The 288,358-nt window shown below is 41.2% G+C and overlaps 1 long non-coding RNA gene across 7 annotated transcripts; it reads right to left on the reverse strand.

The window, feature by feature from the left end:
• Positions 1-80,715: 80,715 nt before the first annotated feature.
• Positions 80,716-241,726, reverse strand: LOC126074890 (uncharacterized). 7 transcript variants are annotated; one of them, XR_007517047.1, is made up of 7 exons: positions 241,292-241,726; positions 195,198-195,281; positions 138,609-141,259; positions 132,391-132,425; positions 105,998-106,046; positions 103,308-105,767; positions 80,716-82,125 (listed from the first exon to the last, which is right to left on the reverse strand). It is a non-coding gene; the product is annotated as an uncharacterized LOC126074890 (long non-coding RNA). The 7 variants fall into 7 exon arrangements; XR_007517049.1 differs by lacking the exon at positions 80,716-82,125 and having other exon boundaries at positions 102,393-105,767; positions 138,609-138,695; positions 138,807-141,259; XR_007517048.1 differs by lacking the exon at positions 80,716-82,125 and having other exon boundaries at positions 102,393-103,536; positions 105,384-105,767.
• Positions 241,727-288,358: the final 46,632 nt, after the last annotated feature.

The following is a 288,358-nucleotide window of genomic DNA, read 5'->3' on the forward strand; positions in this document are numbered from 1 at the left end:
TACCATGGCTTGGGTCAGATGCACCTTATTCCTTAAAGTGACATTTTTGCTTCTCAATACATTAAAGAGGGTTTTTTTTTTTTTTTTTTTGCAGCAGATTTGCCCAATTCAATACATCGTTTGGTTTCTTGACTGATGCTTCCATCCATGGGCATTGATAGTAGATCCAAATAAAACAAAACCCTTGACAACTTCAATCTTTTCTCCATTTATCATGGTGTTGCTTATTGGCCCAGTTGTGAGGATTTTTATTTTCCTTATGCTGAGGTGCAATGCATACTGAAGGCTGTGGTCTTTGATCTTCATCAATAAGTGCTTTAAGTCCTCTTCACTTTCAGCAAACAAGGTTGTGTCATCTGCATATTCCAGGTTGTTAATGAGTCTCCCTCTAATCCTGATGCCCCATTCTTCTTCATACAGTCCAGCTTCTCATAACTATTGAATAACTATTGTGAAAGGCTACAGTCCTGATGCACAACTTTCCTGATTTTAAACCACCAACTATTCCCTCGTTCTATTGGAACAACTGCTTCCTGGTCTATATACAGGTTCCACATGAGCACAATTAAGTGTTCTGAAATTTCCATTTTTTGTAGTGTTATCCATAATTGGTTATGATTCACACAGTTGAATGCCTTTGCATAGTAAGTAAAACATAACTAAACGTCTTTCTGGTATTCTCTGTTTCAGCCAAGATCCATCTGACATCAGCAGTGATATCCCTCGTTCCATGTTCTCTTCTGAATCTGGCTTGAGCTTCTGGCATTTCCCTGTTGATGTACTGCTGCAACTAATTTTGAACGATATTCGGCAAAATTTTACTTGTGTGTAATATTAATGATATTGTTAAATAATTTCTACATTCTGTTGGGTCTTCTTTCTTTGGGATGGGAACAAATATGAATCTCTTCCAGTCGATTGGCCAGAAAGCTGTCTTCAAAATTTCTTGACACAGGTATGTGGAACTCCAGTGCTGCATCTGTCCGTGATAAAAAAAAAAAAAAAAAATCCCGTGAAATAGGATGTTGTGTGATGTGGACTTTGTGCAGACACTATACAGTCACGCGCTGCATAATGTTCCTTCCAGCAACATACAACTGCGTATATGCCTGTGGTCCCATAAGGTTATACATTGCCAGGAGGAGGAGGAGCCTGTGGCTGTGCCCCAGCATGTGCAAGGGGCAGAGAAACGCTCACAGGGAAGGAAAAGGGAGAGAAATGGAGGGAGGGGCAGCCAGAAGGAGGCGAGCCTCACTTTTTCAGAATGCAGCGTGGACATTAAGTACACATGACTATTAGCCTTTCTCCTTCTCTTGCTCCCAGTGTTGTATAAACTTATGGGGCCAAGGTCAGACGTTGCCTAAACGGATGTCATATGGCGTTGATTGTAGATCTAAGTAAAATGAAATCCTTGACAACTTCAATCTTTTCTCTATCATGATGTTGCTTATTTGCCCAGTTGTGAGGATTTTTGCTTTCTTTATGTTGAGGTGTGATCCATACTGCAGGCTCTGGTCTTGCATCTTCATCAGTAAGTGCTGTTATGTTGTTTCCCAATATTTGTGGATTTTTCAGAAGTAGTTCTGATATTGATTTCTAATTGAAATCTTTTTTAGTAAGAGGGCATTCTTCATATGACTCAAATCCTTTTGTTTTGTTTTAGAATGTGGTCTTAGTAAATTTTCTGTGTGCACTTGTAAAGATTGTGTATTCTGTTTGGGATGGGATCTTCTAGGAATGCTATTCAGGCAAAGTTATTGATAGCATTGTTCTGTATTCTTACTATGCTTACTAATTTTCAGTCCATGTATTTTATTGATTATTGAGAGAAAGAAATTCTGAAATCTCTAATTATGGACTTGTCTATTGCTCCTAGTAGTTTTATCCATTTTTGCATTATATATTTTAAAACTCTGCTATTAGATACATAAATCTTCATAGTTATTTTTTCTTGATGAACTGATAATTTTATCATTATGAAATGACCTTCTTTATCTCCAATAATATTCTTTTCTATGAAATCTATTTTGTGTGGTATTGACATAGCCACTCCACATATCTTTTTTATTCTTTTGCTTTTACCATATTTGTATCTTTATTTTTAAAGTGTGTTTCTTGTAGGAAGCATATAGTTAGTTTTTGCTTTTTTTATCCAGTCTGATAATCTCTGCTTTTTAATTGGGTTTTTCATTTACATACATTTAATGTGGTTATTGATATAATCAGTTTTAAGTCTATAATCTTACTAATTGTTTTGTTATCTTGCTAATTGTTACTATTCTTTTCCCCCTTTTTCCTCTTGTATGTCCTTTTTTTGGATGAGTTAAGAAGTTTTTTATAATTCTATTTTATTTCTTGTTAGCTTATTATCTATGACTCTTTTCTTGTATTTTAATAGTTGTTTTAGGGTTTTAGTATACATCTTTAACTTACCACAGTCTATCTTGAAGCAGTATTAAACCGCTTCATGTACAGAACGCCTTAGAATAGTGTACTTCCATTTCTGCTCCTTCTAGCCTTTGTGTTATTGTTGTCATACTTTTTATTTTTACATATGTTAAAAATCTCACATTGTTAGTAGTTTTGTTTAAATAATCAATTACCTTTTAAAGAGATTTAAATTAAAAAAATTAAAAATCCTTTATATTTTCCATGTATTTACTATTTCCTGTGTTCTTCATTCCTTTGTGTAGATCCACATTTCCCTCTGGTATTTTCCTCTGGCCTGAAAGATAGCTTTCCATTAAAATATATCTTGTACTGCAAATCTGCTGGTCATTAATTCTTTTAGCTTTTGTAAGTCTGAAAAAATCTTTACTGGCCCATCACTTTTGAATGATTTTTTTCACCGGCTATAAAATTTAGATCTACAGGTCCATCACCCCCACATTTCCCCACATCTTTCTCTACACTGAAAATATCATTCCACTTTCTTCGCACTTGCATTGTTTCCAATGAGAAATCCGTCGTACTCACCTTTGTTCTTTGTATTTAAATTTATTTTCTGACTGCTTTTTACATTTTATCTTTACCATTGGCTTTATGCAATTTGAATTTGATGCTACTGCCCTGGTGGCACAGTGGTTAAAGTGCTCAGCTATTAAAGGGAAAGGTTGGCTGTTTCAACCCACCAGCCACTCCATGGGAGAAACATATGGTATTCTGCTTCCATAAACATTACAGTTTTGGAAATCTTATGGAGCAGTTCTACTCTGTTCTATAGGGTCACTATGAGTCAGAATTGACTCAACAGCAATGGGTATATATATATATATATATAAATATATACAAGTTATTTTCTGTTTTTCAGATTATATCTTTATCATTGGCTTTACGTAACTTAATTATGATGTAATTTGTAATTTTATTCATGTTTCTTGTACTTGTGGTTTGTTGACTCTCCCGGATCTGTGAGTTTACAGTTATCAAAAATCTGGAACTTTTAGCCCTTTTTTTTCCAAATATTTTTCCGTCTCTTTCTCTCTTTTCCTCTTTGAGGGATACAATTACATGTAGTCCACTTGCAGTTTACCCACCACTCACTGATGCACCATTCATTTTTTATCCTTTCATCTCATTGCATTTTATTTTGAATGGTTTCTATTGCCATGTCTTCAAGTGTATTAATCTTTTCTTCTGCAATGTCTAATCTGCCATTAATCCCATCCATGGTATTTCCATCTCAGATGTTGTATTTTCCATTTCTAAAAATTTGATTTTTTTTTTAATATATATATTCAATGCATATACTTAGTTTTTGAACATATGGAATAACTCTTTTAATGTCTTGTGTCAGTTCTGGGTCATTTTTGATGGGTCGATTTATCTTTTCACTGCATGTCATATTTTCCTGCTTTTATACATGCCTGGTAATTTTTAATTACGCAAAGTATGAGTTTTACCTTGTTGGGTTCTGGAAATTTTTGTATTTCTGTGAATATTGATGTTCGTTCTAGGGTGCAATTAAGTTACTTACAAACAGTTTGAACTTTTCATGTCTTACTTTTAAGATTTGTTAGGCAGGACCAGAGAAGTGTTTAATCTAGGGCTAATTATTCCTCACTACTGTACTCAATGACCTGTGAGTGATGAAGTTTTTCTCTCCAGATTGTAGGAACAGACATTATTTCCAACCCCGTGTGGACATCAGCTACTACTTCCTCTAATTCTTTTGGGTCATCCTTTTCCCAGCATCAGGGGAGTGCATAGACAGGCACTGATCAGTATTCTGCTGAATTCTCAAAAGGGACCCTTTTCAACTCTCTGACATCTTTTTCAATGCAACTTTCTTCTCTCTGATACTCTGTTGTACAAACTCTAGCCAGTTTGGTTTCGCTGAACTCCTGACTCCATCTCCTCAGCTCAGGAAGTTTCTGGGCTCCGTTGAGTTCCCCATCTGTACCGAAGCCTGAAAACTCTTACAAGACAATAAGGTGGAGCATTCGTAGGACTTACTTCTTTTGTTTTCTGTCTGAGGAATTACTTTTTTTTTTTTTTTTGCCTTATATCCAGTGTCTTGTATTTTGTCTAGTTTTTTTTGGTTGTTTCACATAGAACAGTAGATGCAGTCACTATTGTTCTATCTTGGTCTGAAGTGGAAATCTCACTATCATTCATTTTGATTCTTTTTTGTAGATTCTATCCTTCTATTGAAATTTCCATCTCTTTCCACATGTTGTTTACTTTTCTCCACTACATCCTTTGTCATATTTATCATTGTTATTTTAAAATACCTGTCTGTACCATCTCTAGTTGTGTTTCTGTTGGTTATTTCTCTCTTGACCATAGGTCACATTTTTTTTTTATTGTACCATGTCTCATAATTTTTATTGTATAATGGAAATATAAATAAAATGAGAGTAGAAAGACAAGTAAATAATACTCACTTCTAGAAAAGATAATGCCCTTTCTTTTGTCAGGCTTCAGGATTAGAGTGCTGAGTCCATCTGCTATGTAGTCAGCCTGGGTCTGATTTTGGCTTCAGTTTTAGGTTGATTCAGCTCAACCGTTTCTTCAAATGTTTTGAGAGGAGATCAGTTCTTTGTCTTCAGCAGGTCTTAGAAACTGATTACTAGAGACAGTCTAGAGATTTCTTTATGCTTTACACAAAGCTGCTAGTTCTCCAAACCATAGAATATCTCTTCCTGCCTTACTGCCTGTCTGCTAGTATTTTGGTCACTTGAGAGTTCTATTTGTTTTCTGAATCTTCATTCAAATTTCTGTATCTTTGATAGCTGCAGTTATGATGTGAGTGCCCTTCTCCCAATCTTTAGTCACCGAAAGCCCACAGTACCACCAATGGTTTTCTCTCAGCTCTCTTGCTCTGCCCTCCACCTTTAAAGAGCAACTGCCTTGCACTTGAGGGGTCCTTTCATGACTCATGGGGAAATCTTTCTCAGTGTCCCTGTCCCAACCGTCAGACTATTGCCCATGTACTTGGTAAAGACCTATACTAAAGAATTGGTAGGGGAGTAGAGATTTGCTCTGTGAGTAGGACTCCTTGGAATTCTAATTTTTCACGCTATTCTATACACAACCATTAAAATTTTCTTATAAGTTTGGTGGGTTTCTCCATAGCCCTGTGGAAGATTTCTCTTCTTCCCACTGATTCATCTCGTTTGGGTTGTTACAGTGAGAGCAACAGCCTCTTTTGACATTCTGCATAATAACCAGAAACAGAGGTCCTCTAAATGATTCTCTTAATTCCCTGTTTCAGAGAAAATGAAAAGTGCCTCTTTCTCACAGAAGTTTGGTTTTCCTGTCATAGATAAAATTCCAGCTCTGCTTACTGAGTTTGCCTGACTTCCCTGAGGGTTGGGAGAGCTGAAATAAAGAATTGGAGATTTCCAGATTTTGAAGGAAATTTAGGGGTCATCCTGAGCCATTCCTGAATCATGCTTCTTAATTGGTAACTCTCCCACCAGCTGGTTTTGTGTCTGTGTGTTTTAGTGTTTGTGTATGTATGTGTGATTTTCACCGTGTTCAACTGCAGTTAACCTGGCAATTAGCACTGTAGAGTGGACTTATTTTTTTCTCTCTGAATTTTGAACATTAAACCAGACAAACATCCTGAAAACTTTCCATGTGTCCAACCAACTTTGCCTGGTTTGGCTCATACTTTGGATTGGAACTTGGTCAGTGACATCTTTTTTTCAAAATTCATTAGTCCCTCTGAATCCAGTATCCCTGGTCTTATTTTATGACTAACATAATTTGGGTTTGGGTTTTTTGTTGTTGTTGTTTTAATTCTTAGACCCATTAGTTTTTGTTTTGTTGTCTTTTTTCTTGGTAGCCTGTTGTGGCAATAAAAGTATAGAGGAAGCCTAGCTTATTGTAGCAGACAAACACTCTTTAGTAATGACTTTTTATATTCTTAGAAACAGGGCCTATAAATCCCTAACTAATTTGTCATTTTATTGGTCAAATGGAAATGTACTGTGGTTAATGTAGTTACACAAAATTATGTTAGTTGTTTCCTCACTGTGGCAGTAAGTACTAATAGGAAACATGTGAGTTCACTCATTTATAAGGCACAAATCAGCACATCCTGTTACTGCTATATAATTACTCATGATAAGAGAGCTCTCGTGTCTCTGATGTATCATTGCAAAGTAATAGAGCCTCTTCTCTGATCTTAGTATACCCATGTCCTGCCGGTCATTTTGAGCTCTCTCTCAAAACAATTTAAAAGAAAACTAATTACTAAAATTGAGATCACCTGGTCACAGTAATAAAAATATTAAGTACCAGGCACTGCACTAGGTCTTTTACATACATTATTTCATTTAAACCTCATCATAACCCTCATTAGTAGGTTCTGAATTATTATCCCCATTTAATCAATGAGGAAATTGGGAGTATTCCAAAAATCCCACAGCGAGTGGATGTGAGCCCAAAGTCAGGTTGGCTTAACCCCAGAGCCTGTACTTCCCCTGAGACAATGCTGCCTCCTACCCTGGGGTGGGCTCTTCTGAACCTCCCTCCTCTTCTGCTTTACTCCTTAATCAAGGACGATCCTTCCTCCAGCCTGGCCAATCAGAATACAGATCAGGACCTGCGCTCACTGTAGGTCAGTGATACTTTAACTACCATCCTCTTCCACCATTATCCTTTCCTCCTACTTTATTATCTTTGCCATGCACTTTCCTGCAGCCCTTCTTTCATACCTTCTGTGCTCCAGGCAAACATAGGCCGGGCAGAGCAGGGGAAAAGTGGAAGACCAGTTTTGAGATGTGCTTGTGAAAATTTCACCATTCAATTCACTACCTAGGTAGAGAAAGGATGATGGGAACGGAAATCAGAACACTGATTGCCTTTGGTCTGAGGTAGATTGACAGGAAAGGGGCAAGAAGAGGTAGAGGGAACATTCTATATCTTGTTTGTAGGGTTGGTTATATGGGTACAGAAATTTGTCAAAACTATAGAACCCTGGTGGGGCAGTGGTTAAATGTTTGGCCGCTAACAAAAAGGCTGGCAGTTCAAATCCACTAGCCACTCCTTGGAAACTCTATGGGGCAGTTCTACTCTGTCCTATAGGGTTGCTATTAGTTGGAATTGACTTGACCACAATAGGTTTTTTTTTTTTTTTTTTTAGTTTATAGGACTTACACTTAAGATATCTCTTTCTTATCTATGGAAACCCTGGTGGCATAGTGGTTAAGAGCTATAGCTACTAACCAAAAGGTTGGCAGTTTGAACCCACCAGGCACTCCTTGGAAACCCTGTGGAGGCAGTGCAGTTTTACTCTCTCCTATAGGGTCGCTATGAGTTGGAATTGACTTGATGGCAGCGGGTTTGGTTATTTATTTATTTATTTTTCTTATGTATATAATCAGGGGCAGTCGTGGTTCAGTGGTAGAATTCTCGCCTTCCATGTGGAAGACTCTGATTCAATTCTTGGCCGATGCACCTCATGTGCAACCACCACTCATCTACTGGTGAAGGTTTGCATGTTGCTCTGATGCAGAACAGGTTTCAATGGAGCTTCTGGACTAAGATGGACTAGGAAGAAAGGTCTGGTAATCTACTTCCAAAAATTAGTGAATGAAAACCCTATGGATCACAACAGCCCAATCTGCAACTAATCATGGGGATGACGCAGGACCAGGCGACATTTTGTTCCATTATGCATGGGGTCTCTATAAATCAGGGGCTGACTCAACACAGCTGTCAACAACAATATGTGTACATACCTCAATCATTTTTTTTTAATAGCATTCTTTTTTAAAAAGAATGTGAGTGACCTGACATCCAGATGACTCCCTTTTAAATAGCTTTTGCTCTCGAGGGCCTACTCTACTCCTTCCCCATGAGCCTGCTTGCTCCAGTTGAGCTCTTGAGTCAACTACTTGACTCTTGTTCCCTGTCAAGATGGCTTACAAGCTTTGGGAAGCTGGGTTTGAAGACCCCTGTACAATAACACCTGACCCTGAAAGGCAAGGGAAGCACCGTACAGAGGTCACCAATGAGGCACCTAAAGCAGGCCCAACTCACCACTGGTTCTGATGATGGTTCCAGAGAGGACAGAGTAGGCCTGCTTATGTTCTAGCAGAAATTGTGTTATGGCCAAAGGCGAGGAGTGTGGATCAGCAGACTTCCCAAACATCTGGCACTTGAACTCCACCATGAGAAGGTTAAACCTCTACTGCTCCTGTCTTTTTCCATCCTTGTGAAATGTTGGACTTTTAACCTCAGAGGCCCCACACCCTTGGAAGGAGTAGGTGACCAGTATCCAGAGATTCCATACAAAGCCAAGCCCCTGAGCTGTTGCCCTGGGAAAGCTGGCTCCTCTGCTTCTGGGCCCAAGCCTGACATGGAAGCCCCCAGAGAAGTACCAGGAACACCCTGTCGTCTGTCATCTTCTCCGTTCCCCTTTTCTTCACCATCTCCCAATTGGCTTTCCTTTGATCTCAGCACAAATCACTCAGGCCCATTATAAACTTGTTTACCCTGCAATGACAAGAATACAGACAAAAGTAATTAGAGATGAACATTAAGTGGTCCAGCCCAGCTCCCCAGCAGAATGGATGGGGAAGGGCAGTCAGGGTGAGTCAACCAGTTCCAGCAACAGGAGTTTGCTTAAGGCTGTTCTGGGATGTGGCTTCCTTGTCCCTGAGCTTCTTTCTTTGTAGCAGAAGACCACAGGAAGGGCCACTTCAGAGGAATTGTGAAACCTTCTACCTGACTCCAGCTTCTCCTTTAAACAATTTTTAGTGTCTCCACAAAGCTCTCACCCCGATCTCAAGTGTTCAGTGAGTCCCAAGCTTCTTCTCCTCCACTACCTCATCCCTCTGATTTTAGGAAAGAAGTCTGATATCAGTCATTTGCACCTTACTTTTTTCCCCGCTTAAAATTTACTTAGGGTTCAATATGTGACAAACACTTAGCTAAGCTCTAGATATAACCGAAACCAAACCATTGCCATAGAGTTGATCCAGACTCATGGCAACCCCATGTGTTACAGAGTAGGACTGCTCCATAGGGTTTTCTTACCTCAGTGCCTCTGGGCGGAGTCCTGGTGTCTCAGTGGTTAAGAGCTACAGCTGCTAACCAAAAGGCTGACAATTCGAGATTAAATGAACTAATGTGGCTGAAATCTTTAACAGTCCCTAGCCACATAGAATCTGCCAGACACTCCTTGGAAACCCTGTGGGGCAGTTCTACTCCAGCCTATAGGTTCACTATGAGTCAGAATTGACTCAATGGCAATGGGTTAGTTAGTTGCTGAGCACAAACTATTTGGGCCAAACAATCACTCCCAATATCAGCATCAAGGAGAAAGGTCATGAGAAATTCAAGGCGGTACATAACAAAGCCATTCCAAGCTCTCTCACTGGGTTGTTGTTGTCAGGGGCTGTCAAGCCAGTTCCACCTCATAGCGACCCCACGTACAACAGAACAAAACACTGCCTGACCCTGCGTCATCCTTAGAATCATTGCTATGTTTGAGCTGGTTGTTGCAGCCACTGTGTCAATCTTGCTGGGTAGTAGCTGTAAAATTTATGTTCTAGAAAATGCAAAGCATAAATTTCACTTGCACTTTAGGCTGGGTCTAATTGGTTTCTGTCTGCAGGCATGCCCTCGAACTAATGTGCTCTGATAGGAAGGCTGCACCCTTGTCTGGCTCCTTTATGCACAATAACCTGTTATTTTATGATCTTTATAACATTCTCCTAGGGCTCTGTGAGCTTTTATGTTTAAACTGGAAAGGAATATTGAAAGCAAAGAGTTCCTCTTTTTTTAAAAATAAAAAAAAACCAAGTACAACACCATTACCACTGACCCCAATCTGAGCTGCTTTTGGTTACCAGGAAGGAGATGAAGTGGTCCATACCAACTTTGCAGCTCTTTACTCTAAAGCATGAACCACGGCCAGGGTCAAGTACACAGGCGGCATCTTTCATTACTGCGGGGCAGGCCTCCAGTCAAACCCATCAGAGTGGAGCCTTCTGGTCTCCAGCAAGTCATTATGTACTTAGGATTATCATTAATTTTCTCTCCCTGAAGTGCTTCTGATGAATGTGAGGGCTGTGGACTAAAGCCGCCTATGCATTCGCTGATAAAAGGTTCTATGTTCAATTTTCCAAAAGTGCCCTTAGAGAATCCCCAATTTCCTGCCTCTTCCTAGGAAGAAACTGAATTTGCGCCACCTTCAAAAACGGTGAACGGAGTCTTCTTAGTGTAAAAGCTCCCAGCAGTTTGGATGGAGAGGCCACGGGAACATTTTGGAGACTTGGACTGTTTGCTGGCTATTTCCCTTTTGGGGGCTGGCAGTGTAGATAGAGCTGTTATTATTCATTGCAGCCTTAAGGACCATACACGTCAATGTCTATGTGCTTCTTTTGCTCCGTCCCATTTACATTAGCACAGGCTTGGCCTCCCACATGGGAACCTCATGCAAGCTCCTACATGTCTTGTTAAGCCCAGTGCATAAGACCCACCTTTAGCTTTCTGTGGAGTCCGCATTGCCCAGGGTTCACCTAACCCAGCGTCCATTCTCTTGCCCACAGCCTCAGGCGTCTCATTTGATTAAGGACATCAGCTCTCTTAGACATATTTGGGAAGAATCTGGTATATTAATACCGGAATCCACCCAACCAGGTGGGATGCCATGTGTCAGAAGAGAGAGGGAGGGACACAGAGGCTCCAAGCAGCAGTAGTTTGTAGCAAACAATGTGTTCACACATCCAGCTCTGTAGAGTCATCTTTTACGAAGCCATAGAGACTTTTGGGCATTTGTTGTTGAGCTTTAAAGTTTTGAACCAAGTTATTGTCATGAGCACTGGGTTGGGTATTGTCATGAGCTGGAACAGGCTGGAAATGTGTTCGGTGTGCTAGAACAGTGCTTTCTATGTGGGGCCTTTGTGAAGGAGCACTCTAGGGCTTAGAACACAATGACACCCTGTATCTCAGGGCCCTGGCGTGTAAGCTCCTGCTCCACTGTCTCAGCCACCGCTGGCCAGCAGCCAGGGTGTGCGCTGTGGTGTTGCAGCTATTACCACTTGCCCTAAGCTCCATACTTTCCACCTCACGGCGCTAAGAAACCAGCCAACCAGTTGGTGTGGAGTTGATTTCGCCTCATGGCAACCCCATAGGTATAGAGTAGAGCTATGTTCCATAGGGTTTTCAAGGCTGTGACCTTTTGGAAGCAAATCACCAGGCTTTTTTTCCAAGGCATCTCTGGGTGAACTTGAACCTTCAATGAACCAAGCACTTAACCGTTTGCTCCGCCCAGGGATTCCCTAGTGCTAACAAAGGCCAAACTATATAGGCTGGTATTGTCCAACATCCACCTAAACTCCATGCTTATGGCTGCAAGTAACACTGCAGACGATCAAAGTATTTAAGCAGACGAGCCCCAAAAAGAGTTCTGGAATTCCCATGTGCTCCAATATAGTTCAAATTCTTCTATCACATAAAAATGGGCCTGGGAATTCTTGTTTCTGTTCTATCATCCAAATGAATAATTATGCCGTGGGGTCCAGAGTATAACAACTAGTTCTCAGCCCAGTGGTTTGGGCTGTTGTTGTTAGGTGCCGTCTAGCCAGATCCGACCCATAGTGACCCTACAGGACAGAGTAGAACCGCCCCACAGGGTTTCCAAGGAGCAGCTGGTGGATTTGAACTGCTGAGCTTTTGGTTAGCAGCCTTAGTGCTTAACCACCACATCACCAGGGCTCCAACGGCTTGGGCATAAGGGACAAAAGTGGGCTCTACAGATAAACTGTGTGTTGGGGGACAGGCCCCGCCCCCAGATCTCAGGATACTTCAGTAGCATTCTTGGGTACTTTGCCGAGTAAGAAGTTGCTAAGTAGCCAAAATGGACAGACCTGGCCTTTGGGCAGAACTGGGGGTTTTCTTTAGCAGAGCTGGAAGTTAAATAGTTATTAATTTTGGACTAAGTGACAGGAAACGTAGCAGCTATTCGGAGCTCTGATGCTAACGACCTTCCGGATCTGGGTTAGGCATTCTCTAGCCTAAGGTTTGCATTATTAGAGGTTTGAAACTGTATTCTGGTGAGTTGCTGGTTGTTTTTTTGAAGGGCTCCAGGAACTACTGTAGAAATGAAGGGAGTGGCTGGGTGAGACTCTGCTGCTGTCTTCGTTGTTAGCTGCCTTTGGGTTGGCCCTGATTCATAGTGACCCCATGCACAACAGGATGAAATGCCCCCTGGTCCTGCACCATCTCCAGAGCTGGTTGTGATCAGACAGTTGTGATCCACAGGGTTTGCATTGGCTGATTTTCAGAAGTATATCACCAGGCCTTTCTTCCTTGTCAATCTTAGTCTGGAAGCTCTGCTGAAACCTGTTCAGCACCATAGCAACATGCAAACCTCTGCTGACAGATGGGTGGTGGCGTCACTTGAGGTGCATTGTCTGAAATTAAACCTGGGTCTCCCCCATGGAAGGGGAGAATTCTACCACTGGACCACCAATACCCGCTCTGGTGGGACGTCTAACCTGTTGCCATCGAGTCGATTCTAACTCACAGCAGCCGTGTAGGATAGAGTAGAACTGCGCCGCCATAGGGTTTCCAGGGCTGTAATCTCTATGGAAGCAGACTGCCACACCTTTCTCTCGTGGAGCTGCTAGTCAGTGCCAACCACTGACTTTTGGATACCAGCTGAGCATCTAAAGCACTGCACCAACAGGGCTTTTTGTCAGACTCGACCTACCCCTATATCAATAGAGCACTTCAATAGAGCACTTCCTGCCACTTTTGTCTATTGTGTTTGAGTAGGAGTTTTTTTTTTTAATAAAAGTTTTTACTGATTGAAAAACACCACCATAGAACAGCTTGAAGACTTTTGAACAGAGAATTTTGCAGGCCTTGTCCTGTTTGACTATTCTAAGATTTTCTGATTCTATTGGAGCCCTGGTGGCGCAGTGGATAAAGCGATTGTCTGCTGACTAAAAGGTTGGCGGTTCAAACCCACCAGCTGCTTCACAGAAGAAAGATGTTGCAGTCTTCTTCAGTAAAGATTTACGGCCTTAGAAACCTTATAGGGCAGTTCTAGTCTGTCCTGTAGGGTCACTATGAGTTGGAATCAGCTTAACAGCAATGGGCTTGATTTTTGGTTTCATAGCTGCATTATTCAAGAGTGTAGGTCTCATGGTTTAAATTCTCACAGAGCAACAGGCAGATGCATCCTGTGGCCTTCACCAGGTGCTGGCAGAGGTTCTGGTTATACACAGGCAAAGGTTCTGGTCCTGGGAAATGAAATGATGAGCCAGCCAGGTTTGGGGCAGATCGTAGCAAAAGTAAAAGAAGACTATAGTTGAGGAAGTAAGAGATTTAATTAGGCCCCATTGTCCTGCAGAACCTTCAGTTCAGGGAAGGAGAAAAGTACAGGACTTTTTGCCAAGTATAGATAAGGAAGCTTTCCAGACCCTTATGCCCCATCCTCCACCCCCCCAGCCCCCCTAAAATAACTGTCAAGATATCCCAGTAGGTTTGAAGATCAAACAGGGCTTCAAACCAGTTCATTCAGGTTGGAATCCCTGCTGAGACTTTGCATTTCTAACAAGTTCCCAGGAGACGCTAATGCTGCTGGTTAGGGACCAATTCTGTGAACCACTAGTAGAGCAGTGGGTCTCAAAATTTGTCAGACATAAGACTCACCTAGGAGGGATCTTGTTAAAATGCAGATTCGGATTCAGTATATCTGCAGTAGAAATGGAAATTCTTAGCAGATATACTCAGCAGGGGTTCAAACCCAAACGAACAGGTTCGAAGCCCTGAGATAAACCAGTTGCCAACGAGTCAATTCCAACTCACGGTGACTCCATGCGTATCACAGTAGAACTGTGCACCACAGAGTTTTAAATGGCTGGTTTTTTGGAAGTAGATTGCCAGGCCTTTTTTCCAAGGTGCTCTCAAACCATTAACTTATAGATTAACAGCCAAGCAGTAAACTGTTTGCACCACCCAGGGACTCCAGGTTTGACGATACCAGGCAGGAAATGTGCTGTCGGTCACCTAGTCTTGCTCTGGATTCTCTAACCAGTTCAGATGATCCCTTACTCGTTATTTTTCTCAACTTGCTGTTAGTCTCCTATCCCCTTACTAACCTGTACAAATAGTAAGTAGTCGAATGTCCACAATTCCACAATTTTAGTTTCCAAGAGACAATTTGGCAGCACAGTAGTATTTGTGATACAAAAAGTCAATCCATTTTATTCAGAAGCTTAGTCAGTTTCAGGAAGCTTTTTGTCATATACAACATCAAACAACCAATTCACTGGTTTTAAAACTTCCAATCAGTTCTTTTGAAGTTAGGCAGAAACCAGCTATGTGTGGGAATAGCTATAAAAAATGCTATGCCATTGAGCCATTGTGTGTTTGGGTATTGGGTATCACGTATAAAACCCACAGGCACAATAGCAGACCCGAGGCACTTTTTCAAAAAGGAACAAGTAGAATTGAGCCTTTTATCTGTGTTGTGGTGTGATTTGCATATTGCTTCTATGTTATTATATATTCTATGAGTCGGAATCGACTTGATGGCAACGGATTTGGGTCTTTGGTTTATTATATATTCACTTATAAACGTTTCATGAGAACATAAATCTTTTAAACTCTTGCAGTTATAGTCAAATTCGAAAACCCTGGATCAGAAATAAGCTTTGTGACAATGCCATCTTATTATAGAGGGAAAAGATCTATGAGCCAGATGACGTGGTTACTAGTCCCGAATTTTACTGTGTATTTTTTTTTTTTTATCTGCAGAGAGAATTGCTCAGCCTGTCTTGGTTCAAAACTTTGCTCAACTAGAGTCAGGAGCACAAGTGTGGAGGCAAAAAAACCTGGGTTTACATCACTTATGAATTCAGTGATGTTCGACAAGTTACTTAAACTAAGTCTTAGTTTTACAAAACAATAAATGTTGGAGAGGTTGCGGAGAGATTGGAACTCTTATACACTGCTGGTGGGAATGTAAAATGGTACAACCACTTTGGAAATCTATCTGGCGTTATCTTAAACAGAAATAGAACTACCATAAACCCAGAAATCCCACTTCTTGGAATATACCCTAGAGAAATAAGAGCCTTCACACAAACAGATATTATGCACACCCATGTTTATTGCAGCTCTGTTTACAATAGCAAAAAGCTGGAAGCAACCAAGGTGTCCATCAATGGATGAATGGGTAAATAAATTGTGGTATATTCACACAATGGAATACTGCGCATCGATAAAGAACAGTGACGAATCTGTAAAACATTTCATAACATGGAGGAACCTGGAAGGCATTATGCTGAGCGAAATTAGTCAGAGGCAAAAGGACAAATATTGTATAAGACCACTATTATAAGATCTTGAGAAATAGTAAAAACTGAGAAGAACACATACTTTTGTGGTTACGAGGCAGGGAGGGAGGGAGGGAGGGAGAGGGTTTTTTTATCGATTAATTAGTAGATAAGAACTGCTTTAGGTGAAGGGAAAGACAATACTCAATACATGGAAGGTCAGCTCAATTGGACTGGACCAAAAGCAAAGAAGTTTCCGGGATAAAATGAATGCTTCAAAGTTCAGTGGAGCAAGGGCGGGGGTTTGGGGACCATGGTTTAAGGGGACTTCTAAGTCAATTGGCAAAATAATTCTATTATGAAAACATTCTGCATCCCACTTTGAAATGTGGCGTCTGGGGTCTTAAATGCTAATAAGCGGCCATCTAAGATGCATCAATTGGTCTCAACCCATCTGGAGCAAAAGAAAATGAAGAACACCAAGGTCACACGACAACTAAGAGCCCAAGAGACAGAAAGGGCCACATGAACTAGAGACCTACATCATCCTGAGACCAGAAGAACTAGTTGGTGCCCGGCCACAATCGATGACTGCCCTGACAGGGAGCACAACAGAGAACCCCTGAGGGAGCAGGAGATCAGTGGGATGCAGACCCCTAATTCTCATAAAAAGACCAGACTTAATGGTCTGACTGAGACTAGAGGAATCCCGGCGGTCATGCTCCCCAGACCTTCTGTTGGCCCAGGACAGGAACCATTCCTGAAGACAACTCATCAGACATGAAAGGGACTGGTCAGCGGGTGGGAGAGAGATGCTGATGAAGAGTGAGCTAATTATATCAGGTGGACACTTGAGATTGTGTTGGCATCTCCTGTCTGGAGGGGGGATGGGAGGATAGAGAGAGTGGGAAGCTGGCAAAATTGTCACGAAAGGAGAGACTGGAAGGGCTGACTCATTAGGGGGAGAGCAAGGGGGAGTATGGAGTAAGATGTATGTAAACTTATATGTGACAGTCTGACTTGATTTGTAAACGTTCACTTGAAGCTCAATAAAAGTTAAAAAAAAAACCTAAGTCTCAGTTTTATCACCTGCAAAATGGGCATAATAATTATATCTATCACATGGGGTTGTCGTGGAGATTAAAGAGCACATAATAAGTGCTCAGTAAGCATTTATTCTTATTCTTGCCCTTGATTTCCTACAGAATGATCATATTGTATAAAACTGCCTTTAAGATTCTTCTCAATTTTAAAATCCTGTGATCTTCAGATTGGCACAATTCAGGCCTCTTCCCCCTAAAGCTCAAAAAACACAGGTGGTCCTGGGCACCACTTTAAGGATAGCCCATTTCTGTCTCTTCTTGCTGGGGTAACTGTGGTGATACCTTAATGAAACCTGCCTTCGGGCACTCAGAATATGCTGGTCCCAGGTGCTGGCAGGGAAGCCGAAGGCTGCAGTAGAGAGTCTTCATGAGACACTCAAGGTGCTGAGCCGGAGGAGTGGACTCTAGACCATAGAACCTCAGCCCTGAATACTGGCTAGGCAGGCAGTCAGGAAGGCGTGGGGGCAGGGAAGGACAAGAAATAGGCATTAAATTTGGGTTACTCAGCCAAGAGTTCCTACCTAGGGAGAAGTACAGGCAGACTGGGCTCACACACAGAGGAGCCCTGAGCAATTACTTAAAGGAGTGTTGCCTTGGTTTTGCAATTTGCAGTCTGGCAAGAGAGATAATCAGTGCCTTGCTCAAAGTGTGGACCAATAGCATCAGCATCACACAGGAGTTTGCCCGCCCCGGATCTACTGAGTCGGAATATGCATTTTAACAGGATTCCCAGGTAGTTTGTTTGCACACTAATGTCTGAGAAGCACTGGTGCAGTAGATACTGGCAGGATGTGTCTTCTCTACGCCTCTGACCCTAAAATCAAGATGGTTCAAGAACATGCTGCAGCTGCAGTCATGGGGCATAAATGAGAGTGCCTCTGAAGTGACAGAGTCTGGTGGCCTTGACCTAGAGGGGGACTGAATGAGCTCAGCTGGAGTGTGCTCTGGGGAAGAGAAACTCTTGGAGTACAACCCTTTCCCCCCTCATTTATGTGGCATGGTTGTTGGCATTGGGAAGGGAATGAAAATTTTACCCATATCACCCTTCATGTCCAGAAGTGAGGTGTTACAGCCTAGATGGATGACTGAAGCTTGTTTTGTTGTTGTTAATAACCATTGAGTTGCCCCTGACTCATGGCCACCCCACCCACGCACAATAGGATTAAACCACTGTCGTCCATAGGGTTTTCACGGGCTGACTTTTGGAAGTAGATTGACAGGCCTTTCATTCTGGTCCATATTAGTCTGGAAGCTCCGCTGAAATCTGTCCAGCATCATAGCAACATGCAAGCCTTCACTGACGGCTGGGTGGTGGCTACACTTAAGGTGCATTGACCAGGAACCCAAACTAGGCCTCCTACATGGAGGGTGGAAATCTACCACTGAACCACCACTGCCTCTCAGATAAGGCTTAGCCGATCATTTTAATCAGTTAATCCCCTTGAGGTAGAGACACAGATCGAGACAGAAAAAAAGTCAAATAGGAAACATTTTCTAAACAATGGGGAAATACTCAGCAGAGAAACTTAAATAAGAAAGCCTGTTTTTAGTTTCATTTTCTCCAAAAACAAAATTCGAATGTGTCTTCTAAATATGTACTTATTCCACTGTAAAAATCACCCACCAACTAGCAGACAAGATCAAGTTGTCTGTGATTTGTAAATACTCCATCATCCATCAAAGGGGTAGGTAGGACCTACAGAGAAGATCCAAGTGAAATTCTGTCCAATGAGACAACAATTAAATCTTTACATTCTTGAAGGAGCTTTCTGGAGGACACTGAAAGCTAGAATCTCTTCATAAGAGGTAGACAACCTTGGGGGCCAGGACACCGTGAGAGAACACACCAAGGGTTTGTCCCAGACAAAACTGTGAGGACTGCAAATTTTTACTTCTTAACTTTTTTATGGTGAAGGAAACTAAAGTTAGGTAACTTGCCCAAAGTGACAATGCTTGTGAATTCCAGAACTGGAATTTGAATGGGGGTCTGTGTTTCCATCAAGCCTAGTCTTGTTCTCTGTTCTTACATTGTCCATTTGGGGTTAGATGAGGTGGCTGTCTTCAAAAAACTTAAATTTCTTATTCCAATCTTTGTTCCAATTTTAATAAAGTGGGTATTTGTTTCACCCAAATTCAGCGTGATCCTGTAACCCACATGTAGAGACATGAAATAACCAAACCACAAGTCCCTGAAAAAGTCTTATTCAGCTTAAACTCAGAGACAGGGAGTTTCTTTGAGGTAGACACACTTATATTAAGACAGGAAAAACAGTCAAATAGGAGACATTTTCTGAGTAATGAGAAAGTACTCAGCCAAGAAACTTAAAGCCATTAAGATCCAAAAAGCCCTTCTATCCAAGGGCCCAGAGATGGGTTCATTTTCTTCCATGGGGCGACACTAATACGAAACACACGTCCAGAAGATTCTGGGTAGTATCAACTTGTACGACATCAATTGTGCATGAAGTCCCAAGTGAACCTTTTTACTCAAACTGTGGAGCTTCTGAGTGGTGCAAACAGTTTATACACTTAAATGCTAACTGATAGATTGGAAGTTTCGGTCAGCCCAGAAGCGCCTCAGAAGAAAACCTTGGCGATGTACTTCCAAAAAAATAGCCACTGAAAATCCTGTGGAGCACAGTTCTACTCTGGGTCCCATGAGTCAGAGTCAACTCTATGGCAACCAGTTGTGCTCAAAGTGTCGTCCCTACCTGTAGCAACTCCCAAGAGCTTGTCAGAAATCTAGAATCTCAGGCCCACCCCAGACCTACTGAATCAGAATCCGCATTCTAACAAGATCCTCAGGTTATCAACACATGCCTTGAAGTTTGAGAAATTTCATTTCAAGTTACTGTTAACAAAACCAACAAAACAAAACACCCGTTGCCATCAAGTTGATTCTGACTCATAGTGACCCTATAGGACAGAGCAGAACTGCCCCACGGGGTTTCCAAGGAGCAGCTGGTGGATTCAAACTGCCAGCCTTTGGGTTAGCCGCTGAGCACTTAACCACCGTGCCGCCAGGGGGCCTACTGTTAACGAGGGGTACCCAACGCTGGCTGAGCCAGATGATACATGGAATCGCTCTCCCGGCATCTGATAAAGCAGTATCCTTTATGCTTTAATACACAAATGGGGGCTAACCCTAAGCGGGTGAGACTTTTAGTAGGAATGTAGTTAAAAAAAATAAAAAGTAGAAGAACATCCTAGTAACATACTTCAAAAAAATCAGCCAGTGAAAACCCCGTGAAGTACATTTCTACTGTGACACACATGGGTCGCCCTCTGTCAGAAGTGACTCAACAACAACTGGTTTTAGTTAAGAAAATAATCTGACTACTGTATTGGTATATTTTGTATGATAACAATTTTTGAAGACATAAAATACAATAAAATGCCTTTACAAACAAAAATAACACTGAAAACGGAATTTTTAATGGGCATTAGGGACTAACCGGATCTTGTACGGGATTAGAGTAAGCTTTTGAAACCCTGGTGGTGTGTGGTGGTTAAGTAGTACAGCTGCTAACCGAAAGGTTGGCAGTTCGAATCCACCAAGAGCTCCTTGGAAACTCTATGGGGCAATTCTACTCTATCCTATGGGGTCACTATGAGTCGGAATCGACTCGACGACAATGGGTTTGGGTTTGGGTTTTTGAACACCAGCTTTCCTTGGACACAAAATGTGAAAAGTGCCAACTGATAGACCATCCCAGCTGCCAGAACGCCCAGGGAGAACAGTTTAGCTTACTGCTACAAGAGAGCATCATGGCTGTGTGGTGGGCGCCTAGGGTGGGGCTGGTGTGTCACAGCCCAGACAGGTAGACTGGAAGAAAGAATGAGGGTATTCTTTGCACTGAAAGGGCTGTTTATCTGGTTAGATGAGTCAGCTTTGATGGCCACCAGGCATTTAACATAATTAGGCCAAGTCCCTGAATGGGGATCCCTTTACTGTTTGCTTCTGCCTGCAGGCTGGGGTGGAGGTGGGATGAGGAAGAGGATGGAGACTCCCCCCACCCAAACCGCCTTAGTCTTGTTTGGATTCCACAGAGAACCCTCTGGTGGTCACTTTTGTTATTTTCCTTCTGTTCCTGAAGACTTAAGAGATTTGAAATCCCTACACTTTCCCAGCCCACCTGGCCCAGGACCCTGATGTTGTTTCCCGTCTGCGCCATCATGCACCGTTATATAGCAGGAATTGAAAAGAGTTGTGTCTGAGGGAAAACTGCCTGGGAAAGTCCCTGCCTCCATTGCTTGTTAGCTGGGGAAGTATCTTAGCTTTCCTGTCCTGAACTTTCTCACAGGAAAATGTTGTTACTGTGTGCCATGAAGTCAATTTCAACTCATGGCAACCCTATATGACAGAGTAGAACTGTCCCATAGGGTTTCCTACCTAGGCTGTCATCTTTACGGGAGCACACTGCCAGGTCTTTTCTCCAGGAAGTGTCTGGTGGGTTCAAACTGCTGACCTTCCGGTTAGCAGCTGAGCACTTATTCGCTGTGCCACCAGGGTTCCTTCATGTGTGAATGGAGCTTAAAATAGAATGCCCTTGCTAGTTGACCCTACAGGATTGTTCTGAGTTACTATATGTTAGTATGTTGCAGTCACAGGTGGGAAAGTTCAGGCACAGGAAGGCTAAGAAACTTTCCCTAGGAACCCTGGTGGCACAGTGGTTAAAGTGCTCAGCTGCGAACTGGAGGGTCAGTGGTTTGAATCCTCCAGCGGCTCTGCGGGAGAAAGATGTGACAGTCTGCTTCCATAGAGATTTGCAGCCTTGGAAACCCCATGGATCCTTTTATTCTCTCTTATAGGATTCTGTGTGTTGGAATCAGCTTGACGGCAGTGGGTTTGATTAGCATGTTATTGTGTGGCATGTGCGTAGAACAGCGCCTGGCACATAGTTTGGGAGGGTAGCTATCACTTTTATGACACCAACTCAAACCCAAACTCAGGCACTTTGTCTCCCACAGGGAAAAAGGAAGAATTCAGATTCCCACTAGGCCACTACCCATACCCACTGCCAGCAACTTGATTTCGACTCAGAGCAACCCTACAGGACAGAGCAGAACTGCCCCATAGGGTTTTCTAGGCTGAGATCTTTATGGAAGCAGACTGCCACATCTTTCTCCTGTGGAGCAGCTGGTGGACTAGACTGCCGACCTTTTTGGTTAGCAGCCAAGCTCTTAACCACTATGCCACCAGGGCTCCCTCACTAGGCCACCAGTAAATTTTAATATTGGGGCCTTCCTTGTCTGCCCTGAGTCTTGGGGTTCTAGGAAGTCCAAGAAGAGAATGATCGATTCTTGGTGAGGACAGACCTGGAGTCTGTGGGTATAGGGACACTCCAAGGCTACTACACAGGTTGACTCCCCATGCTTGAAATCTGGGGGCTGCACCTTTGTCTTATTTATAAACAGTCATGATGCTCTCATGGGGAAAGGCTATAGGTTTATTTGAAGTGATCTCCTGCTCGGCTGGAAAGGCCAGCGCTTGTTATGGCTGCACTGCGTAGCTCTCTGCAGCCTGGCAATGAGAAGTTCAGCCTGAGGTCAAGCTCTGTTGAAGCTGGCAGTGTGACATAATGCGGGCTGCTCTGGATTGTGATAACCCCAGGGCTTTCCTTGGAATGTGCTGCTGTCCTGCTCTCCAAACTTGCATTGCAACCTCAGAAGCTTAACCTGGGATTCGACTGTAATGGCAACAGCCATACCACAGAGATAAATCAAGGGAATACTTCAGGGCAAGACAGCTACTTTGGACAGAGGGTAACTACCTGCCTTAACAGCAGAAGGTCAGGTATATGCAATTACATTTTCAAAACCTACACAGACGAAAAGTATATGGGGGCTTCTTTGGTATTTTCTGCTCATTGTTCACACTAAGCTGCGTCTTTTGGCACCATCAGGAGTCATTTTTTTTGTTAGTTTGTTTTATCGATAATGTTGTCCGATATTCACATTGTAAGCCCAGAAAAGCAAAGAAACCAAGGATTGCCCACCTCAGCAGTAAATGGAGCTTCGCGTCATAATTCTGACAATAATATAACGGTAAAATCCTTGAGTGGTGTCAACGGTTAACAGACTTGGTTGCTAACTGAAAGGTTGGAGGTTTGAATTCAGCCAGAGTTGCCTCAGAAGGAAGATCTGACAATCAAATTCCAAAAAATCGGTCGTTGAAAACCCTGTGGAGCACAGTTCTGCTCTGACACGCATGGGGTTGCTATGAGCTGGAATCAATTTGGAAGCACTGGTGTTGGTTTCAAGAGCTTTTACAATCGGAGCAAAAAATAAGCAGATACTATCTTTTGGTCCTTGGGAAAGAAAATTAAGGAAGAGCTGATTTACACTTCTGACTCATGAAAAACAGCAGAGTAGAAACTGAAGTCTTGATTGAGACATCTCTATTGAATAATTAGTCAGGACAACACAGTGGTTTCCATGAGGGCTTGAAATCAATGTGAAAACTTGGGATATCGAAGTTCCCAGCGATGGGTTTTAAGGATAAGTCAGGAGTCCATATGTGGTGCAAAAGGCTAACTCACTCAACTAACTGAAAAGTTGTAGATTCAAACCCACCCAGAGGCACCTCAGAAGAAAGGCTTGGTGACCTACTTCTGAAAAACCAGCCATTGAAAACCCCATGAGCACAGCTCTACTCTGACACTCACAGGGTCACCACGAGTTGAAGCCCATTCAACAGCAACTAGTTAACGATGAGTCAAGTCAGACCATTTTAATTTCCGTTTTGGACAAGCTTTTCGACAGGCAGTCAGGGAAGGGGTGAAAGGGTAAGTACAACGAGCCTAGCCACCTACAAGGCATGTACAATATATGTCATGTTATTCTCTACACAAGACAGAGAACTATGGACAGAAAGCTAAAACAATTAGGTGAAGAACAAAGGGTACAAGGATGCTGACTGATGTCCCCTTACAGAATAGTCTCTTTAGAGACATCTCTTTAGTTCTCAGCCTACTTCTATTTAGCTCTGTTATCAGTGACTTGTATGAAGATGTAGAAGGCGTTCGCATCACACTTGCAGGTAATGTGAAGCTTGAAGGGATGGGAAGCATGTTGAATGATAGTTGCAGGGTACAAATGTTGTTGGCTGTTCTGTCCCATTAAAAAAAAATCATAATTTCTTTGATATTTCTAAAAGCCCATGTGGAGCTAAATCTATACCTTATCATTTTCTCGGAGAAATCTACATTAAAACTGAACTAGTTTGCTTCTTTCATTTACTTTTAGTTAACCCTTTATTTTGAGGGAGTTCTATAGCCTTTGGCCTAGCTGCAAGAGTTGATCATGAAAGCTCTAGAAAACTTATATTTTAATTCCACCCCAAGGATCAAGATGGGCTGGACTGAACTCTAGACAGACAAGATAATTTCAAATAGTGGAAAACATTTGAGTTCTGATTCCTTATCATTTTTACCTTATTGATTTAAAACTCCTTTAGATTAATTGTGTACATGCCCACGTACTAACGGAAGAAAAACGCCTTTCCACGTGCTAATGAAACATTTTATCAGACCAAATCTGGAGTGATCTTTAAAGTGACTCAGTTATTGCCTGCAATCATGGCATAATGTTAATTATGACAAAGTTAAAATCATTATCTTTTACATATATTGTCCGAACATCATCACCTTAGCACTTTATCAATTACCTGAGGTGAGTTTTACAGCCAAAGCACCCAGGCAAGACCAGCAGAAGGCCATAATGCTCAGACTTAGACGTTGCAAGGAAGTGATCTGAGGTCCACCCCATACCAAGGCTAGAGATTCTAGCAGCTGCAGTTTTGACTTCTCTATGAGCACCCCATCCTTTGATTTCTTTTGTCATATTCTTATACTTTATGTTTTCCTTCTATAATTTATGTATTTTTGAGCTATATTTATTTTTTAATATGGGATATAAATAAAATAAAGTATCAGTAATATCTTAAAAAAAAATCCAAGTCCATCTTTCTGCCAAAATCTAAAATGTGAATACCTAGAAATCCAACTGAATACTTATACTACAAGTTCTAAAACTTAGAGAAAGTTACCTCCCCCAGAAGACTGCAGAAACCACTCACTGTTTCAGATGGTAGGTGGTGTACTTGGGAAGGGAAAGACAAGCTAAGCAACTCAACCCACCTAACAGAATGCTAGCCTGTTCGCCTGGTGCCCAAGCGGAGGGCTCTATTGTCAAACACCAATGTGGGAGACTCATCAGAGTATAAAAACCTGGGGTTGGTTTGCTATTTAGATCCATCAAAGTCCACCTGAGAGTGAAACTCTAATCATGTTCTTCTATTTAAAACCCATCAAGGGCTACCATTTCTATTGGATGAAGATCAAAAACCCCATCATGCTCTGCAAGCTTTCACATAGCCAGCCTCCTACCCACCACTCCCCAGCATGTTCCCTTCTTTCCCCTTCCCTTTGCCTTTTGTATCTTTCTCCAACATGCCACTCTCCTCTGACCTCGGAGCACATGTTATTCTCTCTGCCTTGGTATTCTTCTCCTGTCTCCCTACACCCAAAAACCAAGTTGCCATGGAGTCAATTCAGACTCATGGCAACCACATGTGTTCAGAGCAGAACTGCTTCATAGGGTTTTCATGACTGTGAAAGCAGACTTTCAGAAACAGATCTCTAGGCCTTTCTTCCACTGTGCCTCTGGGTAGGTTCCAACTGCCAGCCTTTTGGCTAGTAGCTGAGAGCTTAATCATTTTCACCAGTAGTTAACTGAAACCATAGCACTGTTTGTTCCTCAATGTGCCTTCTTACTTTTTCTCCTTACCAGTGTCTTCCACATACTACTTTCATGGTATCTGGATGAGTAAGAGCAGGACAGTAAAAAGGAACCCCCACAAGGAAAATGAAAAACAGGAAGGGCATCCTTGGGAGAATCACAACAACCCAGTCCAGAAACATGTGAAACCTTTTTGCCAAGATTTTTTTCCTGTACATGACTGGAGAGAGAAAGCAAGCTCATTGATTAAGGAGAGAAGATACATTTCCCATTAAATTCCTGGCACCACTGGCCTCTAGATAGAATTTCCCTCTTCCCCACTGAGTTTCCAAAGTGCTTTTTGTCTGAAGCTTTTTGAATCAAGCATGCATTTTCCACCTCCAACTCCTAAAGTCTTCGTGCTTGGGACATGTCCCAGGAAAAGAATGGCCATGGTCAGGGTCTTGCCATGGGCAACAATTTCGAAGTTGTTTTGATCCTCCTCTAAAGGATAGGAATTCTTCTTAAGAGGATGCAACTGATGAAATTCAAATTTGCGGAACAATTTAAATACTCAACTAAACTATCCTGTTTGTAACCTCACAACTGATATTTGCTCTTTCCTTCTCTCTCCCGCGGGTCATTTCTGTGGAATCATACGAGGATGTTCTGTCCTGGTTAACTTTGTGATCTGGACCACATCCCGAAAGCCACACGGCAAAGACAGTGTGGATGCAGACTGCACACAACAGGAAGGCGAGGCCTGTGCTTTCAGAGAAAATAAGAACATTGACAGTAAAGCGTGATTTAAGTTTTCCAAGAGAGGTGCTTCTTTAAAGCTCCGTGAGGAACCTAGGTGACCTGATTTTCTCCAGATCACCTTTTCTCTCCTTTGCATTATGTTTCCCACCTACATTAGTCCAGCTCAAGGCAGCTGAATCTTTCCCATTGAGGCTTCTGTGGCTAAGAAGCCCACAGGAGGACACAGCCCACCATTCCGTCACTGAGGTCACACCAACTCTCCCCCGTCTGCCTGCAGCATGAGGAAACTGAATGCCTGTCATGACAGAGCATCCCCTTTTGGTTGTCAGCAGCTGTCCCTGGGAGCATCACAAAGTGGCTTCTTTTATACCCTGGAGACCTGACACTTCTGTGTCTTTAAACAGTGTCTGACTCAAGAACAGGCATAAGAGCCAAGCACTTATTAAAATAAAGGTGTTTCACTCCAAGCCTTGAAAATGATTGTTCTACATAGAATAGATAGCTGGGTGATGCAAATGGTTAATGCAGTCAGCTACTAACCAAAGGTTGGAGGTTCAAGTCTATCCAGTGGTACCTTGGAAGAAAGGCCTGGCCATCTACTTCTGAAAAATCAGCCACTGAAAACCCTATGGAACACAGTTGTACTCTGACTACATGGGGAGACCATGAGTTGGCATCAACTCAATGGCAGCTGCTAGACTTGTAAACGGAAGTGGAGAAAGCCCTGAATTAAGAGTCCAGACACCAGGAGTCTTATGTTTTCCCAGAACTCACCGTGTGATGTAGGGCAAATGTTTTAAAGCTCTGAGCCATAGTTTCTACAGCTGTGCAAGGATGGAATTGGACTAGATAATTTCACAGGTCCTCGGAACTAAAATGCCTGTGATTCCATAAAAGGGCTGAAAGTTTGGGGGGGTGAGTTGGCTGAGGCTCTGCCTGGTGCTATTGGACAGAGAGAGGCAGGTGGGAGCCCATCCACACCAGAGGAGAAGCAGGGCCGTTTATCCAACTGTATGGAACTTTTGCCCTTCTTATTTTTCTTACTTTTGTGCTTAAAAAATGTAATGCACACCCCCAAAAACTTGTTGCCATCTAGTTGATTCCAACTCATAGCGACCCTATGAGTAGAACTGCCCCATAATGTTTCCAAGGGGCAGCTGGTAGATTTGAACTGCTGACCTTTTGGTTAACAGCTGAGCTCTCAACCACTGAGACACCAGGGCTTCAATGCACACCCAGTAGTGGTTAAATGAAAATCAAACCTGTGGCATGTTACTTTTTGAATTTATTAAGCCTATTATTAGTTTTGCTAAGCAAATGCTGCTAACTAAAAGGCCGGCAGTTCAAATCCACCAGCCATTCCTTGAAAACCCTGTGAGGTAGCTCTACTCTATCCTATAGGGTCGCAATGAGTTGAAATCGACTTGACGGCAATGGGTTTTATTATTAATTTAGTTAGATTTAGTTTCTAAGGACTTGCAAGCTTATCTAGTCCAATCCCATAGGGTTTTCAATGGCTGATTTTGGTGAAGTAGATCACCAGGCCTTTCTTCCAAGGTACCTCTAGATGGACTTGAACCTCTAACTTTTTGGTTAGCAGAGGAATTGTGCATTTCAAGAACTCATTTTAGCTTGCTTTTTGTTTCTGCTTTTATTTAATTTTCATATTTATTACCAACATCAGTAGCCCCCTGATTCTTAATTTCTAGTTCAAATGGGAGGGAAATACTTCAGATTTGGTAGAAACACAAACCGTGAAAGATAAGGCACTTAAGAGATTTCTTCCTTCTCCCTGCTGCCAGGCTGCCCTGCAGGGGTGGCAGATATGGATCAAGTATTTCAGCGTTTTGGTGTTGTGTTCAGAGATAAGGGCCCAGCCAGGAGCTCTGCCCTGATGCAAGAATGAGTGGAATTTAACCATTTTATTACTGGGGTTTCAAATAACATTGCTCCAGGTTTATTAAATTTCCAAGAAGTTCTCTAAGTCATACCGAATGCGTGCTGTTATTTCAGGAGCTTTCTGATTGGTTACCAATTCCACAAATTCCTGTGCCCTCTCTCTGTTTTTTCCCAGGCTCTTTGTTACAAAGGATGATTCATGACTGTACTTTTTTTAAAGGAAGTGTTAGGCTTGGGCAGCAGATTCCAATCACAATTCATAAAAGATCTTCGAATAAACCTCTTTCTACCACACAATTCAAAGTGTTGAATAACTCTGCCAATAGGTACCATTGGTCTCAGAATGTGATCTGAGGTAGGCAAATGGGTTTAATTGAAATATTTCTGCAGATTCTTCCCTTCCTTCCCAGTTCTTTACCCGTAATTAAAATAAAAATGTTTATTTTTAAAGCTTTAGAGGGAGTCAGTTGGCTTTCTTTGACCAGTATTTTTTGAGCCCTTTGGAATTTGCAGCATCAGATATTAGAGTGATAAATGTCAGTACAGGAAATTTAGACTTGATATCTCATACCCAACTAGGAGCTCTGGTGGCACACTGGTTAAGTGCTCAGCTGCTAAGCAAAAGGTTGGTAGTTTGAACCCGCCCACTTGCTCCATGGGAGAAAGAACTGGCATTCTGCTCCCGTAAGAGTACAGCCAAGAAAACCCTATGAAGCTGTTCTACCCTTGTCACATGGGTTTGCTATGAGTTGACATCGACTTGACAGCACCAAACAATAACAGGAGCTGGACAGAACAAGCATCTCTTGGTAAAGGGTGTTTAAATAGCTGTTTGCCCAGTGTTTCATACTCAGAATCATATACATAAAGGTAGGGATTTGTATGGGGTACTTGGCTGGGGCAAAGAAATTCCCTGGCTTTGACCTGTCAATTGGAAACCTCTAGGGGCAAAAATGAGAAGAGACAGAGTTGTTTCTGCTCCCCAGGCCCAGGGAACATATTCACTGTTCAAATCAGAAGATAAATTTTGTTTAAGAAGTCAAAGTCCAAATGGCATTTTTACATATCTCAGTTTGATGTTTCAATGCACAAGGACTCAGGGAATATTAGAGACAATCTTTCCATGCAACTTTTTTAACAATTTGAGATTGACCTACGGACTTTCAACTAAAACAACCCACACATTCCAATGTAATCAGATTTCTTAAATAGAATAACTTATTCTTGTACTCTTCCTTCTTCCAGAGAAGATGTGAAGCAGGTTTCAATAAAATACACATGAAGAATAAGATTGTTAAAATAGAAAATCCAAAAACATATAAAAGGGGATGTTTAAAATAGTCACTGTAACTGAACATTAAATTTAATTCTGAGCTTCCTGGCAGTTAGGGGAAAGAGGAAAAACAACGGGTCACTTTGTTTTCAGCATCTGATGAAAGACAGCATTTCTCTGCTTCAGAAAATACTTGCTTTTGCTGGTTATTAAATTTTCAGAGTGCTGTATCCAATAGGTCCTTACGTAAAGTACATTGAACACTCTGATGGACAATAGTAAAAATGTTTTACAAAAAACATAAAAAGAAAGAAAAGCCTTTATATAACTCTTATCATCCCCAAACAAAATATTTGGAGCAGCATCCTAAAAATAAACTCAAGGAAAGTGAAACACTCCCCACCTCAAGGCCGTGTGCGTGTTTGTGTGTGTGTGTGTGTGTGTGCGCGCGCTTGTGTGTGCGCGCCCTCAGTGGGAGAGAACCAGTGTATTCTTCAAATCATCTCTAGGGGACAGTGTATACTTTCTACAAGAGGAAACATCCTTAAAATCATATTTATAATTTGTATACGTGTTGATTTTCTTTCTGAATAACGAAATAATGGCATTCGCTTTCTGAATCAGTATATTAGAAATTGTAAGAAGACTAAGAATTCTAAAATAGAGAGGAAAGTAGTTACAATAGCGTATTATAAAACAAGTCTCCAAAATATGCTTAATTTAGTATGAAAGTAGGTTTTCTCTTGGATTATTATAGTTTGTCACTGGAACTATTTTTTGTTTGGACTCCTTTGCTCTTACAAAGGTCATGAAATAATGAAGATTATTATCCAGGATTTGTTGACACAGGAAAGGGAAGTGCTAAATTTATGAGTGGTCAGGGGAGTGTGGTGATCTCAGCAGCACTTCATGTCAAAGGAGAACGAACGTGGATTTTAATGCAGCAGGAAGGCATGATTTCTAGGATCAAAATGGGCTCCAGTGGACTCAGACTAAGCCCTGGGGGGAAAAATGACTGGGTACTCCAAATTTAACTTAATTGGCATTGTGGGATGGGAAAACATCTTTTCCACAAACCAGCCAACACCACGTACCTCATATAATTCCAAGACTGTTCTTGAGAGAGCTGAAGATTGGGGGTGGTTTCACACCACAATTTTCATGATCCACCATCTTGTGTAACAAAGACACTCAGCAAAAGTGAACACAGTGACATCACAATAGGACTGAGCACAAAGGAAATCAAGAACTCATAAAAAGTGAGGTGTGTTGGCTTTTAATCTTGTGCATATGTTAATGATTCTATTATTTTCTTCTTGGTGCTGCTCTATCTTCGTTGAGAGCTTTCTTATTTTTAATATTTTGTTGTCTAAATTCCAAGAACCCCTCACTTACCTAGTTCTTTAAGTAATCTCTTATCATATTATGACTTTCAAGCATTCACAATACTTTGCATGTTACTGAAAGATTTAAGTAATGGGCAATCCACATCTTCTTCCAAGTTTGTTTTTCCCATTGTCATTGTTTTAAGAAATTTTTATTGTGGTGAAACTATACACAACAACACATCCACCAATTCAACAATTTCTACGTGTATAATTCAGTGACTCTGACTTCCCAAGTATTCATAAGTAAACTTAAAAATATCCAACTAATACTCATTTCTGTAGACTTTCCTACCTCTTCTTCCACCTCATTCAATGACCATTGGTGATTCTTTCCTTAGCTGTGCTTGGTGTATTCTAACATAACTTCATGTTCTCTCTTCTGAATTTTATTCATTCTTTTGCTAGTTTACTTGTCAAACTGTGAAACGCAACTGAACACAGGGGTTTTCTCTACTAGTCCGCATCATGGCTTTTCAGTTTCACTCATTTATTTGCCCTCCACATATTGTGATGGACATGGTTTATTTGCTAAATGAATTTTAGGTTTTGAAAATACTCATTCTAATTGAAACTAAAACCAAAGCTCTATCCATCACATGAAAGTTAGCAGTGTCGCACTTTTCCTGGTGCCTTCCTGGTGGTACCCGTGGCTCTGCTCTGTTTTTCAGAGGCAACAAGCAGACGATCACAGCCTTGCTAGTCAGATTGACTTGAGTTTGATTTTGGTGGCAAGGAGCCCTGGTGGTGCAAATGGTTAAGCTTGGCTGCTAAGGTTTGTGGTTCAAACCTACCACTCACTCCATGGGAGAAAAGATTGGTGATTTGCTTTCTTAAAAATCACAGCTTAGAAAATCCTATGGGGCAGTTCCACTGTGTCCTATAGAGTTGCTGCAAGTCTCAATTGAGTCAATGACACCTAACAACAGCAGTGAGGTGGAAAACCCTTGTTTTAATAAAAGTCAATAGTAGAATTATAAGAGAGTTGTTGTTGTGTATGAAAATGTTTTGATGGCCTCTCTGGTTGTTAAAGGAGATCCCACCAGGTCAGGGTTGTTCTGTGATGGCCCAGGGCAAGATAAGGAGAGGATGTGCATAAAAAAGTTCATGAAATATTAGTTTCTAACAGCAGCCCAGTAGGGGAGTGAGGTGAAAGCTCTAACGTGTTCCACAGACTAAGAGAGCTGAAAGACGTTGGCTAATGGCAAGAGCAAATGGCCAGTGAGAAATTCCCAGTGATGGAAATAGTCTAGATATTTTCAAAAAACAGGGTATTCATTTAAGCACTCAATAAACATGACTGAAAAGTTATGGGTAGATTATCATTATCTCCACTTGAAAAATGAGGAGACGGGAATTCAGAGAGTTTCAGTAACTCATGCAAAGTCATGCGTCTAGTTGGGGCAGAGCCTTGATTAAAAGTGAAAGCCTTATGGACTCCGAAAACTGGGCTGTGTTCTGGGAGACGTGACCCGTTCACATAACAGTGGGTGAAATTGTCTCTGTCTCTACCCTTGGGAGCTGTGAGTGCCTCCTACAATGCAGCAAGAATGTGAGAATTGACGTTCTTCTGTTTTATTCCTTTTCACTCCCTTTCCTAAGCTTGCTTGCTGGAAACTCTGTATTACTTCACTGCTCATTGATGGGTTCCCAATTTGCCAGCTCAGAAGGAGGAAGGCCCACCCTAAAGGTAGTATGGTCTGGGATAGTACTTCTGTCTCCTGTCTTCTTAGAACATTTAACAAGGCCAGTTAGGAAAAGTAAGCGAACTTGGTAATGAACTAAGACTTCACATCAACTGATGTCAACTTTTGTGAGTTTAATTTACAGGAGTCATTGACTGAATAACGAGAAAGCCTTCACCCTGAATATCCATCAAGTACCTTTTGAAAAAGAATGTGATGGGCTTAAATATACATGAGTCAGAAACATCCAGACTACGTTTCCAGGGAATTATCCAGGGATTTAAAAATTTAGAGGAGGAGAGTCTTGAAAACAAGCATTCAGGGTTTCATAAAAAGCTTTCTAGCCAATTAGACCATGGGCCTTGCCTTGTCCTGAGATTGTTCATTAAATAATGCCACCTAGACCACTGATAGGGTTGCCATGGTCTTAAAGTCACAAAACTGTCCAGGGCTTCCTCACTCCTGTTAGAAAGTGTGGGGCGAGGGGAAGAGAACCTTTCCTTCCTCTGAAAGGCAGATTATTCTTAGGCTTGAGTGCAGGACCACCAGTTCCCTTAAGGGATCTTTTGTTGATCTTGCTGTTGAAAGACAAAATTATCTTGGAAGAAAATTGTACTATTTTTAGGTATATTGTTGATTGTGAAACTGGAGTCCCCAGCCCTCATTTCATAAACATACCAGAGACTGTCTCAAGAGAAAAAGGATTGATGTCTTTGCCATGGGCAGTTTATGGTGACCTCAGAGGGATTGTGAAGGGTCTCGTATCTCTATGGGGTTGGAGTTTGGGAGGTAAGAGGGTAGAGCGCAGAACTAACCCAAGAAGCTATGGACTCTGTGGGTGCCCCTCTGATTTTCACTTCTAGCTCACCAAGCATATTATGGAAGCACAAACCCCAACCAGCACATAGATGAAGAAATTCTACAGGTATAGGGTGCTGGCTTCATGGCCCTCCTGTGCCTTGTCCATTGCACTGGCTTCAGGGCCTATGTAGAGTCTAAGCTGCTGGATCACTCACTTCACTCTCACTCCTGAAAGGAGAAGCTAGACAAGGTTCTACTTTGAAGTAAAACGGAATAAAAAAAAAAAAAAGTTTTTTTTTTTTAAACAGAATAAGAGAGACAAAATCGGGCCTCTTCAACTCTCCAATTCGTGTTTCTCTTTTAAAAATGTCTTTATTCTTCGGCTTCATTAATTCTACCCTGGCCGAGCCTGTTCGTTCTCATGATTCAGGAGAAGTGGCAAAGAGCTTGTCTGTCATCCAAGCATAGGCCAAGCTAGTGTGGCTGCTCCATGGGGGCCCTGGGTTAGGGCCCAAGCCAATCATGGCCACTTTGTCCCCTTGCCAGGCCCCACAAGTTCAGACTCTGTTGTAATTTGTAGGCAAGGATTCTGTCTCCAGTCTATATCCTAAAGCTCACCCTTGATTATTTTTTGTCCAACTCCACATACTAAAAATAAAAGAGATGAAACCATGGGAAGACTCTAACATGGAAAATTCAGCCCTTTACCTTGATACCCCATGTTGTATAACTCGTATCGGGGTTCCAGGTCATCAACAAAAGACACACATCACGTACTGTTCTAGAGCGTGGACTGACACTTCACTCACAAGAGAAGAGACAGAGTGAGATCAGCTTCACTAGTGGGCTCCCATCTTCCGTGGCCAGTGAGGAAGTCAGTTTGCTGTGTATACACCCCTTCTGGGCTGCAGACCAAAAGACCCTGTTTGCTCCCTGGCAGGAACAGATATCGAAGTGGGGTTGACCAGGTGCTGAATGGTGCCCACACTTGTGCAAGAGACAGAGAAAGTTACTGTGTGCCCAGGATTGGGAGAGGGAAAGAGACCCGATTCAATTCGGAGGATGTTCTGGGCCCAAGGCTCTGCTTAGGTGGCCCAGGTGGGAAATGCAGAGGCAGATCGTCCTCCCAACACCCTAACACAACGTCCATTAGAAGAAGGAACGATGTCCCCCAATACTGAAATCCTTTCTTCAACGATCACCTGTGTGTCAGGAATGGGCCGTCCAGATGACAGTGATTATGTTCTGAGGACACAGAACTTTATAGGGGACAACTCCAGCTTCCTCCTAAGCTCTCTGTTACACTGCCGCAGTTGGCTTTTAAAATGAAACATCTAAGCTTTAAGGCAAATCTGCAGGTTCAAGCATGACTAAAACATGGAATAAAACCTGAAGATGACAACCTTAATTATTAGGAGGATGCGTTGCTTTTATATTACATTCAACAGTACTTAAATCCAATTACAGAGACCTAGCTTACCTTCAAAGCTATTTCCACAAGTTAGCAAAAGAACCACCGAGTAACCTCATCAAAAGAAAGAAGACGCCTCAATACAGACAGCCAGCTGTGCCTTGTGCTGCTCTGTCCTGAGCGGTACAGCCACCTAAGTATCCAGGACACATGTAAGTACACGGCTGTGCCCAATACTCTTTTCTTGTGCTTAACAGAGGTAGAGCAGGAAGGATGTTGTCTTATAAAATCTGCTGAATTACCTTCGAAAGACAATAATGCCTGGGACATGCACCTGGTCTAGAATCGTACCACTGAAATGAACACAGGCAGGGAGGGAGAAAGAAAATACTTTTTTTTTTTTTCCTGAGCAACTGCTGAAATTCTTCTCATCTTACATAAAAGGATAAAGGGTGAGATTTGATGGGCGGTTTGGTGGAGAGGAGCAGTAGTGATTTCAGCTACATTTCTTTTTTAGGATACAAAGTTTTTCCTGTTTTTAGTTGCCAGTCAGGTTGGCTCTGACTCATGGCAGCACCAAGTGCAACAGATCAAAAGGTTGCCTGGTCCTGCACCGCCTTCACAACTGTTCATAGCCTTGAGTCCATTGTTGCAGCCACTGTGTAGCCTGAGTGGCTGCCAGCCTAGGGGGATAAACTTCCAGTACTATGTTAGACACTATGCTGTTGTGAACCATAGGGTGTCATTGTCTAAGCTTTGAAAATAGATTACCAGGCCTTTCTTCCTAGTCTGTATTAGTCTGGAAGCTCCACTGGAAACTGTCCAGCATGGGTGACCCTGCTGGTATTTGAAATACCAGTGGCATAGCTTCCAGCATCACAGCAACATGCCAGCCACTACAGGATGACACACTGACAGACAGGTGGTAAAAGTACAAAGTAGGCAAGCAATTCCTGACTAAAGTAGGCTTTATAAAGGGAATGTCAGCTTTCTTATTTTCATTCTGCCCTACTTTTGCTGCCGATGATAAATAAGTCCGAGCAATCTTTTTGTACGCTTATTACTTAGTGTTCTTAGGGCCATCAGGTTGATTCTAACTCACAGTGACCCCATGTGTGCTGTACAGTAATTGATTCCAGTGTCAGTACTGAGGGACTTTCCTTTTTTTTCTTTTAAAGAGATTTTTAAAATTAATCATATTTGAAAAATATTGGAATATTGAATACGATAAGCCTGAGACTACCCCTAAGAATATCTCTTTGGAGAGGGAGCAGGTCCTTTTTTTGCCCACTAGGCGTGGGTCTTTTCCATGAACTTTAGAAAGATCGTTTAGTCACATAGTCCCTAGTGGCCTAAAGGAGTTACTGCAGTTCCCCTAAAATAAACATATTCATTATTGGTGCCTGAAAGTCACAGTCTCAGTGTGTGTTAGTAAGGTTTATAAACCTGCTACACAACAAAGAAAACAAATGCACCTGCAACTAGTCCATTGTGGCTTTGATTTAGCAGTGTCACTAGGAGGAGCCCTTGCTTTTTAATAATAGTTGCAAAGCCAGCGGTTATTGAACTCAAGAATCGCTTTGGGTTTTTACATATATATATATATAATAACTTTATGTATATATGTGTGTGTAAATTTTGAACAGACAACCACCGAAATAATTAATTTATATTCTTGCTTGTTCCAGAAGATTACAGACCCATTACAGGAATATGTAACTTACGGAAAGACACTAGAAAGTAAGGTAGAAAAACCAAACCAGACCAAACCCATTGCCTTCAAGTCGATTCCGAGTCACAGTGACTCTATAGGACAAGGTAGAACCACCCCATAGAGTTTCCAAGGAGTGGCTGGTGGATTCGAACTGCTGACCTTTTGGCTCTTAACCATTAGGTGCCAGGGCACCAGAAAAGTAAGGAGGGTATAAATTAGCGCTCTGAATGAGGTTAATTCCGCCTTTCTTTTTCTTTTCAATGGATAGTCTGTCCTCCAGTCTTAGAAATTCCCTCCTGGGTTACAAGTTTACTACTCACGAAATACATGCATTGAATGTCTGCAGATTGTCTCAGAAATGTGACACATAATTACGAATATTATTCTCCATTATCCATTCAGAATACTTCTTATCTTAAACAGGTATTAATGGCTCTAAGTTTCACAGTGCACACAAAACTCTATAAAACCCACCGCCATCGAGTTGATTCCAACTGTTAGCTACCCTATAGGACAGAGTAGGGTTTCCAAGGGGCACCTGGTGATTCGAACTGCCAGGCTGTGGGTTAGCAGCTGTAGCTCATAACCACTAGGCACAAAACTCTACGGTATAGCCTAAAATCAAAACAAAATATAACAACAACAAAGCCCAGTATATCCCTGCTGCTGCTGTTGTTGCCGTCCGGTTGATTCCAGCTCATGGTGACCCCCTGTGTGTCAGAGTAGAACTGCTCCATAGCATTTTCAGGGCCGCAACCTTTTGGAAGCAGATCACCAGGTCTTTCTTCCTAGGTGTCTCTAAGTGGGTTAGGACTACCAACCTTTCTGTTAGTAGTCAAGTGGTTAACTGTTTGTGCCACCCAGCAACTCCTAGTTTCTACTTTATGTTACAAACTTTTAAAGAATTTTTAAGCTCCTACTTGATAGAAGGAGAACTAAAGAGGAAATGAACTTACTTTTCCACTTACTGCCAGAGCTTCGTGTGTTGGGCAGGGGAATAATCCTTATTTTTCATTTTTCAATACTCAGGTGGACAATATTCATATCCACAGTCACAAGGCAGGAGGGATGAAAGTGAAATCTCTAGGCTTCCTGCCATTTTTTCTTTACCCAGGCAAATGCATCCCTACCGACTTTTTACTCTGATTTTAGGTTGTGTGATTCCAGATTGTGGGCAGCCTTTTTGACTCCAGTGATTTTTTTCCCTCAGAAACTTTGGTCATACCCAACGACAAGAAAGCCAATTGTCTTTAAAACAATTGTAATGAAAGCCCTGTGAATCACAGAAGCCTGATCTGTAACCAATCACGGGGATGGAACAGGTAGCACAGCAGCTAACAGCAACATTTCAGAAACTGAGCATTTCTGAGGCTCTGTGTAACCTGCCAAAGGGAAGTGCTGTCTCTACCAGCTCTCTGTTGGCCAGAAATGGTAAAACCCAAAGGTTATGTTTGGTCATTTCTCACTTTTCTCTGCCGACCTCCTCTCTTCTTCTTTTCATGTATTGACATGTAGCGTATCAGATTTGAGACCATCTGTGTATATCAAAGCAAAGAGGCATGAGTTGGCTTTTCTTTGGCCAGAAATTTTCAAGAGTGCGATTTTCACCCATCTCTTCAGCGAAAGTAAAGGCCACTGATATCTCAAATCGTTTTGGAAAGAGCTAAGCTTCTTTTATTAATTTGCTGTGAATAACTACTGGTTTATGACACGAATGTGTTTTACTGCTCCTATTTCAAGGAGCCCTGGTGGCACAGTGGTTTAGTGCTCCACTGCTAACCAAAAGGTTGGTGGTTCCAACCTACCAGCCTCTCTGTGGGAGAACGTCGTGGCAGTCTGCTTTCATAAAGATTAAAAGCCAAACCCACTGCCATCAAGTCGATTCCGACTCATAGTGACCCTATAGGACAGAGTAGAACTGCCTCATAGGGCTTCTAAGGTTGTAATCTTTACAGAAGCAGACTGCCATATGTTTTTGTCTGGGAGCAGCTGGTAGGTTCGCTGTCTACCTTAGGGTTAGCAGCCGAGTGCTTAACCACTGCACCACCAGGGCTCTCTCCATAAAGAAACACATGAAGATCACCCAATAACAGAAGCTAAAAGAAACCAGGACCTTCCTTCAGAGCCGACAGATAAAGCCGGCTAGAGCCAGCTCCTTGAATTTAAAATTCTAGCTTCCTAAACCGTGAGAAAATAAATTTCTGTTTGTTAAAGTCATCCATTTGTGGTATTTCTGTTACAGCAGCACCAGATAACTAAGACAATATACACAGAAAAGCTTACTCCAGTATCCAAAAATGTTGCCTCTGTTGGAATTCAAACTCTTGCTTCTAAGTTCATCTGAAAAGCAGACAAATTCAATTAGCAACCCTTTCGCCCTCTGGCAAAAGAGGAATTTCTGCAAGAATGCCTTCCAGAAGCTACCGGTCATTTGGCTCTTTGGCTGCTGTGAAGGCACAGGCACAATTTTTGGGCTTCCTCGGGGGCACAGAAACTGGCTCCATCCTGTCTCTCCCCCACCTTTGTAGGCTCAGTGCTCCAGCCCCAGGGTGAGGACCATGCAAGTCCCTATTTGGGGTCAGCTGTCAGGGGACAGATCTGTTTAATATTTAGCCTTGAAGGAAGTTGGCTGAATCAAAGATGAAAGGGATCAGCTCCAAGTGATGGAGAAAAACAAAAACAAGTCTCAATTGTTTCAATATTTCCGTAGAAAAATAAAGGCAATGCAGGTGAGGAAGAGAGAAGAGAGAGGGGAGGGGAGGGGAGGGGAGGGGAGGGGAGGGGAGGGGAGGAAGAGCTCCCAAAGTCCCACACACCATGCCAAGGTCCGAAACTAGTTTGAGTGTATGCATAGATAGCATTCAGAAATACAAGCGATACTCATGTCTCAATGACAGGCTTAGAACAGTCTGCCAACTTGAACGTGCATTCCAGCCACCAGGGGCAGAACCAGGACCCCAGGTAATGCTGCTGTTCCCAGGGAATAGGGTCTAGAGCACGCTGGTTTTCACACAGTGAATGCATTTGAAGACTACGGCTTGCATAGGCTACCTGTTTTTAAGTCATCTCTATAAAAAGGAAACCCTGGTGGCATTGTTAATTGCTACGGCTGCTAACCGAAAGGTTGGCAGTTCAAATCCAACAGGTGCTCCTTGGAAACTCTGTGGGGCAGTTTTACTCTGTGCTGTATAGGCTTGCTATGAGTTGAAATCAACTTGATGGCAATGGGTTTGGGTTTGTTTTTTATAACAAGGTGAAGAAATAGACTATAATATTGCATAAAACCCCATAACCCATTGCCACCAAGTCAAGTCTGACTCCTAGCGACCCTATAGGACAGAGTAGAACTGCCACATACAGTTTCCAAGGAGCACCTGGCAGATTCGAACTGCTGACCTTTTGGTTAGCAGCTGTAGCACTTAATCACTATGCCACCAGGGTTTCCATAATATTGCATACATGGGAATAATGAAATGAGAAAGAAAAGATGTTTTAAAACCATCCCCATTAGAAAAAAAAAAAATGTAGTGGAAAGAAAAAGACCAAATTCAGCATGATTTCCTACTTGCCCAAAGTATATGCTTTTTAGGGTAGGTCAATTTTCTATGTGCAGCAAGTTGAAGTAAATGTTGATTTTGCCAGCATGTTGATAAAGTTCCTGTTATCAGGCCCACCAACAGGAGCAGAACACTGTTATTTTAAATAAAGTGGACTGGCATTTCAGGATAATTAGTGGTACTGATATCAATTTGCAAGAAAGAAAAATAAGAGTCCCAAGAAAAAATAGTCAGACATGACTATATAGACCAGAACTAGGTATAGTTATGTATCATTTTCTAAGGAAAAAGAGAAGCATAAGTCCAAGTCTTTGTCTTGAATACAAGGAAAGTTGTTTGATATTTCAAAACCACTTCCGTCAGCCCTTACTGAAGTGGAATGGAATTGCCAAGTCTGGTCCCTGAGACTTCAGAATTAACTGCACCCTCTTACCCCACCTCTTCCCACCCAGTCCAGACATTCTGTATAGCTCCTTGACGGTCAGAAGGTCATTCAGCCATCACTGGAAGGTTCTTGACCTGAGGCCCTACAGAGGTTTTCTTTTACTCTGTTCTCATCCTTGGGCACATACTTTTTAGAAACCTTAAGTTGAACAGAATCTTGAGATCACCTTGCCTAACCTCTTCATCTAATTTACCCATTAAAAATTAAGTTACATAAATAACATGACTATGTTCTTGATATAAAACAAAACAAAACAAAAAACAGTTGCCTTCAAATCAATTCCAATTCCTGGCAACCCCTGCGTTACATAGTAGAACTGCCCCATAGGGTTTTCTTGGCTTTAATTTTCACGGAAGCCAACCTCCATGGAGCCACTGGGTGGGTTCAAACTGCCAGCTTTTCGGTTAGCAGCCAATCGTCAACAGCTTTTGCTACCCAGGGACCTTCGGTGTAAACACAACCTCTTTCTTTTATACTTGCTACATTTTTCCTTGTCTTATAGTTATGCATGATCTGACTGCTCTGTCCCGTGATGACGCCAGCTCCCTGTGGCCAGGCACTGTGACTGTTGACCCTTGCAGCCCACAAGATGCCCAGCTTAGAACTGTGTACCTAGTGGCCTCTGAATAAATATTCATTAAAAAAAAAAAAAAAAAATTCATGAGCATGGCTTAAATGGAGAGGAATTAAATTTCTGGGTGCTTCCTGCCTCCCCTATTTCACCTCCAATTTTTGGTACAAATAAAATATAGTTGAGATAAACATTGAGAGAAGACTTGAAAGGAATACAAAGGGAAAAAACTTTCACATAAGGATGGCTGTGGTAGGTAACCTTGAGAAACGGTCCCAATGATCCCGGCCTTCCGTATCCATATCCTTGTATAGTCCCATTCCATACTACACCAGGGTTGTTCAGTGTGATCAACAGAACAATGCAGTAGTGATGTTTCACATCCAGGATTTGGTTATAAAAAAAGACATCAGCTTCCATCTAAGGTGTTTGCCGTCTCTCTCTCTCACTCACTCACTCTTGCTGTACAGGAAGCAAACTGCCATGTGTGAGCAACCCGTGTGTGGAGGCCCATTTGGCAAGAAACTGAGGCTTCTGGCCACCAACCATGTAAATGATCTTGGAAACAGACCTTCCCCCAGCCAGGCTTCGACTGAGAGGTCAGTCCAGACAGCAGCTTAACTGCAACCTTCTGAGAGATCTTAAGCCAGAACCTTCCAGCTAACCTCCTCCTGAATTCCTGACCCCCCCCCAAAAAAAAATTAGTGGAAAAATAAGTGTTGTTTTAAGCTGCTGAGTTTTGAGGTAATTTGCTCTGCAGCAGTAGATAACTAGTACAGTGGCTTTGGGATATTTTGAGATATATGGGAAAAAGAAGAGAGGATTCATGTTACTGGACAAACTGTCCATGTCCCAGAGATGACCGCTGGGTGAGGGAGGTAACGAGGTCTTGAGGGTCACGTGTCTGCCTGGATCCTTCTCATCCTGCCTGATGCTTCCTTGAGCAATGTCCCATCTTCTAATTTATTGTCCCCATGTTATCTTAGTGCTCAAGGAGATTTGACCACATTTGAACTGCAATATCAGATTTTATGATACTCAGTTCTGTTTTTTTCCAATAGGTCATTTGCCTGGTAATGATCCATATGCTAGAATAACAGGGATGACTGACATCATATGGTATTTCACAGCTTTACTTAGGTACCAATGTTTATTGGGAAGCTACTAGGTCTTGGATAGAGCTAAGGTCATCGACTAGGGTCACTCACTTTAAGGAGAAGGGAGATTTGAAACAGAACCGGGTATCTAGACTCCGAACTCTGACTTGGAAGTTATAAGAATAAATTATTTACATGATAAGAATAATTTATTTTCATTATACAGATATTTATTGACATTAGCCTAGTTGAAATTATAAGGAGAATTGAAAGTAGTAAAACTCGTTTTAGGTTTTCAAAAAATTATTATTTGGATGGGTACTCATTTAAACGGCCCCATCTCCCATATGTGAAATGAATACAATTTCGCTGCATGTCTGGAGGAATTCTGGACTTCCTGTTTAGTTCATTCTTTGTCATTCCAGCTACCCTTACCCCTTTCCTCACACTAACACTTATACAGCACTTACAAAAGGTTGGAGGCCCAAATCTACCAAGAGGCACCTTGGAAGAAAGGCCTGGTGATCTACTTCTGAAAAATCAGCCTTTGAAAACCCTGTGGAGCACAGTTCTACTCTAACACACATGGGTCGGCATGAGTCAGAATCAACTCAATGGCAACTGAGGTGTGTGTGTGTGTGTGTGTATTATATATCAGGCTATTTTAAAAGTGTTTTTTATATAATAACTTATTTAATCCTCATTAAAACTCTGTGAGGTAGATATTATTATTATTCCTATTTTGTAGAGAGAGAAACTGAGACACAGAAAGCTTAATTAACTCATTTCCTTGTTAGTTACTGATTGTTACATAAAAAACACTCCAATTTAGAGTCTTAAAACAATTGCAATTGTTCCTTTTTCTAATCTACAATTTTAGCGAGGCTCAGTGGGAATGATTTGTCTCTGCTCTTCATAGTATCAACTGAAGAAGCTCATCTGGGGCTGCATATCTGCTTTTAACATGGCTCACATGGCTGGCAAGCAGTTCAACTGGGAGCTCAGACAGGGCTGTGAGCCAAGGGCCTCTACCCATGGGCTGCTTGGGCTTCCTCATAGTATGGTGGCTGGGTTCCCAGAATGAGTGTTCCAAGAGCATCAGGTATAAGTGCATAGCATTTTTTATGATTTAGTCTCAGAAGTCACAAAGTGTTACTTCTGCTATATTGAATCGATTGACGATGTTACCAAGGTCTGCCCAGATTCAAGGGGAGGAAAATAGTCTCTATCTCTTGATAAGGGAGTGACAAATCTCTGGAAGAACATGTGGGGTGGGAGATACTGTTGTGACCATCTTTGGAAAATGCAATCTGCCTCATTGAGATAGAGTATATTCAAATTCAAGCAATCTAGTTTTACAGTCCATGCTCCTAAAACACCGTAATGCTTTCTTTCTCCTTTAATGTGCCCTCTGTGGAAAGAAGAGCAGACACTTATCACTTCTCCTGTCGACGGCAGAGCATTATAGAAATGTTGATCTCTGACTGAGGTGGCAGTTATAGATTTCTTCTTATTGAAAACTTTTCAGATACCTTTGAAAATATAAGCTGTGCAGGTGTTCTCAGTCTGTACTGTTCACCAGAATCTCCCCGGGAACCTGTGGAAGGTGTAGGTTGCTAAATTAAAATCCCTGCAGAGATTTTAAATCAGAAGATTTGGGGGTGGGACCCAGAAATCTGCATTTTTCATTAGTACCTTGAGATATTACGATGTACGACCATGACATTTTGATGTTCCACACTTCGAGAAAAGACTTGCTAGCCAGTATCTTTAAACACTCCTATATTTGGGAATTCTTTTTGTTTAAATTTATTTATTGTGCTTTAAGTGAAAGGTTACAGGTCAAGTCAGCCTCTCATACAGAAACTTATACATACACACCTTACTATGTACCCTTAGCTGCTTCTCCCCCTAATGTGACAGCATACTCCTCCTCTCCACCCTGTATTCCCAGTATCCATTCACCCAGCTCCTGTCCCCCTTTGCCTTCTCATCTCCCTGCAGACAGGAGCTGCCCACATAGTCTTATGTGTCTACTTGAGCCAAGAAGCTCACTCCTCACCAGCATCATTTTCTGTCTTATAGTCCAGTCCAATCCCTCTCTGAAGAGTTGGCTTTGGGAATGGTTCCAGTCTTGGGCTAACAGAGGGTCTGGGCCCATGACCTCTGGGGTCCCTCCAGTCTCTGTCAGACCATTGAGTCTTGTCTTTTTACAAGCTCTTGAGGTCTGAATCCCACTGTTCTCTTTCTCTATCCCTGATGTTCCCTGTCAGGGCAGTCATCGGTGGTAGCCGGTTACTACCTAGTTCTTCTGGTCTCAGGCTGATGGAGTCTCTGGTTTATGTGGTCCTTTCTGTCTCTTGGGCTCATATTTACCTTGTGTCTTTCATGTTCTTCATCCTCCTTTGTTCCAGCTGGCTTGAGACCAATTGATGCATCTTAGATATTTAGAAACTCTTTGTTGTATGAATCAGTCCTCCAGAAACTTGCTCCTTCAGTCTTCCTTGCATCCACAAACATGCTTTTTAAGCCTCGTTGGCATTAGGGCACAACTGGTGTGATCTAGACTCAACTAACCAGATGCATCCATAGCAGACTATGTCAGAAGGAAATGCTGTCTAGAGCCCATAGTGGAAGCGGATACACTCAGAGCTCTAGAGATAGCGGTGGCAGCATTTCTGGTAGCAGACACCGGAAGTCAGTATCAAAAGGGCAATTTTCAGCAACTACGCCTAGTGCTTGGATTATTGGCATTTTCATTGGAGAAGTTCTAGAGAGTGATTCTGGGTGCTATTCCTGAATGCATTGCTTGAAAGACTGTTTCCCTGGCCCTTCCAGAGAATCTGTGAACTGTTAAATATTTAAATATAAATTTCCTTTTCTACTTAAACTGACTGAAGTGGGTTTCTATTGTTTGCTGGTGAAGAAGCCTGATACCAGCTACTATAACACATTTCATGCCTTTAATTTTGTCTTAGTTATCTAGTGCTGTTATAACAGAAATACCACAAGTGGGTGGCTTTAACAGAAATTAATTTTCTTCCAGCCTAGGAGACTAGAAGTTCAAATTTAGGGTGCCCGCTCCAGAGGAAGGCTTTCAGTTCTGGGGGAAGGTTGTTGTCATCAATGTTCCCTTGGCCTAAGAGCTTCTAAGCACAGGGACACTGGGTCTGAAGGATATGCTCCACTCCCAGTGCTTCTTCCTTGGAGGCATGAGGTCCTTCTGCTCACTTCTCCATTTTATTTATTTATTTTTTATCATGATTTATGTGAAATTTTACAATTCAAGCCAGTTTCTCACACAAAAACTTATACGCACATTGTTATATGACCCTAATTGCTCTCCCTGCAATGTGACAGCACACTCCTTCTCTCTACCCTGTATTTCCTGTGTTCATTCAACCAGCTCCTGTTCCCCTCTGCCTTCTTATCTCGCCTCCAGACAGGAGCTGCCCACATAGTCTTATGTGTCTACTTGAGCTAAGAAGCGCACTCCTCACCAGTACCATTTTATGTCTGCCTGAAGAGTTGGCTTCGGGAATGGTTTTAGTTTGGGGCTAACAGAGAATCTGGAGGCCATGAGCACTGGAGTCCCTCCAGTCTCAGTGAGACCATTAAGTCTGATCTTTTTACTAGAATTTGAGGTCTGAATCCAACTTTTCTCCTGCACCATCAGGGATTCTCTGTTGTGTTCCCCGTTAGGGCAGTCATTTGTGGTGGCCTCACTTCTCTCTTTTGTATCTGAAAAGAGATTGACTCAAGGTGCAACCTAATCCTGTAGTTTGAATCCTGCCTCATTAACATAACTGCCTCTAACCCTGCCTCTTTAACATCATAGAGGGTAGGATTTACGACACACAGGATGATCTCATCAGATCACAATACGGTGAACAACCGCACAATGCTGGGGATCATGGCCTAGCCAAGTTGACACACATTTTTGGGGGATATGATTCAATCCCTAACAAAGTCTTTCGTAGCATCACTAACATTTACTGATAGCAAATCTATGCTTAATTTATATAATACTACTTTGGTCTTCATTTATGGCTGGTTGCTTTATATTCGTAAATGTGTAAGTATATGGAGCTTAGTGGATGTTAGTGTCTGTTTATTTTAGGTGTAAATTTTTCAAACATACGGCTCTTGGCTCTTCGGCTAGCTTTGAATAGAGTACTCTGCCATATATGAATGAGTTTAATATAACTTATTTCTTATAAAAGAAACCTCATTATTACAATTGGATTTCAAAGTAACATCAAGGTTTCCAAACCGAATTAAATACCAGACGAACAACAAAACATCACTTGACATAACAAAATCCATAGCAATAAAAATAATTTAGACACCACTACAAAGTATATGGTAGTTAAGTTTGACTTTTTTTTTTGAGATTAAATCTTTTATTTTTTGTTATTTTAATTGTACTTTAGATGAAGGTTTACAAAACAAACTACCTTCTCAGTAAATAGTTAGTACATATACTGTTTTATGACATGTCAACACTCTCCCTTCTCAAACTTGGGTTCTCTATTACAAGCTTTCCTGTCCCCTTCTGCCTTTTGGTCCTTCCCCCTGGACTGGTGTGCCCCTTTAGTATCATTTTGTTTTACGGACCTGTCTAACCTTTGACTGAAGGGTGAACCTCGGGAGTGACTTCATTATCTAGCTAAAAGGGTGTTCAGAGGCCATACTCTTGGGGTTTCTTCAGTCTCTGTCAGGCCAGTAAGTCTGGTCTTTTTGTGAGTTAGAATTTTGTTCTACATTTTTCTCCAGCTCTGTCTGGGACCCTCTATTGTGATCCCTATCAGAGCAGTCAGTGGTGGTAGCCGGGCACCACCTAGTTCTACTGGACTCAGTCTGGTGGAGGACTTGGTAATTGTGGTCGATTAGTCCTTTGAACTAGTCTTTCCCTCATATTTTTAGTTTTCTTCAGTTTTCCTTGCTCCTGAAGGGGTGAGACCAGCGGAGTATCATAGATGGGCACTCACAGGGTTTTAAGACCCCAGACACTACTCAACAAAGTAGAATGTAGAACATTTTCTTTATGAACTATGTTATGCCAGTTGAGCTAGATGTTCTCCTGAGACCATGGTCCCCACAGCCCTCACCCCAGCAATTTGGTCCCTCAGAGAGTTTGGATGTGTCTATAGAGCTTCATGACCTTGCCTTGGATAAGTCATTGTGGCTTCCCCAGTACTGTGTACTGTCATACCCTTCACCAAAGTTACTACTTATCTGTTCTCTATTTAGAGTATTTCCAACCCCACACCTCCCCTCCCTCGTAACCATCAAAGATTGCTTCTTTTCATGTGTAAACCTTTTCATGATTTTTTATAGTGTGGTCTCATACAATATTTGTTCTTTTGTGACTGACTTATTTCACTCAGCATAATGTCCTCCAGATTCATTCATGTTGTAAGATGCTTCGCAGATTCATCATTGTCTTCTACCGTTGTGTAATACTCCGTTGTGTGTATGTACCATAGTTTGTTTATCCATTCATCTGTTGATGGACATCTAGGTTGTTTCCATCTTTTTGCTGTTGTGAACAATACTGCAATGAATGTTGTGTGCATATGTCTATTCGTGTGACAGCTCTTATTTCTCTAGGGTATATTCCTAGGAGTGGGATTGCTGTATCATATGGTATTTCTATTTCTAGCTTCCTAAGGATGCACCATATCATTTTCCAAAATTGTTGTACCACTTTGCATACCCACTAGCAGTGCGTAAGAGTTCTAATCACCCCACAGCCTCTCCAACGTTTGTAATTTTCTGTTATTTTGATTGGTGCCAGTAATGCCGGGGTGAGATGGTATCTCATTGTGGTTTTCATTTGCATTTCTGTAATGGTTAGTGATCTCGAGCATTTCCTCATGTGTCTGTTAGCTGCTTGAATGTCTTCTTTAGTGAAGTGTCTGTTCATTTCCTTTGCTCACTTTTTAAGTAGATGTTTAGTCTTTTTGTTGTAGAGGTGTTGGGTTTTCGTATAGGTTTTAGAGATTAGACGTCTATCGGATTTGTAACCGTCAAAATTTTTTTTCTCACTCTGTAGGTTCTCTTCTAGTCTTTTGGTGAAGTCTTTTGATGAGAGTAAGGGTTTAATTTTTAGAAGATCTCAGTTATTTAGCTTTTCTTCCGAAGTTTGTTTGATGTTAATTACATTTTGTATGCTGTTAATGCTGTATATTAAAACCTCTAACATTGATCCTATTTTTTCTTCTATGATCTTTATAGTTTTTGATTTATATTTAGATCTTTGATTCATGTTGAATTAGTTTTTGTCTATGGTGTGAAGTATGGGTCCTGTTTCATTTTTTTGCAGATAGACATCCAGTTTTTCTAGCACCATTTGTTAAAAAGACTGTTTGGGCCCTTGTTGAAGATCAGGTGACCATAAGTGGATGGATTTATATCTGCGTTCTCATTTCTGTTCCATTGGTCAGTGTATCTCTCATTGTGCCAGTACCAGGCTGTTTTGACTGCCATAGCTGTATGGGTCTGAGATCAGTTAGTGCAAGTCCTCCTGCTTTATCCTTCTTCAATAGCGCTTTACTTATCTGGGACGTTTTCCCGTTCCAAATAAAGTTAATGATTAGTTTTTCTTTAAAGAAATGTTGTTGGTTTTTGGATTGGGATTGCATAGTATTTGGAAATTGCTTTGGGTAGAATTGTCATTTTCACAATGTTGAGTCTACCTATCCGTGAGCATGGTACGTTTTTCTGTTTATATAGATTTATTTTGGCTTCTTGCAGTAGTATTTTGCCGTTTTCTTTGTATACGTTTCCTACATCACTGGTTGGATTTATTCCTAAGTATTTTATTTTTTTAGGGGCTATTATAAATGGTATTGTTTTCATGATTTCCTTTTCATCATTCTCTTTATTGGTGTATAGGAATCCAACTGATTTTTGTATGTTTATCTTGTATCTTGCTACTCTGATAAATCTTTCTATTACTTCCAGTAGTTTACTCATGGAGTCTTTTGAATTTTCTACACATACTTTCATATCATCTGCAGATAGTGACAGTTATAATTCTTCATTACCAATTCGGATGGACTTTTTTTTTTTTTTTTTTTTTGCCTTACTGCTCCAGCTAGGACGTCCAGCACAATGTTAAATAGGAGTGGTGATAAAGGGTATTCTTGTCTTGTTCCTGTTCTCAAGGGGAATGTTTTCAGCCTCTCCCCATTAAGAATGATGTCCTTCATTATGGTTGAGGAATTTCCCTTCTATACCTATTTTATTGAGAGTTTTTATCAGGAATGAGTGTTGGACTTTGTCGAATGCCTCTTCTGCTTGGAGTGAGATGATTATGCCATCCTTTTATCTTTGTGGTGGATTTTGTTGCCTGATTTTCTAATGCTGAACCATCCCTGCATACCTGGGATAAATCCTACTTGGCCATGGTGTATTATTTTTTCAATATCATGCTGAATTTTGTTGAGAATTTTTGCATCTATGTTCTTGAGAGATATTGGTCTGTAATTTTCTTTTTTTGTGTTGTCTTTGCCTGGTTTTGGTATCAGGGTTATGTTGACTTCAGAGAATGAATTCAGACGTATCCCTTCCTTTTCTATGTTGTGCAATAGTTTGAGTAGTACTGGTATAAGCTCTTCTCTGAATGTTTGGAAGAATTCTTCGATGAAGCCATCTGGGCCAGGGCTTTTTTTCATTGGGAGTTTTTTTTTTTTTTTTTAATTACCTCTTCAATCTCTTCTCTTGTTATGGGTCAGTTCAGATTTTCAACATCATTTTGTATTAGTTTGGGTAGTTAGTGTGTTTCTACAAATTTGTCCATTTCCTCTAGGTTTTCAAATTTGTTAGAGTATAGTTTTTCATAGTACTCTGTTATGATACTTTTTATTTTAGTTGGGTCTGTTGTAATGTCCCCATTTTGTTTCTTATTTGGATTATTTGTGTCCTCTTCTGTTTTTCTTTTGTCATTTTGGCCAGTGGTTTGTTGATTTTGTTGATCCTTTCAAAGAACCAACTTTTGGTTTTGTTGATTCTTTCTACTGTCTTTCTATTCTCCCTTTTATTTATTTCTGCTCTGATCTTTACCATTTTCATTCTTCTGGTGGCTGTGGGCTTCTTTTGCTGTTTTCTTTCTATTTGTTCAAGTTGTGTAGCTAATGTTTGGATTTTGTGCCTTTCTTCTTTTTTGATGTGTGCGTCTATTGTTATAAATTGACCTCTGAGCACTGCCTTTGCTGTGTCCCAAACGTTTTGGTATGATGTGTTTTCAATCTTATTTGAGTCTAGGAATTTTTTGATTCCATCTCTGATTTCTTCTATTACCCAGTGGTTTTTAAGCATAGTGTTATTCACTTTCCACATAATTTTTTTTTTTTTTCCCTTGGTTTTCCTGTTGTTAATTTCTACTTTGATAGAGCTTCGGTCAGAGAAGGTACTTTGTATTATCTCAGTGTTTTGGATTTTTTTGAGGGTTGCTCTGTGGCCTAAGATGTGGTCTATTCTGGAGAAAATTCCATGTGTGTTGGAAAGGAATGTGTACTTTGCAGCTGTTGGATGCGGTGTCCTATATATGCCCATGAAGTCAAGTTGTTTACTTTTGTCCTTTAGAATTTTATATCTTTTTTGAGATTCTTTCTAGATGTTCTGTCCTTTACTGACAGTGTTGTGTTGAAGTACCCTACTATTATTGTGAAACTATCAATTTCTTTTTTCAGTGCTGTTAGAGTTTGTCCTATGAATTTTGGAGCCCTGTCATTGGGTGCATAGGTGTTTATTACGGTTATGCCTTCATGGTGGATCATCCCTTTACTCATTACATAGTGCCCTTCTTTGTCTTTTATGGTGGGTTTTGTTCTAAAGTCTATTTTGTCTGCAATTAGTATTGCCACTCCTGCTCTTTTTTGGTAGCTGTTTGCTTGATATATATTTTTTCCATCCTTTGATTTTTAATAAATTTCCATCTTTGTTCCTAAGATGAGTCTCTTGTAGATAGCATATTGATGGATTCTGTCTTTTTATCCATTCTGTCACTCTCTGTCTCTTTATGGGTGCATTTAGGCCATTTACGTTCAGAGTAATTATTGATAGGTTGTGAGTTTATTGCTGTCATTTTGCAGTGCTTTTTTTGGGGGGGGGGCTGATGTTTTCTTTGTTCCTCTTACTCTCCTGTGCTGAATTCCTTTTGTTTGTGGATTTTTTTCCATTTCTTTTGTTTTTACTGAGACTTTATGTTTTTCTTCTTTATTTTGATGAATAGGTTTGTTAACTTTCTTTGTGGTTACCTTGAAATTTACCCTTATCTTCCTAGGTTTGAACCAGTCTATTATAACTTGGTATCGCCTTGTCTTCCTCTCCATTAGAAAGTTCTATACCCACACCATTTATTCCCTCTTTTATTGTTCTGATGTTGTTGTCATTTGCAGATTAAACTCTCTGGTTCCTTGTCGTAAATCTTTTGGTTTTGAACAGTCCTTGAGAGGGCATTTCCTAAGTTGATATCTGGCTGCTGTGATCTTGCATCTTAGATTCAGGCTGTGGTCTGATGTTTGTTCTCTAACTGAAGGACTCTCTTTAATAATTCTTGTAAGTTTGGTTTGGTTTTTACATAATCCCTTAATTTCTGTTTATCTGGAAATGTCCCAATTTCACCAACATATTTGAGCAAGAGTTTTGCAGCGTATATTATTCTTGGTTGGCATTTTTTTCTTTCAAAGTTTTATATATGTCATTCCATTGTCTTCTTGCTTGCATGGTTTCTACCGAGTAACCAGAGCTTAGTCTTATTGTTTCCTGTATGTGACTTTTTGTTTTTCCTGAGCTGCTCTCAGGATTCTTTCTTTCTTTGTTTTTGGTTTTAGCAAGCGTGATTGTGATATGCCTTGGTGATTTTCTTTTGGAGCTATCCTATATGGGTTTCATTGAGCTCCTTGGATGATCATCTTTCCATCTTTCATGATATTAAGGAAGTTTTCTGTCAGCAATTCTTCAATGATCCTCTCTGTGTTTTCTGTTTTCTCGCCCTGTTCTGGTACTCCAATCACCCACAAATTTTTGCTTTTGATTGTATCCCACATAATTCTTAGGTTTTCTTCATTATTTTTTCTGATTTTTCCTCAAACACAGTTGTATTCAAGTATTCTTCTTCAGTTTTGCTGATCCTGTCTTCCGTTGCTTCAAAACTGCTCCTCAGACTTTCTATGGCACTGTCCATTTCCGAAATCTTTTTTTTTTTAATTTATTTGTTGTGCTTTAGGTGAAAGTTTACAAATCAAGTCAGTCTGTCATACAAAAAGCCGAACACACCACTCCATGCACTCCCAGATGTTCTCCCCTTAATGAGACAGCCCTTTCCTCCTCTCCACCCTGTATTCTCTGTGTCCATTCAGCAAGCTCCTGTCCCCCTCTGCCTTCTTGACTTGCCACCAGACAGGAGTTGCACACATAGTCTCATGTGTCTACTTGAGCCACGAAGTTCACTCCTCATCAGCATCATTGTCTATATTATAGTCCAGGCCTTTCCCTGTCTGTAGAGTTGGTTTCGGGAAAGGTTCCAATCTTGGGCTATCAAAGGGTCCAGGGTCCATGACCATCAGGGTCCCTCCAGTCTCGGTCAAGCCATTAAGCCTGGTCTTTTTGTGAGAATTTAAGATCTTCATCCCACCGTTCTCCTGCTCCATCAGGGATTCTCTGTTGTATTCCCTGTCAGGGCAGTTATCTTTGGTAGCTGGGCAGCATCTAGTTCTTCTGGTCTCAGGCTGATGGGGTCTCTGGTTTATGTGGCCCTTTCTGTCTCTTGGGCTCATATTTACCTGTGTCTTTGGTGTTCTTCATTCTCCTTTGGTCCAGGTGGGTTGAGACCAATTTATGCATCTTAGATGGCTGCTTGCTAATGTTTAAGACCCCAGGTGCATCTCACCAAAGTGGAATGTAGAACGTTTTCTTAATACAATTTGTTATGCCAATTGACTTCAATGTCCCCTGAAACCATGGTCCCAGACCCCCATCCCTGCTACTCTGGCCTTTGAAGCTTTTGGTTGTATTCAGGGAACTTCTTTGCTTTTGAAATAGTCCAGTTGTACTGACTATCACTGTGTTATGTGTTGCCCATCCCTTTACCTAAAAAATTTTCTGTCTACTACCTAGTTAGTAAATATCCCAGAACCCTCTTAATCCACCCCCTTCAGAGACAATTGCACAACCAACAGACCTCTCCTCAGAAGCTGAGTTTCAGCCTATAGGGCCCCTCTTCAAAGTTCCTGAGGTATAATCAACAGCTAGCAAGGTCCCCTCAATAGGGTCTAAGTTTTAGCTCCACAGGGCCTTCTTCCAAGCTTCTAAGATTTAGTAATTTCAACCTGTTTTCTTTTATCCTCCAGCTCTTGGGAAGATAACTAAGTAAAGGTAGTTGGTTCCTTGCTGTTCCCTTTTTGTCTTCAGAATTCTTCAGAACCTGGTTAACAATTCCTTATATTAAATTCTCTCTGATGAAAACTGGTGTGGTTCCTCCCTCCTGAGTGGACTCTGATGTCACCGATGGGATAAGGCCTTCTTCTTCCCTCAGATATATGAATATTAAGTCCTGGCATGAATCTCAGGAAAGATTTTCCCACCAACATCCTGGAATTAGGGACAGGCTTAATGCTGACATGTCTGACACTTTTAGTCAGTACAAACGTCCACGAGTGTAAAGAACTTTGTCTCAATGTGCTGTATTTTTCTATTTGGAAAGTCCTAAATCAGAAAATCATAAAAGTGGGGATGTTTAAGGGACATCAAAGATTATCTATTTGAATTCTTTGATATAGAAGAGGAATTGAATCCCAGTAAAATGAGCTTGTTCATTCAAATTCACACTGCTTATGAGCAGTAAAGGTGGGCATTGTGTACAGCTCTTTCATCCATACAATTTATAGAACCTCAAAAAAATGTTTCAGTGGGAAGAGTAACAATAATATTGCCTCTTAGTATAATTTGGACAAATCCTCTTGTTAAGGACAACCAGACAAGCTGGAAAAAAATTTTTTTTAAATCTTCTTGTAGATATCAAAAAGCTAACAAAAATAAGACTTAATCAAGCCAAATCAAGGAGAAGACAGCCCTTCAAGGAACTAGGAGAACAAAAATGGGTATCCAACACTCACCAAGTATGAGACACACTGGTAAACCCTTTATTCTTTGAGATTTCAACTAGGAGTAAGGTAAATCAGTCTCACATGGGTTACAGCTCAAATTCATATAATTTCAGTGGCTCAGAAGATTCCAGTCCCTGTAACTGGATTAAGGTGATCCAAGATTATGAGCATATCCAGGTGTCCGGAAGAAGAAGAAGAAGAAATCTCTTCTAAAGAAGAAGGTTTCTTCTACAGTTTTTCAAATACAATGCCTAATACAAAAATAAAAGATATCCAGGCACACAACCAGACAAGATGACATAAATGAAAGACACACACACACACACAGAAAAAATGGAAAACAGACATAAATCCACAGGGACTCCAAATGGCGGAATTATCAAATACATTCTTTAAAATAGCTGTGCTTACTATGTTCAAGGGAGTAACAAAATATTGAAAATTTTGGAAAAGTACCCAAAAAGACATAGAATATTTAAAAAAGAAATCAAATAGAAATTCTAGTACTGAGAAATACAAAATCAAAATTGTAAGCTCAGTGAATTTGTATAAAAGCAGTACAGACACAGCTGAAGAAAGAATCAGTGAAATGGGAGATAAACCAGGTGAAATTATAAAGAAGGAAGCACAGAGAATCAAATGGATACAAAATACAGAAGTGAGGATATGAAAGAAAATGATCATAAAAAAACGTTGGAAACGATATATGGGTAAATCTGAAATAAATAACTGCACAAAACAACAGTATTAATTTCTGATCGTCTTTTAAATATGTATAGAAATACCATGTCACAATACAAAGTAACTTCTGTGATCACGATGCCATCAAAGTAGAAATTAATAACAAGAACAGCAGGAAAAAAATCAATTATATGGAAACTCAATAACACCCTGCTTAAAAACCACTGGGTAATAGAAGAAATCAAAGATGGAATAAAAAAATCCTAGAATCAAATGAGAATGAAAACACATCATACCAATACCTTTGGGACACAGCAAAGGCAGTGCTCAGAGGTCAATTTATAGCAAAAGATGCACACATCCAAAAAGAAGGGACAAAAACAAAACATTAGCTACACATCTCAAGCAAATCGAAAGAGAACAGCAAAAGAAGCCCACAGTCGCCAGAAGAAAGGAAGTAAAAAATCAGAGCAGAAACAAATGAAAAAGAGAATAGAAAAACAATAGAAAGAATCAACAAAACCAAACCACTGGCCAACCTGACAAAAGAAAAACAGGAGAGGATGCAAATAATCCCAATAAGAACAGACTCAACTGAAATAAAAAGTATTATGAAACACAGTATTATGAAAACTATATTCCAATAAATTTGAAAACCTAGAGGAAATGGACAAATTTCTAGAAACATAATACCTACCACATTAACAAAATGGTTTTGAAAATCTGAACAGACCCATAACAAGAGAAGAGATTGAAAGGTAATTTAAAAACTCCTAACAACAACAAAAAACCCTGGCCCAGATGGCTTCACTGGACAATTCTACCAAACATTCAAAGAAGAGATTATACCAATACTGTTGAAACTATTTCAGAATATAGAACAGGGAGGGATACTTCCAAATTCATTCTATGAAGCCAGCATAACCCTATACCAAAACCAGGCAAAAGCACCACGGAAAAAGAAAATTACAGACCAGTGTCTCTCATGAGTATAAATGTGAAAATTCTCAACAAAATTCTAGCCAATAGAATTCAGTGTCATGTGAAAAAAAAAATAATATACTGTGACCAAGTGAAATTTATACCAGGCATGAAAGGATGGTTCAACATTAGAAAATCAATCAACGTAATCCACCACATAATTAAAAGAATCACATGATCATCTCAATCCAAGCAGAAAAGGCATTCGACAAAGCCCAACAGCCATTCCTGATAAAAACTCTCAATAAAATAGGTATAGAAGAGAAACTTCTCAACATAACAAGGGACATCTTTTCAAAACCAACACCCAACATCATTTGTAATGGAGAGAGGCTGAAAACATTCCCCTTGAGAACAAAAACACAACCTTTATCACCACTCCTGTTTAACATTGTGCTGGAAGACCTAGCTAGAACAATAAGGCAAGAAAAAGAAAGAAAGGGCATCCAAACTGGTGATGAGAAGTATAACTGTACCTATTTGCAAATGATATGATACTGGGAAGTAATAGAAAGATTCATAAGGGTAGCAGGATATCAGATAAACATATGAAAATCAGTTGGATTCCTATACACTAATAAAGAGAAAGACAAAAAGGAAATCAGGAAAACAATACCATATATAATAGCCCCTAAAAAAAAAAAAAAAAAAAAAAAATTCTTAGGAATAAATCTAACCAGGGATGCAAAAGACCTATACAAAGAAAACTACTGCAAGAAACCAAAAGCAATCTACGTAAATAGAAAAACATACCGTTCTCATGGATAGGCAGACTCAACAGTGTGAAAATGTCAATTCTACCCAAAAAAAAAAAAAAGCAATCTACAAATACAGTGCAATCCCAATCCAAATACCAACAACATTGTAAAGAGATGGAAAAATTAATCATTACCTTTATACGGAAAGGAAAGAGACCCTGGATATGTAAAGCACTATTGAAGAAGAATAAAGTAGGAGGACTTGCACAACCTGACCTCAGAACCTACTATACAGCTATGGTAGTCAAAACATCCTGATACTGGTACAATGACAGAAACATTGACCAATGGAACAGAACTGAGAACCCAGATGTAAATCCTTCCACCTACCGTCACCTGATCTTCCACAAAGGCCCAAAGTCCATCAAGTGGGGGAAAAGACAGCCTTTTTAACAAATGGTTCTGGTAAAACTGGATGTCCATCTGCAAAAAAGTGAAACAAGGCCCACATCTCACACCGAACACAAAAACTAATTCAAAATGGATCAAGGACCTAAATATAAAAACCAAAAACTACAAAGATCATAGAAGAAAAAATAGGATCAATGCTAGAGGCCCTAATACATGGCATTAACAGCATACAGACTATAACTAACAATATACAAACTCCAGAAGACAAGCTAGATAAACTAGGATCTTCTAAAAATTAAATACTAGTGCTCATCAAAAGACTTCACCGAAAGAGTAAAAAGATAACCTACAGCCTGGGAAAAAATTTTTGGCTATGACAAATCCAACAAAGGTCTAATCTCTAAAATCTACAGGAAAATCCAACACCTCTACAACAAAAAGACAATCCAATTAAAAAATGGGCAAAGGAGATGAACAGACACTTCACCAAAGAAGACATTCAAACTGCTAACTGACACATAAGGAAATGTTAGCAATCACTAGCCATTAGAAAAATGCAAATCAAAATCACAATGAGATACCATCTCACCCCACCATTACTGACACGAATCGATAGAACAGAAAATAACAAGTGTTGGAGAGGCTGTGGGGAGATTGGAACTCTTATGCACTGCTGGTGGGTATGCAAAGTGTTACAACAATTTTGGAAAATAATATGATACTTTCTTAGAAAGCTAGAAATAGAAATACCATATGATACAGCAATCCCACTCCTAGGAATATACCCTAGAGAAATAAGAGCTGTCACACGAATAGACATATTCATAACGTTCATTGCAGTATTGTTCGCAATAGCAAAAAGGTGGAAACAACCTAGATGTCCATCAACAGATGAATGGATAAACAAACTATGGTACATACACACAATGGAGTGTTATGCAATGATGAAGAACAATGATGAATCTGCAAAGCATCTCACAACAGAGATTATTCTGGAGGACATTATACTGAGTGAAATAAGTCAGTCACAAAAGAACAAATATTGTATGAGACCACTACTATAAAAACTCATGAAAAGGTTTACATACGAAAAGAAACAATCTTTGATGGTTATGAGGGAGGAGAGGTGTGGGGATGGAAAAACACTAAATAGAAAATTGGTAAGTGGTAACTTTGGTGAAGGGTAAGACAGTACACAATACTGGGGAAGCCATAACGACTTGTCCAAGGCAAGGTCATGAAAGCTCCGTAGACACATCCAAAGTCCCTGAGGTACTGACTTACTGGGCTGAGGGCTGTGGGGACCATGGTCTCAGGAGAACATCTAGCTCAATTGGCATAACATAGTTTATAAAGAAAATGTTCTACACTGTACTTTGTTGAGTAGTGTCTGGGGTCTTAAAAGCTTGTGAGTGGCCATATAAATATTCCACCGGTCTCACCCAGTTGAGAGCAAGGGAGCTGAAGAAAATCAAACACACAAGGGAAAGGTTAGTATAAAGGACTAATGGACCACAACTACCAAGGCCTCCACCAGACAGAGCTCAGTACAACTGGATGGTGCCCAGCTACCACCACTGAGTGCTCTGATAGGGATTACAGTAGAGGGTTCCCCACAGAATCGGAGAAAAATGTAGAACAAAATTCTAACTCACAAAAAGACCAGACTTACTGGCCTGACAGAGACTGGAGAAACCCCAAGAGTACGGCCCCCAGCCACCCTTTGAGCTCAGTACTGAAGTCACTCCTAAGGTTGGCCCTTCAGCCAAAGACTAGACAGGCCCATAAAACAAAACAAAACTAAACTAAAGGAACACTTCAGCCCAGAGGCAAGGACTGGAAGGCAGGAGGGTACAGGAAAGCTGGTAATAGGGAACCCAAGGTCGAGAAGGGAGAGTGTTGACATGTCATGGGGTTGTTAGCCAATGCCATAAAAAAATGTGTGTACTGTTTAATGAGAAGCTAGTTTGTTCTTTAAACCTTCATCTAAAATACAACACAAAAAAGAAAAAAAAAATTACCATGCCGCCCTCCAAAAAAATAAGAGAAAGAAAATTATACCTGAAACATGTCTCAATCAGGTATTCCCTGAGGTTTGTCTTCCATGGAGAGAGCTTATGGCTTTCTTTTTTCATATGCCAGTGAATTTTCATCAGGATTTTAGATTAAGTTTCCAGAAAATACACTCAAAGCCAAAGAGTAGATGTGTAGATATTTCTTGTTCCCAGCGAATATTAAGAGCAGCTACTACTATTATTTATTAAGTATTCTAGGCAATGTTATAAGAGCTTTACAGACATTAACTCATTTAATTCTCATAACAACCCAGTGAGTTAGGCCCTATTTTTATCAGTCTGCTTTATAGATGAGGAAACTGAGGCAAAGAAAAGGTCAGTAATTACAAAAGAGACACAGCTAGAGGTTGTGGGGGGGGGGATGGGGTTTTGAGGCACCTTGGACTGATTTTCTTCACAAATCCCCTTCTGCTTTTGGCCCTCACAATCCCTCACACAAAATATCCCTAATAATCTCTGCAACCACAGGCTATCTAGTTCTACTATCTCTGCTAGAAAAGGGCTCTTCTGTGGGTTGTCAGATGCCATGAATCCCGACTCCTGTGAGTTTTCACATCAGGGCACTGTCTGCGGATTCCCGGCAATAGTGAGCTGAGGCTTTCCAGTGTCCATTTGGCTCATGATCAAGGCTAGGGCAGAGAAATGAATCCTACTGGTGTCTGAGAATGGTCATGGTGGTCAGAGTTACGTTCCTCTTTTTCTGGGGGCTACAAGGCCTTGGCAGTGGAAAGGAACCATTGTACCCTCCCCTCCACGTGATGATGAAGACCAGAATCACTAAGCTTCCATGTTTGCCTTTAAAAAAAAAAATTTTTTTTCTACTTTTTTTTTTTTATCAAGGTTGAGTTTCCTTCTCATGTTCATATGAAAAAGCATCATATACATATGTGTATGACTCGGAATTTTACCCACCTGGTTTGTTCCCTCTACAAGTTTACATTCACAAGCAGACCTACAGGTGAGACTATTTCAGGAGAGGATTCCAGATTTACTCATTTACGTGAGTATTACTTTATACATTGCCTTGTCCCGGAAAGAATACACAAGGGAGGTTACAAAGATACACGCTATAGATTCCATGCTATTCAAGTGCTTGTTGTTTAGACGCGTAAGTAAATTCAAGGATATATTGTAGACCCATATGTTTTTGTAGCAGATGATGAGGCCTGCTGACTTTGGCTAATTATAGAGGTCATTCCCTGGAGTTTTGGAATCCACTTGACGGCAATGGGCTTGGTTTGCTTTGGGCTTCTTGGCAACAAGACCCGGGCCACTGATGTGTTCCCTCTTCTTTTGCTTTCGAGTGTCTTTCAGAACATATGCCTTTTGTTGTGATACCAGGAGTCATTTGTGTTCATATTTAATAAAACCTTACATCTGAATCGAATTGAACTTTATGTTTCATAGGTACTTTTACAAACATCATCTCATTTAATTAATGTCTGATGGCAGGACTAATAATTTCCCTCCTATTGGGGGAATGGGCATTTTTAACAGGCATTTTTCAGTTACTGAAACTTGGATGAAAGTGAGAAAGGAGAGGATCTAAAATGAGGCCACTGTTAAAAATTTTACTTTAATTTTGTCGAGTATTTAAAGGTGCATTTAATTATAAATGAACATCTGGAAAGGCCTTGTCACAGATGGCTCTTAAGTCATTGCTGAAATGCTACCCTCTCCATGAGGGCTTCCCCAACCACCCATGTACTATCGTAAGCCCTCCCGTGCGCCCAGCACTCTCTATACCTCACCCTCTTTGTTTTTTTCTCCAAATGCATACAATAGCATGCAAAATATAATACCTGATTATTTGTTTATTCCCATATCCTGCCCCCATGAGGGAAAGATTTTTGTTTTGATCACTGTTGTATCCTCAGCATGAAACAGTGCCTGGAATTTATGAGACCCTCAGTAACTCTTGGTTGCGTGAAAGATTATATATGATTCAGAAATTAATCCAATGTTATTCTTGTCGATGCACACGCACACACACACATGCTTTGAAACTCAAGGATTTTTATACCCTAGGACAATTTGTATGTTCTGCGTATAAATATTTTTTAGTCCTGAGAGCCTTGAAACACTGAGAGCTATATTTACAGCTACTGAGCCTCATCCAGGCTCATCTTACCTTGCTCTACAGGGTCAGAGCAAATTGGCCACTTACCACGGCTCTGACCTCTGGAGGTGAAGTGTATTCCAACCTCCCTTGTTCTTCCGTTCAACAATCTGTTTTTTCCCTCCCTGATCCATGAAGTCTTTGGTCCCTTGCCCTCCAAAGGAAGGTGCTGATTACAACTTTAAAGGGAGACCCAGAGGACTGGGTGTGATGGAGGAGGGGATGGTCAGCTCTCAGTCTAGGGGGAGTGTTACAGATTGAATTGTGTCCTCCAAAAATATATTTTGGAATCCTAAAACCCCTCTACCTGTGGGTAAAGGAACTTTGGTGGCACAGTGGTTAAGTGCTCAGCTGTTAGCTGAAAGGTCTGTAGTTCAAACCTACTAGCTGCTCCGTGGGAGAAAGATATGGCAGTCTGCTCCTGTAAAGATTGTTGTTGTTGTTAGGTGCTGTCGAGTTGGTTTTGACTCATACTGATCCTATATACAACAGAATGAAACACTCCCCTGTCCTGTGTCATTCTCACAATCATTGCTATGTTTGAGTCCATTGTTGCAGCCACTGTGTCAATCCATATCATTGAGGGTCTTCCTCTGTGTTGATGACCCTCTACTTTACCTAGTGTGATGTCCTTTTCCAGGGACTTGTCCCCTGATAACGTGTCCAAAGTACATGAGACAAATTCTCAACATCCTCAGTTCTAAGGAATGTTCTGGCTGTACTTCTAAGGCAGTCCATGGTATAGTCAATATTCTTCGCCAACAGCATAATTCAAAGGCATCAATTCTTCTTCAGTCTTCCTTATTCATTTTCCAGCTTTAGTATGCATATGAGGTGACTGAAAACACCACGGCTTAGGTCAGGTTCACCTCCGTCCTCAAAGTGACATCTTTGCTTTTTAAAACACTGAAGAGGTCTTTTGCAGCAGATTTAACAAATGCAATACATCTTTGATTTCTTGACTGCTGCCTCCATGGGTGTTGACTATGGATCCAGGTAAAATGAAATCCTTGACAACCTCAGTCTTTTCTCCATTTATCATGATGTTGCTTAGTGACCTAGTTGTGAGGATTTTTGTTTTCTTTATGTTGGTATGTAATCCATACTGAAGGATGTAGTCTTTGATCTTCACCTGTAAGTGCTTCAAGTCCTCTTCACTCTCAGCAAGCAAGATCGTGTCATCTGCCTACCAAAGACTGTTAATTAGTCTCCCTCCAATCCTGATGCCACGTTTTTCTTCATACAGTCCAGTTTCTTAGATTATTTGCTCAGCATATAGGTTGAATAAGTATTGTGAGAGGATACAACCCTGATGCACACCGTTCCTGATTTCAAACCATGCAGCATCCCCTTGGTCTCTTCGAACAACTGCCTCTTGGTCTATGCCTCTTGGTCTATGTACAGGTTCTGCACGAGCACAATGAAGTGTTCTAAATTCTCATTCCTTACAATATTATCAGTAATTTGTTATGATCCATAGTCAAATGCCTTTGCATAGTTAATAAAACACAGGTAAACGCCGTTCTGGTATTCTCTGCTTTCATCCAAGATCTATCTGACATCAGCAATGATGTCTATTGTTCCATGTCCTCTTCTGAATCTGGCTGGAGTTTCTAGCAGTTCCCTGTTGATGTACTGCTGCAACTATTTTTTAATTATGTTCAGTAAAATGTTACTTGTCTGTGGTATTAATGATATTGTTTGATAATTTCTGCATTCTGTTTGATCACCTTTCTTTGGAATGGGCACAAATGTGGACCTCTTCCAGTCAATTGGCCAGGTGGCTGTCTTCCAAATTTCTTGACATAGACTAGTGAGCACTTCCAGTGTTGCATGTGTTTGTTGAAATATCTCAATAGGTATTTTATCAATTCTTGGAGCCTTGTTTTTTGCCAACGCCTTCAGTGCAGCTTGAATTTCTTCGTTCAGTACCATTGGTTCCTGATCATATGCTGCCTCCTGAAATAGTTGAACATTGATCAATTCTTTTTGGTACAGTGGTTTTGTGTATTCCTTCAAGGTTCTTTTGATGCTTCCTGCATTGTTCAACATTTTCCCTGTAGAATCCTTCAATATTGAAACTCGTGGTTTAAATTTTTTTCTTCAGTACTTTCAGCTTGAGAAATCCCAAGCATGTCCTTCCCTTTTGGTTTTCTAACTCCAGCTCTTTTCACATGTCATTACAACACTTTACTTCGTCTTCTTGTGCCCCCCTTTGAAATCTCTGTTCAGATCTTTCACTTACTCATTTCTACCATTCACTTTAGCTATTCTAAGTTCAAGAGTAAGTTTCAGAGTCTCTTCTGACATTCATTTTGGTTTTTTCTTTCTTTACTGTTTTTTAATGATCTCTTGCTTTTTTTATATGTGATGTTCTTGATGTCATTCCACAATTCATCTGGTCTTAGGTCATTAGGGTTCAATGCATCATATCTATTCTCGAGATGCTCTCTAAATTCAGGTGGAATGTACTCAAGGTTGTACTTTGGCTGTCATGGACTTGTTTTCATTTTCTTCAGCTTAAACTTGAACTTACATATGAGCAACTGATGGTCTCTTCTGCAGTGGGCCCCTGGCCTTGTTCTGACTGATGATATCAAGCTTCTCCACAGTCTCTTTCCACAGACGTAGTCGATTTGATTCCTGTGTATTCTATCTGGTGAGGTCCACATGTACAGTTGCTGTTTATGTTGTTGAAAAAAGGTATTTCCAATGAATAAGCTATTGGTCTTACAAAATTATATCATGCTGTTACCAGTTGCCAGTCTGACACAAAAGGTCCTTGTCTTTTCCCAAGTAAGAATACACATGAAAGACAAACTTTATCTTCAGCATGCTTTGTTTTGCTTGAGTCAAGCAAAAGGAGTCAACGAAGGACTAAGCCTGTCTAAAAGACTGACACATCAGAGTCAGGGAGGTCACAGGTCTTATGTTTAGGATAGGATAATTGTGTCATCTTTACTCATGGGTTTTCTGGGAGTAGGTGTGGTCTTCTAGGAAGGCTGTAGTTTATTATAATGAAGTGACTTGCATCAGGCAGTAGTCATCCATCCGTCACCTTGCGGATGTCTTCGCATGCTCCAGGGCTGGTTCCTCTGAAAAATATTTTACAAAGGAGTACATTGTTTGTTCTTTCTTTATCACATATTCCAGGATGGGTGTTTTGCATCATTAGCTAAGCATGTAATTTTTGTAAGTAAGGTGCAAGTTGCAGATGATGCAGGGCTCCTTGTCTAGGGGGCTCAGTTCCTGTTGCTTCCCTATCCCAACTCTATCTTTGGTATTTCTATTACTAATGCCATATTTTCTAACTACTGATCCTTCTTCTTTGTTTCCAACTTCTGCTTTTCAATCACCAGTAATTATCAATGTATCTTGATTGCATGTTTGATCAATTTAAGACTGCAGAAGTTGGTAAAAATCTTCAGTTTCTTCATCATTGGCATTAATGGTGGGTGTATAAATTTGAATAATAGTTGTATTAACTGGTCTTACTTATAAACATATAGATATTATCCTATCATTGACAGCATTGTTTTTCAGGATAGGTCTTGAAATGTTCTTTTTGACAATGAATGGAATGCCTTTCAATTTGGCATTCCTGGCATAATACACCATATGATTGTCTGCTTCTGAACAGCCAATACCAGTCCATTTTTGCTCACTAATGTCTAGGATAGCTATTGTCAAGTATTCCATTTCATTTTTGACAACTACTAATTTTCCTAGATTCACACTTTGTGCATTCCACATTCTGATTATTAATGGATGCTTGCAGCTGTTTCTTCTCATTTTCAGTCACGTCGGCTCAGCAAGTGAAGGTCCCGAAAGCATGACTCCACCCACGCTATTAAGGTTGACTCTACTTTGAGGAGTCAGCTCTTCCCCAGTCATATTCTGAGTGCCTTCCAACTTGAGGGGCTCATCTTCTGGCACAGTATCAGATAATTTTCCACTGCTATTCATAAGGTTTTCATTGGCCAAATTTTTTTTAGAAGTAGATTGCCAGGTTCTTCTTTCTAGTCTGTCTTAGTCTGGAAGTCCTGCTGAAACCTGTCCACCACGGGTAACCCTGCTGGTATTTGAAATACTGGTGCCATAGCTTCCACCACCACAGCAACACATAAGCCACCACAGTAGGACAAACCAACAGATGAGAGCTGGCCATAAAAATTACAGCCTTGGAAACCCTATAAGGTGGTTCTACTTTGTTTTATAGGGTTGCTATGAGTCTAAATTTACTCAAGGCAACAGGTTTTATACTAGTGGATGTAATCCCATTTGGAAGTAGGGTGTTCTTTATTATGTTAATCAGCCATATTAGTGTAGGGTGGGTCTTAAACCTAATCACGTTTGAGATAGAAGAAGAAATTAGACACAGAGAAGCAAGCACAGAGGGAAGAGAGATGTGCAGCATCTTCCCCAGAGCCCACACAGAGAGGGCCTTCCCTAAGAGCCAGTGCCCGGAATTTAAATTTTTGTCCCCTAAACTGTGAGAAAATAAATTTCTACTTGTTAAAATCGCCCATCTGTGGTATTTCTGTGACAACAGCACTAGGAGACTAAGATAAGATGTTTCTCGAGGTGAGTCTGAAGGCAGCTGGGGCAAGTAGGACCAGAATGACTCCAGAAACTCGACATGGGACAGGACTTTGGTCCAAATGCCCTTCACATTTGCCTGACTCAAATTTGAAAGAAGACTGTAGAGGATCCAATTCTGTATTCATGTGCTGGCCTTGTTTTTAAGGCGGTTCCCAGTTTGTACAAATGTCATTCTTCCCCTGGCAAGGCCTCCTGGGCATGAATTACCAAGTTTGGCAGCATAAGCTTCCCAAAGCAGTAAATGCCTGAAACACAAACAGATGACAGCAACAAAAATGCCACTCTCTTTTGGGAAGGAGCTGGATAGCAAGAGGACAATTTCAGGACTGGCCCATTATCTTTTGTGCACAATGTTGAGCCAACAAACACCTAAGCTCTCAGCTGTTGCTCTACTTTTCCTCTTAAAACGGCATAAAACCAGCTGTTGTGGAGTCAACTCTGACCCATGGCAATCTCATGTGTGTTGGAGTAGAACTGCGATCCACTGGGTTTTCACTGGCTGATTTTTCAGAAGTAGATGGCCCGGGTTTTCTCCTGCTCCTGATTGACCTCCAACCTCCAAACGTTTGGTTAGTAGCTGAGCATATTAACCATTTGCATAATCTAGGGACTCCAAACCTCTGTACAGCAGGAACAAAAATGGGTTCTCCCTCAATAAGAAACCCTCCAGTTTCCAATGTTGCTCTTGAGAGAATACCACTCTTTTCCCACAAATATTTTCCCACTAATCCTAGAAACTGCACATCCAAGTCCTCAAATGCATGCTTACTTCTACTGCTCTTGGTGCCCCTGGGTGTCTGGAGCCACATCCTACAAACATCCCTGTAGGCAGCCAAAGCTGGGTTGCTCTGGTGACTCAGGGGTACGCCCTTTGCCTGGGGCTTCCAGTTCAATAAGCGAGAGTGACTCACTGACATAACAAAGTGGCACAAATCTGACAGGAGTGCAATCAATATGGATATTTTTGACCCCTCTTCATGCTTCAGCAAATACCCCGGATGCCTGTTATCTTTCTCTTTGTTCAGGTAGCCTCACAATAGAAATTGCATACGCTTCAGATCCAATGACAGGTTTTCATAAGTCCAGCCTCCTTGTGGTAGGCCCTAGGAAAGTGGATCCACTGGGACAGAAAGGCCTCTGTTAGCTGAGTGATAGGAAAAAGGGGTGAAAAAAATGCAAAGCCATTTTGCTTATTATCTCCTTTTGCTTTTATTTTTCCAGGCACCCTCGGGGCAATCTCAGCTGAAATCTGGCTTTAGAGCTACTTAAGCCCGGCTCCATTTCCTCCTGGTGACACAGTCCCGATAGCTCTGCCCTGGAAGCAAACACTGACGGGGCCATGGCATCTCTATCTAGGCCAGATTACTTCTGTGGCCAAAGATTTCGTTGGAATCCGATTTTAACATTTGTGTTTGCTCTCTCCTGCTTTCTCTCATGGCTCTCCCTCTCCATGCACAGAGAGAGAAAGAGAGGAAAGAAAAAAAAAATTAGAAATATGGCAAAATTTAATTTTCTTACTCAATTTTTCTTTTCCCTGCCCCACATTCTCTTCTACTGTATCCATTCCTTCTTCGATTGGTTCATGCCCAGCAAACTTAGGGAATGTTCTGTGTTCTTATTGTTGTTCTTCATTCTTGATGACTTGCCCCTGGCCCCCCAGTTTCCCAATGTCACCCACTTTTCTCACCGCAGAGCCCTCTGAACTTCTGTTTTGCATGCATTGCATGCTTCCCCGTAATTTTGTTAGTCTTGACACTTGCCTCTCTCCTCTTCTAAATTGTAAGCTTCCTGAGGGTAGGAATAGGGTTTTATTCACCTTTGAATGTCCCAAGTACCTAGCAAAATACTTGCTCAATAAATGGTTTTGTTGAATGACTGAATGAATAACCATCTACACTGAGACTCTCTTCTCTTCTTCCTTCTTTCTTCATTTAGCTTTTTTGGTTATATCCTTGAGCATCCTCACCAAAGAGGAACAGATAAAATGCAAGGAATTAAGAATCACATTAGTTTAGCATGTAGTGTTTCAGCACCTCCGGTTAAGGATTATTGTACCTGAAACCTGTCTAGTGGATTCATCAACAGGCTGGTCAGTACAGACCATGATGAGGATTGTTCTGAAGGCTTTATGGGGTGAGGGAATGAACATGGGCCCATCAGAGCTGGCTATCTTCATGACCTTGGGTAAGGCCCCTCTTTGAACCTCAGTTTTGTCATTTGTAAAATGGATATAATAATGCCTACTTTATAAAATGGGTGTGAGGAGTATAACCAATGAATGTAAAGCACTTAGGATGGTTCTTGGCACAAGTAGTCCTCAATGGATTGAACATATCTTGACCTTAATTATGCATGTGTGGCCTTTCTCACGACCATGGCAATCACAGGGCTACTGAAACGCTGGAGTACAGATACAGAAAGGAGGTGAGTTGTACAAACTTCGTGCCTGCCTCTATTTGGCCACAGATTCCAGGATTTGTTCATAGAAAGAAAATGTTGACTTTTCAAAATTTGGGCTTGGAGTTAGATTTTTTAATTGCCAGATATAATCAAAACAAACCACACCCAGTGCCGTCGACTCAATTCCAACTCAGAGCGACCCTATAGGGCAGAGTAGAACTGCTCCATAGAATTTCCAAGGAGCGCCTGGCGGATTTGAACTTCTGACCCTTTGGTTAGCAGCTGTAGCACCTAACCACTACACCACCAGGGTTTCCAGATATAATCATAGGTTGAGGGATTTTGTGAAAAACGTTTTCATCCATCAAAAATCTTTTAGAAATGATAAGTACTTTGAGGAACTTCAAGAAGAGAGCAGATACAGCCCCTGGTTTTGAGAAGTTTATAGCACATTGCCAGAATGCCTTCTCGTTTTCTGAAAGATTATGATCCATGTTGTACACTGTCTCTCAGTGGCTCCCTTTCCTTACATGATCCTAGGTTAGCACCTGAGTCAGGGCCCCGTTTCCCTTGGGGAGGCTTCTCATAGGCATTCAGACCATTGGGTTTGTATCAGGCAATTTAGGGTTGTTAGCTGCCATGGAGTCGGCTCCTGACTCATGGTGACCTTGTGCAGGATGGAACAAAATACTGCCCCATCTTGCACCATTCCCATGATAGCTTGCAGATGTTAGCCTTGTGATCCATAGGGTTTTCATTGGCTGATCTTCTAAGAATCGATAATCCCTCCTGATTTCCCATCACAGAACACAAATCTGACTGACCCCTTAGCATAGCAGAGGAGAATAAAAGAGGATAAAGAGAAAAGAGTGGGAAATAGGAATAAAGGGGGAATGGATGTAAAGCCTTTGTTCAAATATTTATTAGGACCCTACTGTGTGGCAGGCACTTCTCTGAAGAAAGCCAGAGAGGTAAAAGAAAAATGAAGAGATCTTGGCACCAAGGAAAGCCAAGGAAAGAAAATCTTCCTAGAAGAAAGGATTGTTCATTATGTTGAATGCCATTGAAAGGAAAAGTCGGATAAGGACTGGAGTGTCCATTGGACTTGGTGAGAAGAAATGCATTGCTATTCCTGAGGAGAAGACTTTTGATGGAACAGTGGTAGTAGAAGCAAAATCGTGATAAGACAAGGAGTGAATGGAAAATGAGGAAATGGAGATACCTATGTAGACAATTCTTATAAGAATCTTTACTTGGAAGGAAACCAGAGTCAAAGGGCAGTGGGTGGAGAGAAACATGAAATCAAAAGGTGGGTTTGTTTGCTTTTCAGGTACGAGACACCTGAAGATGTCTAAATGTAAGTGAGAAAGAGTCATTTGAATAGCAGAGGCTGAAAAAGACAGGAGGATAAAAGTTGAGTAGAGGTTCCCAAGGAGGGGAAAGAAGGTAGAGTCTTGGGCAGCAAGGGTGGGTTTGGCCATGGTCAAGAGGAAAGACATTTCTTCAATTAGGACTGGAGCGAAAGGGACAAGGATGTGTGAAGTGTGGGGAAATTTACAGGTGGGAGAGGTGGAGTGGATTAGAATTTGGGGGAGTTTCTTCCCAATGGCTTTTCTTTTCACCAAGACTGGGAAACAAGTTAATTAGAGGAGAGTTTTGGGAGAGGTGGTGAAAAGGGACCTTAAGGAGAGTTGGAAGGTTGAAAAGTGGGGCATGGTAGAAGAATTACCAGACTGATGTTGGAGATTATGGAAAATATAGTTACGTGGTTATCTCCAGCAGTGCCCAGCAGTTGAGGTATAGGATTTGAGAAGACGGATGTATTGATTCAGTGTTGGCATTGTATTGAGTGAATTTGACCTGAGTACAAGAGCAATGATGTTGACATTTTGCAAAAGAATTGCAGGCACAAGTAGAGAGGGTGAGAAGAGAAAAGCCAAGAAGAAAGAAATGCTTCTTGCAACAGCCGGCAACATCAGTCCATGTTCCCACTAGCCTCTCCAGATAGAGGAAATTTGGGGGGAAACCTAAGAGCTATTAGGACAGCTGCTTAGGTTTCCTCCCTTTTTCTTCCATTCCAGAAAAAAAAAAAACATGAAGTGACATCATTAAAGGTGGGAAACCAGTCAATTCTGACTTATGGCGGCCCCATGTGTATCAGAGTAGAACTACGCTCTAGGGGGTTTGCAATGGCTATGATCTTTCAGAAGTAGATTGCCAGGTCTTTCTTCTGAGGTGCCTCTGGGTGGCACCTTCAGTTGGTAGCCAAGCACTTAACCATTTTCACCTCTCAAGGACTCCTTAGAGGTAGGAAGTAGTGCAATTATGTGTGCTAATTAACAGTCTAGATTCAAAAACACCTCTTTAACAGCCTAGATTAAAAAACACCAAGATAAAACTTAGGTACTCTTAGGGCTAGTTAAATCCCAGCTTCAGACCGGAAGTCAAACCATTTCATTATATGGCGAAACTCACCCTGGCATCCGTGAACCGCAGAGTAATCTGTCGCTAAAACATTTCTCAATCTAAAGCACATTTCCCACTTAAACTACTCAACTCAATGGGGGCTTAATTTTTTTCTTTTTAAAAAGGGTTGAAAATATGTTCTTACTTAAAAGAGAATTGCCATTACAACCTTTAAGACTTCCTTGATTTCGGAAAAGCAGAGGGAATTAACTCAAGCTGAAAGGAAAGCAAGAACAAGAGAGAGAGGGGCAGGAGGAGGAGGAGAAGGCTCTTTGTGGCTGAACAGGTAGCACATATCACAGACTTTGATAATTTAGTGCTTCTGTGATGTGTGAATGAGGCCCTACAGGCCGGGGACTGCACTCCAGCTTTGGTTTTTGATCTCTGGCAGTAATGAGATGCCAGCAGCCCCTACTTCAAAGCCTTCCCCGATACAGATAATCTCCTGAAAAACCCCTAGCATTTCGAGCGATTGCTTAGACTAAAGTATGGAGAATTATAGAGACAACGGAATAGATGATGGAAGAGGTACCGCTTGTTTGATATTTGCTCCTTTGATTTCTTTTTAATGTCCTAGTTTTCAGTTTCCAAAGGGGCAGCCAGAATCTTCCACACCCTGAACGCCAAAGATTAGCATTGTCAGATCTCTGCTGCCTGGGCACTGTGGGGTCCAGGGAACATCCATAAATTTTATCTTTCCTTTTTTATCCAGACTGTCTGCAAAAACACGCTGCCCCAGATTCAGTGACAAATGTGGTGCGGGGAAATAGTATCCAATCTGCTGCGGAGACAGAGCTTTCTCTGCAAATCTGTAGCAGCTCGGAGGTTACGCTTGGATTCCTTGGAAGTTTAATCTCTTTTCTGAAACAGTTGCACACTCAAAGGGGGGGAAAGGGACAAAAGGCCATAGGCTATGAGAAACATGTTATAAAACAGCGTGAGCTTTAGTTTCTTGTACCCAATTATGCTTTAAGTTGAAAGCATATAATTTTCAAGGCATGCTCTACCAGGAAGTACACTGGAAGCACTTTTCTGTGGGGGCGACCTCACACGCTGGGAACAAAACAGCAGGGCAAGGTCTTATTCCTCATGACCTGGCCTTTTGTTATCCCCAGGCATAAAAAAGAGTAGCATGTCAGTGCTCCAAGAAAACATACGAAGCCTAAAGGTTAGAGACAACCATGGATTAATCTGCTTACAGAAAGATGTAAGTACTTCAAAAAACCAAACCCATTGCTGTCAAGTCAATTCCGACTCATGGGGCAGAGTAGAACTCCCCCATAATTTTTCCAAGGAGCAGCTGGTGGATTTGAACTGCTGACCTTTTGGTTAGCAGCCGAGCTCTTAACCACTGCGCCACCAGGGCTCTGTAAGTACTTTATACCTTCTTAAGATACAGACAGAGGGCAGTGGTGGTTCGGTGGCAGAATTCTGTCCTTCCAAGAGGGAGATCTGAGTTCAATTCCTGTTCAACAGACCACATGCTCGGCCACTACTCATCTGTTAGTGGAGGCTTGCGCGTTGCTATGATGCTGAACGGGTTTCAGTAAAGCTTCCAGGCTAACACAGGCTAGGAAGAAAAGCCTGGCTATCTACTTCCAAAAATCAACCAGTGAAAACCCTATGGATCACAGCAGTCCAAGTCCAATGTGCACGGGATCACCATGCATCAGGGGCTGACTCAACGACAGCTAACAACAACAACAATATACAGACAAGATACTGTGTTTTCTTCTGAGGATGTGACGTATGCTCCCTTCTCCCAGGCCAGAGACCCAGCCCCTCTGACCCACAGCTGTGTTCCCAGCATCAGCGCAGTGTTGACCAGCTGACTGATGGTGATCGTGACAGTGTAGGATTAAAATGCTGCAGGTAACTGGAAATGAGTACGTGTGACAAGGACATAAGTCCTTTCTTTACCCAACAGATGGAAGCTTTAACCTCAGCCACAGCAGCAGCTTCGAAGGTTCACAGAGTTCTGGAAAGTTCACTGACAGCACATTGCTAGTGTATGAAGACTGCTAACACTCAGCAATAGCCTGCTGTCCCTGGGCCCACAGCTAGGCTGTGCTTCCCGGTCTCCTGACACCTAGGTGGGCCACATGACTTGCTCTCACCAATGAACAGAAGTGATATAGTCAGTTCTGGGCTGATGCAGGTTAGAAGCAAGTGCGTCTTCACCACCATCTCTCTCTTTCCCCACCCTCTAGCTGAAGGCAGAGGAAGACGGGGCCCAGGAAATGGAGAAGCCATAGAAAAGCATGAATGACCACTGTGGAGCCGAGCCCCATTGACTTGCACTGGACTGTGTTATGAGCAAGAAATAAGCACTTGCTATCTTAAGTCATTGAGCTTTTTGGGGGCTGTTTGTTGCAGCAGTTAGCTTACCCTGACTAATACAGATATAACATGTGGCATAACTGTCATTTGAATCCAACTCTGTTTGACTGTATATCTGTTGTTTGATGAGTTGTCTATAAGAAGGTACAGGTTAAAAGTATAAATGAAACTCAGTCAGCTGTAACATCAGTGCCGCCTTCTTCAGGTGCCTTCTCTACACCCTCTGCCTGAGCTAGGAGCCCCTTGTTTTTGCTCCTGTTGTTCCCTGTATACACGTCTCACTAGCTCTTATCGCATAGTAAGTGTATTAATCTCTCGATCCATAGAGCCAACATAAATCCAACAGACAGCTGTCACTCACTTAATGTTTATTTACCCACACTAAACTAAAGGGAACCTTCCTATTCCTTGAATTTTTGGCCCCACTGAGGGTCAAGCAAACAAAACAAAAACAAAGTCACTCAAAATAAGACAAAACGAAAGCAGAAGAAGGCGAAACACTTTGTGCTACCTTCCATGGTGTTGAAAGCATCACTAAAACATATTGGTCTACAAGGGTAGTTCAGTGAAATGGAGTTCAGTGTTTCTTTGAGGACTCAGGCTATTGCTCTGCTTTAGCATCCAGCACCCAGCTCTGTTCCAGCTACGGGCTCTGGGTCACCCGGTATTGATGTGAAATATACAGGTACTTGGGCCCCACTGGGTGCCTTGAATTACGATCTCTCAAGGATGAATGGTTTGAGTATGTCCAGAGAGTATTCTGTTGCACCATCCAGAGCTACTGCTATACATATGGAAGGAGGAGTAAATGTGTCAAGATTGGTCCTGACTTGATGACACAATGTGAGGACCTGGTCACTGTGCCAGGAGGAGCAGGGTACAGTGTCCCCCAGTAGCTGGACTTGGAGAAAAGCCCCACATGTAAATTCAGGCTTCTGGTGGGTCCCATCTCCATGTCTGGCATTGAGAACTATTTAAACATGGTTCTGCAGTATATCCCCCAATCCCCATGTTGTGAGACGTCTAACTCAGTGGTGGCTCTAAGTAAGCTACACACTTTGGAGCTAGGGATGCCGTGACGTGGGTGCTGGGAACACTGTAAATGGCAATGTGACTTGTGTAATAAGCGTGCTAAGGTCTGCATGGCCTTTCACAACCATCTTAGAGCATGGCTGGGCTGGATGGGGACAAGAGCGACCTCTCATGGATAAATGTTGTTGTTCCTGGTGGGTATGATTATATAGGCAACACAGGTCCCTGTTGGTGCCATGACACAGAGAACGTAGGGTTTTGATTTTAAATTGGGAAAAGAACAAGAGCTTTAGAAAGTGTGGAGTTGATTGCTCAATTATCTTTTACTATTATAACAATTGTATCAGAAAGGAAAAATAGGTTTTTGTTTTATTTTCTCTCTCTCTTCTCATGCTCATTCCATACCCCATACCTCACCAATGACAAGGGCCAGTTGGTATTTACTGTGTTCCGAAGACTGACAAGAAATTTGTTCCTACGTGGTATATAAGTAGTCCCACATGCAACTGATGGGCTAAGGGACTTCAGCCACGTGGTGGTGGTTCCCTGAAATTCCTCTACCCAGCAGCTGTTGGCTGAGACATCAGACCTGGGATCTCTCCGGGCTCTTCACCTCTCAGGCTCTGTGATTTTGTGAGAGATGAGACCTGTTTCCAAGCAGATTCTGTCTACCTGGCAGATACCTTCTCTTCCCTGGGTCCTGGATCTTCACACAAAGATCACACACACATAGGAAGAGGCAGTATCCAGATTGGGAAACATCCACCGACACCAATAGCGTTTGATGGTCTAGAGCAAGAGGAGCATTCGCTGAAATTCGTAGATAATTCATTCATATAATTATCTGAATTTCTCTTTCACCTTCGCTTTCTGCTACCCATGAGCTTGTTCTAAGAATTAAGTGAATTAATATACATAAAGTTATTTGAACAGTGTCTGGAACACAGTAAGGACTATGTAAGTGTTTGCTATTAACGCTTTTACTGATGGCATTCTGAATGGAGTAAAAAATTCTGGATAACTACCCTTGGAAAGGAGTCCCTGGGTGGTGCAAACAGTTAACACACTTGGCTGGTGAGGGAAAGGTTGGAGGTTGAAATACACCCAGAGGCATCTCAGAAAAAAAGTCCTGGCCATCTACTTCCAAAACATCAGCCATTGAAAACCTTGTGGAGCACAGTTCTACTCTGACACACAGGGTCACCATGAGTTGGAAATAACTCAATGGCAACTGGGTACTGGTAGTCCTGGAAAAACTAATATATTTTTTTTTTTTTTGGAGCTATTTCGGGTTCAGTTCCAGACTACCACAATAAAGTGAATATTGCAATAGACCAAGTAACTCAAATTTTTGGTTTCCCAGTGCATACCAGTTATGTTTATGCTATACTGTAGTCTGTTAAGTATACAATAGCATTATGTCTGAAAAACAATGTGCATACCTTAATTTAAAAAAATGCTTTATTGCTAAAAAATGCTAACCTTCATCTGAGCTTTCAGCAAGTCATAATCTTCTTGCTGGTGGAAGGTCTTGCCTCAGTGTTGATGGCTGCTGACTGGTCAGGGTAGTGGTCGCTGAAGGTTGGGATGGCTGTGGTAATTTCTTAAAATAAGAAAATGAAGTTTGTGACATCAATTGACTCTTCCTTTTGTGAAAGATTTCTTTGTAGCATGTGGTGCTGTTTGATAGCATTTTACCCACAGTAGGAGTTGTTCCAAAATTAGAGACAATCCCCTCAAACCCTGCCACTGCTTTATCAACCAAGTTGATAAATTCTAAATCCTTTGTTGTCATTTCAACAATGTTCACAGCATCTTCTCCAGGAGTAGATTCCATTTCAAGACACCACTTTCTTTGCTCATCCATAAGAAGCAAATCCTTATCCATTCAAGTTTTATCACGAAATTGCAGCAATTCAGTCACATTTTTAGGATCCACATCTAATTCTAGTTCTTTTGCTATTTCTACCACTTCTGCAGTTACTTCCTCCACTGAAGTCTTTTTTAATCTTTTTTTTTTTAAATGATTTAGGTGAAAGTTTACTAGCAAATTAGTTCCTCATTAAACAGTTAATACACAAATTGTTTTGTGACATTGGCTGCCAACCACTTGATGTGTCGATATTCTTCCATTCTCCACCCCAGGGTCCCTGTTTCCACTCATATGGTTTGCCTCTCCCTTCCTGCCTTCTAGTCTTTGCTTTGGGGCTGGTGTGCCCATTAGTATCATATACAGGATTGAACTATGAAGTACGTCTCTTATGTGTGTTAGTTTTGCCCTACAGACCCATTTCATCTTTGACTAAAGGGTGAACCTCAAGAGTGACTTCAGTACTGAGTTAAAAAGGAGTCTGGGAGCCATATTCTTGGGGTTTTTCCAGTCTCTGTCAGACCAGTAAGTCTGGTCTTTCTTTGTGTGTGAATTTGAATTTTGCTCAACATTTTTCTTCCTTTCTGTCTGAGAGCCTCCACTGTGATTCCTGGCAGAACAGTCGGTGGTGGTAATGGCACCACCTAGTTGTTCTGGGCTAAGTCCAGTGGAGGTTGTGGTAGTTGTGGTCCATTAGTCCTTTGGAATAATCTTTCCCTTGTGTCTTCATTCTCTTTTGCTCCAATGGGATCGGACCAGTAGATGTACCTTAGATGGGCACTGGCAGGCTTTTAAGACCCCAGTCACTACTCAGCACAGTTGGATGTAGAACATTTTCTTTATAGACTATGTTATGCCAAGTGAGTTAGATGTCCCCCGAGACCATGGTCTCCAGCCCTCAATCCAGTAGCTTGTCCCTCAGGACATTTGGATGGACCTGTGAAGCCTCTAACTTTGCCCTGGCCAAGTTGTGCTAACTTTCCCAGTACTGTGGACTGTCTTACCATTCACCCAATTTTCCACTTATGTACTACTATGTAGTTAGTGTTTATTCCTCCCCTCCTCTTCACCCTCATAACCATCAAAGATTTTTTCTTTCTATGTGGAAACATTTTCATTTGTTTTCATGGCAGTGGTCTCATATAGTATTTGTCCTTTTGTGATTGACTTATTTCACTCAGCATAAGGCCCTATAGATTCATCCTTGGTGCTAGATGTTTTGAAGGGTCATCATTGCTCTTTATCATTTCATAGTATTCCATTGTGTGTATGTAACATAGTCTACCCAACCATCTGTTGATTAACACTTAGGTTTTTTCCATTTTTTGCTATTGTGGACAATGCTGCAATGAACATGGGTGTGCATGTATCTATTCATGCAACAGCTCTTATTTCTCTAGGATATAGTCCTAGGAGTGGGTTACTGTATTGTATAGTATTTCTACATCTAGCTTTTTAATGCAGCATCATATTGTTTTCCAAATTGGTTGTACCATTTTGCATTCCCACCAGCAGTGCATAAGAGTTCCAATCTCCTGCAGCCTCTCTAAAATTTGTATTTATTTTATTTACTTATTTTTTTGGTTTGTGCTAGTAATGGTGGGGTGAGATGGTATCTCATTGTAGTTTTGATTCTCATTTCTCTCATGGCTGGTCATTGTGAGCATTTCCTCATGTGTCTGTTAGGGGCCTGAGTGTCTTCTTTGGTGAACTGTCTTTTCATCTCTTTTACTCATTTTTTAATTGGATTATTTGTCTTTTTATTGTTGAGCTGTTGGATTTTCCTACAGAGTTTACAGATTAGACCTTTGTTGGACATCTCATAGCCAAAAATTTTTTTTCACAGTCTGTAGGCTCTCTTTTTACTCTTTTAGTGAAGTCTTTTAATGAGCATAAGTGTTTAATTTTTAGATTTCATTTATCTAGCTTATCTTCTGGTGTTTGTGGATTGTTAGTTACGGTTTATATGCTGTTTATGCTGTGTATTAGGGCCCCTAGTGTAGACCCTATTTTTTTCCTATGATCTTTATAGCTTTTGGTTTTATTTTTAGGTCTTTGGTCCATTTTGAATTAGTTTTTGTGTATGGTGTGAGGTATGGGTCCTGTTTCATTTTTTTATAGAGGGACATACAGATTTTCCAGCACCATTTGTTAAAAGACTGTCTTTTCCCCACTTAATGGGCTTTAGGCCTTAGTCAAAGAACAGGTGGCTATAAAAATCAAGCCCATTGCCATCATGTCTGTTCCAACTCATAACGACACTATCGGACACAGTAGAACTGTCCCACAGGGTTTCCAAGGAGCACCTGGTGGATTTGAACTGCTGGCCTTTTGGTTAGCAGCCATACCTCTTAAACCAGTATGCCACCAGGTGGCCATAGGTAGATGAATTTACATCTGGGTTGTCAATTCTGTTCCATTGGTCAATGTGTCTGTCATTGTAACAGTACCAAGGTGTTTTGGTAGCTGTGTAGTAGTTTCCAAAGTTAGGTGGTACAAGGCCTCCTACTTTGTTCTTTTTCTTCAATAATGCTTTACTTATCTGGGGCCTCATTCCTTTCCATATAAAGTTGATGATTAGTTTTTCCTTCTCATTGAAGAGTCCTGTTGGTATCTGGATTGGGATTGCTTTGTATTTGTAGATTGTTTTGAGTAGAATTGACATTTTCACAATGTTGAATCTACCTATTCATGAGCATGGTATGTTTTTCCATTTATGTAGGTCTCTTTTGATTTCTTGCAATAGAGTTTTGTAGTTTTCTTTGTATATGTCTTTACATCACTGGTTAGATTTATTCCTAATTATTTTATCTTTTTAGGGGCTATTTTTATCTCTTTTTCTTGCCTCATTGCTCTATCTAGGATTTCCAGCACAATGTTATATAGGAAGGGTGATAAAGGCCATCCTTGTCTTGTTCCTGTTCTCAATCCTCCACCGAAGTCTTGAACCCCTCAAAGTCATCCGTGATGGTTGGAATCAACTTCTTCCAAATTCCTGTTAATGTTGATATTTTGACCTCCTTCCATGAATCATGAAATGTTCTGACTGGCATCTAGAATGGTGAATACTTTCCAGAAGGTTTTCAATTTATTTTGCCCAGATCCATCTATGGCAGTTATAGCCTCACAAAAATATTTCTTAAATAATAGGACTTGAAATTCAAAATTATTCCTTGATCTACGGGCTGCAGAAAGGATGTTGTCTAGTATTAGCAGGCATGAAAACAACATGAATTTCCTTGTACATCTTCACCAGAGCTCTTGGGTGACCAGGTACCTCGTCAATGAGCAGTAATATTTTGAAAGGAATCTTTTGTTCTAAGCAGTAAGTCTCAACAGTGGGCTTAGAATATTCAGTAAACCGTGTTGTAAACAGATGGGCTGTCATCCAGGCTTTGCTGTTCCATTTATAGAGCACTGGCAGAGTAGATGTAGCAGAATTCTTAAGGGCCCTAGGATTTTTGGAATGAGAAATGAGCATTGGCTTCAACTTAAAGTTACCAGGTGCGTTAGCTTGTAATGAGAGAATCAACCTGTCCTTTGAATCTTTGAGGCCAGACATTGACTCCTCCTCTCGAGCTATCAAAGTCCTAGCTGGCATCTTCTTCCAATGTAAGGCTGTTCCCTCCGTACTGAGAGTCTGTCGGTTCATGTAGCCACCTTGATCAATGATCTTCCACTGTAAGGCTGTTCCCTCCGTACTGAGAGTCTGTCGGTTAGTGTAGCCACCTTGAGCAATCCACTGTAAGGCTGTTCCCTCCGTACTGAGAATCTGTCGGTTAGTGTAGCCACCTTGATCAATGATCTTCCACTGTAAGGCTGTTTCCTCCGTACTGAGAATCTGTCAGTTAGTGTAGCCACCTTGATCAATGATCTTAGCTACATTTTCTGAATAACTTGCTGCAGCTCCTACATCATCACATGCTGCCTCGCTTTGCACTTTTATGTTGTGGAGACAGCTCCTTTCCTTAAATTTCACGAACGAACCTCTGTTAACTTCAAACTTTTCTTCTGTAGCTTTCCCACCTCCTTCAGCCTTCATAGACTTGAAGAGAGTTAGGGCCTTGCTCTGCGTTAGGCTTTGGCTGAAGGGAATGTTGTGGCTGGTTTAATCTTCTATCTAGACCACTTTCTCTGTATCAGCAATAAGTCTGTTTTGCTTTCTTATCATTTGTGTGTTCACTGGAGTAGCACTTTTAATTTCCTTCAAGAACTTTTCCTTTGCGTTCACAACTTGGCTAACTACTTGGCACAAGAGGCCTAGATTTTGGCCTATCTTGGCTTGCAACATGCCTTCCTCACTAAGCTTAATCATTTCTAGCTTTTGATTTGAAGTGAGAGACATGAGACTTTTCTTTTCACTTGAACACTTGGAGACCATTGTAGGGCTATTAATTGGCCTAGTTTCAATATTGTCATGTCTCAGGGAACAGGGAGGTCCAAGGAGTGGGAGAGAGATGGGGAAACAGCTCATCGGTGGAACAGTCAGAACACAAACAACATTTATAGATTAAGTCCCCCGTCCTATATGGGCACGATTCGCGGTGCCCCAAAACAATTACAATAGTAGCATCAAAAGCCACTGATTACAGATCACCATAAGAGATACAATAATAATGAAAAACTTTGAAATATTGCAAGAATTACCAAAACGTGACACAGACACACGAAATGAGCATATGTTGTTGGAAAACTGGCACTGATAGACTTGCCCAATGCGAGGATACCACAAACCTTTAATTTGTAAAAAAAATGCAGCATCTGCAAAGCTCAATAAAACGAAGTGCAATAAAACGAGGTATGCCTGTAGTTGGTTATATTTAATTTCGAAACACTTACTCATGGTTGTGCTTGTGAAAGGGGCACTTCTAGGGCAAGCTTGGGAAAACAGTGTAGATGTTTTAGTATCCTCCCATTTCCCTCCCATCCTTTGCTCAGGGTTTTCTCCTTCCTCCATCCCCATCTACAGCATGACTTTCCCATTAGTCCTGGGAGAAGCTCCAAGCAGACCAGATTCCATATTTGCCTGTTGTACTGAGGCCTAAAATATTTACATGGAAATTTCAAATATATACATTATTCTATAAAATACATACATGTCTTGCTAAATATACACAATCTTTATATTGCACTGTGTTTTTCCTGCTGCAATTCAGGAACACTGTTTGGAACTTTCCCAAAATCATGAGGCAGTGTCTGTGAGCAGGCAGAGTCCAGGCTGGGCTAATTAGTAGATAGAAGCAATACCTAACTCCAATCCAAGGCAGGTTCCACCAGAGAACAGGACATTCAGGACATCCCAGAGAAATCACTGGTGCACTTGATGTCCTCCATATTCTTCCTCTACATTTCATTCCTGGTTCAATTCAAGCACCTAGATCGAAGCATCTCCGAGTTCAAACTGACAGAAACTCACATTGACATTGGAAGTTGTAAATACAACTTGTATGCATTCATTTCATCAAATAGCATTGCAAGGAGCTCAGGAGCACCTCCTGAAGTGTATTTATGGTGCACAAAATGCTTTCAAAAATTTTGCATCTCTGCCCAGGTACCTAGTCATATCACTATATGGCTCACTCACAGGAGACTGCCAACACCCATAGTCCATCCCACACATCAGGAGAAGTCTAACCACAGAGGCTATGAATCAGATTCCTCTCTTCCCAGACTGTCTTAGTCTGGAAGCTCTGCTGAAACCTGTTCAGTATCATAGTAACACACGAGCCTCCACTGGCGGGTGGGTAGCGGCTGTGCACGAGGCACACTGGCCAGGAGCTGATGCTGGGTCTCCCATGTGGAAGGTGAGAATTCTACCACTGAACCCTATACAAGCCTGAGATTTTCTTTTTAGCACACTGGGATGTGTATCTTTCCACCTTCCTTTGCATCTCCTTTTCTACTTCCTACCAAGCCTAGGATCTGATGGACCATGCTGTCTTCAAGCGTCAGCTCATTTCATTTCTCCCTTTAAAAAATTCCCCAGTGGAATGTTGATAGCTGCCTTCCATGCCACTTTCATGATTGAAAGTTGTCTTTCCTCTGTGTATCAATCATGCCACCTCCTTGAGTGCAAGATCCATCCACTCAAACTCCAAGCCTGTTGGCTTCTCCATGATCCAGGGTCTTGGCTTAATAACTGCTTCACGATGAATAGAAAGCTGAGAGCAGAAGGTGGACACTGCTTAGTCACTACTATGTCAGAATCAGTAAACCTCTAAGCTTTGACACCCCCTCCCATAGATGTCAGATGAGACAAGACAAATGAGAAAGGCCCTTACATTCTAGATGTTATTGTTTTAATTTTCATTTGCTACACCAGGGTATTATGTTATTAGAGGAAATGTTGACTGAAGCCCCATGTTTGTGAACATAATTCAGGATCTCTAAGGTTTCAATGACTTACCCATTGTCAGGCCAACTTTCCCTATAAAAATGTGTGCTGACAATCTTGGCACAACAAAAGGGAACTCGGTTGGCTTCCAGGCCATCTGGATTTTATAAGTGGAGCCCACTCATGCATTCAATATACATTAGCAGAGTGCCCACCATATACCTGGAACAGTGGTATGGGGGATGGCTGGAGCCATACAAGTGTGTTCCCCTGATGTCAGAGAGCTTTCAGTTGAGTAAGCGGCCCTGATCAGGTTGCTAATGGGCAGGGCCTCTCCCAAAGTCAAGAATAGGGACTCTTTCCCCTTCTCCTGCCTACCCTAGACATGATAGCCCACCCCACCAGCATTTGGTAGACCTCGAAAATGCAAGGGGCATTTCGTGGCTACTCTTCATCCCCAAAGTTTAAAAATCTAGCCTCATGACCAAAACCTGCCACTCACAACTTCTCCAAGAATCTCCACCCTGGGCAGTGTTTTCTACTCTCAGAGGCCCTGGACTCAGCTGAGGGTAGGGTCTCTGGATCAAACGAGAACCCGAAAAAGAACACTTTTTCAATGTGGTCATCCAAACTTAAGACTGCTGAGTTTTATGGGAAGCTCTCTTGTTCAATTTAGCAAACACACGTTAAGCACCCAGTGTGTACAGAGAGGAAACCCTGGTGGCATAGCAGTTAAGTGCTACGGCTGCTAACCAAAAGGTCAGCAGTTTGAATCCACCAGGTGCTCCTTGGAAACCCTGTGAGGCAGTTCTAGTCTGTCCTATAGGGTCACTATGAGTAGGAATCAACTTGACGGCAGTGGGTTTTTTTTTATATACAGACAGCAAGGATGGTGAACCTACGTCTCATATACTTTGGACATGTTATCAGGAGGGATCAGTCCCTGGAGAAGGACATTATGCTTGGTAAAGTAGAGGGTCAGTGAAAAAGAGGAAGACCCTCAACGAGATAGATTGACACAGGGGCTGCAACAATGGGCTCAAGCATAGCAACGATTGTGAGGATGGCGCAGGACCGGCTGGTGTTTCGTTCTGTTGTATACGGGGTTGCTATGAGTCAGAACCAACTGGGTGGTACCTAACAACAACAACAAATACAGGAAGGAGCTTTGGTGGCGCAGTGGTTAACAGCTCAACCGCAAACCAAAAGGCCAGCAGTTCAAATCTACCAGCTGCTCCTTGGAAACCCTATCGGGCAGTTCTACTCTGTCCTATAGGTCGCTATGAGTTGGGATTGACTCAACAGCAATGGTCACATACAGGGTTGAAATACCTGGGTGGCCCACATCGTTAAGTATTTGACTACTAGCCGTGATTGGTGGTTCGAACCCAGCCAGAGGCCTGACAGGTCTGGCAATCTACTTCTGAAAGGTCACAGCCTTGAAAACCTTATGGAACAGTTCTACTCTGCACACATGGGGTCAATATGAGTTGGAACCCGCTCTACAGAAACAATAACAACGGATATACAGGCCACTCTGCTAGGCATTGTGCCTTATGCAGATTACAAGCATATATAAAAGAAAATAAAACCACAATCCCTTCTTTTAAAGAGCTTTTGGTCTGGGAGAAAAAACATCTCACATACAAACAATGGTTTAAAAAAAAAAAGCTTTAAAGTGCGTCAGCAGAATTCTCTTAGGTAGGGATCTTGAAGAAGGCTTCAAGGTGGAGGAGACCTATGAGCTTGTTTGCAAAGGTTGGGGAGGATTTTTAGTAAATTAGAGGTGGACATGGTTATAAAAGGGAATTTTAGTGATGACAACAGAGTGACAATGTATGTGAATATCAGAGAATACAGGACATGGCTAAACACAGTAGGCTCATTTGGGTGGAGTGCCTGGTGTGAGAAAAGTACTGGAAATAAAGATGGAATGGAATCTAGAAGCCAGATCCAGATGGAAAAAAAGAAGCCTTACATAGTAAAGGAGGGCTTTAATTTTATTCAGTGGGAAAATACTGAGTTTAGGAAGTAAGAAAAGAACATAATCAGAGTTACTCAGATAGATAGATGAGAGCTGGATAGATGGGCAGATACAGTTAGATAAATGTTAGGCAGATGGATGGTGGATGGATACATAGACACATGATAATATAGTTAGATGATAGATAGATGGATGAAGAGACAGGTAGGTAGGTAGGAAGATATGGAAGTAGGTGACAGACAGATAGATAGAAAAAGGTGGATAGAGAGATATCATAACAAATCCATCAGTGTCCTGCTCAAACAGGACCTTCTACATGAGGACTTCTCTGAAAACTCCCTCCTGGCCCATCTCTCTTCTGAGTTACCAGAGCATCTCTACCTTGATCATAGCACAGATGAGTTTGAACCTTGAGTTAAGATGTTTTTCTCTTTTCCTTCCTTCCTGCAGTCCTTTCTTCCTTGTCCTCTCTCTTTCTTTCCCTTGTCTCCTTCTCTCTCTCTCTCTCTCACACACACACACACACACACACACACACACACACACACTTGATATACCTGTCCTTTCCATATGGAATAGAGCAACTATGTATTATTCATTTTATTCTCTTGTAGAAAGGCTCTCCCAGCATTGAAAGAAATCAAAGAACCCTCCTATTGTAGTAAGAGTGACTGAACCTTTGCATTTTCTCACATTTAAAATAAAAAGGGGTACTAAGCTTGGAAAGTTAGCTACTATTTCTTTTCCCCAGACGTTAGACTATTCTCACACAGACAATCCATTCATGGTAAGGCTGCTAAGTTGTGCTTGTTTAACCCCTATTGGCCAAAGGGGTGAGCTAGGAGAGGTCTGTAGTGTCCTCTCATCTCTCCTCACAAGAGCCCTTACCTGGCTCCTTTTTCCTGAGCTCACCTTTCCAGTAACCCAGTCCCCTCAGCCCCTGTGACTCAGTTGGCTGTGGAATCACTAAATCAAGGTGCTAAACTGAGGTGTTACTACAACTCTCTGGGGATTGAGTTTTTCATAGGAAACTCCTGAAGGCCAAAACTCTTCCAAGACCCAAGAGAATAACTGCTTGAATGTCAGATATTGTGACAAAACAAGGGGAGGATGTATCTGGGAGCAGAGGGCCCTGCCAGGCACCAGAATAGGCCGTCTCCTGGTGACAGAGTGCCAAGAATCCTGTGAATGCCTTCATCAAGGTGTCATTTGGAAAGCAGAACTTGATTCCCACTTCTGGCCCCTGGGCCCCTGGCCAAGGCTCTGGGCTCACTTATTTGCTAAAGAATGGCACCATTAACTAGTTACAGTGGCTGTCTGCCTTCAGTGTGGGGGTGGGAAGGGATGGTGTCTGAGGCTTTTAGATTGGGGCCAGGATTGCACAGAGGGAAGAATAAAAGCAGCAGATGCTGTCAAAATAGTTTATTGGCTTGATACATTAGGTTCAACAGCTGCCACAAAGAAAACAGTTTCCTAGAGAACTACCAGCCAGACAGCATATGTGCTTTCGGGGGAGCCTGATAGACAGCAAAGATAAGCCTTTGCTTTTAAGGTATCCTGCTTACCTTAGCTGGGATTTCTTTTAAAAACAGGCATATGTGTGTGTGTGTGCACACACACGCCTGCATATGTGGTGTAGGGGGGGTGCGTTGTGTGTGTGTGGTGTGTGCGTGATGTGTGTGTGTGTGCGCACATGTGTGGTGTGTAGCAGGAAGGAGACAGGGATCGGACAATACCAGGAATACACTGTGACAGTTGTTACGCATTCCTCTTTTCCCAAAGTAACACCACGGGGAGCTCAGCTAGAGTTTGTGATTAAATGGAGGTTTTCTGTGTCAGCCTCGTTCGCATTCAGCAACTTAATTCTGGAGATAAGGATCAGAAGCACGTAGCATAAAGCTTCTGGACACTGCCCAGACTTCACCCCTCCCCAGCCAGCCCCCCCTCCCCCCAACGCCTCTGGGGTTATTAGGCTGTGGGGCTAGGATGGCAGGGTGAAAAGAGTTTAAATGTTCACTCAGGGGGCGCCAACAAAATGAACTATTTTTACAATTCTTTTTTTTTTTTTTTTTAACTCTTTTTATTGTCTTTGTTGAACTAAATAAGGAAGAGGTTATAAAATATAGTGTGCTGTTTAAAGAATAATTATAAAGCAACATCTGTGTGAATACCACCCAGGTCAAGAAACAGAACACGGCCAGGTCTGGGGAAGGCCAGCTCTGATCTCAGCTCGCACCCCACAGGGAGTGCCTTTTGACGTATGTGGGAGAATTCTTTACGTAGGGCCTCCCAAAATACAGTACTTACCCCGCTGGGATGGTATTTGAAATGATTTTGGTTGGGATGGGGTGAACATTTTAAATCTGAACTGTATATTCAGATTAATGTATATGAGGAAAATGACCCAAACCCACCACTGCTGTCAAGTGGACTCCAACTCACAGTGACCCTATAGAACGGAGCGAACAGCCCCATAGAGTTTCCAAGGCTGTAAATCTTTACAGAAGCAGACTGCCACATCTTTCTCCCCCAGAGTAGCTGGTGGCTTTGAAACACTGAACATTTTAGCTAGCAGCGTTAACCACTGCACCAGGGATCCTTAACGAAAATCATAGCCTCTCAAAACTGTGATTTTACAGATAAAAGACTAAACCAAACAAATAAGCACACAAACCCATTGCCATCAAGTTGATTCTGACTCGTAACAACCCTGTAGGACAGAGTAGAACTTTCCCACAGGGTTCCCAAGGAGCAACTGGTAGATTTAAACTGCCAACCTTTTGGTTAGCAGCTGAGCTCTTAACCGCTGTGCCACCAGGGCTAAAGAAGGTATTTATTTATTTATTTATTTTTAATGCAGCATGGCTTAAAGGACAACGCGGTACTATTATGGCAGTTCAATGGTAGAATTCTCTGCTTCCCTGGGGGAGACCCCGGTTCAATCCCCAGCCAGTGCACCTCACGTGCAGCCACCACCTATCTGTCAGTAGTGGCCTTAATGTTGCTCTAATGCTGAACAGGTTTCAGGGAAGCTTCTAGACTAACATGGGTGAGGAAGAAAGGCCTGGCAATCTACTTCCAAAAATCAATCTACTTCCAAAAATCAGCCTATCAAAAATCCTATAGATCACAATGATACTATCTGAAACTGATCATGGGGATGGCATAGGACCAGGCAGTGTTTCCTTCCACTGTGCGTGGAGTCACGGTGAGTTGGGGGCCAACTCAGCAGCAGTGAGCCACAACAATAATAATTTCATGCGGTACACAAACATGGCAACAATAGTAAAAATGGTACACAAATGACTGCTACCTGGAAGCCCAGTTTTAAGGCATCTAGGCACTTTTTTTTTTTAGAAGAGGAAAGTCACTCCTTAGACCCTGTCAGAGCAAGGAGAGACTTCAGCATCAGCTAAACCAGTGTTGCCCAAACTTTTCTGATAAGAGACGCTTGCTATTTACGCAAATTCTAGGCTCCACCCTTGACCCACTGAAACACAAACCTCTAGGAATGAGGTCTAAGGCTCTGAATTATTAGCAAGAACTTCAGATGACTTTGAAAGGTTGGTAGTTTGAACCCTCTCAGCGGCTCTGCAGGAGAAAAGACCTGTCAATCTGCTCTCATAAAGATTATAGCCAAAAAAACCCTATGGGGCAGTTCTACTCTATCACATGGGGTCGCTATGAGTTGGAATCAACTCAGCAAGACCCAACACAGCAACATGATCAGCGGGGATTAGGGCATTTAGGTCTGGCGCAGTTCCCACCTTTTCAGAGCAGCGGCTAGCACCGGTTCAATGTTAGACACTGTTAGTTAGATGGAACAAGCCGTGAACCCATGTTCAGCTCCAGAGCCAGGACCCCGGTCTCCTTATTCCCAATCTAGGGTCTTTTCCTTTGTGCCTGGTGGGGCGGGGGGGCGGGGAGCGGTAGAACAAGGAAAGGTAGAGATACCCCGACACACATGGGGTCGCCATGAGTCCGAATCGACTCCACAGCACCTGATATTTTTTCAAGGTCTCAGAGAGACAGGCTTCTACTTTTACAATGGGACCAAGCAATGGACACAATTAATCTATCAGCAAAGTTTCATTAAATTTCTCATATGTTCACCAGAGACAGCTAGGGATGGAAGAGTGTAAAAGAAAAGAGGAGGACAAGGTTCTTTTCTCAAAGGGCTCACTGTCTACCTACCTGGGCTTAAAAACCAATAAATACGACACAGAACAGTCAACTTCTGACCTGCTGGGCCTCCTTCCTATGAGGGTGATTTTAAAGCAAGATAAGTACAGGCCGGGGTGTCTGGGAAGAACGTCAGCGGGGCTGAGTGGGGTTTCAAGAAGCTGTGTGTCAGTCTGGGGGTGAAGATGCCCTGTGCATGGGCATCTGAGAGCACCCTGACTAAAGCAGGACATTCATGGGGGCTCAGCGGTCTCCAAGGGGAGGGTGTGGCTCCAAAAACTCAGGCCGAATTGGGATGTGTGTGCCTGGTGCAGGACCTTCTGTCACCTACTATGTTCATGACTTAATGATCAGGTGAATTCTTCACTTCTCTTGCCTCGTAAACTCAACATGTGCACATGAAACTGGGTTTACAAGTCCATTTTTTCTTAAGTGATTCATGTGTGGATGAGTTTTTCAGAGAAGCTGTGGTGAATTTTTAATCCTAAACTGAGTTCTGGTCTCTGTCCTTGCCTCCTTTTCCACTTCCTAACACAGAGAGAGAACGTTGAGGTAAATATCACGAGATGCCTTGGCAGGTGGAAGAGGTGACAAAAAGGTAGCCCGATGGTATATAGTGCAGTGAGTAGTCGGGTACTTGGCGAAGGAGAAAACAATTTTTTAGGTGTGAGAATCTGTCTTCTTTAAAAGATTCAGCCATTTTAAGCTTCTCAACTGAGAGAGCCATCCTTTTTGAGCAGATCTTCTTTGACTGAGGAAGAATAATCTGACTGTTGTGGATGTATAGAGGGTCTTTAGAGGCACAAACAACTTGCAATCAGTTACTAACCTAAAGGCTGGTGGTTTGAGTCCACCCAGCAGTGCTACGGAAGAAAGTCCCGACAACCTGCTCCCATAAAGATTACCCTATGGGGCATTTCTACTTTGTAACACATGGGGTCACCATGAATTAGGATTGACTCAAGGGCAACAGGTTTTTTGTTTTGTTTTGTTTTGTTTTGTGGAAGCAAAGAGAGTAGTTCTCCATTCCCCTCAGAGATGGTTGCAACTGAAACTATTTTAGGATTTAGGAAAGGCTGCCTGTCCTAGTAATCTGGAAAGAGGGTGGTGAATTCTATCATAAGAGTTTCAGTAAAGTAATAAGAGTATAGACAGAGTCTTTCAAGAATTTTGGTTCTGAAATAAAGAAGAAAGATAAGGGAGGCATAGAATTGAAGAAGGTTTTTTTGTCGTTTGTTTCATTTGGGTATGCTGAGATCAACGCTGTATGCTCATGATAAAGAGGCTGTAGGAAACAGATTAAAGAGGAGACACCTGTTGGAGCAAGACCTTGAGAAGTGAGAGGGGTAGGATTCAGAACAGAGATGGGTGCATAGGTATGAGAAAGAAAGGGGGTGCAGGATACTGGTGGGAAGCTGACTGTGGACACTGTTGTGGACTGAATTGTGTCTCCAAAAAACGTGTGTCAACTTTGCTAGGCTATGATTCCCAGTATTGTGTAATTGTCTGCCATTTTGTCAAGTGAGGAAACCCTGGTGGCCTAGTGGTTAAGTGCTATGGCTGCTAACAAAGGGGTTAGCAGTTCGAATTACCAGGTGCTCCTCGGAAATTCTATGGGGCAGTTCTACTTTGTCCTAAAAGGTCGCAATGAGCCGGAATAGACTGGATGGCAACGGGTTTGGTCTTTTTTTTTTTTTTGGTTTTGTCATCTGATATGATTTTCCTATGTGTTGTAAATCCTACCTCTATGATGTTAATGAGGCAGGATTAGAGGCAGTTATAGTAATGAGGGAGGACTCAATCGACAGGATTAGGTTGTATCTTGCATCAATCTCTTCTGAGATATAAAAGAGAGAAGAGAACAGAGAGGCAGTGGACCTCATACCATCAAGAAAGATTTGCTGGGGGTGGAGCACATCCTTTGGACCTGGGGTTCCTGCACTGAGAAGCTCCTAGACCAGGGGAAGACTGGTGACAAGGATCTTCCCCTAGAACTGACAGAAAGAGAAAGCCTGCCCCTAGAGCTGGAACCCTTAATTCGGACTTCTAGCTTCCCAGGCTGTGAGAGAATAAATTTCTCTTTGTTAAAGTCATTCTCTTGTGGTACTTCTGTTATAACAGCACTAGATAACTAAGACACCTACCACCACAATCTTTACTACCAATAAGAACACATACTAAATTTACACTTACTATATATGCTGGTCATTGTGCTAAGTGCTTTACATTCATTATTATCTCATTTTACCCTCAACAATTCTTAGAGATAAATAACATCATTATTCCCATCTTCAGATGAAGAGGCTAGACCTCAGGGAGGTTAAGTAATTTGTTTCAAGTCACCCAGCTGAAAGTAATGGAATCTGGATTCAAATTGAAGTTGTTTGACTGCAGAGCTCCCAATAAGTGATGGAGCAGGGGCAGGGTGGATAAAAAATAAAATGAATTTCAAAAGCAACGGAAGTGGAAGAGATTGGCTCTCTGAATGGGATCAGAGAAGAAACAGAGCGAGAGTTAGGAAGTGAGCAAACCAGAAGTATGAGAGTGGTGATCAGATTGGTGAGGAAAGACTGGAGTTTAGGGTTCCAGAGACAGCACAGTTCCAGGTGATAAGAATGCCCAGTGTGGTGATGAGTGTCGTTGGCTACATTGGAGGGAAGACGGCAGTTGTTGGGGTAGGAGAGGCCAAGGATCTGTGGCCCTAAAGTGTTGGAAAGTGCATGGAGCCTCTTCAGATCTGGTTTTTCTTTTTCCTGTGACATACTGGACTGTATTACATAAATGAATAGGGGTCCCCCAAAATTACCAAGCATTTGGGGTCAGGGATGGATTACCTGATAAGTGTGAACAACAGGTGAAATTATGCCCTGCAGATTAGTAAGTAAGTAAGTACAAGTGAGCCCTTGCTTACTGTGAGCCCATTCGCACCTTGCTTGCTGGTTAATCCACCCCTGCCTGAGGTAGAGGAGAATATGGGGCAGGTGATGTGCTAAGAGTGTGACTAGGAAATCTTTGGACGATAGCTGCAAGGAGGTGAGAATGGTGGCATCGGTGAAATGACAAGAGTTCAAAGGAATGGCATGATAGAGGGTGGAGGAGCAGTGGTTTGCAAGCAAATCTGGGGGGCACAAAGGAACCTACACTGCCCCTGGGCTCTCAGGAGAATGAGTGCTCTCCGCTCCCCTGTTCCCCCCTCCCCTTGTTTTGCTAGGCAAGTGGGTCCTTAGAGCCGATTTAGGTTTCCTTAAATACAAGAATATGGACTGAACACTTTAAAATGTTTGTTTAATAAAAGAAAGAACAAATGCTCCATCCACCTTCTCTTCTCTGAGGCTACTGTGCTAGGTGATGATGCAATGATCATTAGAAACCCAGGATTCCTACTCTCACAGAGTTGACAGTCTAGGGAAGGCATTCATAAAGCTAAAATCTATCAAACCAAAAACCAAACCTGTTGCCTTCAAGTCGATTCTCAATTTGTAGCAACCCCAGAGAACAGAGTGGAACTGCCCCTTAGGGTTTCCAAGGTGGCAATCTTTACAGAAGCAGACTGCCACATCATTCTCCCTTAGAGCAGCTGGTGGGTCAGAACCACCAACCTTTTGGTTAGCAGCTGAGCACTTAAATCACTGCACCACCTCTAGTGTGCTGCATGGGTATACATAAAACCCGAAGACCTAACCTTGCCTGACAGGTCATGTAAAGCTTGCCTAAGGCAGTGGCAATGACAATTCAGCTCAGAGTAGCTACTGGGGAGAGAAGAGCCTTCCAGACATGACAGGTATTTGGGAAAAACTAAAGATATAGTAGATTGTCTACCATGGAGCTTACCTTTACAAAGATAAAGAGGAATGGGTACGGTCTGGGGATCGAGGGAGTTTGAGGCAGTGGAGAAGAAGAATAGGAATATAAAAGTACAAGAGAAATGACCTAGTTGAAGGGTCCCACATTTTACTTGTGCAAACATGGAAGATATACAAGACTTAATGGGAAGAGTGGACCTCAGGGGTCCAGGCAGGACACATGCCTTCTGTAGTTCCGTGGGCTGAACTCCTTGGTGGTTCTGGAGGCCTTGTCTTTTGGTGCAGAGGCCCTCAGAAGCTGAGACCCTGAATGGGGTCAAAGTTCCAGCCAAACTTCAGTTTATCATTCTTGGATCTACTTGTGCCTGTTGCTGGAGACAGACTTTCTCCTGGCTGGGGTTGCTGGTGTGGGATTAGCATCTACGCTTTGTCTATACTAACTCAGAACAATTATTAAAAGAAGTCAGTAGGCTTACCGTAATTTAACATAACGTTATTATTTTGTTAATGTGGTAGGCAGCCTCTAATATAGCCCTCAAATGATCCTGGGCATTCACACCCTTGTGTAACGGCCTTCCCTTGAGTAACTTGCTTCTAACCAACAGAATACAGCCACATTCCTGGAAGTGCCATAATGAAGTTATGAAAGATTTTGACTCCATCTTGTTAGCAGGCTCTCTTCTGCTGGCTTTGATGAAGCAAGCTGACATGTTTGGAGAGGTCAGGTGGCAAGGAACAGAGGGTGGCCTCCAGCCAATAGCTAGCAATGACTGAGGGCCTCAGTTCCCACAATGCTCGAGGAACTGAATCCTGCCAATAACCATGTAAGTGAACTTGGAAGCAGACGAGACCTTGGCCCTGACCAATATCTTCACTGCAACCTTGTGAGAGACCCCGAAGTAGAGGACTCAGCTAAGCCATGTCTGGATTGCAGACCCACAGAAACCATGAGATAATAAGTGTGTGTTGTTTAAAGCCACCAAATTTTGGAATATTTTTGTTGCACAGCAGTAGATGACTAATACAGTTAAGTATTTAAAGCATATTCATTAGTTGTAGGACATTACTTAGAAATGAATATGTGTAAGCTTATAGTCCTGGTTTAAAAATATGAATTATTTTTACCCTTGAGGTTTCAGTCCTGTGGTATGCTGTGAGAGAAAGCATCGCATTTTGGCCGCCAGTATTCATTCACTTTCCTAATAACTTCCTTATTCTCTTGGGGATTCGTCTGTCCTCCATTGGGTGGAATATTGATGGGAAAGTACTTCTTCCACCACCAAAATCCAAAGAATCCAGATCCTCTCACCCTCCCACCCTCAACCTAGCACGTTTCACAGTCCAGCAATAGGTGATTCCCAGGAGGGTAAAGAGAATTGTGGGAGGTCATTTAGGGTACTAGTAACCTCCTGAGCAGGCTGTTTAGATCATGAGATTGTTGCTCTACCTTCTGCTTCTCGTCCTTCCTGATTTCTGCCTGCTCCCAGTTCTGGTCCTTCAGCTTCTGGTAGATTCTGAGAGCAGGACTTTCATAGTAAATCCCTTTTTTATTTAAGTTAGTCAGCATTGCTTTCTGTTGCTTATTAAGAACCTAAGAGATACATACGTACTATCTTTAGAATTTAGAAAGTGAACAGGTGATGTAAACACAAATGGCATATTAGTAATCTTTCATTTGGTGGCAAGTGGGGAGAAAATCCTTTTGGCAAACTCATCGAACAGCTTGTTAGTAGGTTTTAACAGGGCTCAACCAAAGGACAGTCTTCCTTTATCAGAAAATTGCTGTTACAACCTCTTGGAAAATCGCTGCCAGCCCAGTCAGCTGAAAATTGAAAAATGCAGTCAACCACAAAGCTCTTTGGGCAACAATATCTCACACAACTACTTTGAATCATCCCTTCATTGAAATGACTGGTGTTTGAGTTTTTGTAGACCAACCTCACATCATCTCTGCAAGTGCTCCAGGCAATGTCCTCCCACCCCAGGAACAAGTAAATCCCAAAATGGGAAAGTGTAGCTTACAGCTCAATCCAGGCAAGTCAGGTGGCCAACCCCTTTCAGGCATGGCATCACACTCATAAATGTACTCTTTCAGTTTTCCATGGGGTCTGTGCCTCTTGGAGCTCATTTTGATATTTGAGTGAAAAGATGTTTGCTTCTTCTTGCTGAAGTCAATTTTTTTAATTGCGTTTCTGCAGCTCAGACTCTTCTTACTAATATATATATATAACATTTACTGTTTTCAAGGTATGCCTGACAGTCTAGATTGCTAGATGGGAAGTAAGGAAAGTGATCTTCATAAAGTCAGAACTGTATTATTGATTACCTATAAAGATTATTTTCAAAATAATTCCATCAGTCCATTTAGATTGGCATAATCACGTTTCTGCCAATAAAAATGGCACTGGAAAATATGCTTGCTGTGGAGGACCTCAGCCAGGATCTCATATCCATTCCCCAAAACAAACTCAAAAGGGAGAGAAACCTATTCCTAGATGGACATGTTATATAAACAGACATAGCCAATTTGAATCAAATTTTCCTTGTGGAGTTTAAAGATCCATGGACTGAGTTTATGAGTATTGAATAGGGTTTTTGAAGCCATAGCAAGATGATTCTAGAATTGCATGAAATACTTTGGAAGCCAACTTCTTGTCGAGGCTGTGATTTGGAAAAGGAAAGGAGCTACAGGGATCATACTTTGGTTCTCAGAAAGAGTCTGAACGGAAAAAGAATCTTATACTAGTTAATATGGAACCCGGGAGAATTTTAAAGACCCAAGAAATCAGAAGACACAATAAAAGAAGTTCTGCATCTCCCTAGAAGAATATTTCACCCTAATTTATTTTAAAGGAGTTTAATTGCTCCCTAATATATTATATATATATTTTTTTTTAAGTAAAAAAAAAAGCCATTGGATGACTTGACTTTTGTTAGGTTCCCAAAATATACCAGAAGCTATAGTAAAAAATCCTCCTTCATTTGATCTTCATAAAAACTGACTAGTTATTATTTTGCATTTTTGGAGACAGACACTGAGCAAGATAAATATGGCACTATAAAAAGACAAAAATAGCAGGTTCTATGGAGTTACGTATTAAGTGGAAAATAAAGCAGGAAAGGGGTATAGGAAATGTTGAGAGTCGGGGGCTGCAATGCTGGATAGGGTGGCCATGGGAAGCCTCACTAAGAAGATGACATTCAAGTAATAGAAGGTGATGTAGAGATTCATGTGGTTACCTGGGTGTGATGGTTAAGATTGTGTGTCAACTTGCCTGGGCCATGATTCTCAGTGTTAATATGGGATCACTCCCATGATGGAATCTGCTGTGAGTAGCCAATCAGTTGAAGGGAAGTTTCCTTGGGGGCATGGCCTGCATCAAAGTATAAGCAGCCTTTCTGGCTTTTTGCTTGCTCTGGATCCTACGGCTGCCTCCTGTTCATCTGACCTCTGGTTCTTGGGACTTAAGCCACCATCTTAGCTCCTGATCTTGGGATTCATAGGTCTGCATAGCCTGTGATGGGGAGCCCTGCACTCTGGCCTGCTGATCTTGGGTTCACCAGCCCGTTGCAGCTATGTGAATCGAGAGAAGCCTTGTGGTCTTGCCTACCAATCTTGGGATTCCTCGATCTTTACAGCCTGTGAGCAAGAGCCCTTCCCTCTGATCTGCCTATCTTGGGTTCACCAGCCCTTGTGACTACATGAATTGAGAGAAGCCTCTATCCTGATCCATGGACTTGGGACGTTCCAGCCTCTAAAATCTTGAGAGCTGTTTCCTTGACATAAATAACTCTCTGTATGTATCTATATGCTGTACTCGTTTCGTTTCTCTAGAGAACCCAGCCTAAGACATTGAGGAAGCCACTACATGTCTGTCTGTAATACTGTGGTGGTTGTGTTGCTGTGATACTGGAATCAAATCGACTACATCTCTGGAAAAAGACAATGGAAAAGCTCAATATCATCAGTCAGAACAAGGCCAGAGGCCAACTGTGGAGCAGACCATCAATTGCTCATATTCAAGCTCAATTTGAGGTTGAAGAAAATTAAAACAAGACCACAAGAGCCAAAGCATGACCTTAAGTATATTCCACCTGAATTTAGAGACCATTTCAGGAATAGATTTGACACATTGAACACTAATGACTGAAGACCAGACAAGTTGTGGAATGACATCAAGGACATCATACATTAAGAAAGCAAGAGGTCATTAAAAAGACAAGAAAGAAAAGAACAAAAAGGATGTCAGAAGATACTCTGAAAGTTGCTCTTCAACGTAGAGTAGCTAAAGCAAAATGAAGAAACGGTGAAGTAAAAGAGCTGAACAGAAGATTTCAAAAGTTGTCTCGAGAAGACAAAATATTATAATGAAATGTGCAAAGACTAGGAGTTAGAAAACCAAAAGAGAAGAACATGTTTACTGTACCAAAAAGAATTTGTTGATTGTTCAACTATGACTAGGAGTTAGCATATGGTCAAGAACTCATGGTACTGAAGGAAGAGGTCCAAGCTGCACTGAAGGCATTGTCGAAAAACAAGGCTCCAGGAATTGATGGAATACCAATTCAAATGTTCCAACAAACAGATGCAGAGCTGGAGGTGCTCACTTATCTATGCCAAGAAATTTTGAAGACAGCTACCTGGCCAAAGGGCTGGAAGACAGCCATATTTGTAGCCATTGCAAAGAAAGGTGATCTAACAGATAGAACAATATCACTACTATCACACACAAATAAAATTTTGCTGAAGAGCATTCAAAAGTGGTTGCAGCTATACATAGGGAATTGCCAGAAATTCAAGCTGGATTCCGAAGAGGATACGGAATAAAGCATATCATTGCTGATGTCAGATGGATCATGGGTGAAAGCAGAGAATACCAGAAAGATGTTTGCCTGTGTTTTACTGGCTATGCAAAGATGTTTACCTGTGTTTTATTGACTATTGCAAAGAATGAGAATTCCAGAACTCTTAATTGTGTTCATGAGGAAGCTATACATAGACCAAGGCAGTTTTTCCAATAGAACAAAGGGATACTGCATGGTTTAAAGTCAGGAAAGATGTGCATCAATGTTGTATCCTTTCAAGATACTTATTCTGTCTGTACACTGAGCAAATAATCCAAGAAACTAGGCTATACAAAGAAGAACGGGGCATCAGGATTAGACGAAGATTAACAATCTGCGTTATACAAATGACATAACCTTACTTGTTGAAAGTGAAGATAACTTGAAGCACTTACTGATGAAAATCAAAAACCACAGCCTTCAGTATGGATTACACCTCAACATAAAGAAAACAAAAATCCTCATACCTGGGCTAATAAGCAACTTCATGATAAACAGAAAATATTGAAGTTGTAACAGACTTCATTTTACCTGGATCCACAATCAACACCCATGCAAGTAGCAGTCAGTAAATCAAAAGATGCATTGCATTGGGCAAATCTGCCACAAAAGACTTCTTAAACGTTTTAAAAAGCAAAGATGTCACTTTAAGGACTAAGGTGCATCTGACTCAAGCCATGGTTTTTCAATTCTCATATACATGTGAAAGCTGGACAAAGAATAAGAAATCTATGAAGAATTGATACCTTTGAATTATGGTGTTGGTGAAGAATATTGACTATACCATGGACTGCCAGAAGAACGAACAAATCTGTCTCGGAAGAAGTACAGCCAGGATGCTCGTTAGAAACAAAGATGGCGAGACTTTGTCTCACATACTTTTCACACGTTAGTGGGAGGGACCATCCCTGGAGAAGGACATCATGCTTGGAAAAGTAGAGGGTCAGCAAAAAAGATGAAGACCCTCAACAAATGAGTTGACACAGTGGCTGCAACAATGGGCTCAAATACAGCAATGATTGTGAGGATGGGGCAGGACCAGGCACTGTTTTGTTCTGCCGTACATAGGGCTACTATGAGTTGGAACCAACTTGACAGCACCTAACAACAACAAACCTGGGGAAGAGCATTTCAGGCAGAAGAGCAGTAAGTACAAAGGCCCTGTGGTGGGACTGTGCTTGGAATGTTCACCAACAAAGAATACTGACAAGGTAAGAGGGAAACCAAGAGTATCATGCTCTGGAAGCCAAGAGAAAAAACGTTTTGTGGAGGTGGGATAAATCAAGTGACCCAGTGGTGTTGCTGGGTTAAGAAAATTGAGGACTGAGCATTGGCTATTGCATTTAACAATATGGTGGTCACCGAGGATCTAATACAGAGCAGTTTTGATGGAGTGATAGAACAAAAACATCGTTGCAGTGATTTAACAAGGGAATCTAAACATTGCATACAACTCGTGGCAACCTCATGTGTGTCAGAGTACAGCTGTGTTCCACAGGGTTTTAAAACAATGACTGATTTTTTGGAAGTAGATCCCCAGGCCTTTCTTCTGAGGTACCTCTGTGTAGACTCCAACCTCCAACCTTTTTGTTAGCCGCTGAGTGTGTTACCGTTTGCACCGTCCAGGGGCTAGGAGAACAGCAGTCAGAGACAGTGAAACATACAGCTCTGTTAAGAATTTTTGATACAAAGCAAAGGAGAGAAACAGGACACAATTGCCCATTGACATTAAGTTGATTCCAACGCATATCAACCCTGTAGGAAAGGGTAGAACTTTCCCATAGGTTTTCCAAGGAGCAGCTGGTGGATTCAAACTGGCAACGTTTTGATTAGCAGCTGTAGCTCTTAAACACTGCACCACCAGGGCTCTGGGACAGTGATTAGAAGGGGGAAGTGAAAATGAAGTATGTATACATATATATTTAAAAACATATATATATATATGTTTTTAAATGGGAGAAGTTACCATTATGTTGTGTGCTGAGAGCAACAATCCAGTAGAGAGGAAGCACAAGTACAGAAGAGAAAGAACATAACTGCTGAAGCAGTGTCCCGCTGGAAGGCGTGGGATACAGTGGGTGAGTGAAGGAAAGGGTGCAGCAGTCCAGTCACAATAATGGGAGAGAAGACGATGGGCACAGACACACGTAGGGGGGTAGATGTGGTGGTGGAAGTTTGTGGAAGTTAGTTTCTGGTTGCTGGTATTTTCTCAGTGAAATAGACTGAAAGCAGCAATCAGGGAGGAGAATGTTGGATGTTTGAGGAAAGAGAAAAAATAATATAGTTATCTGGGTCACAGGGGGTTGTCAGAACTGCTGGCCACGCCTATTCATTTATGAATGGTCTATGGCTGCTTTTGTGTTATAAGAGTAGGCTTGAGTAGTTGTCATGGAGACCATATGGCCTACAAAGCTAAAGATACTATCTTACCCTTTACAGCAGAATTTTGTCTACCCCTGATGTAAGAGAACGGGAGAGAGAATAGACATGGGTAAAGTAGTTTGATTACCTGGCAATGTTGGAGGCTCACTTGACGTGAGTGGTCATGAATTTCAAGTGCGAGAAGTCTGTCTCCTCACAGCAATGTTCACCTGGCAGGAGCAGTCACACAGTAGAAGAGCTGCATTTAACTATGCTTGCGGTTTAGCCAAGGAAGTGGGAAAAAGTGAGAGCAGAGAAAGAGTTGCTGGTTTCTAGAAGGGACTGATTATAATGATTGATAATGGAATTACAGCTGACACAAGAAAAGGTGATGGCATCAATGGATTATTGGTTCCATTAGAGCTGAAAAATTGTTGGAGTTACAGTACTAGAGGAAGTCAGTTGGAAAGATAGGAGTTGGTGGTTGGCAAGTGGGATGTTTGCAACTGAAACAATGGAGGAATTGCAGCGACTGATTATGACAAGATGCAATTGGCAAGAACGGGGGAGAACTCGAGAACAAGATCATTCAGGAAACAAAGATGGGAAACTGAGAGGCCTGCATGTTGGAAGGAATCATCCACGGTGAATGTTAAGAAAAATTACCTAAAGCTTGGAAACGAGGTGAATTGGGGGTGACATGTCTTTTCAATGTCACATTGGATCATTATTTTGCAGGTCTACCCAGGGATTATTTAATTACCTAGGAGAGTATACTTGTGCTTCACTTTGCTATTTATTATTTGATAGGAGCCCAGACACTGTGAAGTTACATGATAACTTGTAGGCTTTGGTGCAGTGAAAAGATACCTCCAAAGATTACCGCTTTATTGCCCTGTAGGACGTTAATCAGTTTTGTCTTACCCAGCAATCTATTCCAGCTTATTTTTCGAAATATATATAAACATCCAGATTCTCAAAGAGCTTTTGAAGTCAGCATTACCATCTTATTGATTTCTTCATTCATCGGTTAATAAATCTTTGATGTGTGTTCATTCTGTATTTGTATGAGGATCGTCTTTTTAACTTTTTGAATAAATATAATTGGGAGGATTTAAAATCACTGACAATTTTGGTGGGAGTAGTGATGATAGTGAGCCAGGATCTAAAATCTTCCAAAAAATGAGAGGGGGGTGGCCATGAGCTGTGTGTTCATAGATGAATGCACAGTATATAAGGGTGTACAGCCTGATGACACAGGATTCAAAGAAGGATGTTTTTTAGGGAGGAAAGGAAGAGGATAGAATAGAAGTGGCAATGAAAGACCGGGGGATACCTACCCTACCTCCAGACCCAGTTGAACGTGATGTGCAACCACTTGAGAAAGTTGCAAGAGAAGCAATGTCCTCAGAAGAGAGTTGGGTTTCAATTACAGCAGAAGGTGAAAGGAACATCCAGAGAAGAGTTGGAAGATATAGGGGATGTTGCTGGTGATGGACTGTGAATTCCATAGAGAGCACACACACATACACGTACACACACGCACACCATTCACACTTCAGTGAAATCCTTTTTTAGTGCCAAGAACTTTTTTTTTTTTTTTCAGTTTAATTGGCCACCTCTTTGGTCACAGAGGCCGTCAAGGGATGGATGGTCATTGTGGGGGTATAGCGAGGGGGCTTGTTGCTCTTGTCTTTTCACAGTGTAACAGTTTTATTGAATGATCGGAGCTTGATAGGCACAAAAAGAAAAGTGTAGTCTTACCCATCTTTCTCCATTAAAGTCATCCTGAGGATTAGTTCTTAAAGGTCCTTAAATAAAATCTTAGACAGATCTCATAGCTTTTCCACTCCCTTTTAGTCCCATGAACAATCTCATTTTAGCAAAATGTCCAGACATGTGTAACAATCAAAACTCCGAACTTTATTTAAAAAGTGTTTCCCTTCCCAAAGCTTGGGCTTGGCTCAGATGGGAAGCTTGCAATGAAAGAGGTGGGTATGGTCAGCTCTTTGTTTCGGTCTCTGATTTCTATCTTTTATTCCTTCTTTTTCCCTCAACCAACCTGTTTGTGACCTTTTCCATAGTTGGGCCAGGGGAGAAAGGATTAGGTTTAGGACAGTCTCACATGTAGTTATCACTTATGTTGGAGCCCCTGAGTAGCAGATGTACAGTACCTAGTCCTTTCTCTTACTAGTTCTTTTTGTAATCTTTCCATAGATTCTCTGGCTGACAACCTCTACCTGCTGTTCCTGTGATGCAAGCAGGCCTCTGGATTTCCACCACTTCTACTGAGTTCCTAAATGTCCCTGGGTGGTGCAAAGGTTTAAGCACTTAGCTGCTTACTGAAAGATTGATGGTTCAAACTCACCCAGAGGTACCTCAGAAGAAAGGCCTGGCAATCTACTTGAGAAACTCAATGGAGCACAGTTCTACTCTGAAACACAGGGGTCACCATGAGTCAAGGTTGACTTGATGGCAACTGGCACTGGTACTGAGTCCCTTCACCTTGCCAATAGGATTCCTTTCTTAGGCAGAATTCCTTTCAAGATGTCTCCAAGCCATCTTCTTCCCATAGATTCATTGAACTCATAGGAAAACCACAAGCATTTTGTCATGCTGTTGATGGAAATATACTCAAATCCCAGTGAAGCCCTCTTTCTGAGTGCTCCTGGGAATGGAGGCTCTGGTCCCTCACAATTGATTCATGATGAGAATTAAACAGTAGTCCACCCAACTCCAGGGGACACATGTCCACCTCCACACAGGCCCTCTTGAAGCCCCTCCACCGTCATTTGCCTCCCCATGTGTGGGCGTACGTACATGACACACCAGCACTTTTCTCTACAAAGAGCCTCTTACAGCTCTTTAATTGCCTGTCTTTATAGGCTGGCGTTTGGTCTCCTAGGATATGGAGATAAAAAAAAAAAAAAAAAAAAATGGAGATACTTAACACGAATTCCAATGTCCAAGGCCTCTGGAGCCTCTGCAGAGGAGTCCCATTTTAACATTCTTTTACCCTCAGTCTAAGGGCCTGAGAATAAATGTCTAACCTGTGTGTCCAGTTTGAATTCTGGCTCCTCACGGCTGACTGTCAGGGCCATTAGTTCAGGATTAAATTTTTCAAACTGGCATTTTTCCTGATCTCAAGAGTCTGTGGATTCAAATGCAGAAACATCAACAATGATAACCCACAGCTCATTGACTCAGGCCTCCCTTGGCTCAGATGGGACGCTATCCCTCGGAAGAGTACCCTCAAATAATTGAGAACCTCTAGCAGGTTGGCCTTTGTGAAGAAAAAAAAGAAAAGTCCAGTCATGCTGGGTACCACAGCTGCTCTGCCGTCCCTCAGCGGGCGTTTACTTGACAACATCTTTACACCCAGCACCTACCACACCTGAGGCCCTCAGGGAAACAGCGCTGCACAGGCTTCTGTTACAAAGAAGGGCAAACGCCTCTCTTCCCTTTGGGTCATCGTGCTCTAACAAGAGAGTGCAAGCAATGTAATTTGTGCCCTGATGCTTTAGTGAAGCTTGTTAACAGTCATACCCCCCACACACTTACCAGAAAACCCAGAAACATGGGGTCTAAATTTTTTTCAACTTTTGCATGCTGAACTTGGATGGAATAGAATGCTACTGCCGAACCCTAGCTTCTCACCACCTCAGCGTCCTGGCAATCCTTTCTCTACCCAGCCTGATTCCCTGCAGGGAGCAGTCCCTGAAGAAGCAAGAGGGGTCTGGAGCAGAAATACCCAAGGGACACATAAGACCACTGCTGCTGTGGAACCAGCAGGGTGCTCTGTCCCTCTGGCGCCCACCTGGGGCTCACACTCACCTTAGCTCTCCTCTTGGATGATCACTTGAACGTGCTGCTGGAATGACCCTTGAATGATGAGCTCAAAGAGGTGGAGCTGCCAGCCGCCGAGGCTGATGTGGCGAGGCGGGCTGCCAGGCCAGGGTTGGGGCCCTGCAACGGACTCTGAATACAGCTCTGTGCTGGGCAGGCTGCTCTGCTCTCCGAAAACATCAAATCTCAGTGTTCTCCCGTTGGAGACATCCTGAACCTGTCACAGCATGTAGGCGCAAAGGAAACCACATGAAAAGAAACTCCCTTTACCGAGGCTGGGCTGGGCTGAGTTGTTTGTTTCTTTTGTGTGTTGTTTTCTTTTAATGCTTTTTAGGATCAAAGCCCTTTGCTGGATTTCTTTGGTGCAGTGGTGAGAAACGGAGTCTCCAGGCAAAGGTCATTGGACCAGACTTTTGGATTTAGTGACGAGGGAGGCTATAATTTTTCTTGCTGGCAGCATGGGACCTCTGGAGGAAATTATAAAAGAGACATTGTGCCTCACTGGTGCCTAGACTGAGACCAAGGAAATGGATTGAATGGAAAGTGACACTTATCCTACTGAGAGAGTTATTTGCCCAAATCAGAGCAAAACAACTTTCAGGGCCAACGAGAATCATCAGGGCCATGAATCAATGGTGCCAGAACTTTTTGCCATATTCGTAGAGTGTTTTCTTGAATCTTAATGCTGAAGGTCACCCCTACATTCCTGTTTGACATTAATGCACTTGACAGGTTGAGCAGGGTCACTTAGTGATCTCAAGTGCTCTTAAGTGGTAACCCTGGCCCAGCCCTGGTGATTCTGGCATGCTGACCATTGACATTCTCAGAACCCTAAGCTGGCCTGGATGTAGCTAGACTGGACTGGACTGGGATGGGCAGGCCCAGGCTGGGAAAGCCTCAACCCAAGAGACTCAAGTAGCTTCTCACTGGTAAGGTGTCAGAAGGACCAAACAGAGCGGACTGCAGAAACACTGCCTGGACAACTGCAGTGTAACGTCAAAGGGTGGGACCCAGCTGTGGGCAGCAACACGGAGAGTCTAGCCGAGCCTGCAGCCTCTTGATGTGGGCACTAGTGTGGCGCCCAGGTGTGAACAGGCAAAGATGGAGCTGCAGCCAGCAGGCTGTGCCAAAGGAGCTGCCCTCCCAAGGAGCAGCCACTCTGCACCTTAGTGGGGGAGAAGCTGAGGGGTGGGAGCGGCAGCTGCCATCACATAACAACCAGGTATAGGTTTTGCTTGTATCTCATTCATAAGCCTGAAAACAAATCTGTACCTGCAGGACTTTTGAAACTGCCTGCACAGTGGCACCACAGCACCCAGCCCCAGAATCAAATGACTTCCACGTAGGCCAGCAGGTTCTCATGCCAGCAGCTGGGAAGGATTTTCAAAGCAAGCAAGCCATCGCTGGAGGCCTCTCCTGGATGCCAAAGAGTAGAAAATGGAATACCGCTTTCCTTCCCATTACCAGTTCAGCTTTAGGCCCAGCTTCCCAACAATGAAGCCCAAGCCATACAGACCTCACACCCTCGCTATAGTGGCTCCAATAATGCCATATATTGAGCTGGAAAGGGCAAGAAAATGGGAGTCAGGACATTCAGGCCCTGGTCCTGGCCACAAAACCAGTGCTTCGGCCGACAGGGCCTTGGGTGTATCCCTCCACCTTGCTGGCCCTGGAGGAGGGACGCTGAGCACTGACCAGAGGAGCTCAGGGGACTGGGTCATGGATGTGAAGGGAGAGCCTCTTTGGTTGACAGGACAAGGTGTTCTGGGCTCACATCCCTGGTACCTGTGAATGTTACATCCCTGTTATGTGCAAATGGCAGGGATTGCTTGTTTGTTAAGGTTGGGGGGGTGGGGGCATGATCTGGGCACCAGATGAGATGCCATGTATGAAAGTGCTCAAAACTTGAAGGGAAACTCTATTGAGACAGTTGTTACTGACAGTAGTAACATTTACAGTGGCCCACACTTAGGGAATTCAGGTGCACCTGGGGGTGCTTAAGATGTCTGGGCAATGTAAACTCTTTGCACTGTACTAACCTAAAAGTCGGTGGTTCAAACTCACCTAGTAGCATTGCAGGAGAAAATCCTGGTGATCTGCTTCCATAAAGATTACAGCCAAGAAAACCCCATGGAGCAGTTCTACCGTGTAACACATGTGGCTGCCATGAGTAGGAAGCAACTCAATAGCAACGGGTTTTTTTTTTTTTTTTTTTTGAGGGTGCTTACTAGTTCTCCATCTTCCCAACCTGCTACCACATTAGGGCTGTTGGATTTGAGAGGCCCTAGCCCCCCACTAGGGGGTTGGGGTTTATTAGAGAAAAAGGGCAACCAAAACAGCAATGCAGCCTGAGCCTTGAAGGAAAGGGTGCTAATTTACTCTGCTTTTGCTCCCTTGGTGACACTGAACATCAGGGTGGAGGACACGTGTACATCCTATCATCCAGGCCTGAAAGACAAGAAAACAAAAGCTCTGAGACTTGTTCAAGGCCGCAAGCCAAGCTTTTGGGAATTCCAGGCCAGGGGCAGATCGCCTGCCTCTGGTTCACAGATCTTTCTCTTTCCCCACTCATCCTCCCTCACACCCATTAATCACAGAGGCTTTGTCTACGTAACATCAAACATGCAGACATTTCAAAATGCCCCAGAAGACGGGAGAGATTTTTTGCCTTTACTCACATTTACATGCTGAGAAGCCAGTTAGGGAATGAAACTCTCTCTCCTGAAACTGAAAAAAAAAAAAAAAAATTATTATGATTATTATTATTATTATTTTTGTGATCTGATGGAAATTTATATTTAATTTAAAGTCAGTGTATTAGTTTCCAAGCGCTGCCATAACAAAGTACCACAAACTGGGTGGCTTAAAACAGAAATGTATTCTCTCATAGTTTCTACAAGGTAAACACACGCATACCTGTTGCCGTATGGGACAGGGCTTCCAGGGAACAGATGCTAAATTCCAGGTGCTGACCTTTTGGTTCGTAGCTGAGCTCTTAACCACTGCACCATGAGGGCTCCTTGTAGAGGCTAAAGGTCTGAAATCAAGGTATCTGCAGGGCCTTGCTCTCTCTGAACGTTCTTGGGGAAGATCCCTTCTTGTCTTTTCCAGCTTCCGGTAGCCCCAGGCATTCCTAGGCTTGTGACAGCATCACACCAATCTCTGCTTCACCTTTCTCATGGCTGCCCTCCCTGGGTGTCTGTGTCTCCGTGACTCTTCTCTTTTATAAGGACTCCACTCAGAGTGGGTGAGGGCTCACCTTGCTCCAGTATGGCCTCATGTTAACTAATGGCATCTACAAAGTCCCTATTTCCAGTCAAGGTCACATCCAGAGGTACCAGGGGTTAGAATTTCAATGGATCTGTTTGGGTGATACAATTCAATCCATAAACAGTCAGAATTGAAGTATCTTCTCACTCATATTCATAACAGGTCTCAGACTGATAACCCATTGCTTACAAGTCGATTCCAACTCATAGCGACCCTATAAGACAGAGTAGAACTGTCCCACAGGGCTTCCAAGGAGCTACAGGTGGATTCTAACTTCTGACCTTTTGGTTAGCAGCTGACCTCTTACCCACTTTGCTACCAGCGCTCCTAGATGCTGATAGTCTGACCTTATTATAAAGGCTTCTTTTTTCCCTAATTAGAGATCTTTTGAAGTCAAGGAGTAATAATAGTAGGTGATATAAACTGATCAAGAATGAGTATATAGTTTAGGAGAAAAAAATAAGAAGGAACAAATACTTGGGGGAGGTTGTTGTCACTACCTTTGAACAGATGAGGTAACTTCCTTGGCAGGAGGGTGGTGTCATGGTGGCTGTCCACCAGCTTCATGAGAGGCCCAAGCTCTTCCCTGAACATTTCCGAGACTCCAGGAGCAAATGTCTTCATGAGCTCCTTTCTGCTGCTCTTTTTTCATTAAATAGACCATTCTCACAGAAGTGGTAACTCCTCTAGCTTCTCATTTCCAGAATACTAGGTAGAGGAAACCAATTTTGGGGTGGTGGAATGGGTTAACACACTGAGCTGCTAACCGAAAGGTTGGAGGTTCAAGTTTACCCAGAGACAGCTTGGAAGAAAGGACTGGTGATCTACTTCCAAAAAATCAGCCATTGAAAACCCTATGGAGCACAGTTCTGCTCTGACGTGCATGGGGTCGTCATGGATTGGACTAGACTAGACAGCACCTAGAAGGTGGAGAAAGAGTAATTCAATTTTATGCAGAAATGGTTCTTTACACATGCAGGGCTTTGCCCAATAAATGCAATTGGATGTGGCTTGTTTTCCTGTTTATCTACAGATAAAATTCCTCACTTTCTTCTGAGCAGGGTTGACGGTGGAGGTGTGAAGGTCCAGGTTACCAAGTCTGAAGAAACGAAGCTGTGACCTTTTAGGGCTTCTATTCAGCTTGTCATAACTCAATCCCATTTTCCTGAGTTTTTGTTTAACATTTGGGGAGTATCAGATGTACTGTCGTGTAAATAATATTTGAACAAGAGGGAGATTATTAAGTTGCCAACTAAAAAGGCATTTTAAAGATCCCATTACCCTGTTTAAATACCCCTAGCATTAGTGTGCTTGGAAACCTCTTCATATGAAGTAGGCATTTTAAAACAACACACATTGTTCGGCAGGAGGTACCCAATTCCAGTCTGACATTTAGCACTTAAAGGAGTTTAGAGATTCCAGACGGCCTTATCAACGCACAGACAGGGGCACTAAATGTCAGGTGGGCTGCTTCTGCCTGGAAACCACAAGCTCGAGCTTGGAATGAATATAGGCTCCAGTTAAGTGCTTAAAGTATTAAGAGAATCTGAAAACAAAGTGCACACCATTAGGCAAATTGGTGCCGGCTTTTGATGATCTACAATGTGTACTTGTGGCTTGGTCTTTGTCAAAACTTTTTTAAAGGAGCACGAGGGAGTCATGCTTAGAACTCTTCTACAGGACACAATAGAACAAGAAAGGCCTATTAATGAGTCTGGACTAATGAGTATTTCTAAAATCTGATTTTGCCCCTTAAACATAATTAGTTGTAAAAGGCCACCAGAAGGGAAACGAACAAACAAAAAACCCTCGAACGTGAAGAAATTGCTGGCATGTATTCATTAGACAATCATAAAGTACAAATCAAAAGGCACTAGACAAGAAAGTGGCTTTTTTTCTTTTTCAAATTAAAACTACAGAAGCCAAGTTTTGATCTCCAGTGAGAATAATAGATGGAAATTTACTTATTCTTGCCCCCAATTAACTGACACATTTATTTAGATAGAAGGAAAAATAACCCTGGGTAAGACACAATGCTTTTCGCAGTGCTTTTGTTCCCACGGAAACCCTGGTGGTGTAGTGGTTAAGTGCTACGGCTGCTAACCAAAGGGTCAGCAGTTCAAATCTGCCCAGGCGCTCCTTGGCAACTCTATGGGGGCAGTTCTACTCTGTCCTATAGGGTCGCTGTGAGTTGGAATCGACTCGACAGCACCGGGTGGGTTTGTTCTTGCTCTCTTATTTTCAGCCCCATCAAAGGGACAACTGTGTCCACTTTACAGATTAGAAAACAGTTTCAGTTCAGGGTTCTAACCATCTGCATGCTCTCCAAATGCTGGATTTCAAACTTGTCTCTTGGGGTTGAGCTGGTTAGAAAAAGAATTGGAACTAAAACACAAGGCTTCTGATCTCTAATGATTGCAAAAACCAAATCCCAAGAAAAAATAAGCCCAGAATTCTGTGGGGAAACTTTTTTCTCCTTTGATAATCAAATAATATGAACCTCCCACCACTCCCCCATCCCACCTAATGTCCCAGGAAAGGGAATGGCTTTCTGTGCCTTTGACCTCATTTGAAGTGAAAGTTTTGGAGTCAAAGAACCTGGCTTCATCCTGGGAGGGATGGGCAGATGCAGAGATCCTCACATCCCTGCCCTTGAGAAATATAGCTAACACCTGCCTCTTAGCTTTATCAGGAAGATTAATTATGATAAGGGTGTGAACTGCCTGATTGATAGTATGGGCTTAAGAAAGAATTGTTTTTCCTCAATTCCCCTTGCAGTGAAGTAACCGCTCCACTCCACGCTGGGATTCTCCTCAGGGCAAGATAATTATGCTTTGCTGCCTCAGCTCTAAGATAGACACATACCAAAGTGCAACGCACAGTTTCCTGAGGCTCTAACTCCCCATCTTTAACGGATATGGCTCTTATTCGGCTGGTGAAATTATGCAAAGCAGTTGTGTGCTCGGCTTACATTCTGACCGCATGCATCACTTCGCACCCTACTCACGCGTCCCACACCACTGCACACGGTTCATTCAAGGCAGCATGCATTCCAACGCTGCGGGAAGTAAACTTATTCCCATTGTCTTTCCATAACACCACCAAAGACATAATATGAGGATTCCACTCCTGATTCTATCCCTACAGGTCCCTGGGTGGCACAAGCGTTTTGTATGAGCCAAAATATTAGTGGTTCAAACTCACCCAGCTGCTCCATAGGAGAAAGACATGGCAGTCTGCTCCTATAAAAATTAGAGCCAAAATAGCCTACGGAGCAGTTCTACTCTGTCACATGGGGTGGCTATGAGTCGGACTCAGTGGCAATGGGTTTGGTGTTTGGGTTTTCTATCCCTATATCCTGGAGCCCTGGTGGTGCAGTGGTTAAGTGATTGGCTGCTAACCAAAAGGTTGGCACTCCTTGGAAACCCTAGAGGCAGTTCTACTCTGTCCTATAGGGTCACTATGAGTCAGAATCAATTCAACGACAGTGAGTTTAGTTTGGTTTGGTTTTATCCCTATAGCCTAAATAATCAGATTTAAATAAATGTTTTATGCTTAAATGTTGCCCATTATCAGTGAGCTGATCTAATCTTCACCTTAGAAATTAATTACCTGGTATCTTTCCTTCTCAGTTTTCCTTTCAAGAGTTGGGCACACTAGTATATCATGTCCTATTCCAAAGAGTCGGGGAACCCTGGCGGGGTGGTGGTTAAGACCTACAGCTGCTAACCAAAAGGTCGGCAGTGCAAGTGCACCAAGCCCTACTTGGTAAACGGTATGGGGGCAGTTCTAATCTGTCTTATGGGGTCGCTACGAGTCGGAATTGACTCAACAGTAACGGGTTTGGTTTTTTGGTTTTACCCCAAAGAGTCAGCCCCATTTGGAATGTTAATTCAAATACTTATTAAGCACTTCTGTATGTAGCAAGTATTCTTCTAGGCATTGTGGATAAAACCGTGAAGGCTAGATCTGTAGTCTGTTTTCACAAGTTTGCTTGCATTCTAGAGGGGGAAACAAAAAGACAAATAAAATAATCACAGGCTCTGATTTGCTATGAAGCAAAAAGAGCTGAGAGAGGATGAATGTGGGTATATACTTAAGATTTGATGTATTTGAACTATGGTGTTGGCAAAGAATATTGAATATACTGCCAGGTCCCTTGTCGTCAGTAGATTCCGACTCATAGCAACCTTGTTGGACAGAGTAGAACTGCCCCTTAGGGTTTCCAACGAGAGGCTGGTGGATTTGAACTGCCGGCATTTTGGTTAGAGCCAAACGTTTAACCACTGTGTCACCAGGGTCCCATACTATCAGAAGAATGAACAGATCAGTCTTAGAAAAACTATAGCTAGAAAGTTCCTTAGAAGCAGTAGCAAGACTTCAACTCTTTTACTTGGACATGTCATTGGGAAAGATCCATCACTAGAAAAGGATATGACGTTTGGTAAAAGTAGAGGGCCAATGAAAATGAGGGAAAACCTCAAAGAGATGGATTGACATAATAGCCTCAATAATGGACTCAAACATATCAAAGATCGTGAAAGATGGCGTAGGACCTGGGAATGTATTTTTCTGTTATGCTTACGGTCACCATGAGTTGGAGCCAACTCAATGGCAGCTAACAACTCAAGACTGGATGAGCAGTGAACGCTTCTCTGAGGAGGGAACGTTCACGCTGACGTTTAAAGGGCGTCAGTAAAATATCCTCTTTTAAATCAAGCCTGAGCCTAATGCATATCCCAAACAACCGGCTTTTGATAGAGTACCTTTAATCCAGAAAGGATTTTGCTATTATTTCAATTTTTTTACAAACACACACACACACACGTGCACACACACACACAACCTTTCAAATACCCAAATATTGTTTCTCCTTTAAGTGATGAACTGAAGTTTCTCGGAGGTGAGATTTTATAACACAAGACAAATGTCAGTCAGGCCCCAGGACTGCTGAACGTCAAACCTTCCCAAAGAGCCATTTCAGGAACACATATATCACCCCATTGCTTTAATGATGGATGTTAACATGGCAAGAGTTCATTCTTTACCTCACGCTATATAATTCTCAGTAGCCTCTTCACTGACTTTACATTTTCTGCAGCTCCAGGCAGGCTTTAGAGAATCTGAAAAGCCCCTTAAATCACTGAGTCTCTCCTTTCCTGCTTAGAAATGATTTGTCAAAGATTCCCCCAATGGATGAGCCGTGAGAACAGGACCCTCCCAGCCCCCGATGGGTCTGAGAAGGAAGCCAGAAAGAAATCCTTTGGAAGCTCTTCTAAATTGCGCTCCAGATGAATAGCTGGCTGGTTGTGGGGAGGGGATGTCCTGGGGTTACAGATAAAACCCTAGGACCACGTCATAAAAGCAGAGGATTCTATAAGGAACTGTGCTCTGAAAATAGGCAGACGTTTTTCTATCAAGGCAGTGAGTGAAGGAGTGAGTCAATAAAAATTATATCACTATGGTGTCTTCTTTCATTGCTGTTAGTCCATTTATTCCATGGAAAATGTTACCTTCGGGGTGATTATGCACACACCCTGACATAATGATGGCCACACCTACTCATAAAATAGTATTGCTTTGTATGTGCGCTTTGAAAAGACCAGCCAGATTTGTGGAAGGCCCTTATGTGTGAAGAAACTGATGTCTCTGGGAGTTTTAAAATTATTTGACTTTTCCACAGGGAAAAGAGAAGCTTGCCTCTTATGCTTTACCATTGTATGAAACGAAAGGGTACAGCTAATTTTGCTGCAATATTAGATTATCTGAGGATTGTTTATTTTCCATTGCTTCTCCGACAAGACAGAAAAGATCTGGAATCCTGGTTTTCATTGAGTGTGTCCGTTTTCAATTCCTAGACCCTCCGTAGTCTGTGAACAGCTTCTTTGCAGAAGTTTGCACGGGAAGTGGTTGGTGTATTTTGCCCTAAATGGACTTACAACATTCCAAACAAGGATTGAGCCCTTTCCCAGGCCTGTTTTTTGGTATTCAGTGAATGTAACATCATCAATGACCTGGGCATTTGACGTGATCTTCAGCTCTCCAAGGCCCCAAAATACCAATTCTGGTTCTTGCAACACACGTAGATGTAAGTTTTAATAGGCTTGTCCTGGTGCCCACATCTAGGACTGGAATCAAATTTGACATTCAAAACAAAGTAAGTCACCATAACTCCTATAGAATGACTAAGGCCATTAAAAGTTGAATCAGGACGTCTGCCGCCACAAGGGCAGACAGGTTTCTTTGGTCTCTTTTTACAGACAACACACTTGTAGCGTGGTAATCGGAGCAAGGTTTACTTGGCCGAAGGTAGGAAAGAACTGAGTCATCCCATGCCAAAAAACCTGCTGCTGTTCAGTCAATTCTGACTCATAGCGACCCTATAGGACAGAGCAGAACCACCCCACAGGGTTTTCCGAGGAGTGGCTGCTGGATTCAAACTGCCAACCTTTTGGGTAGCAGCCATAGCTCTTAACCACTATACCACTGAGGTTTCTAAGTCATCCCACACAGCATAAAAAACCTAAGGTTTGGGGAAGCTGAGGACAGGGAAGCTGACACTGCGATGGCCTTCCCAGCTTGAGGTCATGTCTGCTCAAACCTCATGAGCAAATTCCCTGTGGTGTAAAGGGTAAAATCCCCACGCTTCCAGCCATCCAAATAGCTAGAGTTACTAAATAACTGACTGCCCTTGAGTCAACTCCAACTCATGGAGATTCCACGCGTGTCGGAATAGAACTGCGCTTTACAGGCTTTTCAATGGCTGACTTTTCACAAGTAGATCACCAGGCCTTTCTTCCTAGAGGCCTCTAGGCTCTTATTAGAACGGTGGTTCTTACACTTTGCCTGTATCAGAGTATTGTTCAGACACAGACCACTGAGCCTACCCCTGCAGATTCACAACCAGTTACCTACTGGATTCTCCCAAGCTCTCAGGTGATACAGATGTTGCCCGTCTGAAAACAACAATCCAGAGAACCAATGCCGCAGGCATTAATTCTGCTCCCAAAATCAAGGCCTTAGAATTCCACAACTGTGACGAAATACCTGTCCTTGCTTCAGTCCTCCTTTGGGTATAAAAGGCTTATCCAGTTAATTTCTGTTAATTTCTGGTCTAAGGATGTGTGGTGATGTTCCCAGATATGATTGCTTGAGATTATTTTTAGAAAACAATAATTTAAATAAATAAAGGGTACCATTTGTGAATTATGTATTGTCTATTACTGCAGTCTTCTGAACACATTTTGTTATGGGACTTGCCTTCACTCCATACCTGGTGGCAAGAATGATGATGGAAGAATTGCATCTCTTTAATTCAAACACGAGGAAGTCTCAGTTAATTGGACAACGGGGATTTTGAGGTGAAGCTCTTAAAGGGCTTCTCCTTGAATTTTTTTTTTTTTTTAGTATGACAGTGTTTCAAAAAACTATAATGAATTTTGATCGATCTTCTAGTATTTCCTGAGGACACAAGTTAGGGTAACAGGCCTATAAAATTCCAGAGAGCTTGTTTCCTTTTAGTGACTGATGGGATTCTCTGGCTATGTTCAGGTCTTTTGGACTCTGGAAATTCTCAGAATGGGTAGCCTGAGCCTCTTTGGTAATTCTGGTCAGTTGTTTCAACAACCTGGGATAGATTTAATAGGGCTTAAAAAAAAAAAAAAATTTTTTTAAAGATTTAAAAATTCCAGGTTTTTGGGAATTGGGTACTGGTATATATATATATTTTTTATACTAGAATCATAACTGCTTCTTCCCGCAAGGCTGGGTGGCAGCCAGTGACTGGTTTGACCCTGAGCAAAATAAACATTTTTACTACTGCCACCCTCTGACTTGAGCAAAGTACGGTGAAAACCATTTTTCAGACTGTGACAAGACAGCCTATAGAAAGGGAGTCATTTCACAACCTGGGGTCAGGTCTTTGAATAGTCATAAGGTAGCCATAAAAAAAAAAAAGCCATAGGTCCCTAGGTGACACAAATGGTTTGCGCTCAACTGCTCACCTAAAGGTTCGTGGTTCAAGTCCACCCAGTGGTAGTGCAGAAAAAAAGGCCTGGCAATCTGCTTCCATTAAGATTACAACCAAGAAAACCCTATGGAGCAGATCTATTCTGTAACACATGGGGTCTCCATGAGTCTGAATGGAGTCAATGGCAACTAATAACAACAACAACAACAAGGTGGCAGTTTGGTGTAGTAGATGGTCCTGATGTTGAAAGCTGCATCAGCAGGCCCCATTTCTTAGACATTTGTGGGTGTCTGGGCAAGACCCAGACAAAGGAGAATGAACGAAGTGGGAGTCGCCATCCCATACCTGATCATGTGAAGCTCTATCTGTGGCAGGCAGAGACCCATGAACACTACGTGTGTAGGAAAATGCTTCTCTTTCTTAATTTGTAAATAGACTGCATCATCCCTTAGAATTAATATTTGTCCTCAAGATATGAAGCTGTATGTGTGTATGTTCATTCTGTGGTGTAACCAGGTTCCCCTCCTTATGAATAACAGGAACCATTCTCTCCCACTGAAGATGGATTAAGAGAAAAAAGAGAAGTATATTTACTGGGTAATGTTACTTTACAATTCAAGTTTGGCTTGTTTCAGAGCTCAGATAATGTCACCAGCATGACGTTTCTCTTCATTTCTTGCCCCCACCTCCACTAGTGGAAATGTTAAGTGGTCCTCTCATCATCAAAAACAAACAAAACAAACAAAAAAACCTGTTGTCGTCGAGTCAGCTCCAACTCATAGTGACCCTATGTACGACAGAACGAAACACTAACCAGTCCTGTGCCATCCTCACAATCCTTGTTATGTTTGAGCTCATTGTTGCAGCCATGATATCAACCCATCTTGTTGAGGGTCTTCCTCTTCTTTGCTGATCCTCTAGTCTACCAAGCATGATGTCCTTCTCCAGGGGCTAGTCCATCCTGATAACATGTCCAAAATATGTGAGACAAAGTCTTGCCATCCTCATCATCCTATTAAGAATTGTAATAGTTGAGTTCAAATGTCCACCTCTTAGCCAATCACTGTGATCAGGGGTGGTAGATCACATGGGGATGCCCCCACTCCCCTCAGACCACATGGACTTTGGACTGTGAATTGACAGAGGGGAATATCCTCGGGTGAAAATTAGAGCTATCCCTGGAAGAAGTGGATAGAGGAAGGCAAGCTAAAATAAAAAAAATAGCCACTCTAAATGTACAAGAAAGGATGAGCAGAAAGAATAAGGAAATGGGGAAAGCTGAGGGGGCAGTGGATATGAGGAACCAAAATAACCTGGACAATCATGTTTTAAAATCCTACACTCCTCTAGTACTATTGTCAACTGAACTTTTCAGCCCTTGTCAAATTTGGGTTAATATTTCTTGAGAGTTGATGGCTGGATGGAGGGAGATGGGTAAGACATGATGGCACATTTCAGTTAGATGTAGCTAAGTAAATTGCCTCTTGCCTTTCCTGTCTTGTGCAGTGATATATAACTTTCCTTATTGTTCTTAATATTTTCTTAAGGAATATCAAATTTGCATTATATTTCCTTGGTTACAGCTCCAGTCATGTGATTCTACCCCTTACTTAGCCTTATGACCTTAGGAAAGTCATTTAAACTTTCTTGACCTCACATTGGTTTTCTGCAAAGTGAGGGAGTTAGTTAAATAAGTAAATAAATGTAGTGGAAAGCCCAGCCTCGGCCTGGACTGTGTCCACTCTTGGGATTCAGACATGACTAGCCCTGTCTGAAAACCTAGGAAAACAAGTCTTCTGGAATCTTGAAGGAAGAAGGAGCCAGATATAAGGATCATGGCCTCTATCCCCTGAATTTCATTTCAGGCCTCATCCTCCAGTGGCTCAAGTGAGAAAAAAAAAAAAAATAGAGAGAGCTGTAAATAAAACCCAAAAAAGATGTTCTGCTAAATCACTGCAAATGTATAACTCTGAATGGGAGTTTAGGTTTAAACAGACTTAAATGGCATTGTTTATTTACTGAATGTTTTCCATGTGTCAGGTCCTTGGCAAAGCACTTTACAGACAATGTCTCAATCAAACCTTGCAACAGCCCTGTGAAAGAGGTGTTATTCCCATTTTATAAATGAGGAAACTGAGCTTCAGAAAGGCTACCCAATTATTCCAAGGTCGTCTGACTCCAAAACCAATTCTGCTCTCCCTACCGCTGCCACCAAAGGTGTCTTCTCCATGTAACATCAAGTGACCATCCTCCCATGTACCAAGCAGTCTCTGAAGACATGATTTTTTCTGTTTTCCCCATTTTTTACCTACTTAGAGTATTTTTTTTAAACTCGTGTCAGCTCAGATTTTCTTTGTGCGATTTTTTTTTTAGTTATTATCTGCGTTACATTTTTATTCTTTTTAAATAAGATTTTATAATATTTTTTGGCGAAGTGTACACAGCAAAACAAATTCCCATTCAACAATTTATGCATATATTGTTCGGTAATATTGGTTGCATTCTTTTTTTTTTTTTCTATTATTACACAGGATTTGTTTGTTTTTCAAAAGTGGAATAACTACAACAATAACAACAACACTGATCTACTGCGGCTGACATGGTCAGTGCCCCATTCATATTTCCTGGAATTTTGGTATCTTTTTTTGAATTTAATTTGGTTGTTGTTGTTGTTGAGAACATACACAGCAAAACATGTACCAATTCAACTGTTTCTACGTATACAATTCAGTGACATTGATTACATTCTTCGAGTTGTGCAACCGTTCTTACTCTCCTTTTCTGAGTTGTTCCTCCCCCATTAACAAAAACTCACTGGCCTCTAAGTTTCCTATCTAGACTTTTGAGTTGTTGTACTCATTTTGATCCCTTGTAGATAGTTTTTAAAAGAGTATAATGCTCAAGGCAAACATTTTTTACTAGTTAGGCTAAAGTATTGTTTGGTTTTAAGAAGACTTCAGGGAATATTTTGGTTTACATTTTAAAGATTATATCAGGGCCATAGTTTCAGGGGTTCATTCAGCCCTCATAACTCCAGAATCTAGAGTCCATAAGAATTTGAAATTCTGTTCTGCAGTTCCCTCCTTTTGATCCCCATTCTTCTATAGAATCTTTGATCAAAATGTTCAGTAATCATAGCCGGGGACCATCCATTTCTTCTGGCATTATGGCAAAGGATGCATGGAGGTAATTAGCCACACATTCCATTCCTCTGCGTATTCCTGTCTCTCCTTCTTCCTCTGTCGCTCCAGGTGAAAAGAGACCAATTGTTGTGCCTTGGATGGCTACTTGCAAGCTTTTAAGACCCCAGGCGCTATGCAATGAACTAGGAGGTAGAAAAGAAGCACTTAACCATGTTATTAGGCCAATTAACTGGGATGTCCCATGAAACCATGACCCTAAGCCTGCAAACCAAGGAACGAAATCCCATGAGGTTTTTGGTTGCACATAAGCAGCCTCAGATGCTATTCTTTTTGTTGTTGTTGTTAATATATCTATCACACAACTTTTGCCATTTCAACTTTCTACAGGTGTACAGCTTATTGACAACAATCACAATAATCAGCCGTGCACACCTACCATTAATCAATGAGTTAGTTCCATCACTGTTAACCACTCCTTTCACCCTCCCTCCTGCCCCTGGTAACCACTAATAAACTTTGATCTCTATACATTTGCGTTTTCTTGTCTTTTTATATAAGTGAGGTCATACAATATTTGTGCTTTTGTGATTGACTTATTTTACTCAGCTTATTGTATTCAAGCTCCATCCATACTGCAGTATGTATCAAGACTTCATTTCTTCTGCTGGCTGAGTAGTATTCCTTTGTATGTATGTATCACATTTTGTTTATCCACTTATCTGTTGATGGGCATTTAAGTTGTTTCCACCTTTTGGCTATTGTGAGTAGTGCTGTAATGAACACTGGTGTATAAATCTCTGCTTCAATTTCTGCCTTCAAGTCTTCTGGGTATATACCTTGGAGTGGAATTGCTAGGTCATATGGTAGTTCTACTTTAGTTTTTTGAGAAACCAACACACTGTTTTCCACAATGGCTGTGCCATTTTGCATTCCCTCCAAAAATGGATAAATGTTTGAATTTCCTCGTATCCTCACCAATATTTGTTATTTTCTGGGTTTCTTGTTGTTGTTGATTTCTTTATTTTTATCTTACCCATCCTAGCCCCCCACATGTCTGTCAGTTTGCTGTACCATGGGGGCTTGTGTGTTGCTGTGATGCTGGAAGCTATGCCACCAGTATTCAGACAGCAGCAGGGTCATCCATGGAGGCCAGGTTTCAGCTGAGCTTCCAGACTAACACAGACTAGGAAGAAGGACCCAGCAGTCTACTTCTGAAAAGCATTACCAATGATAATAGCAGCAGAACATTGATATAGTGCTGGAAGATGAGCCCTCCAGGTTGGAAGGCACTCAAAAGCTGACTGGCGAAGAGCTGCCTCCTCAAAGAAGAGTTGGCCTTAATGATATGGTTGGAGTAAAGCTTTTGGGACCTTCATTTGCAGATGTGGCATGACTCAAAATGAGAAGAAACAGTTGCAAACATCCATTAATAATAGGAACCTGGAATGTATGAAGTATGAATCTAGGAAAATTGGAAATTGTCAAAAATGAAATGGAACGCATAAATATGGATACCCTAGGCATTAGTGAGCTGAAATGCAATGGTGTTGGCCATTTTGAATGGGACTATCATATAGTCTACTATGCTGGGAATGACAACTTGAAGAGAAATAGTGCTGCATTCATTGTTTAAAAGAACATTTCAAGATCTATCCTGAAGTACAACGCTGTCAGTGATAGGATAATATCCATATGCCTGCAAGGAAGACCAGTTAATACAACTATTATTCAAATTTACTCACCAACCACTAGGGCCAAAGATGAAGAAATAGAAGATTTTTATCAGCTGCTATAGTCTGAAATTCATCAAACATGCAATCAAGATGCATTGATAATTACTGGTTATTGGAATGGGAAAATTGGAAAGAAAGAAGAAGGATCAGTATTTGGAAAATATGGCCTTGGTGATAGAAACAATGCCGGTGATCGAATGATAGAATTTTACAAGACCAACGACTTTTTCATTGCAAATACCTTCTTTCATCAAAACAAACGGCAACTATACACATGGACCTCACCAGATGGAACACACAGAAATCATATTGACTACATCTGTGGAAAGAGATGATGGAAAAGCTCAATATCATCAGTCAGAACAAGGCCAGGGGCCGACTGTGGAACAGACCATCAATTGCTCATATGCAAGTTCAAGGTGAAACTGAAGAAAATCAGAGCATGTCCATGAAAGCCAAAATATGACCTTGAGTATATCCCACCTGAATTTAGAGACCACTTGAAGAATAGATTTGACCCATTGAACAGTAGTGAACGAAGACCAGACGAGTTGTGGAATGACATCAAGGACATCATCCATGAAGAAAGCAAAAGGTCATTGAAAAGACAGGAAAGAAAGAAAAGACCAAGATAGATGTCAGAAGAGACTCTGAAACTTGCTCTTGAGCATCGATCAGCTAAAGCAAAAGGAAGAATTGATGAAGTAAAAGAACTGAACAAGAGATTTCAAAGGGCAGATCAAGAAGACAAAGTAAAGTATTATAATGACGCGTGCAAAGAGCTGGAGACGGAGACCAAAAGGGAAGAAACGCTCGGTGTTTCTCAAGCTGAAAGAACTGAAGAAAAAGTTCAAGGCTCCAGTTGCAATAGTGAAGGATTCTATGGGGAAAATATTAAACGACACAGGAAGCATCAAAAGAAGATGGAAGGAATACACAGTCATTATACCAAAAAGAATTAGTCTATGTTGAACCTTTTCAAGAGGTGGCATGTGATCAGGAACCGACGCTCCTGAAGGAAGAAGTCCAAGCTGCTCTGAAGGCATTGGTGAAAAACAAGGCTCCAGGAATTGATGGAATATCAATTGAGATGTTTCAACAAAAAGATGCAGTGCTGGAGGTGCTCACTTGTCTATGCTAAGAAACATAGAAGACAGCTTCCTGGCCAACTGACTGGAAGAGATCCATATTTATGCCTATTCCCAAGAAAGGTGATGCAACCGAATGTGGAAAGTATAGAACCATATCATTAATATCACAGGCAAGCAAAATTTTGCTGAAGATCATTCAAAAACGGCTGCAGCAGTATACTGACAGGGACCTGTCAGAAATTCAGGCCAGTTTCAGAAGAGGACGAGGACCCAGGGATATCATTGCTGATGTCAGATGGATCCTGGCTGAAAGCAGAGAATACCAGAAGGATGTTTACCTCTGTTTTATTGACTATGCAAAGGGATTCGACTGTGTGGATCATAACAAACTATGGATAACACTGCGAAGAATGGGAACTCCAGAACACTTAATTGTGCTCATGAGAAACCTTTACATAGATCAAGAGGCAGTTGTTCGGACAGAACAAGGGGGTTCTGATTGGTTTAAAGTCAGGAAAGGTGTGAGTCAGGGTTGTATTCTTTTACCATACCTATACAATCTGTATGCTGAGCAAATAATACGAGAAGCTGGACTATATGAAGAAGAACGGGGCATCAGGATTGGAGGAAGACTCATTAACAACCTGGGTTATGCAGATGACACAACCTTGCTTGCTGAAAGGGAAGAGGACTTGAAGCACTTACTAATGAAGATCAAACAGTACGGCCTTCAGTATGGATTGCACCTCAACATAAAGAACACAAAAATCCTCACAACTGGACCAATGAGCAAAATCATGATAAATGGAGAAAAGATCGAAGTTGTCAAGGATTTCATTTTACTTGGATCCACAATCAACAGCCGTGGAAGCAGCAGTCAAGAAATCAAAAGATGCTTTGTATTGGGTAAATCTGCTGCAAAGGACCTCTTCAAAGTGTTGAAGAGCAAAGATGTCACCTTGAAGACTAAGGTGCACCTGACCCAAGCCATGGTATTTTCAATCGCATCATATGCATGTGAAAGCTGGACAATGAATAAGGAAGACAGAAGAACAAATTGACATCTTTGAATTGTGGTGTTGGCAAAGAATATTGAATATACCATGGACTGCCAAAAGAAAGAACAAATCTGTCTTGGAAGAAGTATGACCAGAATGCTCCTTAGAAGCAAGGATGGCGAGACTGTGTCTTACATACTTTGGATATGTTGTCAGGAGGGATCAGTCACTGGAGAAAGACATCATACTTGGCAGAGTACAGGGCCGGCGGAAAACAGGAAGACCCTCAATGAGGTGAATTGACACAGTGGCTGCAACAATGAGTTCAAGCATAACAACGACTGTAAGGATGGCTCAGGACCCAGCAGTGTTTCGTTCTGTTGTGCACAGGGTCTCTATGAGTCGGAACCAACTTGACGGCACCTAATAACAGCAACAACAATAAGCCATCCTAGTGAGAGTGAAATGGTAGCTCTTTGTGGTTTTGATTTGCATCTCTTTTAATGGCTATTCTGTCCTATAGGGTCGCTATGAGTTGGAGTCAACATAATGGTAACGAGTTTGGTTTTTTTGGTTAATGGCTAAGGACACTGAGCATCTTTTCATGTCTTTGGTAGCCATTTGAATGTCCTCTTTGGTTAAGTGTCTATTCAAGTCCTTTGGCCATATTATGATTGAGTTATTTGTCTTTCTGTTGTTAAGTTGTGAAATTTTTATACGTTTTGGTTATTAGATTCTTGTCGGATATATGGTTTCCAAGATATTCTCCCTGTTGGTAGCTTATCTTTTCACTTTTTTTGGTAAAGTCTTTTGGTGAACAAAATTTTTAATTTTTATGAGATCCCATTTATTTATTTTGTCTTTTGCAATTTGTGCTTTCGTTATTATATTAGCTAATCCATTGTTAAAAGCTAGGCCTTGCAACATTGCCCCTGCTTGTTTTTCCAAGAATTTTGTGGTTTTAGTTTGCATATTTATGCCCTTAATCCATTTTCAATTTTTTTTTTGTGTATGGTATAAGGCATAGATTTGGTTTCATTTTTCTGCATGTGGGAATCCAGTTTTCCCAACACCATTTATTGAAGAGGCTCTTCTTTGCCTGTCGAATGTATTTAGCACCCTTGTCAAAAATCAGTTGACCATAGATGTGTGGGTTTATTTCCAGACTCTCAATTCTATTTCATTGGTCTATGTGTCTATTGTTTTACTAGCACCAGGCTGTTTGATTACTGTAGGGGTTCAATATGATTAAAGTGGGGAAGGGGGAGTTCTACTACTTTGTTCTTCTCTTTCAACATTGTTTTACCTGTTCAAGGCCTCTTGCCATTCTACATAAAGCTGAAGATTGGTTTGCCTTTCTATAAAGAAGGCTATTGGAACATAACACAGGGATAGTCAATACAACTGAACTAAACCAAAAGCAAAGAAGTTTCCTGAATACAACCAAACGCTTCGAAGGCCAGAATAGCAGGGATGGTGGTTTGGGGACCGTGGTTTCAGGGGACATCTAGATCAATTGGCATAACAAAATGTATTAAGAAAACCTTCTGCATTCCACTTTGGTGAGAGGTGTCTGGGGTCTTAAACGCTAGCAAGCAGCCATCTAAGATGCATAAATTGGTCTTAACCCACCTGGAGCCAAGGAGAATGAAGAACACCAAAGACACAAGGTAAATATGAGCGCTAGAGACTGAAAGAGCCACATAAACCAGAGACTTCATCAGCCTGAGATCGGAAGATCTAGATGGTGCCTGGCTACCACTGATCACTGCCCTGACAGGGAACCCAACAGAGAATCCCTGATGCAGCAAGAGAACACTGGGATGCAGATTTTAAATTTTTGTAAAAAGACCAGGCTTAATGGTCTGACTGAGACCAAAGGGACTCTAATGGTCATGGTCCACCGACCCTTTGATAGCCCAAGGTTGGAACAATTCCCCAAACCAGCTCTACAGACAGGGGTTGGCCTGGACTATAAGACAGACAGTGATGCTGGTGAGGAGTGAAATTCGTGGCTTAAGTAGACACATGAGACTATGTGGGTGACTCCTGGCTGGCGGCGAGATGAGAAGAAGAGGGGGATAGGAGCTGGTTGAATGGACATGGGGAATACAGGGTGGAGATGAGCAATGTGCTGTATCATTAAGAGGAGAGCTGGGAGTGCATGTCAGGGTGTGTATGGTTTTTTGTATGAGAGGCTGACTTGATCTGTAAACTTTCACCTAAACACAATAAATAAGTTAAAAAAGAAAAAAGAAGGCTGGTCGAATTTTGATTGGTATTGCATTTAATCTATAGATCACTTTGGGTAGTATTGACATCTTAACAATATTAAGTCTTCCAACCCGAGAACATGGAACATCTTTTCATTTATTTAAGTCTTCTTTAATCTCTTGCGGCAATGTTTTATAATTTTCATTGTATAAGTCCTTCACATACCTGATTAGGTTAATCCCTAGGCATTTTATTTTCTTAGATGCTATTATAAATGTAATTGTTTCCCTTTTAGATTTCTCATTGTTGGTGTATAGGTATGCAACTGATTTTTGTTTGTTGACCTTTTACCCTGCAACTGTGCTAAATTCCTCTATTAGCTCTAGAAGTTTTCTTGTGGACTCTTTGAGACTTCCTACATATAGGATCATATCATCAGCAAATAGAGATAATTTTACTTCTTCATTTCCAATTGTGTACTTTTATTTATTTCTCTTGTCTCATTGCTCTGGCTAGGATTTCTAATACAATATTGAATAGAAGCGGTGTGACCAGGTACCCTTGTTGTGTTTGTGATTTCAGAGGGAGAGCCCTCAATCTCTCCATTAAATATAATGTTGGTTGTTGACTTTTCATATATGCTGTGAATCATATTGAAGAATCAATTATATTTTAAAATCAGGTTTTGAGCTAGAAATTTAGACAGCCTAATAATCCACAAGAATAAAAATCTGGCAATAAACCACATGAATATATTTCAGTGAAAGTTGGAGCAAGAGACAATACCACAAATTCAATGAACTCCTAGACAAATCTGGAAGCTTGAACTTAATTACCATACAAAGAAAATTGAACTTCCTGACTGTTAATAGATTGTGCTTCCCAATCAAAAAATAGCAGTTTGAAAGGTTTGCTTTATTACTGATTCCCTCATCAATCTTCAGATGCAGTTAGTCCTTGCATCAACTTGTATAACTATCCCTGCTGAAGATGTTGTATGTTCCAGTCTACTTTTAAATAAGGGAACTGTGCCAACAATTAATCGGTATTTGCAAATTAATTACAATTAAACTTCCATAATGGAGAGACACGATTTTTCTTTATCACATTCTTTCATATGGATATACCATAATTTATTTAAACGAACCTGTACTGTTACTGTTGTACAGTCGGTAATTTTCTTTTTTTTTTTTTTAACGTTACAAATCACACTACACTGAATATCCTGGCTCATAAAAATCTGCATGATTCTCAAATTATTTTCTTAGGATAAAATCCTGGAAGTATCCTTACTTCAAAGAGTATGAACATGTTTAAGGCTTTGATGGCTACTGCCAAAATGCCCTAGGGAAAGTTTGCACATATGTAGACATCTCACAGCAGTGTATTAAATGCCCATTTTACTACACTCTTGTCAACACTAGGGATCATAACTCTTCTGCCTTTGAGAGTCTGATATGTGAAAAATAGTGTTTTGTTTCTTTTTTGCCAGTTCAACTTTTTCAGGTGTACAACTTATTGACAGCAATAACAATAACCAGCTGTGCGACCCTACTCTTAATCGATGCTGTTTTTCTGTCGCTGTTAACCCCCCTTTCCTCCTCCCTCCATCTGTGGTAACCATTAGTAAAGTTTGGTCTCTACATATTTGCCTTTTCTTGTCTTTTTATATGTGAGGTCATACAATATTTGTGATTTTGTAACTGACTTATTTCACTCAGCATAATGTCTTCCAGCTGCATCCATATTGTAGCAAGAATCAAGACTTTGTTTCTTCTCCTGGCTGAGAAGTATTCCATTGTATGTATATGTACCACATTTCGTTTATCCATTCTTCTGTTGATGGGCATTTACGCTGTTTGCACCTTTCGGCTGTTGTGAATAGTGTTGCAATAAACATTGTTGTACAAGTCTCTTTGAGTCTCTGCTTTCAAGTCTTTTGGGTATATGTGTAGGAGTGGAATTGCTGGGTCATATGATAGTTCTATTTTTAGTTTTTTGTGGAAGTGCCACACTACGATCCACAACGGCTACATTACTTTGCATTTCCGTTAGCAATGGGTAAGAGTTCCAATTTCCTCACATCCTTCCCAACATTTGTTATTTTCTGTTTTGTTTTTGTTTATCTTAGCCATCCTAGTGGGAACGAAATTGTACCTCATTGTGGTTTTGATTTGCATCTTTCTGATGGCTAATGACACTGAACATTTTTCATGTGTTTGGTGACCATTTGAATGTCATCTTTGGTGAAATGCCTATTCATATCCTTTGCCCATTTTATGCTTAGGTTATTTGTCTTTTAATTTTTAAGTTGTCAAAGTTTTATATATATTTTGGTTGTTAGATTTTTGTTGGCTGTATGATTTCTGAAGGTATCTTTCCAGTCGGTAGCTTGTTTTTCACTACTTTGGTAAAGTCTTTTGATGAACAAAAGTTTTTGATTTTTATAGGGTCTCATTTAGTTGTTTTTTCACTGTCTGTACTTTTATTATAATATTAGATAATCCATTGTTAAAAGCTAGCCTGACAGTGTTGCCTCTGCTTGTTCTTCTAAGAATTCCATGGTTTTATTCTGCACAATTAGGTCATTAATCCATTTTGAATTTGTTTTTGTGTATGGTGTGAGGCAGGAATCCTATTTCATTTTTCCGCATGTGGAAATCAAATTTTCACAGCACCATTCGTAAAATAGACTCTTCTTTCCCCACTGAATGGACTTAGCATCCGTGATTGTTAAGCTTATTGGTCAGTTTGGCTGGGCCCTAATTCTCAGTGGTTTCACAGTTATGTAATGTTATAGTTTGGCAGTTATGTAATGATACAATTTGGCAGTTATGTAATGATGTAGTTATCCTCCATTTTGTGATACAATGGAGGATAATCCATGCTGTGATCTCATGTGATTAGCCCATCAGTTGTAAGGGGAGTTTCCTCAGGGGTGTGGCCTGCATCCCATGTATATGGATGTTCTGGAAAAAATCACTGGCTTTTGCTCACTCAGGATCCTGCATCTGTGTCATCATTATCTGACCTTTGTTTCTTGGAACTTGAGCCATCAGCCTTCCATAGTGCCTGCTGATCTTGGATTTGTCAGCTGCCCTATCTGATGAAATTAACCCAGCTGTATCTGAAGAGATTAATGGTTACTTAGTCACGGTGTTCCAAGGAGTGAGATATATGGGAAATCTATTATTTACTTGACCTGTACAAGTGGAAAAATTCTAGGTCAAGGGAAGGACAGTCTAACTCGAATCGCCAATATAAAGAGTCACAGCTCCTCAATCAATTCCCAGACTTGAGCAAGTTTACAGACCCACAACCCCTTGAATGAAGGGGAGGCTGGGTCCCCTTGAGGAAGGACCCCACTATATTACCAAAAAATTTGTACTGTTAATCTTTCTCTCAGCCTTCTTCAAAGGGATCTACGGCCTTTTATGACAGTGACTGTTCATTGGGGAAAAGGAAATAATCAGACTTTTCAGGGATTACTGCATTCTGGTTCTGAATTGACACTAATTCCAGAAGACCCAAAGTGTCACTGTGGTCCACAAGTGGGGGCTTGTGGAGGTCAGGTTATTAATGGAGCCTTAGCTCAGGTTCATCTCACAGTGGGTCTAGTGTGTCCCCGAAACCATCCTGCAGTGTTTTCCCCTGTTCCAGAATGCGTAATTGGAATAGATATACTCAGCAACTGGCAGAACCCTCTCATTGGATCCCTGACAAGTGGAATAAGGGCTATTATAGTAGGAAAAGCCAAGTGGATTCATCAGCTTTCTTGAGGTAAATCTCTCTCTCTCTCTCTCTATGCATATACATATGGAGAAAGAGATCACTACAGGATGGTTTTGTGGACCCACTAGACCCACTGTGAGACGAACCTGAGCTAAGATTACTAGGTTCACTGGTTTTGCTTCTCTAGAGAACCCAGCCTAAGACAGCACCCTTCTCAAAAATCCGTTGCCCATAGATGTGTGAGTTTATTTCTGGACTCTTAATTCTATTTCTTTGGTCTATGTGTCTATTCTTATACCAGTACCAGGCTGTTCAGATTACTGTAGCTGTGTAGTACGTTTTAAAATCATGAAGTATAAGTCCTCCTACTTTGTTCTTCTCTTTCAACATTGCTTCAGCTATTCAGGGCTTCTTGCCATTCCATATAAAATTGAGGATTGGTTTTTCTATTTCTGTAAAGAAGGCTATTGGAATTTTGATTGGTATTGCATTTAATCTATAGATCACTTTGGGTAGTATTGACATCTTAACAATATTAAGTCTTCCAGCCCGAGAACATGGAATATCTTTCCATTTCTTTAAGTCTTCTTTAATCTCTTTCAGCAATGTTTTATAGTTCTCATCATGTAAGTCCTCCATGTCCCTGGTTAGATTTATTTCTAGGTATTTTATTCTCTTATTTGGTATTGTAAATAGAATTGTTATTGCGTCACTTTGTTATTCTTATTTTGTCGTTTTTGTTGAGAATATACCCACCAAAACATACACCAATTCCACAGTTTCTACACGTACCATTTACTGGCAGTGATTGCATTCTTTGAGTTGTGCAATCATTCTCACCCTCCTTTTCTGAGTTGTTCCTCCCCATTAACATAAAGTCACTGTTCCTAAGCTATGCTGTCACTCTTTAATTTCATTCCACTGACTGATGGTGAGTTTAAATTCACTAAATATATGTTTATTGGATTTTTTAAAATATGTTTTTGAGAATCGCTGTACATATTCTTTGCTTGTTTGTTCCTTTGGTTGTTTATCCTATCCTTGCTACTTTGCGTTAACGCTGTATAACCAGAATACATTCACTTCTATGTAAATATGTTATTATTTCTCCCCCCATTTGTCACTTGTCTCTAAAGTCCCTTTTAATCCTAAGAATCACTTTGTTTAATGTGTCCTTTTTCCTAAAAATGGTAAAATTTATTCTCATTTTGTTTGTATAGAAATAACTATGTTGAGTTTGAGAAGAGATATTTTATCAATGAGAAGACAGCATGAGCATTCTGGAATTTGGAGTGGAGACGTGGGTAAAGGAGAAATATAAAGGCAACATTAGTCCATCTCTGTTTGAAAGAAAGAAAAGGGATCAGAACATGTATAACTGAAAGAGACGAATGACCTTGTAAAAAGCTTTTTATTTTGTAAGAAATCTGAGGCAACGAGTTAAAGTATAGGGCCTGAGGGGGAAGAAAACTAGGTATATTAGATATGGTAGTTTTCTTATTTGTTTGCTTGTTTATGTGTTTATTTTATTGATAGAGAAGGAATTCTCTTTAAAAGCAAGCTTCCTCCCTCTGTGGACACACCTTTATTTCTTGGGCAGTGTATAAATTTACACACAAATTCCCATAGCACAAACAAAGAAGAACAGGTCCTATGCGCACTCCATCTGGTGTCAGGTAGCTTGTGTGTCCACTTGGAGGGCCCAGATTCTCAACCACAAAATTAGCTTGGATCAACACATCTCAGCAACCCTGAAACATTGTTTTGTTTTATTTTATTTTGTAAGAATAACACAAAAACGAGTGTGTCGTTGTTGCTAGCTGCTGTCAAGTCAGCCCTGACTCATGGTGACCCCTTGGGTTACAGAGTAGAACTATTCCACAGGGTTTTCTTGGATGTGATCTTTACGGAAGCGGTTCGCCAGGGCTTTCTTCCACAGAGTCTCTGGGTGTGTTCTAACCACCAACCTTTAGGTTTGCGACTGATCGCCAACCACTTGCACCATCCAGGTTCCTGAAAAATTAGCTTAGAAGAACTGAATCCACGTATCAAATTAACTATGTACCCTTTATTAAGTAATCAATTGCTGTCAACTCTGATCCATGTGTGTCAGAATAGAACTGTGTACCGTAGAGGTTTCAATGGCTGATTTTTCAAAGGTAGGTCACTGGGCCTTTCTCTCTCTAGGTGGACTTAAACCTCCAACCTTTTGGTTAGCAGCGGAAAGGTTGATAACCGTTTGCACAATTGATTTGCACAATTCAGGGGCTATACCATACTTCAGTAGCCCTGGTGGCACAGTGGTTAAAGCTTTCAGCTGCTCACTGAAATGTTGGTTGTTCAAACCCACAGCTGTTCCATGGAAGAAAGATGTAGCAATCTGCTTCCATAAAGATTACAGCCTTGAAAACCCTATGGGGCAGTTCAGGCTCTGTCCTGTAGGGTCACTATGAGTGAGAATCGACTCAACAGCAATGGGTTTTTCTTTTTTTATAAAAATTAAAAAAAAAAAAATTTTATAACATACTTATTAATCTCTGCAGAATGAGTTGGGCACAGCCAGATCTATTCCTGGACCATGTCCTTTTCTTATGTCAACATTCCAATATCTTTTTCATGTGTCGACCTACTTTTATGTCTGTCTGTTCCCACCCTGGCCTATTCCCTACCTTCATATGAGTCCCAACTTAAAGTCTCTTTCTTTAAGTGCAGGTGATATGTTAACTGCAAAGAGTTCTCAGTTCTCACCATGAAAATTTCAGTCTCAAAATTTAAAATAACATGTTATTTAACTCAGTGTCAATTGGCTTGGATAAAGACCACACTACTTGCTACTAAAATGCTAAAATTCCATTTCAGAAATGCATCCTGCCTTCTAAAAACTGTTGCCTTTTTTGTACTAAATAATGGGAAGAGTTTTTAGATCTTCCTGATTTCTAGAGGAAAGATATTACGTTTTAGTCTGAACCTCTTCCCCATTAATTCTGTAAAATTTATTTACTTGGTTATTTCCCAAGCCCCACTATGAAAAGTTCCCCCACCTTGCTGTGGCAAGACGAGACAAAGGCAGTCAGCTCGCTATTTGCTGGGTTTTACTTTTCAACTATTCAGGCTGCACTCTGTGGTGGTTACATGCGCAGCTTATTTGACAAGTAACCTTTGTTTTACTTGGTTTATAGATTTCTATCTTACCAAGGTGGCAGATGAGAACAGAAAATTAATTTTACAGAACCTAATCCTTCAGATCAAAAAATGTTTAGACGTGACTAAGTCTCTGACTTCTACAGTCCCCATCCAGTCTGGCCCTTTCTTGTTCCATTAGGTGGTATAATGTGTAGCTTTAGTGTGATGTTTTGACAGAGATCTACCAGGCGCTCTCTGTTTTCAGACAAAGATGCAAAAGAGAGTCAAGGGCCAGAGACACTAAGTGCAGAGTCAGACATATCAGAGCTCTGTGAACCTGGGACAAAAGTGAAGGTCAGGAACAGTATTCACAGTGACCAAGCATTCCCAGAACGATGGTTGGCTATACTGCCCAATATTTTATGGAACTGATTAGTTTCTTAATCACATTCTCATCAACTGCTTTAAATTCAGACTACGGGAAAAAGTGGGGGAGGTTTTTTATAAGATAAAATGATGGAAAAAATTAGATTCATTTCACCAAAATTCAGTTTACAGTCCTGAGTAAATGGGGGACATAACCCATAAAGTGAGAGTACAGCATGAATTAACTCCAGCTGAAATCGGATCTTAATCCAGAGATGCCAGGTTATGGAAAACCCAAGATAGAAGAAAATTTTAATCCATTTGCCAATTTATTTCACAATCCATTTTTATTTACTATGGACTTTATCACTGAGGTCTAACTCTTGATTCTCTCTCCAACATGAGTTCCATCATCTCTTCCTTGTTAACAGAAGCTCTGTTTTGCTCACTCTCTTCTAAGTGGTCAGGTCCTTCAGGAGAGGCTGGGACCTTTCTCAGCCCCAGAGAGTGAATCTTGACCTGTCTCATGGAATCAAGATGTTCCCAACTTCCTCAACACTGAGGAATTCCTGGATAAGGAGACTAAGGGGATGTCCGCTGACGGGCATCTGGGAACAGACTTCACCAAGACACTGCTGGGGTGGCTTGTGACCCCTGGAAATAGGCAACTGTCTTACAAACATCGAATCCCAAGCCTAGGGACCAGGACAACACATTAAGAATGCTAGAGGAGTAAAGGAACCTGGGTCCTCGTTGATGGTGCTGAGACATCCAGTTATATGAAAAAAGGTATGTCCTCAATTATTTAACATACTCTCCATTGGGTTGTCTATCACTTGCAGCTGCAAGCAACCTTTTGCCTCAGTTAGTGTTTAGTGGACACTGTCAGTAGATAGACTCAACTATTTTATATGCTCATTTTGTGGCAGAAAACATTATTCAAATGTATCCTGTAACCTGATGAGACTTTTCAGTGATCTAATTAACAACAACAAAAAATATAATTTGGTGCCTATCTCTATCAGATGTTCACTGAATTTCAGTAGAGTGAAATTTCTTTTCTTCTGGATGTTGAGTCCAAAAATTAAAATTTCATTTCCAACTCTGGAGTTGTTAGCATATTGTGACCTAGCATTGCCAACTGAGTTCATTCAGCTTATTAAAAATTATCAGCAAGATATTAACATGATAGAATCATCATATATTTAAGAGCTACTTCATAAATAAGATTTCCAAATTAGCAAAAGAAAGTTCCTTTTATCAATAGAAACTTTCATGTGGACTTTACACCATTGTCTTTCTATGAACAACCCATGAATTTTCCAATGAAATAGTATTAGGTTGACCCATATGAAATTGTTGATTTCCTGGGTTAAAAAGAGTTGAAGACCATCAACGTCATGCAGTTCAATGTAAAGAATCTACAACTTACCCACTCTCGATTTCATTACAAATCACTCTGAAAAGCTAAAGCGTAAAAAAAAAAAAAAAAAAGCGTAAAGATTAATAAAATTGATCGTTTCCATATAATTAATCAACAGTTTTAAAAGGTGCTATCAATGAATGGCTAGCTTAACTCATTTAATTACGTTTTTATCAAAGCCAATATTCCTGTGTTTTTCACGTTGCTTTGGGTCTGTCAGTATGAAAGCTGCTGTATTTTTTTTTTTTTTTTTTTTGCTTGGATTTGATTGTTTTAAAAATAATATAAATGTCACAACACTGCCTGTTAAAATGTGTCACATGTTCTATAACATAATAATTCTTTCTCATATTTCCCTGGCCATGTCATATAATAAGTAAAATGCAACAATACCCCCAACTTTCGTTCTTTCAAATGGCTGAATTGTAAAGATGTCCCATTATCTTAGCCTTTGAATAATTTCATCAAGAGTGTTACTTGCTCATTCTCCGATTCTTCTTTGAGCTGTATTTTCAGACAAGGGTATCAATTATCTTCTCATTAGCACCTGAACAAAGTTAAATAATCTTTCCCCATGTAGTAGGTTTCTCCCTCACCTGTGAAGTTGCAACTTATATACTTTCTCAGACTAGTTGCCATGGAGCCTACTCCAACTCATGGTGACCCCATGTGTTTCAGAGTAGAACTGAATTCCATGGGGTTTTCAATGGCTGTGATTTTGGAAGTAGGCTGCCAGGCCTTTCTTCCAAGGTGCCTCTGGATGGGCTTGAACTGCCAACCTTCAGGTTAGCAGTGTCCTGTAAACTGTCTGCACTACTCACAGAGCTTTTCCCACTCTAGAGGCCTGGAGAAGAGCAGAGCTGGTGACGTTCTGGTCAGCAGGATCTCCTTGTTTAAGAAACAGCCCCCCTGCAGGTGCTTTCTTCTCACCTGGATTCTCTCTCTGGCCAGATGTTTCCAAGGACCCAGAAAGCTGTATTTAGGGAAGTGAGTTCTCTCTGACAGAGTGTTGTGTCAATTATCAAAGTGCCTCATCCTGATATTTTAAGCAGCTCTCTTGTTGGCTTGCCCTGCACCTCAAACTTCTGGGGTTCTCCTAAGGATCTCCTTGTTCCTGTTGGCCCAGAGTTTGGCTCTCCCAGCCACTCTGCCTTCTGTAATGTGTGTCTACATGCTGTTTTCCATCTGCCTGGCTCTCTCTGACTTCTTTTCTGACTTATGTTCCTTGTCTTTGCCCCAATTCTGACTCATCATCTTCCTTAAGCTACTGAACCTTCAAGCATTGCTTCCGATTTCCTGTCCCTATGTCCACAGTAACTTAACTGCAGTGAGACACCAGCTTGGCCCTTTATAAGAACACCTTCCCTTAGAACTCACCTTTATTTCTCCTCCTCTGTTATAAACTCAGCCCCTCCCCCACCATGGGGTGTTTGGTGATTACTAATAATACCTTATGTTTACATTACACTCTCTTGTTTACAAAGCACTTATCACATTGAGAGAAAAACATGTAGAGCAGCCTGGAATCCTAGAGTCAGAGGATGTCCCAGGGTTGATACCCTAATGCTGGTGTGCAAACCAGTGGTAGGTTTAAGATAATGTGGGAAAAAAAAAAATTTACTGTCTCCACTCAAAAATTTGATTCAGTTGCTTTGAAGGTTGCAAAAATTTGTGTTTTACCATACCCCATGTGGTTTTGATGCCTGGCCAGGTTTAGAAACCAGGGACAGTCTATCTCACTTCTAAAGGATGGTTAGCTAGCTTCCAATTAAGCCTCACCATTGTAAGGAAATCTGCCATTTTGAAAGGCCATTCTCTTGCTCAGTAACTCTTGTTGTTGGGAAGTTTGTCCTAGTGTGAGCCAAAACCAAATTTAGCCTATTACTGTTAGTTGCTGTCAAGTCAATTCCAACTCATGGCAACCCCATGTGTGCAGAGTAAAACCGTTCCATAGGGTTTTCAAGGCTGTGGCTTTCTGGAAACAGAGAGCTAGTGCTAACTCACAAGGTGCCTCTGGGTGAATTTGAACCATCAACCCTCCATCTGGTAGTCGTGTGCTTAACCGTTTGCGACAACCAGAGAGTTGTTAATCTGTCCAAAGTAGTGGTGAATTCAAGGAATAGTTTCAGACTTTCTCTCCCTATCAATTACAAAGAAGAAAATGGCAACTTTATAATGGAGAAACCTGGCAGACATCGACTTGACCAAGTCATCAAGGTTGGCAGCACCAGGGATGAGACTGGTTGACATCATGTGCCTCCTGATGTGATCTACTGAAAAGAGCACAGCTTCATTTCTGTGACATTCTTGCCAATAATGGATGTCTTAGATCTGGTCATAAGTTAACCCTGGGCAGGTCTAGGCTGAAGGACATCCTACAGAACAAAAGACCAGTACTCTTTAAAACTGTCAAGATCATGAAAGACACAGAAAGGCTAAGCAACTGATCCAGACTGAAGTAGACTGAAGAGATGGGACTCCCAAATTTGGACTATCAGGTTATAAACAGAATTCAACTAAATATAAAAATTAAACAATAGGAAATCCCAGCGCTCTTGTCAGTATCTTGGAAATTCTCAACAAATGTCAGTGATTCCACTCCTGATGAAAAGCTTATAATTGTATTTTTATTATTTTGAGAAATTCTAATATTTATCATTGATCAAAGGACAATGAGTCCATGAGTTTATCATTCGTATCTAGAAGGAAAACTTCTTTAACTCCTATTTTTAACTGGGAAATGTTTTTATTTCTTGAGACTCATATTTTTGTTCTTCTTTCCTCAAGACTCAGGTCTTTGAAAAGGTCAGTTTTTTCATCTATAAAATGGATGAAACAACCAAAGCCAAAACCCAGTTGGCATCATCAGAAGGAAAAGCTAAACTGAGTGTGTTTTAACCACATCCCAAAGAGATCCTATTGAAAGACTCTTAGCACTGGTAAAACCCATTGCTGTTGAGTTGACTTGGACTAACAGGGACCCTATAGGACAGAGTAGAACTGTCTCATAGGGTTTCCAAAGAGCAGCTTGTAGATTCAAACTGCTGACTTTTTGGTTAGCAGCCGAGTTCTTAACCACTGCACCACCAGGGCTCCAAACTGGTAGGTAAGTGCCATGTAACCTGAAGATCACATTGAGATAGGAAGTTCAGGCAAACATGCCTGATCAGATAAAATTAGCTTTTTCAGAGGAGGAGGCATTGAGACAAGGCTGGCTCTTTTCAGTCACGGTGGGGCTCTTAACATCTTCATTTGCATAGAAAAAGGGGGAAAAAACTTTGGAAAGTATACATGCAGATGGCCTGATGGATGTGGAGCCAACTTCTTCTTCCTCTATTAAAGTTACAGTGGAATGGCTGACCTTGAAATTATACTAATGAAGAGCAGGTGTTGCAACAAACCTTAGCTATTCCGAAATCAGAAAATTTGCGGTGACAAGATCAATTATTCTCCAGGTCTTAACTTTTTCTGTATCTGCCAACTCTATTAACCCTTTGGTCTGCATTAGGAGGCTCCTGTCTTACTCGAGGAAGCACTGTTGCCAAACTCAGTGGTGCTCAACCTTGGATGCACACATAAAGCGCCTCTCACATTTTAAATCTAGTTGTCTGTTCCCTGCCCCTGGAAAATCTGATTCAAACACCTGGAATGGGCTCTGCAGTGGGGATGGGGCCTATCTTACCAAAGAAACCAGGTGACTTTTAGGGAACACTCAGTGTCATGAAGCATGGCTAAAACTCAGCATTTCCAAGATTTGTCTAATAACAAGAATCACCTAAGTACTCGCTAAAAATACAAATTCATATGCTCTACCCCAGAACTACTAAATCAGAATTTTCAGGGGATAGGCCTGGGAATCTGTCTTTTTTTCTTTTTTTTAAATAAATACACCATATGATGACTAATTCTTATGATTTAGGCAAGTTTTGGAAATATTCCAGTAGACCCTTGCTGTGCAAAGAGTGGTCTGTAGAACAGAAGAACCAGCATCTCCTGGGAGCTTGTTGGAAGTGCAGACTCTCAGGCTCCACTCCAAAACTTCTATATCAGAATCTGCATTTTAACAAGATCCCAGGAGATTCCCATGTGGGTTAAAGTTGGAGAAGCACTACTGTAGACCAAAAGGGGCCCTGGTGCCATAGTGGTTAAAACGATTGGCTGCTAAGCGAAGGGTCAGTTGTTCAAAGCCACCAGCCGCTCCGTGGGAGAAAGATGTAGCAGTCTGCTTCCTTAGAGATTTAGGGCCTTGGAAACCCTATGGAGCCCCTGTGAGTTGGAATCAATTCGACAGGTTTACTGTAGACCAAAGGAGCCCTGGGAGCACAGTGGTTAGGTGCTCGGTGGTTCAAACCACCAGCCGCTCCACAGTAGAAAGATGTGGCAGTCTACTTCTGTAAAGATTACAGCCTTGGAGACCCTGGAGGGCAGTTCTACTCTGTCCCTCTCACCTCTGCTCGATTTTCTCTTTTATATCTCAAAAGGGATTGACTCAAGATACAACCTAATCCTATAGGTTGAGTCCTGTCTCATTAACATAACTGCCTCTAATCCCGCCTCATTAACATTATGGAGGATAGGATTTACAACACTAGGATAATTACATCAGATCACAAAATGGAGGACAACCACACAACACTGGGAATCATGGCCTAGCCAAGTTGACATGCATTTTGGGGGGACACAATTCAATCCATAACACATGCTGTATGCCCTTCCAGCATCCTAAATCAAAGTGTGGCTTCAATTTTTGGACTTATTAATGCTGAACGTTAGACATAATGATATTCAAATGCTAACACACAAATATATAAAGGCAAATGTATTTGTTTCTTAGCACTGCCTTAACAAATGGCCACAAAGTGATTGGCTTAAAAAAAAAAAAAAAAAAACAGAAATTTATTCTCTCACAGTGCTGGAGGCTAGAAGTCAGCGATCTGGGTGCCCACAGGGCCATGCTCTCACTGAAGGCTCTCCTTGCCTCTCCTAGTTTATGGTGGTTGCCGGTAGACTTTGGCGGTCCTTAGCTCATGGCAGCATAACCCCAAACTCTTCCCCTTTCTTCACATAGCCATCTCCCTATATGTCTCCGTGGGCCATCTTCTTTTCTCATAAGGACATGAGTCACTGGATTCAGGGCCCACCCTAATTCAGTATGACCTCAACTAATTACATTTGCAAAGACCCTATTTCCAAACAAGATCTTTTTTTTTTTTTTTTTCACCAGCTGCTCTGAGGGAGAAAGATGGCGATCTGCTTCTGTAAAGATTACAGTCTTGGAAATCCTGTGGGACAATTCTACTCTGTCCTATAGGGTCGCTATGAGTTGGAATCCACTAACAAGATCATATTTATAGGTACCTGAGGTTAGGACGCTATGAGTTGGAATGGACTCAAAGGCAATGGGTTTGGTTTTTGGTTTGAAGTTAGGACGGGACATATATTTTTAGAGGACACAATTCAATCCACTAAAGCAAGTAAAAACGAGTTTGGGATTATCTGCCAGTTTGGACGGAAACCCTGGTGGCGTAGTGGTTAAGTGCTACGGCTGCTAACCAAAGGGTCGGCAGTTCATAATCCGCCAGGCGCTCTTTGGAAACACTATGGGGCAGTTCTACTCTGGCCTACAGGGTTGCTATGAGTCGGAATCGACTGGATGGCACTGGGTTTGGTTTTGGCCACATTGGACAATCCATGCCTTTTCATCTTTACATTAGAAAATAGAAACTTGGCAATAATTCAAAGTTAAAAGATTGAAGTTTCTTTTGGAGATTTGAGGTAAAACTCGCCTTTAGATTATCAAAAAAGCATGCATTTCATAATTAAACCATCTACTTCCTTCCCTGCATTACATCATGAATTCTCACTGCTGGAATAACAGCAGTAATTCTTCCACAAGGAACCGACACACTTGCCTCTGAGCACTCAGAGGGGCGGCTGTGAGTACTGTATAAATCAAGTATTTAAGTAAGCGTGGAAAGGAATGAACAAGTTCACTATGACAGGGGCTTGCAAATCAACTAGGATTCATAAATTACCCACAGAGAAGAAATGCTTTTAATGCTCAGGGTTCTTTTATCCTAACATTTATTCTTTGGCCATAAAACATGCTGTCACTTTAAAATGTTACTTATTTTCAATTTTTTTTTAATCACAGTATTTCCCAACAAAAGGTGGCTACAAGAGCACAAAATTGCCTTTCAATTGAAAATAAATAAATAAATTCTTACCTTGTACCTTTTCCGAACCCGTAGGAGTCTTGGTTATTTGTTTTGGAGGATGTCTCAAATGCCATTTGTTGGAGGTGAGCCAAAGAACTACAAAGCCAGGAGGAAGAAGGGGAAGGAAGGAAGAGGCAAATCAGTTTAGTTAAAGCCAGAGACATCCCTGACCTCTCTCCCTGCTTCAGGGACATTCTCTCATCATACCTGATGGTTTTTCCTCCCCAGCTTCTCAGAAGTTCACACTGCAGCTGCTATTTCCTCTTTGTCAATTACCCACCTAACATTTCAGTTCCCAATTGTCCTAATGATGGAGGGTTGGATCCAAAATGGACTTCTCTGGTGATATTACCTGGAACAAGAGTTCAGCAACCCAGCGATTCTTCTGACGGCTGAATGAATGTCCTGATGTCACCTCAAACAATGCCCCTTGGTCCCATCAACATCATCACAGCTTCTCAGTGAGGCTACCTTACCTGGTCACCCCATCTCAAATTTTCGCAGCCTCGTTATGGATTGAATTGTCTCCCAAAAAGATATGTTGAAGTCCTAACCCCTGGTACCTGAGAACATGATCTTGTTTGGATACAGCATCTCTGAAGATGTTATCAGTTCAGTTAACATGCTGCAGTAGTTGGGTCCTAATCCAATCTAAGTGGTGTCCTTATAAAAGGGAAAAGGGACGAAGAGAGACTGAGGAAAGACGGCCATGTGAAGATGCTTCCACAAGCCAAGAAACGCCTGGGGCTACCAGAAGATGGGAGAGTCAAGGAAGGATCTTGTCCTAGAGCCTTCTGAGAGAACATGGCCCTGTTGACACCTTGAATTTGGACCCTAGCCTTCAGTTTTGTGAGACAATAAATTTAAGCTCTTAAAAGCCATCAGGGTTGTGGTATGTTACAGCAGCCATGTGAAACTCACACAGTCCCCTCGCCCTCCTTCTTTTCTGTTTTATTTTTCTCCTTAGCGCATATCACTGTCTAAAATTCCAAAGGATTTACTTCTTTATCTTGTTTATCATATGTCTCCCCTACTAGGGTAGAGGAAACCCTGGTGGTGTAGTGGTTAAGTGCTAAGGCTGCTAACCAAAGGGTTGGCAGTTCTAATCCGCCAGGCGCTCCTTGGAAACTCTACGGGGCAGTTCTACTCTGTCTTATAGGGTCGCTATGAGTCAGAATTGACTCAACGGCATTGGGTTTGGTTTTTTTTGGTTTACTAGAGTAGAAGCTCTATGAGGGCAGGAATTTTTTACTCTGTTTTATTCTCTTCTGTGAACCCTGTACTTAAAATAATCTCTCAATAAATATTTGTTACATGAATAAATAATTAGCTGACTTGGTCATTTTTACTGGACTTAATCCACTGAACAAAGGTCCCTTGGGTGAAGGTATGAGCCACATTCTTCGGGCAGAGCCAGGAGCAGGACCAGCCTGCAAGACCCCTTCTTAAATAACATAAGACATTAAATTGAATTAAGCCTGGTCTTTTAGAAAACTCATTTCTAAATCCTAGGGACCACAGCCACACAGCAGAAGAGGACCGGGCATTATTCTGATACATCCTGAACAAACAGTCAAGCCAAGCTGGCCAGAAGAAGACAGAGAGCAGTTAGTTTGTGTTTCAATATACCTTAATCATTTCAGAAGATTAATATGGAAATAAAGAAATAACACTTGCCTATCTGAGAAATCAGAAACCCTGGTGGCATAGTGGTTAAGAGCTACAGCTGCTAACCAAAAGGTTGGCAGTTTGAATCCACTGGCTGCTCCTTGGAAACTCTATGAGGCAGTTCTACTCTGTCCTATAGGATTCTATGAGTCATAATCGACTCGACAGCAGTGGGTTTTTTTTCTGAGAAATGAGAGCCCTGGTGGGGCAGTGTTTAAGAGCTACAGCTGCTAACCAAAAGGTCAGCAGTTCGAATCCACCAGTGGCTACTTGGAAACCCTATGGGGCAGTTCTACTCCATGTTATGGGTTGGAATTGACTCAGTGGCAATGGGTTTGGATTTTTTAATTTAAGAAACTAGTAAACTTTGGCAAAGCTTCCCAATATTATTTGCTTACTTATAACTGATTTATTTTTATTATTATTAAAAACAAAAGTTATTACAGTTCTTCAAATAAGTTAAACACAGAATTACCATATGACCCAACTATTCTACTCCTGAGTGTATATCCAAGAAAGTATTTAATAGAAGGGACTCAAACAGGTACTTCTACACTAATGTCCATTGTAGCTCTATTCTAAATAGCCAAACGGTGGAAACAACCCAGTGTCCAGTAACAGATGAATGGATAAGCAAAGCGTGATACATACATACAGTGGAATATTAGTCATAAAGAGAAATGAAATTCTAATATGACATGGATAAACCTTGAAAACATTAGTGAAATGTCAGATATAAAAGGACAAATATTGTATGATCTACTTATATGAAATAATCTAGAATAGACAATAGAAAAGACCATGACTTGGGTCAGGGGCACCTTAGCCCTCAAAGTGACATCTTTGCTTTTTAATACTTTAAAGAGGTCTTTTGTAGCAGATTTACCTGCTGTGATAACGTTGTTTGATTTATTCATTGCTACTTCCATGGATGCTGATTGTTGATCCAAGTAGAATGAAATCATAGATAACTTCAGTTTCTTCCTCACCCCCTATTTATAGGTGAGGAAAAAATAAAATACAGAAAGGTTAACTAACTAACCCAAAGTAACACAGCTGGGAAAAGGTAGAGCCAGGACTTGAACCAGCTCTGAATTAGCCATTACACTAGTCACTGAGTCCAGTTACTATGGAGAACCCTGGTCCAGTGATCGTTTTCCACTTCTCATTTAAAATGAATAGGAGCAATGGCCCATCCCTTCTGCCAAAATATGAGGACGCAATTTACCTCTTACATACTTGCTTTTACAGTTTTGTTTAGTTTTTTTAAACTGTCCTACAATTTCAATGAAATTAAGAAACACTTGAAAATGCGTTGGCTCCCGTCGTCCAGATTCTTGTTGCCGAAGTGGTTTCAGCCTCGCCAGAGAGTTCATTGTTTAGCCAGTTATCCTTTGTGTTCTAAAAGAAAAGACTGCTTTTCCAAATGTAACTTGGCTTCTCACATTCTGCTTATCCAAAACGTAATGTTATTCAATTAGTCGCTAGTGAGCTGAAAAGGTTCTTAAAAAAAAAAAGAACCAAAATGCTCGTAAGTACACTGATTGCGTCTGAGATCAAGTAAAGCTCTCAGAATCATACACTGCGATGCCTGAGAGCCTGGACTTTGTTCTCCCCACACCATCTGCCGGATAGAGGAAACGTGACTACCCAGGGAAAGCCTGCTCCTGCGCCCCATGCTGGCTCCGGAGTCAATGAAACGGGCGCTCTTGCACTCTGGCACTGGTGGGAAAGAGAAAACTCGGCCTAGATTATCATGAAATTATTCTTGATGCCTGTTCACAGGAACCCCCGAGCGAGCTGATGTGGCTAACAAAGAAGGTTTGTTCAACCAGGACCTGAGCCATCAGTCTGGCCTTAGAATAATTTTTAGCAGCAGACAGGCCTAGGTGTTTTGGTGGAGGGCAGGGAGAGAGAGCTAAGTACTATGCTGCATGCAGCTATACATCATAGTCTGAATTGTTTGTTGGTTTGATGTTTTTCTTTTGATATCTGAATTGTTTTAATACTTTCTGTACTCAGAAGAAGGAGCCCTGGTGGCACAGTGGTTAGGCACTCGCCTGCTAAAAGGTCAGCAGCTAGAACCCATGAGGTGCTGCAGGGAGAAAGATATGACAGTCTGCTTCCGTAAAGGTTACAGCCTTGGCAATCCCATGGGGCAGTTCTACTCTGTTCTATGTGAGTCAGAATTCAACTCGATGGCAATGGGATACACTCAGAAGAAAGACCTGGCAACTTACTCCTGTAAAGATTACAGCCTAGCAAGCCTATGGGCTGTTCTACTCTGTCACACGGGGTCACTATGAGTCAAAATCAACTCAATAGCACACAACGACAACAACATCTACTATAAGACTTAGTCGTAGCATGTTGTTAGCTCCATGGAGTTGGCCCTCAATTCATGGTGACCCCACACACAGTGGAACTAAATGCCGCCCTGTCCTGCACCATCCCCATGATTTGTTGCACATATTGGAATCCGTAGGGTTTTTATTGGCTGATTTTCAGAAGTAGATTAACAGGCCTTTCTTCCTAGTCCATAATAGTCTGGAAGCTCTGCTGAAGCCTGTTCAGCACCATAGCAACACACAAGCCTCCACGGACAGACAAGCGGTGGCGGTGCTGGCTGGGAACCCAACCTGGATCTCCAGCACGGAAGGAGAGAATTCTACCACTGAACCGTCACCGCCCCCACTGCTTGTATCATAGTATATTTATTTATTTTAGGATTTCGATAGTACTTATTGCTATAATCTGGAGGTCCTTTGACAATAGAATGTTTCAAGACCGTGTATATGAATATGGTTTCATCTTTGCTGAAAAAGATAACCCAGCCTGACTCCAGGTGATTGTTGTTTTCCATTGTCCAGTACCTTCAAATTTGCGCTGATAGCAACGGATCATTCCCATTTGTTGCTAGGAAAAAACAAAAGTGGGGTTGGTTTCACCAGCTGTTTTGACTTTCTAAATCCTCTTAGAAAAATCTCAGAATTAGTTGTATTTGGATACGCAATCCTAGAAGCTCTTTGAGGACTTCTCTGTTACAAGAATATTCAAACGTCTGTACAAAACCCATGGTGTTGTCATTGGTTTTACCTACTTCTTTTCCCAAGAAAACTCCTAGAAAGAAATCTACTGTAGCTGTTTCAACACTTCCATGTCTCTTATCACTGTTTTGTTCATTACAAAGCAGGCTCACACCCCCCTCACCCTGTAGAAACAGTTCTGGCAAAGATCCTCAGAGACTAACGTGACCATATGCCCCTGTTTGCCCAAGAACAGGTGTTATTCTGCTATAATTAATAGCATCTCCTTTCACTCTCACATGTGCCCTGGTTGATGATAAATTATTTGGTTGCTCTACCAATGACCTTCTAATTGCCAGATTCAAAAATGCTTTTCTGTTTTCATAGGACTTGACCTCTCCGAAGCATTTGACAGTGTTATTCACTCCCACAATAATAAGACTCTCTTTTCCCTTGCCTTCCTGACACTATTCTCTCCTGTATCTTGGGTCCATGTAAACTTTCTTGGTGAGCTTCTCTTCCTTTGCACACCCTTTAAATGTTGGTGTAACCGAAGGCTTCATATTAGACCCTTTTGCCACTTTACGTGATCACCATGTCATTAGCCACAATCTACAATCTGATGACCCTTTACTCTCTCTACCCAAGACCATTCGCCTAGGCTCCAGTCCCCTGTCCTTGCCACCTGAGTGTCCCCGAGACATCACAAGATCAGTGTGTCCAAAACTGAGCTCTTTGCCTTTCCTCCAAATCTGCTCTTCCTCCTTTGTGCCACTTATGGTGGATGGTACACATTCTGCATCCACACCTTAGCCATGTCATCTGTTTACCCCAGTACAGCCTGGTTATCCATGTGCCAGGCAAGTCTCTGGCCCATGGGTATAAATGATTATTATTTTAAGATATGAGTTTTGGAGTAATGTTACTGTGGCTTATAGCCAACCAATGCAGAAATTGTTTCTCGGAGCAGGGTGCAAGCATAAGAAAAATTTACATTATGTAATATTGGCTTTAGGACTGGGTGGCAGTAGTTGAAAAAACTGTTATAGGAGTTTGAAGCAATGGCGATGAAATTTCTATAGGAGGCTGAAGACATGGTAACTGTTATGGATTGAATTGTGTCCCCCCAAAATATGTGTTGGAATCTTAACTCACGCACCTGTGGATGTAATACTGTTTGGAAATAGGATTTTTTTGTTATGTTAATGGCGTCATACCAATGTAGGATGTGCTCTGAACCTAATCACTTCTAAGTTATAAAAAAGGACAGATTAGACATGCACAAACTGGGAAACACAGACAACTATGTGAAGATCGTCTCCAAACCAAAGAACTAAGGAATTTCCTGGACTACTTACAAGGAAAAAATCAACATGACTGACACCCTGATTTGGACTTCTAGCTTCTCGAACTGTGAAAAGATAAATTTCTGTTCATTAAAGACAACCACTTCTGGTATTTCTGTTACAGCAGAACCAGGTAATTAAGACAGTGACCTATTATACATGACGGCAAAGCATTTGATAAGACTGTTAATTATGGAAACTCGGAAGACAGACCTAATGAACTTATGGTCTTGGACTAGATAGTTTTTCAGACAGAGTATTCAAAGCATGAGATAATTACTTTTAGCTGCGTGTGAATAAGGATCTACAAGTGACAAACACCAGCATGAATTAAAAGAGATGGAAACTTATCAAAATATAAAAGACTTCTGGGCCCCTAACCTTCTATAAGGAGACGTAGCAGTCTTGAAAAGATGCTCAGCCACCAAAAGGAGCATATTTCCAGTGTCCTCTTCAGAAATGGCCAAGCATGATGATGGAAATGAAAGTACATCCTAGGACGGGGAACCAAGAGCCGTGAAAAACAAGGGACTGAGAAGCAAGCCATTCTCACAGAACAGAACCCAAGTCTAATCAAGGAACATTCTCTACCGAGGGTAGGGAGACCTAGCAACATTTGTCTGTAAGATTTCAGAATTTCTCTGGGCAGTTATCTCTCTGACTCCCTTTCCTCCCCTATTCTAATGGAGGTATTTGTTGTGGTTATCTTGTCCCTGTTTTCACCGTTGTATGTTGGTCATGTGTGGGACAGATAACTTGTCTATTTCATAGTCTGCTGAATTAAGAAAAGCTATACCTGGAACAGATATAGATCATGCAATCTTGTTCTTGGAGCCTGATGCCATAATTTGATGAGATTTTAGGGGCAGTGGAATGGTTATGAGTAAATTTTGCATATGGGAAGGATGTGAATAATTGTGGCTACATGGTACACTATTCTAGATTGAATTACTTGCCACAGTTCTTCACCCATCCCTGCATCCACACCGATGCCATAGCTTCATTGTGGGAAGAGTTTTCTTCCTTATCTGTTTACTTTGGACTTAGCCATGTGACTTGCTTTGGTTAATGGAAATGGGTGGAGCAGACAATGTGCCCACTCCAAGCCTAGTTGTAAGAGGCATTGCATATTTCTGCTTTCTGTCTTGCACATCTGCCACTGCCATGAGAAGAATCTGGTCCATCTAGCTTGCTAGTCAGAGCAGCATGAAAGTCTTATAAAGCAGTGCTATTTCATCCAACCCATAGACATTCCATGAGAACCAGAGCTGCCCCAGCTGCCACAGCCTGTGGCGGAGCTATCTTGCCAAGTGCAGCCTAGATCAGCCAAACCACAACCAACCTTCAGCTCTATGAGGATAAATAATTGTTGTTTTCAGACATGGTGTTTTAAGGAGGTTATCATATAGCATAATCATGGCAGTAGCTAATTGATTACACTATCACCCACTCAGCCTCACAGGGAATACCCTCCAACCCAACTTTCCTAATTCCTTACTTTATAAAAGGCAAATATTGCCCCTACATCTGTATCATCTCTCGCCTGATTAATGCAAAATTCTGAATAGTCTTAAACTCCTCTAATCCATCCTCCTCATTGCCACCAGAGCAACTTTTCTACGATGCAAAACTAACAGAAGTTCTCAGTTTAAAATCCTTGGAGTTCTTCCCATTATGTAAGAGAAGCCACATTCCTCAGATCTAATGGGCCAAATCTGGCCCACAGATTCTTTTCTGTCTGTTCTGCTGCAGGGAATGTTTTTAAAATATTTGAATATAAAGATTGGCATAAGTTCTCTAGTTTGCCGTAATTGCTTCCGCTCTTTGTGCTTGGCCCTTGCCCATTTACGTAACATCCCTGCTCCCTACACAGATTTATGTAAGTAACTCCTAGTTTACGGGCTGAGGTATGTAATCCCTAACCAGTGAAACCAGGTGCTGTCAGGTTGATTCCAACTCACTCTAACACCACGTGTATCAGAGTAGAATTGTGCTCCACAGGGTTTTCAATGGCTGATACTTTCAGAAGTAGATCACCAGTTCTCTCATCCAATACACCTCTGGGTGAACTTGAACCACTTTTCCATTACGAGGCAAGAGCGTTAACTGTTTATACCACCCAGAGACTTCACAAAATCCTTAGCATGGCATATACACATTTTCTTGACCTACCCCTAAGCTACTTCTCCACTTTGAATTCTATAATAGGGCCATTCTGAACTCTTTGGTGATCCTGGATTGACTAAGTCACTCCACAACTTGGTGCCTTTGCTTATGTTTCTCTCTTTGCTTTAAAAACACTATCTTTCTCCCCAATCTGTATTGTGAATTCTCACCTACTTCTAAGACTCATTCAAATCTTTATGGGTCAGGCAAACAAACAAATTTCTCCTGGTGTTTTGGAAAATCAATTGTTAATTCTGCTTATATTCAGAGCTCCAGAAGAGATCTCAGTGTGTTGAGGGGGTGGAGCCAACAAGGTACTATAGACAGAAGCACCATGTTGACCCTCCACAGCAAAGACCTGAAAAACTAAGTAAAACAGAGACAAATGTCAGTCCTGGAACCCTAAGCATCAAATGAAGGGATAAAGAACTCAACCAAGCACGAAATTAAGTAAGAAACTGACAGAGAAAAGAGAATGAGGAGAGATACAGAGTAGAGGTCCCTTATCAGCTAATGCCACAAGGATTTGCCATCTTGGATCCTTCAGCTACAGAGATCAGCAGACAGGGAGTATAGGAAGGCAGCTATACTGAGCTTCCGGCAGGAGACAGAGCACCTGGTAACCAGCGATACTCACTTTCCCATCCCCCACTCTTCTTCCCCCGGTCAGCCTCCACCACTCCCCAGCAGGCCGAGGTAGCTTGGCTGGGGAGACACCAGATTCTTGCTGCTTGGATTCACCCCACGCACACTGGCTGGTTCCTTCAGTGCAATTTTTTTGTTGTTGTTGCTGTTGTTAATTTTTCTAGCTTCTTTTAGTTTCTTCTCTCTCTCATCTCCATCCTTTCTTTTCTCTTGAACACATGGCTCCATGTGCTATCTATGCTCCTTCTTGACAGGCTGTAAAGCACCACTCGGCTGGGGAACCACTTCCCCAGTCCACACCGTCATGCCCATGGGCTCCCTGGGGGTGTTTTTCCCCCTTTTTGTTTTTCTTCATTTCTTGGTTTCTCGTCTCTCTCTACCTTCCTTCTTATCCTGTCTCCTGAATGCCTAGTGCTCTGTACCATCTCTGCTTTTCCTATACAGGCCGTGCCGTGCCCCTCAGCTTGGGAGCCAATTCCCTGGTCTGGGCCACCAAGCCAATGGGATTCTTTGTGGATTTTTTTTCTTTCTTTTCTCAGTTCCATTTCTTTCTCTACCATCTATCCCTTCTTTTCTCCCAAACACCTGGTGCTGTGTGCCATATCTGCTCCTTCTAGATAGACTGTGTGGTGCCACTCAGCTGGGGAGGCACTTCCCCAGCCTGCACCACCACACCAGTGGGCTTCCTTAGGACATTTTTTTCTTTTTCTCTCCTTTTCTCTGTTTCTTGTCTCTATCTGCCTTCTTTACTCTTCTCCTGAACATCTGGCACCATATACCAGCCATCTTTGCTCCTTCATGATGGGCTGTGCAGGGCCACTTTGTTGGGGATCTGCTTCCAGTGGTTTCCCCTGGGGCATTTTACTTTATTTTTCTTCTTTTTTTCTCAGTTTCTTGTCTCTCTGTACCTTTTTTCTTTACCCTTCTCCTGAATACCTGGCACCATATGCCATCTTCGCCCCTGCTTGACAGGTTGTGTAGTGCCACTCAGCTGGGGATCTGCTTCTGGTGGGGTATCTGGGGGCATTTATTTTTTTCTACCTTCTTTCTTCTTTTTCTCAGTTTCTTGTCTCTATCTTCCTTGCTTTCCTTCCTCCCAACCACCTGGCATCTTTTTTTTTTTTTTTTCCTTTTTCTTGGTTTCTTGTCTGTCTCTATATTCCTTGCATTCCTTTCTCCCCACCCCTTGGCTGCATGTGCCTTTCTCTCTCTCTCTGTTTTTTTTTGTAATCTAGTTTCTTATCTCTCTCTCCCTTCCCTTCCTTTCTTTCCTTTCTCCCACCCACCTAACTGTGTGTGCCGTACCTGTCCCTTCTTGACAGGCTATGCCTCACTGTCTGGCTAGAAAGCCACCAGCACACAGCTTCCCCAGGTCTGTGCCATTCCAACGACAGGCTTCCTCAGCATTTTTTTTCGGATCTTGTTTCTGCCTCCTCTTTTCTTCTTTCCCACACCCTCATAGCTCCGTGCAGCACAAGCTCTCTCCTCCCTCCTGCCCATCTGCAGTGAGCACTGAGCATTGCACCCCTGAGCAACACAGGCTTGTTCTACGGGAACCTGCCCTGCACTAACCCCTAATCCCACCCTGTCAGACCCAGTACCTGCAACAAGTGACCCATCCCAACCACTCTGGCTGGCTCTCATACACCATATCTGAGTGACTGGACCTGCCCATTGGACAAGATGGTGAGAAGTATCATCCCACAGATGATCAAACAACAAGAAATGCCAGGCCTGCATACTCAGAGATAACCAAATAAAACAAAAGAGCAGGATAAAACAAACAAAACTACAATCAATAAAAGAAGAAAGTACTTACTGAATATCCCAAAGATGGCAGACAATATCAAACCATATTTAAAAAATAGGACAGGGTGATTCCAGCAGGCATCCAAAATAAAACATCAGATGACTTTCCAATAGAAGAAAAGGCACTGAAACTACCTGATTAAAAAAAAAAATTTTTTTTAGGGAATACAAATTTCTAATATTCAGGGCTATCCAAGAGTTAAAGGAAAAAGCAGACAAAAATGAGGAAAAAATAGACAAAATCATGGAAAAGACAGACAAAAAGATGGAAGAGTTCAGGAAAATAATACAGGCACAACATGTCAAAATAAATTCAAAACTACATACAAACCAGCAATTAGAAATTCAAAAGATAAACAAGATTCCAGAAATGGACATTGTCATAGAAGATTTGAGGAATAGGTGTGAAACAATGAAAGACAAGGTCAGAGAAATCGAACACAAATACTTAGATACCACTTAGAGGAAAAATCAGAGAAAAGAAGGAAGAAAAATGAAGAAGCCCTGAGAGTGCTGTGGAATACAATCAAAAGCAAAAATTTGTGAGTGATCAGAGTTCCAGGACAGGAAGAGAAAATGGAAAACGCAGAGAGAATCATTGAAGAATTCCTGGCAGAAAACTTTCCTACTATCATGAAAGATGAAAAGCTGACCACCCAAGAAGCTCAACAAACCCCATATAGAATAGACCCCACAAGAAAAACACCAAGGGATATCATAATCACACTCTTTAAAACCAAGGTCAAAGAAAGAATCCTGAGAGCAGCTCAAGAAAAGACAAAAAGTCGCATACCAAGGGGAAACAATAAACCTAAGCTCTGATTACTGAGCAGAAACCATGCAGGCAAGAAGACAATAGGATGACATGAACAAAACTTTGAAACAAAAAAGTTGCCAACCAAGAATAATATATACTGCAAAATTCTTACTCAAATATGGTGAAATTAGGACACTTCCAGATAAGCAGAAATTAATAAAAGAATTATTAATAAAGAAATTTAACAAAAGAATTATTAAAGAGAGTCCTTTGGTTAAAGAACCAACAATGTCATACGACAGCCTAAATCTAGGATGCAAAACCACATCGGCCAGATACAACCTGGGTAATGAACTCTCAAGAATAAATCAAAACTAAAAGATTTGCAATGAGGAACCGGTGAGGTTAATCTGTAAATGACAACATGTCAGAACAATAAAAGAGGGAATAAATAATGTAGGTACAGAATTTTCAAATGGAGAGAAAGGCAAGGCAATATCAAGTAGTAAAAGATTGGCTCAAGCTTAGGAAAATGATATCGCGCTTCCTTGGAAAGCTAGAATTAGAAATAACATATGATCCAGAAATTTAGGAATATATCCTAGAGAAATAAGAGCTGTCACACGAGTAGACACATGCATATCCATGTTCATGCAGCATTGTTCACAACAGCAAAAAGATGGGAACAACCTCGATGCCCATCAACAGATGAATGGATAAACAAACTGTGGTGCATACACACAATGGAGTATTATGCAACGATCAAGAACAATGATGAATCTTTGAAGCATCTCATAACATGGATGAACCTGGAGGGCACTATGCTGAGTGAAATAAGTCAATCACAAAAGGACAAATATTGTATCAGACCAGTACTGTAAAAACTCATGAAAAGGTTTACTCAAAAAAAGAAACAATCTTTAATGGCTACAAGGGAGGGTAGGGGTGGGGATGGAAAAACACTAAATAGCCAATAGATAATTGGTAACTTTGGTGAAGGTAAGAGTACACAATACTGGGGAAGCCAGGAGAACTTGACCAAGGCAAGGTCATGGAAGCTCCATAGACACATCCAAACTCCCTGAGGGAAAAAATTGCTGTGCTGAGGGCTGTGGGACCATGGTCTCAGGAAACATCTAGCTCAACTGGCACAACATAGTTTATAAAGAAAATGTTCTACATTGTACTGTGGTGAATAGTGTCTGAGGTCTTAAAAGCCTGTGAGTGGCCATCTAGGATACTCCACTGGTCTCACCCCTTCAGAAGCAAGGAAGAATGAAGAAAAGTAAAGATACAAGGGAAAGGCTAGTCCAAAGGACTAATGGACCACATCTACCACGGCCTCCACCACAATGAGTGCAGTACAACTAGATGGTGCCCACCTACCACCACTTAACTACTCTTACAGGGATCACAATAGAGGGGCCTGGACAGTGCTGGAGAAAAATGTAGAACAAAATACAAAGGAAGGCCAGACTTGCTAGCCTGACAGAGGCTGGAGAAATCCTGTGAGTATGGCCCCGGGCACTCTTTCAGCTCAGTAATGGAGTCAGTCCTGAGGTTCACCCTTCAGCCAAAGATTGAGTAGGCCCATAAAAACAAAATAAGACTAAAAGGGAACAGCAGCCCTGGGGCAAGGACTAGAAGGCAGGAGGGGATAGAAAAGCTGGTAATAGGGAACCCCAGGTTGAGAAGGGAGAGCGTTGACATGTCATGTGGTTGTTAACCAGTGTCATAAAACAATGTGTATACTCACTATTTAATGAGAAACTAGTTTGTTCTGTACGCCTTCATTTGAAGTACAATTAAAAAAAAAAAAAACAGACTTACTGGTCTGACAGAGACTGGAGAAACCCCTAGAGTATGGCCCCTGGACACCCTTTTAGCTCAGTAATGAAATCACTCCTAAGGTTCACCCTTCAGCTAAAGATTAGACAGGCCCATGAAACAAAACAAGACTAAATGGGCACACCAGCCTGAGGGCAAGGATGAGGAGGCAGGAGGGGACAGAAAAGCTGGTAATGGGCAACCCAAAGTCAAGAAGGGGGGAGTGTTGACATGTCATGGAGTTGACAACCAACGTCATGAAACAATATGTGTATTTATTAATTGTTTAATGAGGAATTAGTTTGTACTGTAAACATTCACCTAAAGTATAATAAAAAAATTTTTTTAATTAAAAAAACAGAGAAATCTCAACATGCTAAGGCTATATAGATTCTCACAGTGTTTGCTCAGGGTCACTTATCCTCACAGTTTTCTCATGGGACATCAAGTTGGACTAAGACGAGGTTCACCAGATTTCTTTTGGAGAAAATTTGCTGTTAGCATATCAGGATTCTATTGTTGCCTTATAGTGTTGGTCAGCTGATCTACCACATTTGCAGAGCACTCAGTCCTATAATACATGATGTGTTTTTGTTTTTCATTAGAGAATGTAAGTTCTATCTTTCAAGGGAGAGTAATTTATTTAAGGAAATTAGGCTGTGTGAATTAGGTGAAGTGCACTTTTACAAAGGAAAAAACAAACAGAGGTGTCTTCGCCCCTAATCTCCCCAGGACCTGCCAATGAATCTAAGAACCATTCCATTGCTGTGTTTAAGAAAAATGAATCACTAGTCAAAATTCTCTGTTTACCCCATAACATAACTGTCAGAAGTTCAAAAGTATGGGTAGCGTCTATCAGGTCCCTGTGCAGATACTCTTCTGTGATGAATAGAGTATTTTAATAAACTCCTGTTCATACTGAATGTCTAAGTCAGCTTAATATAAAATTCCAGGTGGAAAGACTTTCAGAACCACTCCTCCATTAGGTGTGTAGACAGAATGTACCTCAAGCCCAAAAGGTGAAAAAGAGCTTAATGAGTGAGCTATTTACAAAGGGGAAAGCAGGATGAAGAGAAGCCAACAACACAAGATGGTGAAGCACGCCAGGGGCAGAAAAGGCTGGAAGCCACATCACTCCTAGACCTGAAGAGACTAAGGTAGCAACAGTTCCCAAAGCTGTAGCTACCGGAGAGGCCCCAGACAAGAATTGGGGTCCTCAGCAAAGGAACAGAGAAGTGCAGCCTCTGCCACTCAGAGGCTCCAGTGGAGAACTGTTGTTGAGGCTAGCTGCCATTGAGGGGGCCCCCAGCTCATGGAGTCCCCATGCACAATGAGTTCAGACTGTTGTGATCCATAAGCTTTTCACTGGCTGATTTTCAGATATAAATTGCCAGGCCTTTCTTCCTAGTCTGTCTTATTCTGGAAGCTTCACTGAAATCTGTTCAGCACCATAGCAAAACACAATCCTCCGCTGACAGACAAGTGGTGGCTGCACGTGAGATGCGTTGGCCAGGAAAGCAACCCAGGTCTCCTGCATCGAAGGCAAGAATTCTACCCCTGAACCACCACTGTCCTTCTCCGGTGGGGAGCAGGGCCAGATAATAGAAACGCTGACCTCTCTTTCCTCCTGTTCTCTGATCTCCTGCTGGTGCCTCCCGTCGGGGTGAACCTAACCAGAAGCAGAGGGCAACAGAATCTGGTAATGCAGTCCTTAAAGGCCAGCTTCTCAGGACTAAAGAATGGGGTGGAGAAAGGGGAGTGGATCTGAGGTGTCCACACAGAAATCCAGTACATATACCTTAATCTAAAAGGATCGCTTCTCATTAGACTGTCAGGCTAAACTGCTCTGTCCCTGCTCAGAGGAGGAAATGAACTAGGTTAAAGATTTATAGATTTTGAGAGCTGAAAGGGTGCTTAAGGGTCATCTAAACCAGTCCTCTCACTTTACAGACTGATGAAACCGAGGTCCTCAGAGATTAAATGACATGCTTAAGATCAGCTTCAAGTTAATAACTAACACCAAAACCCTAGTTCCTGCTTCCCGGTCCAGCGCTGGCTCCCCTGTCCACACAACTCAAATTCTTTCTTGCCCTGTGCATCTCCAGTAATAGGTTTCATCCGCAAGCATAAATGTGATCAGCTAGAGAAATGCGAAGTTTTAGGAATTTTAGTGGAGAAATTCTCAAAGCCCTTCAAAAGACTTGAGCCATAGGGAATGTTCTAAACACTGTTTTTTTTTTTTTTTTGCCATTGGCCAAAATAGTTGATAAGATAAATTTCCAGTTTTTTATCTTTCATAAATAAAATGTGATGCTAATGAATACAGGAAGAAAAACATTTTTTATTACTCCTGCAATTAGACTTTGAAGGAGCTAAGCATTTGCTTTCTCATTTTTCTCTCCAGAGTACATACTATTAGCCTCATTTCATATACTAAGAAACCGTGAGACATAAGAAAAAATAAATCTATTCTGGATGACCTGAACATAGCTCCTATCCTTTCTAGGCCATTAGTTCACATTTACTGAGAGCCTTAGATTTACCAGGCTTCTTGCTAGATGCTGTTGTTGTTAGCTGCCATCGAGTTAGCCCCTGACTCATGGCCACCCCATGCACTACAGAACAAAATGCAGCCCTGCCCCGCGCCGTGCTCACAATCATTGTCGTACTTAAGCCCATTGTTCCAGCCCCTGTGTCAATCCATCTCAGTGGCCGTCTTCTTCTTCACTGGTTCTCTGCTTTACCAAGTATGATGTCCTTCTCCAGGGTCTGGTTGCTCCTGATAACGTGTCCAAAGTATGTGAGACAAAGTCTCGCCATCCTTACTTCTAAGGGCATTCTGGCTGTAGTTCTTCCAAGGCAGGTTTGTTTGTTCTTCTGGCCATCCATGGTATATTCATTCAATACTCTTCATCAACACCATAAGCCAAAGTCATCAATTCTTCTTTGGTCTTCTTTATTCATTGTCCAGCTTTCACGTGCATATGAGGCGATAGAAAATACCATGGCTTGGGTCACGCAGACCTTAGTCCTTAAGGTGACGTCATTGTTTTTAACACCTTAAAGAAGTCTTTTGCAGCAGGTTTACCCAATGCAACAGGTAGTTTAATTTCTTGACCCCTGCTTCCATGGGCATTGATTGTGGATCTAAGTAAAATGAAATCCTTGACAACGTCAATATTTTCTCCGTTTACCATGAGATTGCTTCTTGGTCCAGCTGTGAGGATTTTTTTTTTTTTATGTTTACATGTTATCCATACTGAAGGCTGTGGTCTTTGATCTTCCTGTGTAAGTGCTTCCAGTCCTCTTCACTTTCAACAAGCAAGACTGCGTTATTTGCATATTGCAGGTTGTTAAGGAATCTTCCTCCAATCCTGATGCCACATTCTTTTCCACTTATTCAAGATTCTCCAATTATTTGCTATACATCCAGATTAAATAAGTATCCTGAAAGGATACAACCCTGACTCACACATTTTCTGATTTTAAACCACACAGTATCCCCTTGTTTTGTTGTTATACGAAGGATAACTATACACATGGATCTCACCTGATGGAATAAACAGGAATCACATCAACTACATCTGTGGAAAGAGACAATGGAGAAGCTCAATATCATCAGTCAGAACCAGGCCAGGGGCCGATTGTGGAACAGACCATCAATACCTCATATGCAAGTTCAAGTTTAAAGTAAAGAAAATTAAAATAAGTCCATGAGAGCCAAAGTACAACCTTGAGTATATCCTACCCGAATTTAGAGACCATCTCAACAATAGATTTGACTTATTGAACACTAATGACCAAAGACCAGAATAGTTGTGGAATGACATCCAGGAGATCATATATGAAGAATGCAAGAGGTTACTAAAGAGAGAGGAAAGAAAGAAAAGAACAAAATGGTTGCCACAAGAGACTCTGAAACTCGCTCTTGAACTAAGAGTAGCTAAAGCGAATGGCAGAAGTGATGAAGTAAAAGAGCTGAAAAGATTTCAAAGGGCAGCTCAAAAAGACAAAGTAAAGAATTATAATGATATGTGCAAACATATGGAGTTAGAAAACCAAAAGGGAAGAACACTGTCTTAGTCATCTGGTAGGTACTGCTATTACAGAAATACCACAAGTGGATGGCTTTAACAAAGAGAAATTTATTCTCTCACAGTCTAATGGGCTACAAGTCCAAATTCAGGGCTTCAGCTCCAGGTGAATTCTTTTTCTCTCTGTTGGCTCTAGAGGAAGATCCTTGTCATCAATCTTCCCTTGGTCTAGGAGCTTCTTGGCACAGGAACTCCAAAGGACACACTCTGCTCCTGGCACTGCTGTTTTAGAGGTATGAGGTCCCCACTCTCTGCTTGCTTTCCTTTCCTTTTATCTCTTGTAAGATAAAAAGTGGTGCAGGCCACACCCCAGGGAAATTCCCTTTACATTGGATCAGGGATGTAACCTCAGCAAGGGTGTTACAATCCCACCCTAATCCTCTTTAACATAATCTAACCTTGCCTCATTAACCACAGGCAGAGATTAGGATTTACAACACATAGGAAAATTACAATCACAAAATGAAGGACAACCACATGATACTGGGAATCATGGCATAACCAAGTTGACACACAGTTTTGGAGGACACAGTTAAATCCATTACATTCCACACTTTGGCCCCCCAAAATTCATGTCCTTGCCACATGTAAAAAATATTCACCCCATTATATTATAGCAAAAGTCTTCGATAAACTCCAAGTTCAAAATCCAAAAATTCCTCTTCATTTGTGAAATCTGGAATACAAGTTATTTGCTTCCAAGGGTACAATGGCAGAACGGGAATGAGCTAGATATTTCCATTACAAATGTGAGAAACTGGAGGGAAAGAAGGCATAACAGGCACCAAGCAAGTCAGCAGAACACATTACATTAGCCCTCAAGTCTTGGAAATAATCCTCTGCTCTCTAAGACCATTTACACAATGGCCCTGCCCTCCAAACTCTAGGTATTGGCCACACTGTCCAGATTCTGAGCGGAGGCTCCTTGACCCTAGGCTTCAGCTCCACCTTTCAGGCCCACTGCGACGGCAGCTCTGCTCCCTTGGCTTTAGGTGCACAATTCTCCTAGTCCATCTGAGTGGTGACTCCACCCTTAGAAACACCAGAGGCCATGGCTCTGTACTTTGAAGCCCCAGAGGTCATGGTCATACCTTTTGAGACTGAGGCAGCTTGGCTTCCTGCATTCCTTGCCCCTGCAGCTCCTCCTTCCTGGTTTTTTGGCCTGTGGGTGCTCAGGCCTCATCACCCTTATCTGCCCTGCTGGGGCAAGTGTTCCAAAGCTCTTCAGCTCCACCAATAAGTGCCTGGAAGCACCCCACTCTACCTGTAAACTTTGACTGGAAGGCACTCAGCTCTCTTGATCTGTGCGTCAGCAAGCCTAGCTCCACTGATAAGTGACCAGAGGTACCCTGCTCGCCATCTGACTACTTTCATCATGGAAAGGGCAGCTTTTTGTCCTTACTGGAATAGACATTCTGGATATGGATTTGCCTTCTTTGCACACAATGCTTCTGCCAAAACTTCTATCTGTGGACTTACAGAATGCCTTATCCACCGTCATGGAATCCTACACAGCATTGCCTCTGATCAAGGGATTCACTTCACAGCAAATGAAGTGCAGCAGTGGGTCTATGCTCGTGGAGCTCAGTAGTCTTACCATGTTCCCCATTATCCTGAAGCAGCTGGCTTGATAGAATGATGGAATGGCCTCCTAAAGACAAAGTTATGGTGCCAACTAGGTGGCAATACCTTGCAGGGTTGGGGCAGTGTTCTCCAGGAAGCTGTATATGCTCTAAACCAGTATCCAATATATGGTACTGTTTTTCCAAAGCCAGGATTCATGGGTCCAGGAATCAAGGGGTGGAAATGGGAGTGGCACCACTCACTATTACTTCTAGTGGCCTACTCCCAAGATTTTTGCTTACTGTCCCCGAGACCTTATGTTCTGCAGGTCTAGAGGTCTTAGCTCCAAAGGGAGGAATGCTCCCACCTAGAGACACAGAACTGATTCCACTGAACTGAAAGCTAAGAATGCCACCTGGGCACGTTGGGCTCCTTATGCCTCTGGAACAACAGTCAAAGAAGGGAGTTATCATACTGGCTGGTGGGATTGATCCTGATTACCAAGAGGAAATCAGATTGATATTACATAATGGAGGTAAAGAGCAGTATGTCTGGAATGCAGGAGATCCCTTAGGGTGTCTCTTAGCACTACCATACCCTGTGATTCAAGTCAATGGAAAACTGTAGCAACCCAATTCTGACATGACTACTAATGGCCCAAACCCTTCAGGAATGAAGGTTTGGGTCACCCCACCAAGAAAAGAACAACAACCAGCTGAGGTGCTTGCTGAGGGTAAAGGGAATATGGAATGGGCAATGGAAGAAGGTAGTTCTAAATACCACTTAAGGCCATGTAAAAAGTTGCAGAAACTAGGACTGTAATTGTTATGAGTGTTTCTGCTTTGTATGTGTGCATCAAATATTTTTGTTTTCTTCACATAAAATACAAGATGTAAACAGGGTTAGTGCATTTTCGGTCGTACATGTGTTAGTTGTATCATGTTAGGCACAAGTATGACTTTGTAATTGTCTTTATTCAGAGATTATGTATGGTTTTGGGAAATGGGTACAGATGCCAAGTTGACAAGGGGTGGACTCTGATGGTTAAGCTTGTATGTCAGCTTGGCTGGGCCATGATTCTCAGTGTTTATACGTGATCACCCCTATGATGGGATCTGCTATGAGCAGTCAATCAGTTGAAAGGGAGTTTTCTTGGGTGTGTGGTCTGCATCCAAATGTAAGTGGATGTTGTGCCTTTTGCCTGCTCTAGATCCTGCAGCTGTCTCCTGTTTGTCTGACCTTGAGTTCTTGGGACTTGAGCTAGAAGTTTATCTGCCAATCTTGGTATTCATTGATCTTCACAGCCTGTGAGCAAGAGCTCTGCTCTCTCTGACCTGCCAATCTTGAGTTCACCAGCCCCTGCAGCTACGTGAACCGGGAGAACCCTTCAGGTCTTGCCTGCCAATCTTGGGATTTTTTGATCTTCACAGCCTCTGAGCAAGAGCCCTGATCTCCCACCTACCAATCTTGGGTTTGCCAGCCCCTGTGGCTACCTGAATCAGGAGAAGGTTCTATCCTGATCCACAGATTTGGGACATTCCAGCCTCTACAATTGCATGAGCTGTATTCTTTAATATAAATCCTTCTCTCTCTGTATATTTATATGCTTTACTGGTTTTGCTTCAACAGAGAATCCAGCCTAAGACAAACATGCTTAGCATTGCACAAGCTGAAAAAACTGAAGAAAAAATTCAAGACTTCAATGGTAATATTGAAGGATTTTATGGGCAAAAAATTGGATGACACAGAAAGCATCAAAAGAAGATGGAAGGAATAGCCAGACAGCTTCTTGTGATCCCTTCTACAACAGAGACCCGAAAAAACAAGTGAAACAATTATATTTATGACAAGCTAGGAACCCTGAACATCAAAGGCAAAGTTAGAAAACAGACTGAGCAGCAGGAGGAGGGCGAGATGATTCAGAAGTGGAAGGGAGTTACCGGATCTGAATTGCTGGGATCCCTCAGGCACCATTCCCAGGAATAGCTGTGGCAGGCGGGTGGTAGCATTTGGCTGCAGTTTCATCTGGGAAAAGCAGCCAGCCACACAGCCTACTCACACTTCCAGAACCAGAGAAGAACAGCACTCTCGACAAAAGCTGAGTCACTGCATATATTTTACCACTCCCCCAGCCCCCAAGCCAGCTTCGGTGGATTTTGATTTCCCTGGGCCTGAGATAGGCCATGTTGAGAACCCAGAGCCATCCTTCCAGCCTTAGAGTAGGAATAAACTCACAACTGGAGGAAAAGATAATTTGCCAGCTCCACTAAATGGGGGAGCTCAGGAGAGAAGTGGCTCCTGTGCAGGCGTAAATGGTCCGTGGACTTTGAATAACTATCCACCCTGCATGGACCTGTGTGGACCTATTTCAGGAGAATAGGCCCTTGTCAGCAGGCTGCAACCTTTTCAACTGTGCGGTGAAGGTGTTTGATATTTGACACTACTTTGCCTATTAAATAGGGTCCTCACCTACCCACATCAGGGACCTAAGGACTGGTGACTCCACTCAGGTCACCCAGCCACCTGCAACAAGGGTCCGAGGATAACTGGTACCTCTTAGTCCCTACAAACAAAAGCATTGGGTGCCCATGGTTTGTCTGCAGATGGACATTTCCTCACAGACATTCTGGGGACAGTTCTCAGCCACCTGCCTTATTCAGAGTGTGACCCCCTGCTGCAACCAGATACCAGCACCTATACCAATCACCCCTGCCCCTTTAAAACTGTAGGACAGAGCCTGTACCATACACTTGATGATCAGCTACCTGAACAACTGAGCTGAATTCATACAAGAAAAGCAAATAGATTCCTAGACTAAAATATCTGATAACAGCTCTAGCCATGTGGTGACAGGACATCAGAACTTCAAAGGCAAAAATATTCAAGCTAGCTCACTCAAGCAACCCATTTGGGCTTATCAAAAGAAAACAAAGCAAGAAGCTACGATACAGTAAGCAAACATAAACTAATACAATAACTTATAGATGGCTCAGAGACAATGGTCAATATCAAGTCACATAAAGAAACAGACAATGATCACCTCAACAAGCTCTCAAAACAAAGAATCAATGGATCTTCTGGATGAAGGTGCCTTCTGAGAATTACCAGATGCAGAATTCAAAAGATTAATACACAGAACTCTTCAAGACATCAGGAATGAAATTAGGAAGGAGATCAGGCAATACGCAGAACAAGTGAAGGAACACACAAATAAAGTAGTTGAGGAAATTTAAAAGGTTATTCAAGAACATAATGAAAAATTTAATAAGCTGCAAGAATCCATAGAGAGACAGAACTAGACAACTCAATAGAAAGTCAGAGGAGCAGAACTGAGCAAGTGGAAGGCAGAATTGGTGAACTTGAAGATAAAGCACTTGGCACCAATATATTTGAAGAAAAATCAGTTAAAAGAATTTAAAAAAATGAAGAAACCTTAAGAATCATGTGGGACTCTATCAAGAGAAATAATCTATGAGTGATTGGAGTACAAGAACAGGGAGGGACAACAGAAAATACAGAGAGAATTGCTGAAGATTTGTTGGCAGAAAACTTCCCTGATACCATGAAAGATGAGAAGATATCTATCCAAGATGCTCATGAAACTCCACATAAGGTAGATTTTAAAAGAAATTCACCAAGACATATTATAATCAAACTTGCCAAAACCAAAGATAAAGAGAGAATTTTAAGAGCAGCTAGGCACTAGAAAAAAAAAAAAGGGATAAACGAAGAGTCACCTACAAAGGAGAGTCAATAAGAATAAGCTTGGACTACTCAGCAGAAACTATGCAGGCAAGAAGGCAATGGGATGACTTATATAAAGCATTGAGGAAAAAAATTGTCAGCCAAAAATCACATATCCATCAAAACTGTCTCTCAGATATGAAGGTGAAATTAGGACATTTTCAGATAAACAGAAGTTTAGGGAATTCATAAAAACCAAACCAAAACTGCAAGAAATACTAAAGTGAGTTCTACGATTAGAAGATCAATGATATCAAGTATCAAACCAAGACTAGAACACTGGACAGAGCAATCAGACATCAATCCAGACAGGAAAACCACAAAAATAAATCAAGATAAAAAAAATGATCACAACGGGGAAACAGTGATGTTATTATGTAAAAGAAGACAATGTTAAAACAATAAGGAGTGACTAAGAAATGTAGTCATAGATCTTTCATATGGAGAGGAAGGCAAGGCGATATAAAGAAATAAAAGTTAGGTTTAAACTTAGAAAAGTAGGGTAACCACAAAGGAGACTAACTATCCTACTCAACAAAATAAAATACAAGAAAAAAATACCGACTCAGCAGAAAAAAAACCAATAACAACAAATGAGAGGAAAAGACAATACATAAAGATAAACTACTCAGCACAAAAAATTATGTGGGAAAAAGTGTCAACAACACACACAAAAAGACATCAAAATGACAGCACTAAACTCATAGCTGTCTATAACTAAGCGGAACGTAAATGGACTAAATGCACCAATAAAGAGACAGAGAGTGGCAGAATGGATTTAAAAAAACCACGGTCTGTCTCTATGCTGCCTACAAGAGACATAGCTTAGACTTAGAGACACAACCAGACTAAAACTCAAAAGATAGAAAAAAATATATCAAACAAACAACAATCAAAAAAGAGCAGGAATGGCAGTATTAATTTCTGAGAAAATATACTTTAAAGTTAAATCCACCACAAAGGACAAGGAAGGACACTACATAATGATTAAAGGGACAGTACACCAAGAGGACATAAAACCCGTTAAACCAAACCCGTTAACGTCAAGTCAATTCTGACTCATAGCCACCCTATAGGACAGAGTAGAATTGCCCCACAGAGTTTCCAAGGAGTGCCTGGTGGACTCGAACTGCTAACCTTTTGGTTAGCGGTCGTAGCACTTAACTACTACACAACCAGGGTTTCCATAACTTTATTAAATATTTATGCAGCCAATGACAGGGCTGCAAAATACATAAAACAAACTCTAACAGCACTGAGAAGTGAGATAGACAGCTCCACAGTTACAGTAGGATGCTTCAACGCACCACTTTTGGTGAAGGACAGGACATCCAGAAAGAAGCTCCATAAAGACACAGAAGATCTAAATGCCAGAATCAACCAACTTAATCTTATAGAAATATACAGAACACTCCACCCAATCGCAGCCAATTATACTTTCTTTTCTGGTGCACATGGAACATTCTCTAGAATTGACCATATGTTAGGTCATAAAGAAAGCCTTAGCAGAATCCAAAACACTGAAATATTATAAAGCATCTTCTCTGACCATGAGGCCATAAAAGCAGAAATCAATCGCAGAAAAAACAGGGAAAAGAAATCAAACACTTGGAAACTGAACAAGACCCTGTTCAAAAAAGACTGGGTTATAGGAGACATTAAGGATGGAATAAAGAAATTCACAGAATCCAGTGAGAATGAAAACACTTCCTACCAGAACTTTTGGGACACAGTGAAAGCAGTGCTCAGAGGTCAACTTATATCAACAAAGACACACATAAAAAAGAAGAAATGGCCAAAATCAAAGAATTATCCCAACAACTTGAACAAATAGAAAGAGAGCAACAAAAGAAACCCTCAGGCACCAGGAGAAAGCAAATAATAAAAATTAGAGCAGAATTAATGAAATAGAAAACAGAAACAATTGAAAGAGTTAACAAGACTAAAAGCTGGTTCTCTGAAAAAATTGACAAAATTGATAAACCACTGGCCAAACTGATAAAAGAAAAACAGGTGAGGAAGCAAATAACCTGAATAAAAAATGAGGTGGGTGATATCACAACAGACCCAAATGAAATTAAAGAATCATATCAGATTACTATAAAAAAAATTGTACTCTAACAAATTCAAAAACCTAGAAGAAATGGATGAATTCCTAGAAACACACTACCCTACGTAAACTAACACAAACAGAGAACAATTAAATAAACCCATAACAAAAGAAGAGATTGAAAAGGTAATCAAAATCTTCCCACCCCCCCCCCCCCCAAAAAAAGCCCTGGCCCAGACAGCTTCACTGTAGAGTTCTACCAAACTTTCAGAGAACAGTTTATTTCAGAACATAGAAAAGGACAGAATACTCCCAAACTCATTCTATGAAGCTAGCATATCCCTAACACCAAAACCAGGTAAGAACCCACAAAAAAAGAAAATTACGGACCTATATCCCTCATTAACTTAGATGCAAAAATCCTCAACAAAATTCTAGCCAATAGAATTCAACAACACATCAAAAAAATAATTCACCATGAACAAGTGGGATTCATACCAGGTATGCAAGGATGGTTCAACATTAGAAAAACAATTAAGGTAATCTATCATATAAGTAAAACAAAAGACAAGAACTACATGATTTTATCAACTGATGCAGAAAAGGCATTTGACAAAGTTCAACACCCATTCATGATAAAAGCCTTCAGCAATAATAATACTAAATAAATAAACAAAAAAATTAAAAAAAAATAGAAGGAAAATTCGTCAACATAAAAACGGGCATTTATACAAAGCCAAGAGCCAACAACATCCTAAATGGACAGAATCTGAAAGCATTCCCCTTGAGATCAGGAACCAGGCAAGGGTGCCCTTTATCACCATTCTTATTCAGCATTGTGCTGGAGATCCTAGCCAGAGCAATTAGGCTAGATAAAGAAATAAAGGGCATCCAGATTGGTAAGGAAGAAGGAAAAGTATCTCTATTTTCAGATGGCACGATCTAAAGAATCCTCAAGAAAACAACTGAAACTAATAGAAGAGTTCAGCAGAGTATCAGGATACAAGATAAACATACAAAAATCAGTTGGATTCCTCTACACTGACAAAAACAATGTTGAGGAGGAAATCACCAAATCAATAACATTCACAGTAGCCCCCAAGAAGATAAAATATTTAGGAATAAATCTTACCAGAGGTGTAAAAGACCTATACAAAGAAAAGCACAAGACACTAACACAAAAAACCAAAAAAGACTTACATAAGTGGAAAAACATACCTTGCTCATGGATAGGAAGACTTAACTTTCTAAAAATGTCTATTCTGCGAAAAGAGATCTATAGATACAATGCAATTCTGATTCAGATTCCAATGTTATTTTTTAATGAGGTGGGGGAACAAATCACCAAGTTCATATGGAAGGGAAAGAGGCCCTGGATAAGTAAAGCATTACTGAAAAAGAAGAACAAGGTAGAGGGCCTCGCTCTACCTGGTTTTAGAACCTATTATACTGCCACAGTAGTCAAAACAGCCTGGTACTGGTACAGCAACAGGTACACAACAATGGAACAGAATTGAGAATCCAGACATAAATCTATCCACATATGAGCAGCTGATATTTGACAAAGGCCCAAAGTCAGTTAAAAGGGGAAAAGATAGTCTGTTTAACAAATGGTGCTGGCATAACCGGATATCCATGTGCAAAAAAATGAAACAAGACCCATACATCACACCATGCACAAAAACTAACTCAAAATGGATCAAAGACCTAAGTGTAAAATCTAAAATGATAAAGATCATGAAAGAAAAAATAGGAATAACTCTAGGAGCCTTAATACACGGCATAAATAGTATACAAAACATTACTAACAGTGCAGAAGAGAAACTAGATAACTGGGAATTCCTAAAAATCAAATACCTATGCTCATCCAAAGACTTCACCAAAAGAGTAAAACGATTACCTGCAGGCTGGGAAAATGTTTTTAGCTATGGCATTTCCCATCAGTGTCTGATCTCTAAAATCTACATGATGATGCAAAAACTCAACTACAAAAAGACAACTAACCCAATTAAAAAATGGACAAAGGATATATGAACAGGCACTTCACTAAAGAAGATATTCAAATAGCTAACAGATACATGAGGAAATGTTCACCATCATTAGCTGTTAGAGAAATGCAAATCGAAAGTACAATGAGATTCCATCTCACTCCAACGATGCTGGCATTAATCCAAAAAACACAAAATAATAAATGCTGGAGAGGCTGCGGAGAGACTGGAACACTTATACACTGCCGGTGGGGATGTAAAGCGGTACAACCACTTGTTCTGGAAATCGATTTGGTGGTTACTTAAAAAACTAGAAATAGAACTACCATATGATCCAGCAATCCCACCCCTCAGAATCTATCCTAGAGAAATAAGAGCCTTTACACTAACAGTTATATGCACACCCATGTTCACTGCAGCAGTGTTTACAATAGCAAAAAGATGGAAGCAACCAAAGTGCCCATCAATGGATGAATGGATAAATAAATTATGGTATATTCACACAATGGAATACTATGCATAGATAAAGAACAATGATGAATCCATGAAACGTTTCACAACATGGAGGAAACTGGACGGCATTATGCTGAGTGAAATTAGTCACAAAAGGACAAATATTGTATAAGACTATTATCAAAACTGGAGAATTAGTTTAACCAGAGAAGAAAATATTCTTTGATGGTTATGAGAGGGGGGAGGGAGGGAGGAAGGGAGAGGGGTTTTCACTAATTAGATAGTAGATAAGAATTATTTTAGCTGAAGGGGGGAAAACAACATGCAATGCAGGCAAGGTCAGCACAACTGGACTGAACTAAAAGCAAAGAAGTTTCCTGAATAAACCAAACACTTCGAAGGCCAGTGTAGCAGGGGTGGGGGTTTGGGGACCATGGTTTCAGGGGACATCTAAGTCAATTGGCATAATAAAATTTATTAAGAAAACATTCTGCATCCCACTTTGAGAGAGTGGCTTCTGGGGTCTTAAATGCTAGAAAGCAGCCATCTAAAATGCATCAGTGGGTCTCAACCCACCTGGAGCAAAGGAGAATGAAGAACACTAAGGACACAAGGTAATTATGAGCCCAAGAGACAGATAAAAAAAAAAAAAAGGACCACATAAATCAGAGACTACATCAGCCTGAGACCAGAAGAACTAGATGGTGCCTGGCTACAACCGATGACTGCCCTGACAGGAAACACAACAGAGAACCCCTTTGGGAGCAGGAGAGCAGTGGGATGCAGACCGCAAATTCTCATAAAAAGCCCATACGTAATGGTCTGGCTGAGACTAGAAGGACCCCAGAGGTCATGGTCCCCAGACCTTCTGTTAGCCTAAGACAGGAAACATTCCCAAAGCCAAGTCTTCAGACAGGGATTGGACTGGACTGTGGGATAGAAAAGGATACTGGTGAAGAGTGAGCTTCTTGGGTCAAGTAGACACATGAGACTATGTTGGTATCTCTTGTCTGGAGGGGAGAGGAGAGGGCAGAGGGGGTCAGAAGCTGGCTGAATGTACATAAAAGAGAGAGTGGAGAGAAGGAGTGTGCTGTCTCATTAGGGGGAGAGAAATTAGAAGTATATAGCAAAGTATATGTAAATTTTTTTATGAGAGACTGACTCGATTTGTAAACTTTCACTTAAAGCAAAATAAAAACTAAAAATAAAAAAATGAAGATGGAAGGAATACAGCGAGTCACTGTAGCAAAAAGAGTTGGTCAGTGTTCAGCTATTTCAGGATGTAGCATACGATCTAAAACTGATGGTACTGAAGGAAGAAGTTCAAGATGCACTGAAGTCATTGGTGAAAAACAAGGCTTCAGGGATTGACAAAATACCAGTTGAGATGTTTCAACGAACAGACGCAATGCTCGAAGTGCTAACTAGTTTATGCCAAGAAATTTGGAAGACAGCTACCTGGTCAGCCAAGTGGAAGAGACCCATATTTTTGCCCATTCCAAAGATAGGTCATCCAATGGAATGTGGAAATTATCAAACAACACCATTAATATCACATACAAGTAAAATTATACTAAACATAATTCAAAAATGATTGCAGCAGCACAGCAACAGGGAAGTGCTGGAAATTCAAGGCAGATTCAGTAAGAATGTGGAACGAGGGATATCATTACTGATGTCAGATGGATCTTGGCAGAAAGCAGAGAACACCAGAAAGATGTTTACCTGTGTTGTATTGACCACACAAAGGCATTCAACTGTGTGGACAACATTGCCCAGAACAGGAATTCCAGAACATTTAATTGCACTGATGAGGAACCTGTATGTCTCCCAAGAGGCAGCCTTTCCAACAGAACAACAGGATACTGCACGTTTTAAAATCAGGAAAGGTATGCATCAGGATTGTATCCTTTCAAGATACTTATTCAATCTGTATGCTGCGCAAATAATCCGAGAAGCAAGACTGTATGAAGAAGTATGTGGCATCAGGATTGGAGAAAGACTTATTAACAACCTGCCATATACAAATGACACAACCTTGCTTGCTGGAACTGAAAAGGACTTGAAGCACTTACTGAGGAACATCAAAAACTACAGCCTTCAGTATGGATAACATGTCAACATAAAGAAAACAAAAATCCTCACAGCTGGACCAGGAAACAACCTCATGATAAATGGAGAAAATATTGACACGGTCAAGGAGTTCAGTTTACTTAGATCCACAATCAATGCCCATGGAAGCAGCAGTCAAGAAATCGAACGACGTGTTGCATTGGGTAAATGTGCTGCGAAAGATCTTTTTAAAGTGTTAAAAACAATGATGTCACCTTGAGGACTAAGGTGCACCTGACCCACGCCATGGTATTTTCAAACACGTCATATGCATGTATGGAGCCGTGGTGGTGCAGTGGTTAAAAGCTTAGCAGCTAACCAAAATTTTGGCAGTTCAAATCCACCAGTCGCTCCTTGGAAACCATATGGGCAGTTCTACTCTGTCATATAGGGTCACTACTAGTCAGAATCAACTTGATGGCAAAGGGTTTCACATGCATGTGAAAGCTGAACTATAAACAAGGAAGACTGAAGAAGAATCGGTGCCTTTGGATTATAGATTTGGCAAAGAATATTGAATACACCATGGACTACCAGGGAAACCCCGGTGACATAGTGTTTAAGTTCTACAGCTGCTAACAAAAGGTGTGCAGTTCAAATCCACCAGGTGCTCCTTGGAAATGCTATGGGATGGTTCTACCCTGTCTTATAGGGTCACTATTAGTCGGAATGGACTCAACGGTAATGAGTTTTTTTTTTTTTTTAATGGACTTCCAGAAGAACGAACAGATCTGTCTTGGAAGAAGTACAGCCAGAATGCTCCTTAGAAGCAAAGATGGCAAGACTTTGTCTCACATGCTTTGGACATATTATCAAGAGCAACCAGACCTTGGAGAAGGACATCAGAGTTGATAAATTAGTGGGTCAGTGAAAAAGAGGGAGACCCACAGTGAGATGAATTGACACAGTGGTTGCAACAACCAGCTCAAACACAGCAACAATTGTGGGGATGGTGCAGAAATCCAGCGTTTCATTCTGTTGTACATAGTGTCACTCTGAGTTGGAACCAACTTGATGGCACCTAACAACAAGAAGTCTTCCTGCAATCCTGATGCCATGTTCTTCATGTAGTCGAGCTTCTTGGATTATTTTCTCAGCATACAGACTGAATAAGTACATAAATAAGTTGTATTTTGAGTGCCTTCCAACCCAAGGGGATCATCTTCCAACACTATATCAGATAGTATTTCACTGCTATCCATAGGGTTTTCTCTGTCCAATTTTTTTTTTTTTGGAAGTAAATTGCCAGATCCCTCTTCCTAGTCTGTGTTAGTCTAGAAGCTCCACTGAAACCTGTCCACCATGGGTGACCCTGCTGGTATTCGAAATACTGTGGCATAGCTTCCAGCATCAGAGCAACATGCCAGCCACCACAGCACACCAAACTGACAGACACAAAAATGAAGAAAATATGCTCTCTGTTCTCAAAGACCTTGCAAAGCAGAGAGAGAGGGTGGATAGTCAACCAATAATTGCTGAGTCGGCTGGCTGAGGCTGACACAGATGCCTGGATAGAGCAGCACAGAGTAAGATGTGGTTGTTACCACCAGTTTGCAGAGTTTCTTAACCCTTTCTACAGATGCCACAAATGCCTTTGAGCCACCGAGGAATGCTAGGGCCCTTCTCCTTGGAAAAGGGCATACTTTCAAATACACTTCAAAGTTTGCATTTTACATTTGCAAATTTTGCCCACAGTGGTAGGGAGCTCATGAACCCCACTTCATAACAAATCTTTACTGTGAACATCTAGAAAAGGCATAAGTTTTTGGGTTCTTTGTTGGTTTGCTTTTTTTTTTTTTTTCTTTCTCCCCTCTCCCAATGAGGTACAAGATAATAGCTATAGTCATAAATTGCCTAACTACAGAATTTTATTTTGAGTTTCATGGTATATGACTTCTTACTATTTTCAGATCACAGTGATAGGAAAAAATGAGTCAGAGCCTCTGACTTTCTGGAATATCCTGTTTGCCTTCGTTTAGTTACAACCTCATTGGTCAATATTCAAACACAATCTAAAACCAGCCCCCAATCTAGATAAGGCAGTAGCCTCTAAGGTTATTTTCCTTCATAAACAGCTAGGATGGGAAACAAAATTATTAAGTCATTCAACAAATACTAACTTAGAGGTTACTACGTTCAAGGCTTTGTGCTGAGTGCTAAAGGTATAGTGAAGCATGAGCTACAACTCCTGTACTAAAGGGACTTTTACTCCAGAAAGGGAAACAGACAAGTAAACCATAATTACTCAAGTTGGATGAATGAAAAGAATGAGAACTAGTGTAAAAAGGAGAGCGACATTGAACAAGAAATTAGTTTTAACTGAGATTACTGTTTATTTTCCCTAAGTGTATGAAGTTTTATGAGTCAATCCTTGAAACATTAACCTGAAATTAAGCCATTTTGGGGACATATCGACTTGCACAGAGGTTAGGAAAGGAGTCCCTGAGTGGTGTAAACGGCTAACACAGTTGACTGCTAACTGAAAGGTTGGAGTCCACCCAAAGTTGCCTCCGAAGAAAGGACTGAAAATCTCCTTCTGAAATATCACACACTGAAAACCATACGGAGCACAGTTCTACTCTGAAACACGTGGGTCACCGTGAGTCACAGTCGACTCATCTGCAACTGGCACCAATTTAGGAAAGCGTAGACTTTGAAATTAGTTTGCCTGAGCTGAGGTCCCAGCTCCACCTCTGCGGGGCCTTGCACAGGTTGTGTAAGCACTCTATGCCTTCGTTTCCTCATCTGAAAAATACTAAAAGTACGTGGCACATCCAGGTGAAAGTGGAAAATTCGTTCAGTTATCAAATAATGGTTGGCCTGGTTTGTGCACTCATAGAGACCCCATAGGACAGAGTAGAACTACCCCACAGAGTTTCCATTATGGGGTCACTATGAGTCAGAATCGACTTGACGGCACTGGGTTTTTTGGGTGGCTTGCACAGAGAAAATACCCAGATGTCTGGCCCAAATGTTGAGATCCCGTGCAAAGGTTACTGTTGCATACTTGGCCTTTGTTATGGGTTGATTTGTGTGCCCAAAAAATATGTCCCCTCCACCCCACACCTGTGAATGTGACTTCCTTGTAAGTAGCACTTAGCAGATGTGATTAAGTTCACATAGGTCATAGTAGAGTAGGGTGGACCCTCATCCAATCTGACTGGTGGCCTTATAAGAAGAGGAGAGACCCAGCAACAGACCTACGTGGGGAAAGATGGACAGGTGAAGACAACCAGAGATTGTAGTGAGGCTTCTACAAGCTTAGGAACGCCTGAGGCCACAGGAGCTGGGAGCCACAAGGAAGACTCTTCCCCTAGAGCCTTTGGAGAAGCCCTGTCAACACCCTGAATTTGGACTTCTAACATCCAGAGCTGTGAGAGAATACATTTCTGTTGTAATCTCCCAGTTTGTGGCTTTGTGATGTGACTTCCTAGAGCTGCTGTAGGGAACTAACACAGCCTTAGGCTGATTGCTCAGTCAGGGACCACACTGAAAACCTGATAAGTTAAAGACTCCCTCTCCAAAAATGCATATATGCAAATACATATTTCTGGAGTTTCTGACCCCTAAAGCCAGAGTAAAGGAGCCCTGGTGGCATGATAGTTAAGCACTCAGCTACTAACTGAAAGGTCAGCAGTTTGAATCCACCAGCAGCTCCACAGGAGAAAAGACCAGGCGATCTGCTCCCATAAAAATCACAGCCTAGGAAACCCTATGGGGCAGTTCTGCTCTGTCATATAGGGTCACTAGGAGTTGGAATCTGCTTGCCGGCAAACAACAGCAAAGGCAGAGTAAGAAACCTTTATTAAAATGGCTTTTCATTTTCACCATGACACTCCTAGGATTGATTTTTGGAACATTTTGTTGGTCTAATAACTGCTGTGTAAATATACTTATTACTGATTTTAATTCATATTATAATTCTCCACCCATCACTCAATAAATTCTGTGAAGGTCACAGCTTAAAAAGCCATAAATACTACTAGGGTGTATTAGTAAATGTAGAGAAGAAGTACTTGAAATGCTATCCATATAAAAACTTCCAAAAATTAGACCGCAGAAGAATGTATTGAGTACATAATCCACAAGTATGCCTCAATTTTCAAAAAGACTCATGCACAGCCTTCCAAATATTTCTCCTAAACTAAATTCATTCACAAAGGGTTTGATTCTTCAGTGGTATGCTCAAATTACATGTAGCTAAGTTTTTTTTATTTAAGCATTTCACATTAGATCATTTCAAGATGGTGGTACGTTTTTATATGTGTTTGACAGACTAAAAACAACTTAATCAGAGTCACTAGAGAAATCCATGAGGTCATTTCTTGGTGCTTAAAGAATAGCAGCAAAGTCCTGTGCTATGTGGCATTCCTGACTAATAACACTCTAATTTACCATACTGACACTCTTCACAGTTTGATAAGATGCAGATGATATTGACTCCTGACCAAATATATAATGACAACTTCAATAAAAGGAGTGAAAAAAAAGAAAGAAATGAACCAGTCTTATAATTTATACTTTGAATACATTAATCCAAGCATTGTCCAAATCATATTTTTTTGTATAGGTTACTTTCTTCTTTTGAGGTCTCATATGAAAACTATCGTAGATCAGAGAATAATTCCTTTGGAGTTTCAACATTCTACATGCGGTTCTGTAAAGTATAGCTCTCACTCAGCAATAATCACACATCAAACAATGGGGTTACAGACATGATTTTTTATTCACCCAGTGTAAATATTATAGGTGGAACGCATACGTAAGAGTCGCTTGAGCCTTTATTCATTTTAGCACCAAAACAAAACAGAAAAAAAAACAGCTGCCTTTGAGTGGATTCAGACTCATGGTGACCCCATGTGTGTCAGAGTATAATAACCATGATCCAAAGGGTTTTTAAATGACTGATTTTTTGGAAGTGGATGGCCAGGCCTTCCTTTCAAGGCACCTCTGGGTGGACTTGAACCTCCAACCTTTCAATAGCATCTGAGCGTGTTAATCATTTGTACCACCAAGGGGCCTCCATCTTAGGATGGACACACTGAAACCTATTTAAAAGTACATAAAAGTAAATGCCCCTTTAAAAACTTCTATTAGTTATCATTTTGTTTCTGGATTGAAAGTGATCTACAAAGTCCACCTACTTAAGGAGTATCTTATAAAGCATCACTTTGTCCCGTTCCCTTTTTCCCAACCCTTCTTTCAACCTACTGCCGTTGAGTTGATTCCAACTCACAACGACCCCATAGGGTTTCCAAGGCTTTCTCCTGTGGAGCCAAAGGTGGTTTTGAACCGCCGACCTTTTGGTTAGCAGTAGATCACTTTACCCACTATGCAACACTTCTTTAGGAGTACCAAATTTTATTAATTGAGTTGGGAAGAGATGGGAGTTCATCTTCCATGGCTGAACCTCATCTAGAATTTGTCTTCAAAAGGCCAGTGCAACTTGAACTGCTTACAAATGTGTGTTCAAGGCCACAAAATTTGGTCTTGCTGATTTCAGCAGATGTTCAAAAATTGTTTTGAATGGATATATTCTTTTGCTGAAGGAAGAGGCCATCACGCAACATCTGAAACAAAGACCTGAACTGACTACGTGCTGAAACGGAAAGCTGTACTTACAAGACAGTTTCACGGAACACAGCAGACTGGTGATCTTCTCTGGAGTTTTAGGGAAGCATGGAATGCAGAGATTGGGAAATTTTCAGAAGTGGAAGTGTTTGGGGATTGGTTGGTCTTTAGCCAGAAAAGCTTGGTTGATGGACCAAGGCTGTTCTGATTAGCTGACTTTCAGAAGTACGAATATTGAAGAAAAGTTGTCTCTGATTGACTGGGAAGAGTTTAAACTAGTTTTGGAGGTTATTTACTCATACAGTGTGTTTTGGATTGAATTGTGTCCCCCCCAAAATATGTGGTGTAAATCCTAATGCCACACCTGCATTTATAATCCCATTTGGGAATAGGTTTTCTTTGTTATGTTAATGAGACAGTATTAGTGAAGGGTGTGTTTTGAGTCAATCTCCTTGGAGATATAAAAAGAGCAGATTAAACCGGAAAGAAAGGAAGTACAGTTAGAAAAGGATAGATGTCACACCACATGAAGATCATCAAGGAACCAAAGAGCAAGGACCTTCCCTCAGAGCCAACAGAGAAAGAAAGCTTTGCCCTAGAGCTGGCACCCTGAATTGGGGCTTCTAGCCTACTAAACTGTGAGAAAATAAATTTCTGTTTGTTAAAGCCACCCACTTGTGGTATTTCTGTTACAACAGCACTAGATAACTAAGACAGAGTGAGACTATGGCTAAAGAACAATCATTCTTTCTTGAATTTGGAGGACATTAACTATTCTCACTTTATACAGTTCACTTAAAATATTACCTGATAGTTTCATAACAGCCCTTTTAATGTTAAGTTTTTTTTTTTTTTTTACATTTTTAAATGGAAATATTCAAGCACCACAAAAATGAAAAAAAATTAAAGGAAATGGTATAACGAATCACTGCATACCTATCACCTAGTTTCAAGAAGTATCTACACTCTGTCCTACTTGCTTTATCTGTACCCTTCAAACTTTCGTTGGAGTATTTTAAGTTAAATACCAGGTATAGCAGCCCCATAAATAATTCAGTTTATTTTTCTGGCAGATAAGGACTTTTAAAATATAATTGTAACACCATCACCACACTCTACACATTAAAAATAGTTCCTTAATAATTAATCATATTCGGATTTTCCTGATTGTTTAAAAATGTCTTTTTACAGTTGGTTTGTTCAAATCAGAATCCAAATAAGCTTACACATTGTATTGGTTTGTTATGTCTCTTAAGCCTTCTAAAATCTGTGTCAGTCTCTCCTCTTTTTATTCCCATGCCATTTATTTGTTGAAGAAATTGGATCATTTGTCCAGTAGGAGGTCCTTCATCCTCATGACCTTGTTTACCATGTTCTTCTATCCTCCACATTTTTGCCAACTGCTATTTAGATTTAGAGGTCTGACTGTGTTTGGGCTTAACTTTGTAGACACAAATACTCCGCAGGCAATGCTGAGTACTTCATGAGGCATCGCATCAGAACACCCATAATGACTGATGGTCCAACCTTAGTGGTGTGGAGATAGAACAGTGGGTTCAGTTGTCAGCCCATTGCCCATCAGTGTCTCACCTCATGATTTTAGCTGGCTGATTGTTGGTTAGATCCATTATTTCATTAGAGTTCAAAATGGTCATTTTTCAAACTCTATCATTCCTTTTGCATTTACCAGGAGTAATTCTCTAAAGAAGAAATGCTGATAACTCCAATTACTTGGTTATATTGAAATATAGTCCTTGCAAGAACAGCAAGATAAATACTTTATGCTTTTCTTAAGTGAATAAGATGATGTCTTAACAACTTCCAAAGGTGATCAAAAAGTTTTCTCTTTACAGTAGTGTCATTATGACACATGGATTTTTGTGTATTTGAACTGTTTCAGTCCTTTGCAGTTATTATTCTTTTTTTGGTATGCAAATTATATGATCTTGGCCGGTAAGAACCCCTTCAATTTGCCTCCTATTTCCTCTGCTCCCAAGTCCTTTGGGCTCTATTCCAGCAGACTTTAATAATAACTTAAGATGTACCAAGTTCCAGTTGTACATTTCTTGCCCCAGACCTGGAATCAATCATTTCTCTTCTGAGTAAGTGTCTCAGTTATCCAGTGCTGTTATAAGAGAAGTACCATAAATGGGTGACTTTAACAAACAGAAATTTATTTTCTCACAGGAGGCTGGAGTCTGAATTCAGGGTGCCAAGCTCTAGGGGAAGGCTTTCTGTCTGTGTTGGCTCTAGAGGAAGGTCCTTGCCTCTGAGCTTCTGTTCCTGGGCAATCTTCACGTGGCTTGGCATCTCTCTTCCCCTATCTCTGCTTCTCTTGCTTGCTTGTTTAATCTCTTTTATATCTCAAAAGAGATTGATTTAAGACACACCCTACACTAACCCTGTTTTGGTTAGTAGCCAAGCTCTTAACTACTTCACCACCGGGGATCCAAAGCAGTTAGGATTTACACCGCATATTTTGGGGGGGACACAATTCAGTCCATACAGCGAGAAATGATTTTTAGTGTTCACAACCGGAGCTCTAGGGATGCTCAATGCTGCTGTGCTGTTCTTTCCTTTGCAGTCCTTCTTAAGAGGAAAATCTTGGTTTCTAATAACACTAGTATATTTACTCACTTGTTTTATCCTATAATTTATATATAATAGTTTCAAAATAACAATACCAACGGTAATGCTGACAATAAGACTACTGAACACAGTTTAAGATTTCTTTTTGGTTGTTTTTAGCTTTTGGATGTATTAAAGTAGAATATATGATCAAATATTGCATGTTAGTTACCTAGTGCTGCTACAACAGAAATACCACAAGTGGATGGTGTTAACAAAGAGAAATGTATTCTCTCACAGTCTAGGAGGCAAGAAGTCCGAACTCCTGTTGCCAGCTCCAGGATAAGGCTTTCTGTCTCTGTCGGCTCTGGGAGAAGGTCCTTGTCATCAGTCTTTCCCAGTCAAGGAGCTTCTCACTACAGGCAGGGATCCCCGGGTCGAAAGGCTGCGCTATTCTCCTGGCTCTTGTTTCTTGGTGGTATAAAATCCCCCTATTCATAAGGTTTTCACTGGCTAATTCTTTTCAGAAGTAAACTGCTGGGTCTTCCTTCCTAGTCTGTCCTAGAGTGGAAGCTCAGCTGAAATCTGTCCTCAATGGGTGACCCTGCTGGCATCTGAATACCTGTGGCATAGCTTCCAGCATCAGAGCAACACGCAAGCCTGCACAGTATGACAAACTGAAACTTAATTGTGCTCATGAGGAACATGTATATAGATGAAGAGGCAGTTGTTCAGACAGAACAAGGGGATACTGAGTGGTTTAAAGTCAGGAAAGGTGTGTGTCAGGGTTGTATCCTTTCACCCTACCTATTCAATCTGTATGCTGACCAAATAATCCGAGAAGCTGGACTATATGAAGAAGAACAGGGAATCAGGACAGGAGGAAGACTCATTAACAACCTGCATTATGCAGATAACACAACCTTGCTTGCTGAATGTGAAGAGGACCCAAGCCACTTATTAATGAGGATCAAAGACCACAGCCTTCAGCATGGATTACATCTCAACATAAAGAAAACAAAAACCCTCATGATTAGACTGATAAGCAACATCATGATAAACGGAGAAAAGATTGAAGTTGTCAAGGATTTCATTTTATTTGGATCCACGGTCAACACCCATGGAAGCAGCAGTCAAGAAATCAAAAGATGCATTGCATTGGGCAAATCTGCTGCAAAGGACCTCTTTCAAGTGTTCAGAAAGCAAAGATGTCGCCTTGAAGACTAAGGTGCACCTGACCCAAGCCATGGTATTTTCAATTGCATCATATGCATGTGAAAGCTGGGCAATGAATAAGGTAGACCAAAGAAGAGTTGACGCCTTTGGATTGTGGTATTGGCGAAGAATATTAAATATACCATGGACTGCCAAAAGAATGAACAAATTTGTGTTGGAAGAAGTACAACCAGATCGTACCTTAGAAGCAAGGATGGCGAAACTGCATCTTACATGCTTTGGACATATTGTCAGGAGGAATCAGTCCCTGGAGAAGGACATCATGCGTGGCAAAGTAAAGGGTCAGGGGAAAAGAGGAAGACCCACAATGAGGTGGATCGACACAGTGGCTGCAACAATGGGCTCAAGCACAACAACAATTTTAAGGATGGTGCAGGACTGGGCAGTGTTTCGTTCTGTTGTGCATAGGGTCACTATGAGTTAGAACCAACTCAATGGCACCTAACATCAACAACAACATAAGATCCCCTGTTTCTCTGCTCACTTCTCTCTTTTATATCTCAAAAGAGATTGACTTAAAACACAATCTTGTAGATTGAGTCCAGCTTCACTAACATAACTGACTCTAATCCTACCTTATTAGCATCATAGAGGTAGGATTTATAACACATAGGAAAATTGCATCAGATGACAAAATGGCAGACAATCACACAATACTGGCAATCATGGACTAGCCAAGTTGACACATATTTTGGGGGGTGGACACAATTCAGTCCATAACATTGTGTTTTAAAGTTTCTTGAAAAATGGCTATGCCATCAACTTGCTGGAGTTACTTATTTTAGGTGGGCTTTAAAAAAAAAAAAATTTTTTTTTTTTATTGAGACTTTTAAAAATTATATATATATATATATATATTTAATTATGTAAAATAGTTACACTCTTCCAAAGTCAAAATATTGAGTTCTACCTGGCAACCCTTCTCACTCATGCCTGTCATCTCCCTCTTCCATAAGAAATAATTTTAAAATATTGTTTTATTATTCTAGTTTACAAAAATAAAAGCAATTATATAGGTGCATCTGTCCTCTTTTCCTTACACAAAAGTAGCACACTATATACATTCTTTTGTGCTGTTTTTTGTTTTTGTTTCTTTTTTACTTAGCAATGTATTCTAGAGTTCACTTGGTGGCAATATATGGAGGTAAGGTCGCCATGAGTCGGAATTGACTGGACAGCAACGAGTTTGGTTTTTGTTTTTCCTTTTAACAACTACTACATAGCACTCTATTTTAAGAATGTGTCATAGTTTATTCACATCCCCTATTGATGCGTATTGAATATTTCCAGACTTCAGGTATTATGAATTGTTCTGCAATGAATATAAATGTCATTTTATAGTTATGCCAGTATATCTTTGGGACATATTTCTAGAAATGGGTTGTTAGGTCAAACAATAAATGCATCTGTGATTTTTATAGATATTGCAATTTCCCTGCATAAGGGCTGCATTCTTTTGCTTTCCCTCCAGCAATGTATCAAGTGACTATTTCCTCAGTCCTGCCAATAAAATATGTTGCCAGGCTTTTGTAATTTTGCCAATTTGAGAGGTGAAAAAGTGTTATCTCTGTATAATTTTAATTTGCATTTCTCTTATTATGAGCAAGGCTGAGCATCTTTTATAATTTCAAGGGAAAAATACATTTCTTTTTTTCTGTGAACTGTTTATATCTTTGTTACTTTTCTATCGGGTTGTAGGTCTTATCAATTTTTAGAAACTCTGTGTGTTAGGGATATTAGCCCTTTTCTGTAATATAAGTTACAAATATTTTTCATGGTTGGTCTTTTGCCACTATGTAGTTTCCTTGTTGTTGCTATTTTGTGGATTTATTACTGCGCGAAGTTTTTTTTTGCTCTGTTTTTTGTTCTTTGTTATGGTCAAACATATTTATCTTTTATCTTATTGCTACTTGGTGTTAAGTATAGCTAGGAAGGTTTTCTTAACTCAGGGATTACAAAGGAATTCACCCATGAATGATCCACTTGGAATTTATCCTAATGCATAGCATGAGGAAAGATCTGAATTTCCTATATTTCCAAATGGCTATCTGGTTATCCATATATTGTTGTTAGTTGCTGTCGAGTCAATTCCAACCCATGGAGACCCCACATGTTCAGAGTAGAATTGCTCCATAGGGTTTTCAAGGCTGTGACCTTTGAGAAGCGGCACTCCAGGCCTGACTTCCGAGGCACCTCTGTGTGGGTTTAGAACAGTCAACCTTTTGGCTAATAGTCAAACACTTACCATTTACACCACCCAAAAACTCCATCCGTATATTAAATGTCCTTATTTTTCCTCCATTGGTTTGAGATTCTACCTTTATCATATACTGAATTTCCATGTACAAGTGTGTCTATTGCTGGATTTTCTCTCTGGTTCCATTGATCTACATCGGTGTCAACTGTTACTCTTATCAAACAAAAAAACCGGAACCCATTGCAGCTGAGTCAATTCCAACTCAATGTGTGTGACCCTATAGGACAGAATAGAACTGCCCCATAGGGTAAAATATATTTTCATATATTTTAGAACTAGTCCTCACTCCCTCCCTCTTCTTTTTTCGTTGTTTGTTTATCCTTCCAAATAGGCTTTAAAATCCATTTGCCTACCTCCAGAAAACAAATATCTAGCGATATTTTTCTTTGGATCAAATTAAATATCTAAGTGGACACAGGGAGAATTGACAGCTGCTGGGCCTTGCTGTGCAAAAGCATAGTGTGTCCCACTATTTATTCCAGTTTACTTTTGTGACTTTCAAGAGGGTTTTATAGTTTTTGTCATGTAAAATTTGTACCTTTCTTGGTCAGTTTAAGCCTAGATATTTTGTATTTTCACTACTTCAAATGGGATTTATTTCTGTTGTTTTCTCTAACTAGTTATCATTTATATGTTTATATGAATGAGTAATTTTTATAGGTGAATTTTATATACTGCCTCTGAACTCAAATTTTAGTTTTAGAAAGCTTCTGGGGGAATTCTGGGATTACTTTGGGTTTTCCAGAAATATAATCATATCATTTGCAAAGAGGGATAGTTTTACATCTTCCTTTCCAATTCTTATTCCCCTGATTGCTTTCTTTTGTCCAATTGCCTTAGCGAATGCCTCCAATGCAGGATTAAACAGTAATGGAGAAAGTGGTCATTGTCTTGTTCCTGACTTAGCAGAGAAATCTCTAGGGTTTCTCCACTGGTTGGCAGGCTTTGGGCTGAGGTATATATATTTTATCATGTGACTTGTCTTCTTAGCTCTGTTCATTTGATGAATTAAACTAATTCACACCAAAAATTTTTAGTCCTGTGGAAACAGCCACCTCTGAGTGTAAATCCCCTTGTCTTCCTTTGGCAGGAAGAGAAACTAAGAGGGAGGAGGCTGCCTGAGCTCTTCAGTATCGTCAATCACCCTGATTCTTTGCTGAGTTTCTGGCTCATTTCCTAGGTACGTAAGCAAAGAGTGAATCGTCTGACTAAATACACGTCTATTTTTACGACTCTTTGTGGAACAGCATCTCCCCCACGGGGGCCCCACTCTCCTTCTGGCACCTGTCCAATCAGATTCCACTTCTGAAAAGTAGTGGCTTAAAATCCCCATCTTAGGAGACCTGTAACAAGTTAAAATGCTCCTCAGTCGGCACCTCAGTCAGCATTATGTTAAGGCCCATTTCTCACTGGATCGCACAGACCCAGAACACACAAGCATATCCAAATTAAATGCAGACATGTTTCAGCTTGGGAACGCAATCCAATTCTAGAGGTGAGAGATCAGCTTTATTAACCAAGCCACCCACTATCCCAGGAAGACGGCAGGAATTAAAACCAGACTTTCCTGATGTTACAAATTTGATTCCTGTCAGCGGTGGCAATCATTCTCTGAGCAACTGAACTTCTTGTTATTTTCGAAGTCCCCAGTGTCACAGGCAAGGAGAACCGAGTCCAACCAAGTGTCCCAAATTCTCTCCCAGGTGAGAAAATGAAAATAAAAGACAGTATTCCCATGTCCAAGAGGTTTTTTTTTTTTTTTTTTCCTCCTTCATTGTTAGAGAAAAAGGCTTCTGAAGGAATTCTAAAAGGAGAAGGTGGTGTTACCATGTGGGACACTCCATCCCCAATCACTTAGCTTCTCAGGACACCTACTGAGGGCAGATCCTATTGGCACTAGGCCTTCTGCCTTTTAATTCTCATCAAGACAGAAGTGGCGATTAAAAGATCAGACATGGGCTAGGTGCTTCCCTTATTTATGCCATGAATGAAGATTACTTTTGTGCAACGGATAACCAGCCTTGCAAATATCCTTCCCCTTCCCCAGGCAAGTGCGCACGCATGCACGCACGCACACATACACACACACATCCCTAGAGCTGAGGCATGTATGAGATGAGGTGACATCAGACTGAAGCCGACCCTGAACTTCTTCCATATCCTTTGTCAAATAAAGCTCCTCCCTTTAATTGGTTCTCTCTGTATCTTAGGTTTAGGAGGGTCCCCAAAAATGTCCTGGTTTAGCTATTCCCATGCCCAAAGTTACGGTCTTTGGAGTGAGTAATTGAAGGAACAAAAGATAGAATTACCCAAGTTTCATAAGTTACCATATCACTAACTAGCTTCACAAAGCCAGAGGCTTACCCCACCATCATCATGCCCATGTCTACCACCCCCCACCTCTACCATCTCCATCTCTACCACCAAGATCTTCTTCTTATCTAGTTGTCAAGGAAGCCATGGGTCGGGAATGGGACCAGAAAGGATTCTGCCTATTCAGTAAGGAAACAAATTATGGTTTAGGCACCAAACTTCAATGGATTCTCCAAGGAATCCCATCTAAATGATCTTACCTTTGGGAATGCTTCCATTTCTAGTATTAACATAATTCCTTATTTGAAACTTCTCCACGAATGAAAAGCCAAATTTAAACACAAAGCAGAAGGTTCTTAAGCTCTGGTCAGCCAGAATTTAGGGTTCACTCAATTTCATGACTTACAAGCTTCATCCTCCAAAACACAACCCAATGGACTGACGGGACTCAGGGACATTCTCTGCGTGTGCTCCCCTTCTCAGCCTTTTGTACGATTAGATCACATTGTCCCAGTTCTCAGCGGCATCCAACATGGGGAATACTGTCTACTAAGCACAAAGGAAACCAGGCTCTTTCCTAAGAAGAGCAACAGCCAGAGCAATTCCCAGGGAAAGTGACAGAATAGGTTCGCTGAGTCCTCTGAAGATATTATTCCAAAGGGGCCGGATTTCTGGTGATAACTACTTTAAGCTTAGATTAGAGGGCAGTAGTCATGTTGGGGCTGGGATGAAATCAGTAAGTCCCCATATCTTTTAGTTTGAAGAAAGAGCATAATAACTCGTTAACACATGCGTTCTGTAGCCAGTCAGGTTTACCATCCCAGCTCTGCCACTCACTAGCTGGGTAACCCACTGCAAGTTACTTAATTCTCTGTGCATCATTTTTCTCATCTATAAAACAGGGATAATAATAGTATTTACTCATGCTATGAAGACAGCAGAAGAGAGTTAATATACACAAAACTCTTAGGATGGTGCCTGGCACAGAGTAGCTGCTAAATAAATATCTCAGATTTGGACCACTGAATAAAAGGGAACATTTTAAAATACACTTTCAACTTTCAGCATCTTATTTCTCAAATCATTTGAGGGGAAAGTGGAATAAAATCAATATATCCTTAGAATATATCATAGAGGAGGAAAGAAAAGGGGAAATGCTGAGTAAACGAAATGTAGGGAAAGTTGTAAAGATTACATTAGAGCTTCCCAGTTTATAACATGGGGCAGAGGAGTGTTGGAAGTTAAGAAAAACTGGGAAATAAAACCTTTAATGCCCCTTCTCCATGCAGGAGCTGTTTGTTTTTTCTGTTTTGTTCGCTTCTGTGCCCCAGTGCTACAAACAGTGCCAGATATCATGCGCAATAAATATCTGTTGAATCGGTGACTGCACTCCTGACAATTCTCCCCTATGGTTCCAGTTCTCTCATGATCCCTTTCCACTTCAGGAAGGTGTGGTGAACCAAACAGTGAGCATGGATCAAGGGTGATGAGGGATGGAGCCATAACAGCCGTTTCCTCCAGCACTCAGGCAAACCCACCAGCATCTTGCACCTGGATTCTGCAACAGCCTCCTAACCATTCCCTCTGTATGCACACTTGCTCCTGCCAGCACGTTCTTCACACAGCAGCCAAGGCCATCTGTTAAAAATCTGTCTGCTCTTCTCACAGTCACATCACTATTTAAAACCCTCAGGGGCTACCCAATGTTATTAGCAGAAAACCCCAAATCTTTAAACTAAGGCCCTTCCTATCTACCTCTCCCACTTTACTGCCTAATTCACTTTCTCTCAGGGCCCCTGCTGGGCCAAGACATATTCAACCTTAGGGCTACTCCATGGCTGTCCGCTCTGCCTAGAACACATTTCCCCCCCTCTACTCTAGCTAATTGCTGTTAGACTTAAATGTCTCTTCCAGAGGGAAGCCTACTATGATCCAACAACTTTCTAGGTTAGGCCTCCTATTTTATACTCTCATTTATACTGTACATTTTTACTGTAACACGTATTCCATGGTACCATAACAAAATGCCACAAGGTGTGTGGCTTTAAAGGATAGAAATTTATTGTCTCACAGCCCTTGAGGCTAGAAGTCCCAGTTAAGGGCGTCGGCAGCAGGGCCATGCTGTCTCTGCTCTAAGGGAAGAAACTTCCTTGTCTCCTCCAGCTTCTGGTAGCCCCAGGCGTTTCTTGGCTTGTAGATGTGTCTTCATGTGGCGTCGTCTGTCTTCATATGGCATCTTCTCTTCTCTTGTGTGCCTTTTTTTTCCATATCTGGTATCTGTTCCCTTTTTATAAAACACCACTCAGAAGGGATTGGGACTCACCCATTAACCTTATTATCGACCTTATTAACATAATTGATAAGATCTTCAAAAAAAAGGCCCTATTTCCCCAAACAAAGCCACATCCACAGGGACTGTTATTAAGACTTCACCGTATCTTCTGGGATGATGCAATTCAATCCATAATACACGGTAAATAATGACTTATGTAATGTTGTTGTTGTTAGGTGCCGTCAAGTCGGTTCTGACTCATTAGCGACCCTATGCACAACAGAACGAAACACTGCCCGGTCCTTCTCCATCCTTATAATCGTTGTTATGCTTGAGCTCATTGTTGTAGCCACTGTATCAATCCACCTCGTTGAGGGTCTTCTTCTTTTCCGCTGACCCTGTACTCTGCCAAGCATGATGTCCTTCTCCAGGGACTTATGTAATAGCAAGTCTGAAGTGGCTTCCCCTCCTGGTATAAGCTCCACAGACAAGGACCATGTCTGTCTAGTTTCGTGTTATATCTCCAGTACTTAGGACAGAGCCAGCCATATGGTAGGTATACAATCAATGTCTGCTGAATGAACAGGGAATGAATGAATGCATGTGGCTGGCAACCCCGAAGGCTTTTCACATTCAGAAAGTTAAGAGTGGGAAAATGTGATATCTTTAGATCTAATTCACTCAGTTAATTAACTCAACTATCTGGTAGATATAAATAATGATATGATGTTTACCTATTTATTCACTCATTTATGAGATGTAAGCATTGCTGTGGGATCCCTATAACCTTATTTCACCTATGGGTGACTGTCGGTGGATTCACAGTAGGGAACTGGTGTTGATGGTTGAGCAAACTGGATGGCCATTCATACATTCACTATGCTTCAGGTTTGCAGTGGCTTGAAAAGCACAAGGAGAATTTGTCCTGATAATTATCGTATTTTTTTCTATATCAAATACATACTTACAGAAAGGAACTGATATCAAGATTCAATGTTATGTAATGAATGTCACTGAATTAAAAAAAAAAATTCTGAATTATACGTGTAAAAATTGTTGAACTGGCAAACGTTTTGTTATGTATATTTTACCATAATTTTAAAAAAAAAGGATTCAATGTTTTTCAAAGCCAGTTTCCAAGTGGAAGGCCCACATTGTTTAGAAATGTGGCGTTACTTATGCCAGTCATGGAGAATAAGTCTTCAACTCTGCAGTGAAGAAATCTAAATGTTAACAATTTTGGTGTCTAGACCTGAGTATGAGGTGTTTGTGTGGGTGGACAAAGGGACACATTTAGGGAAGTGTCCTGCCCAGGGCCAGCCTCAGGAGGCTGTGTAAGGTGTAGTGAGGGTATCCTTCTGCCTATTCCTCGTACGCTGTGGCCAAGATGACTAGGGAAACATACCACACATTGTTAGCTGCTGTCATCATGGTGGCTGCCTGCACAAAGGGACAAAAAGCTGCTGGGTCCTGCACCATCCCCATAATTCTTTTTGGATCAGACCATTGTGATCCACTGGGTTTTCACTGGCTGACCTTCGATCATCAGGCTCTCTTCTTCCATCTTAGTCTGGAAGTTCCGCTGAAATTTATTCAGCATCACAGCAACATGCAAGCTTCCACTGACAGACAGGTGTTGGCTGTGCATGAGGTACGTTGCCCGGGAATCGAACCCACGTCCCCCACACAGAAGGTGGGAATTCTACCACTGAACCACCAATGCCCCAAAATGTACCACATAGACAACCTCTATGCAGGATTAGAGAGAACACAGAGTCATCCTCTCCTGATTGAGTTGAGCAATATTCATTGCTATGGTATTCTTGTATTGATTTTTATTCAGTATGGTAATCCACCAGGCTCTCCTTGGAAACTCTATGGGGCAGTTCTATTCTGTCCTATAGGGTCGCTATGAGTTAGGAATCGACTCGACAGCAGTGTGTTTGGGTTTATGGTAACAAAGCAAACATTCAAATTGGGCTTTACCCCTCCGGCTTTGTTTCTCTGTGCTTTGCTCAGCCTGAGAGTCTCCATCTTGCAGCAGAAGGAGCATGAGCCCAGCTTTGCCATCCTTGTGCCTTAGCCTTCATTTTCGCATGTGAAAAATGAAGGTTGGAGATTATACAATCTTGTCGGTGACTGTTTCAATTCAGTCAAAACAGGCACACTGGCTGGAGAGGCAGTTTTAAGAACCAGTCTCTGAAATGGCGGATTAAATTCCAATTGCCAGGGAAAGCCCCACACTGCAGGGAAGGTGGCAGGCCTATTTTGCTACAACAAAATAACCAAAAACCAAAGCCATTGATTTGGACTCATAAGCAGGTATTCAATTTCGCCTGTCTCTCTCTCACTGTAGCTTCATTCTTCGTGGTGTCGTGTTAATAGTTTTTGTGTTTACTTCCCTAGGAGCTCATTTGCTCTGGCAAGGAGTTTTTTAACTGTTCATACAAGACTCCCATGAGAATACATCCTACCATTTCCCGAATCTTGGCAGAAAATATTATTTTCAAAGAATAGGTACCTATTTATGTATTAAAAAACCAAACAGTTGCCGTGGAGCCCATTCCCACTCATGACCATCCCGTGTGTGTCAGAATAGAGCTGTGCTCCATAGGGCTTTCAACGGCTGATTTTTGGGAGGTAGATCACCAGGCCTTTCTTCCAAGTCACCTCTGGGTGGACTCCAACCTCTAACCTTTCTGTTAGCAGCTGAGCACATTAACCATTTGCAACACTCAGGGACATACTTATTCACAACAAATTAGAACGCTAAGGAAGTTCAAATGCTCAGGGTTTTTTTTTTTTTCCTCCTGAATTCTACTTTTATAAAAACAAAAGAGAAAGGGTAAGTGAACAGCTTGCTAAGGGGGATAAATCTCACAATTCTGAAATCTGCAATCACACGGGCCTAATGCAGACTTGGCAATTTCCTGTGCTTTCTTCATCTACAGAGAGGTTCCTAAAGCTGCCCCTGGGCACTGCGGAAATGTAAGGGCCTTCTGCTAAACAAAAGGTCAGCAGTTCGAATCCACCAGCTGCTCCCTGGGAACCCTATGGGACAGTTCTACTCTGTCCTGTAGGGTCGCTGTGAGTCGAAATCGACTTGATGGCAACAAGTTTGGTTTTATTTTGGTTTCTGAGTCATTAGGTAAGAAAAAAACAAAAGGCAGTTTTTCACAGAAGTTATAAAGCAATTCATTTACTTGTAATTTGTTATGAATTGCTAAATGCTATATGGTATATATAGGAATTCTCAATTAAATAAATCATTTGAGTAACCATGGCATTCTGTTTCCTGACCGTTTTATAGAAACAGAGGTTTGTCTGTCTGTAGAGAGCAAGCTATGCATGGAGAAAAGACGGAGCAAAATTACTGATTTAATTTATACAGAAGGATTACATCTCCAAGTGTGATGTCCATCCAAACAATCTGTAATTTTAGCCATCCAATACCTTTAAGTTCTGACAGAGGTAGAAGAGCTTAGTTCTTACATTTCGTCAATAAAATTGGCCTTGATGTTCTAGAATAAAGTTTCTACAAATTTAATATATTGCTCCTGAAATAGCCTATTAAAAATTGATGACTTGTTCTAATCTGCTATACTTTCTGGAGGGGTTGTGATTGTGATCAGTGGAGCAAAGGTCAGTAAGAATGAATGGCATCTGTTCTCAAGGCATCTATGAGAAAGTTTGCAAAGCCAGATAAGAATTTAATACAGGAATTTTTTTGTCTGCCTAAATCAAATTTAGATGCCCCAATACTTCCTGGAATTTATGCTGTAGATAGCAATCGGCAGGTGGCTTATAAATGAGTCATGTGTCTTAGAAAGGAGTTTCTGAAAGACGAAAATTATTTCTTCTCTTTTTTTCCTGATGGCTCAAAGGTTCTTATCAAAGACATGCTTCTAGACAAAATCATTTCATATGTCCTCTTGATCTGAGGGTCAAGAACTCAGTAGGACACAACCAGGCAATTCTTCAGCCACACGTGGCATTGATGAGGGACACTTAGCGGTATTCAGCTGGCAAAATGGGCTGGGCTGGAGAGTCCAGATGGCTTTGCGAATTTGCTCAGGACCTTAACTAGGAACTCAAGAGAGCCGGGCTCAGCTGGGGCCCTCTCCCTCTTCACAGAGCATCAAAGCTTCTCCACAGTGTCGCTCCAACAGAGTCGGTGGACTTCGTACATGACAGCTCAGGCTGCACGGGTGACCGCTTCAAGAAACTAGAAGCTGCCAGTCTTTTAAGCCCTGGCCCGAAAATTGTCATAGTGTCACTTCTGCTGGATTCTCTTTGTCAATGTCGTTACAGAGCCTGCCCAGATTCAAAATGAGGAACAGGGACCAGACCTCTCATTAAGAGGTGAAGCAAGGAATTTGCAGCCATCTTTAACCTGCCCCAGAAGGAATGGAGGAACAACATCCAGAATTAGAGTCTGAAGATCTCTTCCGGCAACCAAAGAGCAGTATTGCAAGGGCCATCCGGCAGCAAAAGCCCCCAAGTAAGTAATTTTTTATTCTGCCTCACACGCAGCCACCACCTGTCTGTCAGTGGAGGCTTACGTGCTGTTAGGGTGCAACTTCCAGGCTAAAACAGACCAGGAAGAAAGGCCTAGTGACCTACTTCTGAAAATCAGTCAGTGAAAACCCTACGAATCACAGCGGTCTGATGCACAACCAATTACGCAGGTGGCACAGGACCAGGCAGCGTTTCATTCTGTTGTACATGGGGTGGCCGTGAGTCGGGGGCTGACTCAACAGCAGCTCAAGAACAACTTCTATTTACTGTACGATTACTTAAACAGCTCTTTCATCTGGCAAAAACTGGACAGACACCGAACCCCCAAATGCAGCCTATGAAGAGAAACCTCATGTCCGATATCCTGATACTCTTTTCCATTTGGAAAAAAAGAAGAACTTATCTTTGATGAGAGGGTATTTCTCTCATCTTTGAATACCGCTTCCTTAGTTATATCAAAAATGCTCACAAAATTCATTGAAAAGATTCCATTTCCCTGTGCATGCATGCTGGATCCAAGATGAAACTGTCTAGTTCACCTACTGTGCCAATTGCCTTTAAGCTGAGGCCAGTTTTCCATTCTGTGTACAAAGGAAAAGGAACTAACCCATAATTTGTAGCTCTCCCACCCACAGTTGGAAGGCCCCTTGATATATTATTGTTGTATCAACCACGCTGCCAAGGCATGAAATGGTGAATTAGGACTCGAGTTTCAATTTAACGTCGCTACTTCCTGCCTCCTCTCTTTCACTTTGACACTCTTCCAATGTTTGTGACTATAACATAGGGTGTGTCTTTGAGTATTTCCTTTTTTTAAATTCCAGCATAACTCCAGGCCTAGAAAGAACAATTTCACGTAAACTAATCAAGTCAGAAGAGAAGTCACTTTTCGATTCTGCGTCATAAACTTAGCAGGACCCTTTGGTGAGTGATCCTCTGTTCAGAGGCCTGTCTTCAGAATGCTGTCCTCTAAACATGTGGTGGGCCTTGGGGCCCCAGAAAACTCATGAATTAATAATATTGTGAAAGGAGTCCTCTCCTATAGTCACCTCCTAAGACTTTAAGGGTTTTCAGATCATTAAATATTTGACCAAAAATAAAAATAAAAATTGGGGTCGGGGAGTAGAGGAGAGAGAAGGAGCAAAGAAAATAACCAAAAATGTGAGGAGCCATCCCTGTCGTTTGCATATAAATCACACACATCACACTTTGACCACTTTCCACATTGTTGAAAGCCCTCTTTCTCCGCCCGTTTACCATCGCCTTCTGGATGCATCGCTCCCTGCTTTCTTAACCACTCTATTACTCTCTGAAGTCAAGAAAAAAATATTACCTGGTTTACAAAAATTTGATGAACACACACCTTTTAGGAGCACATCCATGGCAAAAGCAAGGTCCACTCTGATTGTGAGTGTGTGTCAGTGTGTGTCTTTACGTTTAGGGCTCTGCAAAGGATCAATCAGATTTCAACGTGGTTAGTCACTCGTTTCCTGGGTGAGCAATGAATCATCAAGGGAGAATTTATTTTCTGTGCAATCCTCCCAAAGGCAGGAAATCTGCAGTGACCACCACAATCGATGTCAAGTGTCCAACTGGGAGAGGCTGTATTTTAGTCTCAGGGTATATGATTTATATGAGGTATACTGATGGCCAGCTCAAAGGTAATGTGGAAACTGGGCCACATCAATCAATACCTGCCAAGTAATCAGACTGCAAAAAAAAAAAAAAAAAAATGCAGGTTTGAGTAAGAATCACAAACTCTCCTGATCACTGTAGTGAAAATTCTCACCCATATAATCAACCCACCCCTCGTATCCTCTGTGGATTGGTCCGGCTGAACAGACCAACAGAGAGAAGCTAGACTGTGCTCTGATTTGGTTGTGATTAAAATGGTTAAGAACAACCTAGATCCTGGAGAAAGCTTTAATAAATTACTTTCTGATGGAGAAAGCTTTAATGAATTCCTTTCTGGTTAGCTCTCTCCCTGTCCTCTCTGTTACTTTATCCCTTCTATATCCTCCTGGTATCATGGCTAACTGTGCAACCCCGCATTCCTTTTCTCAGTGGGGCAAAAAGCTATTGCTAACCATATTTTTCTAAGCACCAAACCAAACCTGTTGCCATCGAGTCGATTCTGACTCTTAGCGACCCTATTATAAGACAGAGCAAAACTGCCCCATAGGGTTTCCAAGGAGCAGCTGGTGGATTTGAACTGCGACCTCTTGGTTCGCAGTGGTAGCTATTAACCATTGTGCCACCAGGGCTCCTTTCTAAGCATTTGCTACTGTTGTTGTTAGGTGCTGTCGAGTCAGTTCCGACTCATAGCGACCCTTTGCACAACAGAACGAAACACTGCCCGGTCCTGCGCCATCCTTACAATCGTTATGCTTGAGCTCATTGTTGCAGCCACTGTGTCAATCCATCTAGCTGAGGGTCTTCGTCTTTTCCGCTGACCCTGTACTCTGCCAAGCATGATGTCCTTCTCCAGGGACCGATTCCTCCTGACAACATGTCCAAAGTATGTAAGATGCAATTTCGCTATCCTTGCCTCTAAGGAGCATTCTGGCCACACTTCTTCCAAGACAGATTTGTTCGTTCTTTTGGCAGTCCATGGTGTATTCAGTATTCTTCGCCAACACCACAATTCAAAAGCGTCAACTCTTCTTCGGTCTTCCTTATTTATTGTCCAGCTTTCACATGCATATGATGTGATTGAAAATACCATGGCTTGGGTCAGGCGCACCTTAGTCTTCAGGTGACATCTTTGCCCTTCAACGCTTTGATGAGGTCCTTTCCTTCCTACCATTGGCTACATGTGCACCCGTCTCCTGGTTTCTTCTTACCACGCTGCAGCTTTTCATGGTTACTTTGCTGTCTCAGCTTCCTATACCACTTTGCTAATGTTGGAGTTCCTCAAAAGCTGCATTTAAAGACCACTTTTCTCCCCCAGCAACCTCTCCCATGTCATCTATCAAACCATAAATACACAGATGACCCACAAACTTCATCTCAAGCCCAAGTCCCTACATTTTTTTTAATAATTTTTATTGAGCTTTAAGTGAACGTTTACAAATCAAGTCAGTCTGTCACATATAAGCTTATATACACCTTACTACATACTCCCACTTACTCTCCCCCTAATGAGTCAGCCTGCTCCCTCCTTCCAGTCTCTCCTTTCGTGAAAATTTTGCCAGTTTCTAACCCTCTCTACCCTCCTATCTCCCCTCCAGACAGGAGATGCCAACACAGTCTCAAGTGTCCACCTGATACAAGTAGCTCACTCTTCGTCAGCGTCTCTCCCCAACCCCTTGTCCAGTCCCTTCCATGTCTGATGAGTTGTCTTCGGGAATGGTTCCTGTCCTGGGCCAACACAAGGTTTGGGGACCATGACCTCCGGGATTCCTCTAGTCTCAGTCAGACCATTAAGTCTGGTCTTTTTATGAGAATTTGGGGTCTGCATCCCACTGATCTCCTGCTCCCAGGGGTTCTCTGTTGTGCTCCCTGTCAGGGCAGTCATCGGTTGTGGCCGGGCACCATCTCGTTCTTCTGGTCTCAGGATGATGTAAGTCTCTGGTTCATGTGGCCCTTTCCGTCTCTTGGGCCAAGTCTCTACTTTGAACCTCAGACCCTCATACCTAACTATCTACTTGGTAAATCCATTTGTATATCTCAAAGACATCTTAAACTCAAAGTGTATAAAATCAAACTCACATTTCTTCCCCCAAAACTGGTTCTCATCAGTATCATTATTCTCATCTATTTCTCTAAATGAACCCGTTTTGTAAGACAGAAACTTAGTAAAAGTCATTCTTGAAACCCTCTCCCTTACCTCCCAAATGCAAATCATCACTTGTTATTGTTATCGTTAGTTACTGGTGAGTTGATTCCAACTCATGGAGACATCATACATTACAGAGTAGATCTCCTTCATAGGGTTTTCTTGGCTATAACTTTAATGGAAGCAGATTGCTGGGCTTTTCTTCTGTGGCTTCTCTGGGCAGATTCGAACTAGCACCTTTTAGGTTAGGATTCAAGCACAAACCATTTGCTCCACCTAGGGACCTTACATCATCTTTTAGTAGGTCAAAATTTACCTCCTGAATATCTCTTGAATTTCACCACTCCTCTATTTCTACCCTAGACCCCTCATGCCAACTCATGCTCTGGTCTATTCTATCCTCCACACTTCAACCAGAATAATTTATTTGAAACTCAATCTGCTTATGTAACTCCCCTGGTTAAAACACTTCTTTAGCTTCCTGTTGGTCTTTCAGTAAGACCCTAAACCTTTAGCCTGCCTTATAGAGCTCCGTATGCCCTTGCCCTGCAACCTGGACAACTTCATTTCAGGACCTACAGGTCTTTGCTCCCTGTTATCCAGCTGCACTGGACTTGGGGCTCCTTATGCTTCTTCCCACCACAGGGCCTTTGCCTTGTTCTGGCCTCTGCTTGTAGTGCTCCTTCGCTCCACCCTGTTTGCTGGTTAACTCTTATTCATCCTGCAGATCTCTACAAATTGACTACTTCTTCAGGGGAGCTTTTCTGATTGTCCTGACTAGGCCAAGTTTCTTATTATTAGGGTGACTATATTGTTTGTTTTCTAAACCAGGACTCTTGCAAGAGTGAAATTACATACCATTAATAAGTATCCTGGGTTATAGGCATAAATTGGAACTGTCCCTGGCAATCCAGGTAGTATGGTGACCACACTTATTATGAAACTTCCATAGCACTATGTACTCTCCTACTTTAAAAAAACAGTAGCCACTGAGTCAACTTTTCAGAAGTAGATCACTAGATCTTTCTTCCAAGGTATCTATGGGTAGACTTGAACCTCCAACTTTTTGGTTAGCAGTTGAGTACACCACCAGAGGCTCCACTTCTCCTGCTAGTAGTTGTGAACTTACATATGTTTGTGTAATTCTTTGAAGTATGTCTGTTCCACCAGAACAGACTGTAAGCTTCATGAGGTCAGGAGCTGTTTAGTTTATTTTGTTTTTGGATCTCTGTTATGTTCCTAAATTTAACATAAACTAAAAACAAAAACAAAATCTGTTGCCGTCGAGTCTATTTCTACTCACAGTGACCTCATGCCTTGCACAGTACAACTGCTCCATAGGTTTTTCTTGGCTGTGATCTTTATGAAAGCTGATTGTCAGGTCTTTCTTCTGCAGCACACACCTCTGGGTGTGTTTAAACCTTTGACCTTTCAGCTGGTAGCCAAGTGCATATTGTTTGAGCCAGGGAAAATTTAACATAGTGCCTGCATACAGTAGATGCTCAAAAATTATTTCATCAGTAAATGAATAACTTTTCTTCTTCCTACATATTCATAAGATTACCTTTCCCTCTTGCCCATTTTTCTTTCTCAAATGGATTCTCAGTGACATCAATTGGAGCAAGAAAGATTTACTCATTTTTCCAGGAAGCCCATTCCACACTTCTTCATCTTGCCTGAGTGTTAATACTTTTCCTCTGGAAACAAATCCTCTTGGATCAATACATTGACAAGCAGGAAACCCAGGCAAAATAAAGACAGTGAATCTGCAACTTTATGAAAGTTTCCTTTTGCCCTGAAAGATCCTCTTTGGAGAGTGCTTTATGCTGAAGAAGCTTTCACCCTCTGCTTCCTTACACACGTGCGTTCAGAGCCGAAAGAGAGGAGGAAGAAAGGTCCCTGGAGAGCCCAGCCTCATCAGGGCAGGCCCCTCTGCTACTCTGAGATGGGTATTCACTTTCTAATAATAAGGGCCAATATTTGAATAGTGTCCTAACATCTTGCCTGTATTAACTAATTTAATTCTTTCAAGTAATATATAACATTATGAATGCAAGTAATTATCCCTATCTTACTGGGCCCAATGATGTTACGTAAATTGTCCCATAATCCTCACATCCTGGTAACCATATGTATATTAATAAGCCAATGGCCTCTGTGCATTGGACCCAGTTTATTCATTTCTTCATAACAGGCTAAGGCCTATTAGCCCAAAAAGACTGCTTGGGACCAAACTCAAATTTTTATACATCCAATTGTTTTAAAAATAAGCAAATTTTTAGGCCCTTAGAGCCTGCCTGCTTTCCATACTAATGGAACTGAGCCTATCATCTGCCTACCCTAGATAATGTAAAGTCTTCTTTAAAGATTTCAAGCTGCTGCTGCCTTTGGAGATCTCTGACCCAGAGACTCCCCACCTTGCTGCAGAGTGACAACGCCCAGGTACACATAAGTTCTCCCTTTCTCTCGTCTCTCTCCCAGGGATTCCCTGCCCTCTTCCCCTTCTGGAAAGCCTGCTTCTATGGGGCTGTCCACCTGCATGACCCAATTAATAACTCGTTAATAATAATAATTAATAGCTTGTTCTGCAACTGTACTATCTCATGATCATAACTTTTTCCTCCATCAGCCCTAAACTCCTTCCAACCATGTGTCATTATGTAGTCCCATCACACTATGTAAAAGATTTGATCTGTGTGAGTAACAGAATATGGTGGAAGTAATGTTAAAAAAAAAAAAAAATTTTTTTTGTTTTTAATGTAGAGAGGTCCACACAGCAAAGAACTCAGGTGTCTTATCAATAGCCAGCCAGCTTGCCAGCTACATGAGTGACTCACCTTGGAAGCAGGTCTCCAGCCCCAGTCCAGCCTTCAGATGACTGCAGCCCTGGTGACATCTTGACTGCAGCCTCATGACAGATTCTGAACCAGAGCCAGCCAGTTGAGCCACCCAGTTAAAAAGAAAAAAAGTTAAGCCACCCAAAATTCCTGACCTACAGAAACTGAGAAACAGTACACAGTTAGTGTTAATTTATGACACTAGGTTTTGGAGTAATTTGTTACATAGCAATAAATAATTAATACAGTGTTGCTGGGGTTCAAACCCCACCAACTAAGGGTAGAGTGCACATCATTAACCACTGTACTAAATTAACTTTCCTGCATTAAACCTTCCTCACAGGGCTGTGATGAGAGGTTTTTATTCATCAACAAATATGCATTGAGCACCAACAGTCTGGCTGGCAAAGTTCTAGACTCCTGGGAAGCATCCGTGAATAAAACATACCAATATCCCTGTCACATTCACGAGTATTAACATGAGTTAATCCATGGAAAGCACTCAAAGCAGTGTGTGGCACAAAGCAAACATTTAATACATTTAATAAATCTCAGGCAGGTTGGGGCTAGAGGATAGAGGGCATTCATAACATCATGTATTTTCTAATGAGTTAAAATACCAGTTTGTCACTCGAATCACTGTGAAGGTTAATTTTGTGTCAACTTGGCTAGGCTATGGTTCCAAGTTGTTTGGTCAAATGCTAGTCTAGTTGATGCCATAGAGTAGTTACATGTGACTATATCAGTTGGCCTTGAGTAGAGCAGACTACTGTCCATAATATAATGTAATATAATCACCTGCCATAATGCAATGTAATATAATATAATATCATATAATATCATATCATATCATATCATATCATATAATATCATATAATATCATATAATATCATATAATATAATATAATCAGTTGAGGTCATGTCAGAGTAGTGTGGATCCTAAACTTAATCACTTCTGAGTTATAAAAAGACCAGGATAGACAAAGAGACATACACCCACAGTGGAAGACAGGGACTATGTGATGGTCATCTACAACCCAAGAACTAAGGAATGCCCGGGGCTGCTGACAAGGAAGAAATCAACACAGCCAAAACCCTGATTTGGACTTATAGCTTCCAGAACTGTGAGAAAATTAATTTTTGTTCTTTAGAGTCACCCACTAGTGGTATTTCTGTTACTGCAGCACTAGGAGACTAAGACAGTCACCTAATACAGGGATTCAACTAAACTACTGGATCCTTTGCCCAGAGACTTTGCTCCTTCCTGAAAAAGCTGGGGAAGCCAGACCTTAGCAGCGAGCCACTCAGAAGGTCAACGGAACAAAAGTGTCATGACAGACCAAAGAGAGCCCTGTAGGATGCTTTGCCATCTGAAGTACACAATGAGACACACCATCATTTTAGCAAATTACTGTTTTGTTTTTATTTAAAGAAAAAAACTGCATTCTGGCTGTGAATGAATCACAGATATTAAGCTGAACCAGATTTCCCAAGTTCCATTATCTTTTCACTCAATAGCTTTGCCGAAAATAGAGCTCTTTGCTTTTACATGAATGTCTGCCAAGCTTTTAAACTCTAATCTCAAGAAATCTCACTCTAGAAGATATAGCATCTCCGTTGTAGTCCAAGAGACACAAGGCATACATGTGAGAGACTGAGAAAGCAGGTGTGTGGATATGGCATGGGAGTGAATATTTCCTACAAAATTTGGGACACACTTGCATTTATATAGACTGGAATTAACCCAAAATTATGTTCTCTGAATAGGAATCTTCATCTAGGAAACTTGAACCCTTGTGTGTTCCTTGGAATACCTTCTCTGTCTTCCTTTCTTTTTTGCTTTCTCCCTTCTTCTCCTCTCCCTGCCTTTTCTTCTTTCCCTTTCTTTCTCTTCCTTTTCCTCTTCTTTTTCTCCCCTTCTGTCTTCTTCTTATTATTCCCTTCCTCATCTCCCTCTTTCCCCTCCCTTTCCCCTTTCCCATCCTCCTCCTTCTTCTTCTTTTTCTCTTTCTCTTGGGAATCGATCACTTCTTGCTCACCACCCACTCCCAAAATCTTGTCAACTATAAGAACAGAGCAAGAATGTAGCCAGAAGTTGAAAAGATTTGTCCAAGAATATTATTGTAAAAAGTCAAAAATGTTTCTAGCCTGAAATAGTTTCACTTGTGTGCCTGTACAAAGCTCAGTGACCCACAGAAATATTTCCCTCTCTGTGTACTACCCACTGGACCAAGAAATATAGCTGTAAAATGGAAATGAAAGTGTGATCACATTTCCCTCTATAAAACTAAAAAACCAAATCCATTGACATAAGGTTGATTCCAACTCATAGTAACCCCATAGGACAGAGTAGAACTGCCCCATAGGGTTTCCAAGGAGCATCTGGTAAATCCAAACTGCCAACCATTTGGTTATCAGCCATAGCTCTTAACCACTACACCACAAGGGCTCCTTTCTCTCTAAAACCAAATCAAACCAAACCCATTGCCCTCAAGTCGATTCCGACCCATAGCTATGCTATAGGACAGAGTAGAACTGCCCCATAGAATCCAAGGAGCACCTGGTGGATTTGAACTGCCAACCTTTTGGTTAGCAGCCGTACCACTTAACCACTACACCACCAGGGTTTCTATGGCATCTTAAATAAAATTAATGGCAACATTCGAAGAAAGGAGAGAAGGAGGAGGAGGAAGAGAAGAATCTCCAGTGATGGGAGTAGTCCTGGGAGTGACTCAACTTTCTCAACCCTTGCTCCTCATATGGTGACCTAAAAGAACACCTAAGGAGGAGGTAGCCATCATGGGAACAGAACTGTGCTGAGGGCACAGCCAAACAAAACCCTTTGCTGTTGAGTTGCTTCTGACTCATAGTGACCCTGTAAGACAGAGTAGAATTGCCTCACAGGGTTTCCAAGGCTGTAAATCTTTTTTTTTTCTTCTTTTTTTATGACTTTTTTTTGTGGCTGTTGTGTTTTAGGTGAAAGTTTACGTAGCAAATTTTTTTCCCATTAAACAACTAATACACAAATTGTTTTGTGATACTGGCTGCCAGCCCTGTGATTTGTCAACACTCCCCCTTTCCATTCCAGGTTCCCTGTTTCCATTAGTCCAATTTTCCTGTCCCTTCCTGCTCTCTTGTCTTTGCTTTTGGGCTGGTCTGCCCATTAGTGTCAAATACGTGATTGAACTATGAAGCATGTCCCTTACGTGTGTTACTGTTGGCCCTATAGAGTTGTCAGCGCAGTGGTTAAGAGCTTGGCTGTTAACCAGCTGCTAACCAAAAGGCTGGCAGCTCAAATTCATCGTCCACTCCTTGGAAACCCTATGGGGCAGTTCTATTCTCTCCTATAGGGTAGCTATGGGTCAGAATTGACTCTATGGCAACAGGGTCTGACCTTTGGCTCAAGGGTGAACCTCAGAAGTGACTTCAGCACTGAGTTAAAAGGGTGTATAGGGGCCATATTCTTGGGGTTTCTCTAGTCTCTGTCAGACCAGTAAGTTTTGTCCTTTTTTCCCTCTGAATTTGAATTTTGTTCTACATCTTTCTCCCACTCTGTTCAGGACCCTCTATTACGATCCCTTCCAGAGCAATCTGTGGTGGTTACTGGGCACCATCTAGTTGTTCTGGGCTCAGCCTTGTGGAGGTTGTGGTAGTTGTGGTCCATTAGTCCTTTGGACTAATATTTCCTTGTGTATTTGGTCTTCTTCATTCTGCATTGCTACAGCCAGGTTGGGACCAGTAGATGTATCTTAGATGGTCACTTGCAGGCTTTTAAGACCTCAGTCGCTACTCACCACTGTTGAATGTAGAACATTTTCTTTATAGACTGTGCTATGGTAATTGAGCTAGATGTCCAATAAGACCATGGTCCCCAAGGGCTATAAATCTTTACAGAAGCAGACTGCCATATCTTTCTCCCACAGAGTGGCTAGTGGGTTCAAACAGCCAACCTTTTGGTCAGCAGCCAAGCACTTAACCACTGCACCACTAGGGCTCCTTTCCTGGGTGCAAGGGGTTATAAAATAATTGCCTTAAATTCTTTTCTCAATTCCACTTTTCCATTAAGAATTATATGAAGAACAGGGTACAAGGTAAACATGCAAAAATCATTTGGATTCCTATACACCAATAAAGAGAATGACAAAAAGGAAATCAGGAAAACAATACCATTTATAATAGCCCCTAAAAAAATAAAATATTTAGGAATAAATCTAACCAGGGATGAAAAAGACCTATACAAAGAAAACTACAAAACACTACTGCAAGAAACCAAAAGAGATCTACATAAATGGAAAAACATACCATGCTCATGGATAGGTAGACTCAACATTGTGAAAATGACAATTCTACCTAAAGCGATTTACAAATACAATGCAGTCTCGATTCAAATGCCAACGGCATTCTTTAAAGAGATGGAAAAATTTATCCTTAACTTTATACGGAAAGGGAAGAAGCCTGGGATAAGTAAAGCACTATTGAAGAAAAGGAATAAAGTAGGAGGACTCGCACTACCTGACCTCAGATCGTACTATACAGCTACAGTAGTCAAAACAGCTTGGTACTGGTACAATGACAGATACATTGACCAATGGAACAGCATTGAGAACCCAGATGTAAATCCATCCACCTATGGTCACCTGATCTTTGACAAGGGTCCATATTCCATCAAATGGGGGAAAGATAATAAATGCTGCTTGCAAAACTGAATGTACATCTGCAAAAAACATAAAACAGGACCCATACCTCACACCATATACAAAAACTAATTCAAAATGGATCAAAGACCTAAATATAAAGCCAAAAACTATGAAGTTCATAGAAGAAAAAATAGGATCAACGCTAAAGGCCATAATACTTGACATTAACAGGATACAAACCACAACCAACAACACACAAACTTGAGAAGATAAGCTAGACAACTGGGATTTCCTAAAAATTAAACACTTATGCTCAGCAAAAGACTTCACCAAATGAGTAAAAAGAGAACCTACAGAATGGGGAAAAAAATTGGGGCTATTATAAATCCAACAAAGGTCTAATCTCTAAAACCTACAGGAAAATCCAACACCTCAACTCAGAAAGACTAATAATCCAATTAAAAAGCGGGCAAAGGAAATGAACAGATACTTCACCAAAGTGGACAACAGACACATGAGGAAATGCTCATGATCACTAGCCATTAGAGAAATGCTAATCAAAACCACAATGAGATACTATCTCACTCTGGCATTACTGGCACGAATCAAAAAACAGAAAATAACAAATGCTGGAGAGGCTGTGGGGAGATTGGAACTCTTATGCACTGCTGCTGGGAATGCAAAAATGATACAACCATTTTGGAAAACAATATGGCATTTCCTTAGAAAGCTAGAAATAGAAATACCATATGATCCAGCAATCCCACTCCTAGGAATATATCCTAGAGAAATAAGAGTTGTCACACGAATAGACACAAGCTCACCCCTGTTCATTGCAGCATAGTTCACAATAGCAAAAAGATGGAAACAATCTAGATGCCCATCAACAGAAGAATGAATAAACAAACTGTGGTACATACGCACAATGGAGTATTACGCAACAATAAAGAAAAATGATGAATCTGTGAAGCATCTCATAACATGGATGAATCTGGAGGGCATTATGCTGAGTGAAATAAGTCAATCATGAAAACACAAATATTGTATGAGACCACTACTGTAAAATCTCATGAAAAGGTTTACACACAAAAAGAAACAACCTTTGATGGTTACAAGGGAGGGTAGGGGTGGGAATGGAAAAATACTAAATAAGATAATAGATAAGTGGTAACTTTGGTGAAGGGTAATACAGTACATAATACAGGGGAAGCCAGCACAACTTGACAAAGGCAAGGTCATGGAAGCACCATAGACACACCCATATTCACTGAGGGACCAAATTGCTGGGCTGAGGGCTGTGGGGACCAGTGAACATCTAGCTCAATTGGCATAACACAGTTTATAAAGAAAATATTCTACATTCTACTTTGTTGAGTAGCGTCTGGGGTCTTAAAAGTCTGTGAGCAGCCATCTAGGATACTTCACTGGTCTCACCCCTTCGGGAGCAAGGATTAACGAAGAAAACTAAAGATATGAGGGAAAGATTAGTGCAAAGGACTAATGGACCACATCTACCATGGCCTCCACCAGACTGAGTCCAGTACAACTAGATGGTTCCTGGCTACCACCACTGACTACTCTGACAGGGATCACAATAGAGGGTCCTGGACAAAGCTGGGGAAATATGCGGAACAAAATTCAACTCACAAAGAAAGACCAGACTCACTGACCTGACAGAGACTGGAGAAATCCTTAGAGTGTGGCCTCCAGACACCCTTTCACCTCAGTAATGAAGTCACTCCTGAGGTCCATTCTTCAGCCAAAGATTGGACAGGCCCATAAAACAAAATGAGGCTAAAGGGGCACACCAGCCCTGGGGCAAGGACTAGCAGGCAGGAGGGGATAGGAAAGCTGGTAATAGGGAGCCCAAGGTTGAGAAGGGAGAGTGTTGACATGTTGTGGGGTTGGTAACCAATGTCATAAAACAATATGTGTACTAACTGTTTAATGAGAAACTAGTTTGTTCTGTAAACCTTCCTCTAAAGCACAATTAAAAGGAAAAAAAAGGGAGAGGAAAAAAAAGTACACTAGGTTGGGAGTTAAAACACTAGGATCCTATTCTCACTTCTGTCACAAACTAGCCAAGTGATCACTTCCCATCTCTGACCCTTTGTTTTCTTATCTGAGAAATCAGAGTTTGGTTTAAATGTCTAAAGGTCCTTCTAAATTTGAATGGTTATGATTCTAGGGTTTTTTTTAGGGGGGTGGAAGGGGTCTAAGGCCATCATTAAATCAGATGTTAAACTGGATAAAAGATCAAGATAAGAAAATAATTTTATACAAAGATGAGATTGTAAGGGGGCAGGGAAACTAGATTAATGGGAATGGAACAACCAGAATGGAAATAATGAGTATGCTCACACATTGTGAAGAATGTAGTCAATGTCACTGAACAACTTGTGTAGAAACTGTTGAGTGAGAACCTAAACTGCTGTGTAAAATAAAATGAAATATTATTTAAAAAAAAAAAGAGTTAATGAAGGTGAAACACATATAGGCATTTAAGGAAAGGCTTTTTAAGGATTCCCCCCGTCTGCTACAAAAGACCTCTTTAAAGTATTAAAAAAGCAAAGATGTCATTTTGAGGACTAAGATGAGCCTGACCCAAGCCATGGTATTTTCAATTGAGTCAAATCTGTGCGAAAGTTGGACAATTAATAAGGAAGACCAAAGAAGAATTGATGCCTTCGAATTATGGTATTGGTGAAGAGTATTAAATATACCATAAACTGCTAGGAGAACAAACATATCTGTCTCAGAAGAAGTACAGCCAAAATGCTCCTTAGAAGCAAGGGTGGCGAGACTTCCTCTTATGTACTTTGGACATGTTATTAGGAAGGACCGTTCCCTGGAGAAGGACATCATGCTTGGTAAAGCAGAGGGTCAGCAAAAAAAGAGGAAGACCTTCAACGAGATGGACTGACATGGTGGCTGCAACGATGGGCTCAAACATAGCAAGGACTCTAACAATGGCGCAGGACCGGGCAGCACCTAACAGCAACGACGACGACAACCCTCTCTGATACCCGCTAAATTCCAAACACAGCAAAGCACTGTACAGACATTAAATCCTTCTGACAAGCCTCCCAGGTAGATATTACTTCAGTTTCACAGGTAAGAAGCCCAAGCTCAAAGAGCATAAAAATATTGCCCAAGGTCACACATTTTGTTGGTGCAGAATCAAAATTGGAAGAAAGCTTGTCCGCCCCAAAGTTGGTGGGCCTTCTCCTATATCACTTGCCTCTTAGTCTTCACACTTTGTGAACAGCAGACAAAGTCATCTTCCCACTGGCTTCCCCTTGAGCAGTATTCAGCTAACTTTGGTTGGGTGGTCTGTATGGAAGGTTTCATAACAACCCTATGAAGCAGGTACCCTTTTTTTCCTCATTTTCCAGACAAGGAAACCAAGGCTTGGACAAGTTGGGAAACTCACCCGAGTCTCACAGATCACCAGTGGCGGGTCTTTACAAGTGTAGAAAACTAAAGAAGGGCTGACCAGCTGAAGCTATATATATTGGACTTCTTAAAAAAAAAAAAAAAAATTTGTTTAATTTACTTTTGCATTTATCTCCCTTTTTGACCCTAAGAGATGCTCTAGTTTCTTTCCGTTTCCAAGTTTGTCCTCCTGCCCTCCCTTTGATTCTGTGAGCTCCCTAAGATGCTTCTAATAAACTCTTCTTCTGATTACTTCAGCCAGAGTCAGTTTCTGTTGCCTGCAAACAAAGAATCCTGATACTGTATGTCTTAGTCATCTAATGCTGCTATAACAGAAATACCACAAGTGGATGGCTTTAACAAATAGAAGTTTATTTTCTCTTCGTAAAGTAGGCTAAAAGTTCAAATTCAGGGTGCCATCTCCAGGGGAAGGCTTTCTCTCTGTTGGTCTTCTCATCATTCTTCCCCCAGACTGGGAGCTTCTCTGTGCAGGGACCCTGAGTCCAAAGGACACGCTCTGCTCCCGGCACTGCTTTCTTGATGGTATGAGGGCCCCTGTCTCTCTGCTCACATCTTTTATATCTCAAGAGATTGCCTCAAGACACAATCCATTCTTGTAGGTTGAGTCCTGTCTTGCTAACACTACTGCCGCCTATCCTCCCGCATTAACATCATAGAGGCAGGATTTACGACATATAGGAAAATCACACAATACCAATACTGGGAACCATGGCCCAGCCCAACTGATACTCACATTTTGGGGGGGACATAATTCAATCCATGATACTCTCTATATTAAATATATAAATGTGTACCATTAACCTACACTTATTTAGAACCCATTCAAGTGTAAAATTACATAATACAAGTCTCACAATTTTTATGAGAAAAAGAAACAAAGGATAGGAAACCAAAGAGCCTTTTTGTTGTTGTTGATTTTTATGTAATTTGCATATAAAGAACAACTGTACATTTCTGTATCTGACCTAAATTCAAATATTTTTACCATAACATCCCGCATCCTTATAACACCACATGCCCCAAATCTTTGCCTGGTACTAATTTTTTTTTATGGTGAGAGGGTCTGTGCAGATTCAGTTCAACCACCTATATCTTTCTTAGCTCCATGACTGGACAAAGATACTTAACATCATAATGATTACTCAGATGTAAAATTCCAAGTGACTTCTATAGCAAAAAAATATTACAACCTGTTTAATATTTTATCAGTGGTCTATTGCCATAATAATACAGGGTAACAAACACCCCAAAACTCTGTGGTTTAAAATAATAGGCATTTACTTAGCTTAAGAGCCAGTGAGTCAGCCGGACGGTTTTTCTGGTCTTGGCAGGGCTTACTCACATGCCAGCAGTCAGTCTTTGTTGACTAGGAGGCTCTGCTGATCTTGGCAGATCTCTCCATATGACAGCTGGCCTAGGATGCCTCATTGGCACAGTTGGAGTCATTTGTCCCATTCTCCAGCAGGGCAAAAATGTGCAAGCACCTATTCTACACTCTTCTGCGTTAAAATTAGCTAACAACCCTTTGGGCCAAAGCAAGTAACAAAGCTAAACTCAGATCTCAGGGCCAGAGAAATATATTGAATCAATGGCCTCAATTCATCCTATATTTACACTCTTTGCAACATGCCTTTGAAGAGGTATAATGCAAAAAGCATAACTACAACATGAATTGGGGCCATTAACTCAATCTATCTACCACATGTAGAGGCTCTCTGGGAGGGGCAAATGGTTAAACACTCAACTAGTAGCCAAAAGATTGGCAGTTTAAACTCACCCAGAGACACCTCAAAAGACAGGCCTAGCAATCCGCTTCCAAAAAGTCACAACCTTGAAAACCCTATGGAGCAGTTCTACTCTGCATAGGGTAGTTCTACTCTGCATACGCATGGGGTCACCATGAGTCAGAGTTGACACAACGGCAAGTAGCAATGACAACAACAACACATGTAGGATACAGTATGTTGCAATTTATAACCTTTTATGATTTTGGAAAGTGGTGAGCAGCCACGTTCTCTGCATAAAGAACACAATATTTCTACTTTTTGAAGTAATTTAGTTCCCCAAATATTAAGTTTTTTATCTACTACGTGCTCAGCAGTATAAAAGGGACTATGAGTAATGTTCAAATGGTGTGATGCAGAAAAACAAATGATAGCATAAATTCCTTGAGTATTACGTTGCTTCCAAGTTCAACCAGTTTGCAAAAGCAGAGTTTATTTAAAATTATTTTCTGTTCTTTCAAAGACAGAGTGCAAAGTCACTAGTGGTTAGGAGCACTTGCAAAAGTGAATTTGACATCTGTACTAGTCCAGAGCAAAAGAGAAAGAAGGAAACCAAAGACTCAGAGAAGAAACTAGTCTACAGAACAAACTGCACAAATCACAGCCTCATCTACCCTGAGACCAGAAAAACTAGATGGTGCCTGGCTACCACCATCAACTGCTCTAATCAGGGCCACAATAGATGGACCCTAATATAATGGAAGAAAAATGTGGAACAGAATCTCAAATTCCTAAAAAAAAACCAGATAACTGGCCTGGTTGAGACTGGAGGACTCCCCAAGACTATTGCCCTGACATACTCTTCAAACCTTGAGCTGAAACTAACTCCTGAGGTCACCTTATAGTTAAATAACAAATTGGCTCATAAAATAATGAACATCCCCCATAAGTACTGTGCTTCTTTAAAAAAAAAAAAAATAATCTACATGAGACCAACTTGTCAACAATTACTTTAAAACAAAGATAAAAATGTAAAGGGGGAAGGAAACTAGATTAATGGAAGAGAAACAACCATAATGGAAATAATGAGAATGTTCAAGCCTTGTAAGGAATGTAGCCAATGTCACTGAACAACTTGTGTGGAAATTGTTGAATATAAACCTACACTGCTTTGGAAACCCTCAACGAAATCACAATAAAATATTATTTTAAAAAAATTTCAAAAAGTGGGTCTGACAGTTTGGCATTTATTACCGCACAGGGACAGAATGCAGCTCAGGGGCACATCACTCCCCACAGAGCCCTGGGTGGTGGGCACTGCTGCTGGGCCCATGATGGAGTGCAGAGGCTCTTCTCATTACTCAGGCAAACATGTCAGTTGTAGACATCGCTCTTCATGAGCGGACACGGCCTTGGAGACTCTCAGATGGGACTGGCACATAGAGAGCACGGGCAGCTCCAGATCTTTCCTGCGCAATCAGTGCAACACAGACTAGGCTCAGGTTCAGGGTCAAAATGGGTCCAGGTGTTGAGGGGGTGTTTGTATTCTTGCTTTAGGGTAGCAGTTAAAGAAACCAGTAAATAAAAAGAGGCAGAAATATTTAAGCTATTTTTAAAAGCAAAAAGAACTGGGCTGCCACATTCATGATCTTTATGTTTTAAGAAAACCGTCTTTCTAATCAACCACTGAAAACCCCATGGTGCACAGTTCTACTCTGACACACATGAGGTCACCATGAGTTGAAGTCAACTTACGGCAACTTTTTTTTTTTTTTAAGCTTCTTGGTGAGGGGCTGTAGTGTAAAGAGAAAGGGTTTGTCTTAAATGCATGGCAGGGCAGATAACACTGGTGAATGAAATCTTTTAAGAACATCCAGACCTCCTAAACATATTGTTTTATGAAAATGATTCATTTGCAGGCCTTCCCCAAAGCAAGCAAAAAGCTTTTTTACGTAGAACATAAGCGTTCATCTAGTAACTGTAGAATATACATTTTTTTCTACAGAGAAAAATTAATTAAAAAAAAATCACAATTTGCAATTCAGAAATTTCCAAGAACCTCAGCATATTGACATCCTAACAGAAGATACATTACCTAAGCTGTACGGGACACCCTCCTGAGCCACCATTTGGTTACTTGTAGTTTTGCTGCCTGAGGTAATGGGACAAGAGCTCAACTCCCAGTCAAAAGATTAGGCTCTCTGCTCTGCCGCACATTGGGTACACTTTGGGCATTTCCTACTTCTTCTTGGGAGCCCAGTTTCCTCCTCTATGCAATTCTCTCAGGCAAGTTTTTCTTTGTTAATAGCCTAACAGTTTGCCCCAGAAAGCCCTTAGAGCCCACCAAACGTAATTACGCACTTTTTCCCACATGTAATACTGCAACAAAGAGGCAGTAGTAGAACCATTTTCCCAAACCATTTAACGGTCTCCAGGGAGGCAGGATTTCCTTTCAAAGTAAACTGTATTTCAACTCATAGAATGTTTTTATTATCCAAATTGGACTAAGTAATTGGCTGTTTTGGAACCGACCCGTTCATTGTCTCAATAGCAATTAGTTAATGAAACATTGCAAAGTAAAATAATAACCTGAAAAGATTAAGGTAAGATTTCCTGTAATCGTTTGCTGTAAAGCCATCTTGCCTTCCCCAGTTACTCTGACTACTGAAGATATGATCACTATGCTTAAATCGATACTGTAACTTGGCACATAAGCCAGCTTGCAAATAAACTAATGAAACAAAGGAGTGGCAATAGTTTTATACAGCTTTATACGTGCATTCTAGAACACGGTCCATAGTGGGGCAGAATGTAAGCAGAATCATCACTCCAACACATTGCATTTTGTTGATATTGAATTTATACACAATGGAGTTGAGCACTTTTTTCTTAAATTCTCAGCCCTGCCTTCATTTATTTCCACTCAACCATCGTGGATTGAAAACATCCACTAGAACGTACTTATCCAAAGTACACTCTAGGAAGAGCTCTAAGACATTGAGCTTGCTCTTTAGACATAGATAAGGCAATAAGTAGGAACACAAAAATATAAACATTTATCTTTTTTACCAAAAGCAGTCTATTAAAGCAGTCAGGTACATGTTTAGCATCTGTCCCCCTTGGGCTAGAGTGAGCAAGGTCAGCTTATGGGGGAAAAGCCATTTGAGTGGAGGAATAGGTAGGATCTAAATGGTGCCAGCATATTCCTAGAAGAGGAATGGAACATGCAATTGGCATTTCTAATTTTCATAAAAGACAGATGTACATTTGTAAGTGTGAATCAGTGGTTTTAACTACCATTTCTTTTCACATTTCCTGTCTATTCTCTACCTTTACTAGGTATGTGTCTCACTTCAATTTTATCTTCACAAACTTTTCAACTATGGTATCGCTGTACCTGGGAACAAACTTATTCATCGCTATACCAACTTGTCCTATTTTTCAGCACTAGAAATTCCCATTAGTTGCTGTTTTTTTCCAGAAATGAAAAATCTGATCAAAAGATAGAAATGTGCTCATAAGACTCTTGTTTGTGTGCACTTCTTATAAACAATGCTATTCGCTGTTGGTAAAAGAAACTTAGATAAATGGACAGGCTTTTTCATGGATTGAGATGTGTCCCCCCAAAAATGTGTGTATCAATTTGGCTGGGCCACGATTCCTGGTATTGTGCGATTGTTCACCATTTTGTCATCTGATGTGATTTTCCTATGTGTTGTAAATCTTGCCTGTATCATGTTAATGAGGGGCGATGGGCGGCTGTTGTATTGATGAGGCAGGGCTCAATCTACAGGATTGAATTGTGTCTTGAGCCAGTTTCTTTTGGGATATAAAAGGAGCAAGGGGAGATATAGGGAACTTCATACCACCAAGAAAGCAGTGCCAAGAGCAGAGCATGTCCTTTGGACCCGGGGTCCCTGTGCATAGAAGCTCCTAGTCCAGGGGAAGATTGATGAGAATCACCTTCCTCCAGAGCCAACAGAGAGAGAAAGCCTTCCCCTGGAGCTGACATCCTGTTTTTGGACTTTTAGCCTACTTTACTGTGAGGAAATAAATTTCTCTTTGTTAAAGCCATCCACTTGTGGTATTTCTATTCTAGCAGTACTAGATAACTAAGACAGGCCTTATGGATGGCCATTTGTCTGGGGGAGTCATCCTACCCTTTATTGTCCTTGAAGTGTGAATTCAGTCAAGAACTACCATCACTCTTGCTTAAAGCACTAGAACACTAACCATACAAAATAGCACCAGTCCATCTGGAGGTGGACCAATATCACTGTCCTTGGTCAGCTTGGCCACAGTTACCAAGAAATCCTATGCTGCCATTGCATTGTCTCAAGCTCATGGCTGTGCCTTCTTTTAAAATTGGACTATATTTAGATTTAATCCTACTCTAAGGCACCAACCTATAATTGGAGATAACATATTTTCCTTCTACTCTTCCAAAACCCAAGCTTAGGCTCTATAAGCTTCTTCCAGGATACAGCACATGCAAAATTATATCAGAAGTTACCCATCTTAGTAGAGAGAGATACCCCTTGGTTGAGACAAATTTGGTGAAAGATTGAAACTTGTGGCACAGTTGTCCTAAGGCTTCAGCTGGCTTCTCCCTCTGTGATCTAGCTTTATTTGTTGAGAAGGACTGAGAACTCCCACTACAAGTATACTCAGTTCCAGAAAGTTGGGGCCTTTGTTGTTTTTAAAAGGATAAATCACTTTGAGCAATTGAGGAAATGTTAGTAATCAAAGCAACAAAATGTAAGTACTCCTTTCAGAGTCAGGAAACCCAAAAGGTTTGTGGGCTGAAGTGTAGATGATTGTTTTCATTCAAAATTACGTAAAACACCCTACAAATAAAAGACGCTACCAGAGCTGCACATGGGAATAACTGTTAACCCTGGTATATGTTCCTTCTTAAGATATCTGCCAGGGACAGAATAAAGGCTGTGAAGGGCTTTGAACTTCTTAGAAGAAAGTCATCAAAAATACAGAAGTAAATCAGTTACATTATGCCATTTAAGGGGGCTTTATGTTTCCAGGCTGCTGTACAGTTATGAACTGTTGTTATTGTTTGCTGTTGGTGAGTCACTCCCAACTCATGGTGACCCGTGCATGATGGAACAAAACACTGCCTGACCCTGCACCATCTCCATGATCTGTTGAGGATTGGACCATTGTCATGTATAGTTGTGATCCATAGGGTTTTCACTGGTCAATTTTCAGAAGTAGATAATTAGGCCTTCCCTCCTAGTCCGTCTTAGTGTGGAAGCTCCGCTGAAACCTCTTCAGCATTATAGCAACTTGAAAGCCTCCAACGACAGATGGGTAGTGGCTGCGCATGAGGTGCATTGGCCGGGAATTGAACTTGGGTCTCCCTCATGGAAGGCAAGGAGTCTACCACTGAACCACTAATGCCCAACTATGAACTAGTCTTCCCATACTGTGATCTTGGGTGGTAGCATCATTTGGAACTTCACCTCTCAAAGAGCAGACAGTAGAAAGGGAGAACTAATGAGAGTGCAAGGATATAGAGTAAGGTTATGTTAACATGGCCAAAGATAGGAAAAAGGGCTAGAAAATGCAGAGTTTTGATCATTGTAGATACTCCAACAGAATAACTAAAACAAACAAAGAAAAAAATCTACCCTGCTTCAAGTCTATTACAAAAAAATAGTTGTCATTGAGTCCACTCCAACTCATGGTAACTCCATGTATATCAGAGTAGAACTGTGCTCCATAGTATTTTCAATAGCTGTGACCTTTCAGAAGTGGATCACCTGCTGCCCACGGACTCCATTTCAAGTCTATAGAGCTAAACCACATAAATTGCCATGTTTTCATTTTATAGCTAGAAATAGTTAGGGCTTGGGATTGAGGTTCATCTTCTTAAAGCAAACATCTAACACCCAGAAGAGTTCTTGATGGGTAAAGACTAGTGGGCAAGCAGTAGAGGTACATGCAGACAGGCTACATTACTGGAGGGCCAAGATGGAAGGAGAGTAAAGTAACAACACTTGCCTTCTTGTTCTGCAGCTCCACTGAGCAAGCTGGCAAGAAATCCCGGGCCTAGAAAGAAATAAGATTTGGGGACCATTCGGGCAGGAGTCAGAGATGAACAGGGGCTTGTATCAGGGCCTTCATCTAACCTCTGCAATGCTGAATAGCCACAAAGAAATTGAAGTTAGGAAGAAAGATATCCCTGGGCCCATGGTTTAGTCTGAAAAACCAGCTTCTCTGTAAAGTGGGAGGTATGGGACAGAGAGGCAGGGTGAGCAAAGACAGGGACAGTGCATGGCTAAGGCCTTGGCCTTCAAGCCCTAAGTCCCTCTCTCTTTGGTTTACCAACAGCTTTCCTGTGTTGTACCAAATGCCATAATAAAGTGGGTCCCTCACTTGCCAAATTATAACCTGAGGCTTATTTTCATTCTTCCTGAGTTAGCTTAAGATTGAGAGCCAACATCTCCATGTCTTCTATGATGGCAGTGTATTCCTTAACAAATCCAGAGAAGGTAAAACAACAGCCCAACATCTTTTCACTTGGGAAAAGATGACATAAGTCCTTCTGTAAACTTGAAAAAATCTTCAGGGAAATATGATTTTCATCTTCTTAAAAAAAAAAAAAACACTTTAAAGAGAAAACAAAACTCCTTTAATGTTCACATGATCTGAATTGATAATGTTTTTTAATAAAAACAAATATCTTAGAGGGGGACTTCCTCAAATTGTAAAGAGCAGCTATAAAAAACCTACAGCTAACGTGGTGATTACTGGTGAAGAACTGAATGCTTTCCCCCCAAGAGAAGACACAAGACAAAGATGTCCACTCTCCCTACTTTATTCAACAGTGCTGGAAGTTCTAGCCATACAATCAGGCAAGAAAAGGAAATAAAAGGCATGCAGATCAGAAAGGAAAAATTAAAATGTCTTATTTTCAGGTGACATGACTGTCTACATAGAAAATCCATTAAAAAAAAAAAAAAAACTCCTAGAACTAATACATGAAACCTCATTTATTAGGTCATAGAATAAAATATAAACATATAAAAATCAATTGTATTTGTATGTATTGACAATGGACTCTGAAATTAAAAATACAGTACCACCTACAATCACCCTGTCCCCCCAAAATAAAATACTTAGTTATAAATCTAACAAAATGTATATAGGATTTGAGTGCTGAAAATTTCACAGTGTTGATGAAAGAGATCAAAGAAGATCTAAATAAATGGAGAGACATGGTATTCATGGATTGGAAGACTTCACGTAGTAAAGATATCAATTCTCCCCAAAGTGTTATACAGATCTAAAACAATTCCTCTCAAAATCCCAGCAAGATTTTTTGTAGATATAGAGATTATTCTAAACTTTATATGGAAAGCCAATGGAAGTAGAATAGCTAAAATAATTTTGAAAAAGAAACAAAGTCAGAGGACTCAATCTACCCAATTGCAAAACTTATTATATAGCTAATATAATCAAGACCGTGCCATATTAGGGGAAGAACAAACACCTAAATCAAAGGAACAGAATAAAGAACCCAGAAATAGATCCACACAAATATATCCAACTGATTTTTGGCAAAGGTACAAAAGCAATTAAATTCAAAAGACAGGCTTTTCAACAAAGGGTGCGGGAGTAATTGGACATCCAAATCAAAAAGATGAACCTCAATCTTAACCTCATACCTTATACAGAAATAACTTAAAATGGATCAAAGTCTTAAACGTAAAATGCAAAATTATAAAATTTCTAGATAAAGAGAAAACAAGAGAGTATCTTCATGATCTAGTGTTAAGTAAAGAGTTCTTAGACTTGACACACAAAGCACAACCTATAGAATGAAAAGCTGATAATTTCGACTGCCATCAAAATTAAAAACTTTGTGAAAGACACTTTTAAGAAGATGAAAAGAGAGAGGCGGAGCCAAGATGGCAGAATAGACAGACGCTTCCAGGGAGCCCTCTTTACAACAAAGACCTGAAAAAACAAGTGAAACAAGTATATTTGTGACAAGCTGGGAGCACTGAGCATCAAAGGCAAGCTTAGACAACGAACTGAGGGGCAAGGGGAGGAAGAAACTGCTCAGAAGTGGAGAGAAGTTACTGGACCTGAATCCCAGGGAGCCCTCAGGCACCATTCCCAGAGTGGCAGCGGCAGCAGGCTGGTACTAGCGTTTGGCCGCAGTTTCCTCAGGGAGAAGCAGCCAGCCATACAGCCCACTAACACCTCTGGAGCCTGAGGAGAATGACGCTCTGGGCAAAAGCTAAGTACTTGCGTATATTTTACCGTGCCCCCCCTCCACCCCGCCCCCAAGCCAGCTTTAGCAGCTGAATCCCTGGGCCTGAAACAGACCTTGGTGAGCACCTAGAGCCATCCTCCCAGCCTTGGGGAAGGAAAAAATTTGCAACTGGGGGGAAAAGATAATTTGCTAGCTCCATTAACTGGGGGAGCTCAGGACAGAAGCAGCTCCTGTCCCGGCATAAACGGTCCGTGGACATTGAACACTTTTCCCTTCTGCATGGACATGTGTGGGCTTATTTTGGGAGAATAGGCCCTTGTTGGCAAACTCGAACCATTTCAGCTGTGGGGTGGAGAGGTGGGTATTTGACGTTTGACATTGCTTTGCCTATTAAACAAGATCCTCACCTACCCACATCAGGAACCTAAGAACTCATAGCTCCACTCAGGTCACCTAGACACCCGAGACAGGAGTCCAAAGATAACTGGTACCTCCCAGTCCTTACAACCAAAAACTTTGGGTGCCCATGGTCCCTCTGCAGAACACACCCACCAGCACGCTCCAGGGAACAGAGATGCGTTTTCCTCAGAGATACAGCCCTCTGCCTTGTTCAGAGCATGACCCCCTGCTGCAATTAGATACCAGTATATACGCCAATCACCCCTGCCCCTCTAAGACTGTAAGACAGAGCCTGCACCACATACTTGATGATCAACAAGATCAGCTACCTGAAAATCTAAGCTGAATTCATACAAGAAAACTGAATGGACTCTTAGGCTGATATACCTGATAACAGCTCTAGCCAGCTGGGGACAGGACACTAGAGCTCCGAAGGTGAAAATAATCAAGATAGCTCACTCAAGCAACCCATAGGGGTATACCAAAACAAAACAAAGCAAGCAGCTATGACACAGTAAGCAAGCATAAACTAATACAATAACTTATAGACGGCTCGGAGACAACAGTCAATATCAAGTCACATAAAGAAACAGAACATGATCACCTCAACAGGCTCTCAAAACAAAGAATCCAGGGATTTTCTAGATGAAAGTGCCTTCCTGGAATTACCGGGTGCAGTTTAATATACAGAACCCTTCAAGACATCAGGAAGGAAATGAGGCAATATGCAGAACAAACCAAGGAACACACAGAAAAAGCAACTGAGGAAATTAGAAAGATTATTCAGGGACATAATGAAAAGTTTAACAAGCTGGAAAATCCATAGACAGATAGCAATCAGAAACTCAGAAGATTAACAATAAAATTACAGAATTAGACAACTCAATAGAAAGTCAGAGGACCAGAACTGAGGAAGTAGAAGCTAGAATTTCTGAACTCGAAGATAAATCACTTGGCACTGATATATCTGAAGAAAAATCAGACAAAAGAATTTTAAAAAATGAAGAAAACTTAAGAATCATGTGGGACTCTATCAAGAGAAATAACCTACAAGTGATTGGAGTACCAGAACAGGGAGAGATAACAGAAAGTACAGAGAAAATTGTTGAAGATTTGTTGGCAGAAAACTTCCCTGATATTGTGAAAGATGAGAAGATATCTATCCAAGATGCTCATAGAACTCCACATAAGGTAGATGTTAAAAGAAAGTCACCAAGACATATTATAATCAAACTTGCCAAAACCAAAGATAAAGAGAGAATTATAAGCACAGCGAGGGGTAAACGAAAAGTCACCTACAGAGGAGAGCCAATAAGAATAAGCTCGGACTATGTGGCAAAAACCATGTAGGCAAGAAGACAATGGGATGACATATTTAATAAACTGAAGGAAAAAAACTGCCTGCCAAGAATCATATCCAGCAAAACTGTCTCTTAAAAATGAAGGTGAAATTAAGACATTTCCAGATAAACACAAGTTTAGGGAATGTGTAAAAACCAAACCCAAACTACAAGAAATACTAAAGGGAGTTCTTTCATTAGAAAATGAATAATATCAGGTATCAACCCAAGACTAGAACACTGGGCAGAGCAACCAGAAGTCAACCCAGACAGGGAAATCCAAAAAAACAAAGCAAGATTATTAAAAAAAAAAAAAAAAAAGCCCAAAACAGGGTAACAGCAATGCTGTTATAGAAAAGAAGACAACATTAAAATAATAAAGAGGGACTAAGAAATGTAATCATACAACTTCCATATGGAGAGGAAGATACGGTGATACAAAGAAATGTTAGTTTTAAATTTAGAAAAATAGGGGTAAATAATAAGGTAACCACAAAGAGACAAACTATCCTACTCATCAAAATAAAACACAAGGGAAAAAAACAGACTCAGCAGAAACAAAATCAACAACAACAAATATGAGGGCAAGGACAATATATAAAGAAAATCTACTCAACACATAAAATCAGTTGGGCCAAAGAAACTGTCAACAACACACAAAAAAAGACATCAAAATGACAGCACTAAATTCATACCTATCCATAACAACCCTGAAAGTAAATGGACTAAATGCACCAATAAAGAGACAGAGAGCGGCAGAATGGATTAAAAAACAAGATCTGTCTATATGCTGCCTCCAAGAGACACACCTTAGACTTAGAGACACAAACAAACTAAAATTCAAAGGAAGGAAAAAAATATATCAAGCAAACAACAATCAAAAAAGAGCAGGAGTGGCAATATTAATTTCTGACAAAATAGACTTTAAAGTTAAATCCATCATAAAGAATAAAGAAGGACACTATATAATGATTAAAGGGACAATACACCAAGAAGATATAACCATATTAAATATTTATGCACCCAATGACAGGGCTGCAAGGTACATAAAACAAACTGTATCAGCATTGAAAAGTGAGATAGACAGCTCCACAATAATAGTAGGAGACTTCAACACACCACTTTCGGTGAAGGACAGGACATCCAGGAAGAAGCTCAATAAAGACACAGAAGATCTAAATGCCACAGTCAACCAACTTGACCTCGTAGACACATACAGAACACTCCACCCGACAGCAACCAAGTATACTTTCTTTTCTAGTGCACATGGAACATTCTCTAGAATAGATCACATATTAGGTCATAAAGCAAGCCTTAGCAGAATTCAAAACATTGAAATATTACAAAGCATCTTCTCTGACCATGAGGCCATAAAAGTGGAAATCAATAACAGAAAAAGCAGGGAAAAGAAGTCAAACACTTGGAAACTGAACAATAAAATACCCTGTTCAAAAAAGACTGGATTATAGAAGACTTTAAGGATGGAATAAAGAAATTCAGGGAATCCAATGAGAACGAAAACACTTCCTATCAGAACCTTTGGGACACAGCAAAAGCAGTGCTCAGAGGCCAGTTTATATCAATAAATGCACACATCCAAAAAGAAGAAAGGGCCCAAATCAAAGAATTATCCCTACAACTTGAACAAATAGAAAGAGAGCAACAAAAGAAACCCTCAGGCACCAGAAGAAAACAAATAATAAAAATTAGAGCTGAACTAAATGAAATAAACAGAAAAACAATTGAAAGAATTAATAAGACCAAAAGTTGGTTCTTTGAAAAAATCAACAAAGTTGATAAACCACTGGCCAAACTGACAAAAGAGAAACAGGAGAGGAAGCAAATAACCCGAATAAGAAATGAGAGGGGCAATATTACAACAGACCCAACTGAAATTAAAAGAATCATATCAGATTACCATGAAAAACTATACTCAAATTTGAAAACCTAGGAGAAATGGATGAATTCCTAGAAACACACTACCTACCTAAACTAACACAAACAGAGGTAGAACAACTAAATAGACCCATAACAAAAGAAGAGATTGAAAAGGTAATCAAAAAACTTCCAACAAAAAAAGCCCTGGCCTGAATGGCTTCACTGCAGAGTCCTACCAACTTTCAGACAAGAGTTAACACCACTACTACTAAAGGTATTTCTGAGCATAGAAAAGGACGGAATACTACCAAACTCATTCTATGAAGCCACCATATCCCTGGTACCAAAACCAGGTAAAGACACCACAAGAAAAGAAAATTATAGACCTATATTCCTCATGAATGTAGATGCAAAAATCCTCAACAAAAGTCTAGCCAATAGAATTCAACAACATATCAAAACTATAATTCACCATGACCAAGTGGGATTCATACCAGTTATGCAGGGATGGTTCAATGTTAGAAAAACAATTAATGTAATCCATCATATAAATAAAAGACAAGAATAACGTGATTTTATCGATTGATGCAGAAAAGGCATTTAACAAAGTTCAACACTCGTTCATGATAAAAACTCTCGGCAAAAGAGGAACAGAAGGAAAATTCCTGAACATAATCGAGGGCATTTATACAAAGCCAACAGCCAACATTACCCTAAATGGAGAGAGCCTGAAAACATTGCCCTTGAGATCCAGAACCAGACAAGGATGCCCTTTATCACCACTCTTATTCAACATTGTGCTGGAAGTCCTAGCCAGAGCAATTAGGCTAGATAAAGAAATAAAGGGCATCCAGATCGGTAAGGAAGAACTACAAGTATATCTATTTGCAGATGACATGATCTTATACACAGAAAACCCTAAGGAATCCTCAAGCAAACTACTGAAACTAATAGAAGAGTTCAGCAGAGTATCGGGATACAATATAAATATACAAAAATCAGTTGGATTCCTCTACACCAACAAAAAAGAACACCAAAGAGGAAATCACCAAATCAATGCCATTTACAGTAGCCCCCAAGAAGATAAAATACTTAGGGATAATCTTACCAGAGATGTAAAAGACTTATACAAAGAAAACTACAGTACACTTCTGCAAGAAACCAAAAAAGACTTGCATAACTGGAAGAACATACCTTGCTCATGGATAGGAAGACTTAACATTATAAAAACATCTACTCTGCCAAAAGCCATCTATACATTTCCAATCCAAATCCCAACGACATTCTTTAATGAGATGGAGAAAGAAATCACCAACTTCATATGGAAGGGAAAGAGGCCCTGGATAAATAAAGCATTAATAAAAAAGAAGAACAAAGTGGGAGGCCTTACTTTACTTAGAAACTATTATACCACCACAGTAGCCAAAACAGCCTGGTACTGGTACAGCAACAGATACATAGGCCAATGGAACAGAATTGAGAATCCAGACATAAATCCACCCACATATGAGCAGTTAATATTTGACAAAGGCCCCAAAACAGTTAAATGGGGAAAAGACAGTCTTTTTAACACATGGTGCTGGCATAACTGGATATCCATCTGCAAAAAAATGAAACAAGACCCATACCTCACTCCATGCACAAAAACTAACTCAAAATGGATCAAAGACCTAAATATAAAATCTAAAACGATAAAGATCATGGAAGAAAAAATAGGAACAACGTTAGGAGCCCTAATACATGGCATAAACGGTATACAAAACATTATAAAAAATGTAGAAGAAAAACTAGATAACTGGGAGCTCCGAAAAATCAAACACCTATGCCCATCTAAACACTTCACCAAAAGAGTAAAAAGACTACCTACAGACTGGGAAAAAGTTTTTAGCTATGACATTTCTGATCAGCACCTGATCTCTAAAATCTACATGATACTGCAAAAACTCAACTGCAAAAAGACAAATAACCCAATTAAAAAATGGGCAAAAGATATGAATAGACACTTCACTAAAGAAGACATTCAGGTAGCTAACATATATGAGGAAATGTTCACGATCATTAGCTATTAGAGAAATGTAGATCAAAACTACAATAAGATTCCATTTCACTCCAACAAGGCTGGCATTAATCCAAAAAACACAAAATAATAAATCTTGGAGAGGCTGTGGAGAGATTGGCACACTTATACACTGCTGGTGGGAACGTAAAATGGTACAACCACTTTGGAAATCGATTTGGCGCTTCCTTAAAAAGCTAGAAATAGAACTACCATACAATCCAGTAGTCCCACTCCTTGGAATATATCCTAGAGAAATAAGAGACCTTCCACGAACAGATAAATGCACACCCATGTTTGTTGCAGCACTGTTTACAATAGCAAAAAGATGGAAGCAACCAAGGTGCCCATCAACGGATGAATGGATAAATAAATTATGGTATATTCACACAATGGAATACTAGGCATCGATAAAGAACAGTGAGGAATCTGTGAAACATTTCATAACATGGAGGAATCTGGAAGGCATTATGCTGAGAGAAATTAGTTGCAAAAGGACAAATATTGTATAAGACCACTATTATAAGAACTTGAGAAATAGTTTAAACTGAGAAAAAAAAACATTCTCTTGTGGTTAGGGGGGCGGGGCAGGGAGGGTGGGAGGGGCATTCACTAATTAGGTAGTAGATAAGAACTAGGTGAAGGGAAAGACAGCACACAATACAGGTGAGGTAAGCACAATTGGACTAAACCAAAAGCAAAGGAGTTTCCTTAATAAACTGAATGCTTCCAAGGCCAGCGTAGCAGGGGCAGGGGTCTGGGGACCATGGTTTCAGGGGACATCTAAGTCAATTGGCCTAAGAAAATCTATTAAGAAAACATTCTGCATCCCCTTTGAAGAGTGGCGTCTGGGGTCTTAAAAGCTAGCAAGCAGCCATCCAAGATGCATCAATTGGTCTCAACCCACCTGGATCAAAGGAGAATGAAGAACACCAAGGACACAAGGTGATTATGAGCCCAAGAGACAGAAAAGGTCACATGAACCAGAGCCTACATCATCCTGAGACCAGAAGAACTAGATGGTGCCCGGCTCTAACCGATGACTGCCCTGGCAGGGAACACAACAGAGAACTCCTGAGAAAGCAGGAAAGCAGTGGGATGCAGACCCCAAATTCTCATAAGACCAGACTTAATGGTCTGACTGAGACTAGAAAGACCTCAGTGGTCATGGCTCCCAGACCTTCTGTTGGCCCAGGACAGAAACCATTCCAGAAGCCAACTCTTTAGACAAGGATTGGACTGGACAATGGGTTGGAGAGGGATGCTGGTGAGGAGTGAGCTTCTTGGATCAGGTGGACAGTTGAGGCTGTGTTGGCGTCTCCTGCCTGGAAGGGAGATGAGAGGGTGGAGGGGCTTGGAGGCTGGCGGAATGAACGTGAAGGGAGAGAGTGGAGGGAAAGAGTGGGCTGTCTCATTAGGAGGAGAGTAATTGGGAGTGTGTAGCAAGGTGTATATGGGTTTTTGTGTAAGAGACTGACTGGATTTGTAAACTTTCACTTAAAGCACAATAAAACTTACAAAAAAAGATGAAAAAAAAGCTACAGAAGGGAAGAAAATATTCGCAAACCACATATTCGACAAAAATGGTGTTGTCACTTGCCGTCAAGTAGGTTGCAACTCATAGTGACCGTACATGCAACAGAGTAAAACACTGCCAAGTCCTGTGCCATGCTCACAATCGTTGTGCTTAAGGCCATTGTTGCAGCCACTGAGTCAATCCATCTAGTTGAGAGCCTTTTTCTTTTTCTGTGACCCTCTACTCTGCCAAGCATGATATCCTTCTCCAGGGACTGACCCCTCCTGATAACATGTCCAAAATATGTGAGACATGTCTCGCTATCCTTGCTTCTAAGGAGCATTCTGGTTGTACTTCTTCCAAGACAGATTTGTTTGTTGTTTTGGCAGTTCATGGTATATTCAATATTCTTCACCAACACCACAATTCAAAGGTGTCAATTCTTCTTTGGTCCTCATCGTCCAACTTTCACATGCACATGAGGCCAGTGAAAACACCATGGCTTGAGTCAGGCACACCTTTGTCTTCAAGCTCACATCTTTGCCTTTTAACACTTTAAAGAGGTCTTTTATACCAGATTTGCCCAATGCAATGCATCTTTTGATTTCTTGACTGCTGCTTCCGTGGCTGTTGATCGTGGATCCAAGTAAAATGAAATCCCTGACAACTTCAATCTTTTCTCCATTTATCATGATGTTGCTTATTGGTCCAGGCGTGAAGGTTTTTGTTTTCTTTATGTTGAGGTGCATCCATACTGAAGGCTGTGGTCTTTATCTTCATCAGTAAGTACTTCAAGTCCTCTTCACCTTCAGCAAACAAGGTTGTGTCATCTGCATAAAGCAGGTTGTTAATGAGTCTTCCTCCAATCCTGATGCCCCATTCTTCTTTATATAGTACAGCTTCTCTTATTATTTGCTCAGCATACAGATTGAATAAGTACGGTGAAAGGATACAACCCTGACATACACCTTTCCTGACATTAAACCATGCAGTATCCCCTTGCTCTGTTCGAGCAACTTCCTCTTGATCTATGTACAAGTTCCTCATGAGCACAATTAAGTATTCTGGAATTCCCATTCTCACAATGTTATCCATAATTTGTTTTGATCCACACAGTCAAATGCCTTTGCACAGTCAGTACAACACAGGTCTTTCTGGTGTTCTCTGCTTTCGGCCAGGATCCATCTGACACCAGCAATGATATCCCTGGTTGCCTGTTCTCTTCTGAATTCAGCCTGAATTTCTGGCAGTTCCATGTCGATACACTGCTGCAGCTGCTTTTGAATGATCATCTGCAAAATTCTACTTGTGTGTGGTACTAATGATATTGTTCGATAATTTCCACATTCGGTTGGATCACCTTTCTTAGGAATAGGCATAAATATGGACCTCTTCTAGACAGTTGGCCAGGTAGCTGTCTTTCAAATTTCTTGGCATAGATGAGTGAGCACTTCCAGCCCTGCATCCATTTGTTGAAACATCTTAATTGATAGTTCACCAATTCTTGGAGCCTTGACTCTCACCAATGCCTTCAGTGCAGCTTACATCTCTTCCTTCAGTACCATCGGTTCCTGATCATATGCTACCTCCTGAAATGGTTGAATGTCAGCCAGCTCTTTTTGGTATGGTGACTCTCTATTCCTTCCATCTTCTTTTGATGCTTCCTGAGTCACTTAATATTTTCCCCATAGAATCCTTCCATATTACAACTCAAGGCTTGAATTTTTTCTTCAGGTCTTTCAGCTTGAGAAATGCCAAACGTGTTCTTTCCTTTTGGTTTTCTGTCTCCAGCTCTTTGCACATGTCATTATAATACTTTGTCTTCTCAATCCGCCCTTTGAAATCTTCTGTTCAGTTCTTTTACTTCATCATTTCTTCCTTTTACTTTAGTTACTGTACTTTCAAGAACAATTTCAGAGTCTCTTCTGACATTCATTTTGGTCTTTTCTTTGTTCCCTGTCTTTTTAATGACCTCTTGCTTTCTTCATGTATGATGTCCTTTATGTTATTCTACAGCTCATCTGGTCTTTGATCATTAGTATTCAACTTTCAACATGTCAAATCTATTCTTGAGATGGTCTGTAAATTCTGGTGGGATGTACTCAAGATTGTAATTTGGCTCTCATGGATTTGTTCTAATTTTCTTCAGTTTCAACTTGAGCTTGCATATGAACAATTGATGGCCTGTTCCACGGTCAGCTTCTGGCCTTGTTCTGGCTGTCGGTATTGATCGTTTCCACTGTCTCTTTCCACAGATGTAGTCAGTTTTGATTCCTGCGTGTTTTATCTGGTGAGGTCCACATGTACAGTAGCCATTTATGTTGGTAAAAAAAGAAAAAAAAAAAGATATTTGCATAATTCTCTCATGCGATCTCTGGCATGGCTTCTATCACCAAGGCCATATTTTTCAACAACCAATCCTTCTTTCTTGTTTCCAACTTTTGCATTCCAAACTCCAGTAATTATCAATGCATCCTAATTGCATGTTTGATCAATTTCAGGCTGCAGAAGTTGGTAAAAATCTTCAGTTTCTTCGTCTTTGGCCTTAGTTGTTGGCTCGTAACTTTGAATAATAGTGGTATTAACTGTTCTTCCTTGTAGGCATATGGATATTATCCTATCACTGATAGTATTGTACTTCAGGATAGATATTGAAATGTTCTTTTTGACAATGAATGCAACGCCATTCCTCTTTAAGCTGTCATTTCTGGCATAGTAGACCATATGATTGTCCTATTCAAAATGGCCAATACCAGTCTATTTCAGCTCACTAATGCCTAGGATATCGATCTCTATGCGTTCCATTTCATTTTTGACAATTTCCAATTTTCCTAGATTCATACTTCATATATTCCATGTTCTGATTATTAATGAATGTTTGCAGACGTTTCTTCTCATTTTGAGTTGTGCCACATCAGCAAATGAAAGTCCCAAAAGCTTGACTCCATCCACATCATTAAGGTCAACTCTACTTTGAGGAGGCAACTCTTCCTCGGTAGTATTTTGAGTGCCTTCCAACCTGATAGACTCATCTTCCGGCACTATATCAGACAGTGTTCTGCTGCTATTCATAAGGTTTTCACTGGCTAATGCTTTTCAGAAGCAGACTGCCGGGCCCTTCTTCCTAGTCTGTCTTAGTCTGGAAGCTCAGCTGAAACCTGTCCTCCATGGGTGACCCTGCTGGTATCTGAGTACCGTGGCATAGCTTCCAGCATCACAGCAACACGCAAGTCCCCACAGTATGAAAAACAGACACATGGGGGACAAAACTACCATAAAAACCTAGCAATTGCATTCGTTGGTGTTTATCCCAGAGAAATGAAGGCTTATGTGCACACAGTCACTGTACGCAAATGCTTATAGCAGCTTTACTCGTAATAGCCAAAAACTAGAAACAGCCCAGATGTACCTCAATGAATACATGGTTAAACAAACTGTGATACGTCCCTATCATAGAATACTACTCAGGAACAGAAAGAAACCAGATATTGATACATGAAATAACTTAGATAGATCTCTGGAAAATTATGTTGAATGAAAAATGTCAGCCCTAAAAGTTTACATCCTGAATGACTCTATTTATATAACAGTCTTGAAATGACAAAATTATAGAAATGGAGAATGTGGTGATGGTTGCCAGGGGTTAAGCAGGGAGTAGGGGCAAAGTGGAGGGTGCAACTATAAAAGGGAACACAAGGGATCCTTGTTGTGGTGTAAGTGTTCTGTATCTTGACTGTATCAATGTCGATATTCTGGTTGTGACGCTGTACTACACTTTTAGGAGATGTTACCACTGGGTAACAGATATACAGAATCCTCCTGTATTGTTTCTTACAAGTGCTGTAAATGTACAATTATTTCAAAATAAAAAGTTTAATTTAAAAAGTTATCTTACATGTAAGAAAAGTCTTTCTGTGAAGTTTGCAGCTTCATCTCTTCTAATCCCCTTCAAAGCTATAAATTGTATTCTGTGAACAGGGTTCTTTAAGGTAAATTTTGCCGATGCCAGTTGCCACTGATTCTGCTTTGACTCATGGTTACCCTCTGTGTATCAGAGTAGAATCATGCTCCAGAGGGTTTTTCATGACTTATTTTTGGTGTGCAGATCACTTTCTTCTGAGGTGCCTTTGGGTGGACTCAAACCTCAAAACTTTCAGTTAGCAGCCAAGCACATTAACTGCACCATCCAGGGACAAATTTGTCAATAGCATCCTCATATTTACTTACTTAAAAGAATTATCTCTGCTAACTGCAGATACATTGTCTTTGCTCCTAAACATTTCTTTAGGTAACTTTTGAAACTATACACTTTGAAATGAGTTGTATCTTATGATTACTGAAATAATCTTCTAAATTATAGGGAGAAAAATCATTTAGCCTTGAAACGAGTTTAGGCCTAATAGAAAACCCACAAATATTAAGTAGTGTGTTCTTGGCGTGATATTTTACATTAATTCTTCATTTTATGTATGTGGGAATTTACAGACCACAGTTTATACTGGAGACTTTGCCAAGTTTCCTTCTTATTGGAGGTCCAATGTTTCTGGTTGGAGTTTCATAACAAAATGTGTATTGTTTCCATTGGCATTTATATCAGAAATAATTAGGTAAAATGATGGCATGATGGAAACAATACAGCATTTATAATTCGTTATTGCACTATTGCTAAACTTCACAACTTCTAGGGTTTTAGGAATTGTACTAAGTTAGCTACTGCAAATAAGCAAGAGGAACAACTAATGATGTATGTTGATGTTGTTAAAAAAAAAAAAAGTTGTGGTAGAGTTAATTCCAACTCATAGCAACCCCATGTGACAGAGCAGACTGCCCATAGGGTTTTCTAGGGAGTAAGCTTTATGGGGAGCCCTGGTGGCACAGTGGTTAAGCGTTCGGCTGCTAAACAAAAGGTCGACAGTTCGAATTCACCAGCCACTCCTTGGGAACCCTATAGAGCAGTTCTACTCTGTCCTATAGGGTCACTATGAGTTGGAATTAACTCTACGGCAATGGGTTTAATCTTTACAGAATCCAATCACTAAGTCTTTCTCCTGAGGAGCCGCTGGGTGAGTTTGAACAACCAACCTTTCAGTTAGCAGCCTAGTGCTTAACCATTGTGCCATAAGCATCTTTATTTGGTTTGATTTGCATAGCACCAGATACCTGTGACCCAAGACACTACTGGTTTTTGCAGACTCAATATTAAACCCATTGACATCGATTTGATTCCAACTCATAGCCACCCTGTAGGACAGAGTAGATCTTCCCCATAGGATTTTCTAGGTTGTCATCTTTACGGGAGCAAACTACCACATCTTTTTCCTTCAGAGTGGCTGGTGGGCTTCAACCACTGACATTTTGATTAGCAAGTAAGTGCTTAACCACTCAGCCACCAGGGCTTCCTCTTAATATTAGAAAGGAAAATGTATTCGTTAATATAAAAAGTTCACTCCTTAATTCAGAACTGCACAGAGCATCACCCACTTTCTCCTGGCATCTCCTTACATTGACAAAATTCTATTTAACAAACCTCTCTTCCTACTTCCTACTCTGCTGCTGATTTGTACAAAATACTAATTTCTCTGTATCTCAAGTATCTCTATATTTACTTTTTATTTACTATTCTTCCTGGAGTATCTTTGACAGTTAACAATAGGCTTGCCAAACACTTTCAGGATATCAAAAAAAAAAGTAGATAAGGGAAACTTCCTTTAGCCAGAATAACAACAACAAATAAGTTAAAATAAAAATATGTAAAAAGGTAGCCTGAGAGAGACTGGAGAAACCCTGACAGTATGGCCCCCAGATACCCTTTTAGCTCAGTAATGAAGCCATTCCTGAGGTTCGCCCTTCAGCCAAAGATTTGACAGGCCCATAAAACAAACCGAGACTAAAGGGGTACACCATCCCAGGGGCAAGGACAGAAGGCAGGAGGGACAGGAAAGCTGGTAATAGGGAACCCAAGATTGAGGAGGGAGAGTGTTTACATGTCGTGGGGTTGGTAACCAATGTCACAAAACAATGTGTGTACCAAGTGTTTAATGAGAAGCTGATTTGCTCTGAATACCTTCACCTAAAGCACAATAATGTCAATAAAAATCTTAGACCTCTCGTGGATGTATATAGAGCCCTCAATAGATATTTTAAAACATTTGCACTTGCTGTAGGATTATCAGAAAAGTATTTGTAAGGATGACTTTAAATCTGTTAACAAATATCCTAAGTGCAGCTCTACTGCTATTAGATTAGAAAGAATATTTTCTTACACAAGGCATAACCCAAAAAAACCAAACCCATTGCTGTCGAGTCAATTCTGATTCATATCAACCCTATAGGACAGAGTAGAACTGCCCCATCGGGTTTCCAAGGAGCACCTGGTGGATTCCAACTGCCAGCCGTTGGGTTAGCAGCCATAGCACCTAACGTTTTAGGACTTTAAAAAAGTTATTCTGGAGTGTACCAGAACCACACATCTAGGCCCATCTCTTAAAGATTTCAGTTTGATATATCTGGGATACCGCATTGGATATGTGTGTTTCGAAAAATTTCCCCTGCTGATTTTGAAACATTAAAATTACTCAAGTGAAGTTTTATATCATATGATTTAGAATCATGGGACACTAAGGAAAAAATGTAAATATATATATTATTAAAAAAAAAATGACTTTTAAGTAGCACCGAATATGGGTTAATGAGCATAGCTTGACCAAATTAAAATGCCACTAAGAAGCACACAAGAGAAAAGGACGTTTCTGCTAAAGAATATGTTGTTGTTGTTGTTGTTAGGTGCCATAGAGTCAATTCCGACTCATAGCAACCCTATGTACAACAGAATGAAACACTGTCCTGTCCTGTGCCATTTTTGCAATTGTTATGTTTAAACCCACTGTTGCAGCCACTGTGTCAATCCATCTCATTGAGGGTCTTCCTGCTAAAAAACATGACATATATAATTTGACAACACCACCAGTGATAACCAAAACACAAGTGCATGGTCACATATATATGTGTGTAGGCATGTATGTGTACAGGTTGGTGCAGATGTGTACATATGTGTGCACAGATAGAAGTACTTATATGTACGTGTACGGAGAGAGGTGTGTGCACACATATGTATTCGTAGAGGACACGGTTATAGATATTTCTCAGACATAACCAAACTCCTTGCAAGATCGGTTTTCTGGGTTTGAAGACTTAGGTCCATAGTCTCATGGGACAATTCAGTTGGCATAATATAGTTCACGGAGTTCATGATTGGCATCCTAGTAAGGTGAGTAGCATCTGGGTTCTTTAAAGCTTGCAAGCAACCATCTAAGATACTCGTCAGGAGCAAAAGAGAAGGAAGGAAACAAAAGCCTCAGAGAAAAAATTAGTCTACAGAGCTGATAGCCTACATGAGCCAAGGCCTCATCTACCCTGGTAACAGAACTTGATGGTGCCTGGCTACCACTACCAACTGTTGTGATCAGGGCCACAACAGATGGACCCTGGTGGAATTGGAGAAAAACACAGAACAGAACTCAAATTCTTAAAAAGTTCAAACTTACTGGACTGGTTGAGATTAGAGGACTACCTGAGACTACCACCCTGAAATACTCTTTAATCCTTAAACTGAAACTATCACCTATGGTCACCTTTTAGCGAAATAACATATAGGCACACAAAGTAAAGGATATTTCCCTTAAGTATGGTGCTCTATTAAAAAAACATCTATACGAGACCAAAAGGTCAACAAGTACTCTAAAACAAAGAAGATAGGGAACAGGGAAATTAGAGTACTGGAAATACAACAACCAGAACGCAATTAAAGAGAATGGTGACACATTGTGATGTCATTGAACAGTTTGTATAGAAATTATCAAATGGGAACCTAATTTGCTGTGTTAACTTTCACTGAAAGCAGAATAAAATATTATTGTAAAACATGACATTGAAAAATTCTCTAGAGCATTTAAATACAAAAGGTCTTTAGAACTGCTGGATTATTTTTTTAAGATGAAGTTTAGATTATCTAACTAAATTTTAGTTCTTTGAAAGTTGGTGATCCACACAAATTGTATAATTCAGTTCTACTCAAAGAATGGCCCATGAACCAGCAGCATCAGTGTCACCTAAGAGCTTGACATAAATGCAAATTCTTGGGCAGACCTACTGAGTTAGATTCAGAACAAATGAATAAGGCTCCCTGGGGCCAAGGTCTGGGTTTCCTCAGGCCCTCCATACCATTCCTGGGCACAGTAAAGACTAAGAGATATTAGTATGAGATCAATGTTGTTCAAACTTAATGAACATATGAATCAGCTAGGAATCCTGTGAAAATACAGATTCAATAAATCTGAGATGAGCCTTCTAGGTGATACCACTTTCCTGGTCCACAGACCCTACTTTGAGTGACAAGGGTATAAATGACTTCCCACTTCATGTAGAACAAAACCCAAGCTCCTGATTTTGGGCAGCAAGGCCCTGCAAGATCAGGGGCCCACCTTCCTCTCTGACTTCGTCTTGTACCTCACTCGCTCTCCCTCACCACTCTTGAGTGCTCTGCCCTCCTATCTGTTCCTCAAATGTACTAAGCTTCTTCCTTCTTCTTCCTGCCTCAGGACCTTTGCACTTGCTTTTCTTCCCTCCTTTCCTCCCAGCTCTTCGAAAGGCTGGTTCTTTCTGATCTCTCTGGCCACAGTTTTCAAATGTTGCCTTCTCAGAAAGAGCAAAGCTACCCTATCTGAAGTAGCACATCGCCCACCCCCACTCTGTCACATCTCAACATTTCATAGCCTTCATCTCCATCTGAAACTATGCTGTCCATTTATATCTGTCTCCTCAAGAATATAGGCTCCATGATAGCAAAATTCATCTCTCTTGTTCATCTAAAAATACAGTCAATCCTCACCATTCACAGGTTAGGAATTTGAAAATTCACCTGCTCGCTAAAATTTATTTATAGCCCCCAAATCAATATATGCATGCACAAAGTGGCAAAAATCTTTGAGTTTCCCAACACAAAAAGCTAGTTTGGTATTCACTAATGAAATTTGCAGGAACTTTATAGAACATAACTGCTGTGAATGATGAGAACTGACTGTATTTGTTAAATGAATAAATATATTATGTAATGAAATTCTTTACACCAAAAAACGGAACCCACTGCCGTCGAGCCAATTCTGATTCATAGCGACCCTATAGGACAGAGTAGAACTGCCCCATACAGTTAACTCCTCATAAGGTCTGAATATTTTAATAGTCAGGTTTTTTTTTTTTTAAGGTCTGAATATCATCATAACAAGAATGCTCCATTTTACAACATGTTTATAAATTAAGGTGCCGGATTCTCACTGGTGTTCATTGAAGTCCTTGACTTGCCCGGCCCATGGTTTGGGGTCCCTGGTGTTCTCCAACAGCTAGTCCCCTTGCTGGTGTCCTGGGCTGGTTTGACCAGGAGAGAAAATACATTCACAGCTTCAGCACACCCATTGATGGGGCTTGATGTTGGTTTTGAAACTGGCCAGTGATGACTGCTGGGCACCCTTGTAGCCTCTGAGTTTGTTCTTCATCCTACCCTACTGTGGGGACTGGACTTGGAACGTAGCTCTCAGCCTCACACCAGGTCCTGCTGCCACCAAACCAGGCCCTGAACTTCAGCTTGTGGGACACAAACCCTGATACGCTGTTGGATTTCAGCTAGTGGCCTCCCTTAGGGGTGCTGGATTCTGCTTTCTCTGGCTCCCACCTCACTCAAGAAGTGGCTGTGGCTTTGCCATGAATGGAATAAATGGGAAGAAGGGATTGCATTGAAACAAAATGTTGTCAGCAATGTGTTGGGGCCAAATCACACCGGCTCTTGGGAGCAGTTGGTGCACGTTTACTGACTTCACAGGGGTAGTTTGCAATCAACCCCAGTGGGAGTATTTACACAACAGAAATTGGCAAGTGCTTTAAATCAGGACTTTGTTCCCCAGAGACCCAACTATTAAACATTTACCGGCATCCCACTGGCTGAAGTCTGGGCTAAGGCACTCCCACTGGAAAAGCTCCAGTTCTCTGGACATCTCCTGCTGCTTGGCTGCACCATCCAGAGAGCTGTCCCACGTAGCATCTGTGGCCTCCTGAAAGGTGACCCCCAAAGAAGATATGCCTACTTCCTAATCCCTGGAATCTGTGAATATCACCTTATATGGTAAAAGAGTGACTGTTGCCTTAAATGTAAAAGATGTGATTAAGTAAAGGATTTTGAGAGAGGATTATCCTGGATTATCCAGATAGCCCCTAAATACAGTGAATAGTGTCTACAGAAGAATGAAGCTAAGGGAGATTTGACAAACAAAGGAGGAGGCAGTGTAACCACAGAAGAAAAGATTTGAGTGACATAGCCACAGGGCAAGGAATACCAAGAGCCACCAGAAGCAGAAAGAGGCAAACAACAGATTCTTCCCTGAGAACTTCTCGGAGGAGTGCAAAATATATTGATTTTGGACTTTTGGCCTCCAGACTCTGAGAAAATAAATTTCTGTTGTTTTCAGCTGTCAACTCAGTTTGTGCTAATTTGTTACAGCAGCCACATGAAACTAATACATTGCCTCTTAACAATCTCTCCACAAACCATACCCCCATTAGTGCAGGCAGCTGCCACCTAAGAATTTGTGTCTGGTTTTTGGAAGCAGGTTATTTAACCATAGTTTCCTCTCCCTGCTCTCCCTATCCTTGTCCCACCCCGCTGCCATACACACACACACACTCTCAAACACACCCCCTCCTACACTCACACACATGCACACACACACTGCCACATGTAGTCACACACACATACACACCTTCACACACACACATACTCTCATACACACACTCACACTGCCACACACATACACACACCCTCACACACACGCACACACGCTCACCCAGATGCGCACTCACACACACCCTCACGCTCATACACATGCATACTCTCACACCCTCACACACACACATGCTCTCACACCCTCACACACATACTCTCACATACACACACACTCACAGGCACTGTCACACACACACAAGCCCTCACACACACACATACTCTCTCACTCACACACTCACACACCCTCACACACACCAGTACTCTCTCACACACACACACAGTGAGGTCTCATCAGCTTTGAGTCTTTACAAATATTCCAAGTTCTGATAAATGTGCTGGGTCTGCTGACAGGTGCCATGAGAGACGCAAAGACAGCAAGACCTCAACACTTAGGCACAACACAATTTTAAAGTTACAGAAATAAAATATTTAATGTTTATTCTCATTCTTCCTAAAATTTTTCTAAGTTTTCACAGGACAGCGATAAATGCAATTTATATCACTGATATCATCGAAGGTGCCGGCACAAGTATGCAGTTGGTTGCCCAGACAAGAAAGAATAACTCAGCATGGACAGGTGGGTCAGCCCAAGTGCATTACCACCTTCATGTGCAATTAATCACATACTGCCTGGAGACAGTCTTTATTCTTGTCCGTCCTGATATTTAAATCAGTATTTATCAACCGGGGCAGGGGAAGAGTGATGATCAGTGGCATCTAAGGGGCTTTTTCAGACTCGAGGAAAACAACTACTTCATCTAGCAGTCACCTCCCTTCTTGAAAAGCTGCTTATTTTTATTTATGTGTTAATTTTACACATGCTTATATCTTATTCCATAATTGGATGGTACTTTCTTAAAGTTAGAGAGAGTGTCTTACACATTTTTTATTTCTTCTGGGATATTCAAGAAGTTCTGGCAACATTAAAGTTAAAAATATACATCCCCAAAAAATAGAATATAAGATCAAATGTTAAACATATTTGTAATATATTATATCCATAACATATTTTTAAAATCTCTTATAAGTGACTATTCATTCTCCAAGTAGGCAAAGAATAAAAGGAACAGTTCACAAAAAAATACACAAATGCCAGTAAACACGTGAAAATATGTTTGGTCCTACAAGTTATTAAAAAGATGCCAATTTAAGCAACAATAAGAGGTCATTTTTTGTGTATTAAGGAGCTCTGGTGGTGCAATGGTTAAGTGCTCGGGTGCTAACTGAAAGGTTGGTGATTTGAACCAGCCTGGCAGCTCCAAAGGAAAAAGACCTGGTGATCTGCTCCCATAAATACTGTTGCTGTGTGCTGTTGCATTGATTTTGACCTGTAGTGACCCTATAGGACAGAGTAGAAGTGCCATGGGATTTTCTAGGCTGTAATCTTCATGGGAGCAGATCACCAGGTCTTTTCTCCCACAGAGCCACAGGTGGGTTTGAACTGCCGACATTTTAGTTAGCAGCCAAGTGCTTTAACTATTGCAGCACCAGGGATCCTTCCATAAAGATTACAGCCTAGAAAACCCTATGTGGCGGGAGGTGGCGCTATAGGCAGAGGCACAACTCTGCCCCTCTGTACCAAAGACCCTAAGAAAAACTAAGTAAAACAGATACAAATCTCAATCCTGGAACCCTAAGTGTCAAATGAGGGGATAAGGAACTCAATCAAGCACCAAATGGAATAAAAAAGTGACAGAGAATGGAGTAGAGGCCCCCTACCAGCTAACCCAGCACAGACTTGCCATCTTGGACCTCAGTCACCAAAAATGGTGGACAGAACATACAGGGAGGCAACTTTACAGAGCTCCCAGCAGGAGAGAGTGCTCAGTAACCAGGGACACATACTTTCCCAGCCCCCATCCTTCTTCCCTCTGTGCAGTCTCTGCTGATTTCCAGCAGGTCACAGTCACTTGGCTGGGGAGACACTGGCTCCTCGCTGCTCAGACTCACCCTGCCCGCACCACCCGGCTCCTTCGGTGCCATTGTTTTTGTTTTTGTTGTGGCTTCTTTTGTTTCTTCTCTCTCACCTCCTTCCCTTCCTTTCTCCTGTCCAGCTAGCACTGGGTGCTGTCTCTGCCCTTTCTTGACAGGCTGTGCCATGTCACTCAGCTGTGGAGCTGCCAGCACACAGCTTCCCCAGTCTGTACTGCCATGCCGGTGGGCTTCCTTTGGGCATTTTTATCTGTTTCTTGCCTGTCTCCCCTCCTTTCTCCTGACTATCTAGCCACATGTGCTGTCTCCGCCCCTTCTTGATGGGCCATGCCATGCTGCTCAGGGAGAGAGACATCAGCTCATTGCCATACCAACCCCATCCCACTCCCAATGGCCGGCTCCCTCAGCACAATATTTATTTATTTGTTTGTTCTTGTTATTTTTTTATTTGTTTTGTTTTTCTCTTCTCTCTCTCTTCTTTGCTTTCTCCAGCCCACCTAGCACCATGTGCTACCCACACCCCTTCTTGACAGGCTGAGATATACCTTTTGGCTAAAGAGCCAACAGCACATGGCCTCCCCAGGTCTGCCTCACCTCCACCTGTCGAATCCTACCATGCAATTTTATACACTTTTTCTTTTTCCTTAATTTATTTATTTTTCCTTCTGTTTATCTTTCTTCTTTCTCTTCTTCCCCACATCCACTTAGCTCCAAACATTGCATCCTTCCCCTTCCCTCCTGCCTATCTGCACCATGCACCAAGCACCACACCCCTAAGCAGCACAGGGGAGGACCACCAGACCCTGCCTTGAACATCCCCCTGGTCCTGCCCTGTCAGTCCTAGTACATGCCACAAATGACCCATTCTTGCCCGTCTCCCTCCACTGAACCTACCCTGCTATACCATAGATGAGCAACTGGCCCTGCCCACCTGTACAAGGTGATAAGAAGTGTCATGCCCACAGATGAGCAAGCAACAAAGCATGCCCATCCCACCTGCTCAGACATAACCAAACAAAACCAAAAAAAAGGACAAAACAAACAAATCTACAACCAATAAATGAAGAAAATAATTCCTGAGTGTTCTAAAGACAGCAGACAATATCAAAACATATTAAAAAAGAAAAAAAAAAAAAAAAAAGGACAGGATGGCTCCAGAAAGCATCCAAAATAAAACAACAGATGACCTGCTGGTAGAAGAAAAGGCACCGGAACTACCTCATAGGAATTCAAAGCTCTAGTATTCAGGGCTCTCCGAGAGATGAAGGAAAATGCAGACGAAAATAAGGAAAAAAATAGACAAAACCATGGGAAATACACACAAAATCATGGAAAAGAGAGACAAAAAAATGGAAGAGTTCAGGAAAATAATACAGAAACAAAATGTCAATATAAACAAACAACCAGGAATCATAAAAGAACAGTAATTAGAAATCCAAAAGATAGACAAGAACATTTCAGAAATGGACAGTGTAATAGAAGGTTTTAGGAGCAAATTTGAAGCAATGGAACTCAGGATCAGCAAAATAGAAGACAAATCCTTGGTTACCACCTTGTCTGAGGAAAATCGGAGAAAAGAATGAAGAAAAATAGAGAAACTCTAAGAACGATGTGGGATAAAATCAAAAGCAAAAATTTGCAGAGTTCCAGAATGGGGCGGAACAGGAAATACAGAAAGGATCATTGAAGATTTACTGACAGAAAGATTCTCTAATATCATGAAAGATGAAAAGCTGGCCCCCAAGAAGCTCAAAAAACCCCATATAGGATAGACCCTGTCTTAGTTATCTAAAAAAAAAAATCTAGTGGTGCTATAATAGAAATACCACAAGTGAATGGCTTTAACAAAAAGAAATTTATTCTCTCACAGTCTAGTAGGCTATAAGTCCTAATTCAGGGCATCATCTCCAGGGGATGACTTTTTCTGTCTGTTGGCTCCGCAGAAAGTTCCTTGTCATCAATCTTCCCATGGACTAGGAGCTTCTCTGTGCAGGAACCTCCTGGCACTGCCTTCTTGGTGGTATGAGGTCCCCCATTCCCTCTGCTCACTTCTCTCTTTTATATCTCAAAAGACATTGGCTTAAAATACAATCTAATCTTATAGATTGAGTCCTGCCTCATTAACATAACTGCCACTAATTCCATCTCATCAGCGTTATAGAGACAGAATTTACAACACACAGGAAAATCACATCAGATGACAAAATGGTGGACAATCACACAATATTGGGAATCATGGCCTAGCCAAGTTAATACACATATTTTGGGGGGACACAATTCAATCCATGACATGCCACTCTTTGGTCCCCCAAAATTCATGTCCTTCCCACATGTAAAATACATTCACCCCATCATACTATAGCAAAAGTCTTCAATCAACTCCAAGTCCAAAATCCAAAAATTCTTCTTCATCTGTGAAATCTAAAATACAAGTTATCTGCACCCAAAGTACAATGGTGAAACATGCACATTTCCATTACAAATGGGAGAAATTGGAAGGAAAAAAGACATAACAGGCACCAAATAAGTCAGCAGAACACAGTACATTATCCCTTAAGGCTTGGAAATAATTCTCTGCTCTCTGAGACCATTTACACAATGGCCCTGCCCTCCAGACTCTAGGTATTGGCCATACTCTCCAGATTCTGAGTGGAGGTCCCTCAGCCCTGGGCTTCAGCTCCGCCTTCCAGGTCCACTGGGATGGCAACTCTGCTCCCTTGGCTTTAGATATACCATTCTCCTAGTCCATCAGAGTGGCAATTCCACACTTAGAAACTCCAGAGGCCATGGCTCCACCCTTTGAGCCCCCAGAGGTCATGGCTAAATACTTTGAGGCTGAGGCAACTCTGATTCCTGTGTTCCTTGTCTCTTCAGCTTCTGCTTCCTGGTTTCTTGACCTCTAGGCCCTTCAGGCCTCTCTGCCCATGCCTGCCTTGCTGGGGCAAGTATTCCAAAGCTCTGTAGCTCCACCTATAAGTGCCTGGAGGCACCCCACTCTGCCAGTAAACTTTGGCAGGAAATCACTCAGCTCTCTTGCTTTGTGGGTTGGTAAGCCTAGCTCCACTGATAAGTGCCTAGAGGCACCCCACTCTGCCAGGAAGCACTCTGTGCACAGGTACTAAGTTCTTTCCTTCTGTGGGTGGGCTCCGGCACTGTCTCGTACTGGTCTCCTGGTTCTGCTGCTGACACATTTCTGTTGCTGCCACTTCTCGCAGTCTGCATCATCTTCAGTATAACAGCTCTCCTCATTTCCTTCTGAGTTCTCACTAGAATTGTCTTCGATGTCCACAATTCCACTAACAGCCTCTTCAAGGCAATCTTAAAACTCTTATAGCTCCTATCCATTCACAGTTCAAAACTGCTTCTACATTTTAGGTATCTGTAAGAGCAGCACCCCACTCCCAGTAACAAATTCTGCCTTAGCTATCTACTGCTGCTATAGCAGAAAAACTGCAAGTGGATGGCTTTAACAAACAGTAATTTATTCTCTTACAGCCTAGTAGGCTAGAAGTCCAAATTCAGGGCATCGGCTCCAGGGGAAAGCTTCGTCTGTCTGTTGGCTCTAGAGAAAGGTCCTTGTCATCAATATTCCCCAGGGCTAGGAGCTTCACTGCACAGGAACCTCAAAGTCCAAAGGACACACTCTGCCCCTGGCACTGCTTTCTTTGTGGCATGATGTCCCCATGTCTCTGTTTGCTTCTCTCTTTTATGTCTGAAAAGAGACTGGCTCAATATACAATCCAATCTTATAGTTTGAGTCCTGTCTCATTAACACACTGCCACTAATTCTATCTCATCAACATCATAGATACAGTATTTACAGCACATAGGAAAATCATGTCAGATGACAAAATGGTGGACAATCACACAATACTGGGAATCATGGCCTAGAGAAATCAATACACATATTTTGGGGGGACACAATCTAATCCATGACAGACCCCCAGAAGAAAATCACCAAGACATATAATAATCACACTTGCTAAAACCAAAGATAAAGAAAGAGTCCTAAGAGTAGCTCGAGAAAAATGAAAAGCCACATACAGAGGGGAAACAATAAGACTAAGGTTTGGTTATTCAGCAGAAACCATGCAGTCAAGAAATCAATGGATTGATACATATAAAACCTTGAAAGAAAAAAATTGCCAAGCAAGAATAATATATCCAGCAAAACTCTCACTCAAATATGATGGTGAAATGAAGATATTTCCAGATAAAGAGAAATTAAAGGAATAAGTAAAAACCAAACAAAACTTACAAGAATTATTGAAGGGAGTCCTTCAGTTAGAGAACAAACAACATCAGACAACAGCCTGAGTTTAGGACGCAAGACTGAAACATTCAAAAAAATCAACCTAGGTGATGAATTCTCAAGGATAAAACAAAACTAAAAAGATTTACAACAAGGAACCAGAGAGGTCAATCAGTAAATGACACCATCAGAACAATAAAAGAGGGAATGAACAGTGTAGGTATAGAACTTCCGAATAGAGAGGAAGGCAAGGTGATGTAAAGTAATAAAAGACTGGGTTAAGTTTAGGAAGATGGGGTAAATTTCAAGGTAATCACAAAGAAAGTTAACAAACATACTCATCAAATAAAGAAGAAAACCATAAAGTCTCAGTAAACACAAAATCTACAAAAAAAAAAAAAAAAGAAATGAAAAAATGGTTCTTCTGGCCAACTTGGCACCATAGACAGAAGCAGCATGCCGTCCCTCCACAGCAAAGACCTGTAAAACTAAGTAAAACAGAGACAAACATCATTCCTGGAACCTGAAGTGCCAAATGAAGAGATAGAGAACTTAGCCTAGCACTGGATGGAATAAGAAGCTGAGAGAGGACGGAGAGCGAGGAGAGAAATGTGCGGAGGGCCCCATCAGCTAACACAGCACAGATCCGCCACCTTGGACTTCAGTCGGGGATCAGCAGACAGGGTGCATGAGAAAGGAGCTTCAAGGAACTCCCAGCAGGAGACAGAGCACCCAGTAACCAGCGATGCATGCTTTCCCACCTCCATTCTCTCCCTGATGCTCTACCTCCGACCTTCCTGGCTGGCTGCAGTGGCCAGCCAGGAAGTGCAGGGTCTGTGCCACTTGGATTCGCTCCACCACCTCGGTCCACAATTCCCTTTTAACTTAGTACTGAAGTCGCTCCTGAGGTTCACCCTTCAGCCAAAGATTACACAGGCCTATAAAATAAAATGAGACTAATGCAGGAAGAGACAGGTAAGCTGGTAATGGTGAACCCAAGGTCGAGAAGGGGAGAGCGTTGACATGTTGTGGGTTTGGCAACCAATGTCACAAAACACTATGTGCATTAATTGTTTAATGAGAAAGTAAATTGCTCTGTTAACCTTTGTCCAAAGTACAATTAAAAAAAAAAGAACCCTATGGGGAGTTGTACTTTGTCACATGGGGTCACTATGAGTCAAAAATCAACTCAATGGTGCCTAAAAAAAAGCAACTATATTTTAAATTGATGAAATAAAAAAAAAAATTATAGCCTTTGTAGATGATTTGTGGGGGAATAGGTGCTATCCTTCACTTCTGAGAGAAGTGTACATCACTGTGGTGATGCTTACTAAGGAGCCATTGGAAAAAACATGCCTACGGGATGATAGGAAACTGATTAAACAGATTATAATACGTAGAAGGAATATAATAAACCCATTAAAAATAATGTTGTAGAAAAATATTTAATGATATGGAAACATGTTCATGAAATGTGCCCATAAATTGTGGGACTGAAGAGAAAATTTAGAAATATTATCATAAACATTATTTTTATGATAAATAAAAGGCAAATATTTAATGTTTTCATGTTTAAAATGAAAGCTGCTAATTATGTTTGTGGCTGCCTCATGAGGTCTGTTTTTGGAAACAAAATAATGGAGTGTTTTCTTTCACTGATCTTATGTTAATTAGGAACACATTCCTTCAAGCTATTTGTGTCAATAGGCAGATAAAACACTATTCCAAAAACCAGTTGCATTTGAATTGACTTGGAATAATGGTGACCCCATGGTTTTCAATGGCTGAATTTTTGGAAGTATATCCCCAAGCTTTTCTTCTGAGTCACCTCTTGGTGGGCTTGAACCTCCAATTTTTTGGTTAGCAGCCAAGACATTAACCATTTACACCCCCCTAAAGGACTCCGTTAGAGGCTGAAGGTGGTATCAAATATCTTAGTCCTGGATTTAGTCATAGAAAATATCCTATAGAATGTTGACTAAGGAGCTCTAGATAGAGAAAGGGAGACTCTGGGGAGTAGGGCTGGAAGGTGGTGGAGGCTAGGGCACCAGTGGAGACAGAAGAGAGTGGTCCCTACTCCTCTGCATGAAAGCTCACATTCTCTGTCCTCTACTCCTCGACTTGAGGTGGACAAACACTGAATAACTCAAGATGCACCAGCAACCTCTGGCCCCAGAGCTGCTTTCTAGTCCCAGCCTGTTCTCCTGGTTCTACATAAGCCCCATTAGAAAAATGCATCCTCAGGCAACCAGACTATAATTCATAAGATGTGTTTCTGTGTTGCTAAATTAAGGTCGAGGCACTGATGAGCTCAGATAGAATTAGTGTTTGAGTGGCTGGATCTGGGACAGGTTGAGTCCACACGTCCTCAGATGTCCTCAGTGAAGCTGTCCGATTTCCTGGAGCCTGAGGCTATCAGAAATGCTGAGAGGCTGCTTTTCCATTTCAGTTTAAGAGTCTTACTTTCTCAGAACCTGCAGTATGAGTTAGGGTTCTCCAAAATAACAGCCAATATGATTTTAGATAGATAGATAGGTAGGTAGATGTGATTTTAAAGATAGGAAAAGGTAAGGGAAAATTTAAAGAAGTAAGAAAGTGGTTGTCGGAGGATACCTTGAAAATCCTCACAAAACTTACTTATTGTTTTGGGTCAAATGCTCAGAGATGAGAGGGAACTGAGAAGGGGCCCCCGAGAAATTGGCATTAACTAAAAAACCAGTTACCATCGAGCCATGATACACATGGCAATGCCATGTATATTCATAGGGTTTTCAATGGCTGTGCTCCATAGGGTATTTAATGGCTGGTACTTTTTATTTTGAAAGTAGATCACCAGATTTTTCTTCCAATGTGCCTCTGGGTAGACTCGAACTTCCAATCTTTTGCCTAGCAGCTAAGCTCATTAAACGTTTGCACCACCCAGAAACTCACGGCCTTGACTGTAAGGATTTAAAATCTCAACAATAATTGGAGTATGTTGCATCACTTTTTCCTCAGTAGACATCCCTTAAGATATGAAGGCCTATAAAAATTAATTCGTATAAATATTCTTGTGTCAGGAAAAATAACTTTCAGGGCAGTCAGTGAGACAGAGGCATAATATGCTGACCGTGCTATCTAATTATAATCTGGACTCTAGGCTAATAGCTATGGTTTTTGAGAAAAACATGTTTTTCCTCAGTGGTCAAAACCAGGATGTGAAACCATATGCCACAGGAGGTCTTAACCAAGTGGCCATCTGCACCCCTCAAAATACACCTACTGAGGAAGATTCCTGTCTGGATGCTGTTGCCAACAAGATATTTTTTGCAAGAGAGACAAAGAAAATACATAAAAGCATCTTGTGACCATGATCTAAGCATCCTGTGAAGCTCTCTGTAATCACTAACTGTACTGTTGATAATCAGTAACCAATCAGCTGTGTGATTATTACAGCATCCATTGATTTCCCTGTAATTGCTCGCCCCATGGTTTGGTTCCTCTCTTGCCCCATAAAAATACTTGTATAGCAAAACTGCCCCGGGACTACCTGGTTCCATTTCCAAAGGGCTACGTAGTTCCTCAATTGTCATTGTTTAAACGCTTAATAAACCTTTCTGTTTTAACTTGAAAGAGCTTTCAAGTTTTTCTCTACTACATTGTTTTCAGGTGTTTCTTCTGAAACAGAAAAATCATGGCTTATAAATGTTTACACTACAAAGTCAAGTAAGTATATACGCCACTGCTTCACACTTACTGCCTCGGATTTATTTCTAAAATTAAACGAAGACACAGAGAATACTGATCCACATTATACTTCTCACAGGCACCAAGGAATAACAACAGAGAAAAACTCACACATAGAAGTTGCTGTTAGCTGCCATCTAGTCGTCTCCGGACTCATGGCAATACCACACACAGCAGAAGGAAATGTTGCCCTGGTCCTTCACCATCCCCACAAACGGTTGCAGATCGTACCTTTGTGATCCACAGGGTTCAGCATCCTGGCAACATGCAAGTCTCCACTGACAGATGGGTGGTGGCTATACATGAGGCACACTGGCTGGGGATCAAACCTGGGTCTCCCTCATGGAAGATGAAAATTCTAGCACTGAACCATCAATAAGAAAGGAGCATTTCTGCTCAGAGAGGTCTCAGCCATTGTCTGGTGAGAGGCAAGAGGATTAAAGTTCTTTCTTTCTTTGTGAGCTTCCCCTTAGTAGATTTTGAACAAAAGGTCCAGGTTGTTTCTGTCTTTCTGACTTGCCTCCAAAACAAAACAAAACTACCTAACGGCCAAGTCACTCGTAGCTGTGAACTCTTTATTTCTGGGGCTTATCACTCAGCTTCCTTAAAAGGGTCGAGACAGGAATAACAGCAAGCAAAAGGGATTCTGAGCAGAAGAAGGTAGAATATGGCTTCTCTTAGTCTGTGTCTTCAAGGTTCAAAGAGTGGTTAAAAGAAAATCCACTTCTTTACTGAAAAAAGGGCTCCGAGGTTCTTCTGAGTTGAGACCAGTAAAAGACATCCCAGCAGCACCCACATTTTTGTTATAATTCATGTGAATCATAAATGAACTCCTTCTAATCCAATATTTTGTGGTGAAATCATTTACCCAGCCTCAGCCGGGTCACAAAGCCTTCAGGGCTGGAAAGTTGTTTACTATTAACTTAGGGGGGTGCCATTATTAAATTTGCCTATGCTTAGTGTTTGTATGCAAATAGCCCCTCAATCACATTTTTCTCTTCTTTTCCCCCTTTGGCAATTTTGAAACTCTTTAAGGACAGAACTTGAATGTGAACAGTTGTGTACCCAGGGCCAAGCTCAGTGCTTTCCACAGGGTAGACCATAAATAAATATTTGTTGAGCTTACAAATCCTTGAGGAAGAGAGCATTTATACAATGCACATTATTCAAGGAAAAAAATAGCAAGTGCTTTGAAATGAAACATGTATATCCAAATTCTTCTTGAGTGAGCAAACACATACAGGGCTGCACGGTTGCCAAGAGGCATAACTCCTGAAGACACCCTTCTCATAGATGATAAGCTGTTTGGACCTCTTCACGTTAAAAAAAAAAAAAAAACTTACTGGGATGAAATGAAAAGAAAATGCAGACTGTTTCCCATCCCTCTGTAGAGAAGTCCTTGACCACTGCACCTCTAACATCAGCAAGGTCAAATTGCTCAGTCCATGTCCTCACACAATGAAATAGCAAAGCAAATAGATTTAAAACAACTTCTTTTGGTGGCTTAATTGGTAGACAAGATAATCACTGGAGATCCAGAAACTACTGACCCTGCAAGAGCAGTACATTCCCTGGGCAGTTGTGGTCAGTACCTGAGAACACACATGGGCAGGGAATGTTTTTAAGGGGCTAAGACTGGCACGTCACTCACCCAGGAGATGTTATCTGAGCAAGTCGCTTTGAGAGTCCAAATGCAAACAGGTAATGGGAACCCTGCAAGAAAGAATCAATGAAGTACAGTGTCTTGAACTGGGTAGAGACAGAGGACACATGTTTAGGAAGAAAAAAAATCACTACCTACAGGAAGACCCACTCAACAAGATTTCAGAGATGTTTTGAAACAAAGCACAACAGGCCCACCATGGAGAAAACAAGTGAACACATGCAAAGGCTTTCCTAAAATGGACCCAATTCAGCAAGGGGCACAGCAGCATAAAGAAGAAGATTAAAGCTTCTTAGATCAGCCTAAATGGGTAGTGGTCCACATCATATAAAACAAGCATCTCAGGCCTCAAGCCTGCTTCATAAAGGCATCATGGATATGAGCACACCATCAAAATAAAGAACAGTAAAAGAAGTTGTAACAAGTAAAATAAGATACGAAATCAGTCATGGTATTTAATCGCTAGTATCATTGAGATCATTGAGATTCCACCACCTGTCTGTCAGTCTGTCATACTGTGGTAGTTTTCGTGTTGTATGATGCTGGAAGCTATGCCACCGGTATTTGAAATACCAGCAGGCTCCCCCGATGTGATGGACAGGCTTCAGCAGAGCTTCCAGACTAAGACAGACTAGGAAGAAAGGCCTAGTGAGCTACTTCAGAAAATTAGCCAGTGAAAACCTTATGGATCTCAACAGAATGATGGCTGACTTTCTTGCTTTGGGCACGTTGCCAGGAGGGGTCAATCACTAGAGCAAGACATGATGTTTGGTGAAATAGAACGCTAACAAGGGCAAGGGAGATCCTAGGTGAGATGGATTGGCACAATGACCACAAGGATGGACTTGAACGTGCCAGCGATTGTGAGGATGGTGCAGGGCCAAGTATTCAGTTCCGTTACAGGTAAGGTCATTGTGAGTTGGAGCCAACTGGATGGCAACTAACATCAGCAACAATGATCCTTTTTTTTATTTTTATTGTGCTTTACGTGAAAGTTTACAAATCAAGTCAGTCTATCACACAAAAACTTATATATACCTTGCTACACACTCCCAATAGTTCTCCCCCTAAAGAGACAGCCTGCTCCTTCCCTCCATTCTCTCTTTTCGTGTCCATTTCATCAGCTTCTAACCATTCTCCAGGGAGGATGCCAACATAGTCTCAAGTGTCCACCTGATTCAAGAAGCTCACTCCTCACCAGCATCCCTCTCCAACCCACTGTCCAGTCCAATCTATGTCTGAAGAGCTGGCTTCTGGAATGGCCCCTGTCCTGGATCAACAGAAGGTCTGGGGACCATGACCACTGGGGTCCTTCTAGTCTCAGTCAGACCATTAAGTCTGGTCTTATGAGAATTTGGGGTCTGCATCCCACTGCTCTCCTGCTCCCTCAGGGGTTCTCTGTTGTGTTCCCTTTCAGGGCAGTCATCGGTTGTAACCGGGTACTGTCTAGCTCTTCTGGTCTCAGGCTGATGTAGTCTCTGATTTATGCGGTGCTTCCTGTCTCTTGGGTTCATAATTACCTTGTGTCCTTAGTGTTCTTCATTTTCCTTTGATCCAGGTGGGTTGAGACCAACTGATGCATCTTACATGGCCTCTTGCTAGTGTTTAAGACCCCAGATGCCTCTCTACAAGATGGGATGCAGAATGTTTTCTTAATAGATTTTATTATGCCAATTGACTTAGATGTCACCTGAAACCATGGCCCCCAAACCCCTGTCCAGGCTACACTGGCCTTCAAAGCATTCAGTTTATTCAGGAAACTTCTTTGCTTTTGGTTTAGTCCAATTGTGCTTACCTCACCTGTATTGTGTGTTATCTCCCCGTCACTTAAAGTAGCTCTTATCTACTATCTAATTAGTGAATACTCCTTTCACACCCTCCCTGCCTCCCCCCTAACATAACCATCAAATAATATTTTCTTCTCTGTTTAAATTATTTCTTCTCCAGTTCTCATAATAGTGGTCTTATACAATATTTGCCCTTTTGCAACTGACTAATTTCACTCAGCATAATGCCTTGCAGATTCCTCCATATTATGAAATGTTTCCCAGAATCATCACTGTTCTTTATTGTTGCGTAGTATCCCATTGTGTGAATATACGGTAATTTATTTATCCATTCATCCCTTGATGGGCACCTTGGTTGCTTCCTTTTTTTTGCTATTGTAAAAAGTGCTGCAATGAACATGGGTGTGCATATATCTGTTTCTGTAAAGGCTCTTATTTCTCTAGGATATATTCCAAGGAGTGGGATTGCTGGATCCCATGGTAGTTCTATTTCTAGTTTTTTAAGGAAGCACCAAATCGATTTCAAAAGTGGTTGTACCATTTTACATTCCTACCAGCAGTGTATAAGTGTTCCAATCTCTCCACAGCCTCTCCAACATTTATTGTTTTGAGTGTTTTGGATTAATGCCAGCCTTGTTGGAGTCAGATGAAATCTCACCGTAGTTTTGATGTGCATTTCTGTAATGGCTAATGATCATGAGCATTTCCTCATGTATCTGTTAGCTACCTGAACGTCTTCTTTACTGAAGTGTCCATTCATATCTTTTGCCCATTTTTTAATTGGGTTATTTGTCTTTTTGCAGTTGAGTTTTTGCAGTATCGTGTAGATTTTAGAGATCAGGTGTTTATCAGAAATGACATAGCTAAAAACTTTCTCCCATTCTGTAGAGAATCTTTTTACTCTTTTGATGAAGTCTTTGGATGAGGATTAAGTGTTTGATTTTTAGGAGCTCGTAGTTATCTTTTTCTCTTCTGCATTGTTAGTAATCTTTTGTATACTGTTTATGCCATGTATTAGGGCTCCTAACATTATCCCTATTTTTTCTTCCATGATCTTTATCATTTTAGATTTTATGTTTAGGTCTTTGACCCATTATGAGCCCGTTTTTGTGCATGGGGTGAGGTATTGGTCTTGTTTCATTTTTTTGCAGAGGGATATCCAGTTATCCCAGCACCGTTTGTTAAAAAGACTCTCTTTTCCCCATTTAACTGTTTTGGGCCCTTTGTCAAATATCAACTGCAGATATGTGGATGGATTTATGTCTGGATTCTCAATTCTGTTCCATTGATCTATGTTTCTGTTGTTCTACCAGTACCAGGCAGTTTTGACTACTATGTTGGTATAATAGGCTCTAAAATCAGGTAGAGTAAGGCCTCCCACTTTGTTCTTCTTTTTCAATAATGCTTTACTTACCCAGGGCCTCTCTCCCTTCCATATGAAGTTGGTGATTTGTTTCTCCATCTCATTAAAGAATGTCATTGGAATTTGGATCAGAATTGCACTAAATGTATAGATCACTTTTGGTAGAATAGACATTTTTATAACGTTAAATCTTCCTACCCATGAGCAAGGTATGTTTTTCCACTTATGTAGGTCTCTTTTGGTTTCTTGCAGAAGTGTATTGTAGTTTTCTTTGTATAAGTCCTTTACATCTCTGGTAAGATTTATTCCTAAGTATTTTATCTTCTTGGGGGCTACTGTAAATGGTATTGATTTGGTGATTTCCTCTTCAATGTTCTTTTATTGGTGTAGAGGAATCCAACTGATTTTTGTATGTTTATCTTTTATCCTGATACTCTGCTGAACTCTTCTATTAGTTTCAGTACTTTGCTTGAGGATTCCTTAGGGTTTTCTGTGTATAAGATACGTCGTCTGCAAATAGAGATAATTTTACTTCTTCCTTGACAATCTGGATGCCCTTTATTTCTTTATCTAGCCTAATTGCTCTAGCTAGGACTTCCAGCACAATGTTGAATAAGAGTGGTGATAAAGGGCATCCTAGTCTGGTTCCGGATCTCAGGGGGAATGCTTTCAGGCTCTCTCCATTTAGGATGATGTTGGCTGTTGGCTTTGTATAAATGCCCTTGATTATGTTCAGGAATTTTGCTTCTATTCCTATTTTGCTGAGAGTTTTTATCATGAATGGGTGTTGAACTCTGTCAAATGCCTTTTCTGCATCAATTGATAAAATCATGTGATTCTTGTTTTTTGTTTTATTTATGTGATGGATTACATTAACTGTATTTCTAATGTTGAACCATCCCTGCATAGCTGGTATGAATCCCACTTGGTCATCTTGAATTATTGTTTTGATATGTTGTTGAATTCTATTGGCTAGAATTTTGTTGCAGATTTTTGCATCTAAGTTCACAGGGGATATAGGTCTGTAATATTCTGTTTTTGTGGTGTCTTTACCTGCTTTTGGCATCAGGGATATGGTGGCTTCATAGAATGAGTTTGGTAGTATTCCATCCTTTTCTATGCTCTGAAATACCTTTAGTAGTAGTGCTGTTACCTCTTCTCTGAAAGTTCGGTAGAACTCTGCAGTGAAGCCGTCCAGGCCAGGGCTTTTTTTGGGGGGGAGTTTTTTGATTACCTTTTCAATCTCTTCTTTTTTTATGGGTTTATTGAGTTGTTCTACCTCTAACTGTGTTAGTTTAGGTATGTAGTGTGTTTCTTGGAATTCATCCTTTTCTTCTATGCTTTCAAATCTGTTAGAGTACAATTTTTCACGTTAATCTGGTATGATTCTTTTAATTTCAGTTGGGTCTGTTGTAATATCATCCATCTCATTTCTTATTCAGGTATTTGCTTCCTCTCTTGTTTTTCTTTTGTCAGTTTAGCCAGTGGTTTATCAATTTTATTGATTTTTTCAAAGAACCAGCTTTTGGTCTTGTTAATTCTTTCAATTGTTTTTCTGTTTTCTATTTCATTTAGTTCAGCTCCAATTTTTATTATTTGTTTTCTTCTGGTGCCTGAGGGTTTCTTTTGTTGCTCTCTTTCTATTTGTTCAAGCTGTAGGGATAATTCTTTGATTTTGGCATTTATTGATATAAATTGACCTCTGAACACTGCTTTTGCTGTGTCCCAAAGGTTCTGTTAAGAAGTGTTTTCATTCTCATTGGATTCTATTAATTTCTTTATTCCTTCCTTAATGTCTTCTATAATCCAGTCTTTTTTGAGCAGGGTATTGTTCAGTTTCCAAGTGTTTGATTTCTTTTCCCTGCTTTTTCTGTTATTGATTTCCACTTTTATGGCCTTAAGGTCAGAGAAGATGCCTTGTAATATTTCAATGTTTGGGATTCTGCTAAGGCTTGCTTTATGAGCTAATATGTGGTCTATTCTAGAGAATGTTCCATGTGCACTAGAAAAGAAAGTATACTTGGTTGCTGTCGGGTGGAGTGTTCTGTGTATGTCTATGAGATCAAGTTGGTTGATTGTGGCATTTAGATCTTCCATGTCTTTATTGAGCTTCTTTCTGGATGTCCTGTCCTTCATTGAAAGTGGTGTGTTGAAGTCTCCTACTATTATTGTGGAGCTGTCTATCTCACTTTTCAATGCTAATAGAGTATGCTTTTTGTATGTTGCAGCCCTGTCACTGGGTGCATAAATATTTAATATGGTTATATCTTCTTGGTATATTGCCCCTTTAATTATTATATAGTGTCCTTCCTTAACTTTTATGATGGATTTAACTTTAAAGTCTATTTTGTCATAAATTAATATTGCCACTCCTACTTTTTTTTTACTGTTGTTTGCTTGGTATGTTTTCTTTCCATCCTTTGAGTTTTAATTTGTTTGTGTCTCTAAGGTGTGTCTCTTGTAGGCAGCATATAGACGGGTCTTGTTTTTCAATCCATTCTGCCACTCTCTGTCTCTTTATTGGTGCATTTAGTCCATTTACTTTCAGAGTAATTATGGATAAGTATGAATTTAATGGTATCATTTTGATGTCTTTTTGTGTGTTGTTGACAGTTTCTTTTTCCCACTTAATTTTATGTGCTGAATAGATTATCTTTATATGTTGTCCTTTCCTCTTATTTGTTCTTGTTGATTTTGTTTCTGCTGAGTCTGTATTTTTTTCTTGTATTTTATTTTGATGAGTAGGATAGTTTGTCTCCTTTGTGGTCACCTTATTATTTACTCCTATTATTCTAAATTTAAGCCTAACTTTTATTTGTTTGTATCACCGTATATTCCTGTCTATATGGAAGATCTATGATTACATTTTTTAGTCCCTCTTTATTGTTTTAATGTTGTCTTCTTTTATGCAACATCACTGTTACCCTGTTTTGAGCTTTTTTTAAAAAAAAAATCTTTGTTTTTTTGATTTCCTTTTCTGGGTTGACTTCTGATTGCTCTGCCCAGTGTTCTACCCTTGAGTTGATACCTGATATTATTGATTTTCTAACCAAAGAACTCCCTTTAGTATTTCTTGTAGTTTTAGTTTGGTTTTCACAAATTCCCTTAACTTCTGTTTCTCTGGAAATGTCCTAATTTCACCTTGACATTTAAGAGACACTTTTGCTGGATGTATGATTCTTGGTTGGCAATTTTTTTCCTTCAATTTTTTATGTAAGTCATCCCATTGCCTTCTAGCCTGCATGGTTTCTGCCAAGTAGTCCGAGTTTATTCTTATTGGCTCTCCTTTGTCAGTGACTTTTCGTTTATCCCTAGCTGCTCTTAAAATTCTCTCTTTATCTTTGGTTTTAGCAAGTTTGATTATAATATGTCTTGGCGACTTTCTTTTAACATTTACTTTATGTGGAGTTCAATGAGCATCTGGGGTAGATATCTTCTCATCTTTTATGATATCAGGGAAGTTTTCTGCCAACAAATCTTCCACAATTCTCTCTGTATTTTCTGTTATCCCTCCCTTTTCTGGTACTCCAGTCACTCGTAGGTTATTTCTCTTGATAGAGTCCCACATGATTCTTGAGGTTTCTTCATTTTTTTAAATTCTTTTATCTGATTTTTCTTCAAATATATTAGTGCCAAGCGATTTATCCTCAAGTTCAGAAATTCTGGCTTCTACTTGCTCAGTTCTGGTCCTCTGACTTTCTATTGAGTTGTCTACTTCTGTAATTTTATGGCTAATCATCTGAATTTCTGATTGCTGTCTGTCTGTGGATTTTTCCAGCTTATTAAATTTTTCATTATGTTCCTGAATAACCTTTCTAATTTCTTCAATTGCTTTATCTGTGTGTTCCTTGTTCTGCATATTTCCTTCCTGATGTCTTGAAGGGATCTGTATATTAATCTTTTGTATTCTGCCTCTGGTAATTCCAGGAATGGACTTTCATCTAGAAGATCCCTGGATTCTTTGTTTTGAGAGCTTGTTGAGGTGATCATGTTCTGTTTCTTTATGTGACTTGATATTGACTGTTGTCACTGAGCCATCTATAAGTTACTGTATTAGTTTATGCTTGCTTACTGTGTCATCGCTTCTTGCTTTATTTTATTTTGATATGCACAAGTGGGTTGCTTGAGTGAGCTAGCATGATTATTTTTGCCTTTGGAGCTCTGACGTCCTGTCACCAGATGGCTAGAGCTGTTATCAGGTATATCAGTCTAGGAGTCCATTCAATTTTCTTGTATGAATTCAGCTTAGGTGCCCAGGTAGCTGATCATCAAGTGTGTGGTACAGGCTCTGTCCTACAGTCTTAGAGGGACAGGGGTGATTGGTGTATGTACCAGTATGTGATTGCAGCAGGGGGTCACGCTCTGAACAAGGCAGGGGACTGAGAACTGACCCCCGAGTGTCTCTGAGGAAATGACATCCTTGTTCCCTAGAGTGTGCGGGCGGGTGTGTTTTGCAGACAGACCATGGGCACCCAAAGTTTTTGGTTGTAGGGACTGGGAGGTACCAGTTATCCTTGGACCTCTGTCATGGGTCGCCGGCTGACCTGAGTGGAGCTACGAGTCCTTAGGCCCCACATATGGGTAGGTGGGGACCCTGTTTAATAGGCAAAGCAATGTCAAATGACAAACACCCACCTCTCAACCACACAGCTGAAATGGTTAGAGTCTGCCAACAAGGGCCTATTCTCCTGAAATAGGTCCACACAGGTCCATGCAGAGGGGAAAGGTACTCAAAGTCCACAGACTGTTTATGCCTGGACAGGAGCCACTTCTGTCCTGAGCTTCCCTGGTTAGTGGAGCTGGCAAATTATCTTTTCCCCCATTTGCAAATTTTTTCCTTCTCCAAGGCCAGGAGGATGGCTCTAGGCACTCAACAGTGCCTGTCTCAGGCCCAGGGAATTCAGCCACTGAAGCTAGCTTGGGGTCGGGTAGCACGGTAAAATGTACGCAAGTACTTAGCCTTTGCTGAGAGTGCCGTTATTCTCTGGTTCTGGAGGTGTGAGTAGGCTGTGTGGCTGGCTGCTTCTCCCTGAGGAAACTGCGGCCAAATGCTAGTACCAGCCCACTGCCGCCGCTCCGGGAATGGTGCCTGAGGGCTCTCCGCAATTCAGGTCCAGTAACTCCTCTCAACTTCTGAACTCTCTTCCTCTCCCTGCCCCTCTGTTCATTTTCCAAGCTTGCCTTTGATGCTCAGAGCTCCTAGCTTGTCATAAATATACTCGTTTCACTTGTTTTTTGGGGTCTTTGTTGTAAAGGGGGTCCCCAGAAGTATCTATTTTGCCATCTTGGCTCCACCTCCCAACAATGATCTTTGAGATTAAATGAGAAGAGAATGCAATGAATGTAGCAGTAGCATGAAATGGCACGGTAGAAACCAAACCAATAGAATAATATCTTTTAAGAGTGTTTTAAAACTTCAACACATTTTATACTTTCTACTTAGGATCTTGAAAAAGTGTCTGGTAAGAATTGCATGTAGTGTCAACATACAAATTCCAAGTTTCTAAAAGTCAGTATCCTTATTCACTACTTGTGAGGGCCCCCTTGTGAGACATTCTTTACCCAACACTCCACATGAAATGTGTACAACTAACAAGTTACAAAGTGACGTGCAGTAAATGTATTTTTAAGAAACGGAAATACGTTTACCAGCCAATCTGTGTTCCAACAAATCTCAAACTCAGAGTAAGGAATGTCCAGAGGAGCGCTGCCTCTTTTATCTGATGACATTACAAAACCAGCAATATATTTAGGATCCTGGGCCTATAAAACTGACAGAAACCTTAGAAAGCAGCTTGGCCATTGTTGAAAAGGTATTTTCAAATTCTGAAGAGTACAGACTCCCTTTGGTTGTTTGTCCAGGAATATAGCCTGCCACCTCTCAGACCAAATCCCTCCTGCTACATAACAGCAAGTGCTTTTCACCATGTTGTTTTTATCACCTTTTTTCTTGTCACTTTTTTTCTTTGTCGTGCTTTAGATGAATGTTTACAGGGCAAATTCATTTCTTATTAAACATTTAATACAGGTATTGTTTCATAACATTGGTTGCCATCCCCACAAAGTGTCATCACTCTCCCCTTCTCGACCTCAGGTTGCCCATTTCCATTCATCCAGATTTCCTGTCCCCTCCTTCTTCTCATCCTTGCCCCTGGGCTCATGTGCCCGTTTAGTCTCCTATACGTGGTTGAACTATGTGCATTACCGTTTGTTTTATAGTCCTCTCTAATCTTTGGCTGAAGTGTGAACCTCAGGAGTGACCTCAATACTGAGTTAAAAGGGTGTCCGAGGGCTGATTTTATCACTTCTTATTTCACCTCAGAGCCCTGAGTAGTGCAAATGGTTAAATGTGTGGCTACTAACCAAAAGGTTGGCGGTTCAAACTCACCACTGGAGGTACCTCAGAAGAAAGGCCTTGTGACCTACTTCCAAAAGATCATAGACTTTGGAGCCTATAGAGGGCAGTTCTACTTGGAAACACATGGGTTGCAATGAGTTGGAACCAACTCTACATCTACTAGTTATTTCACCCCAACTTCAGATTTCCCCATCATGAGAAGCAGCATGTGAATTCTACCTGTACTTGCAAACCCGTTAAATCAATAAATAAATCAACATGCAGAAAGGTGTAGGGAAGTTGGCTTCAATCTGTGTGAAGCTTTTGTTTGGAGCACCTGGTGGATTCAAACTGCCGAACTTTTGGTTAGCAGCTGTAGCACTTAACCACTATGTCACCAGGGTTTCCTTTGTTACCATAAGTCCATGAATACGATAAAAATCAAGCAACATAAGAAGTATAAACATCCAACTGTGGCAGTGTTTGGTCTAGAAATTAGACTGGTGAGAAATAGCTTCCTATATGTATATTTGTTGAGGTTTTCTTTTTCCTCAGTTCCCATTGAACTTTTCTGTTCCTTTTATAATATAAAGGTTTTCTATGACTGCTTAACACTGAGGTACTGTATATATAAAAGCCATAGGAACTTTCTTTCAAGATATTTGACTGTTTCAGATTGTGGTTTTGTAATGTGCTTATACACCAAGGGGGAAGAGGCAGTAGAAATGGAAAGATTGAAGAAGCCAGGGGAATAATTGATAAATCAAGATTTCAGAGGAGATAGAATGACAGAGCATCAAAAACTCAAGTGGCAGCAATTCCACTCCTAGGCACCTAACCCCCAAAACTGAAAACAGATATTCAAACAAATAGATGTACATGCATGTTCATAGCAGTACTGTACACGATAGCCAAAAGGTGGAAACAGCCCAAACATCCATCAATGGATCAATGGCAAAACAAATTGTAGCACATCCATAAAATGGAATATTATTCAGCCATAAAAAGAATGGAGTTCTAATTCGTGTTACCACATGGACGAACCTTGAAAACGTTATTCTAAGTAAAACAAGTCAGGCCCAAAAGGCCACATATTGTATGATTCCATTCATATGAAATATTCAGAATAGGTAAATCCATAGGGAAAGAATGAAGATTGGTGATTGCCGGGGCTTGGGGGAGGGAGAACTGGGGAGCAACTGCTTAATGGGCTTGGAGTTGCCTTCTGGGGTGATGAAAATGTTCAGAGCTAGACAGAGGTAATCGCTGCCCCCCTCTGTGAAAGCACTAAATGCCGCTGAATTGTTCACTTTAAAGTGATTGATTTTATATTATGTGAATTACACCTCAATTTAAAAAAGAAATCATTGGAAACAAACATAAGTGGCCCCTCTTGTCCAAATAGGCCCCTCACCCCATTTTTCCCTCTTACTACACTCCCTGCTGGTTTCTCTTCCACACTTAGTAAAAGTTGAAAGTATGATTGATTGTTTAGCTGAACCTCCCACTAAACCGTTGACTCCTTGAGGGCAGGATCTTCTCAGTTTTAACTACCAATTAATTACTCAGCTCCTAACACATAATCAAGACGATTCTGACTCATAGCGACAATATGGACAATAGAACGAAACACTGCTCAGCCCTGCACCATCCTCACAATTGTTGTTATGCTTGAGCCCATTGTTGCAGCCACTGTGTCAAACCACCTCATTGAGGGTCTTCCTCTTTTTCACTGACCCTCTACTTTACCAGGCATGATGTCCTTCTCCAGGGACTGATCCCTCCTGATAACATGTCCAAAGTATGTGAGATGTAGTCTCACTATCCTTGCCTAGAAGGAGCATTCTGCTTGTATTTCCTTCAAGACAGATTTTTTTGTTCTTTTGGCAGTCCGTAGTATATTCAATATTCTTCACCAACACCACAATTCAAAAGTGTCAATTCTTCTTCAGTCTTCCTTATTCATTTTCCAGCTTTTGCAAGCATACGAGGTGATTGAAAACACCATGGCTTGGGTCAGGTGCACCTTAGTCCTCAAGGTGACATCTTTGCTTTTTAATACTTTAAAGGGGTCTTCTATAGCAGATTTGTCCAGTGCAATGAGTCTTCTGATTTCTTGACTGCTGCTTGTGTTGATTGTGGATCCAAGTAAAATGAAATCATTGACAACCTCCATCTTTTCTCTTGTTTCACATATAATGGGTGTTCATTAATATTAGTTTTGTTTTCTTTTTTCTTTTAATGGTTATAGTCATTCCTGTTTCATAAATGGATTGGGGAGAAATAAGTAAACATTTGTATAGACAGCGTAGATAGGAGAGTGGCAAGGGAAATATTTTCCTGAATTAACTAGAAGTATGAGGTTTTTTTTTTTTTTTTAATGAGGAAAGAGGAAGGTTAAAGAGGGTTTTAAGTAGAGATGTGAAAGAGTGAAAAAGATGGAATCAACCAGAAGCTACAAGTGACAAAGGCAGAGGAAAAGCTAGAGAACTTCCAAATCTGAATCTGTCTAGCCCCAAACTAAACTCTCCAGTGGTCCTCTATTGCTTCACGTCTTGCCACATCATGAGCAGCTCTGCATGACCTGGGCCCCAGGCCTCTCTAGCCCCCTGTCCCCTCAGTCATCATGTCCCACTTCGCTGCACAGAAATACTCTCACATGCCTCTTACCTTCGCCCTGCTGCCTGGAAAGTCCCCCTTTCCACTCCCTGGGGCCATCTCCTGCATGCCGTCCATCTGACTCACACACTGACCCTCTGTGAAGCCTCACTTCTCTCCCCAGGACATAGAGTTTCATTCCAGGAAAAAAAGATTACAACAGGTTATACAGCAAAAAAGCAACAAATGCCACAATTAGTACTAAATCCAAAAAAAAAAAAAAAAATTATTGCCTTATATACCTCTCTGTAATACTTTTCTTTCCTCTATTTTTGAACTGCACACTCTTTGATCACTTCTTCATGTGACAATTTTATCTTTCCTGTTTTCTATGTAGAGAATAGAAAGGTCTATTCTTTTTCCTCTAGCTTAATTGATTGATATTTGGTTTATATAGTACACCAATAAACCAAACCAAACCCGTTGCTGTTGAGTCAATTCCAACTCATAGCGACCTTAAGCAACCCTATAGTATACAAAAAAAAAAAAAGCCCCTTTGCCATCGAGTCAATTCCGACTCAAAGCAACCCTAGATTGTTTAAAAACATTTCTTTCAGCTTCACAAATCAGTATTGATAACACCATATAAAAAGTTAAGATTGCAGTAAATCTGGGGAAACCTCTATCAAGTTTATTTTATAACCAAATCCTCTGTTTATAATATTATATATCTGATAATTTGAAGAATTTTCCGTAGCCTAGCTTTTGGCTTCATGTTTCCCTCCCGTTACTCACATAGTTATGGGACCAGGAGCTGTAAAACATGATGAAATTGTGATAGAACCTCTGGTAGTGAGCCTTTCTATCAGAGCACTGGTTAGTCAGAATAGTAGCCATTGGAGTATTCCTGGAAGCCATTGCTACACCAGGAGGGCTAACAATAACTTAACTATAAACCACGTAAGTATATCTCACTAAACCCAAGCAAAATGTGTCCCAAACTAAACCTCCCCTTAGCCAGTATCCATCCAACTATACAAGGGAAAGTGTGACAGAGAAAATGTCAAGTAGAAGAAGACACTGGTCTTAGTTGAGCATTTAAAATAGCTTACTTTTGTTGATTTTACAAAAATATATGACCATATGAACACATTGCTAGGGCCTTGGAAGGGACCCATGCAAATGAGCAGGCCCAGAACCTTAAGCTTCATTAGCTTCATTGTAAATGTACTCCTGGTTCCTTCCCTGATGCTTCCATTCCCTGTCTACAACTTGCTATGGTCCAATAATTTTTTAATTATAATTGCTTAGTTTATATCTGTCTACTCATTGTGTTTACTTCTTAACTGTGCTGTGTGGCTCCTTGAGGGCAAGAAGAATGTCTGTTCATATTAGTATCTCTAGTGTTTACCACAATGTCTGAAGGATAGTTAAAAAAACAAAAACAACCAAACCAGTTGCCATCAAGTCGATTCTGGCACATGGTGACCCTATGTGTGTCAGGGTAGAACTGTGCTCCACAAGATTTTCCATGGCTGTGCTCTTTCAGAAGTAGATTGCCAATCCTTTCTTCTGAGGTTCCTCTGGGTAGATTCAAACTGCCAACCTTTTGGTTAGTAGCTGAGCACTTTGCACCACAAAAGTCGTTAAATGAATGAATAAATAAATGAGTCAGTACCTTCCAGCAAAAGGATAAGAAAGGAAATGGTAAAGGCTTAGGGTCAGATCATCCTCATGTCAACCATCAGGGGTTGCTGTTGTGTGGAGGGTAGTTTGGGTGGGATAGAAGTGGGTATAGACAGTATGTAACTGGTAGTTCTTTTAAGATACTTGAAATCAGATTTTTTGAAACTTTGGAGACACAAGAAAGGCAACATGGATCTTCTCTAATCAAGCAAAGTTAGTCAAGAAATGGAAGGTGAGAAAGAAAAGTCACCCCTGCTTTGGCGATTCATTGAGTTGGCAAACCACCTCCATTTCCAACTTTTCTTTGACCTGAGCCTTTGATGATAGTTGACATTAGGAGTTATACCAAGCCTTGGTATTTTCAATTGCCTTATATGTTTGTGAAAGCTGGACAATGAATAAGAAAGACTGAAAAAGAACTGATGAGATGGACTGACACAGTGGTTGCAACAATGGGCTCAAACATAGCAACATCGTGAAGATGGTGCAGGGCCGGGCAGTGTTTCATTCTGTTGTACGTAGGGTCACTATAAGTTGGAACCAACTCAAAGGTACCTAACAACAACAACAACACTGGGAGTATTCTGGAAATACCACACCCAGGTCTGCTCCTTATATTTACAGAGTTTTATCACAAAGGCATTTTCATGAAAGCAGTTTAAGAGCTGGGGCACACCCTGTCACACACATGAACTCCATGAAAGGAATTGCAACTTCACTGCAGCCCTGAGGCTGAGCTGGCAAACAGGAATGCTTTGGAATACACTCCCTGGCCATAGGCAAGCAGCCAGTTTGAAACTGGTGGGAAGAATGACATCAGGTGCGGCCAGCCAAATCCCTGCTGCGGGGCCCTGACCTGTATTTCTGGAAGGAAACCTAGACTTGATGAGTGCTGACCAAGTGCCAGGCACTTTATTAGCCACTATACAAGCTTTATCTCATTTAATCCCAGAATTATCTCCATTGTACAAATGAGGAAACTGAGGCTAAGGGAAGCAAAGTAACTGGCAACAACCAAAAGTAACCTTAGGGCAACAACCAGGAAAAGCCAAGGTCAAAACTCAAATCCATCTGTCTCTAAGCCAACCTGCCTTTTTGCTCCTGTTCTAATACATGATCTAAATTTAGCTGGAAAAAGAAAAAACTAAACCCATTTCTGTCGAGTCAATTCCGACTTGTAGCGACCGTATAAGACAGAGTAGAACTGCCCCATAGGGTTTCCAAACAGCAGCTGGTAGATTCCAACTGCCAACCTTTTGGTTAGCAGCCTAGCTCTTAAGAAGAGATGCAAAATTTAAGACCAAATGAGCCTGAGGAGGTTCTGGGCTGACCTGAATTGCTTGATTTTGAGACCACCATGGTTGCCTTTACATAATTCAAAAGCAGGCCAAGAAGAAGAAGAGGGCCATTTAAGCCCATGTTTTAGTCAGTCATCCGGTTGGGCAGTCAATCAACACTTTTAGAGTCCCCATGAATGCAGATCTCTGTGCTGGGGATTATACATGTCATCTTTTGTCACAGACACCCATGGCGGGAAGGGCTATGATAATATGAGTGTCATTTGTCCCTGCCTCCCACTGCGAAACAGGCAAATCACTTCCAACAGGCCAACCCATAGACAACACTTACCCCTCTAGTCACAAGTGTTTGGAACACACAGTGTATGAACCTCATGACTCTGGAAGTCATTAGACCTCTCACAGACTCTTTATCTGAAAAACAAGGGCGTTCAGTTACGTGTTCCCTGTGGTAACTCAGGAGCCCCTGGGTGGTACAAACAGCTAAAGGGCTTCGCTGCTAAACAAGAGATGAGAAGTTCCAGTCCACCCAGAGATACCATAGAAGGAAGGCTTGGTGATCTATTTCTGAAAATTCAGCTATTGTAAACCCCAGGGTGATCCAACAGAATGTGGAAATTATCAACCAATATCATTAATATCATAAAAAAAATCATACGTAAGTAAAATTTTGCTGAAGATCATTCGAAAATGGTTGCAGCAGTACATCAACAGGGAACTGACAGATATTCAAACTGTATTCAGAAGAGAACCTAGAACAAGGAATACCATTGCTGATGTTAGGTGGATCCTGGCTGAAAGCAGAGCATACCAGAAAGATGTTTGTCTCTGTTTCTCGACTATGCAAAGGCATTTGACTGTGTGGATCATAACAAATTATGGATAACATTGCAAAGAATGTGCATTCCAGAACACTTAATTGTGCTAATGAGGAACCTGTACATAGACCAAGAGGCAGTTTTTTGAACAGAACAAGGGAAAACTGCATGGTTTAAAATCAGAGAGGTGCACATCAGGGTTATATCCTTTCACCATACTTATTCAATCTGTATGCTGAGCAAAATAACCCAAGAAGCTGGACTATATGAAGAAGAACACAGCATCAGGATTGGAGGAAGACTTATTAACAAACTGCGATACGCAGATGACACAACCTTGCTTGCTGAAAGCAAAGAGAACAGAAGGACTGATGAAGACCAAAGACCACAGCTCTCAGTATGGGTTGCATGTCAAAATAAAGAAAACAAAATCTTCACAGCTGGACCAAGCAGCAACTTCATGATAAATGGAGAAAAGATTGAAGTTGTTAAGGATTTCATTTTGCTTGTATCCATAATCAACGCCCATGGAAGCAGCAATCAAGAAATCAAAAGACATATGGCATTGGGTAAATCTGCTACAAAGGACCTCATTAAAGTGTTAAAAAGCAAAGATGTCACTTTAAGGACTAAGGTGCTTTTGACTCAAGCCATTATATTTTCAATAGACTCACATGCATGCTAAAGGTGGACAATGAATAAGGAAGACCAAACAAGAATTGATGTCTTTGAATTATGGTGTTGGTGAAGAATATTGATTATACCAAGGACTGCCAGAAGAATGAACAAATCTGTTTTGAAATACGTATAGCCAGAATGTTCCTTAGAAGCAAGGATGGCAAGACTTCGTCTCACATACTTTAGGCATGTTATCAGGAGGGACCAGTCCCTGAAGAAGGGCATCATGCTTAATTAAGTAGAGGGTCAGTGAAAAAGAGGAAGACCCTCAAAGAGACGGACTGATACAGTAGCTACAGCATTGGACTCTAGCAAAACAACAGTCATGTGAATGCACAGGACTGGGCAGTGTTTTGTTCTGTTGTACTTTGGGTCACTATGAATTGAAACTGACCTGAGGGCACCTAACAACAAGAAACCCTATGAAGCACAGTTCTACTGACACACATGGGGTCACCATGAGTTGAAATCTACTTGATGGCAACTGGTTTAGTACATCTTTGGTTGGGGTTTGACATTCCCCAATATAATGTACAGTTACCAAGAAAAATTCAGCTTACCATGAAGACCTCCATCATTTTACTCCAAGAAAGACTGATAAAATGTCTCCTGTTGGAAAGAGCACAGATTAAGTCCTAGCTCTGTCTCCTACTAGTTGCCTGGCCTGGGTAAATTTCTTAACTTCTTCATCTGTAGAGTGGAAATAATATTGCTTACCTCACAGATTGTTATGTGAACAAGTGAAACAAATCACACAGTAAAAATGTTGGTTGAACCAGATAAAATAATAATAACAGTTATGACAATGACGCAACTGAATATATATTTTCTGTCCTCTTGGTAACATTATTTTCTCCTGGGTCAGGTCTCTAGTCCTGAATCATTTGGCTTGTTCTTATTTAGCACCTAATGTGTACTGGTTCTTTCTGAAAAACTTACCCTATAATCAAAGAAATACAGGGTTAGTGATAAGACTGTGTACAGTCTATAAAAGGAAAAGGGAGAGACTAGGAACATAAATAGAAAGAAAGTCTCATTAAATAGGTGGGACTTTAGTAGCTGGGCTTCTAAGAGTGGTATTTAACTAGGATAAACTTGCCAGATTAGAGAAGAAGTTATACGTTGGGAATTATGGGGTGACTTCAGGTCTGAGCTCTTATTTCCTAAAATGGGGACTTTTGTTCATTCAGAATGAAATATCCGCTGTAAGTGCTCATAAAGTGTTAACCACTACTGATTTGTAGTATTTGCCAATATCCACGGTGCTAATACTCCCATCACAGCCAATTTCAAACTACCAACAAAACTGAATGAAGAGTTGGGAAGGGCTGCTCAGTAGCACACCATTATACCCTTTTCAAGACCCAATTATTTTCTTCTTTGAATTTTTGTTGATACTATGTATTTTCACTAATGAAAGCATGCCGATTAAAGGACCAATTCAGAATTTTTGTTATGAGTTATGGATTTTGATACCCATTATCTGGGATCCCATTTGTCCAAGTGGACCCTGGACTACATCAATCCTGCTGATATTGAGTCAATGGTATTTTTTTTTTTTCTTAAAAATTTGCAAAACATGAGTTAAAACATGAAGGCATCTGGCAACAACTGCACATACATTTTATTCTAGACTCCTTTTTATTATTTTTTGTGAAGCTTTTTAAAACAAGACACAATGCATTCTCTCTTACTGCAAAAGCAGTAGTTACAGCCAGCTGTTGCTTGGAAACCCTATGGGGCAGTTCTACTCTGTCCTACAAGGTTGCTATGCGGCAGAATCGACTCAATGGCAATGAGTTTTTTGGCAAGGGATCTTTTATCTCAGGGAAATTTTCCACTACAATGCATCCTTCACTACTGCAAAAGCAGTACTTAGAGGCAAAAAAAAGAAAACTAAAGGAATTTGAACCTGAGGAAAATTACCACTTCTATGTATTCTTCGTAATAACAAAAGCAATACTAACAGCTAAGCACCGGAAACAGCTGCCCTGGAATACAGCAGAGCTGCTCACAGTGGCGCATTTCACCTACTACACGTGCAAGCAAGGATTGGGCCCTAAAATTGAATTCAAGGAAAGAATAACTTATAGGAGTTTCAATCTCTTGAAAAGTACCACTGCAGTGCATTACTCCTTATTGGAAAAGTATTATTTACTATTCAGAAGCTAGAAAAGAAGAGAGCCACCAGAAAACAATGAATGGCATTAAGGAGAAATTGGCCACTGTAACTACATGAAGACTGGGGCAATAGCTTATTCTCACGATAAATACATTCTCACGAGAACATAGTAACTGGGAAAATTCACACATCCAGGAGGATCACCTAAGACAACACTCAATCTATAGAAGATGAGGGTCCCACTCAGGATTTTTCAGTTTCACACATTTCAAAAGGCTCCCACTTTGAGGTTAAATGAGCTCAAATTGGGCTACCCTGTTTCCAAAGAACTCCAGAGGCATAAAAATGGGTGGGATATTGTATGTCTTCCAGGTCTTAAAAGGGATATAGTTTTTCCACCTTTCAGATACAATAGACATAAATAACCTAAAGAACCATAGAAAATAGTAAGATGAGGCAAAATTAGGAAGAAATGGCTTGTGAGTATTTACTACCTTTGTTTATAATTTATTTAATGATAAGTTTATGTTATTTAACTTTTAATTACAGCTGTGCTTAACAACTGACTTCCATATTTCCCCATAACTGAACAATTGGCTGTTGTGAGCTGGTACATGCCAACTCTAGCACACCACTGAGGCAGTTGCAATAACCCAGGGAAGAGGTGGTTGTTGGCTTGGACTAAGATGTTGGCTGAGAAGTAGTAAAAAGGGATCTGGTTTTAGATATCTTATGAAGATAGAGCTGAGAGGACTTGATGATGAACTACAAATAGGGTGGGAGGAAAAGAGAGAAATCAAAGCTGACTTATGGGTTTCATTTATCTAACTTCTCATGTCACTTTTCTCCCCAGAATGCCTAGGGTGGTGAAAGATCAAACTTTTTCTTCATCCGTGTCGTGTTATCCACCCATATGTCAGGTTGTCATACTGTGATGGCTTGTGTGTTGCTGTGATGCTGAAAGCTATGCCTCCAGTATTTCAAATACTGGCAGGGCCGTCTATGGTGGACAGGTTTCAGCAGCGCTTCCAGGCTAAGACAGACTAGGAAGAAAGGCTTGATGATCTATTTCTGAAAACTAACCAGTGAAAACTGCAGATCACAACAGATGATTACCTGACATAGTACTGGAAGATGAGCCCCCTAGGTTGGAAAGCACTCAAAATACACAGCGGCCACAACAATGAACTTGAGCATACCATCTATCATGAAGCTGTCACAGGACCAGGCAACATTTTGTTCTGTTGTACACGGGGTCACCATGAGAAACTAACAACTAACAACAGCAACTAACAACAACACATCATGTCTTCCTCTTTCCTAACTTTAGCTTCAGGTCTACACTTGGGGAAAATTCTGAGATCTAAGGATTTCAGTCATTTTCCTTTCTCTCGCAAAGGAGTTGACAAAATTCTTGCTTTCTACCCTGCCAGACTTCTAAAACCATTATATTTTTTTTTGCAAAATCTGATCAGTGCTTTATTCAAATAAACGTTAAAAAACAGAGAGAAACAAAGAAGGAGGAGAAGGAAGAAGAAGAGGAAGAGTAGAATGGGAAAGAGGAGAAGGGAGGGAGTGGGAAGGGAAGGAGAGGGAGGTGAGAGACAGAGGGAGGGAGGAAGAAGATACACCACACCATTGACAATGATGACCCAAGGAGGGCAGTAGAAGTGTGCGTGTTACAAGCTATGAATGGGCTCTTTCAGGTTTCACTCTATGTTCTTATACATAACTTAAACATTTTACAACAGAAATGTATTAGTATTTGTAAAATAAAATTCAAAATAAAGAAAGAAGAAAAAAATTCGGCTTTTAAAAAAAGATAAAGTTCTCTGGAGAGGAAGAGACTCTAGTAGGAAAAAAACAGTTAACAATAGTTCTTGGGTGAGCAGCACCCAAGAACCAAAAGACTGACGTCCACTCCTAGAGCCACCATTGACTGTATGACCCTGGGTAAATCCTTTAGCCCTCTGTGCCACAGACGAGAAAACACTTCTATAGAAAGTAGGAATAAGATAATACTTGCCTTTCTTCCATCACAGGATTGTGATGAAGAAGAAATGAAGAGAGAAAAATACCAAAATATGGAAGTCTTTTGAAAAGTATTATACACTATACATGTGTGAACTTTTAATAGTAAATTACTTGGACTATTGCCACGCAGGCATACAAAGCAACATCTAGATCTTTCTTATTCCAGGAACTGGAAAATACCAGCAATGCTTCTCCCAATAAAAGGAGTGGGATGGGTCCTAAGACTGGACTGCGGTCCCTGAGCAAGTCAATTGCCTTCACGTAGGTCTTTAATCAATGTGATTCTTAGTCATTCTGATTCAGCAGACTTAATTTTGTACCCTGACAGACCTTATTGAAAATAATTACAGAGGGGGCTTCACCACGGCAGAAGGGAAAAGGGGAAGCTAAAATGATGACTTGAGACTGGAAAACATTTGTGGGCTTTCTCCTCTTCCCCTCCCTTTCTGACTCCTTCTCCTTGGAGCTTCTTTTTTGAAGAGATGATGGCAGGGTGGAGACAGTGGGCCTGGTCCTGGCCCGCTGGGCAGAGCACTTAAATGATTAGGGAACATCAGAGCCCTTGCTGGAATCTGCCAAGTGTCCTTCAGGCTCTGTGCTCAGAGCTCTGCCGAGCTAGGAGCAGCCACATGGCCCTCAGACGAGACATCTCCTATTGACAACCTTCACGGACTCCTGAATTGATCAATAGTAGCATTCCTCTTCTGCCTTTGGCTAAAAGCTAAAGAGACTGGATGCTGCATATGTGATCACTAGAATTTAATTATATATCACATTGATTTTTAATTATAACTCTGGTGAGGGCCTCATCTATTAAAAAAAAAAATCCAACTGGCAAATGGGTTTTACCCAGTCCATCAAGTAATTTGAAATGTGTGGTTCTTCCTGACCCTTTACCCCTTTGATGAGGAAGGAGGCCTGCTTCACCACCTTTGTCGTGAGTGCAAAGACCTTGAAACCAGCTAGCATTTCTCCACAATTTGTATGTATGTTCTCTACTTCGGCATGTAGGACAGACATCAGGAGCAACAACAGAGGGGGGCTTTGCATTGTCATTTATAGCTCACTACAATTAACACTGGAAAAGGACCCACTGGCTCTGATGCTTGGTCTGATCTCATGGAGAGGTAACTCCAAAGACACAGTATGGCTCAAAAACCAGGCCTGGCCCCAGTACTTGCCTCATCTGACTCCTGTTTTCAAGTGGAGCTAAGGACCTTCAGAGACCCCAGTGCACCTCCCCTCAGCTCTTCTCAAAGGCTACCAGACAAGAGCTTTGCAAGCCAGAGTAGACAAGGGACCCAGAACCAAAATTTTGTTCTTATGAAAGGCCCTGTTGATGCTGATGTTTGCACAGAGAGCCATACAGATATTAAGCTTTGCCCCTAGACTCCCTAAGTTTCTCTTCAAGGTTTCTCTGGAGTCACACAAGCAGGCCAGTCCCACACTGCACAAGGAAGAGAAGGTTCAGATGTTTCCACCAATCAGTACTGCTGAACAAAGCTTACTTAGATACATGGTGTGGCCCATTAAAAAAAAAAAATGGTTGCCATCAAGTCAATTCCAACTCAAAGTTATCAATCCCATGTGTGTCAGTGTGCCCACAGCATTTTCAATGGCTAATTTTTCAGAAGTAGATCGCCAGGCCTTTCTTCCAAAGCGGTGGGCTCAAACCTCCAACCTTTCAATCAGCACCCAAGTGTGTTAACCAATTGCACCATCCAGGGACTCCAGTGTGGCCTGTAATTCGCCCCCAAACAAGGAGCCTAACAGACAGGAGAGCCTTCATAATAATAATAGTGCTAACTGCAGCCCAGGCACTGTGCTATGCTCTTTACATGGGTTGTCCTGGTTATCCACAGATCAGAGCTGTTTGATGTACCTTCATTTTATAGGTGAGAAAATTGAGGCTTAGCCAGTCTAAGCGACTTGCCCAAGTGCACTTGGGTATAAAGCTGGTACTTGAGCTGCAAGGACGTGGTGATTCCCAGGCTCCCACACTGCCTCCCGCGTCTGCATCCGTGTGATGTGCTCTGCCAGGAGGGGCCACCACCTTGCTCACACCTGCCAAGAACAGCCACAGGAACACTCCCAACCACGGTGAGAACAGAAGAGCCGTTTCCTAACTTCCTTTCTATTAAACCATCCCCGTGAGCAAAGTTAGCCACACTGCCCCACTTTCCTCATTATGACTAATTCTATATTTACTGGAGCAAAATTACCCAACCTCCAAGCATTTTCTTGTGCCAGCCCTCTGCCTGGAATGTCTTTCTTTCTCCTCTTCACTGGTTCATTCAACCAACACATAATTTATTGAGCTTCTACTATCTGCCAGGGACTGTGGGAGACACTGGGGATCTCTAAGTGAGTAAAGAAGATAAGTCTTTGACTTCAGCCTAGTTAGGAAGACAGTCAGGTAAATAGAATATTAGAAAAAATGAGACAAGGCTATGACAGAGAAAAGCAAAGGGAGGTACCAAAGCATATGGGAACTCATTGCCATTGAGTTGATTCTGACTCATGGTGACCCCATGTATGTCAGAGTAGAACTGTGTTCCACAGGGTTTTCAATCATTAATTTTTCAGAAGTAGATCAGGAGTCCTTTCTTCCAAGGTGCCTCTGGGTGGACTCAAACTTCCAATCTTTCAGATAGCAGCTGAGTGTTAACTATTTGCACCACCGAGGAGCAACTTCTAACTAGTATTGGGTGGGAGAGATGGTCATGGATGGTTTCCTAAAAGATGTCCATCCTTCAGAGCGCAGCCCACATCCCATCTCTTGCTATTGCCATCTTCCGTCTTCCGCCTCTCATTTATACCATCCCCACCCATACCAGTTTGGTATCCTTTCTTGTGCATATGTCTTAGCACCACAGGCAAAGTTCCAGACAATAAGCAACATCTTTTACAGTGTAATGAACTGTTTCTATACGGCCCTTCTACCAATGATTGGCTGAGATTATGCAAATTGATTGGCTGGGATTATGAAAATTGAGTGACTTCATAGTCTACTGAGGGGATTGATCAATTTGTAGTCCTGTTGGGATGGCCATGCCTTGATATTGACAAGGAGGAGACTTATGTAAGAGCCAATCCTGCAGAGTTTCAGGGGGACCTTACCACGATCAAGAAGAATCCGGAGTGAAGTGCATCCTTCGGATCCCTGGGGTCTCTGAGCTGAGAATCTCCTAGACCCAGAAAAGAAGAAAGCTGTAACACTGGAGATGGTATGAGATGGCAGGAGGCAGCAGCAGTGGGCTTGCCAACCCACAGAGTGAGAGCTGAGAGCCTTCGGGCGGGAGGCTCGCTTGGGATTTAGAGGAGCTGTAACACTTGCCCGTGCAGGGCAAAGGCCTGAATGAGCCCCGTGCAAGGATTACCTTGGAGGATCTTGTGCAGATGTCTTCCTACAGCAGGGCAGAACCAGATGCCTCTGCGCAGAAGGCTTGCCAGCAGAGGTAAAAGAGCTGTAAACTTGCTTTCGCAGGGCAACCGAGACCTGAGTGTGCCCCATGGAGGAGCTGCAGGCCTCCCCCTCTGGGCTGTGGGGCCTGGGAAGTGTGGTGGGAAACATGACAGAGGCTTACACGGGCCCAGCAACACAGGCTCAGGAGATCTTGTACAGGGGTCTTCTCCTCAGTGAGGCCCAGCAGCAAAGCAGAAGACTCGTGCAGTGTGGTGGTAGCTGGAGGCAGCAGTGACACGAGCATAGCATCTGACCTGAACCACAGTGACATATGAATGGACAAGGCTAATTTGGGGAAGGGGAAAGTGATTTTTCTTATGGGAATCTGTAGTTATTGTTTAACGTTTGCTTTCTATAAATAATAATATTGACTTTCACTTTGCAAACACCATGAGTTTCGTGTATCTAGCTCGAGCACAAATGAACGTAGCACCCATGGAATGTTTGATGCCAGTGGGTGGACCTGCTTCACTTCTAGCAGTCTTATGGCAGCCCGGAAGTTGGCGGCACAGCCCGTCTGCATGTGCAATGTAAATAGACAGATATACACATACAATCCTATAATTCCAAATCCTTCAAAGTGCAAAGCACAGGTTTGTACCCAGGAAATTGAATAGTGATTTTCAGTAAGTATAATTAGCACACATTCTCCTGACCAACTCCAGCTCTTAGAAACCCTAGTACAGGTCATCAGATGATATAATCCCTCAGTCTGGTCTGAGAACTACAACTACTAAACTGGGTTCATCATTATTTGATGTTAACTATTTGGCATCTTTCAGGGGAATGATGAACAAGCACACTTCCCTGAAATCCCAGTGCTCTGAATTCAATGGGTGTTGTAGTAGGCTGAAAAACGGCCCCCTGAGAAGAGCACACCCCAATCCCCAGAGCCTGCGAATAGTACCTTATATGGCAAAGACTTTGTAGATGTGATTGCCTTAGGATCTTTATATGAGGAGATGATCCTGGATTACCCAGTTGGCCCCTAAAGGCGATCACAAGTGCCCTTGTAAGAGGGAGGCCGAGGGGGATTTCAGACAGAGGAGAAGGCACTGTGACCAGGGAACGGAGATGGGAGTGATGCAGACACAGGCAGAGAAACGCTGGTGGCCACCAGAAACTGGAAGAGGCAAGGGAAGTGTCCTCTCCTGATCCTTCTGGAGGGAGTGTGGCTGTGCAAACACCTCAAGAGTTCTGCGAGTGAAACCCATCTGGGATTCTGCCCTCCAGAACTGCGAGAGAATACATTTTTGTTGTCTTAAGCCCCCCAGTGGAGGGTGATGTGTTACAGCAGCCACAGGAAGCCAACACACGTGTCTGGGATTGCAAAGGCAGGAATACAAGCTCACACCGAGGAGCCAAACAGCTTCGCTCGTACCTTCTGAGGGGGAGAGGAGCTTCTTCTTAGACTGGAGAATCGAGTCCAAGCACAGTTTGCCAGTTAGCACAGTTTGCTGCTTCCCTACCGAAAAAAGCAAAGCTTTGGACTGTGGTTCATTTGGTTCTCCCTTACCTCCATCTCTATATTGTCTGAGGTCTCCAAAATAACAGGGTTTCTGAATTATTTTACTGTATTTAGAGATAGTCAACCTAGTCAGGGAGCCCTGGTGGCACAGCGGTTAACAGCTCGGCTGCTAACCGAAAGATCGGCAGTTCGAATCCACCAGCCACTCCTTGGAAATCGTATGGGGGCAATTCTACTCTGTCCTGTACAGTCACTATGAGTCAGAATCAACTCGACGGCAATGGGTTTCGTTTTAACCTAGTCAGAAAAAGAAGCATAAACCCCCTTCCCTGGTCTAAAAAAATCGAAGCACATCAAATGAAAAGCAGGCAGTAGAATGCATAAAAACATGACCTTTAACTTTCTCAATGTTCCCTGTCAACTTTCTCTCTCCATCCCCCATTCTCCTGGCTTGGATACTAGGTCTGAGAAGGAACTCTACAGCTGAGTGTTAGGCTTCTTTGTTTGTAGTTGCGTGTTGGTTTGTTGCTACAGGTTAACGTGGTAGGAGGAGAAGGAAAAAGCGCAATATTGATATAAATTTAACAACGCTTCCGCGATGCGATTCAGCGAGATGCCTATGGGTGCGATGACTGGATCTAAGGATCTTTATGCTTTTAAAACTAAAGTGGTCCTAGCCCAATTTCTCCTGAAGTCAGTTCCTTGGTTCCTAGTTAGGGGGATTCAATGCTCACTCTCGTGTTGCTGAAGAAACACTTAAAACAAATGGGCCGCTAGTTGAAATCCCAAGGTTACTTCTGTCTGGAGCCTGGGACCACTCTAACAGAGTGCTTGGCCAGGTTTTTAATGAGACAAAAAACCTTTAAGTGTTATTAAAATAAGGAATAACAGGGAAGCAAATTTAGTGGGTTTTCTAACTCTGCACCCTTAACCCCCCCCCCCCCCCCCCCGCAAAAAGGAGATGTAAGCCTGGGAATGTTTTGCAAGGTTACTTGCATGTTCTCTCTGCATCTCTATAACCTATCATGATAAAATGCAGGCACCCTGAATGTGGCTCTTGGGGAAGCTTTCCAGGCACATTTAATAAATGAATGCATTACGCTTAGGAAGGAGAGGCATAGAGGAACTGGATGGGAGGGTGTTAGGTAAAGCTCCAAGGCTGCTCTTCTCTACCACTTGCTTCCTCTTGGGCTGCCCTGGGTTAGTGAAGGGGACAGGGAAGTGTAATCCTTGGTTTTTCAGTTCCATGGGGTACTAGCAGCAAAAAGTCTTTAGTTTGCACCAACCCAATTTTTCTTAATTGACTTTCTTTTTTAGAGCAGTTTTACAGAAAAATTGTGCAGGAAGTGGGGCTAGCTCTATCTACCCCTCTTCTCTGCCCCAGCCTCCCCTGTTATTAACGTCTTGCATTCTGCATTTGTGTGGTACAATTAATGAACCAATCGTGATACTTCATTAGTAACTGAAGTCCGTAGTTTTCATTAGGGTTCATTCTGGTGGCACGATGGTTAAGTGCTTGGCTGCTAACCGAAAGGTTGGCGATTGGAACCCACCAATGCCTAAAGGGGAGAGAAGACCTGGCGATCTGCTGCCATAAAGATTATAGCCTAGGAAACCCCATAGGGCAGCTCTCTGTCATGTAAGGTCACTATGAGTTGGTAGCAATTCAAAGGCACACAACAACAACAACTTTGTGTTGTATAGTTCAATGGGTTTTGACAAATACAACCTTGTTTGTCCACCATTTCAGTATCATCGAGAACAGTCTTAGCGCCCTAAAAATGCCCTGCGGCCCACTTATCCATCCCTCCCTCCACCCCCGTATTTTTTAAAATGGTAAAAATATGTGTCTAAGAAGTTCAACTCTAGGGTTTCAGGTAAGGTGGGAGAGATTCTACTTAGATGAAAAATACCATGAAATTCATGTCAGGGGCTTTCAGTATGTACAGTATGATCGAGACTGCGTAAGATAATGCCAGTTACCTTTTTAATTTTCTTCTAAAAGATGTCTGTGTGCCTACTTTTCACACTAAACACCTTTAAACCTAATCAGCTTTCAGATCCTTACAAATGTCTTTGTCACTGTTATTTTCGCATTGGAGCTGTTCTCCCGACTTTTCATCTGGCTGTAGTGCTAGAAGCCTGATTTCAATATCCAACCCTTGCTCTGATCCCTGGTATCCCTCTTAGAAGTCATTTCTTTTCGGGATACTTCAGCTTTCTCATATGAGTGCAAAGGAGTTGAAATTTCTCACTTCCAAGGTCAAAACATTTTGCAAGGATACACGCAGTTATATATAGAAAACGACTAAACAGCCTCAAAAGATTGCTACTCATGCTTGAAGGCACTTTTTTTTCCTTCCAGGTTCATAAATGTTTAGCTTACTTTTTCGTATGACTAACTTTTATCTTTAAAATGGAAAGGCAAATACCAAAATTCCTTAAGATATTTTTTTTTTATAGTGTATCCCTAGATGTTTAACCTTTTACCAGGCAAGAATCTGGGAAGAAACTGGTAACTGTGTAGATCCTCACAGATGTGGAAACTCAGGAGCTCTGGTGAGGTCAGAAATGAAAGTAAGAAGTACTGAGTAGATCCCAAAACAATGAAATCTGGGAGATTTCTCTACAACTAACGATATAGGCAGATGTCAGTATCAGCAGTGACGGCTTCTCTCTAATCTAGGCCTAATTTTTATTCTTTTAAAAGGACTACCCTACCAAAAAAAAAAAAAAAAAAAACCCCTTACCATCAAGTCCTTTTTATCTCTTAGTGACCCTGTAGGACAGAGTAGAACTGCCCCATACAGTTTCCAAGGAGCGCCTGGTGGATTCGAACTGCTGACCTTTCGGTTAGCAGCCATGGCTCTTAACCACTATGCCACCAGGGTTTCCATCTTAAAATATAGAAAACAAAATTTAGGCACTGCCCACAGTGATGCCAGCCTTCCGACATTGGTTCTTTTTTTTTTTTTAATGTCTAAGGAGATCTCTAACCCAATACATCTTTTCGTGAGGAGACATCTAGAGAGTTTTACCTGCAGCCAGGTAACTCCTTCGGGGAGGGGAGAAGTTGTTCTGAGCCCTTTGGTAACCTCTCAGAGCATACACAGGACTAGCGGTGGTGCAGACCAGTCGTAGCTCCACAGCAGCATTAGAAGCGGGTTTAATAAACAGGTCCTTATTTGTAACCACATTAAATAATAAATCCTTTTAATTTTGAAACAGCTCGTTCTCCCAGCAACTTTGCAAGCACAACATGTACTGGCTTAGTCTGTTTGTTTTTTGTTTGCAGATATTGAAATTTATCTTTTATAAAGGCACACATAGATTTTATTGTGATTTCCTTCTGTGGAACCGCCATGAGTCACAATTTACTTACTCCACTGCTTTTCCAAAAACAAGGAAAAACCATTTAGTGTATGGCAAATATTAAAATCCTTAGGCCTATAAAATGAATCTGGCAATGGAATTTTTTTTCCCCCCCAGAACAGCTACTTTAAACCACAAGTTCCAGCTAAGAAACTTCCTGGCATCATTAGCACATTAATTAATAACCAAGACGACACAGGAAGGTTTATATATATGTTCGCTGTTAAACGTAATTCCCTGACTTCATAACAAAAACTTTCAAACATGACCATCAAAACTAATCTTCCTTTCCCCGTCCATAAATGAGCTATTGCCTCTCTCTTTGTTTGACTACTCATGCTCTGACTTCCAGCCTTGATAAAAGTGATTCTGAGATAACGGTGAGGAAATGTTTTGTAAACATTTCTTTTACTGAGGGAACATAAATTTCACAATGAAGACTGACTGCTTATGTGTTTATAATGTGGGCAGACCTCAAATACAAACAAAAACCACCATTAAAGTTGCCATCAATTCACAGAGGAATTTCTAATAAGTGGAATGTTTTTCTACACCCTGCTTTGATCAGAAAGATGTAAATCACAAGAAATGGTTTACATTTGAGATTTTTTTTTTTTTTTTCCAGAAACCATACAAGGTATGTCGACTTAGTGCATATTCCTGGACTGGAGTCTTGGTGGCCCAGTGGTTAAGAGCTAGGCTGCCACCCAAAAGTTTGACAGTTTGAATTCACCAGCCGCTCCTTGGAAACCCTATGGGGTAGTTCTGTTCTGTGCTATAGGGTCACTGTGAGTTGGAATCGACTCAAAGGCAATGGGTTTGGTTTAGTGCTTATTTAGCTCATCACCACTTCCTATGTCTGGAGACCCATGTAATGAGAAGAATCTTCAAGGCCTCGTAAGTACTCGAGTCATGAAAATAACTTCAAAGAAATATTTACTATGCTCCTAATCACTTTTCCATCTTGTATTTTGGTAGAAATGATTATAGTTCATGTAATTTTATTACTTTCAACAAACTGTTAAATGTAATTTTTTTTAATACTTCCTTAAGACTTTTCATTTAAATAAATTGGCAACTTACAAAACAATCTTTCTGTCAGTCCATAAAAGTTGGTATTTCATTTGGAAAATATGGTCATTGCAACAATACTATGTACAATAATCAAAAAAAGGATAAGATTTACTACAATTTTAAAAAGTAATCAAGATTGTAGATTGCACACACTAAACCCCTCCTTTCTGCTCTTAATATATAGAAATTTTTTTTATACATCAAATGCAGAGGTGTTTGAGAAAAATACAACATTCCAAAGAAGGGGAAAAAAGCATGTTGCTGTTGTGTGCCATCGAGTTGATTCCAACTCATAGCAACCCTATAGGACAGAGTAGAACTGCCCCATGGGGTTTCCTAGCCTTAATCTTTACAAGAGCAGATCACCAGGTCTTTTCTCCAGTGGTGCTGCTGGTGGGTTCGAACCACAACCTTTCAGTTAGCAGCTGAGTGCTTAACCACTGCACCACCAGGGCTGTGTAGGAAAAATACTCAATACACATGTTAATTCATGAACTAAATACAGCTAAAGTGAAAATTTAGAGCACAAACTGAGAAAGTAAAGCACAACACAGAGAGGTAAAAATAAGAAAAATTTGAAAAAAAATCATTTAAAACACTTGAAGAATAGAATGAGAATTTGGTTAAGAGATTTCCAGAAGAAGAGTATAGAAAGAATAGAGGAGGGGAAATATTCAAATAAAAAAACACTGGAGAAATTTCTAGGAAAGAAGATAAGAGTCAGGCAAAAAAATGCCCACTAGAGATTAATCAATTTAAAATATCCAGATGTAACATATTAAAACTGCAGAAATTTGAGAATAAAGAGAAAATACTAAAAGCTATCAGAGAAAAGTCAGATTATCCACAAAAGAACCATTGATAGCAGATTTCTTATGCACAAATAAATAATGCCAAGAGAAAACTGAGTAATATCTTCCAAGTACTGAGACACCTTGGAACTACGAATTCCGTGCCCAGACTAACTATTCTTTAAGAATGGAGATAAAAATAAAAACATTTTCAGAGACATAAGGACATAGAAAATATACTCTAATAGTTCCTGAAAGAACTACTAAAAAAAAAAAGTTTCCGCAAGAAGAAAAGCAATACCATAACAAAGAAGTAGGTTGCAAAAAGGGGGGAAAAATATTAAATCACGGTAGAACATCTAATTAAACATTGTTTAATAAATAAATGCAAGAAAAGAGAAAGAGGAACTAAAAAAGAAAGAAAAGGAAGAAATGTTGGTTTCAGGAAAATAAGCTTAAACAAAGAAGTAGGTGATGATAACATGGAGTTAAGAGAAGAAGAAAGTTTCAAGGTAGCACAAAGCATGCTAGTTATATTGCCTCATCAGGGAGAAGGATCATATAGACATTGGTACATTTTAGGTTTTGAAAGAAAAATATAAAAGTATGTTTATTAAAATGTGAGTGCCACTGAAAGAATAGAAGTGCAAGGAAGAAACTCCAAGCCAGTAGATGGAAATGATAGACTTTAGAGGGCCCCACATGGATCCACACCACCTTGTGGTGATGTTTGCCTCTGGGGAGGGAGTTGAGACGGAGCACAAGCCTGGGACTGAAGGTCAAAGAGGATGCTACTTTTATCTCTAATATATATTTCTTAAAAAAAAAAAAAATACTGCAAACAAAGAAGACAAATATAGTTATTATTTCTGGGTGGTGGGAATACAGGTTTCTGCTACATTATCTTTCGCACTTTTCCATAGTTCAATTTTTTTTTTTTCAAAATGAAAAAAAATTAAAACTTTTGGGCTTATTTTGAGTTATTATCCAACTGTGAGTAGGAAGTAAATGAATTCCAAGCAGTATATGTACTGTCCTTTGAGTTCAAGACCATGAAGTCCAAAAAATCAATTCAGCCCACATCCCAAGCGGACATGGAGCTGTAACATATATCCCATTTGTTAAGTGCAGGTGAGAAAAATTCTTAATGGAGAACTCCAGTGAACTTAAGGGGTCATTGCCTTTTAAATACGGGTGGTTCATAAGCCCCATTATCTCATGCTCTCTGTTGGCTTCAATTACTCTTCTTTGGCTTCAGTGTGCAAGTAGTGGAACAAAGATGACATATAGAAACTACCATAGTCAGGGGTCACCAAGGGGTTACCCAATTAGGGAACCCTGAAGAAACCACAGAAAAGAAATTAACTTTTCTATCATAATAAGGGCTCTCCCTACGGGAGGCCGAACAATTCCTTCTGTGTGTTAGTTTTCTCTTGGAGTGGGTGAATTGCGAAGTACAATGAGACGCATGGTAAGACTGTCTTCCGTAAATGATGGGCATGGCAGAGAGCTGCCCACGGGGATTAGCTGCTCCCTAGAACAGCTGTTCCACAGCACTACTCCATACATAAGAAAAAAGTCATTCTAACAGAGGAGGAAACACAAAAGGCGAACCAGAGAATTGGCCATTTTTGCATTTTCCTCAATGGACATTTACATCAGAAACTTTCTCAAATGAGCTTTATACTCTTAAATTATAGCATGGACCACAGTTCTTGGCCAAAGGAAGCCCTAGAAATATCCTCCCAGTTCTTCGATGGCGGATTCAAGTCTCACTTTTGTAAAAGCTTCCTCTTTATTGCAGTCAAAAATGGCTCAGAGCAGGCACTAGATCAAGATATTAGTGTCATGATCCTTGCCAGAAATGACAAAGGCCCAACTAAGGCAGTGGCGGTGCGCATAGAAAATAGGTTATAGATTTGAGAGAGATTTGTACGTAGAATTTCAGGTATTGGTGGCCAGGTGAATATGCAGAAGTTGACAAGACAGAAGTAGCCTAGGGTACTTTCAGACTTCCTCGTAATCCTATCAATTGGTATGTTGTTGTTAGTTGCGGTTGAGTCATTTCAGACTCGCGATGACCCCGTGTGTGCAGAGTAGAATTTTGCTCTGTAGAGTTTTCAAGGCTGTGACTTTTTGGAAGCAGGTTGTCAGGTCTGTCTTCTGAGCCACCTCTGGCTAGTAGTCAAGAGGTTAACCATTTGCAACACCCAGGGAAGCACTATCAATTGATACAGGAAATACACAATAGGGTTAATTGTGGAGAGGAGAGGAGAAAGCAGGATGGTCAGTGGCAGGGAGGATAATTAGATGAAATTTTGAACGTGTTGAGGAACATATGGGCTGTCATGGGGTAAATTCCTGTAAGGAACTGGAAATATGCAACTGGAGGTCAGGATAAAAATCAGGAGATGGAGATTTAGAAATCACCAGTGTGTTTAGGTCACAGGTGGAGGTAGAAGTGAGTTCGGAGGGTTTGAAATGTGATGAAAGGACTGACAGTTCTGTAGCCAAAATGACTACATCATAGCCTTAGGGGCTTCACAAAGTGGGAGAGAGAGAGGGAGAGTGAACAGGTGAGGCCCCAAGCCCTGGTTTTCAGCATCACGGATCAGCATTTTCTATTTTATAAACCAGACTTCTACAGTAGATTTGATTTGAAGTGAGGATATTCTGGTTCAAAATCATTTCTGAAAACCACTGCTCAAAACCACACATTGACTGGGGTTCATTGAATGCTACGTGAAACAGCCCAGGGATGTCCCTGCATGTAGGTCATGTGCTGGAGCCCTGCTTTCAAGGTGGAGCCCAGGTGGTAGGAAGCCCCTGGAGCCCAACAAGGGAGGGAGGGGAGGTTGCCACAGGCTGTCTCTAAGTCCCCCGGTTGGAATAGAGAGGTTTAGAGGAAGTTGAAGGCCTGGCCATGTAGAGGCCCTATAGGTGGGACAAGGATAGAGTGAGACATCAGCACTCAGTGTTGAGGAGAGTTGGCATGACGGCACGGCAAAGCATGGGGTCTGGGTTGGGTGGATGGGTTGGGACTTTGCCCTCAAACAGAGAGTATTGCCAGGGCAGCTGGTAGTGTTTGACTAGGCAGGTACAGCTGCTTTAAGGAACTGAATGATGTAGCACAGAGCCCTTTCTTACTCCAGGGTAGAGTGAGTCATCTGAATTGCATCATTTAAGGGGCTCAGAGAAGATCACTGGATGGAAGACAAAGCTTTGACTTCCTGTCTCTAACCCTGGAATGAAAGTACAAGTACCCCTGGGAGAGATAACATATTACTGTACATTTAAACCAGTTGCTTGGAGTAAACTCTGGCTCATGATGATCCCATGTATCTCACAGTAGAACTCTTCTCCATAGGGTTTTCAATGGCTGATTTTTCAGAACTACAGGCATACTCTGGAGATATTGAGGGTTCAGTTCCAGACCACTGCAGTAAAGCAAATATCACAATAAAGTCAGTCACATGATTTTTTTGATTTTCCAGTATATACAAAAGTTACGTTTACATTAGACTGTAGCCTATTAGGAGCACTGGAGGTGCAGTGGTTAAGAGCTCAGCTGCTAACCAAAAGGTCGGCAGTTCAAATCCACCAGCCACTACCTGGAAACACTGTGGGGCAGTTCTACTCTGTTCCACAGGGTCGCTGTGAGTCAGAATTAACTTGGCAGCAATGGTTTGGTTAGTAGTCTGTTAAGTATGTGATAACATTATGTCTAAAAAAACAATGTGCATACCTTAATTACAAAATATTTTATTGCTAAAAAACACTAATCATCATCTGAGCCTTCAGTAAGTCATAATCTTTTTTGCTGGTGGAGGGTCTCACCTCAATGTTGATGGCTGCTGAAAGATCAGGGTGGTGGTTGCTGAAGATTGGGGTGGCTGTGGCAATTTCTTCCAATAAGACAACAATGAAGTTTGCCTCATTGATTGACTCTTCCTTTCACAAAAGATTCTTCTGTAGCATGCAATGTTGTTTGATAATGTTTTACCCACAGTAGAACTTTTTTCAAAATTGGAGTCAATCCCCCAAACTTTGCCGCTGCTTTATCAACTAAGTTTATTATGTAATGTTCTAAATCTTTTGTTGTCATTTCAACAATGTTCAGAGCATCTTCACTAGGAGTGGATTCCATCTCAAGAAACCACTTTCTTTGGTCACTCGTAAGAAGCAACTCCTCATCCATTAAAGTTTTATCATGAGCTTGCAACAATTCAGTCACATTTTCAGGCCCCATTTCTAATTCTAATTCTCTTGCTATTTCTACCGTATCTGCAGTTATTTCCTCCACTGAAGTCTTGAACCCGTAAACTGTTAATGTGATATTTTGACCTCCTCCTATGAATCACGAATGCTCTTAATGGCATCTAGAATGGTGAATCCTTTCCAGAAGGTTTTCAATTTACTTTGCCCAGACCCATCAGAGGAATCACTATCTATGGCACCTATAGCTTTATGAAATGTATTTCTTAAATAATAAGACTTGAAAATTGAAATTGCTCCTTGAAAACATTAATCTCCTTGTACATCTCCATCAGAGCTCTTGTGTGACCAGGTGCATTGTCAACGAGTGGAAATATTTTGAAAGGAATCTTTTTTTCTGAGCAGTAGGTCTCAACAGTGGAGTTAAAATATTCAGTAAACCGTGATGTAAACAGATGTGCTGTTACCCAGGCTTTGTCGTTCCATTTATAGACTACAGACAGAGTAGATTTAGCATAATTCCTAAGGGCCCTAGGATTTTTAGACTAGCAAATGAGCATTGGCCTCAACTTAAAGTCATCAGCTGCAGTAGCCCCTAACAAGAGAGTCAGCCTGTCCTTTGAAGCTTTGAAGCCAGGCATCGACTGCTTCTCTCTAGCTTTAGGGTCACTATGAGTCAGAATCAACTCAACAGCAACAAGTTTTGTTTGTTGCTAGCTATCAAAGTCCTAGATGGTATCTTCCAGTATAAGGCTGTTTCATCTACATCAAAAATCTGTTGCTTCGCATAGCCAGCCTTCTTCAATTATCTTAGCTGGATCTTCTGGACAACTTGCTGCGGCTTCTACATCGGCATTTGCTGCTTCACCCTGCACTTTTATGTTATGGAGATGTCTTCTTTCCTTAAACTTCATAAACCAACCTCTGATAGCTTCAATTTTTTTTTTTTTTTCCTGCAACTTCCTCACCTCTCTCAGCCTTTATAGAATTCAAGAGTTAGGGCCTTGCTCTGCATTAGGCTTTTGCTTAAGGGAATATTGTGGCTAGTTTGATCTTCTATCCAAACCACTAAAACTTTCTCCATATCGGCAGTGAAGTTGTTTTGCTTTCTTATCATTCGTTTGTTCACTGGAGTAGCACTTTCATTATCCTTCAAGAACTTTTCCTTTGTATTCACAACTTGGCTAACTGGCGCAAGAGGCCTAGCTTTTGACCTATCTCTGCTTTCAACATGGCTTCCTCTCGAAGCTTAATCATTTCTAGCTCTTGATTTAAAGTGAGAGACTTGCGACTCTTCCTCTTACTTGAACACTGAGAGGCCATTGTAAGGTTATTAATTGGCCTAATTTCAATTTCAATATTGTCATGTCTCAGGGAATAGAGAGGCCTGAGGAGAGGGAGAGAGATGGGGAATGGCCAGATGGCAAAGCAGTCAGAACATACACAAGATTTATCAATTAAGTTCGTCATCTTATATGGGCACAGTTCATAGTGCCCCAAAACAATTACAACAGTAACATCAAAGATCACTGATCAAAGATCACCATAACAGGTATAATAATAATGAAAAACTTTGAGCTATTACAAGAATTACCAAAGTGTGACACAGAGGCACTAAAGGAGCACATGCTGTTGGAAAAATGGCGCCATTAGACTTGCTTGAGGCAGGGTTGCCACAAGCCTTCAACTTGTAAAAAACGCAATATCTGCAAAGCGTAACAAAGCAAAGCACAATAAAACAAGGTATGCCTGCAGATTGTCAGGCCTTTCTTCCGATGTGCTTTTGAGTGGACTCGAACCTCCAACCTTTCAGTTAGCAGCTGAGCTGGTTAAACGCTTGCACTATCCAGGGGTTTACCTTACATTTAAAATGAAAATGGCTAATGAAGAATGGTCTCCTAGAAGGAGAAGGAAAAGCAACAGGGAATTAAAATTGAACCTTATAATGAAGCTGTAGAATGAAATAGAATGAATACAATCATCTTTGAGAAAGGTCAAGGGCAGTAGGTGTTTGAAAGGAGAAAGATGGAGGCTGGTAAAAGTTCAGTAGAGTAAGATTGTAGTTGAATAGACAAATTTTGCTCCCATCAGCTTTGTCCTGAACCAGCCCAGATCCACTGACACAGTACTGGCGAACTACAAATATCTTCTAATTCAGAGTTCCCGAGTCCAGAGCAACATCTCTTTCTTCTGCAGACTTTCATAACTTCTTCCCTTCATTTTTGGAAAGCTCTTAGGCTAGGAAACATGCCTGTCAGTCGGTTTGGGGTAATTACCCCCTGCATGACTTTTCTGCTTCCATGTCTCCAGAGATACCACCCACCCAGGCCCTCAGTCAGAACAGATCCCAGACCAAGACTGCTCCAGGGCCTGGGGCAACAAGCAACTGGCTCTCTCCCTGTAAGTTTCCATTTCGCCCTCTCTCGCCAGGAAGATTTATAATCCCTATTCCTTGTCCCTTATGGTCCCCTTTTAGGAATATCCTTGTAAGCTAGGTATTATCATTTTTTAATCCTTTTTCTAAAAGAAATAGAAAGGGAAAGAGCCTTTATAAACCTCAGCTTCAGTGCCTCCCTGGTCATAAATAACCCCAGTCCATTCAACATTTTTAGGCTTCTAGAAATCTGGGCAACCTCACTCAATATCCCATTTTTTAGTGCTAGGATTTTCACCCTAATCTGTCTCTCTTTTCCTCATTTCTACATTTCAATTTTTCCGATATTGTCTGCACCCAGTTACTGAACCCCAAAAATCATTATCTCTTCGTTTTGATCTTTAAAGCCTTTGTCTCCATACTTTGCATTAAAGATGTGATATAAAAATTAATTGCCTCGTATCATGGGAAGCCAGCTATTTAAAATGCTGTCAACCAGCGTTATTACAATGTATGTGATAATAAAGTTTCAGATGAGTCATGTAAAGCCAAACTGCAAATGAACGCAGATGAAAGCTTCAGGAGGAGTTACAACCAAGCCTTGTAATGAAGGGATAGAACAGATGACGACATTCTAGAAATCCCATTTCTTTCTGGCCAGATGCAATTTGAAATAATGATAGGTCTATCTAAACCCAACCACGTTCTCCCTTTATTTTGGCTCATGTGACAAAGACCCTAAGATGCATATATCTTTTGCCACTGTAAACATTCAAAAAATAAGAAAGGACACTTGCAAGTGGCCTTAGCATCATATTGTTATAGCTCTCTCCACCACCTGTCACAAGATGCTTGACAACTTCTTGTCCTGGTCACCAGAAAGGAGCATTTTGATAATGAAAATATAATGAGATACGACTCCCCAAAAGAAACACTCTCTTCACAACTGTCAGAAGTCACTAGAATCAGCGTAGAAAATCTGAGTATTAGACCTGGCTCTGTTATAAGGAGACCTGGGTCAAACTATCTAAACCTGTCTGTGCCTCTCTTTTCTCATCTGACAAAGGAAAATTTAAAACAGAAATTAAACAAAGCAACCTCTTGCCCCATCTATCTTATGAATTATTGGGAAACGCTAATGAACCAGTGGCTGTGAACATGCCCTGAAAATTATAAGGCGTCCTACTTGATTCTTACACTAGCTATTATTTATAGCTTTCTGGCCTTCTTCACCTGGGCATGTTACCTGAAGTTTCCTGGCTCCCTCCTCTGCAGAAAGGGGGCAGCGTTGTAAATTTAATGTATATAAAAACAATCTGGCCTGACATGACTGAACAGGAATTAGATGTTGAACTGTTTTAGGATTCAGTGTTCTCTCTGACTCTGTACCCTGTAATTACAGCGAGCTATAAACCACGGTGCAGCATATTTGCTACGAGCATTCTAACGAGCATTCTAGTAAATAACATAGAATTATAGGGCTGGAAGTGCCCTCAGAGATCATCTAGTCCAACCCTTTCATTTTACAGATGAGGAAACTGAGGCCCAGAAAGGTTAAAAGGTTTGCCTGAGGTTATCCAAGCAGTTAATGATGATGCTGGACCAGACCCAGATTCCTGATTCCTTGTCTAGTGGTCTTTCCTGTTTGAAAGTCTACCCACTGACCTCACACCATTCAATGGAACTGATGTGTTGAGACAAATACCCATTTAGAGATTCCTATCATAGTCACTGCTTACTTCATTTGCCTATCACTAACACACATCTGTCACTTAATAGTGGCAGGAATTCCTCTTTTCTTGTTGACTTCCAATATAAAATCAGAGAAATATTTTCCTGGAAAGATCTCCCGAATAGGTTGAGCTGATGATGTCTCCCCAGTGATATTATCTATTCCCTGGAGGTAGACACATTGGTGTATTGAAAAGACTGCAAGACTGGATGTAGACAGCTCTGCCTCTGAGTCTTGGCTCCACTCCTTGGTAGCTGGGATATTGGGAAAGCAACTTTCTGAGTTAGTCTCTTTCTAAGCAATTTTCCTTGTCTGGAGAATGATATAAGAGCTCAGAAAACATATTGTAAATTATAAAGTGTGGTATCAATACTGGTGATTATTGCGTTAAAAGCCCAGCAAATCCCAGTGTGTGACAAACTGCACAACTAACACATGTTAAGAAATTCTTGTTCCAATTTATGTAGCCTGATGACTTTGGTAGGCTTTGTGGAAAACGAGCAGGCTTATTTTTGCCTGTTAATCTCCACACAAAGTTTCTTTCTCTAGTCTCTTATTTTGAGATTCTCTTCTCTGCTTCCAGTCACTTACTCCATTTCCATCTCTAAACTACCAGAATTTTTCCTATGCCCTGGAATGACCTGACTTCTTTTTTCCCATTATCAAGATTTACCAGTTGTTCAAAGTTAATTCTCCAGAGGTTGTGTGTTTCAGTTAACGCACACGCTGCTAATTGAAAGGTTGGAGGTTCAAGTCCACCCAGAGGCGCCTTGGAGAAAAGGCCTGGAGATCTACTTCTGAAAAATCAGCCATTAAAAACCCTGTGGAACACAGTTCTACTCTGACACACATGGGGTCACCATGAGTTGGAACCAACTAAACAGCAACTAGTTTTTTATCTAAAGCAATATACTAAGGGAATGGTGCCTTATTGACCTGGTCACTATTGTTTGGCTTGTGAATGACAGCAATCTAATTTATACCACCTTGACAAAAAAGGAGCTCACAGAACTGAAGGTAAAACTGAATAACCAAGTGTCTGCAGAGACGGTAAATGGAGCAGCTGCAGGGGCCTTGGAGACAGGAGCTAGGCTGGACTTCCCATCTCCCACCCTCCCCCTGCAGACAGCCCTCCCTCACCCCACCAGAGACATAGCTGAGGCCCACAGCCACATAGCTTTATGACTAGGGAGAAGAGGGACTTATTTCTTCCAGCTCCAATTTGAAAAATCCTAGAGAAAGACTTTAAGTTAGCCTGACTGATGCTGAGTGTTGAAGAAATAAGCTCAGATTCTAGCTCAGATTGTATATCACAAGACTTGGCAAGTAGCTCAAGGGTATCCTTTTAACCTCCAACCAAAATTGTTAGTACAAAGAAGGGAGTGTTTTTCCAAAAGAAGTGCAGTCGGAAACGAGAGACGTATACCACCTTTTTTCTTAAAGCTTTGTTTTTCTCCAATGCAAATAAAATTCTTCACTAAAGCAAATACATATAACCACTAAGGATCCTTGAGGGAAGTGGTAGAATTCTTGCCTTCCGCAAGGAAGACCCAGGTTTGATTCCCGGCCGATGCACCTCAAGCATCGCACCACCTATCTGTCAGTGGAGGCTTGCGTGTTGTTGTGATGCTGAACAGTTTCAGTGGAGCTTCCAGACTAAGACAGGCTAGGAAGAAAGGCCTGGTGACCTACTTCTAAAAATCAGCCAGTGAAAACCCTGCGGATCACAATGGTCTGATCCTACTGTGCATGGGTTGCCAGGAGTTGAGGCCGACTCGAAGGCATCTAGCAACAACAAGGTGTTATTACATTCGAATCTCATTCTGCAAAAAGTAACACACAAAGGGCTATAAACGCCTCATTATAATAAAATCTTTTATGTTTTTTATTAATATTCTGTCATATCAATGTTGTTGTTAGGTGCCATCCAGTCAGTTCCAACTCCTAGCAACCCTATGTACAACAGAAAGAAACACTGCTCAGCCCTGCGCCATCCTTAAAATCGTTGCTATGTTTGAGCCACTGTGCCGATCCATCTCGTCGAGGGTCTTCCTCCTTTTTGAGTCAGCAAAGAGCATAATGTCCTTCTCCAGGGATTGGTTCCTCCTGACAACATGTCCAGAGTACATGAGACAAATCTCGTCATCCTTCCTTCTAAGGAGCACTCTGGCTATCCTTCTTCCAAGACAGATGTGCTCGTTCTTCTGGCAGTCCATGGGATATGCAATATTCTTTGCCAATACCACAATTCAAAGGCTTCGATTCTTCTTTGGTCTTCCTTATTCATTGTCCAGCTTTCACATGCATATGAGACAATTGAAAATGCCATGGCTTGGGTCAGGCACACCTTAGTCCTCAAGGTGACATCTTTGTTTTTAATACTTTGTTTAAAGAGGCCTTTTGTAGATTTGCCTAGTGCAATGCATCTTTTGATTTCTTGACTACCACGTCCATGGGCATTGATTGTGGATCCCAGTAAAATGAAATCCTTGACAACTTCAATCTTTTCTCCATTTATTATGATTTTGCTTATTTGTCCAGTTGTGAGGATTTTTGTTTTCTTTATGTTAAAGTGTAATCCATACTGAAGGGTGTAGTCTTCGACTTTCATCAGTGAGTACTTCAAGTTTTCTTCGCTTTCAGCAAGCAAGGTTGTGTTGTCTGCATATTGCAGGTTATTAATGAGTCTTCCTCCAATTCTGATGCCCCATTTTTCATATAGTCTACTTTATCAGGTTGTTTGCTCAGCTTACGAATTGAATAAGTCTGATGAAAGGATACAAGCCTGGCACACACCTTTCCTGATTTTAAACCACACAGTATCCCCTTGTTCTGTTCTAATGACCGCCTCTTGGTCTACGTACAGGTTCCACATGAGCACAATTAAGTGTCCTGGAATTTACATTCTTTGCAGTGTTATCCATAATTTGTCATGATCCACACAGTCAAATGCCTGAAGATAATTCAAAAAAACGGCTGCAGTAGTACATCACCAGGGAACTGCTGGAAATTCAAGCTGAATTCAGAAGAGAATGTGGAACAAAGGATATCATTGCTGACACCAGGTGGATCTTGGATGAAAGCAAAGGATACCAGAAAGATGTTTACCTGTATCATGTCAACAACTCCTACAATCTAACGGCTATGATGTGCAATTGTATTTGGATAAGTTCTTTTGGAAGGATCATATCGCTTGTACCATGTTTCCTCCCACCTTGTCTTTCTGTTTCTTACCTGCATCCTTTTACATCATATGAGTCAAATACATGTTTGTAGATTCAGTCATAGTTCTAAGACTACTCATAGAATTACAACTGAAGTCATGGCAGGCAGTTTCCCCTTATACTAACGAAAGAGTTGACTTGGACTTGCCTTCCAGAACAAAGGTGCTCAAGCTTTAACATGTATGAGAATTACCTGGACAACATGTTAACAATGTAGCTACCCTAACCCAGTGGTTCCCAAACTTGTCTGCACATTGGAATCACCTGGGGAAATTTTTAAACATTCCAAAGCCCAGGCCACACCCCAGGCCAATTAAATCACAATCCATGGGGGTGGCATGCAGGCATCAGTAGCTTTTGAAGCTCCCAGATGATTCCAATGTTGAGACAAGTTTGGAACCACTGCCCCAGGTTCTCAGTCCTGCCTGAACACTAGAATCACCCAGTTTAACAAAATAAAAATGCTTGGGCCAAAAAAAAAAAAAGTCTGGGCCCCAGCCTAAACCAATTAAATTAATTTGGGGGAAGGGAGAATGGGGTGATTGGACATGAGCACGGTCTTAAAAGCTCCCCAGCTGATTGTTCTTAACACACCCCCAGAGAGTCCAATTGAGTGGTTCTGCACTGGGACCCAGGAATCTGCATTTAGCAAGCACCCCAACTGATTCTGATTGAGGGTCTGAACCTTACTTTGAGAAACATTTCACTTAGACCCAGGCTACTCAAAGTGTGGTCCCTGGGCCAGCAGTGCTAGTGTCTCCTTGGAATTTGTTAGAAATGCAGAATCTCAGTCCCACCTCCACCTGCTGAATCAGCATCTATATTTTAACAAGATCCCCCAGTGAAAATTATAGTTTAAAGACAACTTGCTTCCAGGTAGTCCACCAACTTAGCTGAACGTTGGAATCACCTGGGAGCTTTAAAATATACTAATGCTGGGATCTGTCCACCAGGGCCAAAACCAAAAACCAAACCCAGTGCCATCGAGTCGATTCCGACTCATAGCGACACTATAGGACAGAGTGGAACTGCCCCATAGAGTATCCAAGGAGCGCCTGACAGATTCGAACTGCCAACCCTTTGGTTAGCAGCCGTAGCACTTACCCACTACGCCACCAGGGCTTCCAACCAGGGATTCTGATCTAAATGGCTTGAGGTGTGGCCTAGGGCAGCTACGCTTTTTTAAGGTAGCCAAAGTTGAGAACCACTTCTAGAACCTCTGATGATTATTCAGTTGGTGTTTCAATTGGGCTGAAATTTTTTACTGTCAGTTACAGCATCCCCCTTTAAACTGTGTTGGAAAATTCTGTAACAGTCACAATAATTCATAGTGCCTTGACTCAGGCTTGTCTAAATCCATGACGGCAAAGCAACAGAAAGATGTAAAAAAAAAAAAAAAAAATTAAAACTCGAAGGGTGTCCAACCCACCACTTGCCATCAAGTCGATTCCAACTCATAATGACCCTATAGGACGGAGTAGAACTGCCCCATATGGTTTCCAAGGAGCACCTGGTGGATTGGAACTGCTGACCTTTGGTTAGCAGACATAGCTCTTAACCACTGTGCCACCAGGGTTCCAAACCTACGGCTATTCCTTCATTTCTAACTTTTTACCTTTTTGAAAGATTATTCCTGTCTCATTCAATACACATGTGAAAATCATCAGTAAAAAAAACATAAAAAGCCATAAATACAAAAATGTATCGGAGCTTTTATTAATATATTTCAAAATTCAAATTCAGTCCCCTGAAAAAATAACATAGAGTCATGGAACAGAACTAAGGAGAAACAAGAGCTTATCCTGTGCCGTTCTGCTTCGTAATGGTGGTAGGATTCCTGCAGAATGCCGTCAGAGCCCGGCAAGCGATGATACCACAGACTGCACGTGTCAGCACAGAGCCTAGCACGAAGCATGTGCTCAATGAATGACCATTTCTTTCTCCCTGAAACACACACAGCCCTCTATATGAGTCTCTTGTGATATTTATCCCATTCAATTAGACTTACTCTCATTGGTGTGTTTGTCTTGTTCTGCCCTTCCAGATTGCATTTGTAGGTCTCTTGTAAAGAGGGAACATGTCCCATTCATTGACTCACCCTTGGGCCCAGACACATGTCTAGCATAGAAATCGCCCGATGAAGTGTATGGCTGGTTGATGGGTGGATGAGAGATTTCTTTGGACAGTTGTACTTAAGAAGTGAGCTGACATTTTCTTTATAAAGCTGCTTGGACAGATTTGTCTTGATGTATCTTCATCTTACTTGGATCCACAAGCAACAGCCATGGAAGCAGCAGTCAAGAAATCAAATGACACATTGCATTGGGTAAATCTGCTGCAAAGGACCTCTTCAAAGTGTTAAAGAGCGAAGATGTCACCCTGAAGACTAAGGTGAACCTGGCCCAAGGCGTGGTATTTTCAATTGCATCACATGCATGTGAAAGCTGGACAATGAGTAAAGAAGACTGTAGAATTGATGCCTTTGAATTGTGGTGTTGGCGAAGAATATTGAATATACCATGGACTGCCAAAAGAACGAACAAATCTGTCTTGAAAAAGCACAGCCAGCATGCTCCTTAGAGGCAAGGATGGTGAGACTGTGTCTTACACACTTTGGACATGTTGTCAGGAGGGATCAGTCCCTGGAGAAGGATATTATGCTTGGCAGAGTATAGGGCCAGAGGAAAAGAGGAAAACACTCAAAGAGGTAGATTGACACAGTGGCTGCAACAATGAGCTCAAGCGTAACGATTGTAAGGATGGCTCAGGACAGGGCAGTGTTTCATTCTGTTGTGCATAGGGTCGCTACAAGTCGGAACCGACTGAACGGCACCTAACAACAACATCTTCAGCCCCTGCTGAGTCAATCCAGTAAGCATCTCTCTCTGTTGTCAGTTTTGATCTAAGCCAGGTGAGCCTGCTGTGTTTGCAGCTACAGGCATCTGAGTGGCATCAGTTTTTCTTATAGTTTTCACATTGCAAATAGACTGTCTCCTGCAGACCCACTACATAAAGCAGAGCAAATCAATTCCCATCAAGCCAGGTACTCAGGCAGAGGGTCCAGGACCACATGCTGGT

Source organism: Elephas maximus, chromosome 4 (genome assembly GCF_024166365.1).
Source record: "Elephas maximus indicus isolate mEleMax1 chromosome 4, mEleMax1 primary haplotype, whole genome shotgun sequence".
NCBI lineage: Eukaryota > Metazoa > Chordata > Mammalia > Proboscidea > Elephantidae > Elephas > Elephas maximus.